Source organism: Marmota monax, unplaced genomic scaffold (assembly GCF_021218885.2).
Source record: "Marmota monax isolate L192 unplaced genomic scaffold, Marmota_monax_Labrador192_F-V1.1 WCK01_AAM20220418_F8-fsc00167, whole genome shotgun sequence".
NCBI classification, from domain to species: Eukaryota; Metazoa; Chordata; class Mammalia; order Rodentia; family Sciuridae; genus Marmota; species Marmota monax.
In genome coordinates this window covers 3,786,290-3,995,000 of record NW_026694116.1, presented here as the reverse complement: position 1 = coordinate 3,995,000, position 208,711 = coordinate 3,786,290, and the positions used below count along the sequence as shown (strand labels likewise).

At 50.9% G+C, this 208,711-nt stretch overlaps 5 protein-coding genes, 1 long non-coding RNA gene and 1 other non-coding gene across 24 annotated transcripts; 3 read left to right on the top strand and 4 right to left on the bottom strand.

Annotated features, from left to right (window-relative positions):
* Positions 1–7,351: 7,351 nt before the first annotated feature.
* LOC124107427 (adenylate kinase 8-like) lies at positions 7,352–68,737 on the bottom strand. Of its 4 annotated transcripts, XM_046465379.2 has the most exons (11): positions 68,604–68,737; positions 66,500–66,584; positions 60,345–60,394; positions 57,828–57,941; positions 51,885–51,953; positions 38,166–38,247; positions 37,560–37,631; positions 36,546–36,746; positions 33,169–33,300; positions 25,174–25,263; positions 7,352–7,513 (listed from the first exon to the last, which is right to left on the bottom strand). In XM_046465379.2, exons 1-11 carry the CDS (start codon positions 68,685–68,687, stop codon positions 7,368–7,370), a joined length of 1,125 nt encoding a protein of 374 aa, XP_046321335.1. In that variant the 5' UTR covers positions 68,688–68,737; the 3' UTR covers positions 7,352–7,367. The 4 variants fall into 4 exon arrangements, with proteins under 4 accessions (XP_046321335.1, XP_058441949.1, XP_058441951.1 ...); XM_058585966.1 differs by lacking the exon at positions 51,885–51,953; XM_058585968.1 differs by lacking the exons at positions 66,500–66,584; positions 68,604–68,737 and adding an exon at positions 65,243–65,375.
* A 257-nt stretch (positions 68,738–68,994) lies between these two features.
* Positions 68,995–77,310, top strand: Spaca9 (sperm acrosome associated 9). Of its 8 annotated transcripts, none has more exons than XM_046465723.2 (7): positions 68,995–69,143; positions 69,877–69,992; positions 72,084–72,177; positions 73,634–73,814; positions 75,791–75,993; positions 76,352–76,499; positions 77,242–77,310. In XM_046465723.2, the coding sequence occupies exons 4-7, from the start codon at positions 73,671–73,673 to the stop codon at positions 77,251–77,253; spliced, it is 507 nt and encodes a 168-aa protein (XP_046321679.1). In that variant the 5' UTR covers positions 68,995–69,143; positions 69,877–69,992; positions 72,084–72,177; positions 73,634–73,670; the 3' UTR covers positions 77,254–77,310. The 8 variants fall into 8 exon arrangements, with proteins under 8 accessions (XP_046321679.1, XP_046321672.1, XP_046321671.1 ...); XM_046465716.2 differs by adding an exon at positions 71,289–71,339 and having other exon boundaries at positions 76,352–77,310; XM_046465715.2 differs by having other exon boundaries at positions 76,352–77,310.
* Positions 77,311–78,269: 959 nt separating this feature from the next.
* On the bottom strand, positions 78,270–133,892 carry Tsc1 (TSC complex subunit 1). 6 transcript variants are annotated; one of them, XM_046465709.1, is made up of 23 exons: positions 133,825–133,892; positions 125,242–125,304; positions 111,289–111,475; positions 109,686–109,789; positions 108,381–108,533; positions 106,147–106,291; positions 104,737–104,891; positions 104,291–104,364; positions 97,028–97,203; positions 96,263–96,378; positions 95,833–95,944; positions 95,415–95,533; positions 93,493–93,562; positions 92,928–93,032; positions 92,084–92,642; positions 90,776–90,819; positions 90,012–90,178; positions 89,007–89,189; positions 87,847–87,957; positions 87,067–87,189; positions 84,158–84,345; positions 83,913–84,074; positions 78,270–83,544 (listed from the first exon to the last, which is right to left on the bottom strand). In XM_046465709.1, exons 3-23 carry the CDS (start codon positions 111,392–111,394, stop codon positions 83,022–83,024), a joined length of 3,495 nt encoding a protein of 1,164 aa, XP_046321665.1. In that variant the 5' UTR covers positions 111,395–111,475; positions 125,242–125,304; positions 133,825–133,892; the 3' UTR covers positions 78,270–83,021. The 6 variants fall into 6 exon arrangements, with proteins under 6 accessions (XP_046321665.1, XP_046321666.1, XP_046321667.1 ...); XM_046465710.2 differs by having other exon boundaries at positions 133,801–133,879; XM_046465711.2 differs by having other exon boundaries at positions 133,797–133,860.
* LOC124107569 (U6 spliceosomal RNA) lies at positions 100,465–100,571 on the bottom strand. The gene has a single exon (XR_006856463.1). It is a non-coding gene; the product is annotated as a U6 spliceosomal RNA (small nuclear RNA).
* A 20,073-nt stretch (positions 133,893–153,965) lies between the features above and the next one.
* On the top strand, positions 153,966–163,883 carry Gfi1b (growth factor independent 1B transcriptional repressor). Of its 2 annotated transcripts, none has more exons than XM_046465649.2 (7): positions 153,966–154,360; positions 159,963–160,077; positions 160,453–160,590; positions 161,034–161,299; positions 161,382–161,519; positions 162,525–162,690; positions 163,144–163,883. In XM_046465649.2, the coding sequence occupies exons 2-7, from the start codon at positions 159,981–159,983 to the stop codon at positions 163,320–163,322; spliced, it is 984 nt and encodes a 327-aa protein (XP_046321605.1). In that variant the 5' UTR covers positions 153,966–154,360; positions 159,963–159,980; the 3' UTR covers positions 163,323–163,883. The 2 variants fall into 2 exon arrangements, with proteins under 2 accessions (XP_046321605.1, XP_046321604.1); XM_046465648.2 differs by having other exon boundaries at positions 162,426–162,690.
* Positions 163,884–178,326: 14,443 nt separating this feature from the next.
* On the bottom strand, positions 178,327–186,352 carry LOC124107502 (uncharacterized). 2 transcript variants are annotated; one of them, XR_009228757.1, is made up of 3 exons: positions 183,575–186,352; positions 180,776–183,221; positions 178,327–179,490 (listed from the first exon to the last, which is right to left on the bottom strand). It is a non-coding gene; the product is annotated as an uncharacterized LOC124107502 (long non-coding RNA). The 2 variants fall into 2 exon arrangements; XR_006856437.2 differs by having other exon boundaries at positions 180,776–186,352.
* Positions 186,353–186,455: 103 nt separating this feature from the next.
* Positions 186,456–202,021, top strand: Gtf3c5 (general transcription factor IIIC subunit 5). Its single transcript, XM_046465644.2, has 11 exons — positions 186,456–186,793; positions 188,922–189,141; positions 190,507–190,705; positions 194,660–194,855; positions 195,800–195,904; positions 196,950–197,064; positions 197,429–197,509; positions 197,693–197,790; positions 198,840–198,922; positions 199,659–199,801; positions 200,534–202,021. The coding sequence occupies exons 1-11, from the start codon at positions 186,641–186,643 to the stop codon at positions 200,698–200,700; spliced, it is 1,560 nt and encodes a 519-aa protein (XP_046321600.1). The 5' UTR covers positions 186,456–186,640; the 3' UTR covers positions 200,701–202,021.
* The last annotated feature ends 6,690 nt before the right edge of the window (positions 202,022–208,711 follow it).

The following is a 208,711-nucleotide window of genomic DNA, read 5'->3' as shown; positions in this document are numbered from 1 at the left end:
GAGAGGGAGCGGGAGAGAGAGGGAGAGGGAGGGGGGAGAGAGAGGGAGAGAGAGGGGGGAGAGGAGAGGGAGAGGGAGGGGGGAGAGAGAGGGAGCGGGGAGTGGAGAGGCAGAGGGAGGGGGGAGAGAGAGGGAGAGAGAGATTGGGGAGAGAGAGGGAGAGGGAGGGGGGAGAGAGGGGGGGGGGGGGGGGGAGAGAGAGGGAGGGGGAGGGGGGAGAGAGAGGGAGAGGGAGGGGGGAGGGAGAGGGAGAGGGAGAGGGGAGAGAGAGGGAGAGGGAGGGGGGAGAGAGAGGGAGAGGGAGGGGGGAGAGAGAGGGAAAGGGAGGGGGGAGAGAAAGGGAGAGGGAGGTGGGAGAGAGAGGGAGAGGGAGGGGGGAGAGAGAGGGAGAGCGAGGGGGGAGAGAGAGGGAGAGGGAGGGGGAGAGAGAGGGAGAGAGAGCGGGAGAGAGGGAGAGGGAGAGAGAGAAGAGAAAGGGAGAGAGAGAGAAGAAGAGAGACGGGGAGAGGGGGGAGAGGAGAAAGAGGGAGAGAGGGAGAGAGGGAGAGAGGGGGAGAGAGGAGGTAGAGAGAGGGCGCGTGCACAAGAGAGAGAGAGAGAGAGAGAGTTGGGGGGGAGAAAACTATGTCTTAGGCTGAAATATGGTCGAGTGCATGTAAATGAAGAGAGAGAGAGAGAGAAAGGGAGAGGGGGGGAGAGAGAGAGAGAGAGGAGGTAGAAAGGGAGAGGAGAAAGAGAGAGAGAGGGAGAGGAAAGATAGAGGAGAAAGGGGGAGAGGGGCCCAGCCCCTGCGAGAGCCCAGACAGGTGAATGGAATCTGAGTGGACACAGTCCCCCTGCCTGGAGGCCCTGAGGACAGATGTCAGAGGGAGCTGGCCGTGAGGAGGTGGAGGAGGTGGAGGAGGTGCGCCTTCCCCAGCAGCCAGAACGTAGGAAGCAGTGTGTATGTAGCCTGCTGAAAGTGACTCAAAGACTGATCCATTCACATGAAAGATGAGCCAGAATCAATAAACAGAGAGGGCGAGTTATGTAAACAGCAGGTGTGGAAATCTTAATCTGGCTTCAGAGTAGTGAAGACTTCATAAGCATAGTCATTATACCTGAAAAACGGAAGATAAACTGTTACACTTCTTGAAAGAAAAGGTTGATCAGTGCAGATTGAAAACAGTAATCTGCCTGTAATAGATTGGCATGAAAAACACCAGGCAGTCCCGTCCCTGCCTCTCACCCTCAAGGTGAAGTGGTGTCTGCTGCACTTCGAAATCCACAAATTGGGAAATTTAGGTTTGATCTAATCATGTGGAAAAGACTGGCAGGAAAAAAGGAAAAGAAGTGAAAAGCCTGGTAGAACTAGGAACCGATGTCTGTCTATTTATTTCAGGGCTGGGATTGCACTCAGGGCCTCTCAGCGGCCACATAATTTTGAAACTGGGCCTTGCTGGGTGGCTGAGGGTCCTCCGACTTGCAGTCCTCCCCTCTGCCCTGAGTCCCTGGGGTCCCAGGGGTGCTCGGCTGCGGACGGAGAACCCTCTAAGTGAGCAGGGAGGGGAAGGTGACAGTAGCATTGACAAGACCCAGAGAAAGCACGCACCATAGGGAAAGGAGGGGACCCAGGAATCCCGAGTGGAGCAACAGTCATGGAGCTCAGGAAAATAAGTAGAAAACAGTCAACCATTCAAGGAAAAAGGCATGCAGATTGCATTAAAAAAATCAAACCAGTTTCATTCAGTCTACAGTGGGGACAAATCTACGCTCCACTTGGGCCCAAATAGCTTTGGAGCTGTGTCAACAGCAAAAAGTAAGGGGTGCCCAATAGCTGGGAGTGAAAAAGACTCAGAACCCGGCGGACTCCGCAGACACCAGGCTGCAGGGCAGGCAGAGAGGGCTCCTTGGAACGTGCGGCAAACTCTGTTTGCTCCCCAAACTGCACAGAAAAATGCGGGGAGAGAGAGTCTGCAGGTGGGGGCCAGGCGAGGAAGGCAGAGGAGGCCTCCACAGAGGCCAAGGCCCCAGGACCCACAGCTGCGCAGGAGTCCCCCAGGTCTCAGTGGGTGCCACCTGCACCTGAGGTACAGCCGGAAGAGCCTGAGGTTTGCTGGAGTCCTCCTCCCTCCACCTGCCGAGCCGCTCCTCAGACATGAAGGGTGCGTTCTCCAGAGGACAAGGTGTGGGCTCTTAGGGCTGAAGGGCGCCAAGCACAGGGAGTCACTAACAATGTGCCCACCCCAGGCAGCAGGGCCCTCTCACCACCCGCCTCCCACTGGTCCTGAGACAGGATCCTCCTGAGGATCAAGAGTGGCCCAGAGGAAAGACCCCAAGGACAGAGGCCCCAGGAGATCCAGGAGAAGGCCCAGTGGGGACAAAGCAGGGGCCAAGGGGAGCCAGACCTGGGAAGGAAAAGGCAAGAGAGACACTAGGTGGGAGGGAGACCTCTCCTCCCTCCCCTCCTCCCAAAACAAGCCTGTCACTGACATTCTCCAGAGACAGAAAGTCCACGAAGCGAGATCAAGAAACTACAAAGAGAAGATCGAGAAAATAAAGAGAACTCTGCAGAAACTCCCAGAGATAGAGAGGGCAAGAGGGAAAAATAAACTTAAAAAAATATCTAGAAGCAGAAAAACCCACCACCACCCAAAACAACAACCACTGAAACAAACAAAGAAGGTCAAAGGGCAGTCTTGGCGCTCCAGTGCCCACCAGATAAAGAGAGGGCAGTTGTCACCAAGTGTAGAGAAGGGCCAGACCCCAAGGACACGGGCCTCCTGCCTAAGTTCAGCACAATGGAGTGGATCAGACCCGGGTCAGGACATAGGAAGCTTCACTGTGACATCAGAACCCGAGACGACTCCCAGAGGGGAAATGTCACAAGTCCCCGAGCATTAGCAAGGGACCTCTCAACAGCATCCCTGGAGACCAACCCTCAGAGGGAAAATGATTCCCAGCTTGTGATTCCCTCCCAGCAAACTACCCAACAAGTTTGAAGAGAGAAAAAAAGACACCGTCAAACATACAAGATGCCAAAAAAAAAAAAAAAAAAAAAATCACTTTCCGAACTTTCCCAGGAAGCTTCCGATGAAAGTGCTCAATTAAAACAATGTAAGAAACCCAAAGCAAGATCACATATAAACTCTCTGACCTGGGGGAAGGTGATGGCACTTTGGAGTCCCAGGATGGCACTGCTGCGGGAGGGTGCCCTCCTCACACTGGCACGCCTGGGTCTCAGGTACAACAGCCTGGTGCTGTCACGCCATCTTTTACCTGGACGGCACTGGAGATGTGCTGTGTCCAACCAGGGAGTTCGGAAAAGAGAGATGAGTGTTCCAGAAACAGGGGCTCCGGCTCGGAAGGAAGGTAAAGGGAGGCCCTCTGATTTTAGTGAGGAGAAGTCCTAGAAGATCAGCCAGGCAGTAAGCCCAGAGAAAACCCAGGCCAAACAGGAGAGTTTGGGGGTCACCAAGAAAAAACTGGAACTGGCAGATCACATACTATGACGGACGTTGTGGAAAACAGTTCTGAGAGGCTATATTGTAAGTGGAAATTACCAATTAATAGGTACACAGAAAACTCATCAAGTGAAAAAGCAAGGTAGTTATTAATTTTAGGAAAAACAAAATGTAAGAAAAGAAAGACAAAAATTCGCTCCTTCCAGCGGGGGAAGCTCCCTCACAGTAGGTTTCCTAGAAGGAAGACACGGCTGAATATTTGGAGCCCACTGGCAGAACTTAGTGCTGTTGTTACCTAGAGCTATCAAGAAGCCTGGAAACGGAGACTTTTCTTTTCATACACTGGTGTGCGCCTCCGAAAATCCAGGTTTTGTTACTGCAGAGAAAGGGGAGAGTGAGTGTTGGAGTGGACGAGTAGCAGCCACCTGAGTCACTTTCACCAAAGACACATTTCCAACTGAACACGGTGCTAACATGAACCTTCATGTGCCGAATAATATGGCACCAAAACATGCAAAGTAAAACCCACAGAAACACAATAAAAAGAAAAAGGAACACAATATTCAAGGGAAGGTAACAGATCACTTAGTCCTCGATGGACTGATGACAGACAGACTACCACCACTTGGGAGCAACAATAAGGAGATATCCAAATTATAAGATCAATAAGGCTGAGTTAATATATATAACTTTAACTTAGAAATACATGTTATTTTTAATACCTACTGAACAATTATCCACAGGAGAAAAGTTTCAAAAATTTTGATGCCATATTTAAATTATCCATACTCTATAGGAAAATGAAAAACTAATAATAAAAGTTGAAATAATAACAACAAAATGCCAATGACATGAAAATGTTCAAACTCCTAAATAATTCTCAAGTGTAAGAAAACTCAGCTATACCTTCGGAATGCCTTTAAAATAATGAAAACATTAGACATGAAAAATAGGAGATACAGCCACCATTGCAAACAGAAGACCACTCAAAGCCTTCACCATTTCAGCACTGAACCAGAAACACAGGAAATTAGCAGATCATGCATTTTGCTTAAGTCTTATAAAATTAACAAAAGAAACCCAATACAAAAAGAAGCCATGAATCACGGGCTGGGGTGGTGGCTCAGTGGCGGAGCTCTTGCATAGCATGTGTGAGTCACTGGGTTCGATTCTCAGCACCACATATAAATAAATTAAATAAAGGCTCATCAACAACTAAAAATAAGATTAAAAAAAGAAGTCATTGATCAAGAGAAACAAAAGTTCATGAAAACAGAATACAAGTGAAGCAGCAGCAGAATTGATAAACATTTTGTTTGCCAAGCTTTCTTTGGTAAACAAAACAGAAAAATTAAAAAAAAAAAAAAGGGGGGGGGGGCTACTAGTTAAAGTAATCCTCAAAAAAGAAGAAGAAACAAACACATAAAACTAGCAACAATAAAAAATGACCACAGGTCCAGAAGAAATGGGAGAGCCCCACAGATCGGGGACTCATGCTAATAATGACTTAAAGACCTGGGAGGGAGAAGGGTGATTGTCTAGGAAGAGACTCATTGCGTGAGAAAAGAGAGAAATTAATGCTGTAAGCAAAATCAAGTTGTTAACAAGCCACCTCTGCTCCAAAGTGCCTGCTCCAAGGAATAGTTACTGTGAAGCTGTAAAAACTCTTCCTGATAGGAGCAGGCAGGGAGACCTGGGGATGATCACACTCTGACACTAACACCTGGGAGCACAAAAACATGGGACTTCAGACCCATATTGTGCACATAAGTGCAAAAACCTAACTAAGGACACACCCGTCCATCCCAGCCCCCAGCGGGTCAGTGTCTTACCACTGCCATAGGCATCTCCATAAGCTGCTGCTCAGAACCACTTCAATCTATTATCTCACAGTTCTGTGGGCCAGAGATCCAACGTGAGTCTAAGTAGGCCAAGGCCAAGGTGGGCCAGGCTGAGGTGCTCTCCTGGGTTCACTGGTGTCCCCTGTCCCCACTGCCGCTTCAAGCCAGCAGAAGTGTGTCAAATCCTCCTCTGCTTGGGCTCCCTCCAGCTTCCTCTTCTGTCCCCTGTGCTTTAAGGGCTCATGTGATTGTTGTGACCCACCCAGATATTTCAGGGGGACCTCTCTATTTTAAGGTCAATTGGTCAGTAACCCTAATTACATCCCTTTTGTCACATAACATTCAGAGGCATGACAGCTGGGGGCAAATGTCATGAGGGTCAAAAGTCTACCTGCCACAAGCAGTATTGAGAGACTAACATGCCACGACCCAGCCCAAGATCCTGACCACTGTTAGAAAAGGTACTGACGTAAGTCATTACTCGAACATGGGACATGTCGTAAAGAGAAAAACATTGTAAATTTTCTTAAAATGGACTTTATAAAATTCAATATCCCCTTCAGACATTTTACACCCATGGAGCCCTAGTTCTGTAACTTTATGGAAAATGCATATCCCTCAAACCAAAGCCTGTGGCCAGCGGTGCTGCCTACCAAGACAGCCCTCGGGTCAGGAAAACAGCCCCCGGCCGGCCTGGTTCTGCAAGCACTGCCCAGCCAATACGGCGCCAGCCAGGGCAGCACTGTGGCTGAAAGGAGGGGCACAGGCCAAACATCTGCGGGCGCAGAAGGACCAGCTGCAATACTTCCAGGGACAGGCAGAGGGTTCTAGAAGGAGGCTGGAGCACAGAATCAACAGGGAAAATCAATCCTGTTTCTGTTCTCCTGAACAACCCTAGAAAATAAGGAGGAGAAATCACTTCATCAAAGTCTCAACAAGAACAACCACAGATAACACCACACGGAAATATGCTTCACAGTGTGGCCCAAGAGTGCTGTGTTCCAACACCTGAGACCCCACATCAGCTTACAGTCGGAAGGCAGGTCCCATTCAAGTCCCCGGCAGTTGTCCTTACACATCGTGAAAGTGCTACAGCCTTCACCAGGAGCAATGAGCGTGTAGAACAGATGATAGAGAGAGTGATGGGAGGGCCTTGGCCTGCATTTATATTGAAACATGTGAGCAGTGTGGCACTGCTGCAGAAACGGACACGTGGAAAACAGAACGTTCAGAAAGGGACCCACGTATTTTGAGAGGCTGGACATACAAATGGACAATGGTCAGACCATACACAAAAGCAGAACCAGAACCACAATCCACAGCAACTGCCCAGGAACCCAACGAGGAGCCCTCAGCCCCAAGAGTCAGGACCAGCTTCCCTTACTTTGCCACCATTCCCAACGTAGAGGAAGCCAAATATGCTCCCTCACCAATCATGCAGGATGCCCACTTCACGTCGGCCCAGCCCAGCTCCCCAGGCCAACAGCTTGCTCGGGAGGAAGCTGCCCTGGCCCACTTGCCTGCCTGCAGCCTCTGCCCCCTGCCCCCACGAGCTCTCATCAAGTAGCCCTGACCCTGGCTGGCCTTCGCTTCGTTCCACACCACTACGACTGCGGCCCCTCGCAGGTTCAAGGCAGTGGAGGAAGGCAAGGCTACTCAACAGTATTCAGCATGGTTCTGGAACAAATGTTAGCCACCTGGGACAAAGAAGACTCACACTGCATACCCCACAGTAAGACAAATACCAAGGGCATCAAAGATTTAAGTGCAAAAAAAGTGAAACTATTGAAATAGTAGAAGAAAATATCAGTTGATTTGCACAACAATCTCACAAGGAAGGCGACTATGGTATTTATTCCCATTTATGGGTGAAGATATCAGATCCAGAAGGAGCATGAAAGCCAGGGATCGAACCCTAGCTCAACTCCTAGTGCCCAGGGCAAGTGGGGCGGGTAGGTGGGAATGGGTGGACCGCGTCCGTCCCACTTCAAGAACATGAGAACACTGTCAGATGGACCCAGTTCTCTGAGCCCTGGAGGGAGAATGCCCAGGGCTCAGGCAGGCCTGGCTCTGGCAAGACCGCTCACCTGTTGGGGATGTAGCCCAGGCTGTCGAGCTTCTGTGCCTGGTCCAAGTCTCGGGGGACGCCATGCAGCACCCACCCTTTCTGCACACAGTCCTGCCGGTCCAGGCGTTCAGCCAGCATCTTCATGATGATGCTGTCAGGGACTGCAGAGAAAGGAGAGTGAGTGAGGGTCCGCCTGCTGGTCTGGGCCCCGGCCGGTGGCTTCCTGGCCTTTCTGGCCCACAGGCTGAGCTGCTGAAGAGGTGGGTGTAGGCGGAGCCACTTGGGACACCTGCTTCCAGCTTCCTCTATGTCCCAGCAATAAGAGGTTGGAAGAAACCGGTCTGCCTGAGATGGGGAATGTCCTGGTGACTTTGTCCTTCCCTGACCTAGACAAGATCCCATCACCATGGGCAGCCAGGGTAGTTCCCAGGCCTTCGATGACACGAGGGCAGTTCCCCTATCACCAGCAACCTGACCAGAAGCCCTACTTCCTCGTACTGTCATCTTGGGGTTAGGCTTCAACATAGGCATTTTGAGGGGGACACAAACATTCAGGTCAGAGCACCCCACAATGATCCAGCTCTGCAGCAATCACTTTTCACGGCAGAACACGAAGCCCCAAGTTCTAGTATTCTTCAGATGGGGTCTCGTTGGTGCCCTGGCTGCTCTCTGCTAATTTGGGTCCACAAGCACCCCTGCCCTTGCTATCCCTGAGTCTCCCGTCCTTGATCCTTGGACCCGAGTCTCTCTCAAGAATCATTTGTAACTGGAGACTGAAATACAGTCCCACGGAGAAGACGAAGACGTTGGAAGCCTCTTATTGACATTGCTGCGACTGACATTTCTCTCCTGGAATCCCGCCCTCCCAGGCTCATTAAGTGCCCTGTGTTGCCGATGTACTGCGTCCCAGCGATTAGCACTGCGCTTCCCGCACTTTGCACTCATTTCCCAGAAATACTTGGTAAATGTTACCACTGTTTGCTGTGAAGGTGGCCCAGGTGGGCTGCTGTGCAGCAACCACAGTGACAGTGTTCAGCAGTTTCTCTGGAAGCTTCTGCCCTTGGGCCTGGCAAGTGGCTCTAAGGCACTTATGAAGTCTCCAAGGCCACCCCACGCCCCACTGACCGCCAGGTGAACCTGGGGGTAAGCGGTAGATCACAACTGCTGCTCTTCTCTGTGCCAGCATGCACTGGGTGACACCCTTGTCACCAAAGAAATGCAAAACTTATCCCAAGCAATTTGCATCTCATCAAATTTGGTTTTTCTCCTGTCTTTCAACCTTTCTTCTCTAGTTCCTAGGAAGGAACAGGAAAGGGATTCTACTTAACGGAACACGTGGCTGTCTGCCCTGGTAAAAATTGCATTGGCTGATTCCGCCCCTCGCCCCTCTCCCCTCTCCCGGCATCCTGGCAGTGGCTCTCTGTGCTTTGAGAAAAAAATCAGCCCCCGCCCCCGCCCCCACTGCCACAGGCCTGGCAAGCTCTGGATCCTGCCTTCCTCCTTCCCTTTGTCCACAACATCTTCTTACATGGGCCTGGCCAAGGAAAGGCCTTTGCGCTGCGGCCTCGGGACTCAGGACCAGGGAAAATTCCCTCCGGGGAAGACGCCAAGGACTGTCCCCAGCCTGGGCTGCACCTGCACTTACCACCCTCCTTCCTTTGTTCTGGGTGATTCTTCAGTGAATGTCTGCCACTCACAAAAGACAGTGGGTCTCACAAGGACAAAGGACTGGGCCTACTAACCTTTTCTGTGCCCAACACAGTGCCTGGTATCCAGTGGATAAGGACAGACAGACAGGAGGCCTCCCTTTTCAAAAGTGTCACTGCAGCTGACCAAACGAGACCAACTTGACCGACTCTGGGGAAGCTGCAGTCGAGGCTGGGAGCATGGCTCCGGCCCTCCCAAAGCAGGACCCAGGCCTGCCTGAGCAACGATGCCCACCAGGCCGTCCACCTGCAGCCTCAGCTTGCATCTGCCACAAGAGGCCTGGCGTGCAGCAGACACTCTATGATGGTGGCTTGGTTTGATCCAGGAGATGTGTGTCAGGGAACAGAGGTTCAAGAACATTTTCTGGTTTCTCTGTGGCCAGCGAGTCTAGGATGCTGAGCCCAAGCCAGCCTTGGAAGTTAGAGACCACCAGGTGATCGGGTCCTCAGCTGAGGTGCTTGCTTACATTCTCGGGTTGTAACCCGGTGACCTCCTCTTCCTCTCCCCAGTAGGACTTGTCTGCACTCTAGGGTCAGGTGGCTGGAGCTGGGAGCTGTCCAGCACCTCCAAAAGCTCTGCAGCCCAGGAAATCAGGGCTCCACCCCTGAAGGGCTGGGGCGTGGGGACCCAGCTCTGAAGGTACTGTGTGCTGCAGTAATCGTCAGCTCTCTGACCCAGAACCCTTGTGATCAGGAACACCGGGGTGTCTAGGCCCACCTGGAATGCTGCTGGGGTTCACACCTAGACAAGAACTTGGGCACAATAAGCCTCCCCAGGGCTCCCTCCAGGGGGTGGCTATCAGCACGTGGCTAGTGCCGGGCACAGGGCTCAGCTTGGCTCTGACGTCAGGCAGGACACAGGGCCTGCCCTCTGCAGGTCTGTGTTCTTGTGGGGGAGACAAACAACACCTGAGTAGACAACCACTTCAGGAAGAGACGATGCCAATGATGGAGACTGTTGGTGTGACTGGCCGAGGCGGCCTCTGACGCAGTCACATTGGCTGAGATCCGAACGTGGACACCCAGGCCCATTAGGGCCTCCTTACTCTGTGGTGAGGACAATGTGGGGCCAGATATTTTCTGATTGTTCATAATGACCGTTCTTGGAAGCCAAGATGCCAGGGAGGCCCAGGAGGCCCAGGAGGCCCAACATCTGAACTGCAGCTTTCTCGAGGGCTCGAGGTCATCCCCAGGACCTCCCGCATTTTGAAGTTGGGAAGCCGAGGCCTGACGAGGGCGTGCTAACGCGACTTGCCAGTTGGCGCATCGCCCTCCCATCCAGCCCTCAGCTGTTCTCGTGCCTCCTTGGCCAGTGTCCCTGGAGCTCTGGCGGCTCAGCCACATTTAGCCCAGTCCAGAGAAGTTCCTCGGCTGGGAGAACGGGCCAGACAGCCTCCTCTCCTCCTCCAGAGACTTGTCTTCCTTTGGCCTTTGGGTAACAGAGATCCCTGGGGGGAGACTCCCAGTTCCCACGCCCTTTGGCCACCCCCTGTCCTAGTCTAAGAAGCACCCTACCTACGGGAAGAGGTGTGTCAAAGACCTGTCAGGGCTGGGCTGGGGCTCAGCAGTAGAGCACACGCCTAGCACAGGCGGGTCACGGGCGGGTCGGGCGGGTCACGCACATAAAAATAAAGGTAATGTGTTAGAAGAAAAAAAAGGAAGAAAATTTAACAGAACTGTTCACCATAGTGACATTGGGACATGCAGAGTGTCCCCCAGACACTGGGCAACCTTTATAAAAGGTCCTAGGATGGGACACCTGTGAAAAGCAGCTCAACAACTGGCTTGTGGAATGAGGACCAATTTAAACCTTTTTTTAGTTGTAGATGGACACAACACCTTTATTTTATTTATTTATGTGGTGCTGAGGATGGAACCCAGTGCCCCAGGCATGCAAGGCACGCGCTCTCCCACTGAGGCACTGGCCCAGCCCTAAACATAAACTTTTGTGTAACTGTTTAAACACACAGGAGAGCGAGGAGCGGCCACCACGTGACGCTCCAGAGTCCACCGATCCCTCTGGTTCTGGAGCCCAGGGCACCAGCATCAAGAGGGCACAAGGACCCCATCCAACACAGTCCTGGCTGGAAACCGCAAGGCTGGGAGGAGTGGGAGGGGGACCCGCGGGGGCACCTGCTGGAAGACTGGGAAGCCAGTGAAGCAGAGACAGAGTCCTACTGGAACAGGAGCCGCAACAGCCCCTCTTCAGGAGGCAGGAAGAAATGACCCCACACCTCCTGCTGAGGAGTCCATCAGTAGCCATCGCTGTGGTGCCTGCTTCACGCCTGCCTTGCGAGACGGGGACCACAGGGGCCAAGGGCCTCGCCTGGGCTGGACAGCAGACTCGGGGGCCTGGGAACAGCTGCGGACTCCTCTTTAGCACAAGGCTCCTCCCGAGCCAACCCACAGGCCCGCCCTCGCACGTGACCAATAAAGCAGCCCCCTCTCTCACCAGGGAGCCAGCCTGACCCCCTATTGTGGGAACCCAGTCTCCATTCAAAAGGGATGTCCCCGGGGAAGCCTTACCAAGTCCTGAGGGAACGGAGACTGGTCAGGAAGACCCTTCTCTCTTCCATCCCTTCCAGCTACACACAGTTACCTGTTCTCAAGTTAAACAAGCAGCCGAGAGAAACTTGCTGATGCCTGGGATTTGCTGGGGGTCTCTGGGCTGGGGGGGGGGGTTCCAGGTGCAACAGGGGGGCCTTGAGCACCTGTGGGCTCAGTATGCTGGCCATGGGTACCCAAAGGAACAATATTCTCTTTTCATTTATAAAGTGTTGTATGAGCTGGGCAGGCAGCGCAAGCCTGTAATCCCATCGACTCAGGAGGCTGAGACAGGAGGATCCCAAGTTCAAGGCCAGCCTGGACAACCTAGCAAGACTCTGACTTAAAATTAAATTAAAAGCTCAGTGGCAGGGGGCTTCCTAGCATGGGCATGCACACACACACACACACACACATACACACACACAATGGAGTGTCATTCAGCCATAAAAAGAATGAAATCTTGTCATTTGCAGGAAAATGGATAGAGCTATAGACAAAAGACAAGAACAGAAAGAGAAGCATCACTGTCATGTTTGGGATCTAGAAAAAAAAGCTGACATGAGCATTGCAAGGGGACTAGCCTGGAAGGGGGAAGGGACAAGGGAGTGAGAGAGGACATCAGGGCAGGTGGATATGTGGGATGTGGCATACAGATGTATGACATTGTCACAATGAAACCCATTATTCTGTATGATCACTATATACTAATAATTATAATTTAAAAGTCAGCTTAAGAAGCATGTTGCCTTCCCCTCTGGTTCTGGGGACAGAACTCTGGCTTGAGTACGCTGGATAAGTAGTTCACCCTGAACCCCATCCCCAGCCCTGAAACTGTCTTTCTATAAAAGGAAACCAATGCCCAAAGGAGGTAGACCTGGCCACCCAGAGAGCCCATTCCCCAGGCCAAGGCCATCCTGTGCCCAGGAGGTGGCTCCCTCTGGGGGCCCTGGGGTGTGGAAGGCCCTGTCCTTCTCTAGCTCCACAGTTCAGGACACTCTGCAGAATCCTGGCAAAGCTGCGCGGGCCCCGCAGGGCTGTGAGGCTGAGGAGCTCGGGGTCCTCTCCCAGAACTGGCTCCGAGGGCCACAGGACTTCTCTGGGGAGACCAACTATGTTGCCCTATCTGGGAGGAAGCGAGGGGAGCACGCCTGCCAGACGACAGAGGACAGACCCCTTGGCCGCTGCCCTGGAGGCCACTGCCCTTGCCCAGGCAGCCTCTCTTGCCAGCAGCAATGTGCACGGTCCAGGGGAAGGGGACCCCAAAGACAGCAAACCCAGCCCGGGCCTGGAGATGGCTTCTCTGGGCCTCTGTCCCTGCTGCCCCTGCCCACTCTCTTCCTGCGGGCTGTTTGCTCATGTTCCCAGCCTGGGCTCCGACCGGCCAGGCCAGCTCTCCCAGTGTGGCTGCTGGATTCAGAGTCCCCTTGGTAACGGTCCATTTACCCTTTATCCTGCTAGCGCAGAGGCCTCTCAGGGCGTCTGAAGTCTTCCACCATTAAGTCAGATGCCTCAGGCTTGATTTCTGGGTCTGACAGTTAACATCTCACCCTTCCTACAAGCTACGCCAAGGGCTCCCTCTCTGGAATGTCCTGTCAGCCTGAAGTCAGCAAAGTGCAAGATATAAGTATCCCATTATTTCATGAGGCCACGCAACTATTTAGTTTAGGGTTGTTTTTTTTTTTCCCCCAAGCTCTTCCGTGAAAGATGGCAGCCCTCAAGTTGGCCTTGAGTTTATTAAAATCTCAATCCACTGATTCCCTGCTGGCGGGGGTGCTTGGTGCAGGGTTGGTGGGGAGACGCTGGCAGGGGGCATGCTCCTAGGCCCTGCAGTTCTGCCAGGTACCCCTCCACCCAAAAACCCTGGCCAGGCTCCCGTCTCAAAGGCGGAGCTGTTGTTAAAGGCCCAGGTTCAAGGCTCCAGGTCAGGCTCCTTCCGCCACCTCCACTCCACACTTCAGACCGAGCGGCACCAGCTCCAGTCTGGCTGCCCATGAGATGGAACTGGAGGGACCGACTCCTACCGTGCCGCTGGTCCCACATCCGTCAGGGAGTGTGTGAGGGGAGTTGTGGAGGCCCCCAGAGCACCCAGGCTGCCGGGAGCCCGCCCTGGACACCCAGCTCCCCCTGCACCTGGCTGCTTGCTGTCTGTGTCACCGCAAAGTCCTGGGGCCACAGCGTTCTGCATGTTCCTGTGTTGCATGTTCTTCATGTTCCTGGGCTGGGGCTAGGTTGGGGGACAGAATCAGGAGGGACATTAAGGTCGCTGGGGTTCTCAGGAAGGTGGACAAAAAGCAGAGGAAAGGAAAGGGCTCCCTCAGCTGGCACCTAAAGGTAAGGGCCCCAGGCCGACGAGGGCCCCTTGGCACCCTGGGGCCACTCAGGAAGGGCGAGGCACCTCCCCACACCCCTGCTGACCCCCACGCCCTCACAGGCCCACCCAAGCACACCAGGCACACACTGCTCCTACCCAGGCACTCGCTACCAAGGCCCTCCACACACACAGGCCCAGGGGCACCACAGACACTGGACACCCCAGGCCACCTATGCATGAGAGACCACGCCGTGTCCTCCCCTCCAACGCCACCCCACACCTCACCCACTGTTCCTATCCTCACATGCCCTCACTCTCCAACTTCCTTCCCTCCTCCAGCCCTCCTGAAGTCCCCTGAGACTGTGTCAGGCCTGCGGACACCCCAGCACCCAGCACAGCTCCTGGGCTGCCCCCGCCCCTGAAGGGGACAGGATAGAAAAAGAACAGGACTGTGGAGGAGGAAGGGCTGCTTTTTGGTTTTGTTTTAATTTCCATGTAATTACCCTGATACTTGAAAGAAAAGGGGTCACACCCCCACCAAGGGTCTCTTCCCCAGAAAGCTAGGTGCTCTGCGCAAGGGTGGGGCAGGGCCTTCAGGGTGCTGCTTAATAGCACTGTAATCGCACTGTAATTGTTAAATTAACAATGTCTGGGAGACAAGCACTCTCTGGGTGGTACTGACTCCTGGCAGCTGAGGCCGCAAGCCTTCACCAAGCTGCAGCTGGAAGTCAGGATGCCTTGGACCTGCTGGGTGCTGGGACCCCGAGGGCGCCAGGGCGTCCACCAGCAAGGCCGTTTGTTTGTTATGTACTGCCACCTGCTGGTCGATCGGAGACCCTGCACCAAGTGAGCATTTCTCAGGCTGCAAGGATCATCTCCAGACCTGCAAGGGAGACGCTGAGAAACCCAACTGGCCCACCAGCAGAACCAGGCAATTCTGCAGGGGGCAAAAGCCCACTGGCCCGAGCTGCCTCTTTGGTAAACTGGGTCCCTTTCCCCAGACAAACTCCTGTGTCTCTGGGCCTGGCTGCCCAGGTACAAGATTGAACATCTTCTAAGGCTGCGGCTGCATTCCAAAAGTCTCTATTTCAACGTCTAATTTCTTCCTAATGACATGGGTATTTCTTGAAAGAAAACAGTGCCAAGAAATAACAATGCTTTGATGCTGGAGTTTTTCAGGGCTAGGGCAGTACATTCGCCTGGGGCTCTTGGTTCTGGAACCCTCTGTGCACTCACCCTCAGAAAGTGGCTGCCCACCCTCTACCACCCCCTCCTCTGCCACATCTGTGCAAGAAGCGCATCGCCCATGCAGCACTGACACGCCCATCTCTGTAGCAGAGCTGACCAACAGCAGACATCTCAGTTTCTCCGTTTTATGAAGTTTTAGATAAGAAAAAAGACCACTAAAAAATGGGCACTCTTCTATAAATAACTGGTGCAGTACTTAGCCAATGATTACGACTTATTAAACAAAAATGCTCCATTGGCCAACCGTAACAATGGGATAATTATTCATATCTCAAAGTGCATTTTTACCTCTTTCAATGAAATCGAGAGACTCTGGGAGAGTGAGAAGACAGGGGTGTGTGTGCTGCATTGCCCAGGTGCACTGCATTAACAGTCTGTGCTGCAGAGCAGAGTTTAAAGAACATGATTTTCCCTTCATTTGAATGAATGGGGGGCTCAGAGGTGGTTATTTCTCCCCCATCTCAAAAGCAGCCAGGATGCTGTTACCCAGACAATCAGTGAGAAGAAAGTGGGCCCCCATAGGAAAGCAGGGAATGGGGCTGCGAGCCTGGGGTTCTGGGATGGAGGAGACACAGTGACGAGCTCACACAGCGGGTGTGTGTTCTACAGTGCACTGGGAGTCGGCTCTGGCCAAAGCATTTATTCCAACACAAATATTCATTTAAGGTAACCATCATAACAGTCCTACAGAAGGAGTGACAGCATCCCACTTCACAGACTGGGAAACAGGCACAGAAAGAAGAAATGACTTGCCCAAGGCCACCCAGCTATCATTGGATTAGCTTGGAGTTTGCATTTAAATCCAACGGAAAAATCCATTATGAAAAGAACAGAATTGGATTTTCAGGTTGGGAGTGTGCAGAGTTCCAGCTTCTAAGAAACTGGAAACTGTGATCTGCCTCACAGGCACCCTAAGCAAACCTGGACCACCCAGATCAAGCCCTCCCTGGTGTAGTGGATTAAAGATGGCCGCGCCTTCATTGCTACCCTGCTCGAGGTGAAGGAAGGGCTAATTACCCTGCTCTTGCATCTGAGGCTGGGTCCTCAGGAGCCTCATGGCTGATCACCACCTCTGGCCCCTGCCACCCTTAGACCCCTTGGGATGCTGGCTCTAGGTAAGGAGGAGCTGGCCTGCAGCTGCCAGGCCATGAAGAAGCCAAGACAGCCCCAGGGGGCTGCAGGGAAAGGGCCTGGCGGTCAATTCCAGCGCATCAGCCCAGGTGCCAGGCTGGGAATGAGGAGTCCGCTGGGCACCCCTGCCCCAGCAGAGCACCAGCTGGACACCCAAACTGAGGTGCATAGGTAGGTGATTCTGTCTGAGCCATCTCAGCACGGAGCAGCCAAGCCCTCCCTGCCAACTCTGCCCCAGATCCTTGCCATCAAATCAGGAACTAATCACCATTTTATGTCATTAAGTTGTGCTAGCTCATTGCACTACAGTAAGTCATTGGGGCTCCAGAGTTGGGGTAAACTGGAGCTTCACCAGTTCCTGGGCACCACAGGACCAGGCCCCCAAAGCCGGTGGCAGTCATAGGAAGAGTGAGACCAAAAAAATAAATAAATAAAACAAAAATAAACCCATATATGAAATATACACGTGCCCAACAGGACTTGCTACCACCCCCTTGGCACCACTATTGTGCTGACGACGACGGCAATCACGGCAGCCGATACCTGCTGGCTGCGGCCGTGCCCGGGGCTTCCACGGCACACACACAGCCACAAACGACTGTGGATGTCTGAGTGCCCGCGGGACACTGTGGAAGCTGAGGCTCAGACAGAGGCCCCATGGCCCTTGTTCTTCTAGAGCCCAGACCCATAAGTAACCAGTGCCAACTGGACCGACACTCGCTGCCTCTCTAGAAGCCCGTCAGGCTGCCCGCTGTCCCCTGCAGCCCATCTCTCGCTTCCCTCAAGATTGAAGGGGGTCTCACCTGCACAGTGCCTGGCACTGTCCACACCACAGGGACCCAGATCAGCCGTCACATGGTCACTCACTCATTCACAAATGTTGGCTGAGCTCCCCCCTGAGCCATGCAGGTGTTGGGGACTGATCACCCTCCCAGCCCCGCCCACCTGTGGAGTGAGTCCTCCAGACAGGCTGTGCATGAGCAGTGATGGAGGGACTCTGGTGTGTGAGGTCCCCAACAAAGTCCCTCTTGCCTCCCAGTAACCCAGCCATGATTGGCAGCCTAGGAGGAATCAGAGTCCTAGCAGCCAAGATGGGGACAGGGCCACAGGAGGAAGCTCTCCCACCTTCCACCCTGATGCTCAGGACAGCCTGGGAGAGAGGGAGGGGGATGGACACTTCCCTCCTTCACACTCTGGGAAGCTCTTCTCCACCTCCCGCCTCCCACACACTCTCCCTGCCCAGTGTCCCTTGTCACCCACTGCCCTTCACTTCGCCCTTCTCACTCAGAGCAGGTGCAAAGCTGCAGGCCCTGGTCCCTGGGCTCCCTTCCCTCTTCATTCCTTGCACAGGGACACCTCAGAGCTGGCTTCTAGGTGACAAACCCCATGTAAAACTCCTGTCCCTGACCTGGATCTGCAGGCCCCACCTGCAGCCCTCGGAGAGAGAAGCAGTGTCCTCCCTGTCAGTGGAGGACACCCTAGAGGGAAACGGCTTCTGGCTGGGCCGCCCTGGCTGCGCCAGGAACCTCCTGCCCGGAGAAGCAGGCAGGGCCTCCAGGGTCTGGCCTGTCTGAGACAATTTCACAGCTGAGTGCGTTGGAGGTTTGCTCTTCTCTGAGGCCACAGGGCTGCCCGCGGAGAGGGAAATGTTTTCGGAAGCTCTGGCCAGAGCAGGAGGGCACCTTGCACCTCTGGGCTCTCCTTGGACTTCCCAGAAATGTCTGGGTTTAGCTGTGGGGTTTTATTTTTGTTTGTTTTAAACCAGATCCCTGACACACAGCAAGCACTTGGTGAGCACTGGCCTAGCAAGAGGCTGTGGGGCTGCCCCGTGGGGATGAGAAATGGTACGGAGCTGGGCCTGGCCCTGAGCCCGGGAGCCTGTTCTTGGTGGTGAGAGAATTTGTTTGAATGGGTGCAGGAATGAATCAAGGCCCAAACTGTCTCTTTTCCTGCCGGGCCAGGCTTTGAGCAGAAGGCCTCTTGACCTTTCAGTGCCAGGCACTGCCCCTCCGGCAAAACACCACTTAGCGCGGAAAGGCGATGCACACTTTGGCCATGAAGGACTAGTTAAAAACACCAACTCCCATGGGGTGCGAACCTGTGGGTGCACAGGGGCCCCAGGTCGGCCGGCCCCTTCACAGAACTGCTCTCATTAACAGGCCCTCGGGTCCTCCGAATGCAAACAGCACTTTCACACCCGCCGACCACCATTTGGCTAGCTCGGCTGCAGCTTTCTCTGGGCTGAAAAGACTCCTACCTATTTTCCATAAGGAAATCTTTGTAGCAGTCCCAGCGGAAAAGTCAAAAGTTTGACTTGAAAAAAGAAGCTACTTCAAAAGCATTGTCAGAGCGAGGTGAGGGTCCTGGAAAGTGCATACATTACAGGGGGCATCCGCTAATCAACCTCCAGGCCCCCTCCAGGGGGGCCTCTGGCTGGGGGACGCGAGGGGGCACATGCCAACACACATCTGGGGGAGGCGAGGTGGGGAAACCCACATTGAATAAAAAAGTAAATTAGCGTGTTTATGACTTACTGCTTGGACTGCGTGTGTGTGTGTGTGTGTGTGTGTGTGTAGAAAAATGAAAGAAAAATGTTGAGTTTTTTTTCAATAATAAAAAGGGAGCCGCTCTGCGGGGCCCCTAAAGCTTGTGAAAAATTAAACTCGACGGATTCAAACTGTCCTATTTCCACTTCAAAAGGGAAGAGGCACTGAGCTCTTCCCAACTTATCTTCAAACGCCCAGCACCCTAGAAAGTTTCTGCAAAAAAATAAAGGCTCCTGTTCCCCCAAGCGCTGTGCTGGTTACTGTGCCCACTGTCTCTCCCGCCACTAATTATACCCTTGTGAGTCTATTAATCAACTGGTAAATTATTTAGAGAGGCATGCGCTGTGTTCAGCTCCTACAAACACCACGCGGAAGGCTCACTGGCAGCGGGCAGAGGTCCCCCAGGGTCTCCCCTCCCCGGGAAGACGGCTCGCAGCTCGCCAGGCTGCCCCGCTCCAAACAAGAAACAGCATCCACTCTGCTCAGATGGGGAGATTTACTTCGTCTTTCAACTCGGCAACTCTTTGCAAGTTTTTAACAAAAGAGAAAAGCAGGCCTATTGTCGGATCTTTAGTGTGCATTTAGTGCCGAGAATATTAATTCCCCTAAAAAATGAAGCGCGTGGGCTGGGCTCTGATCTGGGCCGATGGGACTTGGACTAGGGAAGAGCTCTGGAGATGGTTGGTAACCACCCCAGCTGGGCTCCGCTGCCTGGGTTTGCCAGGGCGAGAGCTCATTACCAGAGAGCGCAAGTCAGGCCTCCGCCTCTCCTCAGGTTCTATTAGGCCATGAGGGACCTTCTCCAGACTGGAATGTTTAGGAAATCGAGGGGTGTGCAGGTGCAGCGCAGGTAATGCTCCATAATGATCTGCCTTCCACGTTCTCTCTGCACACCAGGACCTTTGCTTTGGGGAAAGTTATTACACCAATTAAATGGCTGTGTTCACACCTGAATGGGTGCGTGTGGAGGAGTCTGGGCCTTCCTACCTGCTGCACTGTTGGTCAGTCACTCTGCTACCTGACCAGCGAGCTGGTGGGGGCTGCAACGAGTGGCTCACCTCTGCTCCAGGAGAAATGGGGGATGAGAAGAGCCAGAACTCACTCAAAAGTCCCCCTGCAGGGGTCACGTTTTGGCTGACAGAGTCCTGACACTTCCACCATGTTCTGAGCACACTATTGAGGGGATCAAGATGAGCATCTCTCATGCGTAGAGTAAAGACTCAAACCAGCACAGACAAGAATCGCCTCCGGCTGGTTTTAATCCCATCCCTGGGCAGCCGAGCTCGGGAGAAAGAACAAGCAACCTGCGAGAACCAGAACGATTACCGAGACCTCGTGGCTCCGCTGCTTGATTCTGGAGAGAAAGAGACTGCCCAGAGCCCGGGTGCACACACGGTCACAGGCTATCAGGGCCAACGGCCTCAGTTCAGTTGATAGAGAAACGGCTGAGGACTTGTTTTTCCAAAAGCCCCAAATCGCTTTGACTCATGTCTTACCAGGTACAAGTGACAGGAGCTTTCCGGTGAGGAAGGCTGCATGATTCAAGCTCAACCCTGCTGTCCTTCGCAGACCAACCCCCGTCCACGGTGCCGCAGTGGCTGCTTAAAGAAGGCCTCGCAGAACCCTGGGGAATAAATTTGTTCTATTCTGCAGCTCAAGTCAAAATGAGTTTAGAAGGTCAGACCTATATATTTCAAAGTCCAGGGCACAGAATAAGCATCTCCCCATCCCTCTGTCCACAGCACCATCACCAAGAGCTGGGGCCCTAGAGTCCATTGCCCAGAAAATGGGGAGAGAAGGGAAAACAGCACAGTTATTAATTCTGTTGCTGATTCCAAAGAAGGAGGTGTTGGCAGCACTCGCGAGGACAAAAAAGAACATAACCAAGTCTGTAGAGGTCACAGCTGGGACTCAGCATCAGAGGCCTGGTGGGGGAATAGGAGGAGGAGGCTCACAGGGGAAGGAGGCTCGGATCTATCCCGTGGAGCAGCAGGGTGAGGAGGCCGCCTGCGCAGCAGGTGCACAACAGGAACAGAACAGCACCTCCGGGCCACACAGCTCCAAGTGGGTGGCTGGGGCGGGAGCCTGTCACTCCAGGGACTCCACCATTGTGACAAGTGACCAGGAGGCCAGCAGCCCAGATGATGGGCAAGCAGAGTCCCCACAGAGGAGGCCTAATACCCAGAGGAGCAAAAGGCTTGTCTCCAGGAAGCGCCACATTGTCTGGCCTGGGGCTGCTGAGGATGGGCAGCTGGACTGGGGTCTGCTCAGGTGGTGTCAGCCCTCTGCCTGAGGTCTCTCTGTCCTTATCATACCCTTCTCCACCAGCCATGCTCCCTGCACCATGTAGACAGCCTCAAGGAGGTGTCTGGCTGCTCCCCCAGGCTCCCAGGAATGTCACCAGCGCCACGGGCACCCAAATTGCACCTGGGATTCAGGAGAGAGAAATCAGAGGTGCCTCCGTGGACCCCCAAAGAAGACAGGCAAACAGCCATAGCCTCCCTCTTCCAAGAGTTCTGCAGTCTAGAGGGTGCACCAACCACTGTCCTTGGGTGCTCTGGAGGGACTTTCTATCCTGGAGTCGGGGGACGACCCCCTTCCAATTCTGCCTCCACTCAGTCAGCAATCTTCCCGAGCCCGCTCTGGGGGCCATCTCCCTGTTCCCACCAGTATGTGGCCATGCAGTGGGTAGCTCTCCTCAGACCTGGCCTTGGAGGGGATGTTGGAAGCCCAACCATGGCCTCAGATGCCAGCCACATCTCCATGCAAGAGTCCCAGCCTGTGGCACACCTGATGCTCCAGGGACTATGTCCTCATGAGCTCAGAACACAAGGTTAGGAGAAGGGACAAGGCTATTCACCACCCAAAACCTGAGCAGGTGCACCCAGGGACTGGGGACCCTGAGTCACAGATGTCATTGATACTCTAGGAAGCGGGGCAGCCTCCACCGGACCACCAACAGCAGTTACTCAGCAAAAAGCAAGGCTGTGGTTGGTGGGTAGATTCCGTGTTCAGTGGGATCTTCTCTACAAACCCAGTTTCTATGGAGAATCTCTTCCTTTGCTGGGTGGTCCCTGCCAAGCCTGGGTGGTGCCAGGCTCCTCCTGGCCAGCTGAGAGCTCTGGTTTTCTTTGCAGCGTCTCCACAACCCACTAATGAGACTCTGTTAGTGGTTATGAATGTAAATGCATTCTTTGTTATCCTGCAAGATCAGGATTATTGACAGGATTTATTGCTTCTGTTAGGAAGATATGATACTGGTTGTTGTTGTGTCTTTAATTTTGTAGGGAGAGCAAAAGTATAGAGCTACATAGTCTAAACAAACACAAAGCCGTGGAAGAAAAAAAGCACAAAACATTGAAGATGGAAGCTATCCAGGTCTCTCCAACCTCATGGGAAATGTGACAGTGCACTCAGGGTCCTTGGTAGTCACCAAAAAAGAAAAACCCAAACAAACCAAAACCGTCTGCACCTGACCTCCACGGGGACTCCCGGGTTTGTTACTGGTGGAGGGTGAGATAAGCCATGGTGCCTAAGGCACAGATGGGCTCAAGGAAACTCACTCCTGTTCCTATAGAGGGAAGAACTAGCAATTGTTCCCATTCACCTCGCAGATGCCAGTTGGGTAAGTGAATACTGCAGTGCCCATACCTGACGGTCCATTAGGCTGTGCCATCGCAGGTGCCCAGTGCCCTGGGAGGCAAAAGGCAATAAGGTTACCCGGTCAGATGGTGATGAGCATGGATGAAGAAAACTAGAAGGTCAAGTGCTCGTGAGCTCAAAAAGAATCAAATCAACATGCTAGTATGACCTCCTTGGGAACTGCAATACTCCAGGACATCTGAGAGCTAAAGGCTGTGACATATCACCATCCCCAACAATCACTAAAACTGTACAATCTCATGATTGACTTAAAATATATAAATAAAATATTACGTGGATATACATAAGTTAATGGAAAATTTGAACAACACTAACATGCAAAGAGCATCTACAAACCAATTACAACAAAGAATAGCTTAATTGAAAAATAGTGGCTAAGGAATTGACCAGTGGTAGAGCACTTGCCTAGGAAGCCTGAGGCCTTGCATTTGTATCCCAAACACTGAAAGAAAGAAGGAGCAAGTGAAGACAAATATAGATCAATAGGGCCAGGCTACAGAAGGGCAATGCACAAGAGATGGAATCTACACTGACTGTCTCATCAGAAGGTGTTCAACCTTACCAGTACCACCAGTAACCAAGAGGCCACAATTAGAAAAAAGTAAGTTTGGGGGCGGGGGCTGTAGCTCAGTGGTGAGCATGTGCCTGGCATATTCAAGGCCCTGGGTTCCCTCCCCATCACCCTGAAAACCCAAAACCAAACAACAATAACAAAAAAAAAATTTTTTGGCACTTAACAGATGGCGGTGATTAGCTACAGTGGGCAGAATAATGCTCCCCAGCCAAAGCCCCTGGTACCTGTGGATACAGGGCCTGTCGGGGGATGTGATCAAGTCCTCTGAGACAGGAAGTTACCCTGGACTGTTTGGGTGGGGTCCTCACAAGAGGGAGGGAGGGAGGCGTGAGCCAGAGGGGTGTGACAAGAGGAGCACCCTGCTGGCTTTCAGGTAGAAGAGAGGGCAGGAGCCCGGATGCAGGGCCTCTAGGACCTGGACAAGGCAGAAACACTCTTCCCTGGAGCCTCAGGAAGGAACCCAGGACAAGGACACCAGAACTGTAAGGACCAACGCCTGGAAAGGAAGGGAGCAGGCGTGTGCCACTGCAGGCGGGGACATCAGGGCCGGGTTACATGCCCCATTGTCCCTGGGCACAACCGTGGACCCAACCCATCCATCCATCCTGAGATAACCAGGGGCAAGTCCAGACCTGTGACCTGCTGAGAGGAGCCACGCTGCCTTCAGCACGAGTGTCCTGCCGCTTTCCCTGTGGCACCCCGCGGGGCCCACACATTCCAGCTGGTGTCACGGGATCCCCCCTCCATCTCACAGGGGAGCTGAGGCTCCAGAGGGCGGGGTGGTTTCTTGGGGCCACACAGCTGTGGGGGCAGCACTGGAACCGAACCAGACTAGGAAGCACCGACACCCAACTGGTTCCCTCGCTGCCTGGCCCTCTCACCTCCGCGTCATTCTGGGTGTCCCTCGGTGACTTTGGAACAGAACCCCTCTGACCTACCCCTGCACAGATCCAGGGGTCCCGTGGATCTCTCTCTGCTCACTTGAACTTCACCCTGGGGACCAGGACCCCTTGGGACAGCCAGGGCAGGATGCCTCCCACAGGCACTCTCAGCCGACGGCTGGGAGCAGGCAGCCGCTGCCTCATTAATCACTCTACCCAGAAAGTGGCAGCAAGAAGAACCTTGCTGGCCAGTGGCCCAGGTGACGGCCGTTGCCTGCTAGGATGGCAGCTTCACGGGCGTCGATTCTCCCCCTTGCCTTCTCTTCTCCTCCTTCTTTCCTCGGTACTGGGGGTTGGACCCAGAGCCTTGTCATGCTGTCAGGAGCTCCACCACTGAGCAGCATCCCAGCTCTTTTCTAGATTCTATTTTGTGATGGGGTCTCAGATACATCGCCCAGGCTGGCCTTGAAGCTGTGATCCTCCTGCCTCAGGCTTCCCAGTGGCTGGGATTTGGGGTGTGTCCACAGGTTTGGGGTTGATCTTCTTCATGACAACCACATGGTCATGTCAGATGTGATATCTAAACTTGCACGACTGAGTGGAGGCACCACAGCACTTGTGCAAGAGACACGTGGGTGTGTGGAGAATGCACGGTCCAGGGAAGAGATGCAGAGTTTCTCAAAATCTGGCCATGAGCAGACTGTGTGTCCTCAGCAGCTCAGGCCCTCTCTGTGCTCCTCTGTGGCCTCAGGAAGCTGAGCTAGAATGATGTCCTTCCTAGGGGTCAGACTCAGAGTGCTTTCAGACTGCAGATGACAGGAGGGATCTGGAAAGATCATCCAGTCCTGCTCCCCCACTAAACCCCTGAGGACCAGTGGCCTGTCCACCCTGGGCGGGCCTGTCCTCACATCTACAGAGCCCTCTGCACCTCCTGCCTCTGGCGGCCCATCGCCGCTCACCATGCAGTGGAGGACCTGGGAGCTCTGCAGCCCCTTGCAGCACTCCATGTCACCGCTTTGAGAAGCAAGAACCTTCTAGACACCAGTGATGACCCACTGTAGCCACAAACACCTCACTGAGGAACTGGCCCGGGCCTTTGCCTACGTGAAGGCCCAGTTGTTTTCCCCGACCTTGAGCCCTGGTGCTCAAGCACTGAACGCAGGGCGCGTCCTCTGAGGCCTCAGGTGGTGGCAGGTAGGGGAAGCCTGGCCTACCTGTCACCTTCTTCTCCAAGAAGGACCAGATGAGCTCGCCAATTTTTGACTTGTCTGCCACCGCCTCTTTCAGCAGCTGCCCGCAGCACACTGATGGGGAGAGGAGCAGAAAGACACCCATCAGACCTTGAATAGAGGGAAGATGGAGAAAGGGGACCTCGGGGCAGGGCTGGTGTGAGGCCCTGGGTCCCATCCTCACGACACATACAAGGATGATTACATAAAATTAGTTTTTAAACACACATTTTAAAAACTGTAGGCAACGTGGGATGACACTGACAAGGAGGTCCCTGAGAGGCCGGGCGGCACTGGAATGACTGAACAGAGTGCGCAGCTCTCTGGGTCGCTGTGGAGGATGAACGTTGGTATGGGGAAAGGCTCCTCCCTGACACCACCGCACAGGGAGGGCGGGGAGGGCGTCTCCACAGACCTTCTGCTCTGAAAGGTGTTCCAGGAATGGTGGGTACACAACAGGTGGCCAACTGATATGCCAGTGGGCTCAGCTACTTTAAAAGGCCACACTGGAGTGAGCGCCCTGCTGCACGGTCCGCCCTGGACGCATCCCACGGCAGCAGGGGTCTTTTCCATCATGCCCCACCGTGTCCCCAAGCCTGGGCCATGGCTGGCATGAGGGAGAGGCTGGGCCACCGGTGCCAGGTGAACACACACCGCCTCCCACGTCCTGGACTAGGAAAGCCCTCAACAGCCAGAGCACAAGACTCAGGCTGTGTCTTCACAGAGTCGCTGACTGCACAACCTTGGCTTGGAGGAGTTTTCTGCTTCTACTAAAGAAACCAGAAACCATCCTAAAATTAGCAGGATGACATGAGGTTTGTGACAAGGACCATTATAAAGATTTAGTCCTTAACAATGACGTGCTTAACTCCCTATGCAAAGGACAGCAGGAATTTTGTCCTGAGTGGTGGGCAGTTTCACCAGCAGAGACAACAAGGGCTGATGGGAGTGTTTCCGGCGGCCAAGTTTGCTTTGTCTTATTCCTTCTCTCAACAGCCTGAGGCTGTGATAAGCGAAGGAAGCTGTTTCCGGGAGAGAGCCAGGAAGTGCAAAAGGGGGATGCGTCCTGGACGAGATGGAGAGGCCTCGGGCTCTGGCCACGAAGGAGCAGCAGGGGCGGTTTTTACTCTTCTCCTAGAAAGCTCGAAACTGAGAAAAATACATGAAGCCACTCTTTCCAGCCTTGGACGGCACGGGCCGTGACCTTGAGAGGGGAGACACCCAACATGAGCCCCACAGTCACCCTGGATTCCATCCGTGGGCACGTCTCAAACCAGCACAGAAGCGGGCACAGACCGAGCAGCAGTGTCGCTGGGTGGAGGAGACAGCCTGGAGGTCGGGATCCAGAGCTGGAATCTGAGCAACAAGCTAATGGAGAGGGGGAGCTGGCACGGAGGTCCCAGAATCTGCATGGAGCTCGTCGAATCTTTGGTCAATACAGAGCTGCACAGGTGCAGAGGGAGCCTCCTCAGGGCCTGGGAAAGGAAAGCCATGGGGAAGCTGAAAAGGGAATGCAATTCACAGTGCTGGGGATGCCGGCGCTGCAGCCAGAGGGAGTCCTGCTGAAGACCCCAGAAACTCAGCGGAGACCCCAGAAAGGTCACACTGAGGTGCAAAGGTGCCCTGGCCCTATGGTAAGAACTCTGGGATACCTCGTTTAAACAGCCTGAAAATGAGGGGCTGAGGCTGTAGCTCAGCGGCAGAGCAGTTGCCTGCACGTGGGAGGCACCGGTCGGGTTCCCAGCACTGCATATGATGAAACAAGTAAAGGCAAGCTGTCCGTCTGCAACTACAAAGTGATTTTTTTAAAAAGTCTCAAAATCAAGTTGATTCTCCAGTAAATTAGCTGCCTGTTAGAACTCAATTCTTATTTATTTATTTATTTTTAGTTGTTGATGGATCTTGGTTTTATTTATTTATATGTGGAGCTGAGAATCCAGCCCAGTGCCTCATACATATTAGGCAAGTGCTCTGCCACTGAGCCCCAGCCCCAGCCCCCAGAACTCAATTCTTTTAAACTCAAATTTTTCAAGCAGAAGCACACGATCCAGACCGTCAGCCACAAGCACCACAATGTCCAGCATATAAACAAAAACTGCTTGACATACAGAAAATCAGAAAAAGGCAAGCCTCTTCAAGGACAGCATAAAGGCCATAGAACCCGAGCGAGGGATGGTGGAGATCAGACCTGGTGCACCCAGCCAAGCCCAGCTTGGGAAGGTGAGGCACGAAGATCGCAAGTCCAAAGGCAGCCTCGGCAATTTGGTGAGGCCCTTAGAAATTTATTGAGTCGTCTCAAAATCAAAAAAAAAGAATTTAAGAGCTGGGGATTTGGTTCAGTACTTAAGCACGCTTGAGTTCAATCCCTTGTACCAAAAAAAAAAAAAAAGAAAAAAGAATTGGTACACCAAGTCCTTAAAACAGTAATTATAAATGTAGCTAAAACTTTAAAGGAAAAGGTAGTTAAAATGAGTGAGCAGATGGGGAATCTCAGCAAACAAATAAAAACCACAAAAATAGAACCCGATGGAAATTCTGGAACTGGAAAATACAAAATCTTACATGAAAGGACTCGCCGGACGAGCTGCAGCGGATCTAGAGGCAGTAAAACATGCAATGGAGGAGTTAGAAACTGAGCGGAGATGGGGAGGAAGGTCTGGGGCAGAGGAACAGTCTGACTTCCTGGCCACCCGAGTCCCAGAAGAGAGGGGTGGGGCATGTGAGGGATGACAGAGGAGAACCTGATGACCCACAGTGGCCACACATCCAAGAGTCTTTGAGACTAAGCAGGATCAGCACAAAGGAAGCCATGCTTTGATGCACCGGAGTCAAATTGCTGAAAGCTAAAAAGAAAGAGAAAACCCTAAAAGCAGCCAGAGCGGGAGGAAAGATGCTTCATATACAGAGAAACAAAGATGAGAGAAGCTGCCGTGGAGTCCTCATCAGAGGCAGTGCAAGCCCGAAGACAATGGATGACATTTCCAAAGTGCTAAGGGGGAGAAACCTGTCAACACAGATCTTTGCAAAGTGCAGGTACAACAACGACATTTGCAGACACACGGAAGCTGAGAGGATTTGTCACCAGCAGACTTTGACTAAAAGAAATATTAAAGGAAGTTCTTTAGGCTGAGAGAAAATGATACCCAATGGAAGCCTGGATCTCCACCAAGGAAGGAAGAGTGTTAATAGGCAGGACACAGTCTTCCCTCTTATTTCTTCACTTCAACACAAATGGCTTTTAAAAGAAAAATAGTTAAGATACATTGTGGAGTTTACACAGCAGCACGAAGGACCGCTCCCTCTTGGTGGAACGCAGTGCCACGGGGATGTGCCATGGTGAAGAGGTGCAAGGGTCACCCCAGGACCGTGACAAGCCAAGGGCACACGTTCAATCTCTAGAGCAACCACCAAGGAAAGCAGAGAGACACTCCTAAGAGAGCAACCGCACAGATGAAATGGATCACTACAGCTAGCTGGTTAATCCAAAGAGAGCAGGAGAGGAGAGGGGGAGCAGACAACCCAGGGGGAGTGCAGCCCCCTGTGAGACGGCTGAGAAATGCACTGAACTCTCCAGCTACAAGACAGGGAATGCCCGCTCGGATTTTTAAAAATAGCAAATCCCCAGTATGTGTTGTCTATGAGGCCCAAATTTAAAACGTTACGATACAGATAGCTTTAAAGAAAAGGAATAGAAGATAAACCACACGGACACTGATCACAAGGTGAGATGGCCACGTGTCAGACCAAGTGGACTCTAAAAATATGAAGATTAATAGAGAGGTAGAGGATATGGCCCAGCAATAGAAGGGTCATTTCATCAAGAAGACATAACAAGACTTAATGCATATGCACTGAAAAAACTACATGGAGCAGACACTGGAAGAAAATAGACAAATCCACAATTAGAATTGGAGATTTTAACCCCTCTCTTCCAGTCAGTGAAATCATAAGTCTGGAGAAGTCATTCAGGACCAGGAAGGTTTGAACAGCGCTGTCAAAAACCTCATCCCTACTGACATTTACTGAGCATTACAGCCAACAGCTTCAGGATCCGTGCTCTTTTCTAGTGCACATGGGATTCACCAGTGCAGACCATATGCTGGGCCATAAAAAGTATCAAAAACTTTAAAGCAACAAAGTTAGTCAGCAATAGAATTAGAAATAAGTAAGAAAAAATAATCTGGAAAAAAAATCTCCAAATATTTGGAAACTAAGTGGTGCACTTCTAAATAAAATACAGGTGCCAAAAAGAAACCACAAGGGAAATCAGAAAGCTTTTTGTCTGTGTTTTTTGTGTGTGTGTGTGTGTGCGCGCGCGCGTACGCGCGCCAGGGATTGATCCTGGAGGCATTCTCCCTTTGAGCCCCATCCCCAGTCCCTTTTATTTATTTTTTTAAATTTTTGAGACAGGTCTCCCTAAAGTGCTTCGGGCCTTGCACGTTGCCCAGGCTAGCCTTGGACCTGCCTCAGCCTCCCGAGTCATTGGGATTACAGGTGTTTGCCCAGCTTAAAAATATACTTTTTTTTTCAAGTTCTTTGCAGTTGTAGATGGGCAGAATGCCTTTTAAAATATATTTTTTTATTTTTATGTGGTGCTGAGGATGGAACCCTGTGCCTCACACATGCCAGGCAAGTGCTCTGCCACTGAGCCACAGCCCCAGCCTAGAAAATATTTTTAACTGAACGATAATGAAAACAAAGCGCCCCCAAGTGGGACGAAGCGGAGTGGTGTTCAGCGGGACTCTGTGACCGCAGCTGCCCAGTGAGGGAAGAGTGACAGAGGCCCTGCCCCTGGCCATCTCACTCAAGCTCACCCTGTCAAGACAGTCCTGGAGCAGTGTCCCCTCTCCTAGGGACTCTGTCATGGTGTGGGTGTGATGTGTCCCTAAAAGCTCCCGCGTGAGACGATGCGAGAAGGTTCAGAGGGGAGATGAGGGCTGTGAGGGCTTAGCCAATCAGTGAATCGACCCCGCGGGCATGACCTGGTGGTAACTGAATGGGGCGGGGTGTGGCTGGGGGCCTCAGGGCGCCGTTGGTATGCATTCTGAGTCTGAGGATGGAGGCTCCCTCTGCTCCCCTTGCCACACTCTTCAGCCCTGATGTTCGGCCTCACTCTGAGCCCAAGGAACCGAGCCACCTTCTATGGACGGAGACCTCTGAAACCATGAGCTCCCAAAGAAACTTGCCTCCTCTAAAGTTGTTCTTGTCGACCTTTTAGTCATAGCAGCAAAAAAACAGAACAAAACAAAAAACCGACTAAAACAGACTTGAAGCCAAGAAAGAAAAAAAGGGTCGTATCCGGGGTCAAGATGTTCGACGAAGGCGAAAGCCCTTCCTGCGGTGGGCTTTGATGAGGGCTTTGGAGGGCCACAGTGGGGGATGCGAAGGAGTAGGCGCTGGCAGGCCCTGCTGGGCCTGCAGTGGGGGCCTTGTCCAGCCTCGCTGGGCCTGCCCGCCTGGTCTCCCCGCACACTCCAGCTCTTCTTCCTCCACACCGGTCCTCTCCACGTATCCAATAAGGTGCGCAGCATTCAGTAGATGCCCCATGGGTGCTATTAATAATAGTCCAGTGAATCCCTCATGGTTGATTTTGATTAGAGAATTCTGCTTGTTATAAAAACAAGCAGATCCACATTGCGATACACCACTCCACAGAGACAACCCGTCCCCGGGTGGAGGCTTCTTCAGATTTTGCATGTGCCTAGGCCAACGTGCTTTGTGTTTTTTGACAGGGCTGAGTGAACTGCCTTCCGCCCCCTCTTCCAGCAAGATGTTTTATCACTTGGCGGTTGCTTTTCGCAGGGTGTGAGGGTGCCTCTTGTTGTCCCCGTGTGGGGAGCACTTCAGTGGAATCCAACCCTAGGCGTGAGTCACCAAGTTGGCAGATCTGCACAGTGAGCATCTCAGTCAGGAGTGACTTTTTCCTTTCAAAAAGTTGTTCGCACTTGTATTCCCACCTATTATAAAAGGGGGTCTTTCGACAAGTGTGGCGGGCTCAATGCTGGGCGGCTTGCGTGTTTGGAGGTGTGCTCCTCTGACTTAGGGCTTCCTCAACGTGGAGATCAGGACCACACCAAGTGGCCCCAGAGGAGCAGACAATGCCCAGAGCCCTGGTTCCCCAGGCTTCTGTGGAGAGCCCTGAACAGCTTGGTGCTGTCTCTTTGTACCTGAGGTCCCTTCAACTGGCTCCTTGGGTCTTCTGATGTCCCCCATTTATCAAGAACACCTTTGGGGAAAGCGAACTTTCTGAATTAGTTTTCAAATGCTCCATGACCTAGAGTCCCATGAGGGACCCTCACTACAAAGCTTCACGAGCATTTCTATTTTCATTTTTGGAAAAATCTAGGCAGGTAATATCATCTCTTCACAACTGCTGCGCTGAAAGCAAATTTAGATTTTAAAAAATTCCTGAACGAGAGTAACTGCATAGGGGAAGCGCAGCATGAGCCGATTACTCAGAGAAAGCCGGGTGCTGATAAGGTGCTCCTGTTGTTCTCAGGTCCGCCCCCGCTCTGCCACGAAGGGTCTTGTGTCCTTCCACACAGCAAAGAGTGCAGACACTTGGAGGAGCACGTGGGTGCGGCCACAGGTAGCCTGCCGCTCATCCTCAACCACCGCCACGCTCCCGTTCCTACCTGTCCCCAGCCATCCCCACCCACTGCCACAGACTTCATCTTGGAATACTCTTGATATATCAAATTGAAAGAAGGAGTGATTTGAATAATTCCATTTTTCCAAGAAAAGGTAAATGCAGCTGGGTGCCGTGGCATTTGCCTACAATCCCAGCAACTCAGGAGGCTGAGGCAGGAGGATCACAAATTCAAAACCAGCCTCAGCAACTTAGGGAGGCCCTAAGCAACTTAAAGACACCATGTCTCAAAACAAAAAAATAAAAAGGGCTGAGATGTTGCTCAGCGGTTAAGCCTCCTGAGTTCAATCCCTGGTTAAAAAAAAAAAAAGAAAAAAGTGGATGCAGAGAATGTACACATTATCCTAAAGTGTTTTCCACACTAACCAAATCTGCAGAGTAACTGTTCAGTTCTCCCTCTTGATTTTACAGGTGTGACTTTTGTCCTTGATTCCTGGCTAGTCCCTGAGGGTCTGGAATTTCAAGTTGGAGCAAACCTAATTGAAAAGCATTTTTATTCCAACTGTGATTCTTTTGGGTGCTATATGAATGAATATATTTGTGCATGTGTATGTATTCTCTCTATAGATTTGTATGGTGTGGATGTATAATTTGGGGGTGTGCATATACATATTTATAAATCTGGGGTGCAGGTCCCGTGTTCTCCTGGTACATAAAGCAGAGGTAATGCAGGCTGGCTGTGCAGCATGGGGGTGGCGCCTCGTCTCCCTCCCTCCGCCCCTCACTGCACTTCCTACACTCGCCTCCTCCTTCCCAGCCCTTGATCCTCCTGAACACAGGCCGCCATTCCAAGACCGCCTGGGACCACCTCGGCAAAGACCTGGAGAGCTGATTTCAATATTTTCTCTCCTCCTGGTAAAATATTTATTGAAACTGTGCAGAGCGAGAAGTCTTCCTCTGGTTCAGAAATTGTTTGCCTGTAAACACGCTGACCTGGGTTGGGGGAGCGGAGGAGACGGAGCAAATAAATCAGCAGCAGATGCCTATTAGGAGCCGAGGCTCCCGGTGAGCCAGCCGCAGGGCTGCAGGAGAGCTCCTGGGCGGCAGAGACGCCAGCCAGCAGCCCAGGGAGACAGAATGATGACTGGAAACGTTCCGGCTCTTTGGGCTGCGGACACGTTTTTGCTGGTTGATGTCTTTATGGCAATATTCTTCAGGAGGAAAAATCTTATACCTATAAAGATGGACTAACTGGAAATTGTTCAGAGCAGAGAGCAAGAAAGAAAATTGATATGGATTCTTCTTGCCCTCCACCAGCCCGTAAAATGAGGAAGCTTGGGGGGCAGAAGGCAAAGAAGGCTCTAGAAGCAGTGCTGCTTCTGGGCACTCACCGTTGACAAGGCCATATTTTTGGGCCAGGAGGCCAGCCTGCAGCCTCTTCCCGCTGCCCATGGGCCCCAACAGCAGCACCCTCGGGGTGAATGGGGCATTGGAGCGATGGCCACTTTGGACGAAGGTCAGAGCTGGAAAGAGAAATGAGGATAATAAGCCCAGACGCTAAGGGAAGGGAAGCCAGCTCATGACCCCTCTGCATGGCTCCTTCCGTGGCCATCAGTATTTCTCTTTTATGGCACCATAGAAACCCTCGGTGCCCCCGACCTGCAGGAACGAGCGCCCCCTCCCCACCCCACCCCCGCCCAGGACTGCCCTGGAATTGCACTAGAGCCGCAACAGGCGGCCACTGGCCTGCAGGTTGAACTGGGGCTGGGTGTGCTGCAGAGGGAGGTTGGCTCTGGCACCTGACAGGTTTCCAAACTGCATCCTGGCTGAGCCTCTGACCTCCAGCCCTGGGCCAGGCGGGTCCCCCAGGGGAGGTGTCGGCTGGGTGTCAGTCTCAGGCTTTGATGAACACATCAGGCCATGCGGGAGGCTCCCGTGCAGGGACTTCTAAAGGACTTGGGAATTGGTGGAGAATAATCTGCGCAGCGGCACTCCAGTGACACCAACTTTGTTGCAAGTTTCCAAAGAGGCGGTGGTGAAACAGGTCACAGGAGTGGCAGAGACGCACCCCTGGCATTTGATGAACAAAGACGTGGAGAGGCAGGGCCGAGCACTGCTGACAGCAAGACCTGCACCACAGGGGCCCTGGATGCCGAGAAGTCACAGGGAAACGTACTGAACATCAAACAGGCCACCTCCCACTCAAGGACACACGAGGGGAGCTCAGAGAACAGGCTGATGGGGCTGTGAAGAGCAGGCTTCCGGGCAGCCCCGGGGAGCTGCCCACCAAAGGGGCCAGCCTTTATAACAGGGCCTCCTCACTCGCCTCACTTCTTGCAGAAGCATCAGCCTGTCCCTGCAATGCCAGCCTCGGGACCCTGACTATCACCTGTGCCATTGTCCCGCCAGGGGATTCCGTCCTGGGCAGAGGCCTGAGCCAGCATGCCACTCTCAGAAATGTGCCCCCAGAAACCATTTAAGGTCCCTGTCGGGGTTTCTCAGCCTCAGCACATGGACACTGAGGCCACATGGTTCCTTGTTGTGGGGTGTCCTATGCACTGTGTGGTGCTGAGAGGCAATCCTGGCTTCCACCCACAATGTACCAGAAGCACGACTCCATGCTGTGCAACCAGAAATTGCTTTCAGACAGTCAGTTGTTCTCCCTTGGATCCTGGGGGCCGTAGGGACAGAACTGCTCCTAGTGAGGATCCTTGGGCTCATTTGGGGATTATTTGGTTGGATGGATCATCAGAGACATCACCAATCCCCTCCTTAGAACTAATGGCACAGGAAAGTCAAAGCTGGCTGTCTTCATCGTCACTATCACGGCCAGCATATATTAACTGCTAAGCTAAGCACTCTGTAGTCACTCCCTCATTTGAGTGGCCCACAATCCCATGAGGAAGGTATCATTCTTGTCCCATTTTACAGATGAGTCAGTCAGGCTCCGAGACAACTCTCCAAACCCACCACCACAGGCACCATTTCCCCACTGAGAGCCCGAAACTCAGCAAGGGGCTCCAGTAAGGCTCTCCTCAGACCGCCCATGATCCAGAGCCTCTGAAAAGCACCAAATGCTACAGGCGAGGCTGCCTGCTTACAAATGACGCTGAATTTACAGTAAATAACTAAGTTAATTAGAAGTAATGATCCCCCAGACGGTCTCGCCATCTGATTATTCTTTTTAAGAAATATGTGGTTGCTGGGTACACTGCAGAGAGATTAAAAAAACAACACATAGAGAATTCTGCATTCCAATTTCCAATTTATCTCTCCGCATTATTAATTAATAATAATTAATATTCAGACACTCACATTTTTATTTACAATTCCAGGCATGAATTCTTTATGAACAATCATATGAACTTTTAAATTTAATTAAGTAATTTGGAAGTAATTAATGTGTAAATTCAAAATCATGGCATAAGATAAACATGGCGATGTTTATCTTAAGAGCGCAGAGTATTTGCTACTAAAGACCCTTCTGAGATGCAAAGCGCTGGAAAACTATAAGCCTGGCATTTCTGAAAGCACCGTCATTTTCCAGACACACGCCTGTGGGCTGGTGGTGCCTCTAGATGGCATGGCTGCCCCAGAGACTGCAGCGGGACAGGGCAGCGGGGGGACAGCGGGAAGCACCCAGGGGCTCAAAACAGGTCTCATCGCGATAAACCTTTCTTTAAGGAGACCCGAGGGAGCAGGTGAGAAAGGACGTCACCAGCCGTCTAGTGTCCTCGGTGTCTCTGTCGAGCCTGTATCATGTCGAAACAGACTGAATGCCTCGGTTTCCAGGAGTCGGTGGACGGGGAGAACTGGGTTTTGACACAGCAAGACTTTTAAAAAATCATAACACAGTTCTGGGGACAGAGTGGTTCTAGCTTCCGTCTGCCTTCATAGGCAGGATGCTGAACCGCGGTGACAACACTTGGGAAGGGCACAGAGCGCTTCCTCACCAGCCACTGGGACACACCACTGGGAACCCTGCTCCTGGGCGGGGGGCATCTTATGCATGGCCAGCTCCAGGCTCAGGGTGTTAAGACCGGCGCCAAAGATGGCAAAGCCATGTGTACTGGGTAAGGGGTCGACCACACCAGGGCTCCAGCAGCACAGAGGGCAGGCCCTCCTCCCTTGGTGCCCATGGTGGCGCACGTGGTGGCCCACCGCTTGGGATGGCGTCTGGACCTCCGCTGTGCTGTGGACGGCAACACAGCGCCAGGAGCAGGACGGCTCTTCTCTGCTCTGAACCTGAGTCTTGGTTGTGATAGTGTTTTGTTTTTTTTCTTTTTTCCCCCTTTTTGCAGTGCTGGGGGCTGAGCCCAGGGCCTCACACAGGCCTGGCAAGCGCTCCACCACGGAGCACGCCCAGCCCTCGGTCCCAACCTTCATACGGCGCCTCTTCCTTCTCCTTCAGGGTCAGGTCCAGACTCTGCCACCCCATCCCTCACCTCTCCTCCTCCCACCTCTATCTCAGTCAAACTTCCCACGGGCTGGAGACACGACCACGTCCAGGTGTAGGACACGGGCACTGGCCCCAGTCTCCCAGTGGGGCACTTCAGGGACCCTGCACACACACGCTCTGGGCAGGGGAGCTGGACATCTATGACTTGACTCCTGGGGTCCTAGCACCCCTAGGCCATGGGCTGCTGCCAGATGGGTGATGCTGATGGAGCGTGCAGACATGCACGGTGGGCCTGGGTCTGGGGCGGACATGCACGGTGGGACAAGGCCTGGGGCGGTGCCCAGGGTGCGACTTCCCGTTTGTGTTTACCCTGGTAGAAGACGTCTACACATGGCTGGTCAGCATTGATGGTCTTCAGGATTTTGGGGTAAGAAGGAAGGATCCTGATGATGTTCCTATGATATACCAGCAGTTTCTGGGCTGTCTCCAGCTCTGAGATGCCCTCTGGCTCTATCAGACGGTTCTGGACTTCAAGTTCCGGGGGCCAGTCGAAGGTGGTGTGATAGATCTCTGCACAGAAAGAGGAGCAGTCGTCACCACCCCGTAGGGCTGCTAGGGGGGCTGCTGTGCCTGGATAGGGCTCTGCCCTGAAGGCCCAGCTTGTGGTTGACTGACATCCCAGGGCCTGAGAGCGCCGGGCCTGCTCTCCTTAACACAAGGATAAGAGTCACCCAGGGTAGGGCTGCCATGAGTTTCTGAGCGCTGGGCCCGGGCCCGGCTGATGGGCCTGCAGACCCTCACAGCAATCACATCATTAAGTACCAGTGAGAAAACGAAATCTCACAGAGGTATCCCAGGTGGTACTGCTGGAGAGGGGCAGAGCCCCGGGGCCACAAAGCCCAGGTCTATCACTCCCTGTCCCTGCCTGCCCAGGGTCCTCCTGTCTTCACGACCCGTCGGCAGGTCCTGGCCTGTGGCACCTGCCAGTTCCCAGATAGAACACATGCCTATTCACCTGTGACCACAGCAAAGAGCACAGGGTGTACTGCTTCCCAGGGAGATGGAGACAGGCCCCACCCCTGGTCCCCATGTGTGGCCCTGAGCCAGGAGGGGAGCTCAGCAGAGTGGGCTCAAAGCCTGGGCGTCCCACATCCACACTTGAGTCTGGTTCTACAGCAAACAAGCCCCTCTTCCACCTAAAGGTCTCATTTGCTGAAGTCCCCAGTTTCCCAGTGTCGTCCAGCTCACAGCCATACTCTGCTGGCCCGAGTCACCTCCCAAACACTGTTCTCAGATGCCCAGCGCAGGGTGAATGCGCAGAGAGTGAGGAGTCTCCAAGTGTTCTGGAAACCCACAGGGTGTGGGGCATGGAGACAGCCATACCTCGAGTCTGAGGGTCAATCCTCTTCCCCAGGTTCCTTTCGATCAGCACAGTGTCCGGAGCACTCAGCACGACTGGGCAGGGGAGACAAGGAGCAATCGCAGACGTGCCGGGCAGCTGACCCTCACGGACCAGTCCTTGCTCTATGCTTCGTTGGCTGCTCCCACCACCACCTCCCATCCCAGGAGCTACTAAAGACAAGGTCTTCCTGGCACTAAGTCACAAAGGGTATCCTCTCGGGACCCCAGACAGCCCACTATCGACCCGCCCCCGCTAACAACCTTCACTAACATAAATAACAGCATGATCGACATCTTTGTCTAGATGCTTCTCCACATTCCTAATGACTCACTCCCTAAAGAGCTTCTCATATAGGGGGTTTCAGGCCCAAGGAACCCGCAGGGTGAGAGTAAACCACCACCTGGCTTAAGGACAAGTGGCACTGTGCCTGGGACTAAGGCTGCATTTAATTCAACACATCTTTTTCTTGTGGGTCCCCAGACCTTCCTGGGTGGTGGCTGGGACAAGGATGGGGCTTGGGGAGCCAGCACCACAGAGCAGGGGTTCATCCCACCCAGCCCTCCTGGCAGGGCCTCGGGGTTACTCACTGACGTGCCTGGGGGCGATCCCCAGGGTCTGGATCACCAGCGCCTGCTCCCGTGTCTCGGGGATGCCGTCCAGGATCCAGCCCTAGACAGAGGAGGTGAAGGGGTGCTGTCTCATCTGTTTTTAGATTTTTAAAAATTATTTTTAAAAGAACATAATAACTTTATGGAAGAACTGGAGCTTTTCAGACAAGGAAGTGAATGTCTCTGATAACAGCATCGCCTTCCTCCACAACTCCTCTCTTCCCCACAAATCCACGTTTATGGTCATCATCAGAATGTGTGCCCCCGCCTTTTTTTTTTTTCAATGCTGGGGATCCCACCCAAGGCTCATTCACACTGGCAAGTGCTCTGCCTCTGAGCGCATCCCCAGCCCAACATGCACTTCTCGTCCTGATTCTTTCCACCACGTGTCAAAGCGACCATGAGCGTTTTCCACATTGCAGCGGGTCTCCATTGCCTCCATATTCAGTGGCTAAACAATGTCCATCAAGTGGGTGTGCTGCAGCTACCTAGCCACGCCCCAGCTGGACAGGTCAGCTGCAGTGTCCACTAGCGTAAGTCACACTGTGATAGGCCTCTTGTGTGCACACAGCTCTTCTCACACTTCTGATTCTTTCCTACAGAGTTTCAGAACATGCAGAAAAGCCGAAGTAGCACTGCAAGTCTCCAGGAACACCGGGCACCTAAAGGCACCACTGAGACACTTGGGCTTATCTCCTTTTCCTGAAAAAGGTCCTCTTTTCCTAGGGTGGGAGGGGAAAGAATCACACACATTTTGTGATCTGTTCCTTTCACATGGTAAGAACATGGCAGGAATGTTTTGCATGTCACCAAAGGCTCCTCCCCTGAGGTTTCGGTGGCGGCGTGAGCTGACCTGCTGCATGCTAACTACGCCAATACTGTGCTCGTTGGGTTTGATGCCACTGTTTCATCATTATTAAAAAAACGCTGTTCATATGTTGTCTTGCTGAGAATCAAATATCCTCAAGGTGAATTTCCAGAAGTTGACACCTTCTCTTGTGGCTTTTGACATATTCTGTCATACGACTCCACAAAATTGCCTGGCCAGTTTATAAGTTCAATGGTGGAACCCCTGTTTCCCTGCATATTGCTAATGTTGGGCATTAACTTGAAGGAACTCTGTCCAGCAAAATATGCCACTGCTGCTTTGATTTACATTAGCAAAGTTCAATATTTTTCCATGTTTATTGGCTATTTAGATTTTTTCTTTTCTAAAATGTATATTCATGCTATCAATCCACTTTCCCCTTGGGATTTCATCCTTTTATTTACTTATAAGAGCTCTTTACATATTAAGAATTTTAACCCATTTTGGCAAACACCACCACAAATCCTCTGAGGCCAATGATATCCTCGGGGTTTTCTGTGGTTTGTCTGTAGCCTTTGAATTTTGTGTAAGGTGTTGTTTTAACACACTGGCTTGCAGCCAAGACAATTGCTCCTTTTCTCTTTGGATTCTGGCATTGTGTGGATGTATAAAGAGATCTTCCCACCGCAAAGCTAATATTCGCTTGCATTTAAACCATGTTTTCTTATGTTTTTACTCTTTACACTTAAATATTTAAAAGTGCATGTTTTTTTGTGTGTGAATGGCACAGAGCTGTGACCTGTTTCCTTGTGGCTTGCCAACTATCCTGACCTCATCTGTCAAAAGTCTCTCTGTTCCCCTCCAAAGTCTCTTTTGTCGTAGTCTAAATGCTGATATGACTTTGGCTTTGGCCTCTTTCTGCCTGTAGATGATTAAACTGTTCTTATTTAACCTTTGAAATGATTGTTGTTTTATAATTTATTTTTATGTCTAATAGAATATGCTTCCCTTCCCATTTTTTCAAATATTTTTTCTTCCAGGTAAGCATCAAAAAAATTTGTTTGTCAAGTTCCAAAATGGAAATTCTGGGAGGATTTTTGAATGACATTAAATATGTGGATTAATTCATGAAGAACTGACGTTCTTATAGGATCAAGTCGACGCATTATCTTCCCATTTGCTTAAGCTGTTTTCTATGTCCCTCAGCAATGTTCACATTAAACAATTTCTGAAGGCCTTTCAAGTCCCAGGAGTCTAGAGTTAGACGCACACACTGTTTAATGCTTGGGGCTCGATATCCAGATAAATCAGCAAAGTGAGCTCTCAAAGAGTGAAATATAAGAGCATATCGCTCCAGTCTCAGCTCCGCAGAGTAGGGAGCCCGGCAGGCAGGCGCTGGAGAGGAGGTTTGGGATGCAGGTTCCCCAAGAGAAGCACCTGTCAGAGACACCTCCCTCAGAGCCTGACACCTCAGGATGGGGGCGGGGGTGCCGGGGCAAGTTCAGACTCAAGGTCACTCACACCTCACACCCCAGGACTTAGAGGACACAGGGCAGGTGGGGTGAGAGGTGTCGTCTGGCAAAAACCAGCATAGCGCCCGCATTTCTATTCTACTAGAGCATTTAGGTTCCAACAGCCTCCACTGACTGTTGAATAAGAAAAGTTAAACAAATTCACAGCATCAAGAGCGCTGGGAAAAACAGACAGGTCTTGTTAATTTCTTAACCCATATAGAAAGAAACACACCATCACAAAACCCCTGGTTTCTGGAACTAAAAAAGCAAAGTTGCTTTTTTAACAGCCCTTTCCTTTCAAATCCTTGTCACAGCCACGGCTCAGAGAAAGCAAACTGCCCAGGCGAGCCCCAGGAGCCCACAGTACGCAGTCCCCTGCATCCCCTGCGAGAGCTCCCTGGGTCCTACAAGCCCAACCAGCACTTTCTGAACTACAGCTCAACCCAGACCCTGATTTTCTCTTATGTGGAGGGGAGGAGTTAGCCCTGGGTTGCTTCCCCTAGCTAGAGGACAGCAGGCTGTGTCCAGCACTATTCGGAGCTGGAGGAACCCGGAGCTCTGGCCTTGCTCAGCACCAAGCTTGGCTTTTCATCTTGCATTTCTGAGCAATCTCCGTGAGCACCATGAACTCACAGTGGATGTCGCCTGTGGGCCGGAGCTTTCAGAGCTGTTCAGGAGAGCGGCTCTCACCAAGTCCTCGCTGGAGAAAGAGGGACTTCCAGCCACCAGGAATGTGCTGCCAACTGCAGGGCTCCCGATTTGCCTGGTCCCACGGGCGTCACTGAGTCTCAGACTTGGGGAGGAAGGCGGGGAGCTCTGAAGTGAACCCCGGTCACTGGCTCTCAGGTCGGCTCTTTTTGACTTGGGGAGGTGGCACAGTCCGCCAGGTGCTTGAGGAATGGGGTACCTGGGGACCCGCTGGGGCACACCCCACCCTACTGGACAGACAGCACGGAGACTCTTCTCCCCTGTGCTGGCCCAGGCTGGCCCACTGCAGTCCCCCAGGAGGGACGGAGCCTTGACTGGGGCTCTGTCTCAGGATGCATCCGTCCTGGGGCATCCGTGAGATGGAAGGCCCAGGCGGGGCGCTGGGAAACGGCCTGTCCCGGAGCTTCTGTGTTTAAGGAGGTCTCTTGCCCAGCTGCAAAGCTGACTGCACTTTCAAGGGAAATGGCGATTTTGGCAGAGAACACTTTAATGGCTGCAAATCCTGGCAAGGCGAGAAGCCATCAATCAGTAAACAGCATCCAACGACGGCTATGGTGGGACACCAAGACATTTGAGACGAGCCCGCATTGCTGGGTCTGAGGGTCCGAGGGCCGGAGTGGCTCGATGTGGAGGTATCAGTCAACCCTAATTAGAACACATTATCCATCTTCCTGACACTTCAGTGAGACGTCTGTTCCGCTCCGAGCCGCAGCTCTGTTCGAGCAGGTTAATTGATATTCTGATGCCTTCGCTCACCATACCCCTGCGGCTCGGTTCTGTTTCATCACACATCAAAAAGGCCGTATGCTCAGGGCACTCGCGCACCAGCGCAGAGCTGGAGGTCTGCACAGCTGCAAGGGGTATGGTATCACAGGAGGGACAACACTGAGCAGATGTCACAGATAAAGAAAGAGAGGAAGAAAGAAAAGACGCCAGCCAGCCTAGGGGGCTGGGCAAGGCCCAGCGGAGCACGGCCTGGCGCGGCCCAGGCCACCCTGCTTGGTGGGACACTGGCCTTTTCCGCCCTCCTGACTGTTATTAAAGGCAATTAGCAACTGCACACAAGAAGCCTCCGCTGCCCTCGGGGCCACTGCCTTCTGATGCATCGCCTTCTTCTCCTTCTGTCTCCTACCAATGCCAGAGCACGGGTGCTCCCTGGGGTTGCCCAGCTCCACCAGGGCGAGGCCCCTGGCTCCCACAGAGGCTCCGCAGGCCCTGCCCATCAGAGGCATCCCCTGGAGCTGCAGGCTGAGTCCCCACAGTGCCACGGGGAGGCGACCTGGGGGTGGAGATTGGGTTTCCATCAATCAAAGTCGTTACGCCTGCACCATGGGGCCTTTGTCAAGAAGGATGAGGGTCACTTGAACACAAGCACTGCGGGACCACAGCCACCTGATAACGGAGGCTGCTATGTAACTAACCAGCAGGCCGTGCACACAGAGCGGACACACTGGGCAAAGGAACATTCCCCCAGGTGGGACAGAGCCGGTGGTGCAAGCTTCCATCATGCTACGCAGATGGGGTGAATCCAAAACTTAACAACTGTTTACTTCTGAAATTTTCCACTTAATATTTTGGGGCCACAGCTGGCAAGTAACTGAGGTCTGAGACAAGGAGGGATGGCGGTACCCAACTACCCCAGAACCAGGTACTCTGACTTATCCAAAAACACACCTTAAAAGATCAAGTTCGGGATACTGAGCCGTTCTAGACGACTAGCAAGAATGTTGACCTTCAAGTTTCATCTCAGACAACGTTGGGCACCTGCCGGCGCTCTGCGCTCTAAGTGCACGCTAGGGGCAGGGTGTCTCCTCCTGAACTTGCCCCCGGGGGGCTCTGACTCTTCCACCTGGCGAGTTGGAGCTGGAAGCTGAGGTCCCACCTGATGCTGGGGAGAGTGACACAGCTGGCGGCTCTGAGCCCTGTCCAGTTTCGATCACTTCACCTCTCTAACACTCTGCCGTTCCCTGGACATTAGCGCTTGCCCAAACCTCAGGCTCCACCCCGCATCGCAATCTTCTATTTTCTGCCCTCATGGCAGGGAGAGGGGACACAGGATGTACCACAAGCCCACGGAGCACACCCACGTGGTGTCTGCTGCTCAGCTGCGGCCCCAACGTGAGGCCCAGCACTCCCACACCAGGGCCACGTGGCTGGACGCCCTGTGCTCTGCCCTGGAGGCCCCTGCCTTGCTGCCACCATTCAGACCTCCCGTTCTGGTCCTCTGCAGTCCCAAGTGCACTTGTGTTGGGGGAACACACAGCCCAGGGCCTCAGCCACGCAGTGGGTCAATAAAACCGCACTCCTCTGAGGGTGCCAGTGACATCTATGAACCTGTGAGCGCCACACCGGTGGCAAGGAAGCCCTGTGCCCCCACGTCAGCGTGATAAGAGTGATGTGACTGATGCAGACCAATGGCACCACAAGGAGAGACAAAGCACACAGCTGTGGGTCCGGGGGCCAGCGGCGGCTCCCGCGCTCGGCTGACATCTCCACTGTGAAATATGACTGGCTCTGTGGCCCGGAAGCATAAATCTGTGAACAACACGAAAAAATAAAAAAGAGCCTCGAAACACACCAAGTGATCTCAAGCTGTGGCCCCACAGTCGTGTGCTCCGTTGTCTCCTTGTCGCGGAATACTGAGTCTCCGCTGCAAATGAGATCTAAAAGAAACCAACCCCTGAACACGAAGCGCGGGTTTTGCATTTCACGCACAGCAAAGGGAACACCCCCAGCTGCCACGAGACTTGGGGGGCTGGGGAGACCCTGCTCCCGGCCTCATCAGAGACTCCCCTGACTGGGGAGGCGGGAGACCAGCTCCGTCCGGCAGGGCGCTCAGAGCCTGCGCTGAGGGCTTGGCTGCAGGAGGGGGAGCAGGGAGCGGCGTCCTGACCCTCAGGCATTTCCAGAAGGGCTGTTTTTTCTTTTCAGCAACAGACATCCTCCTCCCAGTGAGTGGGTGGGTGTCCTGTGTGGCGGCCCCTGACTAGAGGATGGGTCTGACTTGCCATCAGCCCTCTGTTCTATCTTGTCCCCAACGTGGCCTCAACACTCGTCTGTACTGTTAACAGGACCGCAGGCCCCAGGTCATGGTTTGGGATGCACTGAGTGGAGGCCCCTTCCGTGGCTCCACCAGCCCAGGCCCCACAGCACAGGCTCTGGGTTCTGCCCCTTTGCCTGCAATGGAAGAGTAGGAGACGCGGAAGAGGCGCTGCAGATGGCAGGAACTCATCCACCAAAGGCAGACACTGACAGAGACCTCATGGGCTTCCAACCAGCAGGTCCAGCCTTCGTCAGTCCAGTGGGCGACTCTGCTGGGGTGGCGGCTCTGTGCGTCATGGCCAAGGAAGAAGAAAGGGAAGAGGCGTCAAGGCGACCCAGGAGAGGTGGAGCACAGCGTCCCCGGGGACTTGCCCGGTGACTGCCTGAGCCTGGGAGGGGTGAGCCAACCTGCCTTGTGCTTCTTGCCTTGTGCTCGTCCCCAGCTGCAGGGGAAGAGGCTCAGGGGAAAGAAGCCCTCCAGCTGTGGGAGGTCGCAGGCCTGCCTGGAGTGAGGTTCTGGAAAGTGGCTGTGAGGCTTGCTGGTGGCCACCAGCTGAGCATGAGCAAGCGATGGCCTTCCACTCCTTCGTCACCCCAGCTGTCCAGCGCAGGACAAGGGTCTTAACTCTGTCCCAGGGGACCTCAGGGCCCGGCACAGTGCTGAGCACTGCGCTTGCGTTTTCTCCTCTATGAGGAATGAGTCTTGAGGGTCCCGCTCTGCAGCACCCAGGGTCCACACCTTGTCTGTGAGCCTCTGGGCACTCCACACAGAGGAGCCCCGAGGTCTGAGCAGCTCCCGCCACTTCCTGTGCACGTTTCCCTGGCTGCTGTCGGCCAGCCCAGCTGAGACGAGCTCAGGCCTCTGGGCGGACGTGAGCGGAGTGTGGATCCCAGAAAGCCACTCTTTTCAAGTGTGGAGCAGTACGACACCACCTCCTGACCAGCCGGTGCCACCGGGCACAGCCTTGCCTATGTCCCTGTGCTGGGACAGAAGGAACGGCCGCCGCCGCTGGGGAAAACATTCTCCCATTTCTCTGAGACACATAATTTCCAGACTGTGACTTTCCAATTCAGTCTGGTTCTGGTGACAGAGAAATGCTTGTGTCAAAGGGCCTCATACAGCTCCCAGGGGACAATGGAGCCCCGCCTGGCTGCCAGTGAGCTGGGAGGACAGCCTTGGCATGGTGGCTGCTAAAACGACCTGCAGTCCTGGCCCGCTGGCCTCTGAACTCAGCCACATCCCCTCCTCCACCCAGGACTTTCCCGTTTCATAAAAGGTCTAATGTAGGACGATTTCTAAACACGCTTTTCAAAGAGGTATCGATAAGATAAACTGCAGTCCATCTGCAAGGCAGGATCACTTTAATTTAATGTTTTAAAAGTCAGCATCCTGGTGGTTGATCCTTGTCACAGTCAATTAAAGGAACAAAGGGAAAGAAAACAGGACGACCTTCAGCAGAGGGCGCCAACGTGGAGCCCAGCGCAGGGCGGCCCCGGCACCAACAGGAAGAGAACAGAAGGCTCTGCACATGCGACAGGCTCTCTAGTGCTCCAGGCCCAGGCCCCACGGGGGGGGGGGGGGGGGGGGGGGCAGCCCACGCTCAGGGTCCAGCACCACGCTCAGGGTCCAGCAGTTGAACTTGATCAAGGGATAGGACATGAAAACCAAGTGCGAGACTCGGAAACAACTTGAAGATGGAAAGCAGGAAGTCACTTGAGTGTCTCCACGATTCACGGGAAACCCCAACAGGGGGAGGCCAAAGCCATCTCCCCAAAGCCACCTGGAGACAAATGTGCGTCTCCCATCGAAAGCCTCACTGAGTGCTTTGGGTCTGACTGCATCGTTTGCTGGATTTTAAACACCGTCCTCTCCCTGGACCAACAGCAAATTGGACAGGATTTCATTGCCATGGTGATGCAGAGCTGGGAAGTCATCCAAATGCATTCATTCATTCATTCCATAAATATTTACCAAGCATGGAGCCCATGCCAGGCCGTGGGACAGGCTGGGGACCTGCCACTGACCGCTCAGTGCACTCACTCCCAACTCCAGTGTGATGGTGCTGAGGAGGCGGGCAGAATGCCCTGGGCGTGTGACAGGAGTGGCCGCGTCTGGAGTGGGCAAGGGCAGGTGAGGCTGGAGGCTGAAGGATCGAGAAGCAGCTGTCCACCCGGGCGGGGCCGCTGGGGCAGCAAGATCCACAGGCCAGGATCTGAGCCCAGGCTGTGGTGCAGGTGTGGCCATCTCCGTCCTCCTCTGGAGGCCTGGTGGAGGAAGAATCTTCTTCCCGGCCCCTTAGGGCTGTGACATAATCCAGCTGCTTCCTGCTGGATGACCCCAAATCCTGGCTTCTTGCTGCCCGAGGCTGCCCACAGTTCCCAGAGGCCCTGAGCAGGGCTTCTCCAACAGGGCAGCTGGCTTCGTTGTGCCAGCAGAAGACCCTCTCTCTGGTCTGCTAAGACACTATTGGATGATGTAACCAGGTCCCTTGGTCCTGTCCCATGCCAGGGGAGGGGTTTGCACAAGGTGTGGATGCTGGGAGGTGGGAAATGGACAGGAGTCCCCTTGGGGCCTGCTACAGTGTACCAAGGCCCTGAGCAGGGCAGGCCGGCTGAGCTGGAGGGCTGAAGGAGGTGGGTGAGAGAGGAGGGGGCGTGAGGCTGAGCCAAAGGCAGGCCCAGGCCCCAGCTCTAGGGATGCCCACAAGAGGGACAGGAGCAGTGGAAGGCCCCAGTCACACCACTTAGTGAAGGACAACTGCTTGTCCACACAGGACAATTTCCCAAGGATGTGCTTCCCAGAGGGCACTAACAGCAGCCACCTGCAGGGAAGGAAACTGGTGGCTGACGGCAGCAGCCAGGGGCTCTGGACATTAAACAAATTTGCACGCACATGGACAGATACATTGTGGCCAAGAAATAAAATCGTTCCTATTTTTAAAGTGATCTCTCAGGGACAACAGGGAAAGGACTGGGAAGAACCCAGGACAGAGGCAGGAGGCAGATCAGGAACCGAGTAAAGCAAAGAGATTCTTTAGTATTTCAAATAAAACAGCACAAACAATGACCGTGGTCAAGGCAAAGGTGAGGATCCCTTTGGAACTGACCTGACCCCACATTTCCAAACTCACTACATATGTCTCAGCTCAGCTTTGTCCAAAAACTGTGCCCTGCAGACCTGGACACATTCTGACCTCAAGAACTGGACTGTCCAGAGGAGTAGCTCATGGGTCTCCAACAGAGTCACTGCCTTCTGATGGTTCTAATACAAACTACTCATTTTTCTTTCTTTTACTCATTTGATGGTCACTTAAAAAAAAATCCTCAAAGAGATTGCATTAGACCAAAAAGAAAAAGAAATGAAAACCCAGCGTTGAACCAGAGTCCTGGTGGGTTGCGGTTGCATCTTTCTCTCCTGAACACGATTCCCTGTCTTCTTCTGTGCTCTAAATTACCAATTCTGGTCCCTGTGAAGCTAAATAATATTAATTACCATATAAATGAATATGCATATGTGTCACTTTCCCCCTAAAAGCAAGAAAGCCTGTTTGTTTTGGATGAGGGTTTGTTTTGCTTTTGAACAACCAAAGCACATAATTAGAAGCCTCACCTCTCACTCCTGTCTCCACTGGGAAGAGATGAAAAAGGTTCTGGGTGCCCCATGAAGGTTAGAAGAAATTTTAAAACAAATCGAAGGAGATATTTCTTTACTCTGCAGGTAACAATGGCTTGGACATGATCAGAATCACAGGCCTAGGAGGGACTTCTGTGCACAAGCCCGACCCACTGTTCTGCAGATGGGGGAAGGGGCTCAGGGAGCGCAGCTTCCCAGAGGAGCCCCAAGACCAGGCCCCGGCAGCAGGAACACCACTGTATTTGCACCTTGGTTCTGGGACTCCCTCTGCCGTGGTGGCCTCTGCACCTGCGAGATGTGGAGCCGCAGTGTGGCCTCCGCAGGGTTGCTGGAAGGCGGATGGAGACCTGGCCATGCAAGCTACACTCTGATCCGTGTACAGCCACGGTCTTTCTGCACAGTGGGAGGTGCACCTGCCATGGGACCTGGCAGTAGGGCCAGACCAGGCCTCCCAACAGCCCCACTGCCACCTCAATGCTGGTTGTGACAGTGAACATTACACATTAATGTCATCGACAATGAGTTATAAGACAGGTGGTCATATACGGTATAAGTAATAATACAAATCAGAGCATCATTATACTAACAGTAGATGCTACCATCATTTGGTGACAGTAGTGGCCATTGGCAAGGACTTGGGATGTGGACTCCCGGTGCTAGCTTCTGTAGCACCAGGGCAGAGAGTCGAAGCACCCTCAACTGTGGGGCCCCTGGAAAGGAGCAGCTGGGTCATCGCAGTTCCCACTGGGATCCCTGTGTCACTGGAGGTCTGGGCTTCTAAGCACCTTCAAGGGAATCTGATCTCAGCAGCAGCTCAGGAGGCTGAGGCAGGAGGATCATGAGTTCAAGGTCAGCCTTGGCAACTTAGTGAGGCCCTAAGCAACTTAGCAAGACCCTATCTGTAAATAAAATATAAAAAAAGGGTTGGTGAGGGCTGGGGTTTTGGCTCAGTGGGAGAGTGCTTGCCTAGCATGTATGAGCATTGAGCAATTCTCAGCACTGCACATAAATAAATAAAAATAAAAGTCCATTGACAACCCAAAAAAATATTTTTTAAAAAAAGGGCTGGGGATGTGGCTCAGTGTTTAAGCACCCCTGGGTCAATTCCCAGTACCCAAACAAAAGACACTCTGAAAAGGAAAGGGGGTCTTCTACAATAGGCATGGGGAGGTCCCACTGTCCTTGCTAAGCTGGAGACAGACTGTAGCACCAGCTTGACTGGACTCCTGCTTGGCAGAGCTGGTGACGGTGGTTGGTGAGTGGCTCAGGACAAGTGCTGTCTCTGGGGCCAGGAATGGCAGGATCACTCGCTGCCCATGTATCCAGAACCAGCATCAATCAAGCTGATAGTCCTGGTCCCGAAGCTCTGGGCACAATGAATCGGAAATTCTGCCTGGTGTGCACGACTGTGTCTGCTGTGCACAACTGTGTCTGCTGTGCTCTTATCATCTGGTTTTCTGGGTGCTTGGGACTAAACTCGGGGCCTGGTGCATGCTAGGTACTCTCTAATACCAAGCTAGGGCCCCCGCCCCACTGCGCTTTAAACACAGCCCCCAGCTTAAGGAGGGATTCCAGTCCCAGGCAGCTCACTTTTGTGCAGCGGAGCAACCCTGGTGGCCCTCTGGCCAGAGGCGATGAAGAGGGGAAAGCTCCGCGCTAAGGCCGGAAGGCAGATTTGGTGACTCCAGCCTGCTGCCAGGCTCCCGCGCCACCCTCCACCCGGCAAGCTCAAGGGCAGCCAGGTGAGGGCGCCAAGCACTGTGTGTGGAAAGCGCGTCCCACTTCCAATCCCAGAGGATACTACTCCCACTTTATTAATCCCAGAACATGCTCCTCCCCCTTTATTAATCCCAGAGGATGCTCCTTCCCCTTTATTACCCGACAGATGGGCACTTCCCAGATGGAAACAGGAGGCCTTTTCAAGGGTGAAGGATGAAGGGTCAAGTTTAAAGACTGTTCCCTGAGGTTGGCTGGCCTGAGTGGAGGTGGGTGAGCTGGGTTTTGGCCCCGCCTCAGTCCTCGGCCATTCTCCCAAGCTGGGATGGCCCCCGCACAGTCCCAGCTCTAGAGGGGGTCCTGGTCTTCCACAGTGGTGTCCCCATCCCCACCCTTCTCACTGTCAGCCTCACTTTGGTCTTGTGACACTGCCTCCCGCTGCTGAGGAGCCAAGGTGGACCAATGCCCCTGCTGGAGTGGACGGCCGGGAGGTGGAGCTGGCGCCAGAGTCTGGGCACCAGGGAACCCGGTGCCCCGAGGGTTCTGCAGAACTCTGCAGAAGGGAGCTGGGGCGGGAGCAGGTGGCAGAGGGGAAAGCTGGTTAAGATGCAGGTGGCCAGGCTGACCCTCCTCCACCGTCCTGGAGGCAGCAGGTGCTTCTTATCCAGGGCTGAAGAGAAAGCGCAGGGCTAGTTTATATCATGGGGACATACTGGCCAGCCATGGCCCCTGGCCAAACATGGGAGCAGTCACAGCAGTGTGCGCAGAGCAGGGCGAGTACACGCTCGCTTTCTGGCCAGAAGACCAACAGGGGGCGCCCCAGGGAACTGGAAGCTGCCGGGGAGATGCGGGGGGCTCATGGGGGGAGCCACCGTGCTAGTCCATTTTTGTTCTATTACGACAGTGGAGGTGCCCTGTCGGTCTCACAGCCTAGCACGGGCCCTGCTGAGCCCCCGCAGGTCACTGCATCTCTTCCCACCACGGGGGCAACGGGGCCCTGGAGAAAGGTCCATCTTGAAACCGAAGGCCTGGGAGGCGGGGGGCCAGGCCTGGCCCTCTCTCAACAACTAACCAGGGTCTCCGGAGAAACAGCTCGTCCCTCCCGACAGTGCCTCCACTCACCCGAGGACGCCTGCCACTTCCCGCTCAGCACCACCCCCAGATCCAGCTCCCAGCACGTGGACCTGGGGGGCAAACCACCCTGACGGAGGCCGCAGACAAGTCAAGTCGTCGGTGAACTTCTGGCCTGGCCCTGTGCTGGCGTGGCCGACCCCACCCCGAGCACACCGCCCACAAAGACCCCACAGCAGCTGTGACGAGGAAGTCCCTCCTGGCCAGGGAAGGAAAAGCAGAGACCGAGAGGCCCAAGCGACCTCAGAACCGAGAGCAGAGGGACTCTCTGGATGCTCAAGGAAGGGACCCAGGGGAGGAGGGAGTCTAAGAGAAAGAAAAACGAAAACAAGGTGAGCCCCGGCCCCAGGGACCGGGGGGACAGCACAGCCCTCCCTGGTGCCAGGAGAGGGGTGCACAGAGCCCATGGGGTTCAGCTGACAGGACTGCGGCCATCCTGGTCAGAACTACCACTTTCCCCCCAGGTGACCTGGACACGCATCCCAGGCCCTGTGGGACAGGGGCCTTAAGAGAGGCCCGGGCAGCAGACTGACTGGTGTTGGACGCCTGAGTGGCTTTTGAGAAAGCCAGGCCCGCTGCAGCTGCTGCCCGCCCTCGGCCAGCTTACTGAAGCCCCTTCCTCTTCCCTCAGGGGGTAGGGATGCCCCATCCTGCTGCCCCCCCCCCGACATTCTTCTGTCCCCAGATTTCCAGTGAGTGGCAGTGTGCAGGCTGGGACCCGCCTGCCCCTTTCTTGGTCCCAAGGCACCTTGCGGCCACTCCTCACCGGGGCCCAGTCTCTTCTGAAACAGTGCCGGGAATTATTTGAAGAAATCAAGACAACATGTAACGGCTCCCGGCTGCGGCTAGACCCTGGGTGCTGACATGTGCTGGTTGTCCTGTCTGTCCCCTCCCACCACATGCACGCTTCTGCAATTGTCCCTGCTTGGACTCTCTCCCGGGACCCTCCAACTGGGCCGGGCCTTTCCTTCAGGGGCCCTGGTGGGAGCCACCAGCCTCCAGTCCCCATGGCAAGCCACAGGGAAGGACACACCCACAGACGGCCCTCTCCTCGGGTCTGGCCATCCCTGCCCCTGGAGATGAACACGTCCCCTCCCTCTGTCCTGACAGCAGAGCCCCCAGTGGGAGCCACACAGCAGTCTCACCTTCTTGACGCAGTCCTCGTCCGTCAGGCGCTGCTGGATCAGCTTGATGAGCAGCGGGCCGGGGACGCTCTAGAGGGAAGAAGCCCGCCTGAGGGTCACGGTGAGGAAGAGCCCACGCTGGCAGCACCCAACTGCCCTCCTGCCTCAGCCGCCAGCACCTTGCCCATCCAGTGCCGTCAGCGCCCGAGGCAGCTCCGCCGGCCACCCCAGGCCCCCCAAGCCTGGCCTGCAGGGCCGCCCGCTGCCCCTTCGCCCCAGGATCTCCTTGCTGCACTGACCGCGTGGCCGTGCGTCAGCGTCCCCAGTACAGGGCAGAGCTGCAGCTCTCACTGCTCGGTGCCCTCACAGGGTGCGCAGGAAGGGGCCCAGGCTCGGGAGAAGAGCGCGTGTCTCTTCCCAGCTGCACGTTTGGTGACTGCCAGTGGCAACAGCACACTGGCCATGGGTGGTGTCCACATCACAGAGTGGTCAGGTGCTGTGGAGAAGGGCTTCCCCAGAGAAGGGCGGCTAGGTACCAGCCAACTGACCACCGTCCCAGGGCCCAGCTGACAGATGAGAGTGTGAAGCTTCAAACCCCTCGTCCGTGCTGTGAGCAGGGACGGCTGGGTTGCCCACGACCCTGTTCAAGCCGCACTGTCCTTATCCCTTTTTTAGAGAGGAGGGAGCTGGGCTGCCGGGGGGGGGGGAGTCAAGGCCTGTCCCCAGGGTGACACAGTCAAGTGGACAGGGCAGGGCTGGAAGCCAAGACGTGTAGCCAGCGCCGTCTTTGAAGCACGGCGCCCTCTGCCCGCCCACTCAGCCGGGCAGGACCAACAGGGCAGCGGGACGGGCCAGGGCAGGAAGTTGGAGCCGGCCTCCCTGGGCGCTCCCTCTTCAGCAGAGCCCAGGTCTGGGTTCACAGCTGAACTCACAAAGCCTTGGACGCCCACAGCCCACACCCTGCCCACCCCTCCCCAGAGTCCCCTCTGCCCAAGGTCCCTGAGAGCTGGCGCATCTCCCAGGCCCCACACAGGAGCCTCCAGGCCAGCCCAGCCCACACCCCCAGCTACATGGGGCCACCCTGTCCCCAGGTGCTGCAGAGGCCCACGGGCGCCTGGCTGAGGTGCAGGCAGAGCTGCCTCGTGCCCTTTCCACTAAGCCGGGGACGGTGCTCAGCTCGCAGAGGAGCGGGTACCCAGCTTCCAGTGTCCCCAGGCTCTGGCCCTCGGGCAGCACTGACATGATGCGGGAGGAGAGGCCGGGCCTTTAACTTGAGAAGCCATGTGTAAGGGGGTCACAGTGACCAGGTCCTGCCCCCAGGTGCTGTGAAAAGCACCTCAGGGGACAGATCTGGCATGTCCCAGGGCTCCTCGAGCAGGCTGTGACACAGAAATGGTGCCGCTAAGGGTACGCGCCCATGGCAGCCTCTGTGCGTGCTTTGTGCAGTGGGGAGCAGGCCTCCCACCTGAGGCGCACCTCGTCCCGCCCCAGCGAGGGGACAGGCCGGGCTGGGCTCACGCTGGCACAGATGAAGGCGAGCCCTGGACAGAGGGGGCACCTGCGCGCGCACAGCAGGGGAGGCGGGCGGGGCTGCCCACTCCTGGGGCACAGGTTCCCGACAAGAGCAGGCTGGACGGGGACACCTGAGGGTGGAGCCGGAGCAGCCACTCTGCAGGCATGAGGGCTGTGAGGGAATGAAGAAAAAGAGAGAATCCAGGCAGCCCCCGAGCAGCTTCTCCAGGGTGTGGAGTTGGGGGAAAAAAAGAAGAGCAGACAATAAGAGCACGAGGGAGGGAGCACCTCGCCTGGGAATAGGGTCTGCAATGTGTTCGCCTGAAAGTCGGGGGCCACCAGGTCTCTATGAAGCGGACAGAGAAGCCCACCTGAAAGCAGAGGCAGGGGACTGACATGGGTGGGGAGGAAGGGGCGGAGCGGGGGCAGCCTGCAGCAGGCCCTTCTGCACCCTTCCCTGAGACCTGGGTCCCATGACATTTCAGCCCCGGCCCCCACACTGTGCCCCGACCTCTGGTGCAAGCCGGTGGCCCTGCGCCACGCCCGGCCTGCGGTCTGCTCTGCCGTGGGGCACTAGGCCCTGCTCTCCCCACAGGCCTTCAAGGAGGCAGTGGTGGGGGACGGCACCTGGAGAAAGGCGCAAGCCCAGGGAGGGTCGAGGGACAAGGAGGTGTCTTCTGCTGGTGTCCAGGGAAGCCCCCCAAGACTGGGGGCCGCAGGGCTCCCCCGCCCCAGGAGAGCTGGTTCCATCCTGGGGCTGTCTTCCTCCTGACAGCACCCGCTCAGGAGGCGTGTTCCAACACGGACGGGGACGCGGGACGCCAGTCAGGGCGCAGGAGGGTGCCAGCGGAGGACGGGGTTGAAAGGCGGCAGGTGGGGTGGGGCGCGGCACCCCTGCAGGCTGCACCGCAGGGGACAGGCCGCAGCTTTGAGCAAGGCCGTCCAGGCCCCCACGTCCCTGCCACTCTGCTGTCTCCGTGCCAGCTTTGATGTGTCGCGTCAGCAGCGGGGCTTTCGGGCTCTCCCTGAAGCCCTGCCAACCGTCTCCTCAGAGTCGGGCTCCTCCTTCCTGAGCTCTGTGGCTCCCCCCAACCCCAGAGCCTGGCTTTCAGGGAAGAAGGAGGGACAAGTGGACAGAGCCTGGTGAAGCCACCCCTGGTCACAGGAGTGCCCCTGGCCTCTGGGCTCCCTGCTGCCCACAGACCTTCTCCCGGCCACAGGGCTAGCTCTGGGGCTCCTGGGCAGAGGCGCTCCCAGAGGCACCGGGTAAGCGCTGCCCCACGGCCACTGGCTTTTCCTGGACTGGCTTCTTCACACTGTGCTGACACAGCGGCTGCCTAACACCAGCCCTGTCCCTGGGTCACCACGGGGCGTGGCGTTTGCTCAGGGGTGACGTGGGCCAGCTGGGGTGCCGGTCTCTGTCCCCGCTCCCTGCCAGGCTCCTGCGGGGAGGTTCCTGAGCTCCCCGGGGAGCCTCGGAGACTTCCTCAGAGACCCCTCACTGCAAAGTCTGCGCTGCCAGATCAGGGGGATGGCAGGACCTGTCCCCTAGAATCTGGGAGACCTCAGGGACAGGGGGTGAGAAGTCGAGGGGACAGAAGAGGCTCTGAAGGAAGACAACAGAGGCCAGAGCGGCACCGCGGGGCCCACCGGATGGGGAGAGGTGTGGCCCCAGGAGCACAGAGCTGTCCTCAGGTCACCTGCTGCCACCCTCCTCCACCCCAGCCTCCACCAGGCCTGTCTCTCTCCAGCGCCCAGTGCCTGGAGGGAGGGAGGGAGGACGGGAGAGGGGAACCAGGGCCCACCTCGGCTCGGCCTCCAGGAGGGAGGAGCAGGCCGGCTGGAGACGGGTGCCAGCAGCCAGAGGGCAGCACAGGACTCCGCAGCGAGAGCCGGTGGCCTGTTTCCCGGAACTGCTCAGCACTCTTGGGAGGACTGAGCCTTGTGTGTGCACAGAGGCAGGGCGAAGGCTTTGCTTGGCACATGGCACATGGCCCCAGGGTACCCTGCCCTCCAAGCCTGTACCCTCCTCCACCCCAGCCGGGGCCTAGCGCTTAGTAGGTAGTCCAGCATTAGTCTAGATGTATTAGCCAACCAGCTGCCACCGACTGACTGGTGGAGAGAAGGCCTGCGGGCGCCCGGGCCCTGGCTTGTGCTTAGTGTGGCGCTGCTGGCCTCCAGGGAGGCCGGCCTCTGCGGGGGGCAGGAGGAGTTCATCTTCCCAGCACTGAGAGGGCAGGGAGGCAGCAGCCCAGGGGCCAGCCGTGAGAGAGCTCACCAGGAGGCAGAGCCAGGAAGGCAGGGGAGAGGGGGCTTGGCAAATGGAGCTGAGCCTTAAAAGACTCAAGTCAGCAGCCAGTTTGACGGGGACTTTCATGGGCGGCCTGCCTGGGCGGCCCTCCCTCCGCAGCAAGGGGGCGGCCACGACCTTGGCTTTCATCTTCCCCCCAACAAGACATCCCAGGAAGCACTGGATGAGGTCTGAAATGGGCTGGTAATTAGCATAACGAAGCCCGGGAGGAATTTCCTGAACTTCCTCCTCCTGGCTGAATTCTTGAACCCAATCTGGAATCTTCAGCCTAGAGATGAGCTGCCTCCCCAACACGGAAAGCAGGCACTGGGGAGCCATGTTCCCAAACCCTACTCCTACCCCCTAGAGTAGGTATTCCCAAAGCGTGACCACAGCTCTGTCCCCAAGACTGTGGGGGCTCTGGGGGGACAGTGACTCACTGCAGGTGACCGACCTCCCTGAGTGAGGTCTTCCTGTCCTCCCATCAAGCTGCTGTCCAGGCCACCCGAGCCCGGGATCTGCCTGCACCACCCCTCATCTCCGAGCACAGCCCTCCCCCACCTGAGGGCTGCGTCAGGGCCTCCCGGAGCCCTCTCCCCCACCTGCCACAGCCGACTGCTCCTGGCACACCTGACCAGCCGGCTCAGGCAGAGCGCTCTCCTGAGAATGGGGCCTCAGCACTGCCTCTGGGGGCAGTGTGACCAGAAGACACAGGACCTGGGACAGAGGGGTGGTCACAGTGGTAAGAGCACGGGCAGGAGAGAGAGGCAGGGGGAGGAGGGACTGCAGAGAATGGGGTGAGAGAGGACGCGCCCCAAAGAGGCTGAGAGAAGCCCAGTGTGATCCCTGGCTGCTGAGCCACGTCCCACGAGTCAGCGTCCCCTTTCAGGTCCACCTTCTGCTCTGAGCAGCCTGGGTGCATTCCTGCCACCTGCAGCCAGGGACTGGTCAGGAGAGTTGTCCTGCACTCACTGGTGGCCCCCCGAGGCCTGGAAACCACTTCCAAGTTCTTGGAGGATCAGGGGCCACAGGTACTCGTGGTAGGGACTTGTCATTGGATGAAGACAGACACAGGGAGACTAGAGGTCTCTCCTGCTGGGGGTCAGGCCTGGACAGAGCTGAACTGACCACAAGGCAGGAGGAACCTGTTGGACCCAGGGAAGGTGGACCCAGAGCCCCACCCCCATGGTGCCCTCAACTCTCCACTTCTGTCAGATTCCTGGCAACCGTCTTCATCTGCTACTCAACCTGAAGGACACTGTGGACACCAGTGTCCTTTAATGTGGCGCCTGACTGAAGTTTGCAAGTTTGGCTTGAAAGTGCCGTCGACCATCACATGTGCTTCTGTCTCAGGTGTGAGGTCACAGCTGGCTGGGTCTGGCTGGTCAAGTGCTCCTGAGTCCAATTTTAAGCCATGGAAGGGCCGAGGGGTCCAGTAGTGGCCTCAGTCTGCAGGCAGACCAGGAGGCCAAGGGAAGGCCTGGAGAGCCCAGCACACACTGAGCGCCCCGAAACCCCAGGCTGCTCTCCCTCCTCACCGTGCCCCCACAAACAGGAGAAGAGTCTCGGGGAGAAGCGCCCAGACGGCAGGTCCCGCCTCAGGCTCAGACAGACTGAGTCTCTGTTTGAATTAAAGAGAGACAACTCCTCATCCCTGAGGTTCCCTTTAAAAGACGTCCGCAAACATGAGGCTGGTGGGGTGGTGCTTGGAAACAGCACATCTAGTCCTCATGCATGCGCCCACAGTGGCCATGAAAGGGACAGACTAGATGGGAGCTGCCCGGCCCTGAGGGTGGACACTGTGCCAGGGGAAATGCCCCTCAGGGCCAGCTCTGGGGCCTTCCATCAGCTGGAGGGGCTGACACCCTTCCAACCCACAGCTGAGCTCAGCCCTGGGTGACCCTGTGTAGGCCACCAGGTCCACCATTTGCAGGATGGAGACCACTAAGCAGCAAAGGAGCCAGCCCGGCCCCTCCTCACTTCAAATGCCCCTCCCGGCCGGCAGGCCGCCCCTCCTCAGCACAGCTCGCGGGGTCTCACTTCACCCCAGCCTCCCGCCCGCCAACCCAAAGGAAATGGAGCCTCCCAGGCAGGCAGAGGGGCGGGGGTCGGGGCGCGGGAAGGCTGCCACCTGCCCAGCCCCCCAGCCAGGCCAGTCCTACCTTGGATTTCTGGTAATGCTTCCTGGCTTCCTCAGCCACAGAGGAAGATTTTCTTTCTATCAAGTTGTCGCTGGTGAGGAGATTGCTGCTCAGGTGTTTGCAGAGCCACATTGCCTGAGGGAAGGGGAGCCCAGCGAGGGCACCAAGAGTCACGCCACGCCGTGCCCAGGCCCCTCTATGGTGGACCGAAAAGGCCGCCGGGGGAGGCGTCAGTATTTGTGGCTGGAGGGAGACCCCACGGGAAGGCCAACCCGCAAAGTCCCTCCAGCCTGATTTCTGCCTGTCGGCACCTGCTCCGCCAGCCCCAGGCTCTGGGGAGGCCAGGAACCTCCCAGTGGGGGGCCTCCTGCCCTGGGCCTCCCTGCCCTGGGCCTCCCTGCCCTGGGCCTGCCTTTCCAAGCTCTGTGGACCACAGGTTTTTAATTCAAGGAAGGGTTAGGCCAGGAAAGGTGGAGACAGAAATATGGTCACAAGCCACACTCATTCATTTCTTTCTTAAACTTGGGGCATCAGTGAACTGACTTTAGTTCGTTGATGACTGCCGTGTGTAGTCTACCAGAGGGGACACGTTTACGGCCTAACAAGGCAGTGAAATGTTCTTAGCTGGTGGCCATTTCAGCACCTGGGCTGTGTGGACCTTAACTCTCCCTGCTCCTCCTGCTACAGGATGCGTCAGGGACAACAGTGGGAAGGGCCCTGTCTGGGTCTTACGCTGGAAACTCCAAGTCTGCGTCCCCACACAGGCTCAGGGTGAGCGTGGTGAGTTCACCATGAGGTGTGAGCTTCAATACCAGCTTCCAGCTTCCAGAACCTGCTTCTTCAGGGGACAAACTCGATGACCTCAGCCTTGCAGGGACCTGACAAAGGAAGGTCTCTGTGCTGTAGGCTGCTCTGACCCGCAAGTCCCTCCTAGTGATCAGAGAAGAGCCTGAGCAAGGCAAAGATGGCCCTGACGGTAGCAGAACAAAAGCCCTTTCCCAAAGGGAGACCCGCCCCTGAGCTTCTAGACCCTCCTTGACCACCTAGCTCAGTAAATAGGTGCCATGTCTGTCTAATGCAGACGTCATTCAAGGTCCCTGTGTCACAATCTGCCAAGGGAGCCTTTCCAACTGGTTTTCTGAGCCCTGTCCTGGGAGATTCTGATGAGTTCGATCTGTAGAGAAGCCCAGGAACTGGCATTTTTCAAAGCACCCTGGTAATGCTAACGACCCATGGGCCTGGAAGCCCCCAGTTTCTAAAGCAAAACAGCGAGAGAGGCTGGGTTCTGGGGAGCTGGCTGTGGACAGGAGCGCAGCTGGCAGCCCCAGGCTGAGGAGTCCGAGACAGACAGAGGGAAGTTGACAGGTGGACAGAAGCATCAGCTACACAACTCCAAAGGCACAGCAGATGCAGGGTGCTCTGTGTAAGGAGCCAGCTCGGTTCCTTTTAGGAATAAAGATGCCAGTTAATTGGGAACAGGCTGCCCCATGACTCTAGTCCACAAGGAGTGTGCAGAGCAGTGACTTGGTCACTGGGGAAGGCTCGCTGTTGTCCGCCAACAAGATTTTAGAAGGCAGAAAGACTCAAATTTTGACATGTTGGTGGCACTTAAAAAAAGGAGCCAGGCATAATGGTGTATGCCTGTATAATCCTAGCAGCTTGGGAGGCTGAGGCAGGGGGATCACGAGTTCAAAGCCAGCCTCAGCAACGGCGAGGCACTAAGCAACTCAGTGAGACCCTGTCTCTAAATAAAATACAAAATAGGGCTGGGGATGTGGCTCAGGGGTCGAGTGCTCCTGAGTTCAATCCCCATAGCAGCTCCAGGTCAGCCTTTGCCTTGGGGGAGGAGTCACAGAGGAGTGAGGAGGGCTGAGCTGTTTCCTGCATCTTCAAAGCACAGTCTCCTTAAAATGGAGAGAGACCAAAGAAAAGAGCAAAATGATAAGCATGGGTAAGATCTGGGAGTCAGGCACATGAATAACTATAATCTAGTTTTGTGCTTTTCTGATTATTCAAAATATTTCATAATCAAAATTTTAAGGCTGAATCTTAAGACCAAACACTCTAGCTTCTTGGGATGTCTCCTAGGCTCCAGTTAAGGGTGTGCAAAGGTAGCACTCAAGGAGCTGGGGTGGTGGGTCAATGGTGGAGCGCTTGCCTCACATATGTGAGGCCCTGGGTTCCATCCTCAGCACCACATAAAGATAAATAAATAAAATAAAGATATTGTGTCCACCTACAACTAAAAATATTTTTAAAATAAAAAGATCCCATTCATGTAGGCATGACAAGACTCCAGAAGGTGCATCCCCAATGTTGAAGTCTCTTGTCTCTGGGTGAAGGGGAAGGGTATTTTTGGTTTTTCTAGGTTTTCTACCAGGATCACACATAGGCTTGGTAACAAGGAAACAAGAAGGAAGAGAGGCAAAGAAGAGGAACGGCCCTGCTCTGCTGACAGCTCACTGAGGTCTGGGCTCCCTCCTGCTGGAGCACAAATGAGCGATCACGGCGCCCCAACATTTAATATGATACACTTACGATAGTTGTTTTCCCCGAGGCGGGCGGACCTAATATCACAATCTTCGGCACTGTGGAATAAAAAGACCTGAATGTCACCGCTCAGGAAGACAAGCAGCCTCCCATGCCCACGGTGTGCTGGGTGTATTTATCTCTCTCCTCCCCAGATTTCATTTCTGCCGGTGACACAGCCATTTGTAACCCGGTGGCTCAGAGACGCTCGCACCATAGAACATATTCTCTGTGTTTAGAGAGGTAAGTGATCACTGAGATGGTTTATTTTTCTATCTCCATGGGGACGTGGACACAGCAACTTGTTTGCCAAACTAATAAATATCAAGAACAATTGGGATTTCAAACACCATAAAGCATTTTAAACAGGGACTTTGTCTCAGGGACACTCTCTCAAAGTTGTATTTTATGTAAATCGACCTTCAAAGCTCTTTTTATATTTATGCCTTTTTACTTAGCAAATTGTATTCCCGTCATTTCATAGAGGAAAATAATGGAAAAAAGCCTGGGCCAGATTTATAAAACCTGAGACGGGAAAGTCTTTGTTTTCAAATATGAGCATTTCTATGCAAATGGAAGACACTGGCAGCTCATGTGTCACCACAGCCCTGCCTCTGGAATGTTCTTGGCCCCGCAGGATTCCCGAAGCGGTTCCCACATGGGGAGCATGTGCTGAAGATCATGCGCGAAGACCACCATTGGGGGGAGCAGCAGGCATGTGCGTGGGGTCAAGCTGCGGAAACAGCACGCTGTGTCTGCACAGACAAACCTGCAGTGGCCTCTTTTGAGCGCCATCTTGGTTACATGGCCTCCCCTCACTTGTGGGAAGGGAGTCATCTTATCAGGCCCTGCTTGCGTGGGCACAGGTCACTGTCTGCACAGAGAGCCCATTCCTGCCAGGCCAGCAGGAAGGAACCTCAACCATGCAGAGGGATGTGTATGACCTACTTTGGGGACAGACAGTGAAGGAGCCAGGTGCTGTCCTCTTGGACAGCAATTTAATAGTCAGCACTACCATGCCCTGCCAGGCTGCTTGGCCTTAAACAGAGTTTTGCCCAAATTCACACAGCACTTTCATTTTCAGGGAAAACGTGGCAAGTTCAAGGCGATTCACTGACCCCCGGCACAAGCTCCAGAGCACTCTTCACGCTGGCTGGAGGCTGCTGAGAAGAGCAAGCTGGATGGCTCCAGGTGGCCAGTCAGCTGGGCACGGGGCTGACCTGCAGCCTATGGTCTCTGGTCTCCAGCAAGGGAAGTGCTCTCTCCCCAGCTCATGGCTTTCTGCTGCCACTTGGCTTTTACGGGTCCCTAACAAACTGCTGTAACCCCCTGAGTTCTCTACGACTCTGTTTATAAAGCTGCCTGCCAGGCCCTGATGTTGGAATGGAGGTGACTGCTTCTCAAAGCCCACAGCCCTTCCTGCTGGTGGCAGTGTGAACGAGGGGCATGGGAGGCAGGCACAGGGCAGCCCGAGTACCTCCTCCAGCCTGGCCCTTGCCCAGGAGTACTGGGTGCCAGGAGTACTCAGCAAACCGCCGCAGACACTTTTCTTTCCAAGTCAGGTTGGGCTGGAGCACTTCCTGCCCAGACTGCTGCCAATAGGCTTCTGGCCAAAAGTCCCTGTGTGCCTTTAGTGCCCCTGGATCCTCAGAGGCAGGTCCTCCAGAAGGGTGGCCCTGCCATCCAGAGCCTCATCTAGCTGGGGTAAAGAATCAGTCCCTCCTTGAGCTGGGGCCTCTGGGCCTTTCTCGTTCTTCCTCTAGATGTCCCTTCATACTCCTGTCTTGTCACTTGTCACTGCCCTATCAGGAATGTCCTCCTTACTCCTGCTGTCTCCTCCTCTCATCTTGGGTCTCCTGTCGGGGCTCTCGACCACGTGGCATGCAGGGCCACCTCCACCTTGGAGAGCTTCATCCCACAGCAGAAACACCATGGCCCTGGGGGCGGGTACCAAGGCTCATCCCTTTTGCCACCCCCACTGCAGCACCCATGGGGGCCCCCTTGGCTGGCTGGCTGTGATCACCAAGTATCCACCACCCTTGTCACCACCATTACTGCCATCTGACAAAGAGCTCCCTCTCCAGCCTGCATTCTTGGAATGAGTCAAGCAGAAAAGGGGTTTAGTCAAAGACCAATGTGGCTGGGAGAGTCCCGCACAGGCTGGGAGCAGGCCCAGGGCTGCCCGCTAACTAAGGCCACCAAGTGTCCAGGGGTACAAGCATGGCTGGGCAAGGCACCACACACTGCAGCTTGTGCCCATGACACTCTGACGTGGGTAGGCAAGCCACAGGCTCCACTCTGCCACTGCTGCCCAGGAACCAGGCCTGGTGGAGACACCAGGGAGAGGCTCATGCGACCAGGGCAGCTGAGGCCACAGGCCCAGGCCTCAGCCATCACAGAAGCGCAGAAGGCCTTCCAGCATCTGAGGTGGGGGCCAGGACAGGGACTCGGGGGCCCATTCTCTGGCCCTTGCAGGGCCCTCACCCTGGGTGAGAAAGCCTCGACAGAGGGGAACACACTTGAGGGTCTGGTTAGAAATGAGGTGGCTTTGGGGTTACCTAGTCAGGTGAGACTGGAGCTGGGGTACCATGGATGGCTTGCAGAGAGGGACAGCAGGGAGATGGCCAAAGGCAGGAGGCCTCATGCCATGAAGTGAAGCCTTGCTCAGGCCAGGAGGGTGCTGGCTTGACCCTGGGGCCACAGAGTGTGCCCAGTGCCCTAAAGGGGCTCCCAGCACAGGCTCTGCTGTGCCCCAGAACACCGGCCAGACCAGGCTGGGCTCAGGGCTGGTGGCGCCTGAGAGGAAGGGCAGTGCATGGCACCAAGGGCATTCTGGGACCAGTCCAAATCCCACGTGCTGCATTTGTTCTGGCAAAGTTCCTGGGCCCATGACACCAGGGGACCCCCCGCCGGGTTTCTATAAGTGGCTCCCAAATTGTACACATCTATAAAAATGCTTTAACAGGGGAACGTGCGCGGCCTTTCCCCCACCTAATTTCTCACACTCATTTATGTGATTAATTTCAGTTCTTAAAATCTAACACCTTGAAGCTCCAGCCTGCTCATAAGTAATTATTTATAAACAGTGTCATAAAAGGCTGCTTGACTGCCAAGAGTAATCAACTTCCTCCAACCACTTCAAAGGAAATCAAAGAACCTTTCCATCCACAGAGCCTTTTGAGGTTTAACTAGGAGCATGATTTAAAATTCACAGGAACCCCTTAGGTATTGAGCTTAATACACAGCTTTCCTGGACAAACGTTTGATAGGAGACGAAACACACCATTACCTTCACCAGCGCCGGCTCTAATATTGCCCAGGGCCACTGTAAATGCTCACTTTGTACTAAATCTGCTCTTCTCGTGGTGAAGGGGCTGCCAGCCCTGCTGTGGCTCCCTCCCCACCCTCCTGCACGCTGGCTCTCGGGCAGAGTGAGTCCAGAGCTGCGCTCCGCTGCCCCAGCCGTGGCCAGTGTTGCCTGTGTTCAAGTTGACCTTGCGGCCGGCACCAGAGGGTTGAGGGCCTGGCTCCAGTTAACTCAGGCCACCGTGTGGCTAGAAGGAGACATGCGGATCCCATAACTACCCAGGACACTGGAAATATTTGTTGGGTGTCACATGACCTCACCCAGCCCCAGCAGTCTTCTAGAACACAATAAGATTGGCTTGAACTGGCTCCAGGCAACTCCTAGAAAAGCCACAAAAGCAATTTGTGCCCCACCCTCCCTAGAACAGTGTGGTAAACTATTCTATGAAGGCTCCAGAGTATTTTTAATCTATGGTAATTTCCCCACATAACTGAAAACAAAAAATGAAAATTTAAAAATTGGCATTTTTTACTTTTGATAGGTTAGGGGTAGCATCTTTTGATCCTATATAATTGAATCTACCTTTTGTTTTTCAATAATTTGAACTAGACAGGTGGACATAGGCTGTGCTTCACCTGTGAGGGGGCCAGAGCAAGGGGAGGGAAGCCTGTGGACAGAATGTCCCCACATCCACAAAAGCTGACAGTCCAAGGCCTGGGAGTGGGGTGCAAGGCTGAGGGAACAAAACTACCAGGACCCTGACCACACCTGGGAGCCCTTGGGCTGGAAAGCTTTGGGGGTGGACGGACGGCACCCGTGGCTGGGAGCTAAGGAGCGGGTGTGGATTCTTCTCCCTGCCTGAGAGCGAAGGCAAACAGGAGGCAGGAGCAGCTCCGCCGAGGGCAGCCTTTGGAAAGGCAGGAGCCCGGCAATGAGGGGGTGACAAGGGGGCCGTCCTAAAGAGAGGAGGTGGCTGTCCAGCCAACACCAGCTGCATCCAAACCAGAATGATATTGGGACTTCAAAATCCTGATGCACTGGGCAGTGTGACACCAAAACAAATCCCCAGGCAGAGCAGCAAGGTGGGAACGTGAGGAGAAGGTGGCTTCAGGGTCAGACTCTCAAGCTCCTAGGCCAGGGCCCAGTGAAGCCTGGAGGTCAGTGGCTTCAGCACACAGAGCAGGGCCTGCAGGCGCCTGGCAGGAGAGGTAGGAAGTGCCAGCACAACCCCAGGCCTTTGTCACCAAGCACAGCTTTTAATTTACAAAAATCTCATTAAGCTCTTCACCAACAAAAAGCTGAACATCACAACTGCCAAGCCCCTGTCCCCCACAGGGGCAAGTGGGCTTGTCATCCCCCCGGCCGTCACTGGCCACCAAGGAATAGGCCAGGCTTCATGGCCCCGCTTGCAGAGAGGGAGACTGGCACCAAGCCTGGGCAAGGACCCCACTGTCACTTCCTACTCTGGAGACAGTGACCTTCTAGGGTGGGTGGGGCTGTGGAGGCTCCCTGCCTCCTGGGCTGCACTTGGGCCCTCTCTTGCCTCAGCCTGGCCGCCGCTTCCCTTCCCCTTTGAGTTTCACTTTGCTTTTACTCCCACCTTGGTCTGCCTCCTGACTTCACTGTCCCTCTGCCTCCTTTGCCACTGCTGGTGGTGGCCCAGGACAGCAGTGCTGCCAGCGGCCCTGGAGTAACAGGCGGAGCTCAGCCAGGCAGCCCCAGCTCTGCCTCAGGGTTGGGAAGAGGAAGCAGAAATTTTCCCTCTGAAAACGAGGAGGAGCCTCCCACCCCACATGACAACCCACAGGGAACAGGCCTCTCAGGAGAGTCGCTGTAGGGCACAGTGAGCCAGGTCTGGCCAGTGAGGCTGCGGGGAAGACTGGTGGGCGGCCCCCAACATGGCTCTGCCTCCACCTGGGCATATGGGCGCTCATCAACCCCAGCTGGTGAGCCAATGCCCAGCCACCCGTGCCCACCTGCAAACTCAGAAAAGGGCACTGATGGGGCTTTCTTTGAACCCAGGGCAGGGATCTACGCAATGGCATGGGGTCCAAGAAGCACGTTCCTCTGATGCGCCACAGCCCAGCCTGAGACCATGGGTCACTGCAGTGTCATGAGCCCCCTTCCTCCTCCAATAACCTGTGCTGCTCCTCACCTGAGGCTGTCTGAGACCCACCTCAGGCACCTCAGGCCTTGTCCCTTTCAGCCACACCAGTACTGACTCCTTAAAGCAGCCATGAGTTATCAAAGTTATCAAAGAGTTATCAAAGAGTTATCAAAGAGTTATCAAAGCTCCAATACGCTGGTTTTCCCTGACAGCTCAATCCTCCACCTGGCAAATCGGCCCAAGGCACCTTGGAGTGAGGGGTCTGCTTGCTCCAGGGCCTCCCTGGCCCCTCCTCCTGGTTCTGCACTCTGGCCTTGGGTCTGGCTGACCTGCACCTGGCCAAGGCTTGGGGAGCTCTGGAATTCATTAGCTGGCACCGATAATGAGACCATCTGAAAAGCCCAGTGCTCGAATGTCTAGGTAGACCAGAAACCAAACGCACCTGACAAGAGGACTGATCAGAGAGCTTAAACCCAACAGGCGACATCAGCTAGGGCAGGCGGAGGCATTAATAATTGATTCTGTGGGCCATTCTGAGGTTTGCATTTTAATAACTTGGCAAGAGAATTTTTATTAGTTGCGTTCCAAAAGAAATGAAGGCATTTTTCAATTAACCACCTCAAGTTGTCAAAGCTCCTCCTCCCCCTGCTCCAACTCCTTTCAAACACAAGTAGGACAGAGTGGCTCCTCTTATGGCCAGGGTCGGGCAGGGGCTCTGAAGGAGCAGGGGCCTGCACACTGAGTGCTCACCATTATCATTGTCGCGCTGTAAGTGCTTGATCAGGAAGGAGATGGGGTCCTCAGGCTGGTAGACCAGGAGCTGCTCCAGCATGGTCTGTGGGCACAGGGCAGACAGAAGCACTCAGCACCCACAGGGGCCCTGGCTGCCACAGCTACCAGACATGGGCCTTCTTTCTCCATTGCACCCTGCCAAACAGGCCTTCAAACTGGGACCTAGCCCTGCCCCATCTGGCATCTGCTGGAGTCCCCATGAGCAGAGGCATGAGGGGGGGAAGGTGTTGTGGGGGGGGCACCTGGAGGGACAGCACCCTGACTCAGAGCAGGCTGTCCCAGGGCCTTCTCCCCTGGTTCCCTTTGTACTTCCCATCAAGCCTCCTCCCAGTTCTCCTCAGGCACTCCACTGTCAGCATCTCCAGAGTCTTAGCAGAGCTATTTCCTAGCCTGGAAGGCTTCTTCCTCATTCTTGTCCTAGTCACCTTCTACTGGGTCCTCAGATTTCAACGGGAACATACCTTTCTGATCATATGCACTAGGTAACCACAACTGTCCCATGCTCCGGCACACCTGCCCTTGCCTCACCTTGTCCCTGCCTGCCTGATCATCCCCCCAGCAGGCCATGGGTTCTGTTGATCTGTCTGTGTGATCCCCAGGGCCCGTCACAATCCCAGTAGGTGCCCAGCACATTTGTTTATGGGGACAGTTAACCACCTGGGTTGCTACTACCTGGGTCCTTCCAGAGGGGGCAGAATAGTTATCACCCAAGTATGGAAACAATCCTCAGAAACTCTGGCCATTTAATCCATTTGAACAAACATGTTAAGGGCAAGCAGCTGCCAGGGCTTTTGAACAAATGGCACAGAAATGAACTGCTGGCTGATATGAGTGAGGCTGGTGGGACGAGGAGGAAGGGGCTTCAGTCCTGAAGGCAGAGGAGGTGTGGAGCAGTAAAAGGAACACCAACGTGTGACACAAGTCCTGGTCCCAGCCCCACTCCAAGTCTCACCGGCAAGTCCCTTCCCTCCTCTGAGCTCAGCTCCTCCACCTTTTCAATGGAACAGGTGGACTAAATCCATGTTTGCCTGTCACTGGCTGCACTGAGAGGATTTTAGACAGTTTGCTCATGATGATGTGGTTGCATATTTAATGTGTATAAGAAAAAATAAATACATCAAATCTATAATTTCAAGGATTTTGCTTAAGATGAGGCAAAAGGAGTTAACCTTTAAAAGTAAGTTGATTTCAAGAAATGATTTGGGGGTTGGGGATGTGGCTCAAGCAGTAGTGCGCTCGCCTGGCATGCGTGTGGCCCAGGTTCGATCCTCAGCACCACATACAAAGATGTTGTGTCCGCCGAAAACTAAAAAATAAATTTAAAAAAAATCTCTCTCTCTTTAAAAAAAAAAAAAAGAAATGATTTGGTTAAAACAGGGCGACGTGGTAGTTATGTGAATCTATACATCTCACAAATTTCAGATTCACATCCAAACCAAGCCTGTAGTATGATGCCCCACATCAGTTTTCAGATTTTGACAAGGTACTCGTGCTGTGTTCCATGTCGTCACTGGGGGAACCTGGGCGAGGCTAGATCAGAATTCCACACTGTTTGTGGGATTGAACCCAGGAGTGATGTCTGTGAGCTAGACCCAGCCCTTTTGAAAAGGTTACTTTGAGCAAGGTCTCAGTTGCTCACGCTGGCCTGGAACTTTTGATACTCCTGCCTCAGCCATCCAAGAAGCAGGGATTACAGAGGTGTGTGCCACTGGTACCTGAAATCCATATTATTTTTGTGACTTTCCGAGTCAGAAATTATTCTAAAATTAAAAATATTAAATGAAATGGTCAAAACTCTGGCGGAAACATCCAAGCAGGGAAGGACTGGAAAGAGGCAGCGGAAAGCCCTCCTGGGTGGCCCCCCGGCAGGGCGCCAAGACCCGGGACCCTGCGCCGCCCGACGCGCCGCCCCGCTCGGTGACCGCGCGAGCCCCGCAGGCTCCGCGGGGGGCTCGGCTGCTGGAGGCGGGCTGCAGCCGGGCTGGCTCTGCGGCGTGCAGGCCCGAGGCTGCGCCCGAGGGCGCGGGCGGCGGGGACGCTGCGGGGCCCGCGGAGGGGTCACCTGCATCAGTTCGAAGACGTGTTTCTCCTCCCCGTACTGGGGCATTTCCGGGGGGATGAGATGCGGGGCCGAGGTAGCGTCCATGTCGCGCGGCGCGCGCTGCCTAGCAACTGGCAGCCAGGGCGCCGCCGGCTGCGTCATCAGAGCGCGCCGCGCCCCGCCCCCGCCCCTCGCGGGGCCTCAGGTGGCCCGACGACAGCCCAGTCGCCCCGCTGCCGCCCCCGCCCGCCCGGCCCGCTGCCGGCTCCCCGCTCCCGGCCTCCGCCTCCCCGTCTGCAGCGTGGCGCAGGCGTTCCAGACGGGAGGGCGCCCTCGCGGCGGTCCGCGACCCAGCGGACCCCCGACCCCGGCGCGGCCCGGCGGCCACGTGACCCGAGCGCGGCCCCGCGGTCACAATCGCCCCGCGGCCCGCCCCCGCCGGCGCCCACCCCGCCCACTCCAGCCTCCCGAGTCCTAAGCAGGGCCTCCCCGCCCTCCGGGGCCCGGACGCCCACGGAGTCACGCCAGCCTGCGCTCTGTGCCCGTCCTGCACAAGCAAGGGTAAAGGGGTCGAGGGGGCGGGCGGGACGCGGCGCGGCGGGCCAGGGGCTCCGGCTGGCCAGCTGCCTGCTCTGTGCCTCCCTTCCTTCCCTGGTGCCGGAGGGGGTTAGTGAAGTCTCTGGACTGAGACTTGCAGTCAGTGAGCACGCGATACGCGGAGGCCGCTGTGGGTAGTAGTAGTAGTATCTTATCTTTGCGACAGCCATGTGAAATAGGCGCTGTCGTTCCCATTTTACAGGTAAGAAATTGGAGGATCAGACTGACGAGTCCCTCATTTTACAGATGCATAAACTAAGGCTCAGAAACGGGGAAAATCTTTCCCAGGGTCACTGGTCAAAGCAGAGGGAGATCCGGAACTGGAAGTAGGCATCCTGACTCCAGCCAACAGACACCCTCCAAAGTAAAACCAGCAGTGCTGCCTTTTTCCCCCAAAACTGCTTTCTCAAAGTGCACACATCTTGGTGGGCTTGTCAAACCCAAAGACAGCTGGGGAAGAAAAGGAAGCTATCTCCCCCGAACAAAGAACACAACAACCAAGCCTGCAATTTGTGGCAGAGAAGTTCAGTTTGCTTCTTGGACATTTCTGAAATGACATACCTTTCTCCTCATTTATTTTAAGCCCTAGGCGTTTTTCATACCATGATTTAATCTTCTTTAGCAGCCTGGGAAAATACAAATCAATTACAGCCTAAAACCTATCAGGTAATCATTTTTTTCCTCTCTCCTTCCCTAGATCCAGAAGTGCCTGCACCCTGTACCTTTCATCTACACTAATTTGGCTGCAGAGCTCTTGTTCAAGGGATGATCACTTTGGATAGCTTATTACAGCTCCTCTCGTTGACATTCCTGGTATGCATGTCACAAGTTGCTAGGATCAAGAACCAAGTCAGTTTTGCTCTCAGGGCCACCAGCCAAGGTATCGCTGTATCCTTGGAGAACTTGGCAGTCTCAGGAATCCCCAAGAGGATGGCAGGGAGCTGGACTCAGCCCCCTAAATCCTAGTCCCTATTGCTTTGAGGTGGGTAATAGGGGAAGTCTAGTGGGAATGGGCGTGAGGCCCAGGGTGTAGCTAGTGGTTGAACCCTAGAAGGGGTCTGGCAATCTGACTGTCCCCACCCCCAGCCAGTCTGATTTGTAGCAAGTTTGTCTCCAAGGAACAGCAGGGAGGGAGCCAAAAGCCCAGACTAGAAAGGTAGGCTGCGGGAGGAGTCCAGGCTTGCCCATTTCCAGTTGCTCCATTTCAGCTTGTGAAATAACACGGCCTCTCATTTCTAGGCTGAGGGGATAACTCAAGGTAAAGCATGCCCAGGGCTTGCTTACTTAGAGCCCTGACCAACTGTTCTCATGAGGACAGGGTGAGCCAGGATCTAGGGCTGGAGCATGCCTGTCCTTTGCCCTGTACCACATCCACCCAAAGTCCCTCCTGCAGAGACTGTGCGACTTGCTTCTCCCACATGCCCACCAAGCAGTTTCATGTCATCACCTATGCCCTGACTGATCTCCCACTCTTTAACAGGTGGCTTCTTCCAGGGCAGGGGGCCTGTCCACTTTGGCCAGTGTCATAGAACTCTGTACCTGGACAGCATCTGGCAAAGTGAAGACCTAGCAAGCAAATGCCTGCCATGTTTTTACCCCCTTGGCTTAGAAGCCTCCAGTGGTTCTTCTGAACACCCAGCCTGACCCCAGGACAGGGCCTGTCTGCTGCCCTCTTCTGCAACTGCTCAGTCTTCCTGCATTCCCCACCCCTCAACCCAGCCCACAGTCCCACCTCTCCACCTCTCCTACCCCAGCAGCCCCTGCTTCTTTCCAGGTGCACACAGTTGTGGCAATCACCTGCCATCGCATGCAGAGTTTGATCCCAATAGTTCTAGTGGCTGCAATGATGGTATTATCATATTGCAGGCCCGGGGTCTACACCTACACCTGTCACCTCATCTGGTATTCATCCCAAGACTGGGCAGCTAATGCTGCTCTCTCCCTATGGCATGTTAGGACACTGAGGAGTAGCTTGCCTGAGGTCAGCCACAGGGGTGGAGCCAGGGCCATTTTAACCACTCTGACCACAGCACTGTGGGCAAAGGCCAGCCTGACTGGGTGCACTCTCTCCCCTGGAAACCCATTTCTGCATCACTGTGACTTTTCTAGGTCTTCCCTCTGAGTCATTTGCAAACCCCAGACTGGATTAGGGTGGGGCAGGTAAGCACTTGCCTTGGCACAGCACTTAAGGGGCGGCTGGGCTGTGGCTCAATAGCAGAGCACTTGCCCAGCATGTGTGAGGCACTGGGTTTGGTTCTCAGCGCCACATGTAAATAAATAAAATAAAGGTCCATCAACAACTTAATTGGCACCAAAAATCTCAATGATCAACGTTTTTTTTTTTTTTTTAAATATTTGTTTATTTATTTTTCGGTGGACACAACATCTTTGTTTGTATGTGGTGCTGAGGATCGAACCCGGGCCGCACGCAAGCCAGGCGAGCGCGCTACCACTTGAGCCACTTCCCCAGCCCCAATGATCAACGTTTTTAACAGTATTTTCTAAAAATCAAAAGTAATGTTAAAATCCATTTAGAATATCAAAAATTGAAGTAAAAGTCAGATACTATTAACTGAATTTTCCTTTTGCCACAGGCTCTAGTGTGGCGCGGCACTATCAATCCTGTTCTTCCTTAAAATTCTGTCATTTTGTTCTTTGTAGAATTTTGTGTTCATTTTTAATTTTTTGTGTTTTGTATTCACTTTAAAATTTTTTTTTGGTTGTTGTATTTTTTTATACCTTTATGTTATTTATTTATATATGGTGCTGGGGATCAAACCCAATGCCTCACACATGCCAGACAGTGCTCTACCACTCAGCCCCAGCCACAGCCACAGCCCTTATATTCACTTTTTAAAAAATATTTTTCTCTCGATTACTGATTTTTTTTGGTTCCCCCTCAAGTTTCGCAGGAGGCAGCTGACTCCTCCCTCACCCTAGTCCTAGTTGTGGTGAACCCAACTGCACAGGAAGCACCACAGAAGCCCAGTGTGCCCAGGTATGCCATCTCTGCCCCCTGGGAAGGGGGCCAAAGATATGGCAGGTGTTCAGTCAGCAGTGGGCCCCAGCCTCCCTGCCCTTCCTTCCCCACGTCAGACGCTGTGCCTGAGTATGGGGAGCTTGAGGGGAAGGAGGCTGCCTAGCCCTGGACAGGCCCACACCAGCCGCCAGGGGAGTGGTGGTCCTCCTGCTGTTGGCTGGCACTCTCCTGAACCTGCCTGTTCAGGGTTATGGGGCACGACTCTCAGGACCCTCAGCTGGCTCATCCCACTGAAGGGCTACCCCTCTCAAATTCTCTGGTTCACTGTGCCCATGGTCTGTGGAGACATCTTCTGGTCCGTCTGTGCTGCCATCTCCTCTTGCAGCAGAGATGTGCTCCCAACTCAAGCTCTCCTCATTGCTGAGGGTGCCGAGGGGGACAGGAAGGAATTCTTCCCACATCCATCCTGTCTTCACTCTTCCACTTGAGACCTGCCCATCCTTGCTGTGTTCCTGCCCCTTCCACTGGGGACACCTTGTCCCTACCTTGGAGCCGACTCCTCTGATCCCCACTCATGAGGCACAGCCAGATGTGGCAGGGGTAAGGATGTTGGTTAACCAGGACGTGTAGAGCCTGGGGTGTCTCTGGGCCTCCATTTCCCTCCTGGAAGTGAAGGGGAGTTGGCCTGCTGACCTTTCTAGCTCTAACAAACATTCCATAAATCTGCAACATTTTTCACATGCTCAGAAAAATTGAGGAGTCAGAGTATAGAACCCTCTGCCCTTTCTGCTCACAGGGGATTCTAGAAGCTCTTGGGCCACCTGTGTCCCACCGGGACCACCCTGTGGCACCATGGGTACAGTTAATGTTCCTAATCAGGGCCAGGTCTGCACATGACGTGGACTGAGGCCAGGGCCCCTGCCCAAGCGCAGAGCAGGGGGACTTGCAACTTATACTGAACAACCCAGCACGGACCCTTCCCAGCTAGCCCACTCTCCCACCTGCAGAGTGGCTGGCGTCTTAGTCATTTGGTCTTAACTGGTGTTCTGCTGGTTTTTCCTCCTATGGGCATACCCCTTGATTCCCGGGTTGTGTTGGTACCATAGGGAGGCCCTGGAGGCTGTGTATATGTGTGTGTGTGTAGACACTCGTAATTGCAGAAGCCAAGGAAGAGAGAAGCTGTCCTGAGAGAAGGAAGTCACATTGCATGGGAGACTGTCCCTGGACGAGGGTCAAGTTTAGCATGGTCATGGGTAACCTGGGAGATCCTGAGTGAGTTGTGTGGTCTCCTAGGACCCTGGTTACCTTCTCTGTAAAGCAGGGATCAAACAAACAGTCCCTGTGCCCCAGGGCTGTGGGGATAGGCTGAGCGGGTTGGGAATCTTTCTCTCCCGAGCCTCCCTCCCTCCCTCCCTCTGGGGCTGGCTCCTCGTTTCTGGCCCCTGGGGCCTCATGGCCCTCTTCCTCCCTGTAGATCTCTCCTATCCTGTAAGTGACCACAGAGGACAACCATGAATGAGGCCAAAGAGACCCTCCGTGGCATTGAGCAGAAGTACAAGCTGTTCCAACAGCAGCAGTTCACCTTCATCGCAGCTCTGGAGCACTGCAGGGAGAACGCACATGACAAGATCCGGCCCATCTCCAGCATCGAACAGGTGGCACCCGACAGGGCTGACCCTGGTCACAGGAGCCTCCCCAGCCCAGTCCCCACACCTGAAAGAGCCCAGGAAAGGGAAGCACATTTGTGCCTGAATTAGATTAGGACTCAGACCCTAACTGATGGAATAAGTTCCCCCCATTCCTCCCCTACCAGACTCATCCAGCCAAGGTCAAAGTCCACCTGCCACCTCTGTGACCTTGGGCCAGTGAGGTTACTTACCTCACTAAGCCTCAGTTTTCTCATATATTATGTGTATTCAGTGGAACCATCATGGAAAACTGCTGGCCCAAGTTTGGCCCCCAGTAAGCACTGGGGGCTGAGCAGTGGAGCTTTACTGGTGATCGAGATGGATATGGTCCTTGTCACCACATATTGCAGGGTACTGAGAAACTGCTAGTCACTTTTGCAAAAATCTTCCTTGAGGGTTAGCTGTTGTCCAAGTTTGCTCTGCAGGATTTGGAGGCCATCCATGACGTTAGGGGCCTGAGCCACAATGCAGCTAGGACCCCACCCACAGGCCAGGCCTGGACTGTAAAGAGGCCACTGTGAGGAAGCAAGCTTGCCAAAGCCCAGCTGCTTGTGAAGATGGTGGGGGTGGGTACCGGGCTCAGAACAGCTCAGGAGAAGCAGCCATAGAGAACAGGCAGCCCTTGCAGACAGAAAACATTGTTTCCCTGGTTTTTGTAAAACCCTTGTCCCACTTCCCCAATTTTTTAACTTGAAAAATGCTGAACATCCAGAAAGGAATAGCACACAACCTTTGCCAGACGCACTAGCTCTTGACCCTGAGCCCACCAGCTGATGACATGCCCCTGCACTGGCTCATGCACAAGCAGACAGGTCATCCCCCTGGAGCCTTTCTAAGGGCACCGGACAGATTTTCAGTCTCCAAGACTAGCTGGAGTCCCGTCTGCCTTGGCATCTGCCCCTGAGCTTCGTGACATGTGGGAGTGGCCTTCCTGCCTAGACTCATCAGAGGCTCCTATAAATCCTGTCCTTCGCTCTGATGCCCCATCTCAAGTGCTGGCTCTCAGCCCCACTAGCCCTCCCTGAGGCAGGCGTCCAAAGGCTGCCTGCACACACCCAGGCAGCCCAGTGACAGCTCTGTTGTGGCTACCACATGCTGTGGTGTCCATGCAGTTGTGGACAGGAGTCTCTCCCCTGACAAAGCTGGGGAGGAACCACTTCAGATCATTCAGGAAGACATCCCTTAGCGACAGGGAAGCTCTGTAGCCTGAGAAAGTTCCAGGTACTTGGGGAGGCAGTGATAACCTTCCCATCATCAGATCATGGTGAGAGTTAGTTGTGTATGGAATGAGTGATAAGTTAATGGGACCTAGACCCAACCCATTTCCTCCCCACAGGAGCTCAGGCCTCCTGCCCTGGCCCAGCCTCAGATGCAGTCACTGGGTGGTATCAGGTAACTGGAGAAAGACTCCCACCCAGGGAGGCCGCAGCCCCCTGCCAGCAAGGAAAAGTTGAAAGTAGATCAGAGGATCAATATTCTTAGCGGCCTTGTATGTCTTCTTCAAATACGTTCAAGTCTTATTTTTGGCATTTTAGCTCCTACCATTCCTAGAGTTGTTATTTGAATATGGGATGTGGTAGGAACATTTTTCTCATATGGATCACCCTGTCCCCAGCCTCATTCATTCACAAGCTGGGAGACACATTCAGCTAAGCCACTTCCACTGGTGTCCCAGCGGGTGATTTCACCTCTTTATCTCCAGTATTCAGGGTGTTAATCTATAAAAAATAAGGATTTTAAGAAGGTACCTACGCAGTGTGTAGGGTTTAGAGAAGAGTGAGATAGCATTTTGCATGGTGCCTGGGACACTTAGTGATGTTAGCTGTATGTTGTGGTCTGTATGTCAGAGTGCCTAAGTGTTACTGGTTTCTCCTAGTGAACCCGGGTGGCTGCTCCAGTGGGGGCCGGCACATCCCCAGCTCACATGAGACTGGCCTTTACAGGTGCAGAGCTACATGGAACACTACTGTAACAACTCCACAGACCGGCGGATCCTGCTCATGTTCCTGGACATCTGTTCAGAGCTGAACAGGCTCTGCCAGCACTTTGAGGCCATGCACTCTGGCACCCCAGTCACCAACAACATCCTTGACAAATGCAAAAGCTTGGTTAGCCAAAGCAATGACCTGAGCACCCTCAGAGCAAAGTAAGTCCCTTTGGGCCTTGGTGAGGCCTTGGTGTGTGCTGTGGAGGATCCCCAGGGGGACACTGAGCTGGTGCTCTCCCCTGTAGCTGTGCACAATTCCTTCGTGGCATGACTATCAATGAAGACCTATTTAAAACCAGGACATAGACACAGCAGGGCACCCAGGCAGCGTGTTTTTCCAGACACCACAGGGCAGTGGTTCTCAGCTCCCGACTTTCATAGCAGAAGCACCTGGGGCTCCTGGCCTTGACGTGCTGAGCTGGACCTGGTGGGGACACAGCCTTAGCACCAGGCCTGGAAGCTGCCAGCCAGTCCCCACAGCAAGGCTCACCATTCTCCCTCCTCTCCTGGCCTGCAGGTACCCTCACGATGTAGTGAACCATCTCAGCTGTGACGAGGCCAGGAACCACTATGGCGGTGTGGTCAGCCTCATCCCCATTGTCTTGGACCTTATGAAAGAGTGGATTGCCCACTCGGAGAAGCTGCCCCGCAAAGCGCTGCAGCACGTGAGTGAGCCCGCAGCATGTCAGAATGTCACCAGGGCAGCCGCTTGTCCTGCCCAGACCGCAGGCACCCAGCGTTGGTTAAGAAAGCACAAATGTAGGCAGCTGGAAAAAGACCGCCTCAAACCCAGGGGGCGAGACAAAGGACATTCCAAGCCTCCCTGGAGGCCGTCCGGTGGGAAACTGTAACTCAAGGCCAGGGGCCTGCTCCACGCTGGGTGCTCTGCTAACCAGTGTGGACTCCCCTGTGGATCCATTCCTGCTGGTGCTGGCACCCCTGCCGTTAACCCCAAAAGGGACAATACATCATTGAGAATCTCTCCTTCTCTTGCTTTCACTTGTAACTTTCCTGCTTCTAAGCTCTGTGCTGGTGAAGACGATCCCCACTTAATGAGTTGCCCAAACAGTACAGTGTTGCTAGAGGGTGTCCCAGGTGAGGGCACTGAGCCACACCCAGCAGCCATCCAGCTCCCTGCCCCAGCAGCCACAGGAAGCAGCACAGACTCTCTGCAGGACAGGGATGCTCCCACTCCCAGGATGGAGGGAGGGGCAGATGCTGAAGGAACGCCTCAGGGTTCAGTTCCCTGGACCAAAACAAAGGCAGTGAGCCCACCTCTCCAGAAGAATTCTGTCTGTGGTTCCTGAGCAAGGACCATGGCCTGATGATGTCCACAGCATAGTCGAGGCCCACACACTGTGTGATGCGTCTGCTTTGAGCTCTGATTGTTACTTTTTCCCTTCGCAGGGGACGACTTAGCTTCTGTATTGTTGCTTCCTCGGGGGCAGACAGTCAAGAATAAAAAATGTTCTACCACCTCTGCCTGGCTGGCTTGGTTTCCTGGGACTTCTCCCTGAAAGAAAACCTGCGTTTCTCCCAAGACCTCAAAAGATACTGGGAGGTAACCACACAGGCAAAGCCCCTCACAGACAGCAGAGAAACTGCTGCCACCAAGGGGACCCTGCCTCTAGAAAGGGCCTGACTCTGAGGTCCACACCAGGTAACAGAGGGCCAGTCCACAGACCTGCACCTTGTCTAGTAAGAGACTTCCTCAGGCAAGAAAACCTGAATTCCAGACAAATTAACAACCGCCACCTTCAAGTCCATCCCGAAGGTGCTGCTTCTGCCATGGGCAGCAGTTCTGACGTCCGGACAGCCGGGCGAGCACCTGAAAACCACTGTGACACAGCTTGCCATAAGGGTCCTTTCCTCAGCATCACAGGCCATGCTATCAGAAGTCAGGGCAGATCTTAAAATCTCATAGGGTGGTTTCCCACCTTCTGCAGAATGCCCAATGGGCATGAACCAGCTGGTGACAGCTATGCACCTTCTCCTGGCATATGTGCACACAGCTGGCAGGGATCAGGGCTGGTGAAATCTCCACAAAATGCATGTCCACCAGGTTCCACCAAAAGGATCCCATGAAACTCAACTGGCCACCCCTCCAGACACAGTTAGCAGGAGTGTGGACTGGCAGCCCCTGGCTCTCAGGGCTTCTCTGGTAGACATGACTCAACCCTTGACACACGCACACCATACCACTCTTTGAGAAAGACCAAAGATTTAAGGCAGGTACGTTATCAGTGAAGACAATCTTCCAGAACACAAAGGTGCTTAACAGAGACTAAAGCCTAAAGCCAGACCAATATTTGGGTGCCCTCCTCTAGCCACCCACGGTAACCACTCCAGACCCAAGGCTTCTGCATCTTTGAAGAGTCCCTACTTTACCTATAAGCCCAAGGCCAGTGTAAGTCACTCCATGTCACACAGCAGAGTAGTGCAAAACAATAAATTTTTATTTGTTCACAGTTAAACACAAGCAACTGCCTTGACATTTTAGAACATTCTAAGAAGGACAGCAAACCCTTTTGATTCCAATTCCCATTCACTGAGATTGTACCATGTTCTCTTGCAGTTCATGTTTATGGCATCTGATATGGATTGTTTTGACATGCTTTTAAGATCAAGGTGGGAAAGTTTAAACCTTTTGATGAGGGGACTTTCTTGCATTTAACTAAAAGCAGTCAGTTAAAAAAATCAGATTATTTTCATTCATGGGACCCCTTTAAAACTGCAAGTTAGCCTCATATGGTTCATCCATGATTGAGTTATAAAACTAGATTACGTCTTAGCAAAATCTGTTCCTCCGTAATGTAACTGGTCCATAGAAGTCTTCTGAAGATCGATCACTGATTCTTCCTAGTGCAAAATGCTTGGCTGCCTCTGATCAGCCAGAGTATGTGCTGCGCAGAGCCTGGGTGCACCCTCCTGCCCAAACACTGCACCAGGTGGGGAGGGGACGACGGGTGGGGGAAGGGTGTTTTGGGGTCCTTGAGCTCCTAAGTTCTGCTCCAAAAAACCTATTCCAATGACTAAACCAGCTAGCTTATCCCAAAGGGTGGCTAGTGTGGTGGCACTGGGCAGCGGCACAAAGCTCCTCGGCCCTCATGAACTCATTTAAATGAACACCAAAAGCAGCTGGGGCTCAGGTTTCCCTTGCATCTGCCAACAACCTTTCAGGTGAGCATGCACAGGTGGCAGGATGGTGTGGAAACAGCTTCCCTGGGCACACAGGGAGTCGCGGATAGGGAAAGGAACTGCCTGGGAACAAGGGTCTCAGCAGCAGCCTAGGAGCTAGTTCCTGACCTAAACTTCTCTTTTGGCTACAGAAAGAAGCTAAATCAAGTGCAATTAATGACTTTGCAGTGATCTGCTGGGAGGAGTGGGCACGCATCACCACTCAGGATGTAAACAAACGAACACCCTCAGACTGAACACGTTCTCTAACACTTTCTGTAAGTCAGTTCTACAGCATATGCCTCCAAGAGTGAAGCCACAGCAGGTGCCCAGTGTGCTCTGGTCACTGCACATGGTAACTGGCTCCCCTGCAAGGCAGACCCTCCTGAGTGGACCTGAGCTGCTCCTGGGACCACACCGGGAGAGTCCCTGCAAGGGCAGACAGCTCTCCACCTGCACTGCAGCATGGGCCTGACCTTGCCGGGCCCCAAATCCTCCTTCGCCTGCCCACACTGGCTCCCATGAGCTTCCTCATGGACTTTCTTTACTCTTCAGTTCTTGCTGGCTTCAAGTGGTAGGTTCTAGTATTTGGTGGAAATGACCATTGGCCACTCACAACACGCTTCTGTTGTCTACACAAAAACAAGTAACCAGTTTTCTTTCCTTAATGCCAGTCTAAGCTCTATGGTCCAGCTTACAGATTCTTGCATCCCATGACCAGGCATGCACCCTCTAAACAACTGCTGAAGTTTTATCTTTCTGGACAAAAAAGAGCTGGAAACTACACATTCTGTTGCAAATGGCCAGGGAGAGCCTAGTATGTGGACCCACTGTGCTGCTTTTACCCAAGGAGGTGCTGTCCTCTGGCCACAGCAGCAATGAGGTGGGGTGGGGGAGGCTGTTTTTAATTGTTAGTGGCTTCTTGGGCTTTCTTTTGGGTTGTGGCAGTATACCTTCTAAGAGTGTCGGCTGTTTCCCTTTAGTACATCACAGACAGTAGGAACTCTCTGCAGCTATTCCCAAAGGTCAGGCAGTCTTTCCAAAAACACTGTTGGCAAACCTGAACAGATTACTATGTGCCCACCTGCCTCAGTGATGCTGCTCTCAGCACTTACCTCTAATGACACCTCTTAAAACCTCTCCAGCTAAGAACAGACCCCAACCTCCTACCTCTGGGTTTCAGTTGGTTTCTTGATAGTTATAAGCATATTATTTCTCTGAATCCCACAGTACCAATTTTTGCAGACTTTATGATAGGGCCCTGTCACAAGCTTTTAAAAACCCATGAAGGTTCTTTCAGAGACGTGTGTGCTTATTTACAGTAGTGGGTTCAGGAGCTCATTTTTCTCTGCCCCTTCCTACTGCTCCTCTTGCCTCCCCCATCCCCAAATAATAGCACAGGATTCCCTTTTAAACAGATTCCACGCTGCATGAGATGCAGATTCTGGGCTGCTCAGGGCTGGTGCTGGGCTGGTTGGGGTCAGGAGGGAGTTCGTTCGAGTTATGGGTACTGGCCGTCAGCATAGCTCACAGTGATTTCCGGAAGGAGCCACCCAGTCCCAGACACCAGGAGCTCAGTCAGTGATGAGACAGGCTCTGCCGAGCATGCTCATCATTCCAATGCCTTTCCTTAGGCCTCAGCAGCCTCTCAGGAGTTCCTCTCCCTATTGCCTTTCATCATTAAACTGCTTGAGGTATCATCAAGTGACCCACTTGAACCCTTGCAAGGTTCACTACTTTCAAAACAAAAGCAAGTCTTGAACTAAATCTGGAGCCCTTTTCAACACCAAAGCCCAAGTTTTCAGGCTGGGTAACTTCACCAGGACCCCAGGACTCAATCTCCCATCTCTATACGTGTGAAACCCGTATAGAGCGGCCTCCTAGAACTCACAGGGGCCCAAGCCAGAGCACTGGGGTCCCTGGGCTATAAAGCTGGGAGATGGAACCTAGGCTGGAGGAATGGCACAGAAACTTGGAACCTTCAGCCACACCTCAGTCAACAGCCTCCTTCCTTCCCTACATTTACAATCCATATAACGTTCTTTCCCTTCTTACACAGGCCTCCTTTCCGGTGCCAGGTAAGGAAAGGCTGCAAATTAAGTGCCTGGTATCTTTGTTCTGTGGCACAGATTTAGTGGGCATGGGAAGGAGAAAGCACTGTAAACAGTTAACCTGTAACATCTTCCTGCCCTTTTTTAACTTGTTCATGTTTTCCTTGTATACAATGGAACAAGGAAACTAGAATATATTGGATTTTAAGCTTTCCTTTGGACAAAGCAGAATCGGAAATATGGAATCCCCCAGGACTCCACACTGGACAACCAGTGCTGAGGGCTGGCCTCTGCGGGGTGGCTAGCAGTCAGGGCATGCCCTTCTGTGGCTGAGGTCAGTCAGTTACACCAGAAACCCTGTTCCCAGCAGGTCTTTGGCCAGTATTGCCATGGTGACATGGAGTCTCTGCCTAGTTCTCTTTAGTTAGGGATACTAGAATATTTACTACTATACTTACAAAAAGACTTTCTCCCTCATGTGCTGGAAATTTCCACATGCCGTGAGATTTCGTACCATTACAGTTTAACTTCTTCACGACTGAACCCTTATATTCTTTTCATGGAAAGAACAGAAACAGAAACACCAAGTTCACTGGCTCCTTCCTGCCAAGTATCTCCTACCTGGACTGGGACGCCAGGAATGATCCTTAGGCGTCTAGCACTTCTTCAGAAGCATTTATTGAGCCTGGATGCTCGGCAGTGCTGGCGCTCTGACTTGTATGGCCCTCATGAGCACCTGCAGGCAGCCCACTCTGTACAGGCAGGCCGCCTCCAACACCACCCTGCCAGACTCAACTCTATGTTGCTCTGCCATTCCTAACCTGGAGAGGGTGACAATATCAGGCTCCCAGGAGAGCTGGCCCTGAAAGTTAGAATTTGTGTGAAAAAGCTGCTACCTTTGTGGTGGCCTGGAACCTACAGTAGTGTGGCAACCCCACAGCCCAAGAAATGTCACGTAAGCTGTGAAGAAAACTCTCTGGATCTCCAGAGCCTCTCTGCTGCAGTATTACCAAGTAGCCAGCAAACAAGAGACATGAATGAGCTCGGGGGGTGGCGGGGGGCCACCAGACCCAGGGCTGAACCAATAGCTCAGCTGGCAAGACCAGCCCAAAGGTGCAGCTCCACACACCTGAGCTTCCAGCAACCTCTCCCTGGGACCTCTCCTTGCACCCACAGAGAACAAGCTTATCAGCCACATGCCAGCCTGGGTCGGTGGGGTGCCACCATTCAAGCAAACACCAAATAAATAAGAGGTAGTGGGGAAAGAGGGACAAGAGCTTTCCCAAAGAGTGAGGAAGCAGAACCTCCACAGAGCCAACCAGACTTTGGAAACGGGCATTTGTCTACGCAGAACTTTCTAGGAAGTTTATCAGAACCGCCAAAAGAATGGAAGGGTGAATGAACCATGTTTTTCCAGATCTGCTACTTTAGATGCCGAACCTCAGAACCAAAAAGCAGTGAGAAGTCTCCCATAAGAGCTTTCCTGTGAAGTCAATCAGCTTTGCAAGGTACGTCTTCCTGGAAGGGACAAAACCAAACTTACCTGCAATGCCACCAACTGCCTGGTCTAACCAAGGGCCGCCCAGTTATCTGACTTCAGGAAAGCAGAGAGTGGTGTGTTAGACTCAAAGATGAAATTTGGCCTCATATTGCACAGGTTCAAAGGATGCAACCATTTGGGGGAAAAGGAAGGAAAATAAAGCTACTGAGGAACGCAAAATGGCCCTCCATTAGTACAGACTGCTGGGTGAATCAGAGAGGGTCAAGGGGAAGGCTAAGAGGCATTTCAAGGCCAGATCCAAAAACCGTTGTGCATTCAGTCAGGCGTCAAAAGGACCTCCGTCCCACTCCCACCACATGAGCAGCCACCCAGACCCTGGAAACAGGAAAGCCTTGAACGAGCATTCGCACCTCCTGTTCTTTGCCAACAAGACGCGAGTTAACACTGACTGACCCTCCTTAGCTGTGTTCGTGATGAGTCTCATTGTAGTCCATGATGCGAAGCTGACCAACACTGTCTGGGTTTGGGGGAGATGGATGCGGGCTGTCTAGGTTCAAGGGAGTCATGGCTTCCAAGCCCAAGTCTTTCCCCAGTTCTGTCTTTAGGGTCTCACAAAGGCTACTGATGGTCATGCCGTCCTCATCACACTGGCTCTCACTCTTATTACGAAATAACTCCCGGGCCTTCATGCCCAGGAAACTTTTGGAACTGGGGAGAGAGCCAACAGTCGTGGGGATGCTGGTGGAGGGCTCACCCGTGGCAGTTTCCCACCGGCTGCTGAATGGGCCTGCCCTCTGGCTTGGGGGTTTCTCCGGGGTAGAAAGCTCACTGCTACTGCTGCTGCTGCCTCCTGCTCCTCTACCTCCACTACTGCCCCGGGTACTGCCAGGCCTGGGAGTCTTGGTCTCTCCATTGTGGCCAGATGCCTCTTCATTGTGCCCTACCACGGAATCCGGGCAGCCATCATTACAACAGTCAAGCCTGTAAGAAATCCAGGAAGGAAAAAAGGAGTTGGTGACTGTGTCATCCACATTTGGGAGATGTGGAATTACTCCCACTGAATATGAACCCTGCTGGCCTGCTGTCTTACAACAGTGGACCCAAATAAGAGATCTCAAAGGGAAACCTAAGTCACAACCAGAGGTTCTGGGTGGCAATCTGCAACACAAACGGCAGATAGGGACTCAAGCCAGGAAGGTGGGAGGTCAACGGCACTGTGAGAAAAGGCAAGTCAGGGCGGCTCTCTGAGCCCTGTCCAACCAGCTGTAACTGCTACTGCCAATGCTCTGCAGCACTGCCTGCTAGTGGCAGCTTCATGGCAAGGCCAGGATACAATTCTTTCCTCCTACCTTTCTTCCGCTGCTTCAGCTGCTTCTGCCTTTTCCTCTTCAAGTTTTTTCAGGAGACCATCCTTTTCCAACCTGCCATACAAGTCTAAGATCTCCAACTCAAACACTCGGGTGATCTTTTTTTGAGCCTCATATCTGCTCTCTGCAGCCTCTAGCTGTCTTCTGAAAGACACAGACCCACCCGGAATATCGAAGACTCCCCTTAATAAGGAGCCACACTCGCCCTAACCCTTCCTATGAGGTACCTTGCCTGGGCCTTGACATCCTCCAAGTATTTCTTCTGTTCCAGAAGAAGGTGGTCTTTCTTGGCCAAATGAGATTCCAGTTCCAAAATCCGTTTCTGGGAGGTATCAAGTCTCTGATTCTGCTGGAGAACGTGGCTTCTGTTTTTTTCTAGTTCCTTCCGATAGGCAGTTTTCATCATTTCCACTTCCTAAAAAAAGGGACTGGAGTTATAGAAAATGAACAAGTCTTATCCATTTTGAGAAGGTGCTTTAGTATACTAATAGAAATACTAGAAACACAAACGAGTACAACTTTCTGAAAAGTAAGCTGGCTAGGATCAACTTAGCAACCCTTTCTTGAAATTTTTTCCTCAGGAAATCATTTGAAACATGAATACACATTTTATACAAAAATAATCACCACAGCTAATTTATAAGAGTAAGAAACTAGAAACATAGTAAACTCAGGGAAGTAAATGTCAGGAAGGCAGTTAAGCAAAATACATTTTGTATCTGTTTTTAGAAAGAGTACTATATCAGGACAAAAATAACAATGCACACTATAAACCTCTGTGGTGAACAGTACCCCCAATCATGCAAAATACATGTTCAAACACACCAAGTGAAATATGCCAATATTCACAGTGTGATTTCAGGTGAGGAGCATCACAGCCATTTACTTTCTTTTGTTTTTCTCCCTTCCCTAACACCACCCAGGCAAGCTGGAGAAGGCAACACCAGCAGGGCAATTCTGCTCACGTGGAGCAGCACGGCAAGCTGGGTCTCCTGACCACACTTCCTGGTGATGCTGTGTGGGTGACCTGCCTGCAGCTATACCCCTGAGTTAGCTGCTCTGGCCCCTCCAGAGAAGGAGAAAGCAGAAAAGAGTAGCTTTCTAAAGCCTGTGTTACGTTTGTGTGTGTTTACTGTGACAGTGAAGAGTACACAAAACCTGTTTTAAACTAAGGGCAAGGACGTAAATGCTCGTGAAGTCAGCCTCGGAGAAGTCCAGCAGGCCAACCTTCCAGGGTGCAGAGTGCAACAGACCAAAGCCCCAAAGCAGTTATCTTCCAGCCGCACTGAAGGGCACAGACCTTCAGCACAGGCTAGGGGAACACAGCTGACTTTAAAACGATGGCACAGTCAGCCTTCTGCAACCACGCGTTCAACCAGACACAAACTGAAAATGTCAAAAAAAAAAAAACAACAAAGTGTCTGTACTGAACACATATGGACTTTTTCTTGTCATTATCCCCTAAACAATTAGTTTGTCAACTATTTACAGAGTATTTACACTATATCATATATTGTAAATGATCTAGAGATGATGTGCATGGGTTATACACAGACACCATGCTTGAGTATCTGCAGGTTTGGGTCTCTATGGGGACCCTGGAACCAATCTCCCATGGATCCCAAGGAACAAATGTACTTATTTATGGATAATCATGAGATTTCTGATGAGTAAAATCCATGCACGCTCACCTCAGTAGGCTTCAGCAGCCCGAGCAGCCATTCCCCACCTGACTCAGACAGCTGCCCCCTTCCTTCACTGCCCTGAACAGGAACAACCCCAGTTCCTGGCTCAGAGGCAAATCCTGGCCAGCTCAAGGCAATGCCAGGGCAGTACTGAGTGCATGACTCAATCCTGGCCAACAAGGGCAACAGGGAGTATGGTACAGGGTTTCTAAGAAAGATTTCTGAAAACCCTATAGAAGAGACACTCTCCTCCTCAGAACATGGTGGTGTCTCCCCTGGACATCCGTGTGTCTGAAACCATGAATGCACCTAGTTAGAAAGCAAGGGTGATAGGAAAGCCCAGCTATGCAGAAAGATGGAAAGAGCCAGGCTCCTGATGTGCCAGAATCGTCAACTTGGCCAACCTAGAACTTACCAGCCTGGGACTTCATGTCAAGTGGGATAATAAATTCCTTCTGGTAAACCAGATTAGCTTGTTTTTGTGTGGTTTACAAGGGAAAGCATCCTGACTAGTACAATTTAAGATCATTATCCATTTTACGAAATGCAATGGGTCCCAAAATGGTAGGTAGCTGCTCAAGGTCCCAAAGAGTCGAAGACTGCTGTGCCCATCTACACTCTTCTGGAGAGACACCAAAAACATACTTTGGCCAGTTCTTTCAGAGGTTCTTTTAGGCCTGTTCCCCAAACTTTCTTCTCCCAAAGCCATTGTACCTCCAAAAGAAGTGATAGTTGGCTTCTAAAGAAAGTTTTACACTTAACATTCTTCCAGAGGGAGTCTAAATCTGAGGCTAAGAGGAGCTGAAATAAGGAAAAACTACTATGAAAATTACATATCTCCAACTCAAGGCTACTCTGTACATGTGGTCAAAAAAGACTCTACAAAGCACAAGCCCAAGAAATACTAAAGAGGAGGCCCACATGTGATGGAGAAGCTGGTGACAGAAAGCATCTGAGCATTTGCTATTAAAATTCTATTCCCAACACATTCACCAACATCACCCGAGGCTATTTATAAAGTGACATAAAACTGCCTGGACGTCACTGTGGAGGCACTAATTAATATCAGATCATCCTGTTGCCGGCCTTGTTGCTAGGACTGAACCACCATCTCAGAAATAAAATTCAACATGAAAAGAAAAGATGGCACGCACATGAGTGCACACCAGTACACACCCGCAGTCATGAGAGGTGTGTGCAACAGAACCAGTTCCCACCCTCTTCTCTCTCCTTCTCTCTGCAAGGGACAGAGGGAGAAGAGGGCCACGCCCTCAACCCTCCTCGGCAATTCCCTCAGGTGCTTTCACTTACAGTTACTCCATTTCAAAACGATCACAGGATAGCGGGGCAGTGCCGCACTGCTGGGCCGGGGTAAGGAAGGGGAGAACTCTTAGGATGGACAGCTGCCTGGGTCCAAAGAGCTTTTCCAAGTAAGATTTGGCTCCCCATACCTTGGTGGTGTCTGAGTGCTTGTTCTGCAGTTGTTCCAAGTACAGTTCGTTGACCTCCCCGAGCACCAACAGTTGCCTGTTCAAGAACTCCATCTGCTGCTGGACCGACTCGCTATTTGACAGCTAACCAAAACACATAAGCAAGCAAAGTAAAAAATATCTGACAACACAAACCAGCAACTGGATTGCACACAAGGGACCAGTTCCTGGCATCATGGTTGGTGGGGAAGAAGGCAGCCAAGGTCACCAAAATGGATGGAAACACACTTAAAAATTATGCTATGGAAAGGAGAAGAATCACAAACACACTACAGCAAAGTTGGTTGCCCACAGGATACCAGGAGCAGGCGGCCTGACACATGACCAGTAGGACAGGGCCAGTAGGTCTGTGGGACAAAGACTCTGGAAACTTGTCTGTTCTTGAGTGAACAATACACTGAGAGCTCACCAAATTCCCCAGTGTGATTTACATTTAAGTAAAGAAGGTACTGAGAAAGGGTTCCACGTATGTGGGGTAGCCCAGGGCTCAGTGGCTACTCTCTGTGAGGTGCAGGGCTGTCCATGCCATGGAGGATAACCCAGCAGCACCCGGCCTCTATAAACTAACAGTAGCACAAAAAATGTGTCCAAACATTGCCAGATGTCCCCTGGAAGGTGGAGAGGGACAGAACTGCTCCTGGTCCAATGCCTGTCAAAGACTCTCAAGCAGTGAATCCGAGTCTGTCCCACCTGGAGGAAGAGGGCTGGCAGACAGCTTCACAGGTCTACCTTGTTCCTTACCTTCTGGGAGACCTGGCTGAGCAGTAGCTCAGTGTGGCACACCTTGTTGTTGGCCTTCTTCAGCTGCACTCGCAGTTCTGCAATCATGTTCCTGCAGTCCTCAAGCTTCGTCTGCACAGAGAGACCAGCCTGGAGTTACAGTGACACAGGCAGGCCAGGCAGAACCAGAATACCCAGCTCCTTGGCTGGTCTCCTGGTTTTTGGCCATCAGCATTTGACTTAAGTTTTAAAAAAGTAAGTCACAGTTGATCTGAGTCCCTTACTACTTAATAGGAAAAACAAAAAACCTTAGATTTGGCAGTTCCCAAACTGTGTGGCAAAGAGCCCTGGGGCTGCACAGCAAGCACACCACATGCTGCATCAATGGTTTCCTTTTTGAGGGAAATGCAGTGACATCTGTGGGACATTGTGTGAAGTACTAACTAGCTGGAGGTGGTCAACACTGAGCCTCAGATGGTGCTATCCCCTACATATGATGCCTTGTCTCTGCAAAGCTGGGCTTTTGGTGGTTGCTGTAATAAAAAGCACCCTCAGAAACAACATGAAACAGGAGATGAGGGCTGGGGATGTGGCTCAAGCGGTAGCGTGCTCGCCTGGCACGCGTGCGGCCCGGGTTCGATCCTCAGCACCACATACAAACAAAGATGTTGTGTCCGCCGAAAACTAAAAAATAAATATTAAAAATTCTCTCTCTCTCTCTCTCTCCCCCTCCCTCTCTCGCTCTATCTTTAAAAAAAAAAAAAAAAAAAGAAACAGGAGATGTCACTGCCCCCTCAGATTCCAAGGTCCAGATGCTGCGTGGTGCCAAGAAGTGGACATGACCTTTGTAATTAGTTATTTAAAACAGAAATTTACAACACTTTAAAATGCATGTATATTATTTTCACACAGCTCTTAAATCATTAGGCCATCAATACTCACTGAGTTGGTTAGCGCTGCTTAATGAGTGGTCCGGACAAGTGTTTCTTTGGGCTAGAGGATCAGGACACTAAGGAAGGGAACCTCTGCCCTCAGTAAGAGCTACCTGATATGAAATCTATCTGTCATGACTCCAGAGAGCAAAGCATCCATCTCCATTAAGCTGAACCAGGTAACAACAATCAAGAAACACTTCCACCAACCTCTAGTTATGTTGACTTTGCTGGTGTTTCAGTTTATACCTGCAACTCCTGGCTCTGGTTGTAGAATTCTTCTCGGTCATGTTGCAGCTGTCTGATCTGACTGTGGAGCTGGGTTACCACAGTGTCACGCTGTTCCTGAAGCTGACTGTATCTGTCTTGTTCTTTCTGCAGACTCATCTTCCATATCTGGATGTCTTTCTCTTGTAACTTCAACTGATCTTTCTAGCAGAGATAAGAGATGTCATCATTTTAACTGCCGTCCAACCCGGGCAGCACTTCTCGAGTTTAACACAGGCTGCAAACACGCTGTGCCTACTCTGGATCTGTAATAGCAGACTTAAGAGTCTGAGGGTCCACTACTGCCATACTTGGCTTTAGGTGAAGATTTTTCAAATTTCACATTAGCAAATGGATTGTAAGTTGCTTAAGAAATTTTTCCCAGGGATCCACATCAACACAAACTTCCCACAAACAGGTCTGAACAACCAACGATGGCCTAAGACCTCTAACGCACAGTACTAAATTCACTAAAGTGCTGAACACTTACCTGGCACTTACACATGAGTGTGCCCAACACAAGGAAGGTACTTACTGAAATTTCTTTTAACCATCACAACTTAAAAAAGTAGATGCAGCTGCTATTATTTCTTAGTTATGGAACACATACATGTAGCAAGGCTTCAAGAGGCCCAAGTACTTCTCTAAGGTGGTAACTGGCAGACCCAACCCTCAAACTCCAGGTCTCACTGGCTTTACACCCACATCAGACAGCTGAAGGGGGATTGGTTTCACATCTGAAGAAATAACCATTTGACCCCTTATATTACCATAGCCAATTACCAACTACGAGCAAACACAAGAAGTCACTTGTCACCATGAATTCTGAAAACTTGAGGGAATTCTGAGATCTAGCCATTCATGACTGAACCTCAGAGACTAAGGGACCTGGCCCCAGCCTTCCCAGTGACAGGGCTGGGACTGAGGACTCTGAAGACAACTTGGCGGCTGCTGGTGGCACCCCTAGCCCCAGTCCCGCCTCCTCACCATGGCAGCATTGTGTTCCTCCAGAGCGGCAGCTCTGATCACCTTGCGCAGCAGCCTCCTGTTGCGGAGAGCATGCTGCTGCCTCTTAAAGCGCTCGTAGAGTAACTGGTTGTGCAGTAATAGCAACTGGTCTCGGAGGGTGCGGATCTCATCTGAAGGAGGAGAACCTGGTTTTAAAGCAGAGGGAAGTGGCCTTTTACACCTGGCTCCATCAAGTCCCTCCAAGGTGGGTTAGCTCAGAAACAGGCTTCTCTCAAAGACAAAGCATTCTGCAGTGACCACCTGGTCCTCAGTAATAGCCACTCTTAAGAAAGCGGCAAAGTATTTTCCACCTGTCCCCCCTAGAAAGAAATGCAAAGGCTGTACTTGCTGGAGGGGTATCTTTGAGAGCTTTCTTTTCCCCAAAAATGGGATCAGATCACATGAAGATGTTTCCACCTCCCTCTCTGCAGGGCACTCCTTCCCTGCTGTGCTCTCCCCTGGAGAACCCCCCCACCACCACCACCATTCACTTCACTTGGGCCTTCTTAGCAAAGCCTGGCCTGAGGCACTTTTTGCACTTCTATTCCCAAGGACATGGTATTTGCCACTTTTCAAAAGCAGGAAATACTGACTTGGGAACACTTGAGATTCTCTTTTGCCAAGCAGAGAGGCTGGCTGAAGCAGTACCAAGGGGAGATGGCTCCTAAAAGGCACCTCCTTCACAGGTGACAAGAAAGCAGGAACCAAGGGGGCTGGATGTCATGCTAAAGTAATAACTTTACCTCCAAAGTGGGTCCAATCGACAGACTTGCTGGGTAAGGACGACCTAGGAAGAAAATTTTGGAATAACCAAGTTACTTATCTAACAGAAAAAAACATATCTGCAATTTAACTGCAGCAAGGTTAGATCACTTCCTTGTGGTGAAAATCTACAATGGCCTAAGAAAGTCTTAAGCAGCAAGTCTGTAAGGGGTTGGAGAGGGCTCAGCAGATGGAATGGGCAGGCAGCTGCTGGCAGTACCAGGTCTAAGGAGGGGAGCCCAACTCTGACTTGGCTCCTCTGCTCAGGTGTGGGGTCCACCTTAGGTCACCTCTCCCAGCACACTAGGCAACAGAACCTGGAGGCTACTTTCATTCCTCTCCATGGAGATATATGTGAGTAGTTTTCCTCTGAGAAGCTACCATTGCCCAAGTTCAAGAAAAAAGCAGCTCAGTTCTATGAGCCTATTAACCAAATGTCATTTAGAGAGAAAGTTTAAGATTACAATCCTACTTGGAGCAGTGGCACATGCCTGTAATCCCAGAAGCTCGAGGCTGAGGCTGAGGCAGGAGGGATTTTGAGTTCAAAGCCAGCCTCAGAAACTCAGGGAGCCCTAAGCAACTCAGTGAGACCCTGTCTCTAAATAAAATATAAAAAAGGGCTGGGGATGTGGCTCAATGGTTAAGCACCCCTGGATTTAATTCCCAGCACCAAAAAAAAAACCTTAAAAAAATTTACAATTCCCATTGAATTCCCCTTTAGGATATTACCCAAAAGAAAGATAAAAAATAACATTCCCCAAGAACCTGTTTAAAAATGGCAGAGGATTCCAACTCTGGACAGGTTATTCCCTTATCCCTTTCCCAGACATCCTCTGAGGCGGGTAATGGAAGAAAGACGGAGGCAGCCTTGCAGATTTCTTTCTAAGAACCCTGGTGTGCCTCTGGCGGGCAGGCAGCAGGCCATCTGAACTTGTGTTTTCCCTATCTAATGAACTGTGCTACCCAAACAGAAAAAACAATAATCTGCAATTAGAGAGGGAAGAACTGCAACATATAGACCTACATTTTTTGAGATACCACAACCTCATTTTTAACCTCAAATTTTCAGACAGCAAATGTGAAAGTATTTGAGTATCCTCACAGAAGATTGGCACAAAATGGCCCATATATAAAAACACTTGTGAGGTGGAGAAGGCACACCTGGAGAAGGCAAGAGCCTGGAAGATCTGGTGGACACAGCAAAGCAGCTGCCTCCAATGGCAGGGAAGTGTGACTCCCCCCTCCCTCATGCTTCCTGTGTCTCTAACCTGCTGGCAGTTTCAACTTACTTGCTGAGCTCCCTGCCGTGTGCATCTGCTCCCTGCTGTATCAACCTATCCAGTACTTCCATTGGGGAGGTAGAGGGCACATAGTCTTCTTCAGGGTTTCCTTTTGCTTTCTTTAACAGCTCCTCGGTCTTTTTGCTGACAAAATGACAGGCAGTCTTTGGCAAGGCCACCTCAAAGAGATGATCATATGGGGGAGGCTGCCCACTTCCAAAGCCCACTCCCCTCCTAGGAGGAATTTTGCAAGGGCTGGGAGTGAGGATACTGGTCTCCAGAGAAGTCTGGCGCTCCCTGTCCCCAGCGGGGCTGGTGTTGGCACCACTGCGGGGCAGGTCTATGGGAGTAAAGGCTTGCTTTGGTGTGTCGGGCCCAAGCTTGTCCAGAGAGGAGTGTAAAGGCTCAGGGTTCATGCCAGATCCCTGAGTCCCAGAGGCTGCTGAATGTGTCTTCCGCTGAGAACCTGGTAGACTGTCTCGGTAGAAGGGAGAGTCAAAGCCCCCTCGAGGAACCATGGGCTCGGCTTCCACGGTAGCGATCTCAGAAAGTTCTTCAGATATTGCAGCTGAAGGAGGGCAGGAAACAAGGGAAGCTCTGGTAAACACTCAACTGGGGCCAGTCCATGCAGTTCAGTGCCAGAGCCACCCAGAGGGGCTGTCTAGTACCACACAAAGGGGCATAAAAAGTGGCATGCATGGCTTTACTTAGCATAGGTCCTAGAATAAAGCACCCACCTTTTACCCCAGAAGAAGAAAAACCAAACAAGCCAGTGAGTGTTGACTCTAGATCCCCTTCTGTGGCAGAAGGAGGGCTGAGTTCCATCATCTCACAGCAATTCCACATACGTTACCTTCTTCCTTGTCTTTTTCAATACTGTCTTCCTCAGAGGCCAGATCACCTAAAAACCCTGGAAGATCACTTAGAGTAACAGAACCTTTGTTGCCAGGTAGTTCTTCTGAAAAGAACCAGAGAAAACTCCAGTCAACGATCCACACGAATCCCTGCAAGTGCAAAGCTGCCTGGACTACACCATAATATGACTGCAGACCTGAGGAGGCTGGGGGTGAGCCTCTCCTGGAGCTACCGAAGGCTGAGGTATTCTAAATCATCTAATTAAAGGTACTAAAAATAACCCCACAGAAAACACAACCCTCAGGTCTTAATGTCCCTGGGAACAGATTAAAACCACGCAGTGTGACTAGCTCAAAACCCTCAGTGGCATTTCAGGGCAATTGCTTAAATGCTTTTTTGACTCTAACAGACTGGCTTTTGGAATTCACTACTGTCTTATTCTCCAGGCTTCAGCGCTCTCTGCTGTTCCAGAATGTCTATGTTTCTACCTAACTTTGCTTTTAAACATATATAAACCAATCCAAAGAAAGAAGCAAGGTCTATCATTACCCAGGGAATTTTACCTAATCCTCTGTCATTTGGAAGATGGTGCTGTCTGTGCAGACACGGCCTTGAAGAATCTGTTTTCTCCTCCTAAAAAAATCAGCATCATTTAATCATACAGGGAAAATGCAGCACACATGCTCCAGCACACTGAAGGGTGTTTAAGGTTTAGCCCAGTGGTTCTCAAACAGTTTGGTTTCAATCTATTTTTATATTCTTAAAAATACAGAATTCCAAGAGCTTCTGTTTACATTGTTAAATCCACCAACTGTCACTGTATTAAATTGAAACTGAGAAATTTTTTAAAATGTTATTAACTTAAAAATAACTAATCTAGTTGGGTGTGGTAACACACACACATGTAATCCCAGTAACACAGGAGGCCAAGAATGGAAGATCGCAAGTTTAAGGCCAGCCTGGGCAACTTAGCGAGGCCTTAAGCGGCTGAGTAATTAAAATAAAAAACGACTGGGAACGTGGGTCAGTGGTTAAGCCCTTCTGGTTCAATCTCCAGTATTAAAAAACAAATATATCTATAATATATTTGTTTGAAAAATAACAAAATTTCCCAAAACAGCAATAAATTTAGTAACAAGAGTAGAACTACTTTACATTTTTGCAATCTCTATTATCTAGCTTAATGAAAGACAGCTAGATTCTTGTATCTACTTCTGCATTAAATCTGCTGCAGAATATTATTTTTGGCTGAAGTACATGAAAAAAATCTGGTGCCCCATAGATATATAGCTGCAAACAATAAACACATATTACAGATTTGTCATATAGTTGTCAATAATCACCTTACTACACTAAAATCTGAAAAGTGTTAGTTTTTATAGTTACAATGTGAAATCTGAAGTTAGCTTTTCATACTGTGTCAAAATCCACTGGTCTACCTTGTATTCTGAAAGCACTTTTACCTATGTATGATTCTGCAACATCATAGGCTGGACACTTAGAAAACAAGTTATCGACTCTTCCAAGTGCTAAAACACTTCATTGTATATATATATTTTTAAAAATCTTTTTTAATCATTGATGGACCTTTATTTATGTGTACGTGGTGCTGAGAATCTAACCCAGTGCATCACGCATGCTAGGCAAGTGCACTACCCCTGAGCCACAACCCTAGCCCCTTACTGTATAATATTAAGGAATCAAAAACTTTAATGAAGCTTCCCAAGACTTTCTGATCTCATCACAGAAGTCTTGGGAAAGTCATGATGGCAGATATAGTTTCACAGCTTAATTTTTCCCTTGAAAGTCAATTTTATCACTGGCAAACATAAATGTCAGTGGTTTTTCTTGAAGTGACAGACTTGGTTCATTGTTTAGGAAACTGCCTGCCAAATATTCAAGTCTGAATCAGCTTGTCAGTCACCCATTCTTTCTAATAAAGCTCGTGCTCCACAGGAAAAGCTGCTCGGGCAGCTCCAACTGGAGCAACTGCACAAGGGCCCAAAGCCACCAGTGTCCTCTGAGTGCCATAAACATGCTTTGCACATATTTCCTATTTTGTTGCAAAGAATATTAAACGTATATATTCTCAAGGGCCCAGATTCACTAAAATTAGTAACTTTTACTGCTTAATGTAGAATATTCATAAGTTTTTTTATTTTTTTCTTTCCTGTTTTTAAACAATAATGCCTACTAGGCAGCTTGGAACCTGCTTCGATTTGTGCCAAGTGGCCACCACTTCACCCACCATTGTTTTTGTGCTATCATACAAACGCACACAGCAGGGAGGGCAAAGAACAGCTAGCATTAACATGAAAGCAGGCTGGACCCACTCAGTTCCCAAGAAGGGCTTCAGGATCCCAGGGCTCAGACCCACCACACTCTGGGTTGGAATTCTGTCTGGCATAATTAGGCTTCACAAAACAAGGCTTACAACCGAGTCACTGTGTTTGGGCAGAGGGACAGAGGACAAGCTGGCACGCACCTTCCTGGGTTGTGTAGCTGTGGCCTGGGGGGGTGAAATGTGCACATAGTCATCTGAATGGCAGGGTAGGGCTGGAGGAGGAGAGGTTGCTGGGGTTCCCAGAGGAGTTCCTTTTCCACCTGCTCAGAGACAAGGGCAAAATACACGCCAACATTGAGCCCAACTATTAGAAAACTGTTTTTTTCTTCTCAGCCTAACCAATGCTGCAAATGAAGCTACTATAGTTGACCTCCTAGGATCCAGATCTCTCTCTTTAATTTCACTTCACTTAATCTGAAAGCCCTAGAAGTTTGTGTTAATGTCAAAAAATTTACTATTGCAAAAATTCCCCAACTCACTATGAGATCTAAGAGAAAGCTCCTCTATCACAAAAGGCAAGCCCAAACCAACCAATCAAATACAAGAGAGACATACATACCAGTAGTACCAAAGACTTTACTGTAAGGGTGTGACAAATCAGGTGGGACATTTCCAGGAGACGTTGGAGGAGTGGTCATACCACAAATCATAGATGGGCTCCAAAGAGTAGCCTGGGAAGTAAACACAGCAGTCAGCAATGGTGAATGAACACTGTGTCCCACCACAAGGCTTACAACCCATGTGTGGTTTAAATTTAACCTCACTGGGAAAAGCATCTTGTTAAAGCTCTATCAGGACACAAATTACATTTTGCATATTTAGTCTCTGCAATGCCCAAGTAACAACAGTAACCTTCTCGGCTTATGTCAAGAGTCTTTATATGTGTTTCCAGAAATGCAGAGCATGACAACTGCACACTAAATTCTGACCAAAATGGTCAGCTTCACCAGAAGGCAGGGGAAAAACAGGCACACTGCTTGACACCATACTTGGGGTGGCTCAGGTAACAGCCGTGTCGATGGGGAACTCAGAGTCTGAGGTAGCTGCCCGGGCGTACTGAACAACGTCAGCCGAGAAGAGGAGCACGGGGTAGAAGTAGCACTCCCTAAAACCAAAGAAGAACACGGGGAGGAAGAGGCCTCAGGTCATTCCAATAAAACATGACAATCCTCTAGACCATCTGATCATACTCAACGCTCCATATCTGAAAAGTCTGAGGGGCTTCCCCACAGCCTTGGGGACAAAGTAAGAGCATTTAAAAGATTCTTTAAATGCTCTATGGAAGTGCAAGTCCAGGGAGGTCTGACGCTTGGTCAGGATAACAAAGAGGCACTCTGGCTGGCAGCTTCAGTGAGTGCAGCCTACACATCAAGCCCAGGTGTTCAATGGGAATCCAGCTCTCAGCTGTCCAGACTCATTCACACTGTGTCAGAGCTGCAGCCCCGCAGGTCTCACCCCACGGGCCTGGAAAGTGAGAGATTCCTTATGTGGAACTCAGAATCAGGCACTTGAACTCTTTCTTTGTTAATGCTGAGGACACACCACCAAGTTTGTGAGAGTACTATCAGGAAGAAGATCAAGGACTTGAAAGAGAAACCAATTAGAAGAAAATGGAAGTAAACTCTAATTTAAAACATTTGGGGAGAAGTTCCTAGGAAGTGAAGTAAGTGTTACTCTAAGAAAAGAACAAAAGATACATAAGGCTTTCTAGATAGAAAGCTGCAAAGCAGGTAAGTCCTAACATCCCTTTTTACCATAGCTATTCTGTGTGTCAACATAAGGGCTGGTGGTGACATCAGCAGAGCGATGAGGGAAGTGAGCGGAGAGCTGGTGAGACACAGCATAGCCATCTTCATATGAGGCTTCCGTAGGGTCCAGAGAGATTTTGGCACACTCTATCACAACATCGTGAGTTTCTAATTTCTTCCACCTAGAAAAGGTAATGAAAGTCAAAATAAAACAAATGGTATTCCATTCAATTACATCAAATACTTAAGAGGGCCAGCTCAGTGCCAGCCAGGGATTATGGTTAGCAAAGGATGATGCAGAACCAGGCTGGCTCAAGTACAAAGCAGTGCGAGAACACCAAGTTCTAGCTGTCCATCTTACAACCCATATCTTCCCTATTTAAAATGGTTACATAAAGTTAACAGAAGCTAATTTCAAAGAAAAATTTCATCATTAAAGACTAGGCACAGCCTCAAAATAATAAACCATGAAGAACAGTCACCAGGGGCAAAGGCAGCCAAGGCACAGGGAGAGCAGAAAAGCACAGGACAGCAGAGGCTGTCCTGGGGTCTCCCATAAGACTGGGGCCTCTTCTCACCCATCCCTGGGCCAGAAACACAGTATAGAGATACTCCCACTAGAGAGGGCATTTCAAGAACTGTCTGAGACTCCTGTTTATGGAGCCACAGTTTCACTTCTAGTACTTCGTCTCACAGAAGCAGGCAGACACCAAGATGTACAGCTTTGTTCAACACAGCTTGAAAAAGGGAAATAAGCCAAAGGACAACCAAGGGACTATATTATAAAGCAGAAATGTTAGCATACCACCATGAAAAGCAGGCTTAACAGATGAGAGGTTGCCAGGGATGGGTAAGAATACACAGGAGTTTCTGGGGCCATGGAATTGTACTTCATTGTGACTGACTTTTGTTAAAATGTAATTGATTAATTTTATTTTCTATAAATTATAAGCTATACTAAAGTTTAAGAATCAAGTCTTCAAATTTTAAATGACACAATGCTCAGAATATAATCTTAAATGAAAAAAAGGACACAAAACTATTCAAAGACATGCCCTAAAACAGATCTGATAGCATTAAGTATTTGAACTTTAAAAACCAGAGGCTGGACTATAGATCAGTGATAGAGCGCTTGCCTAGCATTCTCAAGGCCCTGGGTTCTATCCCCAGCAAAGTGCACATAAGAAAGAACTGGAGTTATAGATGATGTTCATTTTTCTCTTTCAAATCTTCAGTGTTTGCCAGATGTTCTACAAGGGCCCTAATGATTAAGAGAACATTTAAAATATAATACTGCTCAAGTATAAGTTTTCTTTCTTTTAGACAACATTGCTTTATAATTTAGAAAATCTATACCCAGCCAAGTTGCCTATCAGGGATGAGACACTTTTAGATGGGCAAGGACTCAAATTTATGTCCCATGTAGCTCTCAGCTGGCCCTGGGAGCACGACAACATATCTTCTATGAAATCAAGTATAAAATATAGGAGGAGGGGGACACAGACTCCAGGAAACTGGGACCTGATTTATGGTCATGGTCGAGGCAAAAGTCTAGATAACAGTTGTTTCCAAGTACTTAGTAACTCTAACCGGTATTCTCATTTTCTGTCCCAAAATTTACAGGAAGAAGCTAACAACACTAAGAGCGCTCTGTGGGCTCACGTGTACTCCACACTACGGTTACAGAATGCTCCTTAAATCTTACAAGTTGAAAAAGTAGTATTAAACATAGATGAGAGTGTCCAGGACATAAGGAACCCAGTCCGCTTCCCTACGGAGCAGCAAGCTTTTCCCCATCGCAGGGCTGGATCTTTGGGCGCTCCTCGGGCTCTCACTGCCTGAACTCTACTGTCATAGACTCCCTTTCGTGAACCCTCAGCATGCCTGCAAGGTGATTAACTGAGAGAGTGAGTCAGGATGCATATGTATACATGAGAAGATTGATTTCAGAGAAGAAAATGAGAATCATAATAAAGAAGGAATACATTTAAATGTTTTATTTTAATTAAAGTGATATATCACTATATTTCCTTGATTCTAGAATGAACTATTCATACTTTAATATCTCTGAAATTAAATGCTATAATTTGATCAGGTGTGTATTATTTGGCATTTTTTTTCTCAGATTTACCTAAAATATAAGTACATCATACATTCAGTGACACCTTAGACTCAATGAAATGTGGTAGTTTTAAAGAGTTGGTACAGTCCTAAAGTTTCCTCCCACACCACGCTGACAACCACTCTGGCTGCTGCTTCTAATTCATTAGTTGAACCATTCTCCCGCCTCCAAGTTCCTTAGAACATGCCCTTGGCTTCTCCTTTCTTGATTTATGAATTTTAGACCTCATCTATTAACTTCCTGTTACAGGTGAAGACTGAAGTCACTGCCATATCTCTCTTCCTTCCTTCCCAATGCTCTCAAAATATTTTTTTTTTCCAAAATCAATTTCAATAATTATTAAGACAATATAAATACTATTTGCAGCTCAGGCTAAGAGACCACTGTGATACATTTACTTTCTCATTTGGTTTGGCCTGGAGTTGAGTTTTTTCTATTTTTTTTCCCTCAGTTTTCTATGAGGAATTCTATCTATGATGAATTTCTATCATGAACTCTTCCTAAATTTATTCAAGCTGCTCTGAAACAATCCCTAATGTAATTTTTTTCATAATGAAATATAAATATCTATGAGGATTAGTTGGCCCCAGCAGAACTCCCTTTTGGAGGCCCTTCTCCCAGTCTGCAGGGTCACCATCCTCACCTATTGTGCAGCTGTCATCCTGACACTTGTCTTGACTATGCCCCCAAGTCAGGTCCTCAAGTTTCCTCAACTGTCCTCTTCCTTGATTTTACTCTCAGTTTGGTAGAAGACATTCTCCTGGGGCTGAATGAGGCTAAATGGGAGGAAATTTAAGTCCCTGCGCCTGCCTATCTAAAAATGTCTCATCCCTGATAGGGTATAGAATCCTAGATCAAAAAATCTTTTTCTTTTACTTTTGAAGGGTTTCAGAAGCTAACACCATTCTGATTTCCAATCTTACTTAAATGTTTTAGCCTTTTTCTTTCAGAAAAAAGGTTTATTATTAAGAAAGGTTTATTTCTGGCTTTTGTTTGTTTTGTGTTTGGTGCTGGGGCCTGAACCAAGGGCCTCATAGATGTTATATAAGTGTATACTCTAATATTTTGAAATTCCACTAACTTGAAATTGGTGGAATTGTTCTGCATTAAAGGGGCTGTGCACAAAGTAAGCCCCTTCAATCTGGAAGCTCATGTCCTTCAATTCTAAGGAATGTTTCTACATTATTATTTCTATTACAATTTTTTATTCTACCAAGTTTTCTCCTCTCTTAACTCTTTTTTTTTTTTGGTCATAGAGATTTTAATAGATTTTCTGATTAACTCATCACAGTAATCATTTCTACTGTAATGATATGCAGCTAAAAATATGGAACGCTTCACGAATTTGCGTGTCATCCTTGCGCAGGGGCCATGCTAATCTTCTCTGTATCATTCCAATTTTAGTATATGTGCTGCTGAAGGGAGCACTCCTCTCTTAACTCTTATTATTGATACTGGCCTGCACTCACCATTCTAACTTTCTTCCAGAGATACACCTATTTCTACTCTTTGCTCAGCTTTCTGAGATATTCTCAACTTCATCTTTTAATTCTTTTATTGAAGTATTACTTTGGCCATCCTTCTAATTTTTTTTTTCAATTTTAAAACTTTTTTTTTTTTTTTTAGTTGTATAGGGACACAAGGCCTTCACTTTATTTATTTTTAGGTGGTGCTGAGGATCGAAACCAGTGCCTCATGCAAGGCTGGTGCTCTACCACTGGCTACAGCCCCAGCCCATCCTTTTTCATTTTTAAGGCTCTTTCTTTGGTCTCAAAATAGTGTTTTTCCGCAGCACCTTGGTATTTACGATGTCTGTACACAAATACTCTCTCTCTGAAGTTACAGAGGACACCCTGTCTGCTCCCTGTGTCACCAGTACTTCCAGCTCCCCTTTCTGTGTTGGTCTGTCTTCCCACAGAACCTTTCTTCCAAAGTCAGATGGCCTGCGGGACCTGTTGAGCAAGGTGCTCTGAGCTGGCTAAAGAAGCCTCCAAGTTAACTGACTTGGTTGACTGATGTTTGCCTTCCAAGTTAACATGGCTGACTGATGTAGGACCTTCCAAAGCCCACTGTCTACAGTAAAGATTATTTATTTTCAAATATACACCCACAGGGAAGTAGATGGGGGAAGGGAGAAAGCACCACAGTGTCTGAACAAGAGCAGAAGGCAAGTGGCAACTGGTAGCAAATCTAAGGAAGCCAGGTGCTAAGCTACCAATGCTTTGAAGATACAGTTAGTTGACTTACACTGCGAAACTCTAAGATACCGAACAACTTATGGCACCCAGCCTTAATGAGTGGCAAGCAGATGAGGACCCTAGGCAGCCATAGTTGGAGCCACTAGAGGAGCACCAAGCATCCTAAAGTCCCTTCCCAATTCTACACTCACAAGCAATGGCTATTTTCTCACCAGAAATCTGGATTATTCTCTGGAGGGAATAAAAATAAGGAGTTTCTGGGTGAAGTATTATAGAGAAGTTGAGGGCATGATCACATTCCAGACACGTGGACCAAGTGAGCTCACACATCCTGAATGCCCAGGCCAATCAAGTCCCTCCACGCCAACAGCTTCCCTCAGTGGTGGCCAGACCCTATGAGCCCAGCGATCAGAAGACTCTTCTAAAAATCTGAGCAGCTTAAGGAAAACAATAGTACTGCTGTCAAAATCTCTGCCAGGTGCTCAGATCAACACAAAACAAAGTGCAAGGTCAACGAGTTCCATTCCATGAGCACAATTTTTTTTAAGTGTTCCTATCCAAAGATAAGCAGATCACCAAATCCTTGCAGAAAACCTCCAAGATTTAAAAAGAACAAAACAAAGCAAAAAAGAAAGCAGCTTAGAAGACTATGCAGAGAACAGACTATTCAGGGAAAACAAAACAAAAATACTGTCAACATTCTTGAAGGCAAGAGATTGCATCTATGAAACAAACGTAGGCTACTATAAAAAGAAGCCCTCTGAGAACTAAAAAGAACTCTTAGTACAAATGTGGTGGTAGAAATGCCGGCTGTAAGAGTAGGACTACAAGCCAAACACAGGAAATCAACAGGAAGTGGAATAAAAAGAAAAAAAAGGAAAAAAGAAAAGAAAAGCAGAGCAACACTCCAAGAGGTCCTGATCTCCATAGCAGCAGTTTTAGAAGGAAAGACAATCAGGGAAAGGAAACCAAACACAAAGTTTCCTAGAGCTTAAAGAGCTTCTGGGTTGGACAATGAGAATAGAATTTCACCAACGTGCATCATAGAAAAACCTTCACACATTGTGCCAAAAAGCCAGTGATCTCCTAGCTCCCAGAAGAAAAACAGCATGCACAGAGCACTGAAATGAAATGCCTTTGGATTTCCACAGCAAGCTTGGCAGCAGGAAGGCAATGGTACTGCCTCCAACCATTGAAGGAGACCAACTCTGGCCTGGGTGTCTCCACCAAGTCAAACGATGGCATCCTTCCTCAAATGCCACCAGAGAATACTTTCCATCGGAACCCAAGGAAACCAAGAAAGAAGCCATGGATGTGCTGCTCTGGAGAAAGGCAAGGCCAAGCCCTAGGAAAACAGGCTGATAGTTGGGCACCAGGCACAGGGGACAACCAGCTCGGTTCAGAACAAACTGCCAAGAGATGGGCACACTATAGGCCATCACCAAGGCCCTTTGTTTTTTGCAGTGTTGGGGATCCCACTTGGGGTTTCACTGCATGCTAAGGAAGCACTCTACCACTGAGACACATCCTCAGCCCTCACCACGGTTCTCACTGCCCTGCACTACCCTTTTAGCCAAGAGACACAACCAGGTGACCCTGGTCTAGATAACTAGTCTTCTAATAGTTCAGAGGCTGCTGAAGTTCCACTCTCTCTCCTCTGCCATATCAGCAAAGGACATTCACTTTACCCCATAGATGGATCCTGCTTTGAACTACTCCAGAGAGTTGAAAGTAGACACCTTCCTTCGCCTTATTTTAGCAGCATGTCTAACAGCCAGCACCCACTGAAGGCCTGGCTAGATGCTCTGAGGTAGCTCTTAGCTTCCCAGGCCTCACTTGTGGCCTGTGACCTTGTGGCAATGATGTCCCTGAAGGCACTGCTATTCTTCCAAGGATGGTGAAGCCAGACCAATACCAGACACTGCTCCTGCCCTTGTCCCTGGGGACCTGCCCCTGATAGTGACAAGACTTCCTTAGCTAGGATTGGTTTCCTAATCAGCTTTACAGAACAAAACAATATATGCAGAACTATAAAGACAAAAATGAGAGAAGAACATAAAAGCAAGAGTAATAAGGTCAACAAGGAACAGGGAGGAAGAGAGTCTCATGATAGGCTCCTAACATATTGGAAAAGTTCTATTTTTAAAGCTGGGTACTGGCTACCTGTATATGTCTGTTATTATTAAATTTTGCATATACATTTTCTGCACTTCTCTACATATAACGTACCTCACAGTAAGTTGTTTTAAGCTGATAGGGTGTGACAGAGGCAGGGTTGGTTGAGAGGTGAGACCTGCTGTAGGAGGATCAGAAAACAAGCCATGTTTCTCATCTCAGTAAGAGACCCCAAAGTCCATATCTGTGGCTCAGTTTCCCCAACAGGGGAGCACAAGCCAGGCTGCCAGCGAGGAGCTTTTTCAGCTCAGCACACCACATTTCCTTCATTTTCAGTGTTAACAGAGCTCCACTTACACCAGGCCTGGTATCCTCAAATCAGGAGCTTTGCAGGTAGGTTCAGTACCTGCAGAGAACAAACCTGGCAACTCCTACAGGGCCCCACAGAGGGTGGAAGACAGCTGGTTACGCCAGATGGAAAAAGGTCTCAGGAAGGCTCAACGTGTGAAATATAGCCATTCTCAACCCACGTGCTCTCAGCCACCTGCCCTACACAGTCACCAGCACCACCAAGAGCTAAGCTTTCCAGGAGTCCTGGGGACAGGCACCTGCACTGCAACCTCCCCTACTCTGCTAGTGGAATTACTTACTTTCTGTGAGGAATATGCTTTAAACTCATATAAAGTTCCAGCTGTATAAAGTTCTTTCAATCAATTGATAGAATGATTCTGTGAGTCAAACATCTGTATTCTTCAATAATACCTCCATGGGACATCTCTTAGAACAGAAGCAATCTCAAGAGATTCTTAAACATTCTGTCACTAGTTTCTATACCTTCGAGGGTCCAGTTCATGGTCCTTGGATCCAGTCACTAATTCTGGGTGAATTCGCACATGCTCCATCATTGGCTAGAAAAATGGGGTATACAAATTATAGGAGTGAATTTTTGTAGCATGTCCACACAATGGAATATTCTTTGACAATAAAATGGAATGAAATGCTGATACATGTTACAATATTGATGAGTCTTCATACATGTTAAGTAACAGAAGCCAGGCACAGAGGTACACACATTATATAATTCCATTTCTATGACATGTCCAGAATAGAAAGTCTTCATCATAAAGATGAAAAATTAGTGGCTTCTAAGGGATGGGGAGGGGGTTTTGGAGGAAGGCTGAATTTCTTTTCAAAACTTCTACCATTTATACAGAAGTTACAAATGTAGCCCATTCTGAATAATGCACTCAGTATCAAATAAATGAACAGTATTAAGTTACCTTGACCACTTCTTCAAAAGTCTCCAAGTTTTCCTTCATACTGTAGTGTGAACGCAGAAAGGAGACAAAGTTGCAAGGGTACATTCCATAAAGGCGATGAAAAAGGGCATAAACACTAGCATGGAGATGGACAAGGTAGATTTCTGTCACGTGGCCTAAGAAGAAAATCAACAAGATTGACACAAGACTGACACGTGCAAAACAGACAGGCACGCTTCCTCCCACCTTGCTCCAAGAACATGTCACAATGTTTTCCTCAAACGCAGACCTGAACACAGACACCCGCTTTCAAATCCATCAATGGCTCTGTACATACAGCCTCGTGATAAACTCCAATCTACTCAGTGTGACCCAGGAAGACTCTCACTGACCTAATCTCTGTCCTCTGCTCCAGCCATCCCCCAAAACACTCTCACAAGGCTGAACTACCTTTATAATGACACTCAACCTCCCTGTGATTTATAATTACACTCTCCACTGCTCGGGTCAGCACGTTTCTTGAGGAAAGGACTATCCTACTCACCTCTCTATCCCCAGTGTCTTGGACTGTGCTTGGCACGTAATAAACATTCAAGTGTTTGTGGAACAAACATATGAGAACCTTTTGAAATCAGGATGTAGGCTTAGCAGATTTATAACTAAAGAGTGAAAAAGAAAAAAAACTATTATCCAGAAATTAGCTTAAACTGTTCGGTGTGGGAGAAACTGACTGAAACCCCAGTTCCTCCACAGCAATGGACAAACTGCGCTCTCCCAGCAAAGATCCTACTAGACATGCTGGCATCGCCTGTGCCTATGCCTGCTGCTCAATCCTGTCTAGAAGGACAACGCACTCACTCACAAAATGACTCTGACGCTGGGATTACAAACAATATGAAGTTTCACAGGCTCACAGCTCCTGGATCAGTTTGGTAGAGCTGTGCTACTGCCAATGTGGGGAAAATGAAAACCAAAGCATTTGAAACTCCAATGCTACTTAGGGCCTATTGCTTCTTCCCCCTCCCTCTATACATACACAAGGAATAGGCTCTCAGAACCAAAGTCTGTGTGTTGGTACAAAAATAGGAGAGTAAGACAAAAATTGTCCCACAAGCTAGGCTGTATCTGCAACCACAGAGATGGATGGTGTGTTTCCATGTAACTGAGAAATCAGGAAGTCTGACATCCTGCCACTGTTTCTCTGACAACTAATCTTTCCAAGCCAAAAATGTAAGGAAGGCATCTCACCAGCCATGCCTCTCACGTGTGCCTGTAGACGACAGACCCAGGTATTTCCTCATCTGTCCAGTGGACACCACTCACTTCAGCCATAAAATTTCACACATCCTTCCCTTACAGCACATGAACTGTTGATCAGCAGGAAAGCAGCATTCACCTGGTAGAGCCTGACAGGGATATAGAGCTCTGTACCTGGTTTCTTCAGGCACCATGACGAAAGACGGCCAAAAATGTCAAAGAAATCAAGAAGGTGCTGCTTCCCTGACTGTGGAATCATTGGCAGCATGGTGATCAACACCAAGACGCCTGTTGTGAGGACGACGACATCAGTGTCCATCTACAAAGGAAAAAGACAACACCTGTCAGGTGCAGTGCACACTCAGCACCATGTCATGTGAAGAGGTTCTCAATACCAAGGGTCATAAATCAGACGTTCCTCACACACTCATTTCCAAACCCTAAGGATCAAGTACTGAGCCTTAGCTATACTGTGATGAATCTGGGAGGACCATTTCCAATACCCCACACTTCCTCATCCAGAAGATGAGCTGAACGTGTTCTGGGGACTACCAAGTCGTAACCTCTCAGAATACCCTACTTGCAGCACCTGGATGGAAGTACAAGAAGGCATGTTTTAACAGAACACAGCAATATTGCTCTGTTTTCATCCATTCAACCAAACTCTAAGATGATTTTGTCAGGTTAAGCTAATTTAAAAAAACACTACACACTGGCAAGTAATTTGCTGAGGTTTTTTTTGGGGGGGGTGGGTGGGTGGGTGGCAGTACTGGGGCTGGAACACAGGGCCTCATGCATGATACACTACTACTGAGTCCAAACCCCCAGCCCAATTCACTGTTGTTGTTTTAAGAACTATTACAGAAGCATAATTGAAGAAATCAGAATAGCACTAAGAAGTCAAGTTAATGGCTCACCTTCGTAGCAGTATTTAGAGACCCACAAACAAATCTCTGACCATGCTTTTGGTTTAAGGATCAAGTCAAATAACTTCAGGCTAACTGAGTACACTTAATACCCAATGGATAATAAATCAGCTCAGATTTGCTACAGCAGCTCACCTGACCCATAATTAAATCATGGATGTTGCTGAGTAACTGAAATTAAGGTTTATAAAATAAGACATTAATTAAGAGAATGCCATGAGGGCTAAGACATCTATTATTCCTATTAGAAAAGGAATCTACAATGCTAGAAATAAAGTTTTAAATATATTTAATTTTTACATTAAGCACCAAGGCTTCTGTTGTAGCAGATATCCAGTAGAAAGAATATATGGTAGATGAGAAACACATAATGAGAATATAATGAGAAAACATAATGAGTTCCAGCAAAAAGAACTAACCCTAATTCATTTACATAACATTCTAACTGAAGACCTAGATAAAAGGTCTTGATTAATACTCAAGGCTTGCCTTTCTGGAAAAGATAAATGTTTTGCAATCTGAACTAAATGTTGTGCGTCAAAAGTGGATTAATTTCTCATCAATCCATTTGCTCAAAGAATACAAAGTTATTAAAACTGATTAAGAGCTGGGGATGTAGCTCAATTAATTGGCAGAGTGTTTGCCTAGCATACACAAAGCCCTGGGTTCAATACCCAGCAGCACCGTAAATAAATACATAAACAACTGCCCTTGCTTTTTCTTAACCCAAATAGAAGACCCTGCCAATGTGACTCTTTGGGTCCTATCTCAAGGGATAATAAAATAGACACAAAAATCAACATTCATGGTGCTGTATCCAAGGAACACAAAGGTACTGTATCCCAGAACAACACTACTGGGCACACCATGTCTCTGTGAGGCACTGTCAGACAATGTTAACCACAAATTCTTAATTTTACAGTTAAGAAACAAGTCTAAGAACTAAACAGATTAAGACGACAGCAAGTATTTCAGCAAGCCACTGTAAAAACTAAAATCATAAAATCTAAATAGGTTTTTGGCTCTTAATGAAGAAAAATGTTCTTCATTTAGTGCAAAAAAAAAAAAAAGCCACTCTGTAGGACTTACATTAACAAAATCTTAATTGTGGCTGCTACCAAAACATGCCTCTCTATAGTTAAAAGGAACTTTAAGCCATTTTCTATCAGCAAAAGGGGATTTGCAGCCTGTTTTTAACTGAGGGAGGCTAGATAATGCTGAGATCAAGAAGTATGCAGTAACATAATGCTAGCGCCATCTGAATGAAACTTTACTTCACTACTTAGACAAAAGGTATTTAATGTCCATAGTGATGTAGTTGAGAATTACCAATGACAAACTCTGCTAAAAGAAAAAAACCAAGAAATACTACAAGTTTTTAAATCCTGAAATTAACATCAAGCTTGCTTGTGTGAAGTCAGTCACCATTTCAGAGACAGTATTTATAATGTCATCTCATTTAAATCCTTACCAACACCCTACCTTGAGACATTTCAGTAAAGAAGGCAAAAGAGGTGCTTGAGAGAGTTTATGCTTCCAAGACGGCTGTAGTCGCACGACATGCCCCAGCAACGACAGGATGGATAAACGGGTGGCAGCTTTGCCCACGTACTCATTAATTTTGTCCAAGAGGTGCTGAAAAGAACAAAGGACATCCTCACATAAACAAATGAAGTTAACCCAAACACAGGCAGTAACGATGGAGTCCACTCCCTCAAGTCTTTCCTCTGGTGTAAACTGGTAAAGAGATCAAATCCAAGATTTTCAAAACCATGTGAGGAAAAAAAAAAAAAAAAAAAGCGAGAAAGAAAGAAAGAAAGAAAAAAGTTGTGTTTGGCCTGTGAGAAAACAGTCAGTTTGCACACTCCTCAGTGACCCTTCAGTGAGAAAGGATCCCCACAATACAGAGCTGTAAGGGGTCAGTGGTTCCTCTGTGGTCTCTTGCTCCACTCTTATAAGAACCACTGACCCAGGCTGCAGCCATGAAGGATCTGGCAGGATGTAACTGCTGCAACATCCCGCACACATACTTTGGCCCTAAACATAAGTCAGACATTAGGGAAAGTTACCACACAGCTCAGGGTAAAGGAAAAAAAAAATGTATTGTAAAAGGCACACATTGGCAAGGTCCTCAAATTCCAGAGCAGTCATTCTCACACACAAACTCAAGACTTACCGAAGTCTGCAATTACAATGCTTTGTTAGCTATTTAACACAAACAGAAATAAAAGCAAAAGGCAAACATAATGAAGCCCTCTAAGAGCCTGGTGCTAGAAAGCAGGATTCATTAATCAGCCATATCAATTACCTGCACCTAGGGATTTTCCCATATTGATAAAAGCCTAAAAATTCTACTCAAAGCATGGGCTTAAAGATGAACCCCCTACAGGCCAAGAGATCACTATGCAGTACTGTACCAGAATTGTGATGTTTCTTTAACCCATTATGTACCCTTGCTCCTCAATTTTATAGGCATATAACCAATATACATATGCGTGTGTGTGTGTGTGTCTGTGTGTGTGTGTATTCCTATATAAAGGATGCTAGAACATCCAGGGTTAAATAAAAAAGATCTTTAAAAAACTCTGAAATAGATTTTATTCTGCAAACTTCTCAGGAAACAAAATTATTTTTCTTTATAGTCATAACCTGGGAATAATGTCCCTCGTGGCATACAGAAGTTGCAGGAAGCAGCTCTGGACACACTGTGGCGTGGATTTGCAGAGAAGCTGTTACATGACTCTTCAAGACACATGCAATGCCCTCCTACCACATTTCAGCAGTTACCTTATCATGTGGCTCTTGCAAGGTAGTAAGGATGTGCAACGCTGGCTGAGAACTGGTTTCCAGGTAATAGTCCACCAAGGTGTTTACAAGCATGGGACCACGGTCTAAATACAGAAAGGGGTAATTTATAACACTTACTTCCTTTAACATTATAATTTATTTCAATGCTGGCTGGTATAAAATCCAGGTGTTTCTTTATATGCTACTCAGAGTTTCATGAAGCATTGTATTTGGGCCTCTCTAAATTCATTAGGATTTAACAATGAGGTAATTCCAAACTTATTTGCCTAAATATCCTAAAAGCATTATGAAATGCTACCATTTACTTTTTATTATTTTTTTAATCTGTGACTATTGGTAAAATTAGGACTGTATAAAATACATAAAAAATAAACATATTAAACAAAAAGTATGCAAAATTAAAGTAAAAGTCCCCTCACCACCCACCCTACCCGACTCTTTACATGAATACCCTTAAGTTCAGCTTCCCTGCTTGTATCTTCACTCGCATATCCACATAGACATGTCTGTGTATCTGTTTTCTTCCCCTTAACAACATATCACAGGCACCTTTCTGTGATGGCACCCATGGCCTGCCTATCTCATCTTTTGACTGAGTTGCCATTGCTCCATTGCACAATAATTAATTTAACCCTTCATCTACCAAAGGATACTTGGGCTCTCCAATTTTTCACCATATTTCACTCAAGGCAATAATGCAGATTCTTGGAGATGGGCCAAATGGTATGTGTTTTCAATTTGACTGACATATATTACAAAAAGACTAACAAGCCAGGCACGGTGGCACATGCCTATAATCCCAGAGGCTTGGGAGGCTGAAGCAGGAGGATCATGAGTTCAAAGCCAGCCTTAGCAAAAAGGAGGCACTAAGCAACTCAGTGAGACCCTGTCTCTCAATAAAATACAATAGGGCTGAGGATGTGGCTCAGTGGTAGAATTCAATCTCCAGTACCCACCCCCGCAAAAAAGGCTGAACAATTTATATTCCTACTATATAACAGTGCCCATTTCTCAAATCAATGTTAGACTTTTGTCAACCTGGTAAGCAAAAAAGGGTTCTGCTTACATTTTTTAACTAATTAAAGAGAGATTGAACACTTATTAAAAACTACACATGAGGGGCTGGGGTTGTGGCTCAGCGGAAGAGCACTTGCCTAGCACATGTGGGGCCTTGGATTCAATTCTCAGCACCACATAGAAATAAAATAAAGGTATTATGTCCAACTACAACTAACACAAAATATTAAAAATAAAAATAAAATTACACACGATTTACTCTGCCTAGATTTTGCTTTTAAATTCTCAGGGTACAGGAAGTTAGAGGGAGGTAAGATGAAATAAAAATGGCAAAAAATGTGAAGCTGTGTTCATGGAATTCACCGTACTGTGCGCACTTCTTTGTGTGTATATCTGAGTGTTTGTGTAACTAAAAGTTTAAAGCACTTACCGCATGAACTAACCAACGTGTGCCCTCTTCTGGTGGCTCTAAGAACACCCTTAAAAGGCTGAAAACTTCTATTTGTCAGCCAGACTCATCTTTTCTTGTGAGCAGACAAATTAAAAATTATGTTCCCTAGCTTACCAGAATTGAGGTTCTCTTTAAAGACAGCTGTCACATCATCACGTACGCCCAGGGTAGGGGAATCCAGCATGGAAAGCAGCTCCCCGACATTTGCTGGCTGGGCCATTCTCTCACTTGACTGTGTTGTGCTGGCTCCAGGACGTGCATTAAAGGCTTGGACGGCTCTTCATTTAGGGCTGCTACCAGACTGCATGAAAAAAGAAGATGGATGGTGTGACAAATGTCCCCATTTTCCTCACAACAAACCACCTGCAAGACAAATCAGCACATGGGTTCAATGTAGTGAAAAGTTTGGCCAGAACTCTGAATAACTCTGCCTCTGACAGATGTATGAAGCAAGGAGAGCTCTATGGAATGCATCAGAGAGGAGCCTAAGACAAGATACCATTCACAACTGTCACTGCAGCAAATGAACACTAGGCTTTATGCCTACCTCTGATTCTACCTTGGATTCTGGCTGAGGCTGTGTTTGTGCTTCAAATGGATCTAAAAAGTAGACAAAAAGTTTCCACAAAAAGAACTATAAGCATTCTACTCTCTTGGTGACCCTCCCAACAATGTCTAAAAGTTAGAATAGCTGGTTAGGCCACACTTTGGTTACCCAACACCCGCTGTGAGCAGGGGTCATTTCTGTTTCACCACACACTCTTCATCACAGACATCTATTCTATACTCAAAGGCTCACAGACAGACCATCAGAGCAAACCATGAAAGCTCAGCTCTTCACAAAAGGGGAGCAACTGCCTTATCTTTATGTACAAAAAGCAGCTCATTCCCCAAGTGTTCCTATACACATTTAGGGCTGATTTCCGCTGCCAAGTTAGGTCTCTAAAACTTATTTTTGGAAAGGAATGAGACATTTATAAGACAGGATCTATGTGCCTTTTACAACCATCTCTTTATGCTACTACAGGGTGACTGGCACTTCTGTCAGCATGGTACAGGAAGGGAAACAGACATCAAGCCCTTTGCTCAGGGTCACAGAGCAAGGAAGAGGCAAAATCAGGCAAGACCTAATATTTGAACCCAGATCTGACTCCAAAGTCCCAATAAGCCCTAAATGTGACATCAGATTAACTTATGATTTTGATCATCACTGCAACTATGAGGTAAGCAGGAATTGCCTTTATTTTACAAATGAGAATATGGCTATCCAAAAAAGGCTAAATAATTTTACCAAAGTCAGACAGTAACATTTAACTTCAATAGTCCAACTCCCAAATCAATGATTAGCGATGCCCTTTGCAGCCATATAAAAACATTTTCTTATCTGCTTTCCTTTCAGTTAGGTAATACAGCAGTTCCAAAGCTGCAGGATGCATCAAATCTACCAGGGATGCATATTAGAAATGTAATGTTCTGGGACCATTCCAAAATGGAACTGGGGGCTCAATCATCTATACTTTCCTAAGGACCCCAGGTGATGCTTAAGGAGGTGATATTCAGGCCTGTTTGAGAAACACTATGCTAAAGAAAGACCCAGCTAAACAGTTAAGCTTCATCTGCAAGGATGCCGAACTAGCAGGGCCCCAAGAAACTGTCAGGTATTAACTCAGTGTGCTCTCACTTAATTAGAATCCAGTGACACTCACTGATTTGGCTATTGGTGAGTCAAAAGATTCATTGGAAAAATCAAGTGAAATGCATAAATGCATTTCTGAAAGCAAATCATAAATACAGGAAGTTGCTGGCTCATACCCAAAAGTATAAATCTTACAGTTAAATCACAAAGGAAGTCAACTTCAAAGTGCTCAGAAATATGGGACCACAACTGGCAAGACTCTACTGTGAAAGTACAAAACTGAAAATAGAAAAGAATGTCATCTTATTGTGAACTGGATTACATCTACAAATGAGGACAAGGCCAACCTATCAAGCCTCACCACTCACTAAGGACTAAGCAAGTGAGGGTGCACAGGTGGGGCACAGTACCTGCTGCGCTCTCAGTCACCAGCACTGCATGTCATCATGAAAATCACCAGTCAAAAGCTTTGGGTCGCCACTTTCAAGATAGCCTTTTAAGAGCACATTTCTCTAGCCATATTTATTTCTACTTTGGATAAATCACAAATGATTCTCAATTAGTGATAAAGAATACAGTTCATAAATCTGAAAGTTATCCTGCCCCCTGGTTTGGTTTTATTCCAATAAAATTGCTACTTACCTACTCTAAGTCTAGTGAGATTTTTGTGTTTGCCTTCTGAGTGTTCAAAAGACAACAATGTCAGATCTGGTCTTCCCAATGCAGGCTGCTCCTGAGCACAGAGTGACAGGAGCTCAATTTTAAACAAAGATGGCAACCATCCAGCCAAAGTGCTGAGAGTCAGGGCTAAACGGCTTAGGGACCTAGCTGGTTTTTCAGTTTTTAACTGTAATTTAGGTGAAAAGTCTGTTTTGGGCAGTTTTCTCTTTGCAAATGGTTTATAGAATGCAAAAATAAGGTTTTACTCTGAAACACATTAGGATATTTTTGGCAACAAGATTTTTCTCCTTGGTTCTCAACTTTTTACCCATATTTTTTAATCCCCAGGAAAAAGACAAATCTTAGGCTTTTTGTGAGACCCTTTGTATATGTAACCTCAGTTCAAGCATTTCTGATATTCTAAAAATCCCCCAAGAGTTAAATTATAAGCTTTGGAATCAGTCCCAAAATTGGAACATTTCTTTTTAAACTTACTCAAATACTTCTCAGGGCATACTAACCTTCAGGTGTGAAGCATGGAAGGCAGACTTAGCGAGTGCAAGAACTACATGCTCTAGTGGAACAACGCATAGGTTCAGTGGGGACACAGAGGAGGGAAGGGAGCAGCTCAGCTGGACACGGTGTTGCATACTTGCTAAACACACCTTATAGCCTGTGGAGAGCTGGCACCACAGACACACTGAAGCACCCACTACAAACAGCGATACAAAGTTGGGTTTCAGGGGTGCAACTTTGGGGTTTATATATTGTCCTTGGCTCCTTGCATTCTCTTTCTCTGCTTCCTGACTACCATGAGCTGAGTGAGTAGCTTTCCTCTGACTCGCCCTTCCACCCTGTTGTCTCACTCAGGCCCAGAACAGTGGAGTCGGGCGACCATGGACTAAGACACCTGAAACTGTGAGCCCAAAATAAGTTTTTCCTTCTTCAAGTTGTTCTTTTCAGGTAATTTGGTCACAGCAATGAAAACTAACACACACTACTCTCCAGTGTCTAATCCTGACCTTTTCAAACACATTAAAACTGGTCCTTGCTCAGGGCCTTTGCACTTCGTGTTCTATATCTGGAATGCTCTCCTCTCATATCCTTGTATAGCTAACTCAGGTCTCTGCTTAAAAGGTCAGCATTTCAGAATCACCTCTGTTGACAGCCTGATCTTAAACAGCTATTAGTTACAATGTTGGAATAAAATATACTTTCTAATCATGAGGAATCTTTTAAAAATTGTTATATTACACATACTAATTGTACCAAATGATGGGTTTCACTGTGGCATTTCCATACACGCACAAGGAGCTTTGATCATGCTCCTCCTTTTCCTCCCTTTTCCACCCACTCTATCCCCAGCAAGACCAATATTCCCTCTTTTGTTTCCACACGAGAGAAAACATGCAATATTTATCTTCTTAGGTCTGGCTTATTTCACTTATCATTATGTCTTCCAGCTCCATCTATTTCCATGCAAATGGCAGAATTTCATTCTTTATGGCTGAATACCCCATTGTATATATACACATGCCATTTTTTAATCCATTCATCTGCTGATGGGCACCTGGGATGATTCCATATCTTGGCTACTGTAATGACGCCACAATAAACACCAGTACATAGGTGTCTCTTTCGTATGCTGAGTTCACTCCTTCAGATATGTACCCAGGAGAGTTACAGCTGAGTCACACAGTAGTTCTATGTTTAGTTTTGAGGAACCTCCATACTGTTTTCCATAGTGGCTATACTGATTTACATTCCCACAACCAGTGTGGGAGTTCCTTTTCCTCCACAACCTCACAAGCATTCACTAATGTTTTTCAATAACAGCCATTCTAAGATACAATCTCAATGTAGTTTTGATTTGCATTTCTCTGACGGCTAAAGATATTGAGCATTTTTTCATATAATTATTGGCCATGTGTAAATTCTCAAGTTTCTATCCAGATCATTTGCCCACATATTAATAGACTGTTTTGTTTTGGCTAAGTTTTTTGTATATTCTGGATGCTAATCCTGTCAGATGAATTACTGGCATTCTGTGGGTTGTCCCCTTCCTCTGCTAATGATTTGTGATGCAGCTTTTTAATCTGAGGTAATCCCATTCATCAATACTTATTTTTGCTTCCTGGGCTACTGGAATCCCAATCCTGCCTACACCAGGATCTTGCAGTGTTGCCTGCTTTCCTCTAGAAGTTTTAAAGATTCAGATCTTACATTAAGCTCTTTAACCCACTCTGCGCTGACTTTTGCACAGGGTGAAAGTGAGGCGGCTTCAGTCTTCCACGCTTGCATGCCGTTTCCCAGCACCCTTTGTTACAGAGGCTCTCCTTTCTCTAATGTATATTTTATATTTTTGGCATCTCTTCATCTCAAGAATCAACTGGCTAAAGATGAATGGATTTCTTGGTCTATTGTTCTGTTCACTATCCTAAAAGTCTGTATTTATGCTAATATCATGCTGTTTTATCACTACAGCTCTGGAGTTAGTTTTGAAATCAGGTATAGTGCTGCCTCCAGCATTGTTCCTTTTACTCAGGATGACCTTAGCTACTTAAGGTCTTTTCAGTTTCCATAGGAATTTTAGGACTTTTTTCCCCCTAGTTTTGTGCAGAAAGTCGCTGATATTTTGACAGGAATTGCACTGAATCTGCAGATCACATTGGGTAGTTTTAACATTATTAATTCTCTTAATCCATGAATATAAGCCATCTTTGTACCTTTGAATGTCTTCTTTAATTTCTTCAGTGCTTTGTAATTTCATTGTAGAGGTTTTTCACATCTTTAGATTTATTTCTAGGTATCATGCATGTGCACGTGCACGCGCACGCGTCTCTGTGTGTGTGTGGGGGGGTATAATGTGAACGTGACTGCTTTCCTAACTTCTTAGCAAGTTTGTAACTGGTATATAGAAAAGTTACTGATTTTTTAATGTTGAGTTTATGTCCTGATACTTTACTGAAATTGTTTATCAGTTCTAAAAGTCTTTTGGTGGAGTCTTCTGGGTTTTCTGTTATATATTCATATCTTCTGCAAACAGGGATAATTTGACTTTCTCCTTTCCTATTCATATGGTTTTTATTTCCTTCTCATCTGATTTTTCTGGCTAGAATTTCTAGTACTATATTGAATAAGAATGGTGAGAAACAGACACCCTTATCTTAAACCTGATACTTGGAGGAAATGTTTTCAGTTTTCCCCTATCCAATATATTGGCTACTGGTTTATCACATAGAACCCTTATTATGGTGTGATACAATCCTTCTATATTTATTCAGAGCTTTTATCACAAAGAGATGTTGATCTTCATCAAAGGCTTTTGATGCATTTATTGAGATGATTGGGGGGGGGGGTTGCTGTTATTGCTTTGTTTTGTGGTGGTGGGGACTGAACCCTGGGCTTTATGCATGTAAGGCAAGAACTCTACCGCAAAGCCACATTCCCAGACCTGATTATGTGGTTTTATTCTTGATTATGTGCTGTATTACATTTATTGACATGCATATATTGAACTATTGTAACAAAACCAACTTGACCACAGCATATGCTCTTTTAAATGTGTTATTGAATTTGATTTACAAGTAATTCATTGAGGACTTTGAAATCTTTGTTCACCAGGGATACTGCTCTATAATTTTCTTTCTTTGTTGTGTCCTTGAGAGATTTTGATAGAAAGATAACACTGGCTTTGAAGAATGAAATTAAGGTTCCTTCTCTATTTTATGGAAGAATTTGAGGAACATGGGTATTAATTCTTTCTTAAAAGTCTGGTATAATTCAGCAGTGAATTCCTCCAGTCCTAGGCTTTGCTTTGTTGGAAGACTTTTTACTACTGTTTATTATTGGTCTATTTATTTAGTTATTATTGATGTATTTAGTTTTTTTAATGTTCTCCTGATTCAATTTCAGTAGGTTATGTGTGTCCAGAAATGTGCTCATGTCTTCTAGATTTTCCAATTTATTGGCATATAGTTTTTCTTTTTTCCCCTTATATTTTTAAAAATTTTGTTTTATTTAGTTATACATGACAATAGAATACATTTATGTACTTTGATATATCATACATAGATGGGATATACTTTCTCATTTTTCTGAGTGTACATGTTGCAGAATCATATTGGTCATGTACTCACATATATACATACAGTAATAATGTCTGTTTTATACTATTATCTTTCCTATCCCCACATCCCATCCCCTTCCTTCCCATCACTTCCCTCTACCTAATCTAGGTAAAGCTATTCTTCCCTAGTGCCCACCGCCTTACTGTGAATTAGCATCTACATATTAGAGAAAACATTTGGCCTTTGGTTTTGTGGGATTGGCTTATTTCACTTAGCATGATATTCTCCAACTCCAACCATTTACTGGCAAATGCCTTAACTTCACTCTTTTTAAAGCTAAGTAATATTCCATTGAGTATACATACCACATTTTCCCCCCACATTTTTTATTGGTGCATTAGTTATATATAATGACGGGATTTGTTACATATTCCTAAATGCAAATAATAGACATAGTGTTTTTCAAAATATTCCTTAATAATGCTTTGAATTTCAGTGCTATCTCTTATGATGACACCTTTTTTCATCTCTAATTTATTTGGATCTTTATTCTTCTGGGTTATATAAAAGTTTGTCAATTTTGTTTATCTCTTCAAAGAACCAACTCTTACATTCATTGATCCTTTGATTATTCTTTTAGTTTCTACTTCATTCATTTCTGCTCTCATCTTTATTTCTTCTACTGATTTGGGGTTTGATTTGTCTTGATTTTCTTTTTTTTTTAAAAAATCTTTTTTAAACATTTAAAAAAAACCTTTTTTGTCAGTGGATCTTTATTTTATTTATTCATATGCAGTACTGAGAATCAAACCCAGGGCCTCACAGATGCTAGGCAAGCACTCTACCACTGATCCACAATCCCAGCCCTCCCTACATTTTTTATTGGTACATTTAGTTGTATGTACTGATAAAATTTGTTGTTACATATTCATGCTGCACACAATATATAACAGTACAAAAAAATTTAGCCAATATCACCCCACAGCTGTTCTTGGTTTTCTAAGACCATGATATGCATTATTAATGAAGTTTTTAAAAATGTAAATGCTGATATAAAATTTCCTTAGTATTGCTTTTGCTGAATCCCACAGATTTTCATACCCCGTGTTTCATTTGCATTTATTTCAAAGAACTTTTAAATTCTCCTTACTTCGTCAATGACCCTCTGTTCATACAAACATATCTCCATGTTTATATATTTCTTCAGTGTCTCTTAGTGATGATTTCTAGTTTCATTCCATTGTGATTATGTCAGATGCAAGGAATTATTTCAATTTTGTGAATTTAGTAAGACCTGATTTGTAGCCTAATACATAGTCTTATTTTGGAAATTTCCATGTGCCAATGTGAAAAATGAATGTTATACACCCATTGGATGAACACTCTGTAGATGTCTGTTAAGTCCTTTTGATCTACAATATCACTTAATGATGTCTCTAGTTTGATGTTCTTTGTCTGCATAATCTATCTATCGGTGACAACAGAATACCAAAGTCACTCACTAGTATTATTTGGGGGCCTAACTTACCTTTTATGTTTAGTAATATTTGTTTTATGAAATTGGATGCTGAGGGGCTGGGGCTGGGGCTCAGTGGCTGAGCATTCCCCTCACATGCGTGAGGCACTGGGTTCGATCCTCAGTACCACATACAAAAACAAATAAATAAAACAAAGATTTTTAAAAAAAGAAGAAAGAAATTGGATGCTGACATTCAGTACATATATAGTTGTTATATCTTCCTGATGTATTCTTTGGTAAATATATAGTGACATTGTCTCTTATAACTGATTCTGTCAGATATATGCATAGCTACTCCTGCTTGCTTTCTGATTCCATTTGCTTTAGATTATCTTTTTTCATCCTTTCACTTTCAGTTTATGTAAGTCTTCACAGTTTCTTATACACACCACATTATTAGATCTAATTTTTAATCCAATCACTCTGTGTCTTTTAATTGAAGAATTAAGGTCATTTCACAAGCCAGGTTCAGTGGTGCAGCCTGTAATCCCAGGGATTGGGACACTGAAGCAGGAGGATGACAAGTTCCAGGCCAGCCTCAGCAATTTAGTAAGACCTGTTCTCAAAATAAAAAGGTTGGGGGTGTAACTCAGTGGTAGAGTGCCCCTAAGTTCAATCCAAAGAACAGAAAGAAAAAGAGAAAAAGAGAGAGGCATAGGGAAGGAGGGAGGCAGGGAAGAAGAGTGAGTTAGTTTACATACTGTTATTGTTGAAAGATATGACTTCTGCTGAGAAATCTATTGTAGAAAGTTTTTTTGTTTTGTTTTTTCTTTTTTTCTGGTCAAAATCTATTTGACGTTCTACATGCCTCCTGAACCCGGGTGTCCATGTCTTTCCCAATATTTGGGAACTTTCTGCTATTATTTTATTGAATATATTTTCTATGCCCTCAGTATATAGCTTTCTCCTTCTGGCATACTAATTATATGAACATTTAATTTTTAATGGTGTCCCAGAGATCTTGTATATTCCCTTTGTTCTTTTTTTTTCTTTATTGCTATCTGAACATAATATTTTGGCAGAGTCATCTTCAAGTTCCAATATTCTTCTGCTTCATTTGGTCTGTTGAGACTTTCAACTGAGTCTTTTTTTTTTTTTAATCTGATTGAGCTCTTAATTGCAACATTTCTGTTTGATTATTTTTCAAAATCTCCATCTCTACTGAATTGTTCATTCATATCCTGCGCACTGTCCTCCTTAATTCATCTGTTCTCTTGGATTTAAAAATCATTCTTTGAATTTTATTTTATTTTATTTTTTTAATTTTTTTTTTTGCATCCTCCCGCCCCGCCCCGCCTCCTCATTCTTTGAATTTTATCCATGTCAGTATCTTTGGAATCTGTTACTCTGGAGTTATAAACTTTAGTAGTAATGTTATTACCTTGTTTTTCCATATTTCTTGTGTTTCTATGTTGAGATCTGTACATCTGTTGGAATGTAGACCTTTTCTATTTTTATACAGTGGCCTTGCCATATGTACTGCCTTTCTTCTGTCAGTGTGACCTAGAGTATAGGTTTGTTGTATAACACTGAATAATTTCCCTGTAGTTTCTTTGGTTGATCTGTGGGTTTGGCACAGAATGTACCATATCTGGGTTGGGGAGACCCACTGTACCTGGAAGACAAGACTGGGGACACTTTGGTACTTCAGGAAGATGTGGTGTGAGCAGCACAGTATGTGGGATGTACTCTGTGTTTACGTCTATTATGGAGTGTTAACCTGTATCAGGAATTGGGGGTTTACACATAGCTGTTACTTGAAAGAAATTCTGATGCTGGTTCCTCAAGTTGTGTTGAAGGGCCTGAAGCTTTTGTCTTGTGATTGGAGACTGGTGCAGATCTAGGTACTTCACAGGAAGGGGCAGGAGTAGGAATCACAATTCCCCATCTGTGGGACTCACCTTCAGATTTATCAGCCCTTGTTATGGTTTAGATATGAGGTGTCCACCAAAAGCTCATGTGTAAGACAATGCAAGAAAGTTTAGAGGTGAAAGGATTGAATTAAGATAGCCTGGACCTAATCAGTGCATTAAAATACTTGAATGGGTTAACTAGGTGGTAACTATAGGTAGGTAGGTAGAGTGTGGCTGGAAGAGTGGGTCCTGGAAGCATGCTTTTGGGGTATATATTTTGTCCCTGGTGAAGGGAATGGTCTCTCTGCTTCTTGACTGTCATGTCCTGAGTTCCTTCCCTTCTCCATACCCTTCTGCTATAATGTTCTGCCTCACCTCAAGACCAGAGCAATGAAGTTAGCCATCTATGGCCTGTGACCTCTGAAACTGTGAGCGCCAAATAAACTTTTCCTTCTCTACATTTGTTCTTGTCAGGTCTTTTGGTCACAGTGGCAAAAACAGCCCTACTCAATCTGATCAGGTATGGCTGCCATTGATGTAGAGGACCTGTATAGATATACATTAACCACTGTTTTTCCTCTCTGCTACTACATGGGGTTATCTCCCAGGAACCAGACCTCAGTCGCCTACTACAAGTGCCAGCTCATGGACGGATCAACAGCCAGGAGTTTTTGTCCCCCCACCCCTCTTTTCTTTAAATACAGTGTCTTCCAGGGTTCTGGCAGGACCAGAGATGGGCAGAGCTAGGCTTAATTCCTGAGCTGGCTTGCACCAAATTTACACTCTACAACTAGTCGTCATATTTGATCATACAGAACACTTATGATCTCAACAAACATGGAAAGTAGGGATTTAGCAAAGTTCAATTTCAATATCTTTATTCATCCAAAATCTGATATTTGGCTTTGGCTTCCAACTGTGGAAGGTCTTAAGGCTGAACAGTTAGCTGCCTCAGTGGCAATTCTAGCATCCTTCACCTTGTGTGTGTGATAAATAATTTTTATGTTCATGTCACTACCATTATACCTATCTACAAAACATCAGTAATGTGGATTAGGAAGAATTTAGAATGTTCATCAGAAAGTTTAATGGTAGATCAACACCTGAGTATTCATGAAATATAAAGTGAAATATCCAAGTCCTATCAGATGAGTCCTGTGTCTCATAAGTTGAAATTCTGTCAGTTTAAATATAAAAGATGTTTCTTATGAAAGTAAAGATCTCAATTAACGATATATGTGAGTTTTATGTTAAAAAATGAAGAACTTTTAGATCACCAAATATAAAGAATATTAAAAGAGTGATTTAGCTAGATACCTTTGCAAATAACAGTATATGCTGTTTCAGTCAAATGTTTACAACAATTTAAATAACTCAGTTACAAAACAGATACTATCTTTTTTTTTTTTTTTTGAACCAGGGACTGAACCGAGGGTCATTTAATCACTGAATTACATTGCCAGCCCTTTTTATTTTTTATTTTGAGTCACAGTCTTGCTAAGTTGCTGAAGTTGGCTTTGAACCTGAGATCCTCCTGCCTCAGCCTCCCAGTAGGATTATAAACGTGTGCTACTGTGCCTGGCTGCTAAAGTATATCTTAAGTCTAACTTTCACATAACTGTTCTCCAATATTTATTACAAACAAAATAAATAACCTTTAAGAACTGCATTTAATTTGCAGTCTCACAATCAAAGATTCACATTTAAGACTATGAGAATGAATTAAAATGTTGACCTTTTCATCTCAATGTTATATAAAAAAATTATAAACAAAAAAATCTATAATCACAATCAATGACATCCATAAGTCATTTTAAAGTTAAACATAGGTTCAATCCCCAACATAACAAAAAAAGCAAAACAAAGCACAACAAAAAGAATATCAAAAGTATGAAGAAAAAATTGTTGAGGAAAAAAAATGAAAATACAAAACACATTTTACAATCACTAGCCAAATTTTAAAATACACTTCACAAAAATGCAAAAATGCTACAAGACAATTTCTTATCATTTTTGAGAGGGGATGAGGAAATTCTGTGGATTGAACCCATGGCCTGGTGCACGTTGGGTAAGCACTGTTCCACTGAGCTACATTCCCAGTCTAGTTTCTTGTAGTTTTGCATCCATGGAGACAAAGCATCCACAAAGAGGTTTGTCAAAATAACCACTAAACATTGCCAGCAATTTTTAGTAGTTGAAGATGAAGAATCTTTGAGGCCTTCCAAGCTATGAATCTCAGGCAGAAAGATGCTTCTAGAAACTTCCACTAAAAACCCTCCTGAATGCTGTTTTGTCCAAGAAAACTGCTGATGGGACCAAGGATGCCAGCCAGAGAGGTACCAGACACAGTCAGCCCAGCATGTAGCAGCACTCTCCAATGGCTTTTCCTAGCCTCAAATTTCAAACTTTTAAAACCTAACTACTAAAGTGTGATATAACATAGTCATGAAAGATGTTTTAATAAAATCTGAAATTTATTTTTATATCCAGAATTTATATTTTATGATTTATATTTTATATTTTATGATGTTCCACTTGGGCATCAATGACCTGAACACCTGACCCTGATTTTGGGTTAAAGTTCATATTAAATGAATTTCTTTAAAAAAAAAAAAAAAAAAAAAAAGGAGTATGAAAAAAGCCACAAAATTTAAAAATGAAAAGTCAAACTTAGAAAGTTTTCCCCACTTACAAGAGAACAATACTTTCTATCACCTACAATGTGTAGTAAGTCCCTGTTTATAAACCGACAGATTGTTAAGGAACAAGTCTTAGCCTTATTTCACAATTCCTATGACACATGTGAGGTGACAGTGAACAGTAAGAGGCAGACCACTGGACCAAAAATGACTCACATTAGCAGTCTATGCATAAAGACAGTAGACCAAACACCTCCCATCTTCCCTATGCCTTTCCTGTATACACACAACTCTGTTACAACTGGCATTCTTAATGGTAAACTTGAAATTACAGTTCATTGATCACTTAGGTGACTAAGACTAAATTCAGATCCACAAAAATGTCAGAGCCTCGATATTTATGAAGCATACATTTCTGGGGGTAATGACTAAACACATATAATATATTAATTCCTAAAAACAACTAAAACATATAATTTATCCTCCCAAAACTAATTTAAGACCATTAACAGACACAGCCATATTAAGATGTGAATGCTCAGACTTGGGCTACAACTCAGTGGCAGAGCACTTGCCTAGCATGTGTGAAGCACTGGGTTCAATCCTTAGCACCACATAAAAATAAACAAAGGCATTCTTGTCCATCTACAACAACAAAAAGATGTAAAAGCTCAGCCAGGCATGGTAGCACGCCTGTAATCCCAGCAGCTCAGGAGGCGAGGCAGAAGGATCGCAAATTCAAAGCCAGCCTCAGCGATTTAGCGAGGCCCTAAGTACCTTAGTGAGACCCTGTCTCTAAATAAAATAAGAAAAAGGACTGGGAATGTGGCTCAGTGGTTAAGCGCCCCTGGATTCACTCCCCAGTACCAAAAAAAAAAAAAAAAAAAGGGGGCTGGGGATGTGGCTCAAGCGGTAGCGCGCTTGCCTGGCATGTGCAGGGCACTGGGTTTGATCCTCAGCACCACATACAAATAAAATAAAGATGTTGTGTCCACCTAAAACTAAAAATAAATATTTAAAAAAAATTCTCTATCTATCTCTTCTCTCTCTCGTTAAAAAAAAAAAAAAAAAAGATCCAAATGCTCACTCACTTCTCCACCCAGGATGGACATTATAATCATGTGCAGAGCTAATAAAACCCTGAAGTCCCACACCAAGAAGGTTAAGGACAGGGGTCCAGACATCACATTTGGTTTGCTGATATAAAGCAAATGGATTTCTAAGGCTCAGTCAGTGTTGAGAACCTGTACTGGTTAAATGCCATGTCTTGGCAAACAGGCCTGAAATTATTTCATGGTTAGAACCAGGCTTTGCTGCTATACAAAAGCTATTTCTATCATAGGTCCAAAAAGTGACTACCAATATGACCTCAGGAAAATTGCATAACATCTTTGAGCCCAATTCCTCACCTGTAAGTTGTGGATACACCAGAAGCATGCTGTGGAGAAGAAAACAAGTAACACACAGGATGCACCTAGCACAGTGCCTGGCATTGAGTAAGCAATTAATAAATCAGTAGTAATTTGACTAATTACTTCAAGCCACAGAGGGGTCAGTGCCTGGCAGGCAGCTAAAACCATAAATGTGAAATCTTTGAATGCAAAGAAGCACCTGCTACTAATACACCCATGGACAGGGTGAGAATTCCATTCAACCTTCCCCCAACCACTAGACTGCATTTATACCTTACCTGTTCTGAGGAAAATTGGTACTTCAGTTTCCAGTGTTCTCAACTTGGTCTCTTTCATGGTCACTGGAGGGAAAACACACACAAATATGTGCATAACAGTCTTACAATGGAGTAATGTTCATCTGGTACAACTCCTTCCTGCTCCATCCTGACAGAGAGCCATGTGGTTTCTACTGGAATGAACACTTAAAATTATTGGAAGCATGTGTCTCAGCATTTCTGAGCAGCTCACTGCTAGAAAATTCTTTATATGTGCTGTGCTGAACTGGGAATCTCTGCCTTTTGTTAACCATTGGAGCTACAGGGGACTGGGCAAGAGAAGCTCTAGAATAAGTTCCAAGTTGAAATCCAAGCTCTGCCACTTTTTAGTGGTGTAACTTTTAGCTATTGTATCTTAAGTCTAATGTCTGACCTTGAGTCAACCTTACCTGTAAAGTAAGAATAATAGCACCAACCTTGTAAGATCATTCAAGATTAACTGAGATGACACATCTTATTGGAGGACTTTGAGGCAGTCCCACAGGAAAGACAGTAAGAGGCACAAAGCACTGGGTGGGCCTGAACCGCCCTCTCACCCCCACCCCCTACACCCTGGCTTATGCACCTTTCAATTTCTCAGCCAAGCTGCATCACATACCCACCTGAGGACTATGCACACCTGTCCCTGCCCTGCCACCTCCTAAACCAACTCTTTATCCTGAAGGTATCAACTTAAACACTTACTTCACCAGAGAAGCCTGCCTAGGTCTCGTCTTCCCCAACTCCCACCTCCAGACTAGGTCTTATGTCCCTTACTGCAGCCCAATTAATATGTGGAATTCGTTTTTGGAAAAATTTAAGTTGCACTTTGAAGAAACTATAGCTGATTCAATACTCTAGGAGCTACCACAGTGTCTGCTTGTTGACTGAATGATTAAGAGTTAGAATATTTCCTAGATAAATAAAGCCTAATTCTGCCTTTAAGCAGCACTAAATCTAATCCTTCTGATAGGCATAAAATACTTGTGAACAGCTATTTCTCAACTTTCTTCCTCTTTTTACCCTACTTTCTGTCAAATTATCTCATTATTCATGTTAAATGAGTATATATAAATACACTCCAGTCTATTTGAAAAATATTAGCCCTTCAATTATGTTTAGAAATGATCTGATCCACAAGACTGTAAATTCCACTGAGGACAAAGGGCATCTGTTTAGGACACTGAGGCCTATCTTGGCATACAAGAGGCAAAAATACCAAGTTCAGGTCCTTAATATCTCATTAACTTTTTGATCACCATTCTCAGGCTAAATATACAGAATGGAAGAGGGGCCTCATATACTATATACACCAATTGCACTGAACACAGAAGATTCTAGAAACAAACTCTAAGATTTAAAATCCTGATCAAAGTCAAACAGGAGGACAAAGCAACTCTATAACAATGACAGGGTAATAATAGTTCCATGTGGAGCACATTCAGGACCTTCATGCCAATGGTCCTCAGAAATCCCTGCAAGCATGTAAGGCCACTGCTGCAGGCTGGCCAGCACTTCAGAGGAATCAGCCTGGCCACCCTTGCTCCACCAAGTCAGAGAGCTGCAACTGGTGCTGTGTCCTCTCATCTCAGAATCTTTAAATCTGCTGTTAGCAGGGAGTCATGTTGACTTCCTCTTACAATTAATCCCAATTGGATCTTTAACCTGAAAAGAAATATCTAAGGCAAGGGTAAAATTAGCATACACCAAGATGAGACCTTGCCCAGACAAGATTCCTGAGCAAGATAAAGTAACTACCAGTGGAAAGCAAACAAGGTTTTCTCCAGTGCTCAATACTAAGACTCAACATCTTAATCATCACAATTAAAAAAAAAAAAAAAAAGTAATGGGACTTAACCAACATAATTCTTCATGCTGTCACCATTATTTATATTTTAAATGTTCATTTATTCACTTATATATACACCCTGCCCTTCGGGGGTACTACTGGGTACCAGCATTCAGATCAATGAAGTGAGATATAATGTGTGAACCTACCTGGAAGTGAGGGATATTGATGTTAACACCTGTTAGAACATAATAACATCAACTCTCATTCTTCCAAAACCAAATGAAAAAAGAAACATCCCAAAATCTAGGTTTCTCCCTTTTTGCTATCTGCTCCAAAAGTTATGTTCTCACCTATATGAAACATTGTAACTTCACTCCTATAAGCAGTCTTTTTGAATACAGAGCAGGTTTGAGGGGAAAGATGAAGGCTCCATGCTTTTGGTATTCTTCAATTAAACAGAAGGAACATACAGGTCCGTTTGTTTTCACAGTTAATATAATTAATTTCACTCTTTAGGTGCTTGTAGATAGATAGCTTATATGCCTGGGATTACACGTGTACTTCAGAGTAAAAGCCACAGCTGTCATGAGCAGAATCTGTACCTGCCCTAGACAAGATGCATTATGAGTGCTACAAGGGCTAAGAGCTAGGAATAACTTTATGAAATGCTAGCGGCAGGCACCTAAATGCCTTTAGTAAGTATTCTAGCTGAAATTATGAGCTGAATATTCAGATATTTGGAAAACCAGTGTTGTGATGTGTGGCCTAGAAAACTAATCCCCAGGCTTCCCGAGGACTGTGACTGACATAAAAGAGGTAACTGCATATCAAATCACCTAAGAGAGTTTTGTACACATTTGTCTATAATATACAAAGGCAACTGCAGATATGTGAAGGTAGGTATTTCTTCACTTTAACTTGTTTCCTATATTCAAGTTTTTAGCTTCAAGAATCCAAAGACAATTCACACAGATTCACATACAAATGGACTACTGCATCATAAAAGTACAGTCTAGATAGAGCAGAAACATTACACTATTGTATTTATGTTCAGCTCTGGTTCGTGAACTCTCAGGTGATTTCTTAGAGTAATATTCTAACAATTGAACCAAGTTGCCTTCAGCACTAATGCACTAATGGTAAAATACTTGGTCCAATTTTTTATTCTTATGGATGCACAGATAAGAAGGGGTAGAAAATACTGGAAGACGGGGCAAGAAATCTGCTGCACTTAGTATTCGAGAGTAAAACAGCTGATGGCCAAAGGTGCCAGAATGTGTAGGCAAGAACAATTTAAACTGTCTCAGCAGTTACTCTCTTCTCAAGGTCACAGGAGCTGGGGCAGGAGAGCTCCAATTTGCCAGACTCTCTATGCAAAATTTCTGTCCTTTGGCACCTTGACAGACTGTTCACTAAAGTTCATGTCTTATTCCAAAGGTGATGAATCCTCTAGCAATGTACCTGCGGGTCCAGATTTTGGTAAGGTGCATCTCTTCCAATAATATTACTTACATCCTGATTTTCTATTAGCATGAATAAAATTATATACCAAAAATACAGCCAGAGAGATATCATGTATGTTTCATAAAGTCACCATGTCAGAATTAAGGCTTCTGTAGGTTTCAAGTTTATAGGATCAAAATAGAAATATTTTAGGGTAGAAAGGCACCAGGTTTGACAGTCTAGAACAGTGGTTCTCACACCACCAGCATCAGCATCACCTGGGAATTCGTTAGAAATGCAAATTTTGGGGCCCTGTCCTAGATTTCTGAATCAGAAACTGAGGGAGCGAAGGCTTTGAGGTGCTTCTGATGCCCACTATGATTAAGAATCACTGGCCTACAAAGAAGACAGAGGGAAGAAGGAAAGAAACATCATTCATTCATTCACATCTGCTTTGAAGCTCAAAAGGGAAAAAAATATACACAAACCTTGGGAAACTAATAGAATTCTTCCAGGTGCAAAGAAACAGACTGAATGCCAAGCCTGAGAAGCACCTTGCAGGTTGTATATCCAAGTTCTTCACTTCTCTTTTACTGTGGCATCTAAGGTTGAATTTTCCAGTAAAGTGTAAAAAATCTTCCACTACGAAAGTTTAGTAAGATGGTTGGTGACACAAATAACACACAAGTTCACTTTGAAAAGACTTAAGCCTTTCTACCTACTGGTTTAAAGAAACCTGTTTCATACAGCTCAGGTCCTTTTTTAAAAGCAATAATCCATCCAAAATCACTGGCTAGGCTTTAAGCTGAGTTCATTAAGTCTCTGACATTACATCCAAAATTCCACGTTCGTATGCATTTTTTGGTGGTAATGGGACACAAAGGGTAGAGGAAGGGACATAGCTTTTTATAGATTTTTAGAAGAAATAAAACCTGCCCCCACAAAAATTAAAAACCACTGACCTCTGAGTTAATTAGGAGATGAACAGATCAGATAGTTTATCACAGTGCAAGATTAAACACTGGGATTCTGGAGTCCACCAATCAATTCCTATCTCAGCTCTGTCACTGAGTAAGAGACCTTAGGCAACTTACTTCATATCCCCTAAGCCTTCAATTCCTTTCTTACCCTGCCCTCTTAAGGCTGTATGAAGAGTAAACAGGATTAGACATGTAAAAAGCTTAGCACAATGTTTGGCACATAAGCACTCTATTTAATCTCTCTTGTAACAACATACTACTAAACAAAATGTATTGCTGAGTACATAGCATGTAGCAGTCTATCCATTTAACACCTTGTGTTTGAAAGACCAATAAAAATCATTCTATAATTTAAAATGGATACACTTCCAAGTTTGTCACTATGTTCTGTGAAAGATGCAGATCGCACGGTCTTGATGACAGTAGACTGGGAAGGGAACCACATCTCTTCTTCCCAGCACCTTCTACCACATCACCAACTCCAGGCACAACCATCTTGTTGCTCCAACATAGTCCTCTAAAGCCATATGTTTACTTCACAGATTGACTTAATCAAAGCTGCTTTATTAAGGCACTTTACTCACTAGATGTCAATCTGAACACATTCAAACTTAAAATATATTCTGTTGCCCTCTTTTCCTCTATACAAGACAAGTTAGAATTCCACAATAGCCAACAAGAAACTAACGAAGTCCTGAGATCATGTACTTTTTATTTAAATATATATTATGAATTTTTATCCTATCCCATTAAAAAAGGACATTAAATTATAAATTTTTAGTGCCTGTACGTTTAAGTAGTAAATCAGAGAAAGAATAATCTCCAACTGCTATTGGAAGGCTTCTTCAAACCAACTTAAATGGAAAAAATAAGTATTTCATGCAAACTAAATTATATTAGTTATCAACTGATGACCTGAGTTTTAAAAAGCTCAGTGTTTGAGTGCGTACATTTGTACATTAATATATACACACATATGCAAACAACTACAAATTAGAATGCTACTGAGTATACTTTTCTTTCATGCCTACAGCTACTGAAACGACAAAACTAATACAAATGAAACCAATTCTTCAAAGAGAGTTTTATAATATAAAGAATTCATAGGGAATCGCCTTTTTAAAAATACTATGATATAAAGAATAAATACCTATCAAGTGAGCTAAAAGTCACCAATTCATTTGATTTTTTTTTTCTTTTTCAATACCAGAGGTACCATCTGCAGCCCTTTTTTATATTTTATTTAGAGATAGGGCCTTGCTAAGTTGCTGAGGCTGGCTTTGAACTTGCGATCCTCCTACCTCAGCCTCCAGAGCCACTGGGATTACAGGCACGTGCCACTGCACTCCATTCACTTGATTATTACACAACTATTGACACTTTGAGTCCATGGATTTAGTTGGAATGCTTAGCTGAAGCCAAAATGACTTTTAAATTCCAGAAATTTAGACTTACAGATACTCATTAGTTACAGTCCAACTCTTCCTTCACAGATGGAGAAACTGAGGCTCAGAGAACTTAAATAACTTTTTAAAAGTTTTTTTGTTGCTGTTGTTTTTTGTTTTGTTTGTAGTACTGAAAATTGAACTCAGGGGCTTTCTATCACTGAGCTACATCCCCAGGCCTTTTTATTTTCTAATTATGAGACAGGGTATCACTAAGTTGCTTAGGGCCTCACTGAGTTGCTGAGGCCGGCCTTGAACTTATCCTCCTGCCCCAGCCTCCCAAGTGGCTGGGATGACAAGCATGTGCCACCTGCTAAGTTGAATACGTTTTGACTCTTTAGAAAAGCTTGAAATATTGATATATTGCTGTATTTGGCTCATTGGCATCCAAGAATATCCAGTTAACTCCAGGAGAAAATAATTGTAGTCCATCATGCCACTGGAACCTGGAAACAAACATACCTGTAGCCTCACAAACTTGGAAAGAAAACAGAACTTTAAGTTCAAATAAGCTCTAATTCAGAGCCCAAAACTCATCCACCATTACACACACCAGAGGCTGGCTATTTTAAGAAATGCCTCTGCAATAAATTATAAATGAAAAGAAAACGGTCAAACTGATGCTTTAAGCCCGTAGTCATCAGGTCATCAACTTCCGGTGTATGTGAGAATTAGTCTTCTTCCAAAATGTTCCCAGTGACGGGGTGTCCTCAAAGACTGAACATTGTAGGTCTACCTACACAGGTCGGATACCTGTGCTTTGAGATTCAGTGCATTTTGAGATTCCTTGTTCATGGCATTTTCGTTATTCTGTAAACACTACACAAACAGGTATATGTTAGATTTACCTACTGAGGCTGCTCAATTTCATCTCATGACTGGAACCAAGCATGCTCAGAAGGCCCTAAATTATACAACAGCAGCAGTGACAGATGTCTTCACTCACCCAGTGAACGAAGAGTACAACGGAGTCACAGGGTTTGAGATACCCCTGTTTAATTAAAACATGCAAGAAGGCTAGTAGCCTTCTTTCCAACCAGAAATTTAGGAACACACCAAGTGTTTATGACACCAGGAAATGCATGAAGCAAAGAAAGCTTACATCATGCAGGCACGTGATGTAAGAGTATTTTGGATAAGATATTAACTTTGGTAAGAGGATATTTTCCATTTACATCTCCCATAAATACCCCTTAAGTTTACACAAAGTGGTTAGAGGAAGATTCTGCAGCTCCCCAGGGCAATAATAAAGAATGGTTCAGTGTTTCTGAGGAGCCTCATTTGCCTGATGCACGACTGTTATAGGTATATTTCCCTTCAAAACCCTAAATCAGTTTTTATATTTGCATATTCCAGGTTTCCTCAGGAATGCTCAACTTAAGAATCACAGGTGGCTGTTCAGCAAATCAAAGGCTCCCATAAGATTAGGTTTGTAATGCTTCCTGAAATTTACTGCTCCACTTTCCAGCATGTTTGAATTCAGATGACTCCAAGTTGATCCCCAAATCATAAATCAAAATATCTCAGAGGAGTATTATTCTATTTTAGTACTTTTACAGCTTACTCTATGTAAAATGAAGTGCTATTTCCACACTTTCTATTAAAAAAAAAAAAAAAAAAAAAAAGCAAGGATTATAGCAGGACTTCTTGCCATAAATACATCAGGTTTAAAAAATACCAAATACTTTCCAGCCTAATTTAGAGTAGCAAGTTTACAGGCACAACACTATCAGAAACAAAAGCATAAGGCATATAAGCCAAGTGCACCCCCCTTCAAAACGAAAGACACACACACCTTGACCAAATGATTAATTCTAATCACTTAATGACAGACCAGCTTTAGCAGTCAAATAAAAGAGTCATGTCTTCGAAATCCGTCAGACCTCAGTTCCAGTCCTCGCTCAAACTAAGGAGTATGACCTTGGACAAGTTACCCCAACCTACTCTGGCCTCAGTTTCTCCATCTGAGAGGACTAGAGGTATTTATAGTAACCGCCTCTTCCTTTGAGCAAAACCAAATAGATGGTGACTGCAAAGCACTTTACAGGGCCTGGCACACAGTCAGCAACCCACAAATTTTAGCTGCTGTTAGGAGTTAGAGGTCCGCGCCCCCTCCGAAGTCTCCCTCATCCCAAACCCAAAAGACAGAAAGCAAAACTCTTTAGCAGGCAACAAAGAAAGCGCTTTAATTCCAAGAGGTGTCTGACTGCAGGCTCCACCAGTTCCTCGAATGAATGAATGAGCGGTTCTGCGAATAGCTGTCGCCTAAGAATCACCTCTGCGGACCTCAAGGTAACTGTCCTCCACCGTCAATTAAACACCCACGAGCATACCCGGAGCTAGGCACTGCGGTCATGCAAATTTTGGCGGAGCCCGGTGCGCAGAGCAGCTTTGGATGCCCACGAGCGGCCTCCATTCATTCTTCTCCGCCCCGTCCGGGTCATCTTCTGAGGCCCAGGACCCGCCCCAGCCAGGCCAGGCCCGGCCCGGCCCGGCCTGGCCCCAGCGGCTGAGGGTCCCTCCCCCGCCCTCCGCGCCCGCGGCAACCTGTCGCCCACCGAGCAGGGCCGGCCCGACGCCGCCTCGGCTGCCCTCCGCACACCAGGCCGCGTGCAGCCCACCCAGCGGCCGGGCCCATCTCACCTCCTCGGGGATCCCGCCAGCCCCGGCCGGGCCCCGGGGACCGGCCGGGCCCCGGGGACCGGCCGCGCAGAGAGAGGGAGCGGAGGGCGCTCCGTAGCCCCGGCCCAGGCCCCCCACACCCAGCCGGCGCGCCCCTTGTCTCAACGCGCCGGGGCTTCCCCGACGGGGGCCGAGCTACCAGGGCCGCCCCGAGGAGCTCTACGCGAGAGGAACAGCGGACGCCCCCATACTCACCCACCTCTCCTCCCCCGCCGCTGTTTACCTCACAGTCCCTCCAGCCTACAGGGCGCCGCCATCTTGGACGCGCAGCACCTCCCCCTGGCGTGAAACGTCCACGGACGCCGGAAGCCTCCGCCACGGAAAAGAGTCCCCAGCCGGGCTGCGCCTCGCACCCGAAACCAGCGACGCGCGGCCGAGAACCGCAGCGCCGCCGATGGAGCGGGCCGTTGCGCTCATCTTTGAGGCTGCGGGCTGCTGCTGAAAAGGACCAAGGAGCGTTTTCAGTGCAGGGGGCGGGGACGGCGGAAGGATCCCAAAGGGAGGCGGCCGAGAGATCTTGTGACTCCGAAGGAGGCGAAAGAAGGCCCGGCGCGACGGGAGGAGCCACGCGGCGCCGGGGGCGGAGCGGGCGGGGCGCTCACGTGACGCCGGCCGAGGCGTAAACAAGCCGGCCGGCGGGCGTGGCGCGCTGCTGCTTGTAGTGCGCTCGGTGGTCTGGGGTTCTCCTGCGCGCGGCTCTGGGCCACGGTCCTGCTCCCCGACCTGTCTCTGCGGCCCGCGTGGGTGAAAGGCCTGCTCTTGAGCCATAGGGTGGGGGTGGGGGTTGCAATCTCTCTTTCTTTTGCAGAATATTTGCAAAAGCGCGGCGCTGTGTCTCTGCGGAGAACCACTCTGGCTTGTGCCATCATGTTACCGACACTTCACACTTACCTACTTGTGACACCAGAAAAAAACAGCCCTAGTAAAAGGAGGCAGCCTTCAAGTCACAGACCTTGATTTGTATCCAGCTCTGCTACTCCTCGCGGTGACAAGCCCAAGCTTCCGTTTCTTTCACTGAAATGGGCACAATATTCACGAAGTGGGGGATCCAGGAGATACAGCATGGGAAGCGTTTAGCATAGGACCCCACGTCTAATAGGTACTTAGTGGGTGATGGTCCCTAGGAGGCAGGGGGCAGGATGAAAGCCTAGAGGGGCAGAGAGCAAGGCAGGGCAGAGTCTAGCTGTGGTATCTGAAAGGCTTTGTGGAGTGGGCATCAGGCTGGGTGTTAAAGAACAAAAATGGAAGAAAGGGCATTCCAGACAGAGAGAACCAAAGAAGCGAGAGCCTTCAGCAAACAAATGGAGTGAGTGATTGGAATAACATGGAAACCAACTAGGTCACAACACACGTTGGCATGTGATTAAGGAGTGAGATGGGGAAGTGGCCAGCACAGTGGATGCTGTCAGAATTCTGAAAAGTCAGGGTGGTCCAGGGAAGGGCTAGTGCTGGTGGGATTGGTGCCCTTGTGGAATTAGAAAAGTACACCCCCCTCTGGGCCCACTGTCCCAATGAGCAGAGCTCAGCCCTCATTTTCCCCCTCCCACCCACTCCCAAACCTCATGGGGGAACTTTGAGCAGTGGACACCCTTTAGAATCAGATTATAAAGCTTTCTCCAGAAGGCTTATGAGGAAGGTGGAAACTGAGCTGGGGAGTCCATGGTCCAACACAGTTACACAGGCAGCTGAGGAAAGCCAAGAGCTCTAGATTCAAAGCAGTTTGAATACAAGTTTTGTCACATGAAGAGAGATGGCTTGGAAAAAGTGTCCAGGGAGTTACCAGAGAGAAGGGGAAACTCAGGACCAGCCCAGTTCTTGACACACCTGATGGAAAAGAATTTCGGCATGCACCATTCAAAGACATACAGGTTTATTTAGGAGAGTAGATACATATCCGAGGGAAAATGTGGGCAGTCTTCAGATGGAGAGGAGAGACAGCAACCTGTTGGTGTGGAGATGAATATTCATAGAGGGATTATTGCTAGGGTCTGGCTACAGGGTGAGCCAGGTAGAGCTACGTGACTGCACGCCAGTGTTCCCTGTACTTGCACATTCCCCTCATGGGTTACAAGGGCCTGGACCAAGGCATGTGCTCAGGAGCTGCCATTCTGCATGGGTGCTCTGCATTTCAGTCGTTCGTGAGTGTCTCCTGCATTCCAGGGGTTTCTGGGCACTTCCTTTGAGACTCAGTATTTCTCCCTTTATTCCCAAATTCCTATCTCAGTTTCTGCTCTCATGGTAACAGTGAGCCTTGGTCTCCTCACCTGCAACATAGGGTGATAATAATGGGCACTTGGGGCAGATTCAATGAGAGATTAAGATGTAATTAGTGCAGAGCCGATTCCATCCATGTCAGATTTATTGTTAGCTTTGCTCACCACCAGCGGCCAACAGTCTCTGGAGTTGATCTGCCAATTCTTGTAGCTACCCAAGCATGGTCCTTCTGGAAGGGGGAAGGATCCACGTGCTCTCAGTTCCACAGGTCTGTAAACCAGATCACAGGAAGAGATACTGCCTTTGCATACTCACCAGTGCTGGCATTCAAGTTTGTTCAGAGATTTCTGAGGCCACCAGTGGCTGGGAGAATTAAGGTTATTGAGGAGTCGGGTGGAGGGCTCAGGCACTGCTCCAGAGTGCTGACCCTGGAGCCCCGGCTCTCTACCCCACCTTACTTGGCTCCATGACATCCTGCTGGAATTCACTCCCCCTGTAAGGGAGCAGGGATGCACAGAGCTCATCAGCAGCTGGCTCTCAGGGGGGCTGTAAATACATTGTTACTGTTTATACAGTGTTTGGAAGAAGAATGGCAATTGTTACCTCAATATGGACTGCCAAGGGCTAGTGAGAAGAGGAAGGGAAGAAGCCTGAAGAAGGCCCTGCTACCTGCTCTTACCCATCTGAGATGCCTGATATTTTTGTCTTCTCTGAGGTTGAATTTTGTCACTTGTGGAATACATGTTACTCACACCCCCTCCTTCTCCACATCAGCCCAGAGTCTCCCATAGCAGGGGCCTCCAGTTGGTAGGTATTGCTGACTGTGGACACTGTTGCACTTGTCTGCAGCATCTCTCCCTCCCCCTCTGAGGAGGTACATTGCCTTTCCCCAGTTCCTCACCCGACAGTCACAGTGCTGCCCCAGGCCCCAGAACCTGGACTAGGCCTAGCCAATCCCATCACCTAGCAAAGAGATTGGCCCACTGTTGGTCACGTGACTTGAGCACAGCCAACTGGAATGCTTCCCTGGGTCTTTATATATAGACACTAGAAGAGATTTCTCTCTTTCTCTGGGGGGTCACCAAACTGGGATGAGGAAGCCATGACCTTTCCCTTCCCCGGTACCATATGGAGCTATATGAGAACCCTGGCACAAAGAGAAAGGAGACACTGAGACAAGAGGGATGAAGGGACTGGAGGGTGTGGTTCAATGGTAGAGCACCTGCTAAGCTTATCCTCAGGCCAAAAAGGAGGAGAGAGATGGAAAGAGAAGAGCAGATGCTGGCTCCTGCATTTCTGGAGTCCCTGAGACCAACTTTATCTTGTTTTTCCAACTTCCACAAAGCAATAATTATTTCAGCTGATGCTGGCTTCCATAGGTTTGTGTCCCTTCTGAACAAAAGGCCTTCTGGAAGGATGAACAGGACTGGGAGGCCTCCGGAAGGACAGCATTAGAAACATCCCCCCACCCAGTGCCTGAAGCTCATCCATTTGAATGTTCTCTGGCTTCAGCTTTCAGCAGTCTGCATGATAGCTCCTGGCCAGTCTCCCTGACTTCAGTGACCACACATCTGCAGAATCAAGACCAAGCCCCTTTGCAGCCCTGACCTCTCCTCTTGCTGTCCAGCACCATGTCCCCCAGTGCCCTGGACACCTAGAAGCTTCATGCCTGCCCTTCTCAGGCTGTCTCCACTTCATACAGGCAGCCTCATCCTCCTGTGCCAGTCACTCTCCATTGGTCCTTCTTTCTCTGGGCTCCCCTCCACTGCCAAACCTTTGGCTTCCTGTTGCATTTGACCAAAGTGAGATGGGCTCAGAGGAGGAAGAAGGAGCTGTCCTACCTGGCCAGCTGTGGTCCACAGATCCTGCACCTGACCTGGCTTACCCTGTGTGTTAGCAGGGACTCCCTCCCCTTACTCCTTTTCAGTACCAGGGATTTAACCCAGGGGCACGTCAACACTGAGCCACATCCCCAGCCCTTTCTTGTATTTTATTGAGAAACAGGTGCTTGCGGAGTTGCTGAGGCTGACTCTGAACTCATAAGCCTCCTGCATCAGCCTCCTGAGCCACTGGGATTATAGGTATGTGCCCCCATGTGTGGCCCTCCCCTTACTCTCAATACCTGGATGTGATCATAGTGTCCTGTGTCACTACTCCCCAGGTATATCATCATCTCTGGTGTTTCTGAAGCTGCTCATACCTTTGTCTTTTAAATTGTCCAACTGAGGATGCTGCTGGTTTCCACCAAGATCCTAACAGCTACAGCCAATTAATTCTAAGAGGATCTGCCCATGGTCTGGGGTACCCACTGTGAACCACTCCAAATTCATAGACGGTCTCACATAGCTGTGCATACATACCTGATTGGACCTGGATTGGTCTGAAAACATCTCCCAAGCCAGCCAGAGTCTTCTTGAGAATTTTGCACTGAGATCCCAAGGCTAAGAGCCAGAGTTGGTTGAGGCTTGTAAGTTTGTGCAGCTCCTGGGACATTATCCAGGGAATGCAGACCACATATAACACTCCTGCCTGGGTTTGTGTGACAAGGCCAAACAATGTTGGTCCCTGGGGGTCAAGTGGAGTTGGATCCAGTCAGGTCCCCTCAGCACCCTGGACAGCAGAGGGTAAACTGTCAAGAGTCTTGCTGGGGAAGCCATGTGCCCAGACCAGAAGGGGGCAGATGTGATGCAACATAGGCCCCTGAGGAGGAAGGACAGCCCAAGGGACCTGGCTGTCCTTCCTGCTTCAGCCTGGAAGGTGCTTCTATATCTTTTCAATCCATTTCACTTTTATTAGCACCTTTTTCCGTTCCTGGTGACCAAACAAGGCTGGTGGTGGTCAGAACAATGTCCTTTCTTCTTCACCCGGTCACTCCTGTTCTTTCTCCAAGACTGAACTCCAGTTTAGCCTCTACCAGCCAGCCTTCTCAGGGCCTCCAGCTGCCTAAGGACCCCTGCTGTGAGCTCAGCCCAGCCCACGTCCACCTCTGTTCCTTCAACCTAACTCCCTCTCCCTGAGATCATGTGGGTGGGCCTGTCTCCCACCAGGTGCTCATGTTCTGCCACCCCCAGGTAGTGGGATGGCAATGTGGTCTCTTGAAACATCTCTGGGTCAAGGTCAAAATCCCGGAGCAGTGCATACTGAAATACCCCTCCCCACCCCGTACATATGTATAATTAGTGCAGGGTAATTAAAGGGGAAAAATAAAATGAAAATCCAGGGACGTTGGCACCAAAGGTGAGATGGAAGAGCCCCCAGAGGGAGCTGAGGGCGAAGAGAGCGTTGGAATCCAGGGCTCCTCCGTGGGGGCCGTGCGGCTGCACCCCTCAGTGAAGTAGACATATGAGGCAAGGTGCATCTGGCTGAGGACAGGGGCTCTTTTGCTTACTTAGGCCGGATTTTGGGGGCAGTATTAATTTTCGAGAGCTGCCATGATAAAGTACACGGCCCGGTGACTTAACGACATGTACTCTTTGTCTCCCAGGCTGGAGGCCAGGAGTCCGAGATCACATATATGGTTCTGAGCTGCAAGGGGGAATCTGCTCCCTGCCTCTCAAATGCCTCCCGTGGCTTGCTGGCAGTATTTGGTGTTCTTTGGCTTGCGTCACATCACTTCCACATTCACACGGTGCTCCCTGGTGCTCCTCCGTATCCAAACGTCTCCTTTTTATAAGGACACCCGTCGTAAGGAATTGGGGGCCCACCCAATCCTGGTACAATCTCATCCTAACTAATCACATCTCAACGTTACTGAGGAACTGTGGGTTAAGACTTCAACATGTGAAAGTTCAGGGGATAAATTCAGCCAAGAGCAGGGGCTAGGCTCCATCAGCCGTGGTTCATGAAAGGGCTCTTATTTTTATGCATGCGTTCACTCCCATCCTCCACATCTAATTCCCCCTCTCTCATAAGCAACCATCTGACGCATGAGACGTATCCTTTTGTCTGTCTGTGTCCTTGCACAGTCCATAAGTGTGTGTGGGGTGGGTGTCAATTAATGGAATTATGTTATGGATAGAAATCTTTCTCTTGGTTCATTTCCCCGCTTGGCGTGATGTCTTGAAAGTCTGTCCCTTGGGGCTGAGGATGTGGCTCAAGTGGTAGCGCGCTCGCCTGGCATGCGTGCGGCCCGGGTTCGATCCTCAGCACCACATACAAACAAAGATGTTGTGTCCACCGAAAACTAAAAAATAAATATTAAAAATTTCTCTCTTTCTCTCTCTCTCTCTCTCTCTCCCTCTCTCAAAAAAAAAATAAAAAATAAAAAAAAAGAAAGTCTGTCCCTGTTACTCTGTGTTCATCTGGTCAGCAACTTCTAACTGCTGACAGCGACTCGGTGGTGTGAATCTCACGTAATCTACCCTCCGCCCTCCCATGGTGCCATCAGAAGCCACACTGAGATAACATCACTGTGCTTGTCCTCTTATGGGTTCAGCTGAGAATGTCTTTGGGATATAAAACTAGAGATGAACCTGGTCTCGGTGTGTGGACTTACTATTAAGATACACCATCAAGGCCAACAAATATATGAAAAATGTTCAACACTACAGCAATTAAGGAAATTAAATCAAAGCTACGCTGAGATTGCATCTCACTGCAGTCAGAATGGCCGAATACAAAGAATACAAAGAGTAATGAATGTGGAGAGGTGGAGAGGTGGAGAGGAGATGGGGGGAAAGGAACATTTTCATCCTGTTGGTGGGATTTAAGTTAGTGCAGCCACTGTGGAAACTAGTGTGGAGGTCCTCAAAAGACTAGGCATGGACCACCATGTGACCCAGCTGTGACACTCCTCAGTATTTTTTCCGAAGAATTGAAGTCATGATGCTCTGTGGTCCATGCACACCTGGGTTCACAGCGGCAAACCCTGGAGCCAGCCGCGGTGTCCTCGGTGGGTGGACGGACAAAGAGAATGTGGTGTATTTGCACAATGGATTTCTATTTGGTCATGAAGAAAAATGAAATTATGTGATTTGCAGGAAACTGATTGAAACTTGAGAACATTATGTTAAGCAAAATAAGTCAAACTCAGAAGGTCACCTGTTGTTTTCTCATATACAGAAACTAGAGGTAAAAAGGAAAAGAAAGGTGGGGGCTTTCATGAAAATCTAAGGGAGATCAGTGGAATAGGGAAAGGGGTCAGGGGAAAGGGGGAGTGTGGGCTATGATGTTGGTCATGGATATTGTTAAATCACGTGCAAATACGTAACAAATCCCACCATTATGTACAACTGTAATGGACCAATAAAAAGGGGGGGCATCAAAGTGTTCTGGAGGCCTGCCCCCATCTGCATTCCCATGAGAAGCCCACTCAGTGTCCTTGCCCCTGCCGACCTTGACATGCACGAGCTCTTTGACTGTTTGGTAAAGCAGAGCTAAAGTGAGTCTCCTTCTCGTTTCGATTTCCTCCCTGACCTAATGAGCGGAGCACCTCTTCATGCTCTTACTGGTCTTGTTTCTCTCCATATTTCTGGTTCTTATCTCTTGGCCCTTTTCTGGGTGGAGTTGCTGTCTCTTCCTAGCTGACTTCAGGGTATTCTACCAACGTGGCCCTTGCTGGCTGGATGTTTCAGGTGCACCCTGAGTCTCCCATCTACCTATTAACTCCCTCTCCTGTACATCAGTGGGGAAGTCATTAATTTTGATGTTACCACATGCATCACTTTTTCTTTTTGACTCTCTCAGTTTGGGTTTTTGAGGTTATCAAAGTGCCTTTTCAACCCTTTGTCATAAAACATATTGTTAGGCACATTCTACATTTACATTCTTATGTCTTTACATATGTATTTTGTATCTTTATGTTTTACCCCTAACATCCAGAGCCCTGGGAAGGCCATGGAAAGGTGCCACTTGGATCTCTTGTTATGGAGCCTCGCAAATCCAAAATCTGCAGGGTAAGTTGGCAAACTTACTGACCAGGAAGGAACCACTGTTGCAGGTCAAGGCCCAGGCCATCTAGGAAGAATTCCCTCTTGCTGGAGGGAGGTCAGTCTTTTGTTCTATTCAGACTTTGACCTGATTGGACACGGCCCACCCACATTATGGAGGGAAATTCTCTTTACTCAAAGTCCACAAACTTAAATGCTAATCTCATCCAAAAACACTCTCATGGAAACGTCCTAAATAATGTTTAACCACAGATCTGGCCACCATGGCCCAGGTAAGTTGGCATGTAAAATTACCCATCATATCAAGAATCTAAAAAAGAAAGTTTCTTAGCTTCTTACACCCACCGAGGGGGCGCTGAAGAGGTCAGACTGCTGCATTTGTCAGGGGAAGGTGCTGAGCAGCTGGAACTCTCTGTCTTTACCTGGGGAGGTGCCTTTAGGGTATTTCTCCAGGTTTACTGAGCAGCCATAATACTCAATTTCCTTTGGAAGAAGAACACCTTATTTTGGAGACAAACAGATATAACAAAAATCACCTTCTGAGTAGTCTTGTTTAACCAGTGGACCAGAAAGTAAGAAAAATCCCAGCTGAGAATACGATATAAATATTGACACGGAGACGCAAGTTGCTCAGTAGATCCTGGAAAATATCCTAAAGGCACCATCCAGATCCTAGAGACCTCCCCGCTCAGATTCAGCAGTCTGACTTCTCCAAGTGCACCCTTCAAAATGGACCACCTTTCCCTGGGTTCATCCAGAACAATACAGAGGCTTCAGGTCTTTCCTCTTCGGCTTCCTACCACCAATGGTGTAGTTGAAGTCCTTCACCTATGTGTTAGTTGTCTCTTGCTGTGTAACAAATAATTTTGAGACTAAGTGGCTTAGAGTGGTCTCTGTGGGTCAGGACATGGGTGAAGTTTAGCTAGCTAAAGATGCCTTGTGATATCAGCTGGGGTTGCAGTCATCCGGAGGCTTGCCTGGGGAAGGAGTTGCTCCCAACCTCACACATGTTTTTGCCTCATAGGCTGTAGGATGGAGGTCTTCCTCAGTTCCTTATCACATGGGCCTTTCCACAGGGTGCTCATAATGTGGCCCCTGGCTTCCATCAGAGAGAGCAGGAGAATACAATCAAACTGGATAATAGTCTATTGTAATCTAACCTTGGAAATATGATATATTGGAAATATCCCTTAGTCTGTTTTCTCTTACTATAACAAAATGCCTGAGGTGGTACAGCTTATAAAGAAAAGAGGTCATTTAGATCACAGTTTTGGAGGCTAAAAGTCCAAACAACGTGTCTGGTGAAGGTTCCCCTGGCTGTTTCACATCTCCTCAGAGGGCATCATGCTGGGAGAGTGGACAGAGAGGGAGAGATCATATGGTGAAGCAGGAATCCAGAGTGAGGGGAGGGGCTGGGAGTGCTTTTGTTATTACAATCCTCTCTCCAGAGCTAACTCAGGTTGCGTGAGAACTACCTAAACCCCTTCCTAGGCAGCACCTCAGTGACCCACCCACTCGGCCCCACCTCTCAGGAGTCTCACAGCCGCCAAACCCCCAGCTCATGAACCCTTGGAGGACAGGCTCAGACCAGAGGCAAATCATAGGAACATTCCACCATCTTTTCTATCCTATTCATTAGAAGGAATTCTCTGGGTCCTGCCACAGCACCACCGGCAGGGGGCTGGATCAGGAGCTATCATCATGGGGTGCTTTCATTCCAAGGCTTAGCACACAGGTTTTTGTTGTGGTTGTTTGTTTTGTTTTTGATATTTTTTAAGTGTTGATGGACCTTTATTTTATTCATTTATTTCTATGCTGTCCTGAGAATTGAACCCAGTGAGGCTAGTGCTCTACCCCTGAGCCCCAGCCCCAGCCCCTGACACACAGTTGCCTGGGAAACTCCTTCTTCTCCTCCCGGCTGCCCTGACACCCCAGGCGGAGGGGCAGGTCCTTCTCTGGCCCCCAGCACTCTAGTCCACACCTTTGGCACCCACTAATCACTATAATGACATAACTGCCAGCACTGGATGAGGAATTACCAGGGCCCAACGTTGTTCTTGGGGTTCGGAGGACCCAGTAGGAACAAGAACCTTATAGACCAGGTTAGGAGACGGAGTTTCAGGGGTGAGTATCACACTACCTGGGGAGCACTGTGGAGAGCCCGAGGACAGGCGTTATGACAGCACGCCCAGCCAGCTCCATTCTTGCTGAGGTTTCTTTCCATTAGAACACTCCAGGTGGAGCAAGAGCTTGTGTGAAAAATCAGAAACAGAAATCAGAATCCCTGGGCCGCTCAGCAGGCTGGGCGAAGCGCACAGGCACAGGCGGAGGAGCAAGGCGCAGTCACCCTGCCGGCTACGCGCAAGGCAGCCTGCAGCTATGCGGTGGCCTGAGGGCTCCGAGCTCACGGAGTGACCCTGAGGTGTAGGGGCCTCTGAGCTGAAGGGACTTGCCCGCAGTCTCTAGCTAATGTGCCAGTGGACAGGGGTTCAAACTTGACCGTGAGATCAGGGAAGAGCCCTTGAAGGATTCTCATTGGTCGACGCATGCTGGGGAGTGGAGAGTGGGTGGAAGGACCAGGCTAGCAGGCAGGGAGACCATAGAGGAAAGTGACGTGGCACTCGCCGGACAGGAGCTGGACACCCAAACTAGGGTGGCTGGGAGAAGAGGAGGAGGTACCCCAGGTTTCTAGCTGGAAGGTGCCAGAGGGGAAGGTGGGCTGGGGAACCTGGGTTGGTGTCATTTGGCAGAATAAGCAGCCAGAGAGACAGACCCCAGGGCAGCTGCACAAGAACACAGCGTTGTGATGTGAAGGCGGAGACCAAGGCTGGGAGGGTGCTGGCCTCATGGGGTAAAGGAGTTGGGAGAATTGGCCACAGCGGCCCAGGTGGATACACCGTGAGCAGGCCCTCTGGGAGGGACACAGGGGACTGAGCTGGACAGAACCTGGATCTGGAACCCAGGATGTAGCCTGCTGTAGCTCTGCAGGCCTCAGTTTCCCCATCTGCAAAGTGAGGATGACACCTATGCCGTGGATACCCACTCCTAGGGGGCCGCGGTGCAGCTCAGTGGTAGAGCTTGCCCAGCGCGGGTGAGGCCCTGGCTTCCACCTGAACACCCGGAGAAAGGGCAGGGGATAAAACTGGAAGAGCTGCCGGGACAGCGAGGGAGAGACACCCAGATGCTCAGCAGAGTGCCACCGTCACTGCTATATTAGTGTCCTGGAGCTGCCGTGGCAAATTGCCACGCAGTGGGTGGCCAAAAACAACAGAAATGCACTCACGATCCTGGACTCCAGAAGTCCCCATGTCACATGGTAGTCTTTCTGCAGGCTCTGAAGGCATCTGTCCTGCCTTTCTGCAGCTTCTGGTGGTCACCAGAACTACGTGGCCTCCCTGGTGCACCCTCTGTGCTCTGCCCTTATGTGCCCCTCTTCTTATAAGGATACCCACCGTCCGACTTAGGGCTCACCTTAATCCAGTGTGACCACCTTCCAACTGGATCACCCCCTCAAAGACCTCATCTCCAAATAAGGTCACAATCTGGGGTCTGGGCAGACATGACTTTGGGGGATCTTATTCAATGCCTTACACTCGCTGTCAAGGGCTTGGGCCCAGCAGACAAGGTGGGAGAGGGACCCACCATACTGACGGAGTCAGGTCTAGCTCAGAGCCAAACTGAAGCATGCTCTGGGACACAGGGGTCAAAATCAGAGTGAGGTGGCAGCTTGTTGGCAGGGGTGGGATTTGAACTTTGCTTCTGGTTTAAACAAGAGTTTGGTACGTGGTGTGGGGACAGACGGGCTGAACTGCAGGAAGGACCCAGCAGCGTGAGCAAGGGCCCTAAAGCGAGACCACATTTGCTGCAGGACACACGAAACAGGGCAAGAGAGCCCCTCTGGGAGGACCATGACCTAATGAGAAGCTGGACCCTGGCTGCGGCGGGGAGGGGGGGAGGGTGTGAAGGGCTCATGAGCCGTGGCTGAAGGAAACTTGTGCCGCTGCCTGGTGGCGCAGGCTCCCCCACCCAGTTAACAACCCTGGGCGGCTGGTCTCCTCTTGCTTCACTCCCCCGTGGCCTTGCTAGACTCCACTGCAGTCTAAGGTAAGGCCACACCACACAGTTGGTTGGGTGCTAGAGCTTCCTGGTGACATATGCCACCCCAACAGCAAAGCAGCCACCTACACAAGCAGGGGTCTTCCTGGAGCTGTGTCTTCCTGCAGCAGATGCGGTGACCATTTGGAGAAGGACAAGATTATCTCGACTTCACCCTTTACACCAGAATAAACCCCAAATGGGTCAGAGCTGCAAGCGGCAAGAGTGAAGCCCCGCATGTGCTGCGAGAGAGCGCCAGAGAACTCTCTGTGACAGCGGGCCAAGAAAACCTTAAGGAAAATAGCGGGAGAGTCAGCAGCAGCGGAAGAGGCCAGATGACCTCAACAAAACCGAGCGAAGCCCAAGCACCCTTTCGTGTGGCAAAAAGAAATGTGCAACGTCAGAAGCTGAATAATAAGCTGCCTTCCTAACATAGAGAACTCGTAAAAACCCAACTTTAGAAGAGCCGATCATTCGGTGGAAACAGGCAAAGGGTGTGAACAGAAAGTTCACAGCAAAAGAAACGGGAGTCTTACACACAGGAAGAGACGTGGCCCCAGTCATCACAAGGGAAATGTAAATTCCAGCTATCCCTAGATGACTGTCCTTGGCCTATCAGGTTGGCAGAAACCCCCAATCTAACAACCTGCCCCACTCCAAGCTGGGAATTTGGCCCCGTCTGAGGACATCACATATGTTCCGCCCCCTTCACACCAGTGCCACTCCTTAGCTCCTACCCTCAGATACACATGCATGCATACACACGCAGGGTCACGGTCATTTCTCCTGAAGTCACAGCTCCCGGCTCGCAGTGCTGGAGGTTCAGGAGCATGGCTGAGCATCACTCAGCTCTGGCCAGGGCCTCCTGGCTGCATCACAGCATGGCCGATGGCTTCCCACCCGGAGTGCCTCTAGGAGGGAGCAGGCCAGGAAGCCAGAGAGCAGGGAGGGGCCGGTCCTGGTCTTCTGGTAACAGCCCACTCTTCCAAGAACTAACTCAGTCTAGGAAACAAACTGTTAAAGGTTCCACCACCTCTCAACATTGCCACACTGGGGACGAAGCTTCTGTCACATGAGCCCTTGCAGGACAAACCACCTCTAAACTTAGCACAGTTAATGAGAGAAAATTCCTCTTTACAGAAGAAAATGCCACATAATAAAGTTAGAGGGCTTGTTAAAATGGGAAGAATCTCCATTTGGCAACTTCCAATGAAGTCATCGGTGCCACCAAGGATCAGCTGTGCATGTCCACTACAGGATGCCCAGCTGTTGAGTCCTGCCCCACAGATTGCTTCTGAACTCAGCTTTATGGCAGAAAGAGCTGTCTGTCACTGTAACCAAGGGACCAAACTTGGCATCACTGAGGTGGGACAACCGGATGTTAGGCATCTCCTAATGCTATGAAGCTCACGGCATCCCTGTGACACAGATATGCTAAAAAAAAAAAAAAATCTTCCCTGAACATAATCAAGCTTTAGACCTGAGTTCCAGCATACGGGATGTGGGAATAGGTGGAAGAGTACCACAGGAAGGAACCAGGCAAATCCAGAATGTAGGACCTTCTTACTAGACTGGCCTGGGCTCTTGTGAGGAGGGAAGCAGTAACAAAAGGGAGCGGCAGGGGGCGCTGTTCCACTATTAAGAGACTGAAGAACGGGAAGCAAATGCAATTCCTGATGCTTGTCTGGGTCCTGATTCCGACAGCAAAGTAGAAGAATGTCAAAGAAAACCAGGGAAATTACAAAGGTGTAATATGGATTGGGTGTTCAGTGGTACTAGGGAGCTATTGACAACTTCCTTAGTAACGTTACCTGCAATAACGACGTTGCAGGTACCTGATTATGTAACTGTGGGGGGAAGTATCATGAGGTCTGCTGCAATGTATTTTCAAAATGCTTTATCAAAACCAAACATTATATGCTTGTATGTGCATCTAGGGAGATAAGGCTTTTTTGGCAAATGCTCTTATAAAATACCAGTGGTGGATAGGTGTGTTCATTAGATATGGTTTATTTCCTTTTCTGTTTGAATTTTTTTTGCAATAAAAATTTAAAAATTTGAAGATCAAAATATAATTCTAATACTTAGTGAAGGAAAGTCTGAGGTCCTGACCATGAAGTGGGGAGATTTTGGGCTCCAGATATGGCTTCACCTTCCCTGCATATCTCGATTTTCCCCACCTGTGAAAAATGTAGGCCTTGGGTGTGATTTTTGCATGTATGTGTATCGTTTTGAACTTTTACTTACTTTTTATATTTTTGCAGTGCTGAGGATGGAACCCAGGGCCTTGAACATGTGAGGCAAGCGCTCTACCACTGAACTACATCCCTAGCGTGTTCATGTATTTAAAAAATTAATTGTTGTAAACACACATAACATTTCCCACGAACACCATGTGTGAATGGCACTATGTACCTTCACATCACTGGGCACCCAGCACCACCATCCTTCTCCAGAACTTTTTCATCTTGTAGAACTGAAACTCGTCTTCAATAAACACTAACTGCCCCCTGCTTACCCAGTCCCTGGCCACCACCCACCACTGCCTGAATCTATGGATTGACTACTCTAGGTACCTCTTAGACACAGGTCCCTTGGTATTTGCCTGTGTCTGGCTTCTTTCACTTAGAGTAACGTCCCTGCTGTAGCAGGTGTTTGAATAGCCACCAAGCACACTTGACAGCCATCTGTCAATGGACACTTGGTTGCTTCCAACTCCTGGCCATTGCTGCTATAAATATCTGGGTACAAATATCTCTTTGACTCCCTGCTTTCAATGCTCTTGGGCATGTGCCTAGAAGTGGAATTGCTGAATTTGGGTGGATAGTTTATAAAGGCCTCTCTCCTGCTTTCCAAATGAGCATATTACAAATATCCTTTTAAAACTTCAAACTGATCCTCTTGCAGAAATGCCTTTACAGATACAACCTTCAAGTTTGTATCACTGTGGTCCCCCGGTTTCCTCTGATGTGGGGTGGGGCGGGAGGGTCACCTCTGGGTTGATAAGAAACAGTAGGTGGAGAGTCTCCATCCTCCAGGGGATTGTGTTGAAACTGTAGCCTGAGAAAATCTCTAAAGGCAGCGGGTACATGCAAAAGGGATGGAAATCAGGTGCAAACCCTGGCTGCCTGAAGGCTCCAGGTGTTGATCTCACCTCTGCCTCCACCTTCCCGGGGTCCTGTGCTGATCAGCATTGAGGTAGAGCCCCCAGGTATAGATGGGCTCTTTCCCAAATGGGCTTGCATTTCTAGTCCTCTGCAAAGGGGTAGCTTTCTCCTTCAGTCTTCTCCTTCCTTTGAGGATTTGCTTCCAGCGTCTGGAGTCTGCAGCTCTGCCCCAGGCCAAAACTCCCTGATACAGGGGACCAAGGCCAGCACCTGCTAGGGTGCTACTCCAGGGGGCAAACCCATGGGAGACTGTGCACCCCTGAGGCTGGCTAATGCACGCGTGAGCGCTCGCGCACACACACACACACACACACACACACTCGGCTTGCCAGGAACGGTACAGACTTGGGTGCCAACATGGTGCACATCCTGAGATGGGAGTTGGCTGTGCCCTGGTGGATCAGGCACATGGTCCCCACTTAGGGCTGTAGAGACTGGCCATGGTGCCAATTGTGCCTGGGGGTTGGTGCCTGGTTTCCCATCATATGGCTTATTGATCACGTTCCCCCAAATCCCAAGTCCCAAGGTGCTCCCAAGGATTAAAAGAGAAGAAACCATGGAGCCCCTCCACCCTACTTAGCCACTGCCTAGGGTAAATTTCCAAAACCCTCGTTCTTCCTCCTCCGTCTCTGTAGCCTAAGCGGGATTTCTGGGAGTCCCCAGAGGGAATACAAATACGGAAGTTATGGGAAGTTTATGGAGCAGTAGCCAGATGTCAGCTGTTCCATTAATAATCAACCTGTCATGTAAATCAGCACAGTCTGCCTGACAGGAACCTGGCTGACATTGACCCTGTTGTGTCCCGCTCCTCCCCGCAAGCAGCTGAGGCTCCTGTGACTATCCAATTAGGGAAAGGGAGTTTGTACTCAGCTGTTGAATGTGTCTGGTGAGAAATAACAGCTCACACATTTTAGTATTTATAAAATGGTTTGCATTACGGCCCATTCTATCCTCAGCCCATTCTACAGGTGGAAAGCCTGAGGCCCAGGGGAGCCTGCCTAATTCACACGAATAATATACTATTAAAATATAGACAGATCTGTTTTGACTGTTTTCAGATTTTTGTTAGAGGAAAGGAGACAGGAGCGCCACCATGTGGCGACAGGGGGAATTGCTTCTCCATGGAGCCGTGGGTCTACAGTGCCAGCAGTCAGGAGCACAGGCTGGTGTGTAGCTGGGCTCCTGGCAGCTCAGCCGCCAGCAGCCAGTGACTAGGAGCCTGGGCTTGGGAAGGGTTCCACAATCCACCTGACAACCAAGTGGATGTTTTCCACTTCTCTGCCTGCTGCCAGGTGTCACAGGGACAGCACACACACACACACACACACACACACACACACGACAGGCAGAACAGAGCAAAGGGGCGTTTTTCTGGCAGCAAGAAACGCACACAGAAGATGGGCCTCCACGGACAGGCGTGATGGTGTGGCCTGAAATTCCAGAGTATCCAGAGGCTGAAGCAGGAGGTTTGCAAGTTCAAAGCCAGCCTCAGTAACTTAGCGAGGCCCTAAGCAACTTAGAAGACTCTGTCTCAAAAATAAAAATTAAAAAAAATATATATGGCTGGGAATGTGGCTCAGTGGTTAAGGGGCCCTGGGTTCAATCCCTGTTTTTTTAAAAAGAAAAAGAAAAGGCCTTAGCGTCCAGCCAGCTCTCTGGAAGCACCCAAGTGGATCTGGGACCAGAGCCCTGCCACCCACCCCTCCAGCGCCTTTACCCCCAGTGCTTTCCCACCCCACACAGTGCATTCCGTGCCACCTGAACATGCCTCCTAAACAGCTCTGCACAGTGCACACTGCCCAGCCCTTGGGCACAGAGGTTCCTGTTCATTCAGCCCCGATTATGTTTCCTGTAGCTGATGTCCACTGAGGTCCAGGCCATGCCCACTGTAGGCTGAGAAAGGACCCATCACATTTTTGCTCAAGTTGCTGCTGGTCTCCTTGAGAAGTAAGCAAGTCCCCTCCGGTGGGCAGCCAAGCAAAACAAGAACCCTGTGGGTGTGTGGGGAGTCTGGGAGGGCTTCCTGGAGGAGTTGAGAGCTGACCCGGATGTAGAGAAGAATGAAGAGCAACTTTCTAGACACAGAGTTTAGGGCAAAGGCAGGACTTGGGATTTGGTCTCCAAAAGGGAAAAACAAAAACAAAAACAAAAAAACAAAAAAACAACAACAACAACAACAACAAAAACAGCACGTTCAAGAGTCAGCAACAAGACAGTTAGGAGGAAGGCAGAAGCCACGGCCTTTCAGTGGTGTGGTGGCAACTCTGTCCTGGCCCCAACCCTCCACCCTCTACTGCTCCTAGCTCCTATAGTCAGGACAGGAAGGTCTGCCAGCCCTGGCCAGCAAGAGGCCCTCATCCCTCCCCCTGGACTCAGTGATTGGTGCAGAGATGTGCTCGTAACCAGGATGGGCCAATCAGAGTCAACCTGAAGACTTTCTTGGAAGTTTTGAAAAGGGGGCTTTCTCCAGCCAGGTGTTTAAGCACCTGGAGGAAAGCCTGGTGACACTGGTGGGTCCCTCAGCCCGAGGCTGCAGAAAGGAGACAGCTGAGAGGTGGAGATTCATTCATTCTGTGTCAGTGTCAGTAGTGTCCGTAATACACTGTCACAAACACTGAGGTTTGGCTGTGAGCCAGGAAAATGCAGTCCCTGCCCTCCTGGTGCTTAAGTTCCTGGGGAAGTCGGACCTAATAAATAAACAGGCAGATAAGTAAGCAATATATATTCAGATAATTATGACCATTAGGAAGAAAATGGGCAGGATGATAGAACGGAAAGAGAAATCTGACTTCAGCTGATGGCCAAGGAGGTCTCTCTGCAGAGGTGACATTTCAGCTGAGATGTGAGTGACAGGAAAGATCCTGCTACCGGGACACGGGAGAGTCCATCCAGACAGAGGGAATGACAGATGCAAGTGTTCTGAAACAGAAATAAATGAGATTCCAGATAGTATCATCAGAGCTACAGGATCCAGCCATGCCTGAAGCTGACAACTTTCAGTGACACTAAATAACTGCTTTGTAATTATTAAATAAATATAAATTGAATTTCTATAAACCAGAAAAAGTGCTGTCATTTGAAAGTGAACTGACACTGAAGGGAAGGTTTGAAAGCAGGGAGGAATCTTGCTCCCTCTTTCCTCTCCAGGCTCCGTGTCTCCAATGCCCCATCCCTCCCTCCCACTCCTTGGGTCTCCACGCTCCACCACAGTGAACCTGGCGGCTGTCAGCTCCCTGGGGTCCTGGCCTCCAGCGCTAGCACAGGCTGTTCCTCTTTTCAGTTGTTCTTCCCTACTTTTCCAAACTAACCGAACCTCAGCATCACTTGGAATATCCCTTCTTCCACTGACCCTCCACTTCTGAATCTGTTCCCAAAGCCCCAGGATCCCTCTGCATGCTATCTTTACCTCTCAGTGCTTGCCCCCACCCCAAATGGTCAAAGTCAGGTTTCTCTGTCCCACCTCTGGGCCACGAAGGAGCTGATAGGGCTTCTCTTTGTTGTTATTTGAAACCTGCTATGATCTGAATATGTCCTTCCCAAACCCTTGTTGGAACTGCAGGCCCATTGCAATGGGGACAAGGGGTGGGGACTTAGGAGGCCCCTGGGCCTCCAAGGCTCTACCCTCATGGATGAGTTGGTGCCTCATCAAAGGGATGGAGGCAGAGGGATCAAACCTTTTGTCCTTCTGCCTTTTCTGCCATGTTCAGGGTCTTCTTAGGCCTCTGCCACACAGAGGGATGGCACGAGGCACCACTGTGAAGCACAGAGCACAGATCTGCCAGCACTTTGATTTGGGGCTTCCCAGCCTCCAGAACTGTCAGAAATAAATTTCCTGGTCAGTGACATTTTGTGACAGCAGCGGGGATGTGGCAAACAGTTCCAGATGACTGCCAGTAATGTGCATCATCCAAAGGTCCCCATGATGATTCCCTGAATCTCTTTCTGCTAAGAGTTGCAGGGGCTGGGCACACTGTCTCCTGCCTGGCCTGTAGTTGGGGCTGGGTCCCCAGCATCACACCCTGGTGTGTGTAGGGTCCCCGGGCTGCCAGGCTGGGCTGGGCAGCAGCAAGGCCTCGCCCCTGTCATTCCACCCCGAACCTTGGACTCGCAGTTGAAGTCAGGGCTTCCTGTCCACAAACTTGTTTTCTTTAGGAGTGAAATGTAATCCCTCTCGCTGCCAGACTGCAAGGACATGCAAATGAGCTAACAGTGCTGTTTTGTGAGATTCTCCACTTATGCAAAACCTCCTGAAATAAATCGGTTGCCTGAAAGCAGGAGGAGGTGGAGGACAAGAAGGAAGGAGGAGGGGGACCAGCGCATGGGGCTCTGCGCCAACGGAAAGAAATGTCCCAGAGGGCTGCCAAGCTTTCCCCTGTTGATGGCACCCCCGAGGCCCTCACTGGCTTCTCAGACTCCTCGACTGCCACCAGATGGCAGCATATGCCAGCTCTGGGTCCCAGGCCTCAATCTGTATGTGGGCTTCCGCAGGCAGAGGGTCCGTGGCCCCCCAGACTCACTCCATACTGGGCTGCTCCTTTGTCCGTGCTGCGGCCACGCCTGGGGAAATGTGCATCTCCCTCTTCTCAAATACGCCTTGAGCAAGGAGGAGAGAGGCCTGGCCAGCTCCACATGGTCCCCATGCTCCCAACCCTGGGTTCCACAGAGAGGGCCCACTTCCCCCACCAGCCCAAGGGCAGGATGCTGATTTGGGAAGGGAAGGGAAGGAAGAAAGGGAGGGACAGAGGCAGGAAGGAGGCAGGGAGGTGGCTGGAGGAGAAGGGAGGGAAGACAGACAGGAGAGGATGGGGACGAAAGGTAGGAGGGAAAGAAGAAAGATGGAGAGAGAGGGGAGAGGAGAGGAAGAAAAAGAAATGAAGGAAGAGGGAACGGAGATAAGATGGAGGGAAGAAAGAGAAAAGGAAAGAAAGAAGAAAAAGTCAAGAAAGTTACGATTTCTGTGTACAAAGTTGGGTATTGCAAGTAAATGCTTCGATTTCACTTTGATTTTAAAACTCCAATACTTTAGCCATTCTTTCTTTTTCACCCAGATGTTATTCGAAGTCTCCGGAGAGAATTTCATCTGCGAGCGGAGGGTGAGAGATGAGAAAGCAGCGACTGGGTCCTGGAAGTTTTGATAAGCAAATGCGGACGGGCTCGCGCGCTCTCTCCATTGGCTGCTGCTTCGCCGCCAGATTTTGACACAAATAATCAGATTGAAAATCAGGGAGGGGAACAGAAGAGGAAAAAAACACAGAGACACACAGAGAGAAAAGGAGAAGTGTCTATTTGTGCAGAGAGTCGCGAGGCTGACCGAGTGGAGTCCGGTCCGCAGGGACGGACGGCTTGGAGGTTCCCGCGGACCCTGCGCAGCGCTTGGGAGGGGACCGCTCCCGCGGTGAGTGCTGAGGGGCGGCTGGGCGCTCGGCCTTTAAATTTGCATTTCTCACTGAGAGATCCTTTCAAAGCAGGGCACTTAGTTCCTCTGGCTGGGTCAGGAGGGACAGGTGGACTAGCAGCCTTCTAGGGATATCTCCAGCGGGGTCCGGGGGGACACCGCGGTAAGGACCGCCTGGGCTGAGATGCCCGAGCTCCTGCGTCTCGGTCAACTTCGCATCCCCGACTTGCACCAAGCCACACCAAGCCACACCCACCCGAGTTCTCCCAGGGACATGGGCAGTGCGTGCACACACCGCCCTCAGCACTGGGTTCCCGGGACACTGACACTGGAGTCCACGGCGGGGAGAGCACAAGCCGCTCCAGCCTCCCGGACAACAGGAGTGCAGGCGGGAGGTGCTGTCTCGGGTTCCTCTTCGCTGTAATTGTCCCTGGACTTTTCTACCTATTTGGGGGGGGGGGGGCAAAGGCCGTGTCTGAGTCCTGTGGGCTCCTGGGGAGAGCCCCTCACTCGAAAGCAGGCTGGTTAAGGAGGCACTGGGGATGCGCCATTGGTACGTGGTGGAGTGCTTTTTTTTTTTTTTCTGGAAAGAATATCTTTGGGGCAAATTAAACGACATTCCCAGCCTGTGGGCCTGGTGGCTACTGGAAGCTGGCTGCGCTGCACCTGCCGGCTCTTGCCTAGTAGGTCACTGGTAGAATACTCCCAAGCAACGTCTTGGACACGGAGATAGGTGACTCTCCTAGCCCTTTCTTGCTCTCAGACTCAGGGTCCACGTGCTGGTGGCCCTGCAGAGAGATCTTGGAGGAAGTCAGAGAGCCATACCTGAGTTAGGTGTGACTGGCAAAAGCACCGAAATCAGTGTGGATGGTTTCTCAAGTCTCTGTGGAGAGCAGGGTGGGCTGCCCAGGGTCGGTGGGAAGGCTCTGGGACCAGGAAACCAGTCTGGACTCTCCACCTGGTCCAGCATCTACACCCTTGGCAGAAACAGCAGAAAACCTCCCCCCTGGTATGGAGAGGGGCTTTGTGTTCCTTCATTCCAGAAATTCCACCCAGTGGGAGCTGCTCTGGTGCTAATACAGAGATGTGCGGGAAGGGCTTCTTTGGCTCACCTTTTTAAATTGTGGTAAAACACATATTCACAAAATTTACCATTTTGTATTTTTTTTCTGGTGCTGAGAATGGAACCTAGGGTCTCACACAAGCTGGGTAAGCATTCTACCCCTAAGCTACACCCCCAACCTCTTGCCACCCCTTTTTTTGATATTTCTATGTTGCCCAGGATGGCCTGAAACTCCTGGGCTCAAGAGATTGTCCTTCCTCAGTGTCCTGAGGAGCTGGGATCACTGGTGCATCCTGCTGTGCCCAGCTCATTTTAGGCATTTTTAGGGGTACTGTTCTGTGGCATGAAGTTTATTTACATTGTTGGGCAGCCATCCTGCACCTGTTACACCTTCTAAACCTGGAGCTTTGTACCTATGAGCAATGTCCATCTTTCCCAGCGCCTGGAAACCTCCCGTCTGAATGAGTCTCTGAATTTGCCTGTCCTAGGTACTTACATAGGGGATCAAGGTCCACCCTGTCGTTGCAAATGGCAGATTTCTTTCTAAGGCTTAATGATGTCTCCCCATGGAGGGCCACTCATGGGGACTGACTGCACCGCTTGGCCACTGGGGACAATGCTGCTGTGACTGTGGGTGTGCAAAGATCTCTCTGAAATCCTGTTTTCAGGGCTTGTGGACACAGACCCAGAAGTTGGTTCCCTCACTTTAGACATTGAGTTCTCCGCAGGGCCCCCAGCACAGCCCGGCTCCTCTCCCCACCATTCCCAGCTGCAAGGGTTTCAGTCTGTTGGTCCCCTCATGTCTTTAAACATAAAGGAAGTCCCAAGGGTCCTCCATAGCTGACCCTGAGAATCGGCTCGATCTTACCCAACCTTCCCCAAAAGGGAACCCGAGTGTCTTAGCCAAGGTGGGCCAGTCCCTCGCGGAAGGTCAACAAATCCTACATGGGATTTTAGAGCAAAAGGGAAGTTTAGAAATCTTAGCCCAACCGTCTCTTTTGAGAGATAGGAAAACCAAACCCAGGTTGGTGGCCGCCGCGGTCACAAGCTCAAGGTCACAAAATCAGACTCATCCCCACAGGCGTTACCTCCATCCAGGAAGACCAAAGCCCCATGATCCTGACTCCACCTAGAAGATGGGTGCAGGAGGCTGTCAGGGTGCAGGTAGGGCCCTGGCTGCTGGAATCTGACCAGGGTCAGGGGACCCTCCATCAGGATGGGAGGTTAATGGGGCCTCCTTCCGGAGGCTGATACCATCAACACCTCTGTTTTATGAAGAAACCGGAGCTTCTTTCACAATCTCTGCTCCTAGCTCTTTCTCAGAATGGTCCGTGTGAATCAAAACCGAGTGGTTGTTAATTAACTGCACTGTAGGTGATTGGTTCCTGTTTTGTTTTTTTTTTTAAACTCAGCTAACAGGGGCTAAAAGGAAGTTTGCTGGGTGCATTTGGTTCCCACTGAGGACTTCAGAGTTTGGCCATGGAACTGGCTGATTTCCTGTCACTTTGCCAGGCTGAGGGGTGAGGAGGACATGGGGGACCAAGGAGATCCTTGGAGTAGGCTCGAGAATCACCTGCCTCCCATGGGGAACCCGAGAAACTGGATCCCCTCTCCCTCTACCACTGTGTAGTTGGCACAATCTCCGTGACCCCAGAGCCTGCCACTGCTGTCCGGGATGTTAGTCCGTTGACACGGCTGCTTCTCTGGCTCTGAGCCCAAGGACAAAGCTTCCCATAGGGAATCTGTTCCTCACTGCCCTACCTGTGACCCTGCAGGACTGATGTGGGGCTTGGGGGATTTACAAAAGACCTGAAGACCAGAGGAGTGTGATTCAATGCCTTCTTGCTCTTCGTGCTGTAGGCTGTGAGGATCTCAGATGGGACTGGGTAGCAGGACAGGAGCCCTCGGCCTGGCTCTGCTGTGACCTTAGACAAGCCACCGACATCTCAGCCTAAGTCCCCACCTGCAACCTAGGGCATGGCCCAGCAGCCCAGCGCTGGCACAGACAGCAGGAGCAAATGCCCCCACCTCTGGCCTGTCCCTCAGGAGCATGGAGGCCCCAGGGCCAGCAGATAGAGTCCTTGCTCTGCCCTGGGGTCCTGGGCCGCCTCTGAGCCAAGGCTCCTCCTCAGTGACATCAGTATGGGACAGGGTTCCCTAAAGGTGCTCAGGTGGCTGAACAGACCCTGGCTGCCAATTTACCCTGGCACTGTCTCAGAGGCTTCAGGGGGCACCTTGGTTGTAGCTGATCTTCTACTAAAAGAGCCTGTGTCAAAAACAAGCAGGTCATCTTTTGACAGACTGTGGCTTTAGGCGGCCCCCACAGGACCAAGGTGGAGGGAACCCAGGCCTGGCCCAGCTCACAGGGGTCCCTCCCACTCTGCCCAGGGTCTGGCCTCCCCAGGATGTTTCCAGAGAGAAGAGTTCAGAGGGGGAAGGAAGGGGGTGTGGGGAGCCCTGGCGGGGGAGGGAAGAGGCAGGAGGAGGAAGACGTGTCCCTGGAAGATAAGGTGGCTGTGGGCTGCCTGGCCTGGGGCAGTCCCCGCAGAGCCTTTGTTCAAAGAGCTGAGAATCTGACAGGGAGGGGACCCCACCCCTCCTTGTAGAGCTCAGAGAGAGGAGGCCTGGAACATGTCCCCTGTTCCCTGGGGATTTCTGTGGCCACTGGTCCAGGACTGGACTGTCCTGCAGGTATTGCACCTGCTCTGCCCCAGTGCTGGGGACACAGCAGGATGCAGGCCTCCTTCCTGGCCTCCGAAGCTGCTCCTCACCTGGGCAGAGGTGCCACCACCCATAGCTCAGCTGAGGCCCACACTGAGCACCTAGGGATTAAACCCAGGGGCACTTAGCCACTAAACTCTTCCCCAGCCCTTTTTATTTTGAGACAGGGCCTCCATAAGTTGCTGAGGCTGGCTTTGAACTGGCCATCCTCCTGCCTCAGCCGCTTGAGCCTCTGGGATTATAGGCATGCACCACTGTGCCCAGCTCGTGAGCTTCTTTGTGACATGTGAAGTTCCCTCCTGCTCCCAGCAGTCCCCTGGCATTGGGGAATGATCTCTGTTTAACAGATCTGGATACCAAGGCTCAGGGACAACATCCAGCAAGGAGGGGCCTGGACTACCCACTCCCTGCTGCCACAGCCCAAACTCTCAATGTTGTCCTCGGACCCTGGGCCAGAGGACAAGCAGCCGAGGCTCTCTTCTGCTGACTCTGGTCTTCCCTTCCGGGGGCCTTGCCTCAGTCAGAGCTCCGGCTGCCTTCTCTGATTCCCCACCCCCCACACACACCCCCGGCAGGGCAAGGCCTTATCGCCCAGCCCCCACAGCTGCTTGGAGCAGCCCAAATCCTTTCCCGCCTTCACCTTGGCTGGGTGCTATCACCCTGCAGCCCTGTGTGGAAGCTGTGGGGTGGGGGAGGGACTCCACCCACGCCTTGCAGGACTGGTGCCTCTCCTGAGCTCTGAGCTCAGACTTGTGCAGCCTCAGGAGGAGGAGGGCAGAGGACCTGGAAGATGCTCTCTGTTTCCCCAGGGCCCTCGGGAGAGCCTCATGAGCAGGCGGCCAGGGAGGCAAGCTGTTGGGGATGAGGCGGGGAAGGAGACCCTCGCTGTGCAGGGGAAGCCAGGGGGAGGGGGTGGTCAGGATGGTCCAGCTTCACACACCCTTGGACCTGGGAATAAGGGCAGCAACTTGACAGATCTGGTCCTCAATTTGTCCCCCAAACCCTGGTTAGGGGCTCAGCGATGATGCTGGGCTGGGCTGCCACTCAACCATGAGAGTTGGTGGACATTTGTGTCTTCCTGTATGGGTGATATTGTGTGGTTTGGGGGTCCTCTTGGGCCCAAACCTTATCTACTCCCGGGAGAGAGAAGGGTCCTTCCTCTCTAGGAACCAGACATACTTGTCAGCTCCACAAATCTGGATGTCATATCTTAAAGAAAAGAAAACTGGCCCAGAGAGGTTAAGTTTCTGCCCTAATTTGCCCAGTAGTGAGCCAAGATAAACACTCAAGAGATTCTCATGCCCAAACCAGAACACTTTTTTTCCCTATGGCATCTAAAGGTGGATCCCACTGGGAATCACATGCAGCTTTCTAGAAGTGGGTCCACAGTGTGCCACGGACAGAGACCCCTGCCCCTGCCCTTCTCTCTCTGATCTTGTGCAACCTGGGGCTTGCTAGTGGGAGCGGGCTGACTCGGGATTTTCGGGGTGTGAGTGTATTCCTTTGCTACTGAGGGATGGCAGCCTTTGTAGCTGCTGTGCAAGTATGTGCCACAAGCAGGTTGGCTTAAAGACAACGGAAATGAGTGCCCTCACAGTTCTGGGGTCTAGAAGTTCAGAATCCAGCGTCAGCAGGGTCACACCCTTCCAGCAGCTCTGAGGACTCTGCTCCACGCCTCAGCGCTCCTTGGCTTATAGAGACGTGATTGGGACCCCGCCACCACTGTCACAGCCTTTTCCCTGTGTGTCTGAGTCCAGGATCCCCTCTGCAAGGACACTGGTCATAGTGTCCTTCTTTTAACCGCCCCTCCCCTTGCAGGTGGGGGCACCTCTGAAAATGCCGCGCTCCTTCTTGGTAAAGAGCAAGAAGGCCCACACCTACCACCAGCCCCGTGCGCAGGAGGACCCTGCCTGGCTTCCTGCCATCGCGCCCGGTGAGTCCCAGTCCAGCTGGCTGGCTGCAGTCAGGCCCTCCCCCAGAAGCCCCTCTCCCAGTCCGGCAGCAGCAGCTCGGCAAGGTCTCCCCTGGGGTGACGGGGCATGGGCATTGGAACCGGGGCTGGTGCAGATGGGTGGGTCCCACTTAGAGACGCAATGGAGGGCTGCTCTAGAGGCAAGGCTGACCTGGGGGTCCTCAGCACTCTGTCCACATCCTGCCCACCGGGAAGAGCCCCTGCACGTGGGCAGCCAGAAGCAACGGCAGATGGTCTCTCCAGGTCCCCTCCTCCTGGGAAGGCAGTGCCACCGATGCTCCCTATGGGCTTCTTAGGAGCTGCAGCTGGTGACTCTGAAGTCTTGTCTCCCCACAGTGACCAGGGACCAGGTCCTGAGCAACAGCCCTGAGGTCAGCCCACTGCCCCCAGACCAGTACCTTGACTGGAACAGTGTCAAACGGGAGCCAAGGCTGGAGCCTGGGCAGAGCTTGACCAGGATGGCCTCAGTGCCAGGTACCCAGCCCGGGACCCCAGCCACTCCCCAGTGGAGCTGAGGGAGGGAGGCTGGATGGGCTCCAGGATCAGTGTCCCCTGGGATCATGGGTCAGGAGGACCAACAGTGCCCACTGACACCTGGATGCCATAAGGGCTCTCTGGCTTCTACCTGAACGCTCCTTACAGGGAGCTCAGTCCAGATGAGGGCTTCTGGGAGGTGGGCCAGCAGCATCCAGCAGGTGCGTGTGGTGGGTGAGGGGCGTCATGGGTTGAGGAGGGGTGTTTGTTTCTTGCCTAGGAAGTCTGAGGAACCATAATAGGGACCCAGACAGCCTTGGCAGTGAATATGCAGGTCACACCAGGAACCCCTCTACACTAGGTGTCACTGGGTGGTGGTGGGTGCTGGAGAGGGGGGTGGGGGCCATTAGTGACTCACCAGGCATGTGTCCTTGTCTCCTCAGAGGGCCCTGTAGTGATGGCCCGGCCCCGGGATGGGGACTCGCCCCTCTCCGACTCACCCCCCTTCTACAAGCCCAGCTTCTCCTGGGACGCTCTGGCTTCGTCCTACGGCTGCCAGCAGGGCCCGTCCACCATGCAGTCGGCCTTCCTGGAGCGCTCCGTCAGGCTGTACGGCAGCCCCCTGGTGCCCAGCGTGGAGCCGCCGCTGGACTTCAGCCTGCGCTACTCCCCAGGCCTGGACGCCTACCACTGCGTCAAGTGCAGCAAGGTGAGCTCGGCAGGGGCCGCTGGGCGGGGCTGGCCGGCCGCGGGCCGCCGCCCTCCCGGGGTCTCACGCTCTGCCCCCCCAGGTGTTCTCCACCCCTCATGGGCTGGAGGTGCACGTCCGCCGCTCCCACAGCGGGACGCGGCCCTTCGCCTGTGACGTCTGCGGCAAGACCTTCGGCCACGCAGTGAGCCTGGAGCAGCACACGCACGTCCACTCCCAGGTGAGGCCGCCAGACTGGACCTCCCCCCCAAGACGCTTCCCTCGGGAGCCTGGGGCTGCGGCTAGGTCTCTCCTCTTGTCCCGGAGATGCAGACTGGGGGGCCCCTGACTCAATGCCTCCCAGGTCTGGCTCCCCTGCCCCGCCCCCAACGCTCCTGGGTCTCCACTCCACCCAGCTGATGGGAGGGAGCTCTTGACCCTGGTGGGGTCTGGGGACAACAATGGCTGTGATGCTCAGAAACGTTTCTGACTCTGGGTGGCCCGAGCAGGTGTCATTGGCTTTGAGGACTTTGCCAGGCTTTGCCAGGATGGGCGAGTCCCCGTCCTGGCAGTTCTCAGAGTCTGAGTCAGGGTCAAAGGCTCACTCCCCCAACCCCCACTAAGAGAGATCCAGCTCAGGTTCTTCACTCCAGGAGGGCACCGGAACCCACCGGGTGAACAGAGGTGGGGGGCAGGGAGGGACCAGGGAGCTCCCACTTGTGAGCCCCGCAGCCTGCTGGCTCTGGGTACCGGCCTGTCAGAGACCCAACGTACAGACCAGGAAACAGGCCCGGGGGGGGGTTTAAGTGACCCCTGGAATCACATGACTGCTCAGAGGCCAGAATCGGGCCTCCGTAACTCAAACTCTTAACTAACCCACTGCTCAGCCTCTCAGCCCGGCCTCAAGGGCCTCAATCAGGGTCAGGGTCATGGAATGTGCGCTCCCCAAAAGGCTGACCGTTCAGCCGTCCATCAGTCGGCCAGCAAACACTTGCTTTGAGTAGGACACTGAGAGCAGGAGGGACCTCACACAGGCCTCTCAGGCCCCACCCCTGGTCCTACCTGGGCAGCAGGATGGGGCCTCCTGGGTTCTGCTCCTCCAGGCCCTGCCCTTGAGGCCACCCCAACGGAGTGTCCTCTTCCTTAGGGGATCCCAACTGGGTCCAGTCCTGCGCCCAGCCTGGCTGTCCTGGGCGGCGAGGCCCCACCTGCACCTGACCCCCCGGGGCCTCGTTTCCTCCGGCAGGAGCGCAGCTTTGAGTGCCGGATGTGTGGCAAGGCCTTCAAGCGCTCGTCCACCCTGTCCACCCACCTGCTCATCCACTCGGACACGCGGCCCTACCCCTGCCAGTTCTGTGGCAAGCGCTTCCACCAGAAGTCGGACATGAAGAAGCACACCTACATCCACACCGGTGAGTGGCAGGCCGCCTCCTGGGGAGCCGCGCCCGCCGGCTGTCGGCCAGGGCAGGTCGGGTGACCGGGAGGCGCAGGTCGGGTGACCGGGAGGCGCAGGCTGGTGGAGGGCCAGATGCCTGTGGCACTCACGTGCACCGAGGAGTGGATACAACATGGGCAGGGACAGCACAGTGCCAGCACTGGTGGCCTCTGGGCAGGTGACTTGCTGAGGCACTCATTGGTGAGCGCCTCTGTGCCTGGCCTGGGCCAGCTGTGGGGATGTAGCAAGGGAAACCTGGCCCCTGGCCTCTCCTGTGGACAGTGCAGGCCTTTCTGGCTCGTCACTCTCTAAGGTGGACATGGGTGGACAGAGAGCGGGCACAGCAAAGCTTGGGAGGGCAAATATGGGAGGGGAGGAGACACAGGCCTGGCTGCCGCTGACCCTGGCCCACCTGATCCCGGCCTCCCAGGGGAGAAGCCTCACAAGTGCCAGGTGTGCGGGAAGGCCTTCAGCCAGAGCTCCAACCTCATCACGCACAGCCGCAAGCACACCGGCTTCAAGCCCTTCAGCTGTGAGCTCTGCACCAAGGGCTTCCAGCGCAAGGTGGACCTGCGGCGGCACCGCGAGACCCAGCACAACCTCAAGTGAGGCCATGCTTGCTCCGGCTCTTGGGCAGCCTACCTGGACGTCCCATCACCTACAGGCCAGCTTCATGCCCCCAGATTCCCGGGCTTCTGGAGGTGGCACTGACAGGAGGCTTCAAATTTGTTTTGAGACTCATGAAATTGCTGTGTGACCTTGGGCAAGTGACTTTCCCTTTCTGGACCAATGTTCCTCCTTCCACAAAGTGTGAGGGCTGGTCTGGGTCTTTTGGGGCTGAAGTTGTCCACAGATGTGCTCATCTTGAAAGAACACAGGAAGCTGGAACACCCCAGGGGACAGGAATGCCAAGAACACACCAGAGCTGGGACCCACAGTGAAAGCCTTCTCCTGCCTGCTGCCCACTTGGATGTGGCCATCTTGGATTTCCGGGGTCCTCTTTCTGGCTGCCACAGCATTCTGAGCTGCCTCCTGCCCCCGTAGGCCAGGTGTGCCCCGGCCACCACCAGCCCTCGACTGGCCACTAGGATTCAGCCGTGGGGCTGGAGAGGACAGCAGTCACTGCTCCTCTCAATTGCTGTAAATAAAAATAAAGAAGGCTTGTTTCCACGCGCTGCCCGAGGCTCTGGGGAGGGACGGTGGGGAGCCGGGGGAACAGAGAAGGCTGTGGAGGGACTCGGGGACAGGAGGGGCGGCGTGCACAGCCCAGCGGGTGAGGGCCACACGAGCATGGGGGCTGCTGCCCTGGCACAGGAGGGCCAGCCGCACAGTGCTGCTGTGACAAAGTGCACAACCCTGTCCCCCAGCACTCAGCCCTTCTCACAGCCCCAGGGCCGGACACCAGGGCCCTGTCAGCCGGCCGGCTCCCGGTCTTTCAAGATTCCTCCTCCTCAGCTGCTGTCTCCCTCTTTCTTCCCTCCTTCCTGCCTCCCTCTCCCCCTCCCTCTCTCTCTGCTTCTTTCTTCCTGTTGAACCCAGGGCACTTAGCCACTGAGCCCCAGCCCCAGCCCTTTTTGTTTTTGAGATAGGGTCTCACTAAGTTGTTTAGGGCTTCATTAAGTTGCTAGGCTGGCCTCAAATTTGGTGATCCTCCTGCTTCAGCCTCCTGAGCTGCTGGGATTGCAGGCGTCCACCGCCTGGCTCCTGCCTCCAGCTTCAGAGGGCAGCACTCTCCTCTCCTCTGCCGTGCCTCTCCTTCTCCCGCCTTTGCCCTTCTTGCCTCCTCTTAGGAGGACATGCAATAACATCGGCCCCTGAATAACCCAGGATGATTGTCCCACCTCAAGACCCTGAATGCAATCGCAGTGGTGGGCTGGATGATGGCTCCCAAGTTGACATCTGTGTCCCAGTCCCTGCCCCAGCCAGCGTCACCTCAAGTGGCCAAAGGGGAGTGACAGGTGTGCCTCAGGTGAGCTTGGTGTGGCCCCTGGGCAGTGGTGTGAGTCCAGGTGGGGCCCTGAACCTCTCTGGGCTCAGCTTCCTCTGCAGAACGGGACACATGACAGTCCTTTTCTGGAAGTGCTGTTGGAAGGATTCCCTGGGGACCACATATGAAGCCAAGGGCAGGCCTAGCCAGGTGCGAGCTACCAGGTCACGAATGTCCCTGCTTGAAGTCCTGGCCATTAAACCAGCCCCCTTGCTTACAGCTCAGGAGCCCCTGACCACAGAGAGCAGCGGTCTGTGGATAGTGTCCCCTCGTCTCTGGGTCGGGCCCAGCCTCAGGTTTGGCAGTGGACAAGTCGGTGAAACCCTGGCAGGTACTGAAAGGGACTGAGAGTCTCCAGACACCGGCTCTAACCCACACACCCTCTGCAAGGAGCCTTGTGGTCCCACTTTACATTACAAAAGGGTAGCCGAGGCTCAGAGAGGCCAGCCATAGAAGAGCAGAAGCCACAGAGCTTGCCCCCTCGGGTTTCTTTTTTTTTTAATATTTATTTTTTAGTTCTGGGCGGACACAACGTCTTTCTTTGTATGTGGTGCTGAGGATCGGACCGGGCTGCACGCATGCCGGGCGAGCGTGCTACCGCTCGAGCCACATCCCCAGCCCTCATGTTTCCTTTTTAATAAGCTTCTTTGGGGAGGGTGTGGCTGGGCTCAAACCCAGGTCCTTCCCCAGGCTGGGTGCACCCTCTGCCACTGGAGGTGTTTCCTTTCAGAATGTGATTTAACCTGGGGCTCATGACCAGCCTGTTCAGCGGGTCTGACCCCAAGGCTCACCCTGTCAAGGAATAGCAATGGTGACCTGCCTGGAGCAAAGGCCAGTGCCCACTGGCCACGGCCACTCATCCTTGGAGGAAGCTGAAGCTGTTCCTGTTGCAGGTCTGGCCCTTCCACCTTGGGGCAGTGGGGGCCATCCCTCAGCTGATGAGCTTCCTATAGAGAGGACCTCAGCACTGGCGGGACGGCCAGCACCCGTGTGCCCCATGCCTGCCCATGACCTCCAAAGCCAAAGGGAGGAGAGGGCACAGTGGCCAGCAGACCTTTGACTGCGTGACTTCTCCGTGGTGTGTGATGGGCAGTGCCCACCTCCACAGGAGGAGATGTGCCCCGAGGCTTCCCTGACGAGGAAGGGGAGGGGGATGTCCACCTGCATGCCCACGGTCACACGGCAGGCACAGCAGGTTGGGATCGGGAGCCCCATGGTGTTTCCTCTAGTCTGTCCTCTGTCTAGACCTCGGTGAGGCTGCTGTCTGGATCCCCCTGAAAACTGGCAAATCTGGGCTTGGCCAGCAGGCCCTGAAGGGCATTCCCCTGCAGAGGCGCTTCCTGTTCATCCAGATTCCCCCAAACACCCCATCAGGTGTGTGGGGCTGGGGGGGTGATTCACCTAAGAGGGTGGTCACCTACTCAGCAGGCTCCCCGCCTGTGTCCTGCAGGGCCTGGGTCTTGAAGGCAGGGAAAGATGGACTCTAGTGGCCAGGGCATAAGACCCACCAAGCCCTGGAGAACACCAGCCCCTGCCCTCCTCCTGCCTATGGGACACTGAGGTCTAGAGAGGGAGAAGGACTTGTCCAAAGCCGCACATCTCAGATCAGGAGAAAGAGTCACGGTACTTGCTGGGGTGGGGGTGCTCCGTGCCTTTTGCGCGCTCGCTCGTTCTCTCTCTCCCTCCCTCCCCCCCCCCTGCTTTGCATGCTTCTGTTTGCTAAACAAAAAAGCCAATATCAGGATTCCAGCCCTTCTCAGCAGAGGCTTGGAGGAGAAGCTGAGCAGGGGCGGCCTTCCTCATTGGCCGGGGCTCCTTCGCTTCCTGAGGCTGGGATTTAACGAGTGCCCACGCAGTTGGGAGGGGACCACAGACAGCAGCCACTGAGCAGGGACCCAGCCCCCATTTGCATAACAGAGGGGGCAGGTATGTGGCAAGTGGCAGGAAGCCCAAGATCAGCTTCCAGGGGGGGACAGCACAGGGTGGAAAGCGTGGCAAACGCCAGGCTGGGGCAGACGGCTGGGAGGGAGCCCTGCTCCCCTGCCAAGCTGGAGAGCCACTGCTGCCCCACCGCACAGCTGCTGGACCCCAGGGCTGCACAGGATGGCCTCAGGTGCACCGTCTGAGGAGAGGGCAGTCTCAGGCTGTCCCCTGTGCCCCTGAACACAGGAGAAGCCCCTCCCCAGAGCAGGCCATGTCCCCACAGGGTGACCAGGTCCTGCTCACCAGGGTTCCCTGGAGGACACACTGGGAGGTGGCCCGCCACCCTCCATGGAAATCACTGATAAGAATGGAAATGCTCTCCAGGGTCAGCCCTGGGATTGTGTGGCCCCAGCCTGTCTCCCTCTCCAGCAGCAAAAATCTGTCTGGTGGCCTGGAAGACCAGCGGGCGGATCGAGGCAAAGAGGCAGGGGGCAGGTTCTGGGAAGTCAGGGAAGGGGAGAGAGAAAGGGTCCTGGGCCATTTCTCACATCAAGAGCCCTTCTGGAGTCAGGTGTGCCCCCAACCCATCACCTGATGGTCAGCTCACCCCAGCTGCCCACCATGACCCAGCCATCACAGGTGACCCCAGTCCCTGACCTCAAGCCATCACACTACTACTGCCCTCCAGGGCTCCTCTCTGCAGAGTGTGGGTGACGTCCACTCAGGGGACGGGGCCAGGAGAGACGAAGAATCTGGGTTGGCCAGTGTTGTACCCAGCAGGTGAGGGGTACTGCGACTTGGTCTGGGGAACAGGCAGGGGCAGAGGTGGCAATGGAGCTGAGCCGAGAAGGGTCCCCTAAAGCTGCTGCACAGTGTGCCCTGCAGGAGCGGAGGGGGCACTGGGGCCCCAGTCCCTGCTGAGGTTGCCCAGGAGTGGAGGACAGCTGGATGGAGGCGAGGGGGAGGCAGGGAGAAGACACTGGGAAACCTGGGCTCTGCCCAAGAGCCCTGCCACCCGGCTCCAGACAAGGAAGGACCTTCCCTGGTCCTCCCCAGAGGCCTCCGAGGAATCCTCAATGCTCTTCTCACTCTTGCACCTCTGCCCACGGGGCTCCCTCTGCCTGAATGCCCTCTTCCCTCCCCTAAGCCCTCTCAGCCCTAAATCCCAGCCCCCAGCACGAGAAAAGCTTTCAAAACTCACCCGTCCCTGGACCCTCCATTCTACTCCTGGGAATGCAACCAAGAGAGTTGTGCGTGGGCACACAGTGGGCCCCAGGAGCACCTTCTCATCCTGTTTGTAAAGGCAAAAAACAGAGAAGAAACGGGAACCATCCCCAGTGCCCACAAGGGGAGTCTGGCCAAGCGCAGGGTGTCCCTGTGGCCTTGAAAGGAGCACCTGTGTTTCCTAAGAACTGCCCTGGAAGCAGGCCACAAGGCTGGTCTGAAGCCCATGGTGTGACCATGCCAGCTGTGTGCAAACAGTTTGCACCTCCCGGCCCTGTGGCCGCAGACGGAGGGTGCCTTCCCAGAGGCTCCGCGGTGGGCTGTTCCAGCTCCTCAGCAGCACTCAGGGTCAGCCTTGGAATGAACCTGGGGGCCGTTTAAATGACACAGGAGGACGGGGGCGGGGGTGGGGTTGATAAACACCCAGCCATTTCATAAAAGGGACTTGAGCATCTGTGGATTTTGGTGTCCTGGAGCTGTTGACGGCAGTGCTGCTAGACGGTCGGACCTCTCTCTCCATGCTACCTGTGCATGAGACCTTGTGTGTTTTCTATACTGGACAAAAATAAAAAAGGAAAAGAAAGTCGATTTTTTTCAGAACAAAAGTATTGGCGGAGAAAGCTATTCCTATTTTAAGTGGAAAGTGGTTTGAAATCAGTAAACACCCTGATTCCATTTGCTCCTCACACACACAAGTGATGGAAGGAAGTGTGGAGGACAAGTGGTATCAACAGGGCTGCCCCAGAGGACGGGGCGGCACGGGTTTTTTGGCTCTCATTATTGGGGGTATGTTTTATTTTTCTGCAGTGGGCACGCATGATAACATTATCACTGGTATTAAAAAAAGACTCCCTCAGGGCTGGGGTTGCCGCTCGTGTTGGAGCACTTGCCTAGCATGCATGGGGCACTGAGTGCGATCCTCAGCACCACATCAAAAAAATAAAAATAAAATAAAGATATTGTGTCCACCTATAACTAAAAAATACATATACTTAAAAAAAGTCTCCCTAAGCTCCAATATACTTTGAGCTTTATATTAATTGGATGTTGGCCTTTCCACCCCACCCCCAAAGCTCCCAGTTCCTGCGGCCCCCGTTGCAGGTAGGTATGCAGCTTCTTGGGGGCAGGCTCCTTTCTGCCTTACCACTGTTGACTGGCTTGTCCCCTCGCCCCAGGAGCCACCTCCTGGAAGATGCTGGATTCCATCTTTTGGGGCCAATGCCCTATGTCCCCAATACATTCAGGATCCCCTTGGAGGCCCTGGCTCCTCGGCAGCTGGGGTAGGAACCCTAGAGTGGAGTGAGAGCCTGGCTTGGGGACAGAGGCTGCAGGGCAAATGGATGGCTCTTGGCCGCCGTGCTGCTCTTCTCCTTGCTTGGGTAGTGGCTTGCTCCACCGCCGTCTCTGCGAGTGTCCATCCGGGCTTGGGCCCATTCAGGAGCCAGGCAGGGCCGGAGGTTCTTAGGGGGGTTTCTGAAAGGCAGCAGGAGGGAAATCTGAGGCAGGGCCCGTCTGGTCCGGCCATGCTCAGGTTTGTCCTGATAAGTTTATCACCCAGTGCCGGCTGCCAACCGTCGGCATGAAGCAGGCCAGCAAGCCAGGCAGAAGGACACTCCTGGGCCGATAGCGCCTTCCAAGTGTTATCAGGAGCCTTGCGGCCCAGAGCGCGGGAAAGAGGGAACAGGGGCAGGGAGTGGGAGAGAGAGAAACTTCCAACACTTCACCCAGAGACAAGAGCCAGGGAGGAAGAGGCCTCGGAGGCTCCCGGGCCCTGGCCACCACTGCTGCCCTGGCAGATGCCGCTGCCAATCAGCCCCAGCCCAGCAAGCTGGAGGCCCATGAAACCGTCTTGGCCTTCTCCGCCAGGGAATGCTGCTGATGCTTCTTAGCTCTTGTGCAAGCTCTAAAGCAAAGCCCCCTTTTCTGGAAGGTTCTGTTGCCCCAGAACACAAGGAAAAGCATGTGGGAGGAGGGGGGCAGGTTCGTGGGGACCCTGTCATTTAACACTTCTCTACCATCCTTCAGCATCCCCTCTCTCCCTGCCCCGAGGTCTGGGGTGAGAGTCCACTCAGCTTGCACAGTGAGCCCCCTGGAATGTCCAGCCTGGCCCTCCTGCCATCTGCAGAGCCACAGCTTTACCACATGGTCATCCCTGGCTATGAGGGGGACACTGAATGAGCAGAGAGGAGGGGGAAGAAGGGCAAGGTCAGGGAGATCAGGAGGAGGAGAAGAGGGAAGTCCAGGCCTGGGAGACCCCGCCCTCCCCAAGGTCCCTTGAGGGTGAGTTTTTTAATGCCCCTTTCTCCACTTTTTCTGGGTTTTCCACAATTTCTACAATAACAGTGTTTTTATTATTTATTTTTATTCTAATTTGTTATACACGACAGCAGAATGCATTACAATTCATATGACACATATAGAGCACAAGTTTTCATATCTCTGGTTATGTACAAAGTATATTCACACAATGACCATGTTTTGAGGAGGTATAAGGGGAAGGAAGGGCCCAGGACTCTTGCAGAGGCACAAAGACAGACCGTCCGTCTGCTCCTATCCGAGGGCCTGACCTGTGCCAGGCAGCACTCCAGGTGGGAGGACAGGGCAGTGGGCAATCAGACAGAAGCTCTGAGCTCCTGGAGCTGAGGTGGGGGGTGCTGAGGGTGAACAGCTGGGAGAGAGGGAGAGCAGTAAGGGGCCAGCGTGGTGGTGGCCCTGAGGCCACCAGGTCAGGTGGCAGCACTGGTGAGGAGGGTGAGCTGTGACTGAGGGACACACTCTAGCCTCGTGTGGGTGAGTGTCAGACCCGCCCTTGGCCTGAGGATCTCTCGCCCATAAGATGCCCCGTGTGATCTTTAGACACCTCGAGACTCGACCTTCAGACCCAGGCCTCTCAGGGAGAGGAAGCTGGAGGTGGCCACTGAGGGGAGAGCAGACAGCCTGTGTAAGGGCTGGGACAATAGCAAAGTGGCCTCTGACACATTTCTGCCACGTAGACCTCTGCCTGGCATTGCTAAAATGTAGTGTTTCTTGGGAGTGGATGCAGTGCCAGGTGCTGTTGCAAATACTTCATATAAATTAACCCTCTGTGTGAGGGGGGATGCTATTATTCCCACTTCCTGATGGGGAAACTGAGGCCAGAGAGGTCAATGACTTGGCGGGTCCACAGCCACCAACGCTGCATCTGGCCTCTGCTCCTTTGGTCTCTGTACCCGAGAGCCTCTCCCTCTCCCACACTCAGCCAGGTCACTCCAGATGCTTTCCAGGTGCCTCTGCTAGGCTCTGCCCTGATTTCAGAGCTTCCCTGAGGCAGGGATGTGGGCCGCCCAGGACGCCCCTGAGCACATGATAAAGGTAGTTGTTATTTTCATGGCTAAGAGTCCTGAGCATGGGGCACAGGCCCGGCCCTGAGGGGCAAGGCTATGGAGCAGGTGGGCCTTGCCACTGTGTGGTGAGCCGAGCTGTGTCTCACCCCTCTCCCGTCCCTGCTGACAGCCCAGCCCCAGACGCCAGGCAGACGTGCAGAGCTATTTCTGCAAAGGGTGACTGGGAACTTCCTCCCGGATCTCTTAAAAATAGAGGAGTTATCGAGGCCCTCAGGCCCCTTCCTCTACATGGGGATTCTGACATGATTTCTGGGGAGGCCTGAGCCCCCTGGCCTCCCTCACCCCACAAGGACTTATCTCTGAGCTCAGTTGGACAGCAGGAAGGGAGCAAAGCTACCACGGTGGCAGCTCTTCCTGCCCCCAAAGCCCCTTTTGGGAGCGGCAGGGGATGTGGGCACTGACTCAGGGTGTCAATCACCCCTGCTCCCTGGGGCTGTGGTTGCCACGACTCGGGGGAATCAGAAACCAAGGGTTGAGCATGTTCTGGGGATGCCCCCACCACCGTCCAGCCTGGCCTTCCTGCCCTGGCCCTGCCCTTGTGCCCAGCACCCTCATCTCTGTGTGGCCCATGGCCATGCAGTCACTGGTGGACATCTGTCTCACTGTATTCCCAGGAGCTGGAGAGGCTGAAGGACCAGGCACCTGGAGGTCAGGCCAGGCCACGTGGGGAGAGTGCAGGGCGGGACGGTGGAGGTGGAGGGGGTGGCAGGCTTGCGCAGGGCCCACCTCTCCCAGTCACTGGGTCTGCTCTGTAGCAGAGGAGGCCCTGGGGGCCAGCCATCTCCTCTAGGGATCTCTTCCCACCCTGCAGGCCTCAGATTTTAGAAGACAACTCCTCTTGGGGCCAGAGGAGAGACCCTAAGTCTCCATTCAACAAGTATTGGCTAGTCAGGCGTGGTGGCACACTCTTGTAAGCCCAGTAACTTGGGAGGCTGAGGCAGGAGAATTGCAAGTTCAAAGCCAGCCTCAGCAATTTAGTGAGCCCTAAGCAACTTAGCAAGACACTGTCTCAAAAAAAAGGGTGGGGGGCTGGGGATGTGGCTCAGTGGTTTAGCCCCCCTGGGTTCAATTCCTAGTACCAAACTAAACAAGACATAAAAGTGTTAGCTGTGTCCACTGTGGCTGAGTCCTGAGGGGCTAGACCCAGGAGAGGGGATGCTCAGAGGTCCCCAAAGTCAGGGAGGTCTTCTTAGAAGAGTCAGGCCTGATGACAAGAAGAATGGGATTTGCCAAAAATGGAGAGGGCCACGCCAGGTCAAGAAAAGAACGGTATCCAGGCACGGAGTGGGGGGCCAGCGGCCTGCCTGTCTGCCCCAGCTCGCTCCCAGCCTGCTGAGGGGCGGGGGCCAGCAGTGCCCCCAGGGCCTCAGGAGGCCATCGTGTAATCTGATGGTGACCTAGAGCAGTTCCACTGTGGCCACTGTTCCTGTCCTGCTTTCCAGTCCCCGCTGGGTTGCAAGATGCCCATCAGGCTTGCCTGGCCACCGTGATCACCTGCAGCCCGGCCCTGCCTTTGACTACTGTGGAGGGAAGGGTCCGGATCCTGGGGTTCAGCTCCCCAGGCCGCTCTGCAGGGCCAGCAATCTTAGCTGGAAACAGCAAGGCTGGGGTTTCCTCGGCGGCTCCCCAGCCCCCTCTTCTCATCTCAGACTTATCGCTGCCCGCCAGCTGCCTGGCCCCCAGCCCCTCCAACCCCCTCCCCTGCATGATTCAGCAAATCTCCCTCCAAGAGGGGAAAACAAGGGTGAAAAAAATCACAAAGTCAGATTACAAAGCCCCAACCGTAGGGCAGGCCCCCAGCGGGGAGATAGGCTCCGCTCCCCACCCTCAAGCCCCTCGGGCAGATAAGCCTGTAAGCAGCAGCGGTGGGCTGCTGCAGGAGTGGCTGGGGGGACTGGCTCCACGGAAGTCCAGCAGGGAACAGGGCCGTTGGGTGGCCCTGTGGTGACTCAGGTCCATGCGGTGAGCTGGGCAAAGAGGAAGCACCCACGGCCACCACTGCTGTTGCCATCCCACCCCAGGCACAGAGGGAAACAGAGAAGGGCGGGGGCCTTCTCAGAAAGTTCGATGGCAGGGTGCCCCACAGATGCCCTCCACCCAGGGTGTGTGTCCCCCTTTGCAGCTCAGCCTGCAACCGTGCTCCCCACAGGGCCAAGCTGCGCAGGCTCGGGGCAGCCCAGCAGCCTGTGTTGGGGAAGTGAGGTGCCTGGCCTGCAAAGGAGCGGGGAGCCAGGAATGCCATTCCAAGGCCTAGCTTCCTCTGGGGAGGCCTGGCTGGGGTCCTGGCCATGACACTCGTCAACCTTGGCCTGCAAGACCAGAAACACATAAGGGGTCAGCAATGTCAGCCCCAAGACCTTTCTGGGGCAATCCTGGCTCTTGGTGTTGGGGAAGGAGGCAGGTTTGCAGACCTCCCCTGCAGGGTGCCTTGGATGCAGGAGACCCTCTGGTCCTGGGTGGAGGCTGGGGGGAGCTGGGACCTAGGGCTTCTCCTTCTGCCAGTGGAGAAGGCTGAGTGACAGGCAGGAAGTGGAGCTGGAAGTCACCCTAAGCAGCCATTCCCTGATCACCCTGTCTGCTCAGCTGGCTGTGAAATCAGAGTGAGGAGGACGGTGGCAGCGGGCTGCCCTGGGGGAGGACCTTGGCCAGCAGGTAACACCCCAGGCTCTGGTCTACATATCCTAGCTTGGGGCCAGTTTGGGTCGAGGCCTGAACAGTGCTTGGTATAAGGGTTCGATGGTCCAGTGAACTTTATTTATTTATTTATTTTTTGATGCTGGGGATTTTTTGGGTGCTCTGCCACTGAGCTACATCCCCAGCCCCTTTTATTTTTTTATTTTGAGCCAGTCTCACTAAGTTGCTGAGGCTGGCCTTGAGCTTGAGATCTCCTGCCTTAGCCTCTCGAGTTGCTGGGATTACAGGCATGCGCCATTACGCCCAGCTCCAGCCATTTAAAGACTTATTATCTGTGGAAGCGGGTCCAGGTCATTTCCTCCAGAACACAGCAGGACCACAGGGGTGGAACAGAAACCACTAAGGTGCTAGTGTTGGTTGGGGGCCTGATACATATGTAAGCCCTCCTGTCATGACCTCGACAGGTCCCTTTCTCCCACTGGGCTTTGGTCCCTGAGGTGTAGAAAGAAGAGAGTGGTTAAGAAACTCCAGAATTTTGCAAAACACCAACTGCTCAGCTGGGGGTGTAGCTCAGTGCTAGGACACTGGCCCAGCACATGTGTGAGAGGCCCTGGGCTTGATCCCTGGCATCGCAAAAACAAAATAAAACAAAAACCAAATTGCTCATTGCGTGTGTAGTGGGCCAAGGTATGAACCAGAGGCTGGGAAAGCTGATGGGCAGCAGGTGGCACTGTTTACAGTGACCAGGAGGTGGCAGCTACCCACATCCCCACAAGGGGTCCATCCATAGGATGGGATGTAATTCAGCCTTAGAAAGAAGGGTATTCTGACATCTGCCAGGACATGGAAAAACCTTGACGAAATTGTGCTAAGTGAAATAAGCCAAACAGAAAAGACCACAGGACCCCGCCTCTATGCGGTCCCTTAGCAGTTAGGTTCAGGGGACAGAATCGTAGTTGCCAAGGGGCTGGCTGGTGGGGCGAGGGTGGGTGTGCGGAGTTAGGGTTTAATGGGGACAGGGCTTCAGCCTCACTGGAGGAGAGCGTTCTACAGGTCGAGGGTGTGATGGCTGTAGAACCACGTGACTGTACTTAATGCCATAGATGATACTAGGAAAGGCCTGAGATGGCAAAGTTCGTCATCGTGTTTCAGCAGGCACACAACAACGCCACACTACAAAAGGAAGAACAAAGCCAGTGGGCATGGTGTGCCCTCGGTCTGTGCTGAATCAAGGCTTGAGGACCATATCCCAGCCCCCAACAGCTCACAGTCCAGGTGACAGGGCAAGCCATGGCCCCGGGACCCATAGCCAACATTCAGGGAGCCCTGCTGGGGTGGGAGCAGGCTGTGGGAGTGCTGCAGGAGAGCCTCCTCTCTCTAGGGGTGAGCCAGCGCCCGCCAGGCAGCAGTGCCAGAACACCAGGGTCCTCCCAGGCTGGCTTTGCCTCCCTCCGAGCCCCCTAGAGTGTTGTTCCCTCTGCCTGGGGGCAGTGTCCCCAGTTCTTCTCTTTCTGTACTCCAGTCCCAACACACCTGCACCCCACAGAAGCCTCCGTTCCCCTTTGCAGACTCTCACAGCCCGCAGGCATCTTCCTCCGATGCTGGTCATAACGGTCATTAAGCAGCTGTGCGAACTCATTCTACAAAGGTCCCCCCTGTCTCCCCAGTATCCAGTAAGAAATACTTTACAGTGGGCGATGGACACATGGGTCTCCCTCCCAAAGGGACCCGAGGCTGGGTCAAAGTTGGAGTTGCCTGTGCAGGTGGGACTTCCTGGTGTCTTGCTTGGGATATGAGCTGGAGTTCAGAACCACTGCAGGTCCCTCTTGGGCTCGTGGACCTGGTTAGGAGCTGTCTCCTCGGCCATGGGGGGAGGATGCCAGGGACCCAGCCCAGAGCCTCCCTGGAGGAGGCCCCGTGTGTGGGAAGTGCTCTGCCTTGGCCTGAGCTCAGCATCCTGGAAGCGGGCCCAGTGGCACCATGCCCCCCCTCCCCCGGGTCCTTGCTGTGAGCCTACTGCTGGCTCAGCTCTTCCCTCAGTGAGTGGCAGGAGCCGTTTATCCCTGATGGGGAAACTGAGGCACAGCCTTGGCCAAATTTGGACTGAACTTCAAAGGACCACTGCCCAGCACTCCAGGAAACTAGAATTGGGGGCTGGCCCCTTGGCCTTTCTCCGCCTGGGACCCCGGGACTGCGCAGCAAGGTCTTGCAGTGTGGCTGGGCAGGCTGCACGCAAGGGGTGAGCAGAAGGGCAGCCCTGCCCCAGTCCTTCCCTCTCTGCCTCCTCCTGGTCCTGCATCCCTCCCACCTCCTTTCCTTTTCTCCCTCCCCTGTCCCAGTCCGCGGGTGGGCGGCCTGCATCTGATGATGCGGTCATTCACCCTTCCTCGCGTGACCCGCAGGTCCCCGCGGCGCTCCAGCGTGGCGGGTCTCTCCCGGGTGCCAGGACAGTCGGAGCCGAGGGAGACGGCGCCCCCTAGTGGCCGCGCTGGGGCTGCCCACGAGTGCGGTCCTGGTGCGTTGGCTGCGCATCAACCAGCATCGCTGCGGGTCAAGTCTGGGCCCGGCTCCAGGAGATGCCCGCCAAAGAGACCAACCCGACAAACCATCCGTCCAGGGGTAGAGGGCAGCCGGTGTGTTGCAGGGAGAGACCTCTTCAAAATTCTGGCTATGAACACCTTTCCAGGTGAACCTTTCCAGCATTTTGAAGAGGTCCTGGGAGGGCCTGGAGCTGCAGGGTCAGGAACTGGGGGTAGAGGGTGAAACTGATGAGGCTGGGAGGAGATGGAAAGAGCAGATCCCTAGAGTCTGTTGAAGGTTTGGGTTCCACCCCAGAGCCATAGGGAGTCACAGCTGGTCTCAGGCAGGTCAGTGAGGAATCAAGATTTGAGTTTTGGGAAGAGAATCCCTCTGATTTTGTGGGGAGGGCAATCCTGAAGGTGAATGAAGCACAAAAACCTATGGCTCTGGGGGTTGCTAGAGGGGAGTCCCACAGCCCCTCAGGAAGGAACTGCTCAGGGTCCTAGGGAGCCCCCTACACACACACACCAGCACCTTCAGCTCTGGGTCACTGCTGGAGGATGGCTTCATGCCTCAGAGGCTCCTGTGACCCCAATGAGGAAATGTAGTAAGGTGTAACCAAATCACAGGAGCACACAGTCTTTGACCTGACACAGTCCCACAGATAGCCAGCCTGTGTGTGAGAGGACACGCAGCCATTCATCGCAGCAGTGTTTGCCCTGGATAAAGCCTGGAAATAACCTAAGTGCCCATCGGAGAGGGCTGGCTGAGGAAATGGAGGTCCAGCAGACAGGGGCACAGTGTGGGTCTGTGGGAGAAATGAGGAAGTGCCGGGTGAATGGATATGGAGTAATTTCCATGCTGCCTTGCCAAGGAAAAGGGAAGGCGGGGAGGGTGTGCACGCTGAGCTTTCATTTGCGGTCAGCTGATTGATTGTTGACTTTAATAGATCAGAGAGTCTGTTATAACCTCAAGGGAAGCCAGTAAGTGCCACTGTTAGGACAAAGAGAATAATAAAACCCGCTCACTTTTTCAAAGGGGAAGGGAATCTAGGTACAGTTTTGCTTATAGCTGTGTAGCTGATCTCCAGAGAGAGAAGCAAGAAACTGCTCATGTCAGTCACTCCAGAGAAAAGAAGGTCTCAGAGTCTGGGGGGGGGCAGGAGGGAGACATTTGCTGAGTACCTTTTGGTGTCTTTTGAATTTTGAATCACTTTTGTGTGGTTACCTGTCCCCAGGTGAATGTGGGAGGGCGGTAGGAGGCAGTCCACGGTGGTAGAGCTGAGAGGGAGGAAAGGATGGCAGGAGAAAGGTCCCTGATGCCTTTGGCAGTGGAGGATGCTGGGGTGGGGGCAGCTGACACCCAGGTTTCCGGAGCTGTTGTTCCAAGGGGGTGGGTGAGGGGAGAATAAGGAATCCCTGGAGCAGGAGGTCAGGAGAAAGAGGTCTGGGAAGAAGGGGAGGTTCTGGAGAATGAAAATGACCAAATTACATGTAAAATATATGATAAAGATCCCACTATTGTGTATAACTATAATGTTCAAATAAAAATGTAAAAAAAAAATAGAGGTTTGGGAGGATACAGGAGGATTTCAGTTTGAGCATCTTTTACCTTTTTTCTCTTTGACTATCCAGGACCCCCTGTACCCACCGTTGGGGAAATTCCCCTTGTAGGTAACCGTGGAGGGAGAGCACCTCCCAGCATGGCCCCTGTGGGTGAGTCCTGGGCTCAGGTGCTTCCTCAGTCACCTCTGGCAGACGGTCCCATAACCCAGCCTCAGCTGTCAAGTTCTGGCCCATGCTAGGAGTTTTAGGGTTTGGTTAGTGATGCAGAGGACCCACTGATCCCCTAGAGCCCTGTTTCCCCTGCTTGGTTGATGAAGTGACTCACTACAAAGAAACAAGAGAATGTTTTGGGGTGATTGAAATATTCTGTATCATGATTGACATGGTAACTTCATTGATATATTTGTAAACTGATCAAACTATACACTTAAACTGTGCCTGTTGTGTTGCATGTAAATTATACCTCAATAAAGTTGATTCAAAAATATTTACACACTAATACATACATGACATGATAACAATAGCTCCAAAGGCAGGAGGCATCTAAATGTGTCTTTACAACATCATGGAAGTGGCAAAGTACTAGTTTGTACAGTATTTGACTCTACAGTATTAGACCAAGGATTCATATTATAATCTCTAGGGTGACCAGTAAAAGTTGATGCAACTTTTTGTTAGAGGTAAAATAAAGCAATAAAATATGATTAGTATAAAAGGAGGTAAGAAACAGGAAGGAAAAGGACAGAGGATAGATAGGAAAACAAATAGTAATATGAACGATTTAAATCCAAATCCATCAATATTACAGTAGATGTAAAAAGACCAAATATTCCAACTAAAAGACAAAGAATATTAAACAGGAAGGAAAAACAATATTACATGCTGCTTATAAGAATATAAGGATAGGAAAGATTTAAAGTGGAAAGATGAAAAATGTATATACTGTGAAAATATAAAAGTATTTCATATACTGTGAAAACACTAACAAAACAAATCTTTTGCAACTATAATACTATTGCACAATTAAAACTTTTTTTTTCAGTACTGGGGGATTGAACCCAGTACTGAATGTATGCTAGGCCAGTGCTACCACTAAGCCACATATCCCCACTCTTTTTAATCTTTGAGACAGGGTCTCAAAGTTGCCCAGAAATTGTAGTCCTCCTGCCTGAGCTTCTTGAGCAGCTGGAATTACAGGTGTGGGGCACTGCACCTGCCTGCTCAATATCTCTAGGGAGGAAAGAAATGCAAACTTAAGACATAGGAACAGAACTGCCACTCAGTGGTAAGGTAATGAGAAGTGACTGAACACCAAGTGTAGCTGGACTCTCAAGTGCGGCTAGCGGAAGTGTAAGATGGCACAGGCTCATGGAAAACAGGGCCTCAGTCTCCCCTCAGGTCAGCACTCGCTCTCCAGGTGACCCAGCTTCTCCATGCCCGGCATCTGGCTCACGGCAGCAGGAATGACTTGCAGGGCAGCGTTCTAGCAGCTGGGTCCATAGTGGTGCAGAACCAGGAACCGCAAGCTCTGTTCACATAGGCTACAAAACAAATGGACCCCAAAGAGAGTTGCTTAAGATAGCAGCATGCCTCTGTTGTCTCTCCTCCTGTCTGAGGGTCAGTCAGCAGGGCATGGGGCCAGTGACCATTCTCTCCTCCCTGTTGCTGGACACCCCAGCTCCACCATTGGCAGCTGGAAGCACTGCAGACAGAGCCCTGGCCCCCAGCAAGACGTCCTGGCCAGAAGCAGCCCCTTCACACAGGACCTCCGGGTCTCCAGAACCCTAGCTGAGTAAACCTCTATTCTTTATAAATTACCCAATCTGGGGGCCTTCCATTCTAGCAACAGAAAATGGACTAAGACAACATGCTTTTGGTTATATTTCAATTAAAAAGTCTGTGTGTGTATGAGTTTTGTAGTGCTGGGAATGGAACCCCCTTGCACATGCTAGACAAGTGCTTTACCACTGTCCTCAGCCCCAAAGGTTTTTTCTTTTCCCTTTTCTCTAAAAAAGAGATGCCACCAATATGCATCAGGGTGGGAGTGGGAGAAACATGGAGTCAGGGCAGGAGAGTTGGAGGGTGTGAATGTGGAGAGGCTTCCGGGAGGGGTAGCCACCACCACTCACATGCAGTCCAGTGTTGTAGAGGACCTGGAAATGTTCTGAGAAATGGGTCGTTGGGCCATTTTGTCCCACGCAGACATCAGAGTGTATTTGCACAAACTCAGACTGCTGCAACCTCCCCCGTGACAGGATCTCATGGAGCCACCATGGGAGGTTGGTCTGTTGACCCAGGTGTCACTGTGTGACTGTGGCTGTACTCACTTGACACACATATTTTTGTGCCTCTTCCAGGCAATTGCAGAACTTAAGCTTATATCATTTAGTGTCTTTTCCAAGCCAAAGCATTCAGAATTAGGTCTACAAAACCAAGGCTGGCCCTGAGGCTTGGGAAGCTAAGGCAGGAGGATCACAAGTTCAAAGCCAGCCTCAGCAACTTAAAAAGGTCCTAAGCAACTTAGAGAGACCTTGTCTCAAAATAAAATATAATAGAGGCTGGGGATGTGGCTCAGTGGTTAAGTGCTCCTAAGTTCAATCCCTGGTACCAAAAAACAAAACAGAGCTGGGGCACAGCTCAATGGCAGAGCACTTGCCCAGCAGCCATGAGGCCCCCAGGTTTGCCCCCAGCATTCCCTCCCAAAAGAATCAAAATTAGGTGTGAATAAAATAGATAATTGAAAATTAAAACAAATTTTCAATTCTATAAAGCAGCAAAACCCAGATAAAGTGCTATCTATATTAATGAAGTGTTGGTTGTCCTTACTTTTTGGCTAGGTTTTTGGGCTGCATTCTCTGCTCGCCTCTGTGATTTCTCCAGAGAGGATGGAGTTCTTGGTGTGGCTGATCAAGTTTTGTTCTTTGTTACTGCTAGTAAAGAACTTGGCAGCTTCCAAAACTGTTGCTAATGCTGGGCCAGGCGTGCTGGTCAGCCCCACCACGGACACAAGGCCCTCTCATGCAGGTGTACTTTGGCTCATAGTTTCGCAGGCTCCAACCTATGGTCAAGAGGACATGTTGTTTTGGGGGGAGGGGCAGTGCCCCATGGCAGAAGTGCCAGGTGGAGCAAAATGCTCACCTGATGGCTAGGGACTGAAAGAGGAGAGGAAGGGCTGGGGTCCCGCTACCCTTCAAGGTTGTGTCCCCCACCCTGAAGAGCTCCCACTCCTTTACCACAGGGCCAAGCTGGGGACCCAGCCTTTAACATGTGGGGCTTTGAAGAGGGACAAAATACCTGTGAAAACTACTTAAAAGACAATTTTACTTTGGCTCCTGGTTTCCAGGCCTCTTTAAGTGGCACTGTGCCCTCTCGCCCCTTCATGGCTGCTTATTCACTGAGTGCACTGTCCTCAAGTTCCATCTGTGTGGCAGCCGGTGTCAGAATCTCCTTCCTTCTTCAGGCTGAGTAATACCCCACCTCGGGGCTGCACCACACTTGGTCCCTACTCCCCCATCCGGAACGGGGACGTGGGCGGCTCCTCCTGGCTGCAGGGACTGCTGCCACTATGGGCGTGGGTGTGCAGGGGTCCAGCCTCAGTATCCGGGGGCAATCTTATTTTAACTGATTTGAGGAGCTGCCACAGTTTTCCACCCTTTCCAGTTGTGCACGTCTACCAGGGGGTGCAATTGCCCACCATCCGGATTATAGCTCTGAGCACTATCCTGCCTTGGCCTTTCATGTCACAGCATCAGTGAGTTGTCGCAGAAGGTGAAGGAGTGTGCATCCCCCGAAGCCATTGCTACATGATGACCAGCAACAGCTTAACCCAGGGCCTCACACAACCTAAGGGGGCCTCTACCACTGAGCGACACCTCACCCCAGGACTGCAAACCACGCCCCTGTATTCCACTCCACTTCAACTAAACGTGTTCATAAGTGAGCTTCCCCTTAGCCAAGGCCCCCACACCTGAGTGCCTGGATCTCCCAAAACAGGCGGAAGTGAGATGGAGGACCAGCCAGATGGACCACTGGCTAGATGGGACAGGTACAGCTGGTTTACCACTGCAGCTAAGATGACTTATTATTTCAGCCTGCATAGAAACATCTCCTTACAGGAACCTCCCAGGGCCTTTGAAAAAGGCACATACAATTGATGTGCCTTGGTCCTTCAATTTTATTAGTTTCATTGTAAATTTGCCTCTATCAGGGACATTTAAAAAATATTTAACATAATCTCTATTTATGAACAAATTTCGAAATTCAGTCCTATGTATATTTGGTTTAATTTTGCTTTGGAATACAAGTTGATGGGGGAGGAGAATGTCCTTTGGAATAATCTGTCCCATTTGGAAGTAAAAGAAAACTGAAACTTCTGTACAGACTCATCCCCAGGTCCCTGTCACCTGTCACCCAGTGATGGGACTGTGTGGGACAATTCCTGGCCCTGGCTTGGGTGTAAGTAAGTGTGCAGGATCTCACCTCCTCAAGAGAAGGATGCTGACTACGTCCAGGGCAAACCTTCCATGAGTTGCCAGGTACCTAGGCCTCTGGCCCCAGTATGCCCAGCCAGCCACTTGGCCTTTTCTCCCAGGGTGTCATGAGTACCTGTGACCACCAGATGGCTGTGTTACCCACAAGGACACTCTGTGGCCCTCTGGTGGCCAACACCAAACCTAGGTCTTTGCTCCAGTCCAGGGTGCAGCAAGTCAAGTGGGGCTAGGGAATATAAAGCACCCACTGTGTGCTTCACAGACTCACCTAGAAGCTCAAGGAGGAATATGCAGATTCTGAAGCCAAAAGGAATTTTCTTGCATCACTGGGGATGAAACTCAGGACCTTATCATGCTAGAGCCTTGTCCCCTGAGTGACACCCCAATACTACAGAAGCACAGAAAAAAGTTCTCTTTCCTCTTGGTTAATATGGATCCAGGGGTGGGGGTGTCTCTTATTGGTAGAGTACTAGCCTAGCATGTGCAAGACCCTGGATTCCATTCCCAGAACCCCCCCTCAAAAGGATACATATTCGGGGCTGGGGATGTGGCTCAAGCAGTAGCGCGCTCGCCTGGCATGCATGTGGCCCCGGGATTCGATCCCCAGCACCACATACAAACAAAGATGTTGTGTCCGCCGATAACTAAAAAATGAATATTAAAAATTTTTTTTCTCTCTCTCCCTCTCTCACTCTTTCTTTAAAAAAAAAAAAAAAGGATACATATTCCAGTACCACCATAGAAGGGGGTCCCCTGATGTCATTCAGCATTCATGGCCCTGGCTAGAAGACAAACAGGGGAGATTACAGTGGTCAGAAGTACCAGATGGCTTTCCCACCACTCTTGCCTGTGGGATTCGACTTTGCCAATCAGCCACCAGTTCCTTTCCACTGCCCTGGGTCACTGTGAGGGCAGAACAGCAGTCTGTCCTCCCCCAGGTCAGTATATGATCAGTACATCAGTTGGACACAGGACAGCCAAGGGCTGGGTCTGGCATGACCTTAGTGCTTGAGGCTACGGTGGAGGGTGCAGAACAGGTCACCCCACCCGCTCCCACACCAGTGTGCACCAGCTGCCAAGGAGGGGCTGAGCCTGAACAAGCAAAGGCTGCTGCTATTTAGTGTCCCTCCCTCACCTGGCTGACTGCTCCTCATTCTTTAGGTTTCAGCTTAGACTTCATCTTGACCTTGTGAGGTTAGTTTGGTGCTTGTCTTCTAAGCCCACAGCACAGAAGTCTGTTTAAGAGCTTACTGTATGAACTCCTGGGTTTGCAGGAGGGGGCTGAGGCCTGTAGGAAAAACAGAGCAATGTACTGGGCCTGGGTTTTCCTTAATGCTGCATTACTTGGTATTATGACAGGTGGATTCTTTTTCCCTTTGGGGATGGTGCTGGGAATCAAACCCAGGACTTCTTACATGCTAAGGGAGTGCTCTACTACTGAGCTACCTTTTATTTGGTAGCTGTCTCTGCTAATCAAATATGGATGGAGGCAGGGTCTGTGGTCTCTTGGCTGCATTGTCTGAGCCAAGCACAAGGTCCAGCACATAGTAGGGAGCATTTACTAAATGGTGCCTGTGTGCATGGTGCCTCCTTTAACCTGGTTCCTAATGTTTCTTGGCCTCTCTGACCTCCCTGCTTGGGTCCCAGACAGGACCAATTCTCTGTCCTCCAGAAGCTTGGTCTGATGCTGAGGTTGGCCCTTGTTTTCCCCTCAATCCTTTATTCTGTCCTTGGTTCCTGTGGACTTTGGGGACATTATTCTACTGGATGAGCCCTGATTGAGTACCCCTGTGGCCATCCCCTAACCCAGGGGCTGGACTGCATTTTAGGTTGGAATGAGCCACAGACCTCGTCCACTCATTCAGAAAACCTTTCCTGAGCAGCTGCTCTGTGCCACACCCTGTGAAGACACTGGGTAACCAGACAGTCTCTGCCCTCAGGAAGCTGCTGCTTAGTGGAACAGAACAGCCAGTAAAAAAACAAGACCAGGTTCCATGATGGGATGCATTTGGGTGCCAGAAACACAGAAAATAGCGCCAACCTAACTTTCAGGGTCAAGGTGAAGTCTAAGCAGAAACTTAAAGATTGAGGAGAAGTTGACCAGGTGTGGGAGGGAGAAGTTGTGGGGGAGTCACTAGCGACAGGGACAGAGTGAGATTTCAACCTAGAAAAATCATTCTTGCTTCCCCAAGAGGAGATTAAACAGAAAAAAACTAGAGGACCATCAGATTGAAGAGCAGGCTCACTAAAGTTCCAGGTAGTTTGGAATCAGCTTTGCAAGATGAGAAACTCAATTGCTTCCACAGCCATAGGTAGGGGAGCTGTATTTTGCAAAACAACAAATATTGCATCAATGTGCATCCAATATTTTATGTCAGCTCTATTGATAGTGACAAAGGCTTTGAGACTGACTCATATGTACCAGACTCACAGGGGTCTGGTGTAAATCCGATTTGTTAATTTACAACTGCAAGCAGGGGTAAAATATGCATGTTATTCAGATTCTCCTTTCTAGAAAAAAAAAAAAAAGTCATCATATGACTGTTTGGAGAGCACCAAATGAGAAAAAAAGGACATGAGAAGCTTGAAAGAAAATTTTATCTCAAGGTCAGGAAAATTCTGGAGGAGAACCCTGGCTTCACTACACAGAACCCCTTTTGTTGTGGCTGAATGCACAAGTCTCCCCTGCAGAGGCAGGCCAGGTCTGCTGCACCCTAGTAGGCAGCTCTGTTGAAATGCATGGTTTTCTTCTGGCTCACCCATCACCCTTTGCTGGCTGATTCTCATTTTGCTCACAGGGGATCCTGCTTCCAAGATCTGAGGTTCTCGGCTGACATACTGCACATGGAGTCATGCTGTTTTCCTTTTGGAATGTATTTGGTGGCCCAAACTTTGCAGTTTCCTCCCCCAGCCCTTTTTGTGCGTACCGGGGGATTGAACCCAGGGACACTCTACCCTGAGACACACCCCCAGCCCTTTCTATTTGGAGACAAGGTCTCACTAAGTCATCTAGGATGGTCTGAAACTTGCGATCCTCCCGCCTCAGTCTCCCAATGTTGTTGGGATTACAGGCTGTACCACCTCGCCCGGCCTTGTTCTGCCTTCCTAAATCCATCCACAACGACGAGTAATTCAGAAATCATTTCAAAAATCGGGGGTGCCCATACCCAAAGGGTTTCTTGATTTTTTTCTCCTGACATCCTCAAATCTAGTCCCTTCTTTCCACTCCCCGGGCTACTTCCCTGGCCCCCGGCCTGAGCGTCTCCGCCAGGATCCCGCGGCTTCTCGGCTGGCTGGCCCGAACCCCCTCTCGCCCTCGGACACACTCCCCACACCACACGAGAGTTCTTTTGAATACAAAACGGCCATAGTGCTCCCGCCGAAAGCCCTTCACGGGGTCCGGGCCTCACTCCGAAAAGGCCAAGTCGCTAGGCACGTCCTCTCCCAGCCGTCCGGCCTCCGACCCTTCGGCCCGCTCCGCTGGGCTTCGGGGCCCCGCGCCAGCCGGAGTCTCGCCCATCTTCCCCGCCGGGTCGGAAGCGTGCCAGCACACGGCAGGGGCTTAGCAGTCTAGTAAGAGGACGCCAGCGCCCTGCCCAGAGCTCGGGATCTGCGTGCGGGAGATGAGGCGAGCGCCACTCCACGACGCCCGGCGGACTCGGGATCGGCTCGAACACTGCCCGCGGCGACTCTTCTCCACAGCAGGGGGCGTGCGAGAAGCCCAAGGCCCGCCCCCAAGCCCTTACTGGGTGGGATCTGCGGAAGAGAGCAAGTCCTGGTTCCGTATTGGCTAATACCGGAGCGAGGAAGGGGCGGAAACTGACTTCTTCCGGACTCCTCATTGGCTAAGATCTCAGTTTAGCCCCCGGCTTCTCATTGGCTAAAGTCGAGGGTGGTGTCTTAAAATCCTCCGGGTCCCGGGCTAGCTGGTGGGAGAGACGAGCCCCGGCCCCGCCCCTCGGACCAGCCCTCTTCGTTTTAAACAAAAAGTCCAAGACGCTGCTGTGGTTCACTCCAAAGTCTCCGCGGTTAGCCCGGGGCGTTTGCTGCCTGAGGCCTTGGAGCCTTTCTGAACCTGAGGCTTTAAGGATACGCGATAGGCGAGGGAGGCCGGAATGATTTCTTCACGGAACCATTGAGGCGAGGCCTCTGGGAGCGTTTTGAGGGACGGACCGTGGCGGGTCCGCCTAGGCGTGCAAGGATGGCGGCGGAGAAGACTGATGTGGGGCCGAGGGCCGCGGTCCCTGTGGATCTGCGGCGGGAGCGGCGCTTGGTGTGCGTGGAGTACCCGGGCGTGGTGCGCGACGTGGCCAAGATGCTACCGACTCTGGGCGGCGAGGAAGGCGTCTCCCGAGTATGAGCGGGGACTCTTCTGAACAGCGGGGGAGGGACCGAGTCGAGAGACAGTGGCTGAAGGGGCGGGGCCTCGATGGGAAATGTGGTTTCCCTGGCAACGGAGGCGGGGCCTGCGGCCAGTGGGCGGGTTTTCGTAGACGCGGGCCCTGGGCGCGCTCAGCACCCAAGGGACGCTGTGGGGAGGATCTAGGAGGGGTCCTGGGCCCTCTTCCATCCCGTCTCCGGGCATGAACAGCACCCTCGGCATCCGCGCCGCGAACGTGACCAAGCCGCCTCCCCGCGGCGTGTGCTGAGCCGCCTGGTCCTTTTGCTCGGAGTAGAGAGCAAGGCCCCCCCCCCCCCCCCAGCCCCGGATTAAGAATTGCCTACCTGCCTGCCCGTCCCTGGGCTTAGAGGTGCATGAGCTGACCTCATAGTCTGTGCCAGGCACGTTCTGCTACTTTAATTAAATTCCACCCACCGTAGAGCCTACGAGGGTGTAGGGTCGGACCTGCGCTTTATTTATTTATTTATTTATTTGTGGTTTTGGTGGTACTGGGGGTTGAACCCAAGACCTCAGGCATGGTAGACAAGCAAGCATTCTATCACTGAGTTACATCCCCAGCCCTTTAAAATTTTTGTTTTGAACAGAGTTTCTACTAAATTGCCCAGGCTGGCCTCACCTTTCCATCCTGCCTTAACCTTCCAGTAGCAAACATACCATATACCTGGTAGCTTCCAGGTGAAGACATCCAGCGCTGTGCCTGGCTAGTGGCTGCATTTTACAAGGGACTGATATAGTTTATTCAGGGTCACACAGCAAGTGGGGCAGTTGGGAATGAGGCTCTCTGTATTCTTTACATGAACTACATCTTGAAATGTCTGTTCTTTAGAGAGGTTTTCTCTGAACACTATAACTTTAATTCCAGTCTGAAATTTTGTTTTGACATTTATTGTCTGTCTCAGCTCCTTGGCACTGAGGCTGTAAACTCCCTAAGAGCAGGAACCTCTCTCCTTGACTTCTGTACTCCTAATATTTATGAGTGCCTGATTCTTCTTAATTTTTGTCAAATGTATGACTGAATTTCATAACACTCTAATGAGTTAGATACTATGTTTTAATTCCTATTTCTTAAAGGCAGGTGAGAAAGGTTAGGTTCAGTATCTCTTGAATGACACAACAAGGACTTAACTCCTGTGTGTCTGACTCTAAACCACGTGTGAGCCCATTGGGAAGTGCACCCCTTCATCAGACATCAGTTCTACTCATATTTCTTGAGCACCACCTCTATTCAGGCCCACGTCTGCATTCATTTCCACTCCATCAGGACTCAGAGAAATGTGTTTTATGAGAACGGGATTCCCAAGGATTGAGGCTCTTGTAACCATTGTTCTTAGAGAGTTCCTGAGCATTTCCTGAGGGCCACACCCTGTCTGGGGTGCTGAGCAGCCAGCAGGCCAGCTTGCAGATGGTCTCATCCCTTGCTTCCAAAGGCACACTGAGGTCCTCTTTCCCAGTATGGGGCAAACTCTCATTCAGACTTAAATTACAGTGTTTACCCTGAGGTAGGCATGAGGAGGAGTGCTTTACACCTAATTAATTTAATTATTGTAATACTCCTGGAAGGTGGGTACTATTCTTAAGGTTTGCTTTGAAAGTTGTAGGTGACTGCTCCTCAGAGACAAGTACTAATTTAATCTTCTTTGGACCTAGACATATTTGCATATGAGACTGAAAACCGTAATCAGTTCTGGCAGGGTGCATGGTTCCTGGAGTAGGTAGTGTTGACAAATCGCCCAACCCCATAAGCCTTTGTTACCTCAAAGGCAAACAAGGGTGATCATGTTGCCAGAAGAGTCACATTATGCCCCCACTGAAGAGGCACTTGATAGATGGTGGCTTTTATTAATTGGAAGTTGTTATCTTTATAAGCCCTTAGAAGGAGGGAGACTATTTACCCTTCTTTTCTCTACTAGATAAGAGATTGAGCTGCTTGGGTTTAGAAAATGAGCCTTTTGGAACTAAGAGCGCATCATGGAACATGAGCCTCCTGACCTTCCTCAGTCACCAACAGGTTTGGGAGGGGCAGCTTCCCACTGGCTGCTCAGCTGCCCTCTGCTTCCCTGTCTCCCTCCCCTCACTGCAGATCTATACAGACCCCACCAAGAGGCTGGAGCTGTACTTCCGACCCAAGGACCCATACTGCCACCCAGTGTGTGCCAACAGGTTCAGTACCAGCAGCCTGCTGCTCCGGATCAGGAAGAGGACCAGGCGGCAGAGAGGAGTGCCGGGGGTGGAGGCCTACTCCAAGGTCGAGTTTGACATGGAGATCCTGGGCGTCGTTTCTACCATTTACAAATTTCAGGGTAATTGACATCTCTGAGGCATTGGGTTATCAGGCCTGCTCTGGAGGCATGTGGGTCATCTGCCCAGTGAAATGCACATTGCAAATTACCAGCAAGCCTTAGAAATATTCATAGTTACAGCTGCCAGCATGTGCCCCAGCCTGGGGGCTGGCCTATGTGGAGCAGCAGAGCACAGGCACTGTCCTGAAGGCTACCTTCCTTCCTCCAGCCAGCACTCCCCTGGGGGCTGGGGGCACGTCACTGTCCACTCTTCTGTATTCTTTTTTTTTTTTTTAAGAGAGAGAGAGAGAATTTTTTTTTTAATATTTATTTTTTAGTTATTGGCGGACACAACATATTTGTTTGTATGTGGTGCTGAGGATCGAACCCGGGCCACACGTATGCCAGGCGAGCACGCTACGCCTTGAGCCACATCCCCAGCCCTCTTCTGTATTCTTAAGAGAAGCCAGGACTCTGGCTTTCTCTGAGTGTTAGTGAAGCCACCTTGTGGGCCAGATCAGCCTGGAGGGCAGGCCTAATCTGTGCCCAGTGTTCTGGATCAGCATCTTGGTCTTGATGGTGTTGCTCTTGCCTCCCCTCTGGAGTCAGGCTGGTAATTACAGGGAGCCCCTGGAGGGGCCATAAGCGGGGCCTGGGGAGGTGGGGTAAGAAAGAGCACAGGCTTTGGAGTTGGGCCTCTCTGGGCTCTTCCAGGTTCTTTGGGCAGACGACTTGCTTCCCTCAGTCTCCGCCTCCTTGCCTGTTCAAGGGGACTGCAGAGCCCTGAGTTCCTTAGGCCTTGAGAAGATTCTGGAGATGGTGCTTATTAAAGGGCTGGGCCCAGCACACAGGAGGCGCATGGCAGATTTCCAATAAGCCTTAGAAATGCCAGAAGTTACAGATTCCAGTATTAAAGATTGAGGAGGGAAAAGGGAAGTTGAAGGGGAAAATGGGAAGTGGAGAGGAGACCAGAGCAGAGCTGGGGTCACTTGGCTGCACTGGGATGCCAGTCACACTGTGGAAGCCGTGTTCCTCAGAGAGGGGGCATCCTCTCCTCGTGGTCCCTGAGATACCACACTTGACATTTCTCTCTCTAATTGAGCCAGCCTGTACTGCTTAGTGGCCCTGGACTGGCAGCATTAGCCTCCGAACTTGGTAGAAGGTGGGTCCCAGGTGTTTCTTCCACAAGTTAAGAAGCACCACCCTGCCCCCCACCCCAGTCGCTTTTACAGGCAGTGATTCAGAGTGCGGGGAGTGTGGGAGGATGCTGCTTTATCTCCCACCTCCATCCTCCCTGGGGGGATAAGGGTGTTGTGTGGCAGCTGCCAGGTCCTAGGTGAGTGTCCCTGGCCATGGTGTCTGCCATCTGTCCTCTTCTCTTTCTAGGAATGTCTGACTTCCAGTACTTGGCCGTGCACACGGAAGCCAGCGGTAGGCACATGTCGATGTATGACAAAGTGCTCCTGCTCAGGCCCGAGAAGGAGGTGTTCTTCCACCAAGAGCTGCCGCTCTACATCCCCCCACCCATCTTCTCCCGCCTGGACACCCCAGTGGACTACTTCTATCGACCCGAGACGCAGCACCGGTAAGGACCCTGCCCCACTACAGGGCTGGGGACAGAGAGCCCTGCGGCCAGAGGGCCTGGGTCCAAGGACTCCTGACAGGAGGCCTCAGGCATGCCTCTCAGCCTCAGATTCCCACTGACAATAGTAGCTCTTGGGTTAAATTCCTTTCTTCCTTTGTTTCTTTCTTCTTTTTTTTTTTTTTTTCTCAGTAGTGGGGATGGCACCCAGGGCCTCATGCGTGTTAGGCAAGTGCTCTGCCACTGAGCTATATCCATAGTCTTTATATTTTATGTTGGGACAGGGTCTCACTAACTTGCCCAGGCTGACCTTGAATTTGTGATCCTCCTTCCTCAGCCTCCCCAGTTGCTGGGTTTTTGGGTGTGGCCACCATTCCAGGAGTTGGATTAAATTTTAAAAGCACATTTTATTAGCACAGTGTCGAATATAGCATGAGCCTGGTGATTCCCAGGCTGGCTCATTCCCAAGGACCACTATAGTACAGAGAACTTGTCAGTGGGACTTGAGGGTTTCGGCTGAGAAATGTTCTCTGTGGTTCTGGCCCCTGATCATAGCTGACTAGCCACTCTCTGGACCTTGGGGTCAGCAGCAGCAACACTACCTGTGAACCCCAACTCTGACCCCTGCCCTTTCCACCTCCTCTGCCTTCCCTGTGGCCTTGGCCCTTTCATCCCAGGCAGACTTCACAGCCATCCTTGTGATCAATCCTGCCTCTGTCATCTCCCTTTGCCAGGCTCATCTGCAGGACTTTGGCCCCATTCACCCTTGCTATTGGCCACCTTAGTTCTGCCCCTTCAGCTGGAGGTTGCTTCTGAGTCTGCCCAGCCCAACCGTCTCCTGTGCCGTCCCAAGCTGGCCGTGCCTCTGCTGGACATGGCTCACTATGCACTTGGCTGTGGTCTGTGTCCTGTCACCCTGGAGTGTGAGCTCCTGAGCACAGGCTCTGGGCGGGCTTCTGCACCGAGGGGAGCCCAGGTGGGATGACTCCCAGCCCTCCCCCATATGCACATCCCTACGTGATGAACCTCAGCAACTCAAACGCAGATGGTCTTGACATAATTAGAGACCGGGGCGTTGTTGGAAAGGCAGGCCTGGGCATTATCAAAGGCTGGTTTTTCCCTAGAGGCCAGCCACACATTGAAATGAAGAAGTAGGATTTGCTTTGTGGAAAAGCCAGAGCTGAATAGAGTAGGAAAAAATAAATAACATGTGTCTGAGACCACCTGCTTGAGATTGGTGACACTCGCCTACTCTGCTGCTGTCCCTGGCATCCCCAGGGTATTGGGCTGTGTGACTCACCAGGGCTCTATCACTCCATTTTGCTAATGAGGAAGCTGAGACCCAGGGTCCCCAGGCTGTGTGGGAAGCACCTAGTTCTGGTCTTGCCCATCCCTCAGGCCTTGCTTGGGGCTCAGTGCCATACTGACCTTATTTTTGTGTACTTTTTTTTTTTTTTTGGTACTGGGGATTGCTCAGGGGCATTCAGCCACTTTTTTTTTTTTTTTAAACAAGCTCTGTCTTTTATTTTTTAATATTTATTTATTTTTTAGAGAGAGAGAGAGAGAATTTTAATTTTTTTTTTTCGGCGGACACAACATCTTTGTTTGTATGTGGTGCTGAGGATCGAACCCGGGCCGCACACACACCAGGCGAGCACGCTACCGCTTGAGCCACATCCCCAGCCCCATCATTTAGCCACTTTTGCTGAGACTGGCTTTGAACTCATGATCTTTTGTCTCCTGGCAAAAAAATTTCTCCTCTTAGTGTGAGTTCCCCAAAGGAACAGTTTGGTCTGCTTCATTCTTTGCTGTGACATTGGTGCCTACACAGAGCTGGTCCTGAGTGAGGTGCTCTGAGAGTATCTGGGCCTCACTAGGAAGCATTGGGGGCAAGATTGGCACCAGCAGAAATGCAAAGGAGAAGCTCATGTGCAATGTGGCCCACAGGCGGCGACATCTGCCATCTATGCAGCTTCTGGAGAGCCAACTGCCAGTACCGAGTGGCACATGTCCGGGCACCTCCCTGGAATCAGGGCAGGCACTAGAACACATTCTGAGGCATCAAAATAAATTGTGGTGTATAATAGAAGCCTAGAAAATAGGAAAGTATGCAAGGTGGGCCCAGAACGGTCGTCTCCAGAGGGTGGAGGACGGGAGAATCCCCTTTCCTAATTAAACATTTCCTTCAACAAATCCTGAGCAGGTGCTTACTGTGGACCCCCTGGGACCCCGTGGGGTGAGTCTCTGTTTTGAGTGGGGACTGCGGAGCATGAGCAAATGGACGGGGACTTCAAGGAGATAACTGGTGGCTGGGCGGGTGGGTGGGCTGAGGGCTCAAGAGGAGCTGGTGTTGGAAACCAAAGTCTGAGTGACAGAGCCAGGCAGGTGAAGATCTGGGAGAACGTTCCAGACCAGGGATTTGGCACATGCAAAGGAAGGACCGAGAGCTGGTATCCGAGGGCCAAGGGCTTGTGGGGTGTGGCCTAGACTGTGGCAGTGGCTTTGATCATAACCTCAGAGGGGCATTATTCTCTGCCCATAGGAAGATAAGAGCCAGGCACAGTGGCACATGCTGGTGGTCCCAGAGGCAGGAGGATCACTTGAGTCCAGGAGTTCGTGGCAGCTTGGGCAACATACCAAGACCCCATCTTGAAAGCGAGAGAGGGCAGGAGGATGGGAGGGAGGGAAGGAGGGAGGGAGGGAGGGAGACAGTTTAAAAAATATGGTCGGAAGTTAGAGTAGAACTGTCTAGATCATTGGGAGTGATTCCTACTGCCCTCACTCCCTCGCTACCTGTCCCCATTCTTGCCCCGTGGCCCAGCTACCTGAAGAAACCACTTTGTGCCCCTCTACACACCTGCACCAGAGTCCTGCACCATGCAGATTTCAGGGTTCTTCTGCCGTGGCGCCCGTGTAGGGCCTCCTTCAGCTTCCTCAGTTGTCTCTAAAGCTACTCAGGAGCCAGAGGAGGGCTGTACACGTTGATTTTGATTGATATATCCCAAGTCTATTTACTCTGTCAATCCCCTGTCCCCTTCCAACTATTTTTCTGATTGTGACAGGGGGAAAAAAAAAATTGCAGAAACATACAACCAGAAAGAATCAGGTGGCACCAGCTCCCTGCTAAAACCTTGTGCAGAATAATGCATCAGGAGCCCCCCAGCTGCCCCCCCCCACCCCTGTGGGATTTCAGTGGGGAGGTGGTGACACAATTTAAATATTTCTGAAATGTTGTGGTTCCCCTCCCCCCACAAGCAATTTACTCTTTTTTTTAATTAATTTTTTTTAGTTGGGTTGGACACAGTCCTTTATTTATTTATTTTTATGTGGTGCTGAGGATTGAACCCAGGGCCTCGCCCATGCTAGATGAGAGCTCTACCGCTGAGCCCCAGCCCCATAAAGTCAGAAACAAACAAATATATAAAAGAAGGAAGTGGACCACTTCTGTGCCGTGTCTGCAGGCACTGAGAGCAGCCCAAGTCCCTGTCCTGCCCCAGAAGGCAGCTGTTTCCAAGCCTCAGGGGTGGACTGAGGTGGGGGGTAGTACCCCTGGGCCGCGTTCCCTCCCTTGGGATTTATTGGTTTTCCACAGATGGAAAGAACCTGTTTTTTTCCCAGGCTGCTATCGATTGTTCTGCGCTGTTGCCTTCCTGGGTGCACTGGGCTGGCCGCTGCCTCTCGGCCCCTCCCTGAGTGCGGGGAGGCTGGAGGGCCAGCCTGAGGGACCCTCCATCTCAAGGGTGTTGAGCCCCTCTCGCTCCTCTCGGGAGCCTTCCAGGCTAGTCCTGCTGATTTTGCAGTCAACAACCCTTGACTCCTAACTCAGTTAGAATCATGGTGACATATGGCCCCAGCTGGAAGCCACCATAGGAGGCAGGAGGTGGGCAGCAGAGGGAGCAATGGGCCCTCTCTGCCTGGCCAGGCCTAAGTGCTTCTCCTCCAACCTCTGTGCCCCAGGGAAGGCTACAACAACCCACCACTCTCAGGTGAGAACCTGATCGGCCTGAGCAGGGCCCGGCGCCCCCACAATGCTATCTTTGTCAACTTCGAGGACACAGAGGTGCCTGTGCAGCCACTGGAGGCTGCTGCGCAGACATGGAAGAAGACCTGCACCAACCCTGCAGACCGGGAGGTGGAGGAGGCGCTGAGGAAGGTGGGCTGTGCCCTGCCAGCCCTCGGGCCCCTTGCCCTGACCCCGTTTACCCAGCTGCTCCCGTCCCCTAGCACTGTGGCTTGGCTGTGCTACCCAGTAGTACGCGGGAGCTTTTCACCACCAGACGTAGCATCTGAAAGCCTGCCCCACAAGTTCTGCAGTCCTGAGGCAGGAAGTTCTGGGGGTGCTCGAGTGGCCCCTGGGGTAGCCAGGAAGGTGTGGTGCTGGAGTGAGACCCACGTGGAGCTGGCGTCATGGCCTTCCGGCAGCCCTGGATCCATTGCAGCCACGTGCCCATGGTGCCTCCGCCCCGGGTGGAGCTGGAGCTGGTGCCGGCCACTACACTTGTCCTCTGGCTGTGGTGCTGTGGGGACAGGGTCCTCCCCACCAGCCCGCTTCCCTGGTTAAGCTGAAGTCACCCTGTCCCTGGGCACTGCTGAGAGACGGTTGGCCCCGCTGCGTTTCCAGCTGTCCTCTTCCAACTATTTTTCTGATTGTGACAGTAAACTGTGCTTGTTAGGAAAAAAAAAATTGCAGAAACATACAACCAGAAAGAATCAGGTGGCACCAGCTCCTTGTCTTTGTGGTGTCACAGCCCAGGCACCCACCCTCCGGGTTGGGGCTGTGTGGGGTCCTGGGGCTCCAGCACACCCCCTCACAGGCCTGCACCTGCTGCAGTGTGAGCTGCATGAGGACAGGGCCATGTCCTGTGGCCATTCCAGGATCCCAGGCCCCATAGTTGGACCTGGCACGTGCAAAGCTCCAATCTGTGCCTCAGAGAGGGAGGGGTGGAGGAGGGAAGGGGTGACTGAGCAGCAGGTGGGTGAGTGCCTGTGTGCTATGGCCTGCTCCCATGGCTGCCCACTGGAAGGGCCTGCTGGGGCTGGGTAGGAGCGTGGGGCCCACTGGTACTTACCATAGGCTCTGCCCTTGACCCTCCCCAGCTATTTGACATTCGTCCCATCTGGTCACGAAACGCTGTCAAGGCCAACATCAGCGTCCACCCTGACAAGCTCAAGGTCTTGCTTCCCTTCGTGGCTTACTACATGGTAAGTGTCAGCTAGCCCAACACTCCCCTCGGTTCCCACCAGTGTGATCCTTGATCCCTGACACGATGTCTTAGAGCCACAGCAGAGCAGGGGACCCTGTCTCCTGGCACCCTTCCCCCTGTCCTGCACCCCAGATGGCTTGTCAGAGCCACTAGAGAGGTTTCCAGCTGCCCACGTCCACGACGCACTCACAATCCCCAGTAACGTTTGGCCTGTCTGGAGGATTCAGGGTGAAGTAACTCCCTGGCTCGTGGGTGAAGGTTGTGTGCTGTAGAATGACCAGATAGTGAGAGCTCTCAGGGACCAGGCGCTGTGTGAGACTGGGGGCCCATCCCCAGGGAAAAGCCCAGGCTCAGAGAGGTGATGTGACACATCAAGGTTCTGCAAGGCCACCTGGGGCCTCAGCCATCTAGCCACAGGTCCTGGACCCCAACTACAGTGCCACCTGCTTCAGCTCCTTGCACCGGAGTGGGGCAGATTCATCCCAGGAGGGGGATGGAGACGAGGTGGCATTACTGAGGTTTCCAAAGGTGCCAGAGGAAAGGGATCTTACCTGCCAAGGGTCCCATGTATGGGGGAGCTGCATACGATGCATACAATGTGACCAGGACTTTGGTGAGAGCAGAAGGAAAGCCAGTTCTCTTGTTCTGTTGGACTCCAGACCCTGGAGAGTCACCATCTGTCACTTAGCATTGGTGTCTTAGCATAAGTCCTTCAGTGGTACCACCCAGATAGAAGATGGCCTGTGCACCAGGACAGTGCTAGCACTTGGCCCTGTGCCAGCCCATGTTGGGGGCTCCTGGTCTCAGGTGACTCCCAGAACCTGGAGGAAGATGCTCTGTGACTTCCATTGGTGGGCAGCCGGAGGCTTTGGAGGCAGGGTGCCTGTCAAGGTGACTGAGCCCACGTATGCAGAGCAGGGTGGGCGTTCAGAGTCCTGTCCCCAGCTCTCAGGGTCCGCTGCCTCAGCACAGGGTTTGGTCCCTGCCCTGACACAAGGGACCTGGGTTTTGGCCCACCTAATACTTGCCTTTTCTGTCTCCAGATAACGGGCCCCTGGAGGAGTCTGTGGATTAGATTTGGATATGACCCCCGAAAACACCCAGAGGCCAAGATTTACCAAGTCCTTGACTTCCGACTCCGCTGTGGGATGAAGTATGGTGAGCTGTGCTCCCCGTCCCCTCTGCCGCCTTCTGTCCTGAGCCTTCTCTTTTGGTGTGAGAGTCTGTGGGTCACAGTAGCAGAAACAAAGGTCCTAGCTTGTCCTTGTCCACTGCTGACCCTCATCTCTGAGCCACAGAACCTAGTCTGCAGTTCCACAGTGACCTGTGGTCATGTGACATGAGGCCTGCCCTGCTAAGTGTCTAACCCAGGACCACAGCAGGACCCCACGGGTGTCAGTGCCCATTCCCCTATGGTGTGGTGGCCTGGGTCTGCTTTCACAGGAGCTGGCCTGTGAACCGTAAAGCCCTAGCTGCCATCCGGGGGGCCTGGCACCTCCCACATGCCCACCCTCATCTGCAGGATATGGCTCCGGTGACATGCCTGTCAAAGCAAAGCGCAGCACCTACAACTACAGCCTTCCCATCACTGTCAAGAAGACACGTAAGTGCCCAGGCCCATGCGTGCAGCCAGCAGGAGGGACACTGGGGTGGTGGGCACCGGGGTGGCAGGATGGGGCTCACTCCGGGGTACTACTGGCCCTTCTCCTGGTGGCACAGGAGGGTGTGCTGGATGGTCTTCGCAGTCTCCGCCCGTTTGCCTCAGCCCTGTCCTTGCCCTGTGCAGCCACCCAGCTTGTCACCATGCATGACCTGAAGCAAGGCCTGGGCCCGTCGGGGATAGCCGGCCCCCGGAAATTGGCCTCCAACAAGTACAAACTCAAGGTGGGTGTCCCAGAGCCCAAGGAGGGCAGCCCACCGGCTGGGGTGGAGGCTGTGGGCAGGGTTGGCATTGTGGGTGGCACTGGGAATGGCTTGGTTAAGGTGGTCCTCTGCCTGCCTGCCTCGGGACCTTCCAGAAACTGAGAGTGAGAACTCAGGGTATGAACCCCCCAGGGCCATGGGGATTGAGGGCCCCTTGGCAGAGAGGTGTTGACAAGTCTCTCGAGAGGGAAATCTGATCCAGCAGCTGTGTGTGGCTGACCCTCATGAGCCTGGGCCCCACAGAGGCCTGTAGCTGCCACCTGGGTGGTGGGCATCGGGCACACATGTGCTGCAGAGCCAAACCAGAGCTCTGGGGCCCAACGGAGGCTGGCTGGGAGCTGGGAGGGGCCAGCTCACAGGTGCCCACCGTCACTGGTGTCATCCAGCAGCCCTCGGCACTTCCTAAGCCTTCCACTCCCGGGCTGTGGTGCTGCGAGGTGGTCCTAGAGAGGCCAGCAGGTGCCCCACCCTGAAGGCCTGCCTGGGGGAGGGTAAGTGTGAGGCCAGCAGGGGCAGCACGCAGGCCCCTGCGCCCTGCCTGCTGGGTGTTCCAGACCTTAGCACTCTGCTGGGTGAGGGTGGCTGTGCCAGCCTGAGGGAGCCTCCTTCCTCTCAAGAACTCAGGCAGTTGTCCCTGTCTCCAGAACCCATGAAGCCCTGCCTTCCTCCTGAGACATCAGGGCAGCATGCAGGGGACATAGAGTGACCAGCAAGCAGCAGTTGATGAGGAATGGATGGCCAGGTCCTGAAGGAAGGCACAGAGGGCAGAGGCCAGCACGGGCTGCTGCCAGCCCCGTGCTGTAAGCTGGCGGCTTCCCCATGGCCTCCTTACCGCTCTCCCAGAACCCCCAGGGAGTTAGCTGGCTCTGTCACATCTGCTCCCCAGCTCTGCCTGTTTGCCCCCTGGTCTTGGTGACCAGCCTCTTGGAGAGACCCAGGTCCTGCAGCCTGGGCCTTTCCCACTGCCTGCCCCGGGCTCTGGCTAGCTGCCGTTCTCTCCCTCTCCCCAGGACTCAGTCTACATTTTCCGGGAGGGGGCCCTGCCGCCCTATCGACAGATGTTCTACCAGCTGTGTGATTTGAACGTGGAAGAGTATGTACACAGGGGCCTGTGGGACTCTGGGCAGTGTGGGGACGTCCCTGGGGACCAGCGTCTCTGCAGCCCTTCCCCTGGGTGCTGGCATGGAGCTCTCAGCAAGAAGATCTGCACTCGAGTGGGTGTTGCTGAGGGCCCTGCCTCAGGCCCCAGCTGTGCCAGCCTTGACTGTGCCTGGTACCAGGGCTGGGCCTCTGTGGTCTGGGGTACCCTTGCTCTGCAGTCCTACCATTGCCCACCTGAGGTCCGTGACACAGGTCCTAACTCCACAGCCAGTCAGAATTCCAGGAACCTTTGGTCCACTTGTGCTTAGTGATGTCCAAAAAGTCTGAGGAGTGGGGCACTGGGATAAAGGTGACGGGGCAGCAGGTGAAACGGCTTCTAATCTGAGAAAACGGACTCCTGCCAGAAAAGTGTGTGTGGCACACACCCAGCTCACGTGCAGCTGGGGCCAGGGTCTCGCAGGTTAGGACCTGGCTGGGAGCATGTGGCCCCTCCACCTCACTGCCTGGCCGCCCTGCAGACCACACCAAGGGCTGTTGCTCAGCACAGTGCCACCTCTGCCAAGATCATCCCCAGCACCCTGAGAGAAACCCTGCCAAAACTGCCCCCTGGATCCTGAGAGAGACCCTGCCAAGACTGCCCCCTGCACTCTGAGAGAGACCCTGCCAAGACTGACCCCAGCGTCCTGAAAGAGACCCTGCCAGTTTCCCACACCTCTTCCTGCCCACAGGTTGCAGAAGATCATTCACCGCAATGACGGGGCAGAGGACTTGTGCACAGAGCGGGATGGGTGGTGCCTTCCCAAGACCAGCGATGACCTGAGGGACACCATGTCCATCATGATTCGGCAGACCATCCGCTCCAAGAGGCCTGGTAAGAGCATGGGGTGAAGGGAGGCCAGCTGGGAGGGAGGCCTGGAGAACCAGGACCTAGTCCAGGTGCCAGTGTCCCAACTGAGGTTGCCTGGGTGGAAGTCATGGCCCTGGGCCCTGGGCCCTGGGTCCAAGGCAGAAGCAGGCAAGGATGGGGCTCCAATCCAAGGCCTCTGCCTGATGCCCTGACCTCTTCTCCATCCTCCAGCCGTGGATGGGCTGACTCTGCCCTGGCTTCTTCCACTGTGGGGAGCAGGGACAGGAGGAGCCTGTGGCCCATTGCTGCTCTGCCTTCCCAGGCTCCTTCCCCAACTGGGGTCAGGGCTGGCCACTGGAGAAGCAGGGCCAGCACTTGCTGGGCTATGCTTTGAGGAGGCTGGGAGGGTGATGGGGCCTCTGGGGCTTTTCCCAGGATAGGGCCAGAACAGAGGCTCGTGGTCTTGCTTAAGTCACAGACACAGCCCGTTTGGGAATCCAGTCAAGGCCACACACCTCTCCCAGAGATGAAGGTGGGCCTGGAGGCCACCCGTGGCTCTGCTGGGACAGAGGTTTCAAACCTGCCTGCTTCCGTGTCCCTTGGGATGCTTGTTGACTGCAGCTTCCTGGGCCCCCAGTGCTTCCCACAGCAGCCAGTACCTAGCACGGGGAGCAGGCTCTCAGCAGCCCTGCATCCCATTGAGGGCCACCTGCGAAGCCCACATGGGACACACTGTCTGATTTCCTCCTGGCCCAGCACTCTTCTCCAGCCCAGCCAAAGCTGACCGTGCAAAAGGGCAGCTGATGTTCGAGTCTGGGGAAGATGAAGAGGAGGAAGAGGAAGAGGAAGAAGAAGAGGAGGACTTCAAGCCCTCGGATGGGAGTGAGAACGAGATGGAGACGGAGATTCTGGACTACGTGTGACAAGACCCTCATCCCCAGGCTGACCAGGGGACTGGTGTCCATCCTGGTGTGGGAGCCATAGCAAGCTGTGGTCCCCACTGTCATCCACAGTAGCAAGGCTGGCCCCAGAGGCCCCTCTGAGGAAAGCTGGAGTCCCAGAAGGACAGGGCCTGGCCCTGGCTGTGGCCTGCTGCTCCGTGCTACCCTTTTCTCTGGATGTTTGGAGACATTCCTGGCTTCAGCACTCATAACACAGGCCCGAGTGTGGCAGGCTGAACTGGTGCTCATGACCTCTGGCTGAGGGAGAGCCAGCGGTGGAGATGTGCACTGGCACAGCCGTCCCAGCAGGGGCCTCGTGACTGGTGGCAGAGATAGCTACCGCAGTCCACATCACAGATGGCCAAAGACTGCCCTCGGGGCTCCCATAGTGCATCAGTACTTCCTTCACTCACCCGGTGAAGTGCTGGTAGTGCTGGGACAGTTGGCACCGGCCTAAGCCCCTCGTTTGGGTGAGATGAGGACATTGGGAGTAGCCCAAGGCTAGGCTTGTTCCTGACTTCCAAATGGATATGATCTTCAGAAGTTCCCAGAAAGAGTTCTTGTTGTGTCACAGCTTCCCCCTGTGGACTCTCCTGTCCCTGCAGAGCCCGCCTCCTGTGCCCTGGGGCAGCAACACCAAGGCCCTGAGCCGGATGGGCCTTGGCCTGCTTCTCTGTGTGGCTATGAGTCCCTTCAGCAGCATGGCAGGCAAAATAGAGACACATTAGTCTCAAAACCAAAGGCCTCAGACCAGCCCCATCCTGCTGACCAAGTTCCTGGGAAGTCCCCTCCCATGACAACATCAGGAACCCAGTGGCTCAGCCCAAGTGGCAAGGCCTGGGAGCCAGCTGCGCAGGGAAAGCAGGCCAGGTGGCCCACTCCCTGCAGCTGGGAGAAGCTCAGCCCAGAGGCGGAGATGGCCCCTGCCTAAGGATAGGCCGCCCAGGCCTGGCCCGGCCCCTTGCCACAGTTTCCCTCAGGAGCAGCTGGCCTCTGCCAGGTCTCCGCTGGGGCCACTCCCGCTTCGTCTGCATCACTAACCCCAGTCCTCAGGGAGGGCCTCTGGGTTCTGGTCCCATCTTCCCAGGAGCACCTTGGTCCCTGTGCAAATCTGGGGAGGTACTAGGACGGGGCCCCCAGCACAACTAGGCCTTACCCTCCTCCCCCAGAGCCTAGGACAGGGCTGGTCCTGCCTTAGGTCTGCCCGACTAGAAGGGCTTCCCAAGGTCTATCAAATTGTGAGAGGTATGGTGGTTTCTTCCTGGAATCCTCCCTTTTAAATAAAATCTTTTACTATGAAAAATGTCAGATAAGTGCTGAGCAACTTGCAAGCTCATGGTGCAGCGGTGGCCGTGGTGCAGTCTCTCTGTGTCGATTCCCCGGCATCCGTCCTCAGGAGCCCCGTGCTTCCCGGCTCCAGCTCAGAGCTGCTGCTGCATTTGAACAGCAGTTACGTGTGAGCGGCTCGGGCTTCTCCAGGAGAGCAGACCTGTCCAGCCCCGTGTGGGCAGAGATTTACATCTAGGAGCTGGCTCACGTGGCAGTGGAGGAGCAGGTCCCACGACTGCAGGTGGCAGTGGCTGGCAGTGTGCTGGCAGGGTCCTTGCTCAGGCCAGGTCTGGAGGTGAACTCTGATTGGGTGAGGCTCACCCATCACCCACACGGAGGGTGATCTGTTAAAGTCCCCAATTTAAACATTAATTTCGTTCAAAAAACACCTTCACAGAAGCCTCTAGAATAATATTTGACCAGTTGTCTGGACACAGCCAGGTTGACACATAAAGTTAACCATCACAGTACCTAACAAATCTCCAGTAATTTCTTAGTATCTAATCCCGTTCCATATTCCCATTCCCCTGATTGCCTTAAAAATGTCTTTTTGCTTTTGGGTCATGGTTCAGATAAGTTCGCCTCTCTGCCGTCTGCCTTCACCACAAAGTGACGGCTCACAGCCCACACCACGAGCTGAGGTGTACTGGCACCATGCTCTGGGGCCTCGAGCCACCAGCCCGAAGAACCCTCTTTACAGCTCGCGCGGTCCAGGCCTCCTGTTACTCCAGTGGGAAGCAAAGGGCTGTTTGTCCTGTGGAGTGTCCCTGCTCTGGCTTTGCCTGGTTGCTTCCTTATGGTGGCATTGGTCATGCTCTGCTGTCCCCCTTATTTCCCGAGAACCAGAGGAAGTCACCTAGGCGACGCCCCCAGGGAGACACAGGATGTATGTTCATCCAGGTGTCACCAACCGTTGGTCTTTCACCTGGTGGTTTTTATCAGCTACTGATCAAATAGTCACCTGAATTGGATACTTTTTTTTTTTTTTTTTGGTACCAGAGATTGAACCCAGGGGCTCTCAACCACTGAGCCACATCCCTAGCCCTTTTAAAATTCTTTTATTTTGAGATAGGTTCTCACGAAGCTGCTTAAGGCCTCTCTAAGTTGCTAAGGCTGGCTTTGAGCTTGCAATCCTCCTGCCTCAGCCTCCTGAGTCTCTGGGATAACTAGTGTGCACCACCGTGCCTGGCTTGAATACTTCTTCAGTGATGGCAAAGTAGTTACTTCTGGGGCTGGGGTTGTGGCTCAGTGACAGAGTGCTTGCCTTGCACATGTGAGGCACTGGGTTCAGCACCACATAAAAATAAATAAACAAAGATATTGTGCTCATATATAACTAAATATATATTAAAAAAAGAATTCTGTTCTCTCTGCATTTACTGGTTGGAAGACTAAAGGATTCTTCCTTATCCATTTGATTACCTTGAAATACTATTTGGACAGGAAAGAGGTAAATATCTGTTTTCCCCTTAATCAGTTTCCAGAATGCAGTGTCCCTTGACCAACGATGTGGTTACAGCGCCATGACCAAGTCGGGGTAGAAAGTATCCTAAGTGGGAAAATGCAGCTCCTCCCCCAGCCTGCGTCACACACACACAGAGCCCACCGGGTTGGCCTGCAGTGGGGCCAAGCCTGCTTCACACTCAGGTCTGACCCTCATGTAGCTGAACACCCTATTGAAAGTGAAGAGCAATGGTTGTCTTGGGTAAAGCTGAACCGGGAAGCCCACTTGTCTAACACGGTGCTCTGGCAATGGCCAGGGATGGGGTGGGCAGTCTCTCCTTCCAAGCTTGGTAGCTTGTTTCAGTCAATTGCAGGAGGCTTTTCTTTTTCTTTTTAAATTTTTTTTGTGTAGCTGGAGATGGACAGAATTGCCTTTATTGGCTTATTTTTATGTGGTGCTGAGGATGGAACCCAGGGCCTCACACATGCTAGGCAGGCGCTCTGCCGCTGAGCTATGGCCCCAGCCCTGCAGGATGCTTCTTGACACCCACCTTGTCTGCCTTTGGCTGAGGGGCCTCAGAACTGCCCCTGCAGGCCTGGGGTCCCATCAGGTCCTTGACTTTCCAGCCCGTGAGGCCCAGGCTCCGCCGTGTGCTTCCTCCTAAGGCGTGGTTTGGGCAGGAAGTGCACGTGGTTTCAGAGGCTTCAGTCTGGTCCCTGGGCCTGTGGCAGCAAAGTACATCCTGATGGTGGCAACGTGTGACTAAGGAGGGAAGCAAAGTGAAACGAAGGGGCTGGGGTCCCAGTATCCCCTCTGGGGCACACCCCCCAATGCCCCAGCTGCCCCCCAGTGGGGCCCACCTCCTAGAGGTTCCACCACCTCCCAGTAGCACCACAGCGGGGGACCAAGCCTTCAGCACAAGGGCCTCTGGGGGACATTCAAGGTCAGATCACAACACTAGGTGTGAAGATGGTGGTTAGAGACCACAGTCTGGTGGTGCTCCTGGATTTCTTCCCAGGAGCTTTGAATAGGGAGAGCAGGAAATGTGTATTTCTCTGTAAAAAGAGTTCAGATATTCCAAATTGAAATGTAAGATGTAGGGTTTTACCTCTCATTTTACAGCTACACTGAAGAATCTTGAGTCTTGACAACACCAGCATTGCTTATTGTCTTTCTTTTATAACATACATGCACCAATTTCAAAATATGAAACATAACTAACCATATAATGATGAACTTAGATACCCTAAATGTTTATAAATGATCAATCATATAAAGTTGTGGGGAGCCACATAAGTCACCACGCCTTCCAGTCCCGATGCACCACGGGGATCTGAAAGATCACTGCAATCAGGTGCCGTAGTGCCATGACTCGTGACTCGGTCTTTCCCCCACTCGGATAGCAAGGCCAGTCTTCTGAGTAGGCACACCCTGGGGTTGAGTTACACTCCCCTGTTCTTTTGTAATCCTATCCCTTTACCCTGTTTGAGATAGAATGTTCCATGGAAACGCCCTTTGTGTGTCCCCTTCTCTTGCTCTGCCTTTGGGTGGGCCTTCCTAGGTGTCAGTCAGCCTGCTGACAGTGGACATCATGAAGCTAGACTCAGCCCCCCGAAACTTGACCCCTTGCCTCATTTGGGTGGCTTCTCCTCAATAAAAGGGTCAGCACGTGCCCCTCGCTCTCTTTTTCACAGACCCCTAAGGTTAGAGGAGCCGTCACAGGACCCAAAGAAAAAGGTATTTCTCTGTCTCTGTGTGATTGTTTCATGCTGCCCAGTTCACCTGGAGTGACCCTGAGTGTTCAGTTGCGAAACTCGACATAAAGTAATATGTGATTAAAGTAAGAAGACTGCTAAGGATTATGTAAGATTGCTTTGCTTTTTTTCCTCCAAGTGAGTTCTGCTACAGATACACAATTTTGTTTCCAGGTTGTTTGAAGTCAGAGGAATCCTCCTTAGGCCACCTGCTGATACACCTGTGTCTCCTGCAACTTTGGAACTGATCTTTCTCTGCCTGTAAAACAAGGTTTAAGTTTCCTACCTGATAACCAAGAACTGTCAGCCCTAATATTTGCTATGCCCAGAACCCCTCATCATGGTCTCCCTCAGGGAAAGTACTGGTAGGGAAATGTGTGGTCCAGAGAGGCCAAACCTCAGCCAGGCCACACAACACTAGTGGTCCAGTTTGTGACTCTGCTTTGTATGACACCAGCACATGTACATTTGCCCTCGCAGAAGAAAGTTCTCCCAGTCCCTCCCAAAATTTGTTAAAAATTACTTGCCTAAGTTCTATATGCTCTTAAATTAATTGAGTTAGTTTCCTACTGTGTCAATCATACCAGTTTAACACTTTTTTTTAAACATTTTTTTTAGTTGTAGTTGGACACGATGCTTTTATTTTATTTATTTGTATGTGGTGCTGAGGATTGAACCCAGGTCCTCGCTTGTGCTAGATGAGCACTCTACCGCTGAGCCACAACCCCAGCCCCGCAGTTTAACACTTTGATACTTTCAGCCTGGCTTTCTTGGAGGTCACGGAACCTCCAAGCATCTGAGGGTGGCTGTGAAATCTGTCCACAGAAAAATATGCACGCCACAAATACATGAGATCCAATGTCAACAGCTCTCCACGGCCTGCCCTTGAGCTTCCTAACAGGGCCACCAACAAGGATTTGGAATTCCAAGTCCAGTGTCTGGATTAGATTTTGTCATCCAAATTACTATAGTGCAGCTGGTGGGGAGCAACCCCGCTGCCTCTGGTTTTGCCTGATTTTCCCATTCTGGCCTTTTGTGAGAGCTGGGACGATGTCCCAAGAGAGGGCAAGCAGCAGCTGAGGCCGAGGTCGCCATCCCCCACAATCCCCCAGGGGCAGAGGGGCTGAGGCTGAGGGCAGACCCCAGGGCTCTGTGGTCGCAGACCTCACACAGGTATCAATTCTCCAAGGCAGACGCAGCTCATGGACACGTCTGACTGGCGTAGCCAGGAACCCTGGGGTGAGTTTATTTTTGGATGGACAATGTTAGTCTCTTCCAGGTGTTTCTGGAAAGGCTCATTCATTCTTTGTTAGGTTTTGTAGATCACCTACTCTGTGCAGGACCATGTGGGTCCTTGGTAAATAAATAAATGACCACCCTTTTTGTTAAAATGTAGCCCTCAATGGTCCTGGAGCAACTGGACATCCACATACAGCAAAGTGAATCTAGACACAGAAAAATTCATTCACGATGATCCCAGACCCAAGTGTAAACCGTCAAGCACCTACAAGATAACAGAAAGTGCTACATGGTCCTGGGTTGGCATGGCTTTTTAATGCAACACCAAAGCCAGGATGCATGAATTAAAATTAAACATTCTGTTCTTTGAAAGAAACACTGAATTAAAAAATAAGCCAAAGACTGGGAAAAAATGTTAGCCAAAGATCTATGTAAATAAACACGCAAGAGTGCCGGCAGCTCATCAGTAAGAAAACAACTCAGTTACAACATGGGACAGAACTCAGCAGATACCACCACAGAAGATGAGGATGAGCAATCATCTGAGGGATGCTCCCGGTCATGTCACCAAGGAAGTGTCAATCAACCACAGTGACATGCCATTTCATGCTGTAAGAATGTCCTGAATCCACACAACTTGCTAGCATCAAGTGCCGGCGGGGATGTGGAACAGTGAGCACGCTTGGTCATCACAGCTGGGACTAAAAATGTCCAGCTCTTCCAGAGGCCGTGTGGCAGATTCTGTAAAAACGCAGCAGTCTCACTTGGTACGTGAAGCCGAAAACTTAGGTTCACACAAAAACCTGCACGTGAGCATTTGTAGCAGCTGTATTCATGACTTCCTGAACTTGAAGGCAACCCATATATCCATGAGCAGGGGAGTGGGTAGACAAACGGTGGCAATCCAGATGACGGCTACCATCCAGGGCCACAAGGAAAAGCACGATCACCCAAGGGAGGACATGGAGGGACCCAACTGCGCCATACGTAGTGAGCAAAGCCACTCTGAAAAGGCTCTCACTGCCCAGTTCCAACTGCTTGACATCCTGGAAGGCAAAACCAAGAAGATCGCAGATCAGTGCTCCAAGGGGGTGGTTGCGGGGGTGATGGGGCACATGGGGTTTTTAAGGCAGTGCTGCTATTCTGAATGATCCCATAATAATGGAGACACGGCCTCATACATTTGTCCAATCCCATAAAATGTCCAATGCCAAGAGTAACCATCCCGTACGCTTGGACTTGGTGTGACTACGTGTCTGTGTGGGCTCCTTCATTGTAACAGATGTCCCCCTCCAGTGAGTGTGGATCCTGCAGAGGGCTACAGATGTGTAGGGGCAGGCAGACATGGGAACGCCGTCCTTTCTGCTCAAATTTGCTGTGAATCTACAATTGCTATAGAAATTTGATATGAGCCAGGTGAGGGGGTGCCTACCTGTAATCCCAGCTACTCGGGACGTAGTGGCACCCCTGCCTTCACAGAATATCTTGACTAAGCTCCTCCAGAAATCTTCCCCATGATTGATTTCAGTTCTATCAGCAAAAGAGTCTCCACAAAAGAGTTCAATGGAGGTAAACTTCCTATTTTGGCCTGTTGCTCTATTTTACTTGGCCACTGGCCTGGGAGAAATCAGCACTCCAGGTGCTGGACACCCCTTTACTAGTTTTCCATAAACATTTATCCAGTATCGTAATTTGTAAAAGTGTGTTTGCAAATGCAAAATTTGATTTAAGAAAAAAAAAAGACAAATCCTTTAACAAGGCCTCTGGCCTTGAGCTGGGCTTCACAGAGATGCCTACCTTTCTAAGATAAGAGAAGTTACCAGTTGGGCTCCATAGTAACAGCTGGCAGGGGAGGAAAGAAAGGAGAGAAGAAGCTCCCCCTTCTCAGGTGTGGTCCTTGAAGGGTTAACTTGCCCAGAACAGTGAAAGAAAAAGCTGCTTTTGTGAGAACTTTTTTTCTGCAGACTGGGAACTTCTGAGCCCCTCCCCTTACATGCTGGATGTAAAGTTCTGAAATTACCTGAACTAGGGGTTCAGGAGATTGATTGATTACAGCGAAAGCTGTGCCCTCTGAGCCTGGCTGCAGCCAAATAAAACTGTTTCCTGCTCTCTTGTTGCCTCGTGTGTCCCTGAAACAAGGAGACTGAGGCAGGAGGACCACAGGGTTGAGGCCAAAGTGGGCAATTTCACAAGACCCTGTTTCAAAATAAAGTGCAGGGGCTGGGGA

Coding starts and splice junctions, on each gene's coding strand:
- Tsc1 (XM_046465709.1), bottom strand. CDS start 111,394: ATGGCCCAGCCAGCAAATGTCGGGGAGCTGCTTTCCATGCTGGATTCC. Junction 93,033..93,492: donor TCCAAATGACAGAGGATTAG/GTAAAATTCCCT, acceptor GGTTCTTTTCAG/AAGAACTACCTGGCAACAAA. Junction 90,820..92,083: donor CACGGCAGGGAGCTCAGCAA/GTAAGTTGAAAC, acceptor TTTTCTTCCTAG/GTCGTCCTTACCCAGCAAGT.
- Spaca9 (XM_046465720.2), top strand. CDS start 73,671: ATGAATGAGGCCAAAGAGACCCTCCGTGGCATTGAGCAGAAGTACAAG. Junction 73,815..75,790: donor CCATCTCCAGCATCGAACAG/GTGGCACCCGAC, acceptor TGGCCTTTACAG/GTGCAGAGCTACATGGAACA. Junction 75,994..76,351: donor CTGAGCACCCTCAGAGCAAA/GTAAGTCCCTTT, acceptor CCTGGCCTGCAG/GTACCCTCACGATGTAGTGA.
- LOC124107427 (XM_046465379.2), bottom strand. CDS start 68,687: ATGGACGCTACCTCGGCCCCGCATCTCATCCCCCCGGAAATGCCCCAG. Junction 38,248..51,884: donor ACGAGGACTGCGTCAAGAAG/GTGAGACTGCTG, acceptor TCCTCTGTCTAG/GGCTGGATCCTGGACGGCAT. Junction 36,747..37,559: donor GATTGACCCTCAGACTCGAG/GTATGGCTGTCT, acceptor CTTTCTGTGCAG/AGATCTATCACACCACCTTC.
- Gfi1b (XM_046465648.2), top strand. CDS start 159,981: ATGCCGCGCTCCTTCTTGGTAAAGAGCAAGAAGGCCCACACCTACCAC. Junction 160,591..161,033: donor CAGGATGGCCTCAGTGCCAG/GTACCCAGCCCG, acceptor TTGTCTCCTCAG/AGGGCCCTGTAGTGATGGCC. Junction 162,691..163,143: donor GCACACCTACATCCACACCG/GTGAGTGGCAGG, acceptor CCGGCCTCCCAG/GGGAGAAGCCTCACAAGTGC.
- Gtf3c5 (XM_046465644.2), top strand. CDS start 186,641: ATGGCGGCGGAGAAGACTGATGTGGGGCCGAGGGCCGCGGTCCCTGTG. Junction 186,794..188,921: donor GCGAGGAAGGCGTCTCCCGA/GTATGAGCGGGG, acceptor CCCTCACTGCAG/ATCTATACAGACCCCACCAA. Junction 197,791..198,839: donor CCAACAAGTACAAACTCAAG/GTGGGTGTCCCA, acceptor CCCTCTCCCCAG/GACTCAGTCTACATTTTCCG.